A 288,358-nucleotide genomic window follows, 5' to 3' on the forward strand; every position below is an offset into this window, starting at 1 on the left:
CCTTGCCCCACACCTAATAGATTTCCATTAACCCACCCATTTGACGCCTAGCATTGGCATCCAGGCCACTCACCTTGACGAGCCCGCTTAGCCAAGTTAAAGAATATTTTATCACCATCGAATCGAATAATGTTGAACACCATGTTTCAGGATGCTTGTCACTTGGCTAAACATGCAAAACCACTTCCTTTTCCTCCTGGTTCTATTGCTGTTATTGGACCATTTCAACTACTGCATTGTGACATTTGGGGAAACTATTGAATACCCCTTATCTGGTGCTCATTTCTCTTTGTCATTGTTGATGATTCAGAAGCCGCCAGTTTTCTCCATCAGATGGCTGGGTTACAGCCCAGAATAATGCTCAATGAAATAAAGAATAAAAGAAAGCATTTGGCAATCGGATGAGGATGGTCAATGGTGATTGTGCTCATACAAAGGTATTTCATCTGATATGGTTAAGCACTTAAGCTTCATATAGTTAACACAACTTCAAACAATATATATGGGAAGAATGTCTCTATTCAGTACAAACAAGTCAGTTGGGTTTTAGTCTTATCAACAGCACATACAACAAATGGACTGGAAATAAAAATAAAGAACGGACCTGTTAAGAAACTTAAAAGAGAATTAAGCCTTGTGACCACATTTACAAGCCTAACCAGAATCTGCAAGCTCCACCCCCCAAGAATGCATGCATACTTGTATAAGAGTTGAAAACCAATACACTAAAATTATGGGGGCTTCAACAATCCTCTGAAACTGAAAGATAACTAATATCAGCACACTTATAGGCAAAACCCGCTTCTGTGAGCTTGGGCACCATAACAAGGAGAATATCCAGAACCTTCTCTGATTTGCTGGAACTAAACTGGCTATCCTCACCTATTGCCACTGACATCTGCTGCAGGAACCTTAGCGGGGTAATTTGACAAATCCATGTCAATAAGTGATAGATCATATGGCTGAACAAAAGAACTTGAAGTATCCACAAGTAAGGACGACCTCATTGCCTCAGAATCTGTGGAATCCTGCAAGCTATTAGGATTATTGGGAGTACTGGTACCAGATGAGGAGAGGCTACATAGCTGTATATCATCAATTTTGTTCCCAAACAAGTGTTTATTTCTTCTGACAGTGTCCATCTCCTGGCCTATAGGCACAAAGGTGCGTGACCGGTACTTTGTTGTTCCATCATCACCCTCACTGTGGTTGTAAAGCACATAATCATGGTAAGTAGGTGCAAACTGCAGAAAAGAAAGAGTCTTCAGTCCAAGCAGTAGAGTAAGCAAAAGAAAAGACCAGAGACAAGCATGCATATGCAACACTAACCTGATGCACTGTATCATGGTAGAAATCATTGAACTTCAAAGCATGAGCAAGGCTTGCTGTCAAACCACCCGAGGCACCAATATTTGCACCCGCATATTCTTTGTATGGAAATGCATAAAAATGACCTATAGCTGCAATTAGCATCTCAACGCATACTATGAAGTTCTGAAACTCAGCAGCCTCCTCAGCATTCTTGATGTATCTGGACTTTGCAGCAAGAAACACCAGAACACCCTGAAAAAAATATTGCATCAAATTAGTTAAAGCCCAATTTCAAAAAAAAAAAAGAAAAAAAAAACAAAGATATTGAGACACCGTGTATGTAATCTTTGCCTGCCCCACTGAAATCCCCATTGAACAACTTCATGTTTTGAGTACTCACTAACTGGGTATGGTTGTGGAGAAAAAGATAAAACAAAGAAACAAACTTTCCTTAGTGGCGTAACGAAAAAAAAAAAGAAAAAGAAAATGAAAGAAAACCCAGTCTTGGATTTTTCTCTTTATTTTCTGTTAGTGCAGACAGAAAACAGTAGGAATCAATTTGAAACTTCAAAAGAAAATTGTTGACCCACTCTCTCTCATATTGGCCTCCACTCCTTGTAGCTCTATACTTCTCCATCAAGACTCTCAACTCATCCGATAGTCATGGAACTCCAGAAAGCATAACCTGTAAGTCACCTCTCTCCATCTCACTCATGCAAAGGTTTAAAACATACATTAAATCTTATTCCTTTAAAATAGTTGGGAAGGGTCAGCAACTGAATCAAGGATTCTCGACAACGCATCGAGGAGAGAAGTTAACAAGTTAATTGCACATTAAGGTAACTACTAAAAATATAATTATTTAAGGCAATAAAAACTACAAATTAAATTGTGATGGCTCGAAATTTTTTGTCTCTAGTAAATATTAGTATATGCAGGTTTTATATTAAAAACCAGATTTTATGTGCCATAAGGAAAACTCGGTCTAACAACCTGAAAATGTCCCAAGAATGTTTAGAACTAGATGGGGATGAGCTACAGCTCAAATGAAAGAGAAGGAACAAAAGGCCTACAGAAAACAGCCCCCATCTCTTTTATTAGACTCAATGGCTTGCTGGAGAAGCCAATTAAAATATTTACTCTCAAGTCCCTAGAATGTCCCTCCTTCACAAACAGCAAGAAAAAGCAAAACATGTAGAAGAGTTTCAAGATGCACTCTCCCAACCATCACATAAATATGACCAATATGATAGGGTTGATGATGAAGATGACATAGCATATCCAGATGATTGTGTGACAGAAAGAGACAAAATAGCATACAAAAAAGTTGTTAGTGTCTCTTGAAGATAGACGGAACAATGATCAATTATGAAGAGTTAATTCAAGTAGACTAAGTAGTGGCCATCAAGGATCTAGTGTTGGTGGTAGTAGTAGACAAGGACAAAAGTAGAGTAGTATGCATATCGTTCATACAGTGTACGAGAACATTAAGTGCCTATAGACTCACAACTATATCAATATAAAGATGTAGGTCAAAAGAAATTGAAATCAATGTTTAGTGGTCATGATTTGAGAAAAAAGCTGGGAAGAGCAATGGCAAAGTTTTTTCATTTCAATCATATTCCTGCCAATGTTGCCAACTCTCTTGTGATGAAGTGGCAAGAAGTGGCCCAGGTGTAAAGCCACCCACCCCTTATGAGATAATGGGCCCTTATTTGGATGAAGAAGAGAGTGAAATAGAAGTATATATAAAATCTCTTAAGCTGAATTGGCCTAATATGGGATAACAATTATGTGATGGTTGGACAGGTCCTACAAGGTTGTCTATTATTAATTTTATGGTGTATTGCAATGGAAAGACAATATACACATCCATTGATATGTCAAGAGATAAAAAAATGCACCATATATTTACAAGTTCATAGCATGTATTGCTAATGAGGTAGGACTTGAAAATGTGGTGCAGATTGTGACAGACAATGGATGTAATTATTTGAATGTAGGAAAAGAATAATAGATAAATACAACATATTTTGGACTCCATGTGCTGCACATTGCCTTGACTTGATAATAGAAGAAATCGGAAAGAGGAAATTAATGAAGACCACCATTGATAGTGCAAGAAAAATAACAAATTTTATCTACAACCATGGTCTGCTTCTTGCTATGATGAGAGAACAGTGTAGAGGGAACATTGTTCGACCAGGGGTGACACGATTTGCCACAAACTTCATTGCTCTTAAAAGCATTAAAAAGCATAGGCAAGGTCAGAAAATTTTATTTAACTCTAGAGAATGGGAAGAATGTGACCTCAATAAGAAGCCTGAAGGTAAAAAAGTTGAAGAAATAGTTTGTAGCAATTCATTTTGGGATTCGGTGCATAATGTGGTTAATATCTTGGAGCCTACGTATTAGGTTTTATGAATGGTTGATGATGATACATGGCTAACCATGGGCTTAGTGTATGAGGCTATAAGACTTATGAAGGAGTTTACTAGAGACGTTACTCCAAGATCTTATCAGGGGTACTGAAAGATCATAGATGAAAGATGAATAAAACAACTTAAGCACCCCCTTCATGAAGTTGGTGAATATTTTACTTCTATCATTTTATTTATTTATTTTTATAATGTTATCAAAGTTTATAATTTTAATTTTTAAATGCATGTCAACTTATTTTTTGAACCCAAAATATCAATACAAATATGAACTTGGGGATCATGCGGATTTATTGAAAGCATTACAAGATGTCATTGAAAGATTAGAACCAAGTCCTAATGGGCAAGCTGATTGCATGATAGGAGGTAATACATGCAAATTGTGATGATTAAGCATATAAGCATATATATTACTTATTATATTTTTAATATTAATATTATTATCAACTATTTGTCAATTGTCACCTACCCTGTCTTTGTAGGTGTTAAAATTTAGGAATGCAATTGGCTCATTTAGAAGGCAATCCGTCATTAGTTTAAGAACAAAAATGCACCCAGGTAGGTAATATCATAATGCCAAAGCTCAAAGCTCAATTACAACAGAGTGTCTATTTAGTTTTTTAAATTAGATTTCATGATTCTATTTATAAATATAGTTGAACAATTAAATTGATAAAAAAAAAATATTTATAGTTGAATGGTGGATGACGTATGGACTTAATGCTCCTACTTTGAGACATATAGTTGTACGTGTGTTATCTCAAACAGCTACATCATTAGAATGTAATAGAAATTGAAGCACGTCCTCTCTTATCCACACAAAACAGCGAAACTACTTGAATCATGAAAAGCTTAAAAAATTAGTTTTTATCCACTACAACTTAAGGCTCAAGGCCAAACATCTTAAAGGTGACGAAGAAAAAGAAATTTATACTTATCCTTTGAACCTTCTAGATGTATATGCTGAAGACGAAAAGAACCCACTTTATGAATGGATAAAGTCTCTTGAGCCTTTGTTAGATGAACCAAGTGGAAGACCAAATTCTTGTATAGCCAATGAGATGGAAATTAATGTCGATGATTTTATGGCATCTCAAAATCAAGGGCAACAACAAATTGAGGAAGAGGAAGATGAAGATGAAAATTGGTTTGATGAATTTGTAACTCCAAGCAACACAAGAAGTGGAAGTGGTGGGGGTAGTGGTGATGATGATGACGATGGTGGTGGTGATAATGGTGATGATGGGGGTAATATCCAATATGAGCCAAAATCAAAGACATTTGAGCCCAAATATTGGAGGATCAAGGTTAGATCATAGTCAAGCTTCTCATGTTACCACTTCTACAAATGAACCGATAAGGCAATATCAATGAAGCTATATAAAAAGGAATTTTAGAAGCTCAATAACTAAAAAAGAAAAGAAAATTTTTCTACTATTTTACACAAAAAAGTAGAAATACATCTTGTGCATCACAGGTCATTGCTAGTGTATAGAACGGGCTAGCATTGATGTGTGGTATCAGCATTCTAAGGGCATCCAACCTTTAGAGTTGTGAGGCAAGTTTTATTAAAGTTTGATTTGCTATATTTTAGGGGTCTTCTACTTTTTGTGACTCGTATCAATTAGGGAAAAGCCATAAATTGTTATTGTATTCTTCTAGTTCAAGGTCATTGGGTCCTCTTGATTTATTTTTTTCTTAATTCTGGTTCTTTTTCTTATGCATCTTTCTTTAGAGCCATGACCCAACCTTATATCAATCTTAGGCTGCCTTTTCCCATTAAAAGAGTGGGGAAAGCCAATTCCTCCGAGAATCGAGGCCTTCTGTTGGGAAGCTTTTCTAGGAAAGACCAATACTTGTGATTTACTTCAAAGAAAAAGACCTTGGTGTTTGTCTCATAATTGGTGCATTTTGTGCAAGGCCAATGGGGAGAACTGTTACACTTGTTTGTCTCTTCAGCTGTAAGTGGGATGAAGAGGAAGGGTAAAGTTCTTTGGAGATGCAATAGAGCTGCTATATGCTGGACAGTGTAGAAATAAAGGAATCAAAGGATTTTCCTTGATAAGGAAAGGAGTACAAGTGCAATTCTAGAGGTTGTTACAATTAGAACGATTCAGTGGGTGAAATCTTTGAAAATGTTTGAGGATATTCCAACAGGGTTGCTGCTTAATAACTGGGTGGAAGTGGCCAAATCTACACCAAGGAAAGCTGTCACTAATCCCTTTGTGGTCTCCACCAGCTGAAGGGTTCATAAAGTTAAACTTTGATAGAAGAAGCGAAGGCAACCCTGGGCCTTCAGGTATTGGAGGTGTATTTAGGAATGAGAAAGGACAAGCCTTGGCTCTATTCTCTGAGTCAATTGGTGTAGGTGATTCTCTCAGGGCTAAGATTTTGGCTGCTTTGGAAGGGTTAAAAAGAGCAAAAGAATTAAATATCCACAATCTAATCATTGAAGTGACTCCAAGTTAGTTATTGGCTAGTTAGAAAAAGAAGAGAATGGACTATGGGAACATGCAAATGAAAGAAGAAATTCAAATGGCTTTCTAGAGGCATGGTAGTAAGACTTCAATGGGTCAGAAGCAGTGCTAATTTTTGTGCTTTTGTTGTCCTTCGGGAGGGCTAAAAGGGTTTACCTCTCCTCATGGATGTTGTAATTGTTGTTCTTTATTAATAATTTTTCTGTTATTGATAAAAAAAGGAATTGGTTTGTGATCTAAGGTTGCTCTTGGTAAAGCTTCCACTGTCACATCTTGAAAGAGCTCCTCCCATCCACTGTTGATCAGAAATATATCAAGCTTGGATAAATCTGGCTAACTTTTGAGGTTGCTCCAATGTGAACTTACCCCCTTGCATCGACAAAACAAATTAATTAGGCCCAAGTGATCCACAAAACCCCCAAACTCTTGCATGGCTCAAGTCAATCTTGATCCTCCCTTCTTTTCAAATGTGAATGACACCTCATTAAAGTCACCACCTAAACATCATGGATTCCACCTACGATAGCATTCCTCCAATTCTCTCCACGTCACTTCTCTTTGGCTACCTTCATTTTGCATGTACACCATTGATAGCATCTATATCAGTCCACCTTTGATCTTGAAGAGTATCGATATTGAGAATATTCCCACCGCAAAATCAACACCTTCAAGATATTCTCTATCCCACATTATAAGTCTCCCACCAAATGGCAAAAACATGACAAAGGTTATTTTTCTTTTTCTTTTCTTTATCCCACTTCCATTGCAACCAAACAGCATTAATACGTTGGTTTTAGCATTCTCCTATTCATGCGCGAAAAAGAGAAGCAACCAAGATAGGTTTTACCTTTTAAGTTTAGCAAACAACTACTCACAAGAAGAAGCAAGATCCCCCTATCATTACCAGCTCTACAAAAGATAAAATACTCATAATTACAAAATAGATTTAGAAAATAAGAGATTATACCTGCCAATATGTCAGGAAAACAACAGATTTGATCATGATGAACTTTGGAACTGGATTGAATGGCCGAAGCAGATCTCTACATGCCACATAGAACAAGACCAGGGCATAGAGCGCCGTCGAATAGGAGAATGTATAAATGATGGTGATATATAGATAAGCTTGTTTCGCACTGAAATTTCCATCTTCATACTTCCCTTTGGCATAAAGTATGAATGTAACTGCAACTAAAATGGGTTTCAGAATCACAAACTGCAAAGTACCTTGCTTGCATCTCCGTATGAAACGTCTGCATGGCTTAAAAAGTTTTAGCTATGTGTATTTATCAGAAGTACAACACCATCCAAATGTACACAACACACAGGCAGAGGTGTCAAAAAAAGCATATAATTATCAACCAAAATTCTTGGATGGATACATCATATGAATTGAAACAAGAGATTTCACTAATATAAAGTGCATACCCATCCAAAGGTATAGCAGGGAAGCAACATGTCATCAGATACCATGATGGCTTTAGAACTCTACCACTTAAACTTAGAACAACAGCACCAGGGCCACCCACCCATGCCAAGCACAGTGACAAGAAATTATAAATGACCCAAGCTTCATACCTGAAAAAGGTTACATCAGTAATTAGTGGTTAATGGCTTTCAATGAAATAAGCATAGAAAAGATATCAAAAAACAATGAAATAAACATAGAACCATGAACTTAAGAACCCATTATGTGTACAAGGGCACAAGGCTACTTTTGGTACAACATAGAACCAGTAATTCAAAGGAGGTAGTTCAACAGGCAGTACACAAGTAACCAGCCCATTAAAATATTTTTTTTTATTGAAAACGGTAACTTTCATTAAAATAGCAGTTAAACACACATACAATGTCAACCACTCAGAGCATGAGTGTTGACCCCAAACATATCTCAAAGCTTACAATACAGCCCCAAAAAGGTTTTCCCTGAGGGTCCCCTGCTTTGCCAAAGTAACAGCCACAGAATTGGTTGACCTCCTTACCCATTTGAATATTACTCCAGCTTCCCTTGCTAGGCAAAGTATTTCCCCCATTTGTTGTCTGAAAGTCCATATACCAAGCTTTTTGTCTGCATCCAACCTATTAATAGTTTAGAATCTCCCTCTACCTCAAGGTTTTAATATTCCCAATGCTTGACCATCCCATTAAAATATGAATCTCCTATTAAAAGAAAATTAAATTAAGTGTTTTAATTTCTATGAAATACCAAAAAATATTCAGAAAATAAGAATCCCGGATTGTTGGTAAAGAATCTAAGAATCTGTGTTTGAAGATCTCTGACTCATGCAATCAAAAATCTTGGGTTGCCAATAATTTGCCCTTTCAACCAACCCTAGGAGATGAAGAGTTAGTGTTAATTCTCTTTCCTTCTTTTACAGCCAGTTTCTCCACCCTCTGATCCTTTGCCCATATCATCTGATAACTCCAGGCCAAGCGTTCCAGTCTATCTTGACTTGCAAATGATATCAAAGAAAGGACAGGAGAAAAAGGAGAAGAGGGAAGAGTAAAGGCAAAAGAGAAACTAAGAAAGATACTCTCATATTATTGTTCACCACCATCGGCAATTCCTTGTAAAGGTGTGAACAAGACCACTTAACTAATGTGTCTACAACAACAAAACTTCCCTTTCACATGATAAAAAGAATTTTAAAACAAAAATACCCTCAACACTGCAAGTTCTACTACTCCCCATGAAGCTGGAGTATATATATCATATAAGCCCAGCTTGTTGCACATAAAATAGACTCTCTGAATTAAACTCTTAGTAAATAAATCAACCAGTTGATTTTCAAATGCCAGAAAAGGGATTGATATTTCTCCATGTTTTCAGTGTTAGAATGCTTGAGAAGTGAAAAAGAGAAGAGAAGAAAGGATTGAACTGTTGAGAGCCAAAAAGAATAGTGGGCGACTGCCCATCTTATTATCTATATTAGAGTGACCATGAAAAGAAGTAAAAAAGACAACATTGCCCCTGATACACTAAACTGTACATAAACACAGCATAAACAACACTTCCCCCTCAAGTTGGGTCATAGATATCTATCATTCCTAGTTTGTTATAAAGCTCAATGTCACAGGAGGCAGACACTCCCTTAGAAGAACATCAGCTAACTGATTCATAGTAGCAACACAAGGAGTACAAATGTAACCCAATTCTAATTTCTCCCTGGTGAAATGTTTGTCTAGCTCATTATGCTTCATCCCAGCATTAAGGACTGTGTTGTGAGCAATGCTGATGGCAACCTTGTTATCACAGTAGTGTCATAGGACCTTTTCTTACAAGTAAAAGAGAATTTTATTAATGAAAATAAAAAATTAATACTTCCATCAATGGTGGTAAGATGGCACCACTCACCAATCACAACTCACCCAAAACAACAAACAAACAGGCACAACTCTAAGCACAACAAGGACACCTCATGAAATCATCCAAATCACCAGAAAAAGCTACCCTTAAGATCTCCAACAGGTACTATTATTCCTCATCAACATAAAATTCTTCTGCCCCTCCTTCCTCATTCCAAATATCTCCCCCATCCCCTGTTAAAGATTTCTTAAAACTCTCTTCCTTCTCTTTTCAAACTCCTCAATAGCCCTCTAGCAAAAGTCTCACCTCCTAAGAAGAACAGACCCCAAGACTTGCCAACCTCCACCTCAAAACATCAACATGTTTCTTTAAATCCAAGCTTCTCAATTCACCTCCTCCCCCTTTGATTCCACCTCTTCCTCATCCTTCTTATCTTCCTAATTTCCTCCAAACCTTCACTTTTAACTGACTCCTCCCCTAAAGGGATCACCAAATATTTCCTTTCCAGAACCTGCGAAACCTGACTGTCCCCACCAGGAATATCAGATATATTCCCTTTAGATTTGGCACCCCTTCTTTTGTATATCTTTTTAAATTTATTGATTGGACCTACCCCAATAAGATCATCTTTAAGACTTAAGAATACCTAGTAACGTGCACGATATGAGGCTTGTTCAAAATCTTGTCCTCTTTGAAACCAACGCTGAAGCAACTGACTTGCAAATCTCTAATTCCTTCCTCCTAAATCCCAGGTCAACACCTAGTTTCCCAATTAACACTTTAGGAGCAAAAAACCCATCCCTACTCTCAGGAAATGGAACCATGTCCAGAGCCAGGTTGGCACATTTTGAACCTAAAATGCCACCAGAAACTGTTGTCTTCCTCCACCACTCCCTTCTGCCTCACCCATCTTATCTCTCTCCACCCCATCCCCAAAGCCAACCACCTCCAACCCTTGAGAAAATCCCCCACTCACATTGACACCTCCATCCCTAGACTTCTTTATTGGCTTAACAGAATCACAACAGAAGCAAGGCTCCCCCCAAATTCACAACAACCTCCTGAGATGAAGCCCCAAATTTGACCACCTCTGGCTCACCATCGGAAGGTCCACCGAAGATCTCCACTAGCTGACGAGAGATGGAAGATCAAACAAAGAAAAACTCATCAAAATCCGCAGCCTTCAATCCAACTTTCAGTTGACTAGAGCTCGTGAATTTGGAAATCACACAGATCCACTCTGAACCCTTTCTCTTTCAAACAACATATGTGCCTCTTCACTTTCTCGAGATCCCTGAAATCTTAAGCCCCAAACTTTTTCTAAAAGGACTCTTTACCCACCTGCTCGAGTGTTAATACTGGAAACACAACTCCTTAAGAAAGTGGTCACCACTTGGCCTTCTAGTCCCTTTGAGAGCAGAAGATAAAAGATTGCCTCCCCTCTCTCAAAAAGCCCCCAACCTCTTTGACTTCTCCCCTCTCCTCAGTATTGGGAACCACGTGACCATGATTAAATAAAACAATCTCCCCTCCTGAAATTACTTTATTACCCCCCAACCTTTCAATTCTATTGTCTTCAACCTTTGAATGACCCTTCACCTTCCCATCAGAGACTGCACCAAGAGAGAAGGCTTCATCCCTGCAATCCTTTGTCTTCTCCTTCCTAATCTCCAAGGTAATGAAATTTTGTCCAGATCTTCTAACTCAACTAAGATTCTTGAAAATCAATCTTCTCCTAACTTCCATTTCTTCCATCAAAGCTTAGAAGTCTTCCACACCCATCTCCAATCATTTTGAAGGTCATCAGAACCCAAGCATGCAAGGGAATTCCCACCACACCACCCTTTTTCTCCTTCCATCAAGAATCATCCCTGCCGCTGGGAACACCAGCCTAATCTTAAATCAAACTCCCTCATTTTCTCCCTTTCTGAAACCAACACCCACTCTGCATCATTCCTGCTCTGAGACATAAACAATAGCAGACCTCCAACCAAATTCCTTATACCCACAACTCTTTCTTCACCCCATTCAAGCTTCACCATGCTTCAATCGATTCCCCCCTTCAATTTGAAACCAATGGACCTACCAACAAGACAAGCATTTTCAGCCTCTCGTTCAGAAACTCTACCTGTTTTGCCTCAATCTGAACCCTTAAGCTCTCAATCATCCTTCATGCAGTCCAGAAAATTCCAGAGGTTAGATGTTTCGCTGAGAATAGTCCCTTGCTTGCATGATTGGATGTCAACTAAATGCTTAGAATCTTCATCTGAACTATTGCACCTTTTTCCTCTAGCTTCTTTTCAAGAGATTCTGTCTGTCATGGGAATGCAATCTTTTTTTAAAGAAAAATAAAAAATAAAATTTATTAAAAAAAACAAAAAAAGATACAACAGGGTGATAAGAAATCACCCAACCAAAGAACCAACCAAAACTCTCAGCTTAACCCCTTATGTTTTGCTGATCAACCCTACAAACATCAAAGACATCCTGAAAATCCCAACCCAAATACAGCTACCAAGAACCCAGCACAAAAATCAGAGAAATCCTTCCACAAAACACGACGAAAAACATACAATAATATGACATCCCAACCATCCCCCTCAATCCCTATCTTAAAACAATGAAATGCACCCTGAATCCAAAAGACCATTTCCAACGAAAGGCTGAACTCAGACTTTACCCAACTTCTCAGCACATCCAGAGTTTAAACAGAGATTTTGCCTCTTATCTGAGGAGCTTTCTTTGTCTTCTTCCCCTTCTTTAGCCCCATCCCAAATCCTCCCAACTTTAATCTGGCAATAACTTTTGAAACTTGCACTGTTTGGTTAGTTTTCTGTCTTCTGAATCATCTTACTGCATTAGGAATTTTCTCCACCACCGAAGATGTCTCCCTTCTATCATTGATTATCTCCAATTCAAAATTCACATTCATTTCAAAAATTGATCTGCACCTGAGAATTCTCTCTTAGAATTCCCCTCCCCTATGACTCTGCCCATCTTCACACTCACCTTCCTCTCAGCCATCCAAGAAACCGAACCAGCGACCTTGTCTCCGTATCATCTCCTTCAACAGATCTCTATTCTCTTCTTCAACCTCCCTGAAGGCTTACTTAGTAAAATCCTCCCCCCACCCCACCCCACCCCCAAGGAAGAATAATCCCAAAGTTTTACTAATTTCCACCTCTTTGTTCAGCATCATTCCCATATCTGCTGTCTTCTCAATTACGCGAGTCTCATCTATAATTACTTCTTCCTCCTTTGTAGCCGAGACTACACCACCCTCGCTGCCTGTGTCCTCATCATCTTGTAAAGGTCTAGTTCTATATTTTTGTTTTCTTCTGTATACTCTTGACACAGGCTTTCTTCCCTTTTCACCCTTCTCAACATTCCTCTGTACTGTTTCACTGACATTCATGATTGCATCACCTTCCAACTCAGGTTCTGTTTGAATGCAGTCCCCCTCTACCTTTCCTCCTTTCAATCCCTTCTTTCTCCGATTTTTCCAACTTTTCGAGGCCATCTTCTCTTACCCTGTTGATTTCTTTTGTAGAACTGTTTTCTGATTTAGATCATTCATCAGCCTTGGGTTCTACCCTCTCCTCTCTATTATCTCCCATTGAAACTCCCCTTTCTTCTGACTTGACCACTTCTGAAGATGACATAGGTCGATTGGCTAATGTATTGGATAATGCCACTGGTTTTGGATTGGACCCCATCCAAACCAAAATCAATTTGGACAGACCAACAAGACATATTGAATTGGACCAGTCCAGACTTAATGGTCCAAAGTATTTATTGGATTGGATTGGACCTGGTCCATCCATATTCTTCACCCATAACAGTTCAGTAACTCCACATGCTATAGCCCAGAGGTTGATCTTTTGCTGTCTATGGAGTTGGCCTAAAATGCATTTGTATAGGCTTTCAACTTTCAAGTGCTCATAATTAGCAAACAAAATACACCTTCCTGGTTGCTTCTTCAAAGTACTTCAAAACCCTTTCGGTAGCTAAAACATGTCTAGATTTGGGAGCACGCATATACTAAGCACACCAACATATGCACTGTCTGGCTGAGTCATAGATAGATACAATAATTGCCCAACAAGTCTTTGGAACCATCTTACATCAACAAAAATTTCCCCTCTCACCATCTCCTAGCCTATGATTGGGTTCAATGGGAGTGCCAACTGACTTGCACTCAAGTTTGCCAGGTTTGAAATGTTGATGTCAATGGAAATGTCGCTTACCCAAATATAGGACATATGTCGGAAATGTAAGAGAGGAATGTTGTAAAAATTATAAACATTGTGGAATATTCTGAAATATGTAGAAATATGCAATGTAATTTTATGAAATGATAAAAGAATTATTAATACACCTTTCTAGACTATTATCTTCCATGATGTGTCTCTTTTTGTTCTAATAAATAATTAGGATTAGATCATATAAACAATATAAACCATTTAATATTTTAATTTATAAAAAGTATTTTATTTATTCATTTTATTTTATTCTAATAAGTCATTAGTTTAAGTAATATTTTTATTATTTTATAAGTATCTCTTTATTTTTCTTTTTATGAATATTTTATCTCAAATATTAACTTATTATTTATTCATTTTTTATTACTTTTATAATGGGGATGTACACTATTACAATATAAACCATTAAAAAATCATATTTTTATTAAACCATATAAACCATTTAATGTTTTATTACTATAAAAACAAATTTTATTTTAATTTAACAATTAATTATTTTAATTATTTGTTTTTCACTTTTGTAGAGCTTCATATATTGTAATAAGATAAAATATATTAAAGATTCTTTTTATAAGTTTTCTATTAGGAGGTCTATAATATTCCAATAGACCCTATTGCACTATAACATAGGGATGCTTTAAAGATTCCAATTAAAGGCTGCTATTGTGATGATTTATAGATTTCTATAGACCATCATGTAGTGTAACAAATCATTAACAACATAAGTTTACTTGAGCGTTCATTGGTCATTCGAACCCTAAACCTGAAACTTTGAAGATTGGACAAAACACAAAGACGCAATGCAACAACTACACAAGCATTTCAGGACCTCAACAAAGCCCTTCAACCCCAAAAGAAGAAATAGAAGAGAAAGATGAAGATGAATATTCACCTCAACCTCGAGTCCTCAACTCTTCATCTTCTATTTCTTTTCTTTTTTCCCCTTATTTTTCATGGTTATTCACTGTGAGAGGGAAGTAGGGATGGTATTGCATAACTAAATCAAGATGAGAGTAATTCCTTTAGAGTTTTAGAGGTCTAGTGTCTTGTTTCTTGTTCCAAGAAGGTATTTCAATGCAAGACCGAGGGAAGAAGCCATCTTGTGCCCATTCGAGCATGAAGTTGTAGTGCTTCCCGCTCCAAGTATGCAAACTACAAATCTCTTCTTGATTTTCCCCCTTTAATCTCTCTCATTTTCTCTTTTTGTATGAGAAGAGTTCTGTCTTTAATTTGAATATATGCTGAGTCGACATTTGGTCAAAAATATTTCGACATATTATACATCTTTGTTTTTTTGTGATAGACATAGGCGATATTTACTGAAATGTTGAAATATCAATTGACATATTCTACTTTTTTTAATTCAAGTGAGTTTATGTCAGTGGGTCTCAACACCAACATATGTTGAGTGACATTTCCAAAATATTGCGACACTATAAACCATACAAGCATCCTATAGAAAATCTAGGATGTATTTTCTTTGGGAAATGAAGATGCCTTTCTTGGATCTAGCAACTTTAATTTCAAGAAAGTACTTAAGTGGACCTAGATCCTTCAATGCAAAATGAGAGGCAAGAAGCTACTTCAACTCCTTAATCTCTATTTCCTAGTCACCTATAATGATAATGTTATCCACATAAACAATAAGAACTGCTAGTTTGTTGTAGACTTCACCTGATACTAATTCTGGTGGGACTTCTTCTGATACTAATTGTGATTTTGATCTAACTTGTTAGATTTACCTACCAAATCCACCAATTTTCCTCAGTGTTTCATCCTCTACCACAGTGAGTGCATCGCAATTTGTCTTTATTAACCTCCTTTATCTTCTTAGATGGTTCACCTTTCTTCACAACCCCCTTAGCTACTAAGGCCACCAATTCCCCCTTAGAAATATTCGTAGCCTATCTTCTACTCTCCTCAGATTGGATGAGAGCATAAACCTCCTGTAAACTTGGCAAATTCTTGCTTCCTAAAATTTGAACTCTAATAGGCTCATATGTTGGGTTCAAACCAGCAAGGAAAATACACTCTACTGAGACACTAGCCTTCTATAGTCCTTAGCATCTTCCCATTAATAATCTGATGGTAGTATAGCTCTTACCTTATGGATGTAAAAGTAGAATAATAGGCAGATAAAGTTTTCTCACCTCGCTTACATACAACCAACTCAACATGTAACTAATTAATTCTTTCATAGTGTCTTTGCTCAGAATAAGTAGCCTTAACTTGATCCAACACTACCTTAGCTATTTCAATTCACTTTTTTTGAGTAAATGAAAAATAAAAAGTATTAATAGAAAAAGAAGGTACAAATGAAGGTGATGAGAGATCACCAGAAATACAAAACAATACAAAGATAGGGACTCAAAGAAAAAAAAGACAAAACCAAGAAAAGGACAAAGCTTTTAAGCCAACTCAAGAATGTTCCAAAATCCAACACCAAGATCTTCTTTTGTAACCCCTTTAAACTCTGGGAGAATGAGAACCCAATCCATGATCCTTTTACCGTAAAGATGAGGGATCTGGTCCCTTGATTGAACTTCATCATCGAAGATTCTCATATTTCTTTATTTCCAAACTTCCCAACAAACAACAAATGGAATGCAGCTCCAAGCAATCTTTACCATGACATTTCCCCTCACACCCGGTTACTTAGAGGATAGCTCTTCTGCTGAACAAGGGTGATGGGGATTGGTCCATGCATTATAAGACCTATTCTCGTAAGAAGGCCAACAAACAGGTTCTGATTTGGCATGGAGAAGACTCTTGGGACTTGGACTGATCTGGTTAGGGGTATTTTCGTCATTTTGACCAGCCCAATGTGGACTTGGGCTATAGCATCTTGTTCCTATAGCTTAGAAGTGCTTGTCTTTCCATTTTCAGTTTATTTGCATTAGTAGATAGAAAGTTATTGTGTTTCTTGATGCACAAGACAAAGAGTGACACTTTCTGTAATTATGGTGAACAGTGTTCCGGGCCACACAAGTCACTCTATAAATAGATGTATTCTCTTCCTTTTGAGGCTAATGAATGAATGAAGTTTTCTTAAGAGCTCTCTTACTGTATAGAGTGATTCCTACAAACCCTAGAGTGATTCTAGGACCCCTTGGAGTGATTCCTTGGGATTTCTCTCTCTTTCCTCTTTCTCTACCCTTTCTACTCTCTCTTCCTCTCTCTTTCTGTCTTGTGTCAGTTTGTTCCAGCCCTACTGCATCAGTTTTGGTATCAGAGCATCAGGTTTCAAATGGCTCATTACCAATGGTAGAAACATGAGAAGAAGATTAAGTGAACAAGCTAAAGAAGAGTTGTTGCTTGCACTTATTAATCGATTGGACATCCTAGAAGCTCAAGTCAAAGTGTTGATGGAAGAACAAGAAGAGAAAAACAGCACCGGTGTTCCACATGGAGGAGCTGAAGCAGAGGGTTCCAACACCAATAACCCTACTGGTCCACATGTGAACCACCCACTAAGGACTGCCATCAAGCCCCTAAGGTCTCGAACTCTACAAACTCAAGGTACTTTAAATGATTTATATGATGAGTTGGTGGAGCATTCTAAGACTAATATAGATGACTATCAAGATAACCTTACTAATAAAGTGAAGATAGAAGTTCCTAGTTTTAGAGGTGATATCAATCCACGAGTTTTCTCCAATTGGATGGCAGAACTAGAGGAATACTTTGATTGGTTCGATATGTCAGATGAAAGACGGGTAAGATTTGCTAAACTTAAACTTGTAGACCATGCAAAAGTATGGTGGAGTGTGGAGAACAGATTACAGAATATGGGTAAGCGTCCTATCACCCGTTGGGAAGATATGAATCATTACTTGGAGGAGAAATATTTGCCTAACGACTTCCAAGATGCTCTTCACGATGAGATGATGACATTGAGACAAAGTAGCTTATCTGTGTCTGAGTACATGCAGAAGTTTGATGAGCTTACTATTAGATGTCAATCTACAGAAACAAGTAGTTGAACAAAAGAAGCAACCTCTCTTGCTGCCCGAGAAGCAATTTGAGAAGGAAAGCAAAGAATCAGGCTTTGTTTATGCCCTAATAGTGAAAGAAGTGAATAAACCAGCACATGCCCCTATTTTAAAGGTGCCAAAAGAGGCTGAAGACTTGTTGGCTGATTTTTCAGATTTGATCCTAGAAGAGTTGCCTGATGAATTACCACCTCTACGTAATGTCCAACATGCAATCGACTTGACTCCCGGGTCTCAACTACCTAATTTGCCTACACACTGGATGAATCCCATAGGACATGCTGAGTTGAAGAGGCAAGTGGATGATCTATTGAAGAAGGGCTTCATTAGAGAGAGTCTCAGCCCATGTGTTGTACCGACTCTACTCACTCCCAAGAAGGATGTCTCATGGAGGATGTGCGTTGATAGCAAAGCAATCAACAAGATAACAATCAAATACCGGTTCCCTATTACATGCTTAGATGACATGCTGGATATGATGAGCGGAGCTACAATTTTCTTAAAATTGATCTTAGAAGCGGATATAACCAAATTAGGGTTCAACTTGGAGATGAATGGAAAACCACTTTTAAGACAAATGATGGCCTCTATGAGTGGCTGGTTATGCCTTTTGGCTTAACTAATGCTCCTAACACTTTCATGAGAGTTATGACTCAAGTACTTCGTCCTTTTATTGGTCGTTTCTTGGTTGTTTACTTTGATGGCATTCATATATACAGTCATACTCCTGATGATCATCTTGACCATTTACGTCAAGTGATGAGAGTTTTATGCCAGGAAAAGCTCTACATCAACTTAAAGAAGTGCTCTTTTATGACACCTACTGTTATCTTTTTAGGATTTGTTATATCCTCTGAAGGTGTCAAGGCTGATCTTGACAAGGTGAAAGCTATACTTGATTGGCCCACTCCCACTAACATCCATGAAGTGAGAATCTTTCATGGATTGACTACTTTTTATAGGCATTTCATAAGGAATTTCAGCACTATTATGGCACCAATTATAGAAGCTATGAAAAAGGGGAAATTTGTTTGGTCTAAGGCTGCAACTAAAGCCTTTGAGACTATCAAGCAAAGGATGACTGAGACCCCAGTGTTACATTTGCCCAACTTTTCAAAAATCTTTGAGGTGTTTTGTGATGCTTCCCAAGTTGGAAGAGGTGGTGTGCTTATGCAAGAAGGTCATCCTATAGCTTTTCACGGTGAAAAACTTAATGAAGCTAGACAAAAGTACTCCACATATGACAAAGAATTCTATGTTGTGGTGCAATGTCTTCGACATTGGCGTCATTATTTAATTCCCCAAGAGTTTGTTTTGTATTCAGATCATGAGGCACTCAAATATCTCAAATCTCAGAAGCATCTTAAGTAGTCGACATCAGAAATGGGCTGAATTTTTAGCAGAATATAACTTTGTGATTAAGCATACAGCTGGTGCCGAGAACCGAGTAGCCAATGCATTGAGCTGAGTGGTGTATATACTTCATTCTATGTCTGTACAGGTTGTGGGGTTCAATCATTTGAAGCAAGATTATGATGGTTGCAAGGATTTCAGCATCATTTATGGTTCCTTACAAGCTAGATAGCAATCTGAATATCCTGGCTTTTCTATCCATGATGATTATTTGTTCAAGGGAACTTGCTTGTGTGTTCCTAACACCTCACTACGTGATTATGTTATATGCATGCAGGTGGAATTGCTGGGCATTTTGGTCGGGACAAGACCATTGCTATGGTAGAAGATCACTTTTATTGGCCTAGCCTTAAGGTTGATGTTGATCATGTGATCAAACAGGGTTGTACACCCCTTTACCAATTCCACATGAGCCTTGGCAAGATCTCTCTATGGATTTTGTCCTAGGTCTGCCCAAGACAATAAGGGGTCATGATTCAATTTATGTTGTGGTAGATAGGTTCTCAAAAATGGTCCACTTTATTCCTTGCAGTAAGACACCAGATGCCTCACATGTGGCAAGCCTATTCTTTAGGGAAATTGTTCATTGACATAGTGTTCCTATTACTATTGTTTCTAATCGTGATGCTATGTTTATGAGTTACTTTTGGAACACTTTGGAAACTCCTCAATACAAAGCTGAAGTTCTCATCTTCTTTCCATCCTCAGACTGATGGCCAAACTAAGGTAGTTAATAGGAGCCTCGGTGATTTGCCACGTTGCTTAGTTGGTGACCATACTTCCAGGTGGGATCCCATCCTACCTATGGCTGAATTTGCTTACAACAGTTCAGTTAATAGGTCAACTGGAAGAAGTCCCTTTGAGATAGTTACTGGAATTCAGCCTAAGAGGCCTATTGATTTAGTGTCTTTGCCACAAGAAGCCAGGACTAGCATAGAGGCTGAAGGCTTTACTCGCCACATGAGAGAAATCCATGATGAAGTTAGGCACAAGATTGCTCTTAGCAATGATGCATACAAAGCCAAAGCTGATTTACATAGGCACCTAGCTGATTTTCAGGAGGGTGATATGGTTATGGTGCTTATACGTCCTGAATGGGGCTTTTATAAATTATAAGAAGCTTCACTCCAAGAGTGTAGGTCCATATAAGATCACTAAGAAATCAGTTCTAATGCTTATGTCCTAGAGCTGCTAAGTGAAATGGGAATTAGCCCAATCTTCAATGTTGAAGACCTAAGTGCATATCATGGCCATAGTGGTTGTTCCATAGTCCCATTGCCGAAGATACCTTTGGTTCCACCTACTAATGTGCCTTAAGACATCCTTGATGAGAAGTTGATTTCTACAGGAAGTGGGGGTTATCAAAATTTTCTTGTGAAGTGGAAGAATCTACCTCTTTCAGAATGTTCATGGATTACAGCTGAAGGTTCGTATCATCTTAATCCAGAACTTTATGAGCAATATCATGCCTTTAACTCACCTGGGTCAAGTTCTTTCAAGCTGGGGAGAGATGATGGGGATCGGTCCATGCATTATAAGACCTATTCTCGTAAGAAGAAGGCCAACAAACAGGTTCTGATTTGGCATGGAGAAGACTCTTGGAACTTGGACTGATCTGGTCAGGGGTATTTTCGTCATTTTGACCAGCCCAATGTAGACTTGGGCTATAGCATCTTGTTCCTATAGCTTAGTAGTGCTTGTCTTTCCATTTTCAGTTTATTTGCATTAGTAGATAGAAAGTTATTGTGTTTCTTGATGCACAAGACAAAGAGTGACACTTTCTGTAATTATGGTGAACAGTGTTCCGGGCCACACAAGTCACTCTATAAATAGATGTATTCTCTTCTTTTGAGGCTAATGAATGAATGAAGTTTTCTTAAGAGCTCTCTTGCTGTATGGAGTGATTCCTACAAACCCTAGAGTGATTCTAGGACCCCTTGGAGTGATTCCTTGGGATTTCTCTCTCTTTTCTCTTTCTCTACCCTTTCTACTCTCTCTTTCTGTCTTGTTTCAGTTTGTTCCAGCCCTACTGCATCAAAGGGTTCGTCCATCTAGCCTTATTTATAATAAATAAAAAAGAAAATTTTATTGATAAAAAAGAAGAGAAAATTAAACAGGTGATGAGGAATCACCATAACTTAGACTCTCAAACAAATTAAAAAAGAATACAAACAAGAGGAGAGAGAAGTACAAAATTAAACTGCTTGGGATCCTTTCGATGAAGACCAAATGACCAAAAATGACTCCAGGAACCTTTGAATCGCCACAATAGATCTGAAGCAGCCCAAAGACATCCCCAAAAAAGCTTTGGACTAGAACAACCAAAGTGAAGATGAATGAAACACAAACTCCTGCACAGATATGCACCAGAAACACCTTCCTAAGGAGCAAAAACCGAGAAAATGCCCACCTCAGACATATCAAGGCCTTTCAGCATTCATCGAGTATTATACCTCTAGCTTCTGGAATGCTCTTCTGGTGTATTCCTCCCCTCCTAAAACCAATAAGCCCAATTTTCTACCCACTTGGTACCAGTTTCCACCACCTTTTCCACATCCACCTTTTGCTTGATTTCTTGAACTCTATCCAATTCCATTCCTTCCTCTTCCTCTTCACATCAACTTCTTCTTCTGACTCATCCGCTTCTCCCGACAACACCCCTTCTTCAATGACCTCTAATGGTTTACCACCTTTGTTACCACCTATTGGAAAACAGTTTGAAATATTCTCAGAAATACTGTCACTGATCAAACAAGCTTTTTCCTTCAATTTTTTCCTAGGAGTCCAAAGAAAAAGCCCCAAATGAACTTAGAGTAGGGGCACTCAACAAACAAATGATAAACATTCTCCATTGCATTCTCACAATAAGTAGCATCTTCTAACCAAGTGAAAACCTCTGTGTTTTTTGGATAAATGAATGGTGTTTTTTTTCGATAAGTGAAAACATCTGTTTTGAATATGATTTAAGGTCAGAATGCTATCCAACGCCACTAGCCATGCAAATGTTTCCACCCTTGGCGGAGCAGGGTTTCCCCAAATCCCTTTTAATTCTGAGCTTTCTCCATCATTCCTTGATAGGCTCTATCAAGGATTTGGGGAAACCTTGTATTTTATATTATTTTATATGTATTTGCACTGTACATATTTGTATTTGTACTCTTTCCAAACTGAGCCTTTGCAAGTAAATCCATACGTTCTTGAATTTCCCAATCAAAAAGAGATCTCCTGAATTTTGGGCCTGCTCTACATTGATTGATTTCAAAATTCTCTGCAACAAAGCTATTCTTCTTCTCCAACCTATACAATCGTGAGCAAAGGTCACATAGTTTTCCAAAGCCTAGTCAATTGTCTTCCCAGAATTTCATTGTTGAGCCATCTCCAACTTTGAACAACACAGTTGAGGAAAGCCGACTGGAAGCACATAATTCCTTTCCAAACATTCACTCCATAAGAGGTCTTCACTTCTTTGGAATCCCACCCGAACCCAATTACCCCATATTTGCACACCACCACCTTCCTCCAAAAAGCCTCCTCAGAACCAAATCTCCACAACCATTTCCCTAGAAGAGCTTTATTGAAGTGCTTCAATTTTCTGATTCCCAAATCTCCATCTTTCTTCTCCTTGCAGACCTGTCCCATCTTACTAAGTAAAATTTCTTTTCAAACCCTTTGGCTTCCCATAAGAACTCCCATTGCATTTTTTTTTCAATTGAGCTTATCACAGAAGCTAGAGCTTTTAATAATGAGAGGTAATACACTAGTAGATTAGACAAAAAAAACTCTTAATAAGAGTTATCCTCCCTCCAAGTGAAAGATACATCCCCTTCCAACCTGCCAATATTTGATCAATTCTGTCAAGAACCAGTTGCCAAGTTAATGAAACCTAAGCTTTTGCCCCAATGGAGAGACCCGAATAAGTAAAAGGGAACTCCCCCACCAAGCAACCCAAGGTAGTTGCACACTCTTCCAAAAGAGACTCAGAATTATTTCCCACTCCAATCACCACACTTCACTTCAAGTTGATCTTTTGCCCTGCCAAAATTTCAAATAACTTTCAGTTCAGATCACTCTTAAGTTCAGCACTTACACAGTTGAAAAATCTAGAAATATCAAAGTGTCATCAGCAAACTGGAGTGAGTAATGGGAACCCCATTTTTATCTGCTTTAAATCCTTCAAACATCGCAACTTCTGCTCCTTTTCATAATAACCAACTTAAAACTACTGCCACCAAAACAAACAACAATGAAGACAGAGGGCCTCCTTGTCTTAGGCCCCTTGAAGCTTGAAAGAAAGGTGTGGATATTCCATTAACAATGACTGAGAAAGAAACCGAGGAAATGCAAGCAAACATCCAGCTTCTCCACCTTTCCCCAAAACCCATTCTAGCCAAGACTTCTTCCAAGAAACCACATTCTACATGGTCATAAGCTTTCTTAATGCCAAGGTACTTCAGATCACATGAAGTTTTTCAAGTATCCAGTCTTGCCTGTACTTCCCACAACATGCTTCACACTCTAGCCCACTAGATAATTCAGGCCAAAAAGAGGGGTTATAAAAACAGGTACAAACATGTTATCTGAGGAATTACTGCTGCTAAAGGATGTTCCAGTAAGAGCAAAGGTAGCTGAAGTAGTTGAATCTTCAACAACCATCCTTAAACTCAAAACCACCAGCTACCACACTATTTTCAGTGTTTCAAAAGCGCAAGGCGCAAAAAAAGCGCAATGGCCAATTTGTGCCTGAGGCACAAGGCGAGGTGCGTGTCTTTTTAAGCAAGGCGCAAAACTACAAAAACAAAATTAAAAAAAAAACTAAAAAATAAAAAAAAAGTCAGAAATTTCAAAAAAAATGCCAAAAAAAAATTTTAAAATGCAAAAAATTCAAAAAATATTAAACATAATGTTAATAAAAAGTATAAACTTAAATTTTAAAATAAATGTTTTAAAAAACCTATTATCTAAAATTAAAATACATAAACATAACATGTAAAGCGTATTGAAAATGAAAATTTAAAAATAAAAGCAAACATATAAAGCATTTTCAAGCATGTAAAACCCACAATCTCTTTTTTTCCTTAATTGCATTGCTCCAAGTAGCTAATGTGATGTAAAACATATTGCATTCTTGATTCTCTGAGTCGCCTTTGTACCATGCCCCTCAAGGCAAGCCCAAACAAGTCTATGTTAAGGTTTGAAATTCTTATATCTCACATAAAAATAATGATTTTATAACTTTCATTGCCTTTTAAGAAGATATTTTATTGCAATGAATGAATGAACAACATTAGCAAATAGGGGGTTCTCGGAAAATTTTAAAAAGGAGCATGCCTGGGCTGAGGCGCAAGGCGCACCAGGCATGCACCTTTTAAAAGGGGTGCACCTAGGACTTGGGCGAGGTGCATACCTCAACATGCGCTTCGCCTGTGCGCCTAGACGCACCTTTTAAATCACTGACTATACTGTTAACAACAGCAACTGACAATCACTCCAGTCTCCAACAACCAGGACAAAAAAAAAAAAAAAAAAAAAAAAGAAGAAGAAGAAAAAGGGCTAGCTGAGCCTCCTTAACCACTGTTTCTAACCAACCTTCCTACTCAACACGGGAATGCAGTACACACTGCTAGAAGCGAACAGAAATCAAATAAAAATAGAGGGGACAACACCAAGGCTTGTTTAGGGCACTTATCTCCACTGATGACCATGCTAGGAGGGAAATCAAACAAAAATAGGGCACTTATCTCCAGATTAGAGTAGGAACATATAATCTGAGCACATATAGATTATCCACACCTCCTTGGGATACTCCATGACCTCTAAGATTACTCCAACAGAGGGTATGTTTCTTGTAACATATAAACAGTCAAGAAACTTTCCAAAAAATATGGACCTTGGTTTTACAACCAAGGAGAAAGAATAAAAAGAAGAGGAAAAGGTGCTCCTGCGATCAGATCAAGGTAGCTTTATTGTCTCCACGTGTGACAGAGAACTGAAAAAGGAAAGAAGAATGAACAGAAGAGAGATCCCTTAATAGATCCATTGCTCTGATACCATGTTTTCAGTGATATAATTCTTGAAAAGTGAAGAGAAGAAGAGAAGAGAGGATCAAACTGTTGAGAATTAAAAAGAATAGTGGATGGCTGCCCATCTTATTATTATATTAGGGCAACCATAAAAAGACAATACTGCCCTTCACACACTAAACTGTACATAAACAACACTCCATTCATAACTTTATCATCATCATCCAAGCTTTGTCCCAATTATATGGGGTTGGCTACATGAATCCTGTTTTGCCATTCCATATCCATGTAATGACAGTTGAACTTGATATGCTTTTTTCTTCCATGTTAATGGAATGCAAGACTTGATGCATATAAATAGCTACCTGATTATCACAAAATAACTTCACTGGTAGCTTAACTGAATACTCAATTTTTTGTAGGATACCCTTTGACCATGTCAATTCAGACACTATATGAGCCTTCACCCAATATTTGGCTAATGCACTTGATCTACCCAGCACAGCTTTCCAGGTAACCAAGTTACCTCCTAGAAATGTGCAGTTCCTTATTACCCTACAGTAAACCTAACAGTCCTTATCATACAAAGATCCAGCTTAATCTATATATGTATATCCTTCAACTTACAAATGGCCATTATTTTTATCTAGTAAACCATGCTCTGATGCTCCTAAGTAATATAACATCCAAACAATCAATTCCCATTATTAATCACATGTAGACTACATAAGCTAACTCACTGCAATCACTGCAAATGAAATATCAAGTCTGAGATAATTAAATAATTCAGCTTCCCAACTAACATGTATACAAGTCAGATAACTCCCCCTGATCCATGCACAATTTAGTAGTGTTAATAAGCTTTGTTCTAAACAGGCCTGTTTCACCAAGTTGATCCAACACATACTTCATCTATGACAAATTAATTCTGCTTCTTGACCTAGCAAAATCAATACCTAGGAAATATTACTTTTTTAGATCTTTGGTCTAATTTGAACTCCTCCATCCATTTAAGATCATTACGTGTTGTTGAGAGTGGTCAGTATTATTGTCTCTTTAATTGACTTTATATTAGGAGTTTGTTTATAGATCTGTCCCAAGTTTAAGTTGCTATCCCAATGTTTAATTATGGGCAGAAATGCCTCTGTACTAGTTAAAGAGATATAAATTTGACTACCTGGAGTGAGTATTCTCTTTATATCTCCTCTCTATTATTCTTATTTCATTCTCTATTTCTCTCCTCTTTCTTTCTTATTATCTTGCAAATTGAATACCATTAACACAGTACCAGAGCAGTAGCAAGGTCACGTTCTGCACTTTACAAGGCTGTGATCTCCCTGGCTGACTTTCTTCTTTCTTGGACTTCTCTCTTAAGGAAAACAGGTTAGCAAAAGGGCCATGATCTCTTTTTTTCGTCTCCATTTGATTCCAGCCACCATGGGTGACAAGTTCATAGTGTCTGTGTTGGCGTAGGCTCCCTACTAGGTATTTACCAAGAGGGTTTCTGTGCTGTAGTGTATGGTGATGATTGGGTTTGGAAGTCTGTTTTTGGTTGTGGCCTTATGAATGTGGTGTCCAATTGTGGCCAGCATGGTTTGTTGAATAAGGTTTGAACCTAATCATCTTTCTGCTATTCTGATGGTTACTTGGAAGACATCCAGTGGTGGTGAAACTAAACCAAGTAGCTTGGTTCAATCTGAACTCTCCAAACCAAGTAGCTTGGGATTTTGGCAAACAATTGATACTCTAAATACATAGGGTTTGGGATTTTGGGCATTTTCAGGGGGTAGGCGGGCCTAAAACCGACCCCCTGACCAATTTTGGGTAAAAAAAAAAATTTGTGGTATCAGAACACCCAATACTCATGCTCGTGCATATCGGGTGTATCAATACTTTAAACCATGCTTCAGAGTGCAGATGACATTTATTAAATTAAATGGGGAGAATTACATACCTGGAGCCAAATCAATAAATGTTTTCCTCAAGGCAAAAGGGAAGCTAAAGTACTTAAACATGCAAAATCAGAAACTAATAACAATGGTATGATAATTGAGAACAGGAAAAATGCTCAAATCATGAATACAGGGATGAAGCAATGTGTTGTGCCCCTGAATATCTCTTTTTTTGAACAAGTACTTGGAATGTGTGCTATATTCTGGATATTACAGATGGTCCCATGACATATGTTGTTTGCTGAAAATACAATCTTGATTGATGAGACGAGAATGGGGTGGTTGAAGGAAATCACAATATTAGCAAAGAGATTCAGGTTGAAAGAATCGAGATGTGAAGGACTGGGTTGTTTGGAACTTCATGAGGAAAACTGGACCCCTGTGTTCATGTCGGAAGATGCAGTAACCTGGTTTAAAGGATTCTTGGATGTGGCTGTGAATGCTACTAGGCTACCAGAATGGAGGAACAGGCTCGAGAAAGAAGGAAGGTTTTATGAGGCAGTGATGAAGAGAAATGAGAAGGGTTGGTTTATCGTCTTCACAGAGAAGGTGACAGAAAAATAAAGAGGATTTGTGTCCCAAATGGCTGTCAGAGTAGGGGTTGGGCCATGTTAGCAGAGGCGCTTCAGGATATTCAAGCTTGGAAGGTTAAATCGAAGACAAAAAGGGATGGATCAAAAGAAATGGATTCAGAAGGGTGTGAGCTTGAAGAAGAGAGAGTCAATGTAACGACGGTGGCTCGTCTGAAGCTGGCTCCATGGATGGTTCTAGTTGATGAGAAAGATAGCTGGAAGAAAAATCTGGTTTTAATAGCTGAAAAGGAAGTTGATGACTGGAAGCCGGTTCTGAGGGTGCTGCGGACCAGATTTGACATTCAGGGTCCTATGGTTATTGTAAGTAAACCCTATTCGATTCTAGGTTGAAGTAGAGAAGAAGAAAGGAAAGAGAAAGAAGAAGAAGAAGAAGAAGAAGAGAAGAGTTCGGCCAGACTAGAAGAGAGGAAAAATCACCTCCCTCACCGACCCACTTGTATTTATTCCAAATAATAGAATTACAAGAAAGACCATATTGTCCCTCATAAGAGATGGGACACATAACTTAAACTTAGATAAAATAGACCTTTCACTCTCAAACAGATAAACCAAAATACCCCTGATTCGAGTATTCTAACACTCCCCCTCAAGCTGGAGAGTATATGTCATATAGTCCCAGCTTGCTACAAATATAATCTACTCTGCCTCGAGACAATCCCTTTGTAAAGAGATCTGCCCACTGATTTCTTGAGCTCACATGAGATGTGGTTATCACTCCACTTATCACTTTCTCTCTTACGAAGTGACAATCAACCTCAATATGCTTAGTTCTCTCATGGAAGACTGGGTTGGAAGCAGCTTGGTTATCACAGAATAGTTTCATGGGCTTATCAACTGAGAATCCCATCTCTTGTAGTAAGTTCTTCAACCATACTAGTTCACATGTGGTATGAGCCATAGCCCTATATTCAGCTTCTGCACTACTCCTTGCCACCACTGTTTGTTTCTTGCTCTTCCAAGTTACAAGATTGCCACCAAGGAAGGTACAATACCCTGTAGTTGATCTCCTGTCTGATATAGAACCAGTCCAATCAGCATCTGTGTACCCTACTATCTCAAGGGTCCCTCCACTTCGGTATAGCAAACCACGACCTGGAGCACCCTTCAGGTACCTAACAATCCTCAGAACAGCTTCCCAATGAGGAACCCGAGGATGTTGCATAAACTGACTCACCATACTCACAGCAAATGATATATCTGGTCGAGTAATGGTCAAGTAGTTCAACTTTCCCACCAACCTCCTGTATCTTCCAGGATCATCAAACTCTTCACCTGCATCAACACTCAACTTGGCATTGAGTTCCATAGAAGTCTCTGCTGGTTTAGCACCTAACATCCATGTTTCTTCAAGTAGGTCAAGAACATATTTTCTCTGACATAAGTTAATTCCATGTTTTGACCTTGCAACTTCTATTCCCAGGAAATACTTCAGCTTACCCAAATCTTTCGTATTGAAGTGGTCCTGTAAGAATTTCTTCAACCTGTTGATTCCGTTACCGTCACTCCCAGTTATGACAATATCATCCACATACACCACTAGCAAGATTTTCCCATCTTTTGAGTCATGGCTGAACACAGAATGGTCTACCTGACACTGTTTCATCCCAAAGGCTTTCACCACTTCACTGAACCTGCCAAACCAAGCACGTGGAGATTGTTTCAGTCCATAAATTACCTTTTTGAGTCTACAAACCTTACCATCCTCCCCCTGAGCAACAAACCCTAGTGGTTGCTCCATATACACCTCCTCAATGAGATCACCATGTAGGAAGGCATTTTTTATGTCAAGTTGTACAAGAGGCCAATCATACATAGTAGCTAATGAAATCAACACCCGAATTGAACCAATCTTAGCCACATGAGAAATGTCTCCATATAGTCCACACCATACAGCTGAAAATAGCCCTTGGCCACTAACCTGGCCTTCAATCGCTCCACACTGCCATCAGGAAGATACTTCACTGTGTAGACCCACTTACACCCAACAGCATGCTTACCAGGAGGAAGAGCAGTGAGTTCCCACGTGTGATTGTGCTGTAGAGCAGAGAGTTCCTCTTCCATGGCTTGCAGCCACCCTAGGGAGGAGGTAAGGGCTTCCTGGACAGTCTTGGGAATAGAAACAGAGTAATGATATAAAGTTGCAATGAGAAGCAGAAAGGTGAGTAGTTGAAACATAGTTGGAAATAGGATGAGAGGTACAAGTACGTTTACCTTTCTGCAGAGCAATAGGAAGATCAAGATCTAAGGGAGAAGCAGTAGCAGGATCTGTCGACGAGGGCTGAATTGGAGGAGGGTCCGATGCACTTCTGCGGGTATACACTTGTGTGATTGGCGGCCTCTCAGTAGTAACTGGCATGGGATGTGAATCTGCAGCAGGAATAGGAGCCACGGGAAGGGGATCCGCAACAGGGACGGGAAGAGGAACTACGGAGGAAGGAGAAGAACCCACAACATTTGAGAAAAACGGGACTGATTCAAAGAATGTGACATCAGAGCACACAAATGACTTATGGAATTTAGGGTTATAGCACTTATACCCTTTCTAAGTCCTTGAGTAGCCAAGGAAGATACACTTAGTGGCTCGTGCATCTAACTTGTCTGAACCAGGCCCCAAGTGTTGAACAAAACAAACACAGCCAAAGACTCTTGGGGTGAGAGGAAATGGAGACAAGGTGGGAAACAACACCGAGAAGGGGGATTGACTTCCAAGGATGGACATGGGCATCCGATTGATCAGAAAACAGGAAGTGAGGACAGCATCACTCCAAAAATGCTTTGGGACATTCATATTGATCATCAAGAACCGAGCAGTTTCAAGGAGATGTCGATTTTTTTGTTCAGCTACATCGTTCTGTTGTGGGGTGTAGGCACAAGAATTTTGTTGAATTATCCCATGGTGCTCTAGGTATTGCTGAAATGGTGATGAGTTGTACTCTTTGGCATTATCGGAGTGAAGAATTTTACTATGAACACCAAATTGAGTGCGTATTTTAGCATTAAATTTTTGAAAAATAGAGAACAATTCACTACGGTCTTTCATAAGATAAATCCATGTCATCCTTGAAAAGTCATCAACAAAAATTACAAAATACTTATAGCCATTGTATGACATCACTTTGATTGGACCCCATACATCAGAATGAACTAAAGAAAAAGGACTTGAGACATGACTATCAACTCTTGGACTAAATGAGACTCTATGATGTTTTCCCAATTGACATGACTCACAATCTAAAGATGAAAGATGACTCAAGGAAGGGACCAGCAACTTCAGAGCCTTGAGAGAAGGATGACCAGGTCCACAGTGCCATTGAAGAGGAGCAAGAGACGACTAAAAAGCTACTGGAGGGCCACCACCATCAAGGTAATACAATCCACCTGCTTCATGCCCTCCACCAATCTTCCTCCCCGTCTTGAGATCCTGAAACACACAAGAAGAAGGATAAAAGGTTACAGAACAATTAAGAGACTTGGTTAATCTACTAACAGACATAAGGTTAAAGGGGAACTTAGGAACATATAAAACAGATGATAAAGACAAGGAGGAGAGATCAACATCACCAACACCATAGATGGGAGATGTAGAACCATTAGCAAGAGTAACTGTTTGAGATGTGGAGCGAGAAAGGGAAGAAAATACATCAAGAGTCCTAGACATATGATCCGAGGCTCCGGAGTCAATGATTCAGTGTGAGGCTTTGGAAGCTAAGCAAGCCATACCTAAATGGGCAAGGGTAGCAGTGTTCTGCTGAGATGTCTGAAGGAACTGCTCATATACTACACGTGGTACACTCACCATTTCCTTCCCAGAAGCACCAGTAGATGTGGAGGGGGGTCAGTTTGCTGGCTTTCAGTAATTGTACCACTACCCTTAGTCATAGCATGGTTAGCCCAAGTGTTGGGTGGACCACGTAAATCATAGCAGAAATTAACTGTGTGTCCCTCTAAACCACAGTGTGTACACTTTCTCTGGGCATTACTTTTTCCTTTACCACGACCTCCCCCTGAGTCTCGGCCTCCACTCCGACCACCAGCGCGGTTAAACATGTGACCACCACGGTTGCCTGGAAGTCCACTACTACCACCACCACTTCTATTTCCACGGCCACCCCCTTTAGTCACCACCAGACCAGATCTGTCCGAGAGAGAAAAATGCTCTACAGACTCAATAGATGTCCTCTTAAGACGGGCAAAAACTTCTTCAAGTGAGGGAAGAGCAGACCCCCCCCAATATTTGTGCTCTAACAGGCTCATACTCAGCCTTCAAACCCACAAGAAACCTTGTCACATCAAGTTGTTCACGTTGTTGTTGTTGGATCTGAACATCTGATGTTAGAGGATGATACACATTGAGCTCATTTCGGATATTCCTCAGACTTGCATAGTATTCCTCCAAGCTTTGACTTCCTTGTTTCAGATTCAAGTATTCTTGATACAACTGATACACCCTAGTTGTATTGTCTTGTCCGGAGTATAGCTTCTTAGCATGATCCTAGATTTCTTTAGTTGTATCTAGGAACATGAAGTTCACACTAATCTTTGATTCCATGTTGTTCCATAGCCATGTCATTATTTGAGCATCTTCCTATTCCCAGTCACTGAACCCCGGAGAATCAGAGGAAGGTTTCTCCTCTCTCACATGTTTTACCTTCCTCTTGGCCTTTAAGAACACCTCCACAGATTTTGCCCATGGTACATAATTCTCACCATTCAGCTTGATGGATGTCATTTGAACACTTAGGTAGTCTAGAGAAAGCATGACACCTGTTTTATTGTCATTCCCATCTCCAATCGAAGCCATCTTAATTATTTCACCTTCAAATATGGAACACAACCTCACACACTTTCACAAGACTTATCTTACTTACAACACCACCAACTCTAACTTCTTCAAATGCACATTGCACATCAAATACTAAGACTGAAATCACTCAGACATCACATCAAACACCTGTACTGCACACCGCAGAATCATTCACCCACCAAAATACAAGGGCCGAAGTCACTCAGTCATTACATCAAACACTTGTTCTACACACTGCAGAACTGTTTACACACAAGGTCTAAGAATTCACTTTTAAATATTTAGAATCATAGATACACCAATCAACACGACACAACCACCACCACACCACTGCTGTCGTGAACTTCAGCAGTCGACAACTCTTCTTTCAGCACACATATGAGGTAAAATGAAGAAGAACACGACTGATATGCATATCAGTCACTCCAAACCTCCACAACAAACAAATTTTGAAGCAAAACACAGCATTCACAGTCCCTTAATTGGGCAAAAGACAGCAGTATTCATACCTGTCCACATACCAGCCCTCTTCGTACACTGAATAGAGGGTGTTTAGTACACCACTTCAACGACCACCACCACAACGACCGGAGGCATTCTCACCTCCAGGACCACAAAATGACAGCTCCTTTTCAGCCCCTTGTCGAACTTCCACTCAGGTCAGCCAAAGAATGAAGATGGCTGTAATAGTTGGCGGCGAACCCAGAAAGAAGACAGCAGCAAGAAAGAATGAGAAAAAAAAAAGAGGAGAACAAGACTTTACTGCTCTGATACCATGTAAGTAAACCCTATTCGATTCTAGGTTGAAGTAGAGAAGAAGAAAGGAAAGAGAAAGAAGAAGAAGAAGAGAAGAGTTCGGCCAGACTAGAAGAGAGGAAAAATCACCTCTCCCTAGCCGACCCACTTGTATTTATTCCAAATAATAGAGTTACAAGAAAGACCATATTGTCCCTCATAAGAGATGGGACACATAACTTAAACTTCGATAAAATAGACCTTTCACTCTCAAACAGATAAACCAAAATGACTAAAATAGCCCTGATTCGAGTATTCTAACAGTTATCAGACTGTTTGATAGCAAAAAGGCCCTTTTTGAAGTAGAAGAAGAGATAGCAGATTTACAGGCAATAGAAACTTGTGTTGGTCTGGTCTTAGTGGAGCAATGGTCTCCAAACTGCAATGGTAAGTATTTCTCAGACGATATGGTTTCGTTGAAGCTTTTGGGTCTCCCCTTCAATCTTTGGGTGGATAGAGTGTCCGAAGATATTGTGATTGCCATTGGAGGTTCACTAGTTGGTAGGGATACTTATGACCTGCAGGTTGCAAAAATGAAGATTTCGGGGGGGGAGGGAAGCCATCCCTAGATCTGTGGAGGTAAGGCCGTGCAGGTGGATGATCGCTAGCACAGGGTCTGGATTGCGACAGAAGTTGAAGTGCCGTTATGGAATACCAGCAGATTGCATGAGGAAGATGATGACGTGTCATGTAGATGTCCAGATGGAAGGAGTGAAGAGGAAGTGGGAGGAGCTCGAGAGAAGGGAAGAGGAAACGACCCCAAGCTCTGGAAACCTTCAAACGACAGACTCAAATTAAAAACAACTTTAAGGAGCTCGAAGAGAAGTACTGAAAAGTTGGTTGGGGCAGGCTTTGCCTTTCAGATTGTCGGGTCGGGCAGATAGGGTTGGATGGCCCAAGAGATGTGATACAAGTTTTTACTGGTGCAAGTACTCCAAATATTAAGTATGTGACCTCCAAAGCTTCGAGTGTTATAGACTTTGATTCTAGTCTATCTTCTCCTCCATTGAGGAGTGCTCGAAATTTTTGCATGTACCGTGGAAGTTCAGAAAGATTTCCTCGGGGCTGGTTGTCTATGGGAGGTAGAGTGGCGAGGAAGGTTAATGCGTCAAGTTTTAGGGCAAAGGTTACAAATTTTAAACAAAAAACATCAAGGTTTTTCGACAATGATGGCAAGAGGGAGAAGGAGATCTGGGAGTGGGTGATCACGAAGTTCATGAGAAAGGAAGTTCGAAGTAGCTTCAAATGTTCAGAGGATGAAACAAGTCCAAAGAAGATAGCTCCTCAAGCATATCCACAGGATGAGAAAGAAGGTTGTTCACAAGAAAAGGTTTTAGCTAAGGATACAACTGTTAAATTGAAGATAGAAGTTGTCAATTTTAGAAGGGGCAAAGGATGGTGACGGCTTGGCGGAAAAAGCCAAAATGGAAGAAAATTTTGATAGAGAAGGAAACACAAGAGAAAAGGTGTCTCGTCGTGTCAAGAAACAAGGCTCCTTCTTGTGATCTTAGTAGCAATGTAGTGGACCGGGAAGAAAGGGGAGGCATGAGTGACGAATGTTCCAAGAGGGCGAATGAAGAAAGATTGAGGTCTTCGGTTGTTATAGGAAAGTTGGGATTGGATTCAGGCAGAAGAAGAACTGAAGCTACTTCGAAGGTGACCAACTTAGAAAATCCACAAGGAAGTTGAGAAAAACTAAAGGATCCAGCAACGGGGAGATTGTTCATGTAACAAAGGTCTTCCATTGGCGCAAGCAAGGGTTGGTTGGGGATGGTCCTTGCTGCAGATTCAAAAGAATTTACAAGAGGAAAGGAACTAAGGTCAAATCTAGAAATGAAAACTACATAATTGACAATGGTGAAACTGTTTGTTCAGAAGAGACTCAGGCAAGAAGGATCAGGACATCGATTCAAGCAATCAGAATGAAAAAGCACATACAGGGAAGAGGGAGGAAAGGAAATTTGATGACAGAGGAGGAAAGAATGAGGGACAAGTAGAAATATCTATTAGTAAGCTAACTAAACCCCCCCCCCCAATTGTTTTGCTACATTTTTTTTCTTATTGTGTTTTTCAGAATAAGACAGGGAAGATGATTAGTGGAGGGCATGGAATTGGGGGACTATATTATCTAAATAGTGGTGGTGGATTGCTAGGTAGCATTTTAGTCGTCCCTTACTCCACTTCAGTAGCATTTCAGTCATTCCTCTCTTCAAAAGCTAAAGCCCTTAGTTCCTACTCCGAGTCATTTGTCTTCAATCTCCCTTTCCTTTACTCTATGTGCCTTTAGTTGTGTATGTTCTATTTTTAGTATCTTGGTCCAAATCGATAAATTGGATGCTAGGGCTGTAGTGTGTCTTTCTTGGTTATTCTCACACTCAAAAGGGCTATAGATGTGCAGCCCTACTCCAAAAAAAAAAAATATATCTTTATTTGTTCTGATGTTGCATTCGTTCTATTAAGATAATTGATAGAAAGTTTAGAGAAAAGAAGAGAGATCTTCACATGGTGTTAGGTGGTTAGGTATGGTTAGTGGGCGATGGTCTTAGGTGGTTCAAAAGTTTTCTGGATGAAGCGATTCATTTCAAAAGTATCAACATATTGGAAAGAGAAGTTAAAGAAAGATGGAAGGGAATAAATTGTGGAGCGAAGAAAAAATTGTATGGGAGCCTTTGTATTGCTAACAGAATGGTATGGACAAAGATTAAAGAAGATGGTTTGCTTTCCTGAAGGGAGGTCTGAGAGATGGATAAGAAATAGCAGAGCTCTAGCAAAACTTAATTGGAAACAAGCTGACAGAGGGTTCTTTTTTTGGAGAGAGATGCAATTAAGGAGAGACAAGGAGACGGAATGAATGAGGGGGATGGAGAAAAATTAGAGAAGTTCAATCTGACAATGCTTTGTAATGTTGACACTCCCAAGGCTGTATTGAATGGAAATAGAGGTGAAAGGAAAAAGTTGTTGATTGTGAAGTCATCAGAGGAAGTCTCAAATGGGGGTTCATAAAGGAAACAATTAAGGTTTAAGATTGAGGATTTGATTTTTAACATCCCTTTTGGTGCTGATTTGGCTTTGCTAGACATTGGAACTGCTGGAGAAAATGTTTTCACAACATTGATCCCTTCAACAGAGGTGATGCTTCAAGTGGAAAGGTGGGTTCTTTCATGCAAGTAGAGAACTCTGAAGGAAGGCAGCATTAACACAAGTATATTGGTGTTACCTTCTAACTTGTGGACTAAAGCAATATAAGCGAAGATAGCTGATTTGTGTGGAGGTTCGATGGAAGCTTCAAATTGTAGTAGTGACATTGAGGTTGACTGGTGTGAAGCAAAGAGAATCCTTCACACGAGTGAAATCCAAACGAATGCCTGGTAGTACAAGGTATGGATCATTTTGGAAGTTGAATTGCCTCTGTAGGGGCAGACCGGCATATGTTGATGATGATGACATCATAGGGGTGGATTCCACGTGACAAAAGATCAAGGGTAGTGAGGTAGGCTGGCGGAATGTTGCTGGGGAAGGGGACAAGGTTTTTCCATTATGTGGCAAATGGTAGGAGAAGAAAGAATTTCATCTAAAAATTGGAAGTTGAAGGAGCAGTCATATCCCACACGGAAGAAATAGCAGCGGCCTTGGTAAATCATTTTAAATATATTTTTAGAAGGCCTTTAAATGAGAGGGTTTGGTTGGAGGTTTTGGAATGGTCAACTCTAAGTGTAGAGAACAAAGAGTGGTTAGAGAAGAATTTTGATCTAGAGGAGATAAAGGAAGCAGAGTTCTCAATGGTTAGGATAAAAGCTCTAGGCTCAGATGGTTTCACATTGGCCTTTTATCAGGATTGTTGGGATATTGTGAAGCAGGATCTTGTGTCAGTTTTTGAGGAGTTTCACAGAAGGGGAATAATTAATCCGAATCTGAACTCCACATTCATTGCTTTGGTCCCAAAGAAGAAAGAGGCATCACAACCAAAGGATTTTAGACCTATTAGCTTGGTGAATAGTCTGTACAAGATAATTGCAAAAGTGTTGTCTCTAAGGATAAAGAAAGTTCTTCCTACCATTATTGCACCCAACCAAGGAGCTTTTGTAAAGGGAAGGCAAATCACTGATCAAATCTTGATTGCAAATGAGAGTCTGGAGAGCATAAGGAAATCCAAGAAGAAGAGAGTGGTCTGCAAATTAAACTTAGAGAAGGCTTATGACCTAGTTGATTGGTCCTTCTTGTTGGAGGTGTTGAGAAGTTTTGGCTTTGGAGACAAATGGTGTAAATGGATCTAGGGTTGTGTTAGGAGTTGCCACCATTCTATCTTGGTGAATGGAACTGTGATGGACTTCTTTCCTACCAAGGAGACCAATTTTCCCCCTTTCTATTCACTTTGATTGCAGATGTCCTTGGGAGACTGATCCATAGAGCTTACTAGAGGAACTTAATAAAAGGATGGAGAGTAGGAAGGGAGGAAGTACTGCTTACACACTTGCAGTTTGTAGATGACACAATCCTATTTTGTGAAGGTCGGGACATAAATTGGATCGGTAATTTAAAATTGGCAATACAACTCTTTGAGCATATGTCTAATCTCAAGGTGAACTATGATAAAACTTGTATGGTGGGAGTGAATTTGGAGGAGAGGGAATTAAGTGAATATACAGGTGTGTTAGGTTGTGCAATCTTGGATTGGCCTTTGATTTACTTAAACCTCCCCTTAGGAGATAATCCTAAGAACGAAAGCTTTTGGAACCCGGTAATGGAGAGATTTCAGAAAATGCTTGCTTCTTGAAGGAAAAATTCTCTCTCCTTATGGGGGAGAGTCACTTTGATTAGGTCTACCTTAGCCAACCTACCTGTTTACTTCTTGTCAATGTTTAAGATTCCCACAAAGGTCCGTAACATGTGGAAAAGTTAATGAAGGATTTTTTTTGTGGAAGCCAGGAGAGGAGAAGAGAGATCATAGAGTGAGTTCGGAGGTGATAACTAGATGTAAAAAGCTACGAGGTCTTGGGATTGGGAATATTAGGAAAAGAAACATGGCATTGGTGGGGAAATGGTTGTAGAGGTTTCCGTTGGAAAGGGACAAATTGTGGACAAAGATAGTGGCTAGCATACATGGGTTGGAAGACAACGACTGGGATCCTGGAATTATGGCAAGGGCTACGAATGCTTCTCCTTGGAAAGCCATTCATGATCTGCTTCCAATTTTCTCCCCTTGGATCAGGTACGGTTTGAACTCAAGTAATCGAATAAAGTTTTGGGAGCAACCTTGGGTTGGGGACTTACCTCTAATGGACCAATTTCCCTTTTTGTATGCTTTGTCATATTTGAAAAATGGACATATCTCCTCTTTCTTAGTTTCTTTAGAATCTACTTTTGGTTTTGGGTGGAACCTAGGCCTAAGAAGGGCAATTAGGGATACAGACTTAGGTTGTATTTTGTCTCTATTAGCTATCCTTGAAAATGTTTTCTTGGACCCTACTAAGGAAGACACCAGATTTTGGACCCCTTCCTCCTTAGGTACTTTCTCTTTTGCCTTGTTTTTTGAGACCTTAATTCAGCCTCCTGCTCCTCCTAAGTTGTCCTTCCCTATTAAAGAGATTTGGAGCAAGCCCATTCCTCGGGTTGGTAGTTTTTGTTGGGAAACTTTCTTAGAAAGAATACACAAATGACTTGCTTCAAAAAAGAAACCCAATTCTTGTTTACATCCCAATAAGTGTACTCACTGCAAAGTTGATGGGGAAACTGGTTACCACCTTATGGTTACTTGTCCAGTTGCTAAAACTGTTTAGGAGTGGTCTTTCTCCCTTTTTGGGTGTGTTTGGAATCCCCCCATGAGTGTGCAAAGTTTTTTCCATCCTTGGTTCTTTAGATGGCCTAAGAAAAGAGGTAAGATTATGTAGAGAAGCATTAGGGCAGTAGTGTGTTGCTCCTTATGGGAAGAGAGAAACTCACGAATCTTTTCACACAAGGAAAGAACCATGGAAAACTTACTAGAATTGATACACTTAAGGGTAGCCCACTAGCTGAAATCTATGGAGTTGTTCTCAGATTATTCCGTGGCTGACTTTTTGAGAAATTGGAAAGAGATAGCTACCTCTGTCCAATGAAAAAGGACTCCTAGACCCTCTTGGTCCCCTCTTCCCTCTGGATTCATAAAACTGAATTTTGATGGTAGTAGAATCCTAGGCCTTCTGGGATTGGGGGAGTGTTCAAGAAAGAGGAAGGGGTTATTACTGCCACGTTCTCAGGCCCAATTAGAGAGGGTGACTCTCTTAGGGCTGAGATTCTTGCAGTTCTGGAAGGAATCCAAAGAGCAAGAAAATTGAACATCAAACGTTTGGTCATTGAAGGTGACTCGGAGGTAGTTATTAGTTGGCTGAAGGGAGACAACAGTGATTTGTGGAGCTACAGCAATGAAAGGAAAAAATTAAATGGCTGAGTAGGGATATTGAGGTGAAGTACAGCTGGGTGAAGAGATGTGCTAACTCAATTGCCGATGGGTTAGCCAAGCAAGGGGTGATTAGGGAATCTTTGTTTTGGGCTAATTTTTAGCTTCTTTCCTTGTTTTCTGTTGATGGGGAGTTAAGACAGTTTATCTCCCCTTTTGTAATTATAGTTCCACAAAACTTCTTCATGAATAAAGCTCATTGTTATTGATCATAAAAAAAAGGCTGGTGGTTTAATGATTCTTGGGAAGGCAAAGGGACAAATGGGCAAGAAGATGTTAATTGTCAGAATCTACGAGGCTTTGTTGTGTTAGAATCATCTATTAAAGGGTAGTTTGGTCCTTTTGGTCTCACTTTAATTGAGTAGTGTTACGTCTTTTGTGTTTCACTGAGTGTTATGTCCCATACTTAATAAGGGGCATAACTGTCTTTGTACTTTATATTAGAAACAAATAAATATAATCTGGCCGACTAGAGAAAATTGATTGAATCCTCTCTAGATTGAAGCAAGGGTTTTTCTCTCCCAACTCTTCTTTCTCTTCTCTCTCTTTCTTGCTTCTTCTATTCTTTTTCTCTCATTCTAGGACTGAAACCAGTGCAGATCAAATCAATAACATGGTATCAGAGCATTGGTAATTAGTCCAGAGATCAATCCTGAATTTTTCTTCGCCTCCTATTTTATTGCTCTGAAGCTATCTTGTCGATCCATTGGAGAACCAAAGAGGTACCAAAAAGGAATGATCGTTTTAGGAGGTTTTCATTACTCCAGTTGGTGCTGAAGTGGGTGTTTCAGGTGGTTGGTAGAAACCCTCTAATCGATGATTCAAAGAGGGCTGTGTAATGGACAGATCAGTGCACAGTTGGTTTTTACAACATAATTGGCTTGGTTGTGTGGGTGTTGCAGGAAGAGAATAGATATAAACTGATTGTCAATCTACAGGTATGTGTTTGAAGTGTTTCTTTGTGGTTGTGTGGTGCTGAAAGTGTGTGACAGCCTTGACTATTATTGCTGAAACTTGTGACAGTAGATGTTTTCATCAATAATTAGCCATTAGTGTAGTGTGGTGGGTGCCAAGTAGTGTGGTGTGATATATTAGTGAGTGGAAGTTTTTTTTTTAATTGATGGCAGCTATAGGAGATAGTAGTGAACACAAATCTACTGTTATGATTCCCCCTGATTACCTGAATGTGCGATGACCTCTAGTATTTTGAATGGTGAAAATTATCCACCTTGGGCTAAGTCAGTGGAAGTCTTCCTTAGGGCTTAGAAGAAGGGGAAACATGTGAGAGAGGACAAATCCTCAGTTGATTCTCAAGAGTACAGTGAGTGTGCACAGATTATGACATGGTTGTGGAATAGCATGGAACCCAAAATAAGTGTGACTTTTATGTTTTTGGATACAGCCAAGGAGATTTGGGATCATGCTAAGAAACTTTACTCCGGAGTCTGGGCAAGACAATACAACAAAGATATACCAGCTTTACCAAGAGTATTTTAATCTACAACAAGGAAATCAAAGCCTTGAGGATGAAGAGGAAGAGGACAGGAAACTGGAAACAAGGTCTACATCGTCTACCTTGAGCTCCTCCAGTCAATCGAACGATCCTGCTCAAGCTGGTTGTTAGTTATAGTGTCTTCCCCCAAAGAAACTGGCTCGGCTATCACCTGATCGTCGTAATACGAGATGCGTTACGCATAGTGAGATAGATAACCTGGATTTGGAAATTCTAATAGATGACAAAGAGTGCTTTGATTCGGACTCTAAAGAAACCCTTAGTCTGGGAAGTATTGATCTACAAAACTCAAAAGATATCTTCAAGGAGGAAAGTTTGAACACTGAGTTGTTTCCAAAGGAGGTATTGGATCCACTTGGCTTCAACAATGAGGAACAGACGAATAATTTGAGTCCCAACAGTGATGAACAAAAATCTTCCCCTCCAGAAATCATGTCGAACAAAGATCAGATGGTGTTAGAAGCTCTTATTGAGGTTCGGCAAAATACATTTCATCTAATAAATAAGCCTACTCTATCAAACCATCCTTCGCAGGATATCAGACCAGAGGAACGTGAATCAACTCTAACGCCTCACACAAGAAAACTTACAAAGGGGAAAGGCTAGAGGAGCTGATAGGCCCCTGGTGTCTGGGGGAGACTTAAAAATGCAATAAGATTCACAATTGAGTCAAATAATATCAGATAGGCCATCTTAACTAGTATGAGGAAGTTCAATGATTTCATCAATTCCTGTGAGTTACAAGAGCTTCCTTTACTACAAGCTATCTTCGCTTGGTCCAATTTCCAGAAAACCCAACTTGTTCAAAGTTACATAGATTTCTTTCCAATGAAGGTTGGAGAATCATTGGGGAGGTTTGATGGCTAAGGCTTTACCTCTTCCGACCACTGCCCTATAGAAGTAGGACAAGAACCACTTGGAACCGGACTCAGACCCTTCAGATTTGAGAATATGTTGTCAACACATTCGGATTTTGTGAATAAGGTAAAGGAATGGTCGAGTGAAGAGATGAGGGTGAAATGGAAAAGGGTCAGATTCCATAAAAAGTTAAAAAGATTGAGATCCAAAATAAAAGAGTGGAATAGGGATCAATTTGGAAGAGTAGAGGAAACAAAAGCTACCTTACTAACTCAAATTGAGAATCTAGATGCAAGAGTCCCAAAGATTGATGGGTGGGCAAGATCGTGAAGTGAGATGGAAACTGAAAAAGGAACTAGAAGAGGTCCTATGAGGGAGGAGATTTTGTGGAGACAAAAATCTAGGCATAAGTGGATTAAAGGAGGGGATGGGAACACCAAATTTTTTTCATGCTATGGCCAATGGGAGAAGAAAGAAAATTTTGATAGTAAATCTTGAGGTCGATGGAGTTGACATAACTTCCCAAGAGGAGATTGCTAGTTGCATTATGGCTCACTTCAAATCAATCTTTCAAAGATCTTTGGAGGATCGGACAAGAGTGGAGGATGAGGATTGGCCAATTTTGAATGAGATGGGCAGGGGATGGTTAGTAAGAACTATTGAGGAAGAGGAGATTAGACAAGTCATATTCTCTATGGATAGAGCTAAGGATCCAAGACCAAATGGTTTAACAATTGCGTTTTATCAAGACTGCTCAAAGAATATTTAATAGGGGTCATTAGAGAATTTGAGGACAAACATGTGGTGACTCCTTGAGTTAATGCTACATTCCTAGCTCTTGTTCCTAAAAAGACCGATGCTAAACATCCCAAAGATTTTAGGCCAATCAACCTAGTGACTAGCATTTATAAGATCTTGGCAAAAGTGCTCTCCAGGAGGATCACAACAGTTCTACCTTCTCTCATTAGTCAAGCACAAGGAACTTTTGTACAAGATAGACAAATTATAGATCAGATCCTCATTGCAAATGAAAGTATGGAGGAAATGAGGAGATCAAACAGTCAAGGTTTCGTGTGCAAACTAGACTTAGAAAAGGTTTATGATCTAGTGGGTTGGAGTTTTTTATTGGAGGTGTTAAGAAGGTGAGGCTTTAGGGACAAATGGTGTAATTGGATAAGTGGTTGCCTAACTTCCTGTCATTACTCGGTCTTAGTGAATGGAGTGGAGTGGTTAAGGATTTCTTCCTAGCCAGTAAAGGCCTAAGATAAGGTGGCCCACTCTCTCTCCCTTCCTCTTCACGCTTGTTGCTGATGTGTTTAGTAAATTGATCTCAAAAATAGATGAGCAAGAGCTAATAAAGGGTTGGAGACTAGGAAAGAGAAGCATTCCAATGACCTACCTTCAATTTGTTGATGATATTATTATTTTTTGTTAGGGGAGTAACTTTAGCAAGGTGGACAATCTTAAGAATCTAATAAGGGTCTTTGAGAATGCATCCAATTTGAAGATAAACTTTGATAAAAGTTGGGTGGATGTAATAAACTTGGAGAATGGGGAGGTAAGGTTCATTGCAGTTTACTTAGGTTGTGCCACCTCTTCTTGGCCTTTGACCTACTTAGGGCTTCCCTTAGTGCTAACCCTAACGAGAAAAGTTTCTAGTCCCCTATTGTGGAGAAATTTGGGAAATATTAGGTGGCCTGGAAAAAGAATTATGTCCCTATAGGGGTAGGGTGACCTTGATTACGGAAACACTTGCCAACCTTCCAACCTACTTCCTTTCAGTCTTTAGGATTCCCCAAGGGAGGCTAAGAAATTGGAAAAGGCAATGAGGGATTTCTTGTGGGAACCAGAAGAAGTGAAGAATAATCATCTAATCAGATGGGAGATAGTCAATAAAAGTGAGAAAGAAGGTGGTTTGGGGTTAGGGAACATAGTTCAGAAGAATGAAGCCCTATTAGGGAAGTGGCTATGGAGATGGCCTTTGGAAAAGGCAATGAGGGATTTCTTGTGGGAACCAGGAGAAGTGAAGAATAATCATCTAATCAGATGGGAGATAGTCAATAAAAGTGAGAAAGAAGGCGATTTGGGGTTGGGGAACATAGTTCAGAAGAATGAAAACCTATTAGGGAAGTGGCTATGGAGATGGCCTCTGGAGAGGGAGAGATTATGGCATGAGGTGGTGTCAAGCATTCATGGTTGTTCAAAGAATGGTTGGGATGCCAGGATATCTCGTCGGGCTACTCTGGAAACACCTTGGAAGGCTATACATGGTATTCTCCCTCACTTCCTTAGGTTTATCAGGTATGAAGCTTGCTCCGATATTTCTATTCAGTTCTGGGAGGATATTTGGGTGTGCAACGAACCCAGTGTTTTAAAAGCGCAAGGTGCAGGGACCAAGTTGCGCCCGAGGTGCAAGGCACAAGGTGAGGCGCACGACTTTTTGAAGCAATGTGCAAAAATGAAAAAAAAAATGTCAAAAAAATTCAAAATAAAATCAAAATAAAATCAAAAAATTCAAAATAAAATCAAAAAATCAAAAAAAAATATTAAACATAATATTAATAAAAAATATAAACTTAAGTTTTAAAATAAATGTTTTAAAAAACCTATTATCTAAAATTAAAATACATAAACATAACATGTAAAGCGTTTCAAATGAAAATTTAAAACTAAAATCAAGCATATAAAACATTTTCAAGCATGTAAATCACTGAGCCAATTTGAGCCAATTTGAAAAATGAGCCAATTTGAAAGTGTAAATCTTTTCCCCTCTCTCTACTCTCTCCCTTTACAAAAATGAGCCAATTTGAAAGTGTCTCCCTAGTCCAATACTTCCCTTTGTCTTTAAATTGGGACTTTGGCTTTCGTAGGGGATCAAGAGATGATGAGTTTATTTGTGTTTCTGAGTTGCTTCATTTACTTGAATCGGTTTGTTTGGACCCCACTAAATCTGATCAAAGAGTTTGGACTCCTTTTCCAAAAGGCACCTTTACTTGTGCTTCTTTTCTAAAATCCCTTGATGCTAACCCTAACCCCCGGGTATTCCTTGTTAAAGAAGTTTGGATAAGACTTGTTCCCCACAAAATTGTTGTTTTCTGCTAGGAAGTTTTCTATGGGAAAATCAACACTTCGGAAAACTTGCAAAAGAGACCTTATTTTGCCTCTCCCCTAACTGGTGCCTCCTGTGTAAGGCCCAGAATGGGAACTGTTACCATCTACTGATTTCTTGCTCCTTTGTTGCAGCTTTATGGAGTTGGAGCTTTAGTTTATTTGGATGTAGGTGGAACCCGCTGTCTGATGTATGTTGTTTAATCCATCTACTCTTGGGTGACACACGAGAAGAGGTAACATTATGTGAAAATGTATCAGGGCAGCTATCTTATGAACTGTTTGGGAGGAAAGGAATGCTAGAACCTTCATGGAGAAGGAAAGAAATTTTGCTGAAGTGAAGGACTGTATCTTAACTAGAGTAACCCATTGGCTGAAGACCTTGGCCCTGTTTTCTGAATTCTCCTTCGATGATCTTTGGAGAAATTGGGTAGCAGTGGCTAATACCTCCACTAGGCAGAATAGAAGTGTGGTAGAGTGGGAACCTCCTCCAGAAGGTTTCATTAAATTGAACTTTGTTGGGAACAGCCAAGGTAACCCTGGGCCTTTGGGTGTAGGGGGTGTGCTAAGGAATAGGGACAGCAACATTATTTCCTTATTCTCAGGACCAGTGAGAGTGGGAGACTCTACAAGAGCTGAGTTACTAGCTGCTGTTTAAGGGATGTAGATTGCCAACAGCTTGGGGTGGAACATCTTCTAATTGCATGAGATTCTCAGGTGGTAGTAGGGTGGCTGTCAAACCCAAACATTGCCATTTGGGGCTAATAGAGACCTCCTCAAAAAAGTGAAGTGGCTAACTAGTAATATGAGAGTTGATGTTAGATGGGTAAGCAGGTTGGCTAATATTGTGGTTGATTCCTTGGCCAAGCAAGGGGTATCCAGGGAAGGTCTTTTTGGGCTACTTTGTAACTTATTCTAGTAAGACTGAAAAGTTGTATCTAACTATTCTAGAGAGGTCTCATCTTGTACCTCTCCTTGGGATGCTTGTACTCATCTTTGGTGATTAATAAAATTCATTCAATTATCAAAAAAAAAAAGGGTGAGTTAAGAACCCTTTATAAAAGTGATTTTCCCCCCAAAGGAGAGGTATTTGCCTTTCCAACCTGCCAACCTTCATTCAATGCGGTCAATAACAGGTTTCCAAACACGTAGAGCTGCTGCCCTAGCCCCAATGGGGATCCGGAGATAAGAGAAAGGGAACTCCCCAATGAGGCACCCTAAAGCCGCAGCACATTCCTCCAAGCAGGTCTGCTGAATTTCTCCCACCCCAATCATCACACTCTTACTTAGGTTGATTTTTAACCCCGAAAGCAGTTGGAAGTTTTTGGGGATTCTTCTCAAGTTGTAAGCTTGTTCTACAGATGCATCCATGAAGATTAAGGTGTCATCAGCATATTGAAGATGAGAAATATAACCTGGCCAACTAGAGAGAATTGATTCAATCTTCTCCAGATCAAACCAAGGGTTTTTCTCTCCCAACTCTTCTTTTTCTTCTCTCTCAATCTTCCTTCTATTCTTTTTCTTTCTCATTCTAGGACTGAAACCAGTGCAGATCAAATCAATAACAGTTTCCCAAGCAGCAGAGCAATCCTTGAGGCCTTCAAGCTCGAGAAGTGGAAAACACTCAGCTTTTAGGGTAGGCTTTCAAGAAAGGAACCTTGACTCAAATTTTAATAACTCAATGTTGGGTCAACCAGAGGCAGGCAGACCATTAAAGAAAATTAGTGGCCACTTTAAAGGCTCACATGACATGATCACACCACTTGTATTTCCAACTTAATTGTGATGATAGATTGAGATCATGGTCTGTCTTTGTCCTCCTTTTGAAAAGGCCCGATATGTAAGAAATTGGTTGAGAATGGAATGTCACAAAAGTATAAAGATTCTCCATCAAAGGTAAAGATGGATTTGTCTGGTGTACATCTGTTAGTTACAAGGATAAAGAATAGAACAAAGAAAGATTTGGGAAAAGCAGCAGTGCATTAGATGAGAGAAAGGTGTTTTGATTGTAGAGAGATTTTGGGCGGGTGGGTGGAAGTACGATAGATGAGCATTTATGCAGAACAAAAGAAGAAAGAAGCGGAGGAAAGAGTGGCAGTGGGTTGCAGTGGCGGAAAGGTGGAAGAAGAAAGAAGAGGGGGAGAGAGACGAGTTCGAGAAGAAAGAAAGGGAAGAGGTTTGGGGCAGGAAAAGAAAACTTAAATTTTTTTGGAGTCCAGACTACCGTTAAGTCTAGATTCTGGACTCTTTTTTTTTTATCAGCAAGAAAATTTTTTAATTAATAGCAGAGAAAAGTTACAATCAGTTACAATAGTTATAGGTTGCAGAAAAGCATTAATCTAATCTACAACCACATAGAATCAGCTACAATTCTGCCCAGTACAAGGTAGATCTATTTGCCCCCTTGTTTTGCTAGGGTATCCGCCATCCCATTTGCGTTCCGTTTGACCCTACCAAACTAAGGGTTGATCATCCTTGCAAGTATATCAATTTCTCTGAAGATAAATTTGAGCTTCCAAGGTACTGATGTGATGTTTTTAGCCCAAGAAATGACCAGTAGTGAGCCTCCTTCTATTTCTAAGTCAGTTGTTCTTATCTGCTCAGCCATCTTTAGACTTGAAGTAGGGCTAGAGATTCAGCCTGTATTGAGTCACCAATACCTATTGGTCCTAAGAAGAGTGCCACCACCACACCCAGATGATTTCTAATCACACCCCTATGCCTACCCTTCCTGGGTTACCAAAACAACTCCCATCAAAGTTTAGTTCTAGTTTGTTCAGTGCCGGTGGCTTCCATTCCACTCTCACAGTTACTTTGGGTGCATTTGTTTGTGCTACTTCAGCCCAACTTCTTAGAATCTCATTCGTGGAGAAATTTTTGAATAGCTCCATGGTCTTCACCCAATGTGCAGTTCTGATTTTTATGGCTTCAATAACTTCCTCCTTTGATTTACTTTTTTCAAAGAAAATTCTTAGGTTTCTTTCCTCCCATAGTCCATACTGTATCTGCTCTTACTGCCTTCCATAAGCACTTTCCTCTTTTCTTCAATTGTCTCGGGAAGGAGGGGCTGAAAAGACTTACCACCACATCCTATGGGGGAGCCCATCTGCATCCAAAAAGAGAACAAACAACATTCCAAATATGAAATACCAGAAACAAAAGAGCAGAATAAAAGTAAGTGGGGTAGGGTTTCACCAAAATCCATACAAAGGACACACACATGAGAAGAGAGGCATTTGTTTGGCCTCCTTTTCTATAGCACATCACAAGTGTTAAACTTCCCTAGGCACACTTCCCAACAGAAAGCTTGTACTTTTGGAGGGATCGGTTTACACCAGATTTCTCTCACGAGGAAGTTCACCCCCATGGGATCAGATGAGTGAGCAAACCAAAGAAAGATGCACAAGAAAATAAACCATCAGGAGTTGGGGATCAAACTCTACTATCAACTATAGATTGGTCTAAGTAGACCCTTAAAGTGTTGAGATCAAAAGCACTAGAGACTCGCATTCATTTTCCCTCAACCCTCTTCTAAATCCAAAATCCCAAGAGATACCCAAATCTGAAAACATACCAAACCTAGCAACAGGTTTGCTTTTAAGGTTTGATAAGGAGTAGAGGTCCGGGAATTTAACCATAAGAGGCATATCCCCAACCCAAAGGTCTTCCCAAAATAAAACTTTATTGCCACAACCAACATCAAATCTGATAAATTGAAGAAAGGTTGGTAGTACCTCAAAGATTGCCTTCTAGGGAGAATTTGGAGCTGCATTGGAAACTAGTTTTGCATCACAACCGTTATCTGCTTCACCATGAATGCTTTTAATGACCCTGTGCCACAACCTATTGGACAGGGTACAGAAAATCCTCTGTACCTCGGGTCCAGAGGATGCAAGTTCCTTCATATGTAGTTCCATCAAGCAACTTAACACACCAAGGTAGAAGACCATTGAAGGAAAGTAAGCACACTAGTCCTAGTCATATGATCTGAAGCTTCAAAAACTACTAGTTAATGACCAACCTGTATCGAGTATGGGGCAACTATTCCCATGTATTTTGTTTGGGAGTCATTATTTACATGGTAAATTTAAGTTAGGCTTTTATTTGATTTAAGAGATTAAACTAGGTTTTATTTGTCAAGAACAACTCACTTTATCTAGAAGAATGGGATTCACATCAATGTAAGGTATTGAAAACCTTTGTATTGGGTATTTTATTTGAGTTTAGAAACTGTCTATTTATAAAATTTAATTAGATGGCCACATGTGTTTCAGTCATTGCTAATATGAATCCTCACCATTTGAAGTGAATATTTTTCTGATAGAGAAAATAACAACCCTCACAGTGAATACTTTTTTAAGAGTGGAGGCAACCACCCTTCCATGTGTATATGAGGATGCTCTTAGAGTTTTTGGGAAATAAAGTACTGTATTAAAATGTAAATCAACTCATGTACAACAAGAAACTGTACACAGAGACCATATAAAAGCTGCCCCTGCAGCACTATACCCGCAAACCCTGTTTTACAAAATGATTACCATGTACAAAAAAGTAATTCAAGCCTATATTTCTAAAAAGTTTGATTATAGCTAGCCATGAATACATTTTTTGATCAGCAAAAAATTTAAGGATTATATTAATTGATGAAACTAGTTAATACAAAGAAATGGTCTAGCCCATAAGGACCAAATCCAAACCCCAGAAAAGCTACAAGAGTTACAATAGTGCCCAAAACAACTGTTGCCTATATACCCCTTGTTTTGCTAGAGTATCGGCTATCCCATTTGCAATCCTTCTTACCCAATTGAAAGTAACGTTCAGCTCCTATGTGATGCCCTCTATTTCCCTAAACTCATGCCTAAAGAACCATTGCACAAGCTGTTTACTCCTGACCCAAGAAATGATCAGTTTTGAGTCTCCCACTACTTCCAAGTGCTGAAAGCTTGATTAGCAAGAAGCTTTGCAGCAGCACTACCAGTTCAGCCTTTAGTGAATCTCACAATTCAGAGGGACCTGGGTTGCCTTGACTGCTCCTGTCGAAATTCAGCTTCAAAAAACCTTCAGAAGGGTGTGCCCAGCCTGCAGCGACCTTATATGGTATGTACGTAGCACGGTAGCAACCTCTGACTTGGGCCAGCATTTGCTGCCAACCTATAGCTACCCCCAATTACATTTGTATTAGCCCTTCTCCCGGATCTCTAACCCCCTAACAAAACTGATTTCTAATCACTCCCTACCTGACCAGAGCATCTGAAAAGCTATTTGCCAATCTCTCTGTACATTTGAATGAAACTCTTAGGTCCCTAACCAGGCTTCTTACCTCTCTCAATATGTGTCTGTATTGCCATGTACCTAGCTTGTTATTTGTAATACAGTCAATCATGACTCTTAACTCTTAAGTCAGAGGGGAGGTCGGGTTTTAGGGTCTCTTTTTCCAGTTATCTTGGGTGGTTTCTTATCACCTCCCTTGCAATCTCACTCTTTTTTTCTTTCTTAATAAGTTTTCTTTTTTATTTCTGACAAAAAAAAAATCGATTCTCAAGTCTCCTTCCACTAAAGTATTCATGTAGTTTAGAGTTTCCCCAACCCTTGATGAACTGCCAAGAGTTTTGCTAGAGTTGAATCTCCTTGTCCAAGGTCCTGAGTAAATCACCAAGATGTCCCCAAGATGATACCTGAACACACCACTAATACCTATTTTTTCTGTATTACCGCTACTGCAGATATCTTTTGAAGTACATGATTATACATAGTTTTTCTTATTAAATGTGCATCATCTTAATTATCAAAAAAAAAAAGTGCATCTTCTTGCATCTTTGGGGTTCTACCATGATATCAGAAGTCTAATACAATTCTCTACACCACTTATCAAAAAATAAATAAAATAACAACAGTAAGAAAAAGGTTAGAACTTTATTTATCCACCACAGCATGCATGTGTTGTAAGGAGATCTTAATATTATCCCTTTGATGATGATGATGATGATGATGATGATGATGATGATGATAATAATAATAATAATAATAATAATAGTCACTCTGATCACTATGATAAGTTAATTCTAAAATTGTATGTCCATAAATAACAAAATACAAGCACCACTAAATGAAAACAAAATTGCTTACACTTCTCGGATGGAATTGAAATAAATTGAGTTGTCATTTAAGATGAGGGATAAGAAGGACATAAGAGCATAAACCTGTCAACAACAAAAAAACAAAAGAATACAAAAAAAAAATTAAACTTAACGGAACCAAAAAAAATATTGTATAAAGCACACTATACTAACTCATGTAGCTTCTTTATCATTATAATGTGAAGGAATTTTTAAATTATATATATATATATATACCCAATGTTGGTCCCGGTTATCATGGTCTTTCAGATGGTAGACTGGATAAAGACCTAATCTTTGGCATTGTCCTAAAAGGTCGTTAGTTGTTTAAAAAGTCATATTCGAGAGGTTTTAGAATTTTAAAAACATGAAGATGAAATGACATCATTTTTCTTTCAGTTATTTTTTTAAGTTACCCATCCAACAAGACCAAAGTTTTGTAATTCGACATCTTTGGAGTGAGTTATGGCCATTTTACTGATAACATGTTAGTTTGTGATAGGATTTGAGTCTTTCTATTTTCTTAGTTAGCCTAGGAGTTGTTTTGGGTTTATTTAGTAGTAATACAATTGGAAGAGTATTATAATAGCTATTTTATGAGTTAGGGTCCTTATTTGAGTTCCTCTATCGCTTAAATATGGACTTACCTTAGTTTTTGTTAGAATAAATATGATAAAGTGTAGAAACTGATTGGTAATTATTTTGGCAGTGAAGGACCTCTTTAATTTCTAGTTTTTACAAGTTATAAATAAATGTGCTCTATGATAGGAGAATATCAACATTTTCTCTCTTTTTCCTTCTCTCTCTTTTAAGCTTTATCAAAGCAAGTATTATAATCAGATATGGACCTCTTCTTTCTTACTCCTACAATTTAAACCTAGAAGATTTGCTGTGCATTATACACCACATCTATGCTTATCAACTTATATGAAAGATACTATTCTATTTTTCTTCCTTTCACATGATAGTGCGATGAAGATCTAAATTGGAGTAACCTCTATTTGTGCAGATAAAGAGGGTATGACTGCTGTATGGTAAACTAATGGTGATTGGGACTGTTTGAATAGTTTTTTATGATCAGATATGGTATATGATCCTAACAGAACAGAATGGTGAAACAGGACACATATAGCCAACCCCATAAAGATGGGACAAGGCTTAGAGGAGGAGGATAATATGGTGTATGATCCACCCTAGGTATCTCTCCCTATCATATTGAACCCTGTGTTTGGTTTCTTTTGAAGAACCTAGCACTTTAATTCACCCTGGAGTTGTTTTCCTTCCCCCTAAAGAGATGCAATTCCTTCCCCCAAGAAGAAACAGACCTACAGTTGCTTCCTAGAGGTAGGCCAAAGTAGTTCATTGGCCAATATGACACCATAGTCCCAAGGATACCAGAATACTTCCCAATAACTTCAAACCTGCCAGACTACTTTCATCAAGATCTATTCTCAAATTAGATAGTCTCTCAAAGCATCTAATCAATGATAACAGGTTTAACACTCCTTCCTCGCTCCTGTCTTGGCCAAAATGATGATATCATCTGTAAATTGCAGATGAGACACCAATCCACTCTCCAAGACCACTCTAAAACCTCTAATTAAGGTGAAGAACAAAGGAATAATGGATCTCCCTGACAAAGACGTCACTTAGAAGGAAAAAGCATTGATCCACTCACTAATGCAATAATCAGTAGTTATCAAGCATTCCCTAATCCAGGTCTTCCATTTGTACCCAAAACCAACTTCTTAAGAATCCATTTCAAGAATGACAAATCATCATTATCACCACCACCACCAATCAATATTATTATATGTTCCCTCCAAAATCTGGTTTGCACACAAAGCCTTTATTCCTAGATCTTAGTATCTCTTCAACACATTCATTGGATATTAAAATCTGATTTGTTATTTGTCTCTCCTGAATGAGAGCTTCTTGGTAATGGGAAATAAGAGCGGTTATAAATCCCTCTCAATCTTACTGATAAGAACTTTAATATTACTTTATAGAAGCTCCTTATCAAAATGATTGGTCTGAAATCCTTTGTGTGTATTGCTTCCATAGTGTTTACATTAAAGCTAAAAATTTTGCATTCAGCCCCACATTGAGAATGCCTTTAAATGAAATTCCACAAAGGCTACAAGTAGATCCCTTTTGATAATCACCCAAACAGTCCTTATAGAAACCCATTGTAAATCCATTTGATCCTAGAGTTTTATCTTTATCCACCTCAAAAGTGACTTTCTGAATCCCCCCCCCCCTCAAAAAGCCTTTTTAGATTGAATGCTACATAACACTGTCAAGGTCTTCAATTTGTATCAGAACCGATGTTTTCCTATAAGACATGGCCAGAACCTTAAGCTTCTCTCCTTTTCTGTTAAGAAAAGGATTCATTAAACAAGAATCATAAGCTTTTCTTTAAACAACTTTGGTTTCTTCCAAAATCTAAAACCCATCCAATCAACATTAACTTATTCAAAATTGGTTTTTTGGTATGAAAAGAGGGACATACGATGTAACCAAGCCTAGATTAATACAGTAAGACCACAAATATAAAATTAATGAAAAGATAATTCTGTACAATCCCTCTCTTTACAGGAAAGAGTGATTTATACAGCAAACCATGCTCCCCATTGTCTCTATTTGAACATACCAGTTATATTTCCTGTTAAGGGATTGGTTGCAAGCTTCAAGGTTTTCAGGTACCAGAAAAAACACTTGGAAGGAATTCCAGTCGTACTGCAACAAGTCAACAACATGCATAATCCCATCCACTACAACATCAATTGTGCCTTTCCATTGTACCTCCAGAAGCATCAGTTCACAGTTCACTCAGAATTTCAGATAAAACCCAAACATAAATCACAAATAGTTGGTATTGTCATCAACCCCAAAAGATGCATAAGTAGCACTGTAGCACAAAAATTCTGACCCAACATTTCTATCTCTCATTTGTTCTCCATGACGTAACACACTCCTTATACCATATGCCTACAAAGGGTTCAGGGGATACGTCTTTCAATAGGGTTCAGGGGATACGTCTTTCAATAGGCTGAAGGGTGTGTTAGAGATAAGAAAGACAGTTGAGGACTTGAGGGGATGTCTGAATCAAGGGATATAAAGACGGGAGACTTCGAGCCGGGGACCACTACAATGGAAGATCGTTTCTGCTACAGACTTCAGCTTTACACCAGAAAACCAGACTTGGCCAAGTTAGACTCCTCAGCTCCAGGAAACTCCAGATGCTCTTTTTATTGGATATGTGATATTCTGATTCAATATGTACTGAACAAAGCATACATCATGACAGTTAGTTAAGTTTCACCCAAGACAATCATTTCGTTGTCAGTCTCTGAAGCTGGAGAAACAATCATGGCTGGAGGAAAATAATATAGTAGGGTTCACCTGCTTGGGAAAGAAATGTTGTAACAGCTACATGATAAAAAGGATCAACAAAAACACCACCATAACCAACAAGAAACACTTAACAATATAAAAAAATGACACGTAATCAAAATTTCAAGCAAGTATAACATATAACGAAATATGCTAATAATTAGGGCTCAAGAAGAGTAAGACCACTTACAGGAACCATGAAGATGATACGAACAATGAACCGCTGATAAGTGGGTTCGGTATAATTCCTTAGGTGCCTGTAAATATGAAACACTGCTAAAGCGATAGCTCCAATCACACAAGGGAAAGCGATAATGACGAAGTAAATCGGTGCCATTTGCTCGCCGGAAACCAGTCAATTCACTTTAGCCCCTCTTTCTCTGAAAAAAATCTAAGAGGGAAGCGTGGGAGGCGAGTCACTCACCACGGCGCCCGCACGGACCCCCTCGCCTCTAACCGTTCGCGCATGTGGACTCTATATTTTTAAAAGACTAAAATAACCCTACTTTATTGCGAACTTGCTGTGGGCGTTCTTGTTTCTTATAGCACGTTATATTTAAGGGAAAATTCCCAAAGTATCCTGTAATTTGTGCTTAGTTGGCCCTCAAACTTTAAAATGTGATAATTTAATACTCAAATTTTTCAAATGTGACAATCTAATACCTGTCATTAAGTATCATTTGAAAAAGACACAAATGTCCTTCAAGTGTCATTTAATTTTCTTTATCAATCATCTAAACATTAGCAAAAAATTAACAGTCTCAAATTCTTGCATCTTCCATTCAAGAAAGTTGGGATCACATTTGAGTGGGTATTCTAGTGACCCTGACTTTCTTAAATAGAAGAGGCAAAGATTTGGGACTGTTAATTTTTTGTCAATGTTTGGATGGCTGATAAAGAAAATTAGATGACAGTTGAAGGGTATTTGCATTTTTTTCAAATGTCACTTAATGGCTAGTTAACAATTAGTTAACGACAGGTACTAGATTGTCACGTTTTGAAAGTTTGAGTATTGAATTGTTGCACTTTAAATTCTGGGGACCAAAGTGGCACTAGGCCCAAAGTACAAGGTACTAATCGGGAATTTTCCCTATATTTAATGACTAGTGGAACCTGTTGATGCACGGGATTTGTTAAGTAAAAGTGAAACATTTTATGATAAATATTATACGGAATGAATGCAGTGTTTTTTCAAATGCCACTTAACGACTAGTTAACAGTTAGTTAACGACAGGTACTAGATTGTCACGTTTTGAAAGTTTGAGTATTGAATTGTTGCATTTTAAATTTCGGGGACCAAAGTGGCACTAGGCCCAAAGTACAAGGTACTAATCGGGAATTGTCCCTATATTTAATGACTAGTGGAACCCGTTGATGCATGGGATTTGTTAAGTAAAAGTGAAACATTTTATGATAAATATTATAAGGAATGAATGCAGTGTTTTTTAAAATAATTAATTTTTATTTTAGTAATTTGTTACAAAAATTAGTAATTTAGTAATTTAGATTAATTATGTTAATAATTTTTAACAAAAAAATAAATTATTACTAATTACTTAATAAAATAATTATTTTTTTCATAGTATCCATTAGTGTTTTGTTTTATTTATTTTACTTTATTGATGATTAAATGTTATAACTTTTTGTAAGTGTTACTTAAATATTTAAAATAATTAAATATAGTAAATATATAAAGTTAGGTTGTAGTCATAATTAAATTAATTAATCTAAGCCCGAGCTCAAGGTTTAAGACTTCAAGTGGGGCTTTAATTGATCCTTGACTTGACCCAACCCCCTAAGTTGCACCCCTAATAGCAATGTGACATTTTTATTTAGACTAAACCAATGCATGCATTACTTTTGTGGTTTTAACTATTTTTAGGGAAAAATTATTAATATTGAACCCAAAGGAGCCATGGGGAATGGGCTATCCCCATTGTGTAGCCTAATGAAACAAAAACATAAAAGATCCCCAACCAAATTTTGATAGTGTATGTCAATTTTATAGGCTGTCTAGCCTAGGGCCAGCCCACACCCCAAGCGTAACAATATTTGTTTAGGCTTGGGACAGGGATGGGTTTGCCCGTGTTAATTATAAAAATATGATTTTTTATAAATTAAATTTTTATTTAATTTTAGTTTATAATATATATAATTCTATCTATATATTAATATAAAATTTGTTATCTAAATATATATGTATATAGCTTCTAGGTTAAGCTTAGGGGTTAGCTTGGGCCATGCATGCTAAGGCTATCAATGAACTCTGAAAATATAATAGCCAATTTGACTCCAAATTCGGTTGTCTTGGATTTGAATGTAAGAACTAGCACCCAATTAATATTCAGATTATATGCAAATTTAACCCCAACCAATCCAACTAAAATCGGATCCAATAAAAAATTATATATATAAATTTATTATACATGGATATCCAATGTATAATTTATATATATATATATATGTGTGTGTGTGTGTGTGTGTGTGTGCGCGCGCGTGCGTGTATGTGTGTGTGGTATAATTATATATACATATATATAAATTTATTATGCATGGATACTTTAAAAAATAATTGGTTTTTTTAAACCTTTTTTTATTTGTTTGGTCATTTTAAACACAATAAGATGGTTGCAGATTAATGTTAGACAGTTTTGTATGCCCTTAACTTCAATCAGAATGATGTACTTTATGAGTTTATTGTAAATGAATAAAGATACATATTTGATTCATGTTCCCTTGGTATGTTTCTGTGTAATACCCTTAAACTGGACACTTAATGAGACTCGTGTTAGTTTAGAATGTTCACAGCCAGTGGGTCGGTCTAGGGAGACCTATCCTGACAAGGCTGACACTGTAGTGCCACCAAGTCGGTTGGGGTGGCTTGTCTCAGCTGCCAGGGTGAGACCCTAGGCACATACAGTGTAGGATTAATTGAATCTTTGAACTGGACCAGATTTCCAGTATTGCCCTAGAACTTGGAGATTGATGGGCAAAACTGGAAAATTACACCTGACCCTAGACTCGATTATGATACTGCACTAGGTGTCGGATTGGGCTATCTTTGATGTACCAATCAGTGAGATCCTTAGCGGGGGTCAAAACCTGGGTATGTTGGAACAGTCCGAGAATTCATCTGAGTGGGTGATCATAGTGACAGGATCAGCCCCTTTGTCGGACAAAGGTAATCATCGGGGATGCACTCTCACTGATGGAAACCAAGACTGCCGGCAGCCGATTTCAACCGTTGAGATTTGTTTTGCAAAATATATTTTATATAAGATATAAAAGTATATATGTATGGTTTCTAAATTGTTTGCAAGAAGGTTTTAATTCCCGGGATCCATTTAAGTGGAGAGTGCAACACTGTTCCTTGCAGCCGAGGGAGAGATCATCTCTTGTCGGGCAGTGTATGATCATTATGGGCTGAGGGGTTAAGTGTAAGACCATTGAGGATAATACCTGATGGGCTAATCTTGCATCTACCCACAGTCCCTGGGTGTTACAAGGTGGCTTGGCCCAGGGACCACTTAGTGTAAGTGTTGGGCCCATAGAGCCCATTTGATGGGTTTCAGGGGGTGCACTGTCATTAACAGTGTATTCGGCCAGGCCTTGTAACAAAGGCTGGGCCGAACCCATGTGGCTGATGTGTAGATCAATGCTTGGGTCCCACGCCATACAAGGAAGCCCAACTGGGCAGCAATTTGGAAGCCTTTTTGAGTACATAACCTTAAATGGGCCTTAAGCCCATTTCGAACTGGGTTGATTTGATCAGTCATTTAAAGGGGGTGAATTCTGAAGTGGGTCAGCTAAAAGGATTGGGCTTAGACCCTATCCACTCAGAGAGTCCAAGATCTAAATAAGATTTAGATCTGGAAACCTCCTAATTAGATTAGGAGACAGCTGATCTGATTTGCAGATAAGATAAGGATTATCCCTTATCACTAAGGGACTTCTAACCCAAATATGATTTGGATTAGCAGCTCCTAATCTGATTAGGAGCTGATCCCTTTGAGATTATAAAAGGGGAAGGGGGCGGCTGCCTTTTACATCATCAACAGCATTCTTCTCTTAAAGAAAGAGAGATTGAGAGATTTCCTGCATACTGCGAATTCTCTCCTGCCGCCACCTTCCTGCTTTTGCCATTCCTTCAGTTCGATCTCCAGTTCTTGGAGCAATCAAGATTGGATCTTGATTTCAATCTTTTGTGAAAAGATTGGTTGGAGCTGTACTCAAGTCGTCCAGTTGATCCTTACGAAGGATCAAGTTCTTTTGAAGAACGTTGCTGATTCTGCTCCACCCTGCACTGCGCCATCTTCAGTGGGAGCACATTTTGGATCCTTCCTTGGGCGTGAACACCTCCATTGGGAGATAGTATTTCTCCGTATCAGGTATAATCCTCTCCCACTCCTTTTGGTTCAGATCTGGTTCAGTTTATGGTTCAAGATTGATCCTTGAAAATATGATTTTCTAAATGGGGAATACGATTCCCAGTTGAAGGGATAGATAAAATTTTTGAAATTCGCCCCTTATTCCGCAATCTTTGGGCGTCCATAGGATGGATCTCTCATCCCTTCAGTGGTATCAGAGCCATGGTTCAAATCTTGAACCAATTTGTTTCAGATCTGAACCTGCGCAAATGGGCAGAAGGTGTTCTACCCGATTTGCGCAGATATGGGTTTTGGGAATTTTTCCCAAAAATTAATGGGCGAATAATCTGATTATTATTTAGAATTGTTCTTTATGATTTTCTTGATTTATGGGTTGTTCGTACAAGAGGAGATCGAAATCTTGGTTTGCGCAGGGAACCTGCAAGATTTGCAGTTTCCTGATTTATTTATTACATTTGGTCTGTAATTTTTTTTATTTTTAGACTCAATGTATAGGCATTCGATCTGATGTAATAATTAATAGAAATAGGATTTCTGTTTTATTTTATTTTGGATCGAAGATGGCGGCGTAGAAAGGGAGAAATCGCAGAGAAGAAGATTTCGCAGATGGAAGAATCGCTATCGGCGATTTGCAGTTTGTGAAACTGCATTCTGTGATCTAACCTTTGTTTTGCAGGATGGATTGTGCGAACAGCCCTGATTTACTGATTGTTGCTTTTCTTTTATCAGTAAGTAATTTCGGATTATTTTCTTGAATTAAAGATTTAATTAAAAATCAAACCCTAGACCCATTCGAACCAAGATTGGTTCAAACTGTTTGGACCGAATCTAGGATTTAATCAAGGTTGAAAGTCAGCCCTAATTTTCCCACTAATGGGCCTATGGATTGATATTTAATTGAATGGTTAATTCGGCCCAACCTGTAAAGGCCCAGTTTTAAACAGTTAAAACTGCTAAAAGCCCACTTAACCCTTAAAGCTATATGGGTTGAACCGTTCGGCCCATATACCTAGATAATGTTAATGGATAATGTTATGGTTTTAAAATGGGCTTCAAATGGGCTTTACAGATAATTAATTGATTGGATCAATTTATCCCTACATGTGATGTATGGATGTGTGATGTGCTACGTACATGGGCCATAAGTACTTGGCCCATGCTCAATCGACAGTGGCTCTTTCGTACACCATGGCTGAATGCACATCATTGCCATGGTGTCCCTTTTGGTCATTGGATGACCTCCCTCAGTGGTGGGCCCCACACCTCATCATGAGGTCTCGTGCGGAACCCTAGCCGATTTAGGCCCACCAAAATCTGGCTTTATGAAAGTCAGTGGGAGCCACTTTGGTTTGACCTAAAGATAAAACTAGGGCGTAATTATCTGTTCCTTCCAGATAATATGAGTGCATGTGATAGGGAGATTCATATGATGAACTCTCTAAAGGCCTTCCATCATTAGCACGAGGATGGGTCCTTCAGTAATGAGGAAACGCACCAGAAAATGGGCTATCCATTTGCTGTTGGGCTTATCTAAGTGTTTCATAAGATGATAGGGGCGTCATAGACCGATGTGGGAGGGGCTTCACCAGAAAATGGGAACTCTCTCACGGTACCTTGGCGTTCACGAATATGATGGGTAAGCACTCTCTGGACAGAAAGGTTTACCTGAAAACGGCTCTGAACCTTGTCTGACAGAGGCCAAAGGGAAAACTCATATGATGAGTGGATATGATCCTTCACAGAAAGGTGGTGGGGTTATGCAGCTGAAACAGTTGGCCTCATGCACCCTATGTGATTTCCCACATTTCTAGAGACAACCCGTAGTCTCCATCACTGAGAAATGAGGGAAATCTCAGAGATGAATAAATGGAAATGGATCGTTGATTAAAATCCATATCTATGAAATGAACCTTAATCAAATTAGGTCGTGGACTGATGTTTGCTCTTTTATCAGAAAATGGCAAACGGATCATTTGCAAAGCTACTTGATGATAACAAGTTGAAAGGCCCAAACTATGCTGACTGGTACAGGAACCTTATGTTGGTTTTGACCTCTGAGAGATTGGACAAGGTAGCCAAGAATCCTGCCCCGGACCGTCCGGGAGATAGGGCTTCTGAGGCCCGAAGAAGAGAATACCAAGAATGGGAGGAGAAAAACTCCCTTGCCCGTTGCTATATCATTGCCTCCTTGGACAATCCAATTCAGAGGCAGTTCGATCAGATCGAACTTGCTAAAGACGTATTGGATAGTCTTAGGACAATGTACGAAGAGCAGAATCGTTCTACTCGGCAGAAGGTCTTGAAACAGTTCATGACCGCGCAGATGACCAAGGGCCAACAAGTTCACGACCATTGTCTCCGGATGATGGGGTATATCAACGAACTAGAGGCTCTTGGATCCGGGCTGGATCTGGTGACTCAGATCGATGCTATTCTCAACTCTCTGCCTCCATCCTTTAATCCATTCATCATGAACTACAACATGAACAAGCTGAACGTCAGGTTGCAGGAACTCAGTAATATGTTGCAGAGGGCCGAAGAATTGATTAAAAAGGATGTGCCCATTGCCATGCTTGTTGAAACTGGCAAATCGGGCAAGAAAAGGAAGGCGAAGAGAAAGCCCCAGAAAAAGGCTGCCAAACCCAAGAAACAGAGGAAGGACAAGGCATCAGATGCCTATCATTTTTGCAAAAAGACCGGCCACTGGAAAAGGAATTGTCCTGCCTACTTAGAATCCAAGAAAGGTAACTTCGAAACTTGTGTTATAGAAACCAATTTGTTGGTAGCTTCTGCGTCCTGGTGTATTGACTCCGGGGCTTCAACTCATGCGTGTAACTCACTGCAAGGGTTCAAGGTAAGCAGAAGGCTGAGTGAAGGAGAAGTCACACTCTACTTGGGGACTACTACAACTGTTGCAGCCGCGGCCATAGGAACCGTGGAACTATTTTTTAGAGAAGGAATAATTGTACTGAAAGATTGTCTTTACGTACAAAATTTAAGAAGAAATTTGATTTCTGTCTCAAAACTGTGTGCAGATGGTTATTCTGTCTTCTTTAGTAATACGGTTACTATTAAAAGAAATAACAGATTCATCGCATACGGGGAACTGGAGAACGGTCTCTATGTTCTACGTCCTTCTCTAGAAACTAACATAACCGAAACTACGTCGGTTGAAAACCCCAAGAAGAGAGCCCGTGATACAGTTAATCCCACGTGTCTGTGGCATTACCGACTTGGCCACATCGGTGTTGACCGAATCACAAGGTTGGTAAAGGATGGTCCTTTGGATTTTCTAGCTGTAGAAGATCTTCCCACCTGTGAGCCTTGCCTACAAGGCAAGATGACGAGACGGCCATTTAGTGGTAAGCCTGAAAGATGTACAGGCACATTTGACCTAATACATACTGATGTATGTGGTCCCCTGAGTGTTAGGACACGAAATCAACACGTGTATTTCATCACCTTCACAAATGATTTTTCACGATATGGTTACGTGTACCTAATGAGACACAAGTCTGAATCCTTTGAAAAGTTCAAAGAGATTAGACAAGAGGTCGAGAAACAGTTAGGGAGAGAAATTAAAGCCCTTCGATCCGATCGAGGTGGCGAATATCTCTCTGACGAATTCAGGGACTACTTAAAGGACAATGGGATAGTATCACAATTAGCTCCTCCTGCTACACCACAACTTAACGGTGTTTCAGAGAGGAGGAATAGGACCTTATTAGATATGGTCCGGTCGCTTCTCATACACTCAGAGTTACCCACATCCTTTTGGGGTTACGCATTAGAGACTGCAATTTACGTGCTGAATCGGGTTCCAACCAAATCGGTTCCGAATACTCCATATGAACTTTGGACCGGAAAGAAACCAAGTGTCAGACACTTGAAGATTTGGGGTTGTCCAGCACACGTTAAAAGAACGAGTGCAGACAAGTTGGAATCTAAGACCAGCCGTTGACTATTTGTAGGCTACCCAAAAGGCTCTGTAGGTTACCTTTTCTATGACCCAAGTGAGCAGAAAGTGTTCTGCAGTCGAAATGCGCAATTCTTGGAAACCGACTATATCCTGGACACCCATCGTCAGGAAGTTGTTCTTTATAGGTCTAGCTTGGTTTAGGCTAAGTTATAAATGGTCATCCCCAAGTAGGAGTCCTAAGACATTTATAATTAGAAAGATTCATCCATTTGACCGTTAAACTAGAAAGATACAATTTCGACACACTAGATTTAACCGCCACATCAGTTGTCTAACCTAGAATCTTAAGAGGGTAGGGACTGACGTCAACTCCTTACTTAACCCCATTGAAACACTTGTACCAATCAAACAGAGCCTAATAGACCCAAAAAGCTCAAAATACCAAATAGACCCCTACTTAAGACAAAAAAAAAGACAAAATAGCTTTTAAAAGTTCATCAAATTTATGTTTTTTGCCACTGTCAGCCCCAAATACGGGGCTGCAACATCTAGCACTAGGGGTGGATTCGAGCCGAGTTGAGTCGAATAGTACGAGGCTCGAGCTCGACTCGAGATTGTTCTACAAGGCTCAAGCTCAGTTCGAGCCAGAACCTTGAGCTCGAGCTCGATTTGAGTAAAAAATTCATAAGCTCGAGCTCGAGCTCGACTCGACTCGAACTCGATTTTGGGAAAAAAATATTTTATAAAAATAAAAAATTATATATAAAAATATTTTTTATTTGATATTTAAAAAATTAAGAATTATAATAATTAATAATTATAACATTTTTATTATATATATATTATTTTCTATAATTTTATTGTATATATTATTATTATATATATATATATTAAATATCAAATATATATATATATATATATATATATATATATATATATATATATATATATATTCGAGCTGGCTCGCGAGCCTTATGGGCCAAGCTTTAGTTGGCTTGAGCTCAGCTCGTTTCATAATCGAGCCAATAAATTAGGCTCGAGCTTGGTTGAAACCGAGTCGAGCCGAGCTTTTTATGAGCCAAGCTTTTTACGAGCCAAGCTTGAGCAGCTCGTGAAAAGCTCGGTTGGTTGCCACCCCTATCTGGCACGCCCTAAGCTCCCATTGGACGCACAAAACCCATTAAAACCATCCCTAAATCTAAGAAAGAGTTTCACCAAACAGGAAAGCTTGACTGAACACCTATTTCTTTAAAGAATCTTTGCCTATTTGTGGGAAAAATCTTTGTGGAATCCCAAACACTGTAGCTGAGTGAATTCAAATTTGACCCCCTCCCTTTTTTTCTATAAATACTGATCTCAAAGGGGAGAAACCAGAGGGAAAGGAGAGACCAAGGGGAAAGAGGGAGAGACAAGGGGGGACTAAAGGGAGGAAACTTGAGAGAGGTCCCTGGAGAAAGAAAGAGAGAGGAGAAGGGCAGTTTCCCAACTTCTATGATACACCAATTCTACTTGTAATCCTGAAATCCCTAGAGCCAAGTTCAAGCCTCACCCCCTGTCTTCCAAACTTAACACGAAAAATGCTCAGCCCAGCTCCAGCCTAGCTTAAGAACCCATTGGAACTTCATTCTATCTAATCCTAGCTGCTGGAAAACTTTTGACAAGGTACCTACAAAAAGGTGAGTCTTTTTTTTTTTAGTTTTTATGGGTTGCTTGAGGTTCTGAAATGTTGGAGAACCATTGCTTGCAATTCCTTCTTGATTAAGAATAGAGGCAGAGAGGCGAGAGTCTTAGGGAAATCAGTACCTAAGACCCGATAACATCACCTCAAAATCAGTCTTAGGAGAAGTTGAAAGCATGTTCCTCCGGATTTAAGAAATTCTTACAACCATTTATGTTTTTCCTCGAAAGAAGTTGAGCTTGAATAATTCCCGTATTGGGCTGCTAAAGCAACTTGGAGAGAGGGGTGCCTAATACCTTCCCTCTCCCATTCCTTGGGACCCGAAATCTCTTGGTTGTGTGCCTTACCCATGGAGGACAGAGTCACTATCAGAGGTTCATTTTGAATCTTTCCAAACCCAAAAATGAGGGCCCATTTCCTCATAAAAAATGGGTGGCGACTCCATCTCTTTAAGCCGGCCATAAGTTTCCTGAAGCTCACAACTGGCAAATTCACTGGGGATTTTTAAGGACCTTTTTTGGGATATGTTTTGGCTAAAGTTTAAGCTCAGTTATTGTGTGCTATAAGGCTTAGACTGTTTTTTTGTTGGTTTGCGATTCAAAATCGCACCTCAAGAAGGTTGGGCGTGATAGACCTTCCTAGCACAATCACCCCAAAGCCATTCCCATGCCAAAATCAAACCCAAAAGCTTTCCCCCAAACCATACCTTTGTTGAAATCGCAATCTGGTTCAGTCCCATTGCAGCCCAGAAATCTAAATCACACCTTCATTTCAACTTCATCGCAACTCAAAAATCCAAATCACACCTTCATTTCAACATCATCGCAACCCAGAAATCCAAATCGCACCTTCTTAGAGCCTCATTGTAGCCTAGAAATCCAATTCGCACCTTCTTAGAAATGCAAATCACACCTTCATTTCAACTTCATTGCAACTCAGAAATCTAAATTGCACCTTCATTTCAACTTTATCACAACCCAGAAATCCAAATTGCACATTCTTAGAGCCTCATCGCAACCTAGAAATCCAAATCGCACCTTCCTTTCAACCTCATCACAACTCAGTTCAATATCATTGCAACTTAGATCAACCTCATTGAAACTCAGATCAACCTCATCACAACTCAGTTCAACCTCATCGCAACTCAGATCAACCTCATCGCAACTTAATTCTACCTCATCGCAACTCAGCAGCTCAAAGTCGCAACTTAGGAGCTACTCATTGCACCTTCTTCTTGCTTGTCCCACCTTGAAACCTACCCATTGCACTGTACTTTAGTCTTATCGTACCTAATCGCACCCATCTATCCTCCCCGCTTTCGGTTATCGCATTGCACCCTCTACCGTAGCACACTAAGTGTCTACCACTAGCCTTCAATATGGCAGAAAAATCGTACAGTTCTCGTTTTTCCTTTTTTGTTTTCTTTTTCCTTTTTTTTTGTTTTTTTTGGGGATTTTTTTCCTTCCCTCCCCTTCTTTTCCTTTGGTAATCTCTCAAAACTTTTAGTTTTTGCTTTCTTTATAACTGAGTATGATTAGCTTAGTTTTGGGTAGCTGTAAATTGCATTTGTTCCTTATTCTTTCCTTATCTTTGGTTCAGTTAAAAAGCATCAAGAGAACCTAGCTTCTACTAAATCCCCAAATGTAGCTACCTATAGACTTGTAGGATTGTTTGTAAACTCGAACATGTGGCTACATTCTCCCCTTGTTCTTTGTTGTTTTCCTGTTCATTGTTCTTCTTGTTCGAACACTCACAATGCACATACTCTCATTTAAATAGAATTAGAATCCCATTTTACCTACTAGGGGAAGGATAGTAGGTGTGTGCCTCTAGACTTTGGGTAGAGGTTTGAAGAATAGTAACCTTGTTGGAACCTTAGAGTCTAGAACCCACCTAACAACTCCATGCACCACACCTAGAACACCCATATACTTTATGATTTTATTGTAAATGAATAAAGATACATATTAGATTCATGTCCCCTTGGTATGTTTCTGTTTAATACCCTTAAACTGGACACTTAATGAGACTCGTGTTAGTTTAGAATAAGGAACACTGTAGTGCCCTTAAACCAGTGGGTCGGTCTAGGGAGACTTATCCTGACAAGGCTGACACTGTAGTGCCACCAAGTCGGTTGGGGTGGCCTGTCTCAGCTGCCAGGGTGAGACCCTAGGCACATACAGTGTAGGATTAATTGAATCTTTGAACTGGACCAGATTTCCAGTATTGCCCTAGACCTTGGAGATTGATGGGCAAAACTGGAAAGTTACACTGACCCTAGACTCGATTATGATACTGCACTAGGTGTCGGATTGGGCTATCTTTGATGTACCAATCAGTGAGATCCTTAGCGGGGGTCAAAACCTGGGTATGTTGGGATAGTCCGAGAATTCATCTGAGTGGGTGATCATAGTGACAGGATCAGCCCCTTTGTCGGACAAAGGTAATGATCGGGGATGCACTCTCACTGATGGAAACCAAGACTGCCGGCAGCCGATTTCAACCGTTGAGATTTGTTTTGCAAAATATATTTTATATAAGATATAAAAGTATATATATGGTTTCTAAAATGTTTGCAAGAAGGTTTTAATTCCCGGGATCCATATGAGTGGAGAGTGTAACACTGTTCCTTGCAGCCGAGGGAGAGGTCCTCTCTTGTCGGGCAATGTATGATCATTATGGGCTGAAAGGTTAAGTGTAAGACCATTGAGGATAATACCTGATGGGCTAATCTTGCATCTGCCCACAGTCCCTGGGTGTTACAAGGTGGCTTGGCCCAATGACCTCTTAGGGTAAGTGTTGGGCCCGTAGAGCCCATTTGATGGAAGGCTGATGTGTAGATCAATGCTTGGGTCCCACGCCATACAAGGAAGCCCAACTGGGCAGCAGTTAAGAGGGTTAAGTGAGCACATAAGCTTAATGGGCCTAAAGCCCATTTCGAACTAGACTGTTTATTTAGTTAATAAAGGGGCGAAATCTGAAGTGGATCAGCTAATAGGATTGGGCTTAGACCCTATCCACTTAGAGAGTCCAAGATCTAAATAAGATTTAGATCTGGAAACCTCCTAATCAGATTAGGAGATAGCTGATCTGATCTCCAGATAAGATAAGGATTATCCCTTATCACTTAAAGGGACTTCTAACCCAAATGTGATTTGGATTAGCAACTCCTAATCTGATTAGGAGCTGATCCCTTTAAGATTATAAAAGAAGAAGGGGGCAGCAGCCTAAAACACACACAGATCATCAGGTTTTCTTTAGTGCTGAAATCAAGAAGAGAGAATTCTGCTCCCTGCAAATACTCTCTTGCCGCCTCCCTGTTCTTGCCGCCTTGTTTGCCAGTTCGATCTCCACTTGTGGGAGAAGTCAAGATTGGATCTTGACATCAGTCCTTTGAGAAAGGATTGAAAGGAAGCTGTGCTCACGTACCATCTTGCTGATTCTTGCGAAGGACAGAGTTCTTGGAGAAGAACACTGCTGATTCTGCTCCACCTGCACTGCGCCATCTTCAGTGGGAGCAGTCTTTGGATCCTTCCTTGGGCGTGAACACCTTCGTTGGGAGATATTACTTCTCCGTATCAGGTATAATCCTTCCCACTCCTTTTTGGTTCAGATCTGGTTCAGTTTATGGTTCAGAATTGATCCTTGAAAATATGATTTTCTAAATGGGAATACGATTCCCAGTTGAAGGGAGAGAAAAATTTTTGAAATTCGCCCCTTATTCCGCAATCTTTTGGGCGTCTATATTTTCTAGAATTTTATGTATTTTATTATTTAATAATAACATCCATTTGACATGAATAGTTTAACCACTAATGCATAACTTGGATGGAAAAACCATTTTACTTTTTCGGTTGATTTTAAATCATGTATTCCATTTTTGTCATCGATAAAAGTAATTCTTATTTTCACATTTATTTTTATTTAATATGGTGAATATATAACAATATAATATGTATGTATGTATTTAATATTCGTTACTTAGTTATGACATCATAGGTTGACCCATTTGACCCGGAATGTTAGATCATTGACCTACCTATAATCTAGATATGGAAATGGTTTCATTTTCAAACTGGTTTTAAATTTTGCATTTCATTCATATCATTGATAAAATAATTCTTATTTATCATACTTATTTTTGTTTTTATTATTAGTATAATATTATAGATGTTCCTAGAACTATTTCCTATTTTTTTGTACTATTCTATTTTAAAAAAAATTATTTTTAATTGTACATCATGCGTTAATCTATTTGACTTGAAAGGTTGAACCACTGACCCACCCCTAAGATAGAAAGATGGTTTAATTTCCAATCGGTTTTAAGTTGTATATTTGATGTCCATCATTAATAAAATATGTCTATTTTATCATAGTTATTTTTTAATATGACAAATATATAATAATAGAAACTTGTCCAATTTTTTTTTCAAAGTTTCTTTTTTTTTTTCTATATTTTTTCTATTTTTTATATTTCTAAATTTGTATTATTTATTTATGACATCATGAAATTATCCATTTGATCCAAATGGTTGAAGTACTTACCCACAACCTAGATGAAAAATATGATTTCATTTCTCAGTTTATTTTAAAAATATAAATTTTCATTCTATTAATAATTATTGTTTATGGATTTATTAGTGGAATTTAATGATGATAAACAAAAGTATTTTTTATATTTATAAATTTGTATTATTTATTTATGACATCATGAAATTATCTATTTGACCCAAATGGTTGAACAACTTAGCCACCACCTAGATAAAAAATATGATTTCATTTCTATGTTTATTTTAAAAATATAAAAATTCATTCTATTAATAATTATTGCGTATGGATTTATTGGTGGAATTTAATGATGATAAACAAAAGTATAAATATTGGAATCAATGAGAGAGAATGTGATTTATTTAATGACTTAAATGTAAGACTTAATGAGAGGTAATTGAATGTTCTTAATGGTATCCTTTAATTACATTTTCTGCCCTTTCATTTAGTCCCAAATCCAAACTCAACCTGGGCTAGAGAGTGATCATTCCATACTATATGGGGCATGTATTTTTGTGTTTGGCACCCATCACTTATGTTGTGATAATTTTTTATTCAAATTCTCTTGACATGTACATTTGTTATTTATTTTTGCATCATTTGAACCTGTTTTTTCATTTTAGTGGAGATAATTGCCACTCATCTTTTTGAGTGTGGGATTAACTACCATTTGAAGTTTTATTTTTTAGAGTAGGTAGACATGTGTATGAAAATATGCTTTATTTGAGAGTGAAAATAACCACCCTTTCAATATTATTTCTTGAAAAAATATGATGCCACAGGACGAGTAGGCTATAGGATTTCATTAGGTTTACAAACAAGGGGGCTTTGTTGCTTTTTATTTTATTTTATTTTTTATTTTTATAGAGGTACAAATGACTTATAGCAAAAGGGGATTGGCTTTCTCGTAGTTAGTTACGTTACATTTGTTAGCTCATCATGTTGCAATGTGTTATGTGCAAGAGTACAAAATTTTCTCATTCATCTTGAAAGTCAAGAATTTTGGGCATTGGAAAACTATACTCTCTCATTCTTTTTCACTACATTGGGTCTATGGGAGTCAGTGGAGACTAGCTTGGAAGTACTTGATTGTCTCTCCATTTTTTCATATGAGACGAGCCTAATCACTAGTCGAGGGGGAGATTTTTAACTGGATGAAAGCTTTTTAAGTCGAGTCCTATCGCCCTAGTCTCCTTGTCGACAAAAGGTAGGCAAAGAAGGGAAGCAATCAATTGCAGATAGAGTGCCCCGTCTTATTCGACTTAGAAAGTAATTTCACCACTCATTGGGCAAATTATTAGACCTGTTCATGGGTCGGGCCGGGCTTTCACTCTATATTAACAGAATTTTCTAAGGCCCGAGCCCGAGCCCGGCCCAACCATCGGACCTACAACTTGGGCCCGAGTTCGGCCCTCATAAAAAGCCCGAAGCCCGGGCCTGGGCTCGAGTCCGAAATTTAGCCAATATTGTTAGCGGCTGAATAGAGAGAGAGAGAGAGAGATTATAAAGAAAAGAATAAAAAATGTATATATTAAATTATAAATATATATTTTAATAAATATTATATTATTTATATATTTTACATAATATATAAAATACATATTATATATTTTATAAAATATATAATGTTGAGTCGGGCCGGGTTGGGCTTTTTTGACAAATCCCGAGCCCGGCCCGAAACAAAGTCGGGCTTACTGTGTTAGGCCCAAGGTCAGGCCCGCGGGCCTAATTACATGACCAAGCCCGACCGGGGTGCGGGCTGGGCCGGGCCGGGCCATCGGGCTACCCGGCCCATGAACAGGTCTAATATCTATATATTAAAATTGAATGTGCCAAGCTAGCACTTTCCTGCTTTGTTGTTTATTCTAGAAGCCACTTATTCTTGTTATGGTTTCTTCTCAAAGGCATTTATCTTTTTTTTGGTTCTTTTGAATTTTCTAATTTTAAAATTAAACAAAATAACTCAAGTGATCAATCACCTTTAAGACTGTTAACACTCATCATTAATACACCATTAACTCTCTCTCTCTCTCTCTCATCTTTCCTATTAACTATTTTAATAATATCTCCTCATTAATTATGTCATTAACTCTCTCCTTCAATAACTCATGCCACTAATTCTCTCTCATCTCCATTACTCCATTAAAATTTCACAAATATATTAACTTTATCTATATACATTTCAATTTAATTATAATTAAACAATAATATTAGTAAAGATTAATTATATTAAAATTGAGATATTCAATGATATATTATTGTGCTAAATAATCTACTTCTATTTAAAATTATAATCCATTTATATTCCATTTGATAATAATAATAATAATAATAATAATAATAATAATAATAATAATAATAATAATAATAATAATAATAATTAACCATAATAAAAACAATTTAGTAAGTTACTTAAATAAAATGAAAATAATTATTAATTATTGTTATTTATAAAATCATTTTATTAATATAATAAAAAATTAGATAATAAAAGGAATATGATAAATTAAAAATTAATAAAAAAAATCTTTTTCAAAAGAATTTAATTTATATTTTATTAATATAATAAAACTATTTTATTAATTAATAAAATGAACATGATAATTTGATATAATAAAATATATTTTAATTAATTAATAAAATGAATATGGTAAATTAATAAAAAAGTCTTTTTCAAAAAAATTAATAAAAATTAAATTAGAAATCAGGGCCCTAACATCAACTCACCCTTTGTGGGATGCCATAGCTTTTAGGAGGCAAGGAGTATTAAAAAGAAGTAGCTAGCTTTCTTGTCCAATCCAATTATTAATTAGATGCAACATCCAAATTTCTGATAATTGGATTTAAGTATTGGCCTTTCATAGTACATTGACAGGCATAATGGTCGTAGGAGGGCGATTTGCCAAACAAAATTTCATGGGGGCTATGACCACGTAAGAAGATGTGGGAATGCGTTTTTTTAGATATGCAAATGCAATGGTGGGTATACATTCCCGTAGATTAGTGGAAGATTTTATTGGAATGGAAGTGCACAAGCCATGAGTAGGAGTATTAATTGGACTGGATTTGGTCCAATCCGATCCAGTCCAATGTGAGTCCATTATAAAAGGACCAGGTCCAATTCAATCTAATGAATAAATATTTTTGATCAATTTGGATCGGTCCAATTCAATGTTTGGACCATCCAATCTATTCAAATTCATTTTGGTTTAGATTAATTTCAACCCAAACTCGATCCATTAACACATATATTCTTATCTTATATCAATGGACCAGATATTAGCTTAATCCAATCCAATCCAATCTAAATTTGTTATGAATGGACCAGGTCCAATCCAATCTAATAAATATTTTGGACCGAATTGGTTCAATCCATCCAAATTGATTTTGGACTGGACGGGGTCCAACCTAAAACCGGTCCATTGACACTCTTACTCATGAGGTGGTTGTATTTGTGTTCCACCACACCATTTTGTTGGGGGTGGACATTCAACTACTGTAGTGAAAGGACACCGTTATCTTTGAGGAAAGATTGCATCTCAATGGAGTTAAGTTTGTTAAGAATGTAAGTAAAATATTTATGGTTTAAGGAGGAGAAATTTCAAATTAAAATTTCATTAGGAAAACCCAAGTGCAAGATGGCTTTAAATCGGATTACCTATTTCCGCCATCTTTAATGTTTTAACAACTTGTGGTGGTGAAATAAGGGTTTAGGCTTAGGGATCAAGACTTGTTTACAGAAAATTGGCGTCAGAGCTTTGCTCCACTTTCCTTGGCAGTGTAATTTAAGAAACTGCTCAATTGTTAATTTTCACATTAGTATTTTCCATGCTTGCTTAAAAGAGTGAAAAAGAATTTGGAATTGTTTTAGGTTGTGAAATTTTCACAGCATCAGAAATCTGATGCCACTAGTTGGAAAGGAAAAAAACGAAAACAAAGGCATGCTTATTGAAATTCACTCGTCACTGCATTTACAAGAAAAATAGAAATTAGGTTATTGAAATACTAAAATAACTATTGTTCCATCTCCTACCCATAATACATTACATCTGCACATTAAGAACATCTTCCTTATTTGCATGTATGTTATTATTCATGGGGAGATGTTCCCAATATACAGCTGTAGTATCTTGTGGGTATATATGGGTAAAGATTCTTGTGAGGAGATCCGGATTGAAATAACTAAACCCCTATTTCAAGTAATGTTCTTGGTGGTTTAGATCAATGTTTTTGAACCATTTTGACCTGGACGGTCAGATTGTTCAGACTGGAAATTGTCTAGGCAACCGGTTCCATTTTATCTCGAACCCGGTCCCTGATTAAAAACCGTTGAATTGGTCAATGACCTATTAATCTGGGAAGTTGAACCGTTGACTTGTTCAACGGTTTTTGGCCATTTTTATTTTAATTTTTTTTTGTTAAAATGGGCCATCCATTCAAATCGGAAATCGAACCATTGGCCAAAAAACCAATAGCCAAAATGATTTCGGTTCTGGGTCAAATTTTAAAATATTGGTTTTGATGGTCAACAATATTTAAATGCTATGATAACATGAAAAATAAGAAACCGTTTCCTTTTAGACAATGCCCAGGCTACATATCGCAATACTAGCATAGCACAAAAGGTTTATTTAAAAGTTAAAACTAGTGGAACAATAGACATAAAGGGAGTTTGGCCACTTAAAATATTTATTTACATGGAAAATAATCAAATATGCATAATCACAAAAGAATGCGGGTAATTTGATTGATAAGCATGGATTCTTGTAGGATTTTAATAAGACATTTATTATTTTATCATTGTGCATGAAGTGGCTCACTACACCTATTATTTTTATAAGGCACCCAGTTCCATACAAGGTTTAAAATATTGATACCCTGTACTTTGGTTCGATGACAATTTGGTCCCCAAATTTTAAAATGTGACAATTCAGTGTCCAAAATTTCAAAATGTGACAATCTAGTACCTACCGTTAAACAATCCGTTAATCAGCCGTTAAGTGACATTTGAAAAGTCAAAAATTCCCTAACAATGTCATCTAATTCTCTTTATCAATCATCCAAACATTGACAATAAAATGAACAGTCCCAAATTCTAGATTCTTCTAAAGCCACAAACATTTTGGAATAGAAGAGGCTAAGATTTGGGACTGTTCAATTTTTTGTCAACATTTGGATAGTTGATAAAGAGAATTAGATAGCATTCAAAGGGCATTTTTGACTTTTCAAATGTCACTTAATGGCTGATTAACGGACTGGTTAACGGTAGGTACTGGATTGTCACATTTTGAAAGTTCAGGTACTGGATTGTCACATTTTGAAAGTTTGGGTATTGAATTGTCACATTTTAAAGTTCGGGGACCAAATTGTCACTTGAACCACAGTACAAGGTATTGATTGGGAATTTTCCCAAAAAAAATGATATGCCTATACTTATCGGTAGTATTTATAGTTTTTTTTTTCTATTTTATAGTTTTTTTTTTCAAATCTAGTTCAGAGGGGTTGGCTTAAAGGTCTGTCCACCCCCTAAACTGGTCAAGACCCCGAAACACCCCTTGTAAGGACATATCGGGAAGCCCCCAATATGATATGTATTGGCCAATACATTGAAATTTTGAACCTTGGTTCCATATTGTACACTTTTTATTCAAATATCATCATCATCATCATCATCCAAGCGTTATGCCAATTATATAGGGTTGCTACATGGATCCCGTTTTATCATTTCGTTATGTTTAATGCCAATTGTTAAATTATTAATACTTAAATCAATTCTTACTTTTTATTCAAATATACAACCTATAAATTTATTCGTTAGACAGTGTTTGGTTGCAATGCAAATAAATTTGTACTGATGCAAAACTATGGCAGTGCAAATGGTTTGAGTATAATTTCTGATCTACTTTTGTTTCAAATTTTAGCTTATTTTGTTTGATTGCAGTACAAATGAAGTAAATTAAGACACGAAGCAGAATAAAGTAAGATAAAATACAAAAACTTCCCCTAAAATTTCTGACAATTATAAAAGCCTCCCCTATAGTTTTATTGTAACAGATACCTCCCCTGAATTTTTGAAAAACTAGACAAAAACCTCCCTTCCATCACTGACCCACACAGAAAAACGTTCTCTGATATATATTTTTTTTAAATACCATTTTTACCTTTCATTTTGAATGCTCTTAACTTCAACTATTGATCTTCATTTTGGATGTTCTAAGTACACCAGTCCTCTCGGCGGGTTCACCACCTTATCTGCCCTTGGACAACTATTGATCTTCATTTTGGATATTCTGAATTCACCAGTCCTCTCGGCGGGTTCACCACCTTATCTACCCTTGGACAGAGAAAGAAAGTTAGAGATTTCCTTGGTTTTACGTTGTTAACAACGACTCTATGCAAGCAACTCTTGTACTTTCCTTGGACAGAGCCTGAAACAAAAGAAATTAATCCAACAAAATATAACTCATTCCATTCCTACACATAAATATAACTATTGATCTTATTTATCGCACAATGAGCATATTACCGACGTTGACAACAAAAGCTTCAGGGTTGGGACTTACGGATGCTATTTGTTGTCTACGAAGACTTGAAGGTCACTGACGTGGTCTTGATGAAGGATGGTTAAAGAGGTTGGATCATAGTGAGGTCCCTGTTCCAAGGGTGGGTTCTGGCTTCTGGCATTGTGGATAGTAGTTAAGCCTCATTATCGAATCATTTCCTTCAAAAAAATCCCCGAAATGGGTAAGACCTACTCCAAGGCTCATTCCTAAGAGATCCATGATACCGAGAGAGAGAACTCATAGCCTCACATTACTCCTGATACACCCTCCTGTGTACCGAACCAACGAAATAGAGGACAGACACAACAAGAAAACACTTAAAACAATTAATTAAGTAACGAAGTTTGACAAAATATTCAAGGAAAAACAAAGGAAATATTCACCAAGGACGTTGAGGAACTATTCTTCCACAATTTTGTGTGGCTTTTGGTGGGCTGAATAGCTGAAGGAAAGGATCTCTTTCCAAGGTAGTTTGAAGAAGTAGCCAGTAAAGATACCAGCATATCCATAGCTCTCGCCGGCCTTCCACTGAGCCCAATGCTTTTCGTGGAGTGGCATGTCAAAGAACAAATCCATGTAGCAATGAGAATCAACTAAGTTGAACTTTCACTCCGAAGCCATGTTTCTTACATGCCTCACCCACAAGTCTCGACGCTTCCAAGGCTGCAGTTGAGTCCCCGGAAAGGAACCCACCTAAATTGATGAACGAAACCTAGAGTTCTAGTGCACCGACACTAGGTTTCTCATGGTTGGTCACACAAATTATTTTGGTATGTTGGATTGGTATCAAAGAATTGAGGCGTTTTATGATTTTTAAGCAACGAAGTTTGAGAAAATTAACAAGGGCACTTATGGTATTTTATGGTTTTTTAAATGATGCACAGGGGTAATTTCACAAATGCATACGTTTTCTGCCTGAGTTAGTGATGGTAGGGAGGTTTTTGTTGAGTTTCTCAATAGTTCAGGAGAGGTATTTGTTACAATCAAACTATAGGGGAGGTTTTTATGATTGTTAAAAACTTTAGGCTGTGTTTGGTCGGAAGGAAAAAGTAGGAAAAGGAAAAGAAAGTTAGGGAAATCTCAGCCAAACCTCGTATGGGTTTTCCTACCTTTCCTTTCTTTTCCCCACTTTTCCCTTCAAACCAAACTTAACTTTAAGGAAGGTTTTTGTACTTTGACCCAATAAAGTAAAACCTAAAACAAAATTAAACGGGAATTTGCATATTTTTATTTGCACTTCCATGCATTTGTGCTAGTGCAAATAAAATTGCATTGCAACCAAACAGAGCCTTAATAACAACTGAATACGAGGCAAATTAGGAAAATGATAATAAATTGATCACTGTACATGTTTGGTATACATAGATGGGTATAACTAACTAGTTTTGGAAGATTCTATGTTACAAGTTACAACAAATAAAAAAAGGAAAGAAGATACAAAAAAATATAATTATTCTATACCGCACCCCCTGTATATGAAGCTCTGCTGAATGCCTTAGGTCATTTGTCAATCCTCAGATTATGACAGAGATGACCTAGTTCAGGCCTTGCCTCCATCCATGCTGTGAATCCTATCCTGCTTGCAGAAGTGCAGTAAAGGTAGGACCTGAATGTGATGAGGAAAAAGTACCTCCTGCAGATGCACAAGAAAAACGATTTAGATCAAGGTAATGAATATATATGAACCACTTCATGCGATACCGAAACGATATTTGTTATAAAAAAAGTACATCAGTACTTCCTGCAAATGTGCAGTTGCATTTTTTTTTATTTTTTTAATTTTTAACCCCAAATTTCACTCCTGATGTAGGGGTTACCACCGTTACTTCTACTAAAATTTAAGCATAAACCAATGGGGATAAAACCTTACCGCTTGATAAGATCTATACAAATTGAGGTTCATACCAATAATATACAAGGATCTTAGTAAAAAAAATTAAGTAAACAAAAACAAGATTGGCCATGTTTCCATCTAAGACAGGTGCACAAAAACAGATCCGAAAGTCCTTGATCTTCGAAACTAGGGTTTTAACTTCAACCAAAGACAGGTTTGTGAGATTTTTAAAGAGCAAAGTAATACAAAGGAAAGAAAAGAGATGAGAACGAATAAAACAATGATATAAGAGAACTCATCATCCTGTATTAAAAAAAAAGCCATGACCACCACCACAGCTACAGGGCCATTGAGGTTTTCTTTGGAGTTGGACAACTGCCTCTATTCCTTTGTTTGTAGTGTTCCAATGCAGAAGACGATGAATAGTGCCATTTTTAAATTAAATTGAAGGGTATTTTAATAAATTTACCTTTTCAATCTTGTTAACGCAGTGGGGACAAAGTGTTGGAATCTGAAAGTTCAAGGGGGTCTTTGTTGCTAATGAAAGTTCAGGGGGATAAGTGTCTACCCGAAAGTACAGGGTGGTAATTCATAATTTACCCACAAATTTATTCATAAAAGAAAGAGAAAAGAGTGCAAATGGTAGTCAAAGAGTGATGGGACATCACCTAAGAGAAAAACAGAACCAAGATTACATCATCAACCCCGGCCCTCCCACCACACACACACACAATATTAGTTACATTCCAAACCCCAAAACCAAAAGGTTCCTTGCTGCCCCTAGCAAATTTTGGAAGAATCAGTACCCATACATAATTCTATTGCCAATAGTTGAGGTTATACAGTCATGCGTTCTATACTTGTCTTCAAATATTTCTTCTATTTCCTTGCTTCCACATTTCCCAGCAGGCTTCATAAAGTACATAACACCAAATAATCTTTGCTTTTCTGTTTCAATTTAAAGCTGACTAGCAAGCAAAGATATCTCTAGATGAGCTTGGGTTTCACATTTCCATTTTAAAAACCGAGAAAAAGTAATCCCAAATAATCTTTGCATAATAGCAGCCAAAACAAAGATGAAGCACACTCTTATCTTCAAGAAAACAAAGATAAGACCTTCTCACCAACTAAATGCCTCTATTTTTCATATGATCTTGTGTAAGAATGCTTTCCAAAGCCACGAGCCAAGCAAAACCTTCCACCCTAGCGGGAATAGGATTGCCCCAAACACCTATAACATCTCCCCTTTCAACTTGATTCCTTGCAAATGCCTTGTAGAAAGATTTCACAATGAATACTCCTTTATTGCTGTCTTTCATCTTGAATCAGTTCTCTCCAAATTTAATTCTGCCACTTGGACTTCAGCCAATAAATTAACACATTCTTCAATTTCCCAATCTAGAAGAGTTCTTTAAACTTTGGGCACCACACTACTACACCTCGAACAACTTCATAACATTTTTTTTGATCAGCAAAGGAGAATTTTATTTGAAATTAGAATTACATATTTCTGTCCCTCTTTACATTGCAGCCCAAAACAATTGGTGCCTCAAAGCTCCTTGTTTGGCAAGATAATCAGTTAGCCCATTTGCACTCCTTCTAACCCATTTAAATTCAGCCTCTACCTCCCTTGCGATCTTTTCCACTTCCCTTATCACTTGTTTGAAAGTCCATGGAGTAGTTCTATAGATTTTAGCCCAAGAGATTGTTAGACAGTGTATGCCCATAGCTCTAATCAGAATGATGTATATATGACATTTAATGTAAATGAATAAAGTACATATTTGATTCATGTTATTATGGTGTGTTTCTGTATAATACCCTTAAACTGGACACTTATAAGACTCGTGTTAGTTTAGAATCTTCACAGCCATTGGATAGATCTGGGGAAATTTATCCTGCCAAGGCTGACACTGATGTGCCGCCAAGTTGGTTGGGGTGGCTTGTCTCAGCTACTAGGGTGAGACCTGAGGCACATGCAGTGTGGGTTTTTCTGAAACCCTGAACTGGACCAGAATTCCAGTATTGCCCTGAACCTTGGAGATAGATGGGCAAAACTAGAATGTTACACCTGACCCCTAGACTCGATTATGATACTACACTAGGTGTCAGATTGGGCTGTCTTTGATATGCTAATCAGTGAGATCCTTAGAGGGTGTCAAAACCTGGGTATGTTGGGACAGTCTGAGAATTCATATGAGTGGGTGATCATAGTGACAGGATCAGCCCCTTTGTCAGACAAAGTGAATGATCGGGGATGCACTCTCTCTGATGGAAACCAAAGCTGCCGGCAGCCGATTTCAACCGTTGAAATTTGTTTTGCAAAATTTATATAGAGATATACATATATATATATATTATGGTTTCAAAATATTTGCAAAAGGTTTTAATTCTCGGGATCCATGTGAGTAGAGAGTGTAGTACTGTACCTTGTAGCCGAGGGAGAGGTCCTCTCTTGTCGGGTAGTGTTTGATCATTATGGAATGAGAGGTTAAGTGTAAGACCGTTGAGGGTAATACCTGATGGGCTAATCTTGCATCTGCCCACAGTCCTTGGGTTTTTATAAGGTGGCTTGACCCAAGGACCATTTAGTGTAAATGTTGGGCCCATTAAGAGCCCATGGTGATGGGCTCAGGCGTTCACTGTCACCTACAGTGAATTTGGCAAGGCCTTGCAACAGAGGCTGGGCTGAACCCATGTGGCTGATGTGTAGATCAATGTTTGGGTCCCACGCCATACGATATCCAACTGGGTAGCAGTTTGGAGGATAAGTGAGCACATGGACTTAATGGGCCTAAAGCCCAATTCGAACTGACTTAATGAGATTAATTAAAGAGGGGCGGTTTTGCGATTTATATCAGCAGATAGGATAAGGGATTATCCCTATCCACTCAGAGAGTCCGGATCCAAATAGAGATTTGGATCAGGAAACTCCTAATTGGATTAGGAAGGCTGATCTTTATCTGCAGATAAGATAAGGGATTATCCTTATCTCTTAAAGAGAGTCCAGATCCAAATACAAGATTTGGATTAGCAAACTCCTAATGGGATTAGGAGAACCTCTTTTTAAGGCTATAAATAGAGGAGCAGGGCGAACCTCCAGTTCATCCTTCAGTTTTGCTGATACAAGAGAGAAGATAGCATACAGTTGGACTGACGACATCTTCTGCTCTTGCCTTCTCCTGCTATTGCCGCCATTACAAGTTCGATCTCCACTTGTAGAAGTGATCGAGAAAGGGTTCTTGATATCACCTTTTGGCAGAAAAGTTGATATGAAGTCGTGCTCACTCGCTCTCCATCAGATTCTTGGTAAAGAATCAGGTTCTTGCTGAAGAGCCATCCTGCTGATTCTGCTCCACCCTACGCTGTGTCATCTTCAGTGGGAGTAGTCTTTGGTAATCTCTACTACTCCATATTCGTTGGGGGTTAATACTACTCCGTATCAAGTATATCCCTCTCCTACCTTTTGGTTTTCAGATCTGGTTTGGTTTAGGTTCAAGATTGATCCTTGAAAATGCAGTTTTCTAAAATAGGGAATGTGATTCCCATATGGGAGAGAGAAATTTTTGAAATTTCGCCCAACCTACCTGCAAGGTTCGACCATCCATATGATGGATCTCTCATCCCTTCAGTGGTATCAGAGCCAGTTCAAATCTTGAACCGAAATTGGCCAAATCTGAAACTACAACATGAATAAGCTAAATGTTAGCATCCAGGAACTCAAGAATATGTTGCAGAGGGCCGAGGAACCGATCAAGAAGGATGAGCCCATTGCCATTCTTGTTGAAGCGGCAAATCGGGCAAGAAGAAGAGGAAGGCAAAGAGAAAGCCTCAGAAGAAAGCTGCTAAGTCCAAAAGACAGAGGAAAGACAAAGCATCGAATGCTTGTCACTTCTACAAACAAGCCGACCACTAGAAGAAGAACTGTCCTCAGTACCTGGAATCCAACAAATAAGGTAATTTCGAATCCTTTGTCATAGAAACCAATTTGTTTGTAAGTTCTGCTTTTTGGTGTATTGACTCCGGGGCTTCAACTCATGCGTGTAACTCATTGCAGGGGTTCAGGACAAGTAGAAGACTGAGTGACGGAGAGGTGACTCTTTACTTGGGGACTTCTACAAGTGTTGCAGCTACAACTATAGGAACTGTAGAGTTAATTTTCAGAGAAGGAATTATTGTACTGAAAGATTGTCTTTATGTACAGAATTTGAGAAGAAATTTGATTTTTGTTTCAAAACTGTGCGGATGGATATTCTGTTATCTTTAGTAATACGATTACTATCAAAAGAAATAACAAAATCCTCGCATACGGAGAACTTGAGAATGGTCTCTATGTTCTCCATCCTTCTCTGGAAACTAACATTATCGAAACTACGTCGGGTGACATCCCCAAGAAAAGAATTCGTGATACAGTTAATCCGACGTGTCTGTGACATTACCGACTTGGCCATATCAACAAAGATCGTATCACAAGGTTGGTAAAGGATGGTCCTTTGGATTTTCTAACTGTAGAAGATCTTACAACCTGTGAACCTTGCCTTCAGGGTAAGATGACGAAACGACCATTTAATGGTAAGCCTGAAAGATGTACAGGCACGCTTGACCTTATACATACTGATGTATGTGGTCCCATGAGTGTTAGGACACGTAAGCAGCACGTTTCTTTTATAACATTCACCGATGATTACTCTCGATATGGTTACGTGTACCTAATGAGACAAGTTTGAATCCTTTGAAAAGTTCAGAGAGTTCAGACAACAGGTCGAGAAACAGTTAGGGAGAGAAATTAAGACCCTTTGATCGGATCAAGGTGGCGAGTATCTCTTTGACGAATTCAGGGACTACTTGAAGGTCAATGGGATAGTATCACAGTTAGCTCCTCCTACTACACCACAGCTAAACGGTGTGTCAGAGAGGAGGAACCAGACTTTAGTGGATATGGTCTGATCACTTCTCGTACACTCAGAGTTACCCACATCCTTTTGGGGTTACACATTAGAGACTACGATATACGTGCTGAACCGGGTTCCAACCAAATCAGTTCCGAAGACTCCCTATGAGATTTGGACCGGTAAGAAACCAAGTGTGAGACACTTGAAGATTTGGGGTTGTCCGACACATGTTAAAAGAACGAGTGCGGATAAATTGGAATCCAAGACCAGCTGTTGCCTATTCATAGGCTACCCCAAAGGCTCTGTGGGTTACCTATTCTATGACCTAGGAGAATAGAAGGTGTTCTGTAGTCGAAATGCCCATTTATCGGAAGATGATTATATCCTGAACAATCATCGTCAAGAAGTTGTTCTTGATGAGGAGAGCTCAGGGGTAGTGGGAAATGTCCCACAAGCTCCAGGTAATGACCAACCTAGAAGATCTACCCGGGTTTCCAGGCCTCCAGTTCATTTCGGCTATGACCAGGATAGTTACTTGGTGGAAGCCACGACCAGTGAGGAGAATGCCGTGACTTATACGAAAGCTATGTTGGAGATAGATTCGTTGAAGTGGGTAGATGCCATGAGAACCGAGATGGACTCAATGGAAACCAATGGAGTCTGGACTCTGGTAGATCCGCCCCCTGGGGTAAAAGCAATTTGTTGCAAATGGATCTATAAGAGGAAGAAGGGCCCCGATGGTAAGGTCTCAACCTACAAGGCTCATCTTGTGGCGAAAGGGTATACTCAGAAAGAAGGAATCGATTATGAGGAAACCTTTTCGCCGGTGGCCATGCTTAAATCCATTAGGATCCTGCTAGCTGTAGTAGCGTACCATGATTACGAGATTTGGCAAATGGATGTCAAAACTGCGTTCCTGAATGGAGATCTTAGTGAAGATATCTATATGCAACAACCGCAAGGTTTTATAGCTGCAGGTCAGGAACGCATGGTATGTAGATGAAACCGATCCATATATGGACTTAAGCAAGTTTCTAGGAGTTGGAACATTCGGTTTGACTCTACCGTCAAAAAGTTTGACTTTGAGCAAAATATGGATGAGCCTTGTGTTACAGGAAATCTAGTGGGGATAAGGTTACGTTCCTGGTTCTGTATGTAGATGACATTCTACTCATTGGAAATGATGTAAGAATGTTGACTATGGTGAAAGTATGGCTTTCACAACAATTCTCCATGAAAGATCTTGGAGAAGCCTCTTATATACTGGGTCTTCAGCTCTATAGAGATAGATTGAAGAGGATAATAGGATTATCCCAATCTGCTTACATTGACAAGAAAGTCAAGAGATACAGCATGGAGAACTCCAAGAAAAGAAATGTTCCTTTCAGGCATGGAGTCACTATCTCCAATGGTATGTCTCCCAAGACTCCCGAGGAGATTGAGGGCATGAAGGACATTCTCTATGCTTCAGCCGTAGGGAGCATCATGTATGCCATGCTGTGCACTTGTCTTGACATTGCTCAGGCGGTGAGTGTCGTAAGCAGGTTCTAGGCCATCCTAGGGCAGGAGCATTGGACTACTGTAAGAACATACTCAAGTACCTTCGACGGACAAAAGAGTTTTGTCTGGTGTTCAGTGGTAGTTCACTACAAATTCTGGGGTATACTGATGTCGATTTCTAGTCGGATCTAGATGATAGAAAATCTACATCTGGGTATGTTTTCACGATAGGATCGTGTGCTGTTTGCTGGAAAAGTAGCAAACAGGGGTCCACGGCAGATTCCATGACCGAGGCCGAGTACATTGCCGCAAGTGAAGCTGCCAAGGAAGCCGTGTGGATGAAAAAGTTCATTCACGAATTAGGAGTGGTTCCGTCCAGCACATCACCCATCCCGTTGTTGTGTGACAACAATGGAGCGATCGCTTAAGCTAAGGAGCCTCGAGCCCACTCGAAGTCAAAGCACATCGAGAGGAAGTACCACGTACTGCGGGAGATAGTTGGAAGAGGGGACGTCCTAATTCAGAAGGTAGCATCAACGGAAAATGTAGCAGACCCATTGACTAAGCCACTGACACAGAAAGTGTTTGAGAAACACATGGAAAGCATGAGACTCCGGTTTATACCAGATTGGACCTAAGTGCAAGTGGGAGCTGTTAGACAGTGTATGCCCTTAGCTCCAATCAGAATGATGTACATTATGACATTTAATGTAAATGAATAAAGTACATATTTGATTCATGTTATTATGGTGTGTTTCTATGTAATACCCTTAAACTGGACACTTATGAGACTCGTGTTAGTTTAGAATATTCACAGCCGTTGGATAGATCTGGGGAGATTTATCCTGCCAAGGTTGACATTGATGTGCCGCCAAGTTGGTTGGGGTGGCTTGTCTCAGCTGCCAAGGTGAGATCTGAGGTACATGCAGTGTGGGTTTTTTCTTGAAACCCTGAACCGGACTAGAATTCCAGTATTGCCCTGGACCTTGGAGATAGATGGGCAAAACTAGAATGTTACATCTAACCCCTAGACTCAATTATGATACTGCACTGTGTCGGATTGGGCTGTCTTTGATATGCCAATCAGTGAGATCCTTAGACGGGGTCAAAACCTGGGTTTGTTGGGAAGTTTGAGAATTCATCTGAGTGGGTGATCCTAGTGACAGGATCAGCCCCTTTGTCGGACAAAGTGAATGATCAGGGATGCACTCTCTCTGAAGGAAACCAAAGTTGCCGGCAGCCGATTTCAACCGTTGAAATTTGTTTTGCAAAATATATTTATATAGAGATATACATATATATATTATGGTTTCAAAAAGTTTGCAAAAGGTTTTAATTCTCGGGATCCATGTGAGTAGAGAGTGCAACACTGTACCTTGCCGCCGAGGGAGAGGTCCTCTCTTGTCGGGCAGTGTTTGATCATTATGGAATGAGAGGTTAAGTGTAAGACCATTGAGATTAATACCTGATGGGCTAATCTTGCATCTGCCCACAGTCCTTGGGTTTTTATAAGGTGGCTTGACCCAAGGACCATTTAGTATAAATGTTGGGCTCATTAAGAGCCCATGGTGATGGGCTCAGGGGTTCACTGTCACCTACAGTGAATTCGGCAAGGCCTTGTAACAGAGGCTGGGCTGAACCCATGTGGCTGATGTGTAGATCAATGTTTGGGTCCCACGCCATACAAGGATATCCAATTGGGCAGCAGTTTGGAGGATAAGTGAGCACATGGACTTAATGGGCCTAAAGCCCAATTCGAACTGACTTAATGAGATTAATTAAAGAGGGGCGGTTCTGGGATTTAGATCAGCAGATAGGATAAGGGATTATCCCTATCCACTCAGAGAGTCCCGATCCAAATAGAGATTTGGATCAGGAAACTCCTAATTGGATTAGGAAGGCTGATCTTTATCTGCAGATAAGATAAGGGATTATCCTTATCTTTTAAAGAGAGTGCAGATCCAAATACAAGATTTGGATTAGGAAACTCCTAATGGGATTAGGAGAACCTCTCTTTAAGGTTATAAATAGAGGAGCAAGGCGAACCTCCAGTTCATCCTTCAGTTTTACTGATACAAGAGAGAAGATAGCATACAGTTGGATTGACGGCATCTTCTGCTCTTGCCTTCTCCTGCTATTGTCCCCATTACAAGTTCGATCTCCACCTGTAGGAGTGATCAAGAAAGGGTTCTTGATATCACCTTTTGGCAGAAAAGGTGATTTGAAGTCTGGCTCACTCACCTTCCATCAGATTCTTTGTGAAGAATCCGATTCTTGTTGAAGAGCCGTCCTACTGATTCTGCTCCACCCTACGCTGTGTCATCTTTAATGGGAGCAATCTTTGGTAACCTCCTTGGGCGTGAACACTTTCGTTGGGGGTTAATACTACTCCGTATCAGGTATATCCCTCTCCTACCTTTTGGTTTCAGATCTGGTCTGATTTAGGTTCAAGATTGATCCTTGAAAATGCAGTTTTTTAAAATAGGGAATGTGATTCCCACATGGGAGAGAGAAATTTTTGAAATTTCGCCCAACCTACCTGCAGGGTTCGGCCATCCATATGATGGATCTCTCATCCCTTCAGAGATGATCACTTTGGAGTCCCCTTCAGCCTCAACGTGCCTCATTCCTAGTTGCTTAGCTATCTTCAATCCTTGTAGCAATGCCAATAACTCAGCTTTTAGAGAATTTCCCATGCTTATAGGTCCAGAGAACAATGCTAATATTCTCCTTTCAGAATTTCTAATTACTCCCCGATACCTGACAGTCTCGGATTTCCAAAGGAGCTTCCACTATTGAGCCCTTTCACTACTATTGAGCCCCACAATTCTTCCTAGTTGGGAGTGATGAGAAATCTATCCAGTTTGGAGCAGGTTGGGGCAGGGGGATTGAAAAATTGACCATGTATAGTCCACCCTTAAGATTGGAGGTTCACTCAATTCAAGGGAATCAATTAAGTTATTAAACTTCCTCATGCTGGTAGTGATTCCTTGGTTCGGCTTGTTTGTTTCTCCTAAAAATCTGATGACACTGAAATCACCTCCCACACACCATGGTCCCTCCCAAATTCCTCTAATAGCACACAACTCCTCCCAAAAAGTCTCCCTGTCTCTATAGGAGTTGGGACCATATACATTTGTTACCACCCATTCTCTCCCATCCGAGGGTCTTCTAATTTTTAGGGAGACTGAGTATCTACCAATCAATTCCTCTACACATTCCATTTCCTCATTTCTCCAAATGGTCAAGATCCCTCCTGAGGCTCCCCATGATGGGGAAAACGACTAGCTTAAACCCTTGGCTCCCCAAATGCTTCTTATCCACCTTCTATTCAGCTCTGACAGTTTGGTTTCTTGAATCAAAATCAGATCTGGTATTTCTTTTTGTAGAGAAGATGAGCCGAATGGCCCATAGGCTGTTTATCCTTTTTTTATCTTTTATGTCCTTTGCTGTAATGGGCCTTAATCTGGGCTTATTCTTTCTTATGTTATGTCTTTTCTATTTTCTGCCCAACTAGGGGCTTCTCTGTAAATTACCAAAGTTTAACTTAATAAAATAGAATCAAGGGTGTAAGAGAAGAGATTATGTTCGAAAATCTCTCTCTCTGAACCCAAGTTGCCGCCACCTTCTTCTTCTTCTTCACTCCTCTTGAACTCTGATTTCTGCTACTTTCTTTTGAACTTTTGCATCTTTCTGAACAATCCTTTCTTCTCGAAAGGCTGTTTTTCTTTTTGGTATCAGAGCAGGCTCGTTTTTCCCTTTTGTTTCACCTTTTTTTTTCCCATACACAGTGTGTATGGAGAACTGAATCGTATGAATAGTTAAAGACACCTATTTCAGCCCAGTTGTTAGTAGCTTCTGGAGAGAACGGGACTGGTTTTGTCGTCCCCTTGACAGATTCAAGTGTGTTGCCCGAAACCCTAATTTTCTGGAGAAATCTGATTGCAAGCTTCACAGGGAGTTTGTCCTAGGCGCTCAGTGACTGAAGGCTTTCTCATTCTCCTTCTTGAAGGTCGAATCAAGTGGATTGGTGTTATGTGAAGTCTACAAGGAGCGGCTGAATTTTCTCCGTTTCTCCCAGCTTTCGGGTGTGGCGCAAATTACTGGTACGACTGCATAGAGGTTGGCTCACAACACAGTTTTTGTTCTGTCTTCATTTGGTGTTTTTCGAAGTTGTTTGGAGTCATTTTTGAAGTGTTTAAGAAGATGAACTCCTCAGACTTTGAAAACAAGCATGTTGCTGAATCTGGATAGGTTCCGGGAGCCTCTGTAGACTCTCTACTGGCTGTGACCACAGTCAAGCTGGATGGAACTAATTATCTGGCTTGGTCACAATCAGTAAAGATTCATATTTGTAGTAGAGGCAAGTGGGGTTTTATCTCCGGGAGCAAAAAGGCTCCTCCAGAAGATGATCCATCATATGAAAAGTGGACGCAAGAGAATTATACTGTTATTGGGTGGCTTGTGAACTCAATGCAACCACAGATTAGTCAACACTATTTGTAGATGAATTCAGCAAAGGAAATTTGGGATAGTGTTGCTAAAACCTATTCCCAAAAATTAAATGTGGCCAGGGCTTACAATTTGAGAAGTGATGTGAAGTATTTGAGACAGGGGGAGAAACCATTAGCTATATACTTCTCAACACTGAAGTTTTTATGGCAAGAAATAGATTTGATAGAAGCTGTAACCTGGGACATCACTAATGATGCTGAGACCTACAGAAAATTGGTTGAGAGAAACAGGGTGTTTGAGTTCTTGATAGGGCTAAATCCAGAGTATGACATTACAAAGCAAAATATTTTATCCAAGGATAGTGTCTTACTGTCTCAAGCATATGCCTTGGTAAGTAGTGAAGAAAGCAGAAGACTTGTCCAGGTCCAAGGGGCTGGTCTAAATGATCACTTTGCTAATATGGGAGTGAAACCCAAGGGGATTGCAGGGACTCCAAGTAGCTCAGGGAAGAAAGAGATTATATGTGAGTATTGTAAATGCCAAAACACACTAAAGACAAGTGCTAGAAATTGCATCCTGAGCTCCTACCATTTCGGTTTCAGAAGAAGTCTGATAATAAAAAGGCAAGGAGTGCTAATGTTGCTGCTTGTCCAGATTGTGACAGATACCAAACTGAAGAGATGATGGCTAGTGTGCAGTTAGCAGCTATGAAGGCAGAATATGAGAAGTTTGGGAGGATGATCAATCACCTAGAGGGTGTGACCTCTTCTTCCAACCCTTTAGAAAATTCAACCTCTTTTGCATTTGCTCATTCAGGTATAAGGGCTTCTGCCAATCATGCAACCGTTTCAGGTAATCGTAGGATCCCTTGGATTATTGATTTTGGTGCTTTTGATCATATGACTAGCCTTTCTACTTTGTTTGTTTCATATGATTTACTTCCTGGACGTGACAAAATCACCCTGGCCGATGGCTGTCTTGCCCCTATCTCCGGCAAGGGAACCATCAAGGCTATAGACTCCTTGGTTCTTCCTTCTGCTCTTTATGTACCCAGATTAAATACAAACTTGTTATCTGTAAGTAGCCTAACTAAGTCATTAAACTGTTGTGTAACCTTCTTCCCTTCCTACTGTGTTTTTTAGGATCTAGAGTCTCAGAAGGTGATTGGGAGTGGCTGTGAGGCGAATGGAATATATCTGCCGAATACTCCTGGACAATGTCATGAACAACCTGGAAAAGCTGCGTTTGGGTCTACATCTACAGAGTCCATCAGTCGAGTCATGTTATGTCACTTTTGTTTGGGTCATCTTTATTTTTTTGCATTAAGTCATTTATTCCCAGAACTGTTTAAGGGAATTAGTTTGTCCAGTCTTCATTGTGAGTCTTGTGAACTGTCAAAACATTGTAGAAACATATATCCTGTGAGTAATAAAATATCTCCTTTTAATATTGTGCACTCTGATGTGTGGGGGCCTTACCACTTACCCTCTATGGGTGGCTACAAATATTTTATCTTGTTCATTGATGACTTTTCTCGGTTCACTTGGATATTTTTGATGAAGTCCCATGATGAAGTTCCCAGACTTTGTGAGGCAATTCCATGAATTTGTCCTAACCCAGTTTGATACCAGGATTAAATTTTTCAGATCCGACAATGCAAAAGAATATTTTGAGAAAAACCTAACCTGCTATCTCACTGATTTAGGGGTTATTCACCAAAGCTCCTGTGTTAGGACCCCAGAACAGAATGGAGTTGCTGAAAGAAAAAATAGACAAATTGTTGAAGTTGCAAGAAGTATTCTATTTGCCTCACATGTCCCTACAATGTTTTGGGGTGATGCTGTTCTCACTGCTACCTACCTTATAAACCGTATTCCATCAAGGGTTTTAGGGTTTAAGTCTCCCTTCAGTCTCCTTCATTCGGACAAGGATCTTTTTCCTATTCCTCTTCGTATCTTTGGCTGCACCTGTTATGTACATATCCCAAGTGTCCAAAGACATAAATTTGAACCAAATGCCCACAAGTGTATCTTCCTTGGTTATTTCCCCACACAAAAGGGTTACTGTTGTTTTGATCCGAAGACTAGTACTCGGTATGTCTCAATGGATGTCACCTTTGATGAGCTTTCTTCCCTTTATGGTTCTTCTCTGGAGAGACATTGTCCAAAGGGGGAGGATTTGTCACAGGTGTTTGCTCTTCCTCTTCCTATCCCAGTTGAGTCTTTTGCTGAGTCTCTTCCTCCTTCAAATGAATCAAGGGAGGATCAGTCACCTCACTCTCATTCCAGTGTTCTTATTCCTCCTCCTTTACCTCCTCGCCCTCTTTTTAATCCCAAGTTGTATCAACGGCAAAGAACCAGAAATGAGCAGGTTGTTTCCCCTACAACACATGAGCTTCATGCACTTCCAGTTACATATGAGACAACAGGTACTGTTACAGCCCCTTTGGAGCCATCCTTCCCAGACCTTGATATCCTCACTGCTATTAGGAAAGGAAAAAGGAAGTGTACTGCACATTGCATTTCCAAACAGATTTCTTATAGTTTGCTCTCTCCTTCATATTTTGCCTACCTTTCTTCTGTTGCCTCTAACCCAATTCCCAGGTCTGTGTCAGAAGCTCTTAATATTCCAGAATGGAGGGATGCTATGAGAACAGAAATTGATGCCCTACACAAGAATGACACTTGAGAAGTTGTTGATTTGCCTGAAGGGAAGGATCCAGTAGGCTGTAAGTGGGTTTTTACTATCAAATATCATGCTGATGGCACCATTGAAATGTACAAGGCTAGGCTGGTTGCAAAAGGCTATACACAGACATATGGGATTGATTATCTGGAAACCTTTGCCCCTATTGCCAAGATGACTTCTATGAGAGTTCTACTATCTTTGGCTGCACACTCAAACTGACCACTTTATCAACTGGATGTAAAGAATGCATTTCTGAATGGAGAATTACATGAGGAGGTCTATATGTCCCTTCCTCTAGGGATGTATGAAAAGGATATGAAAGGAAAGGTCTGCAGGCTGAAGAAATCTCTTTATGGACTCAAACAGTCCCCTAGAGCATGGTTTGAAAGGTTTAGGGCTGCCCTTGTTAGCTTTGGCTATGTATAGACACAGTCTGATCATACCCTCTTTGTGAAGAGGAGAGGATCCTTGGCCGTTTACCTAATTGTGTATGTTGATGATATTGTTGTGACTGGTAATGATGTCTCAAGAATCAATGATCTCAAATCTTTCCTTCATATAGAGTTTGAGATCAAAGATCTAGGAGAATTGAGATACTTTCTTGGCATAGAAGTTGCTAGATCCAAGGATGAGGATGGGATCCTTATCTCTCAGAGGAAGTATGTTCTTGATTTGCTCTCTAAAACAAGGAAGATGGGTGCTAGACCAGTTGCTACTCCTATTGATATGAGCCATAAACTCTATGCTTCAAATGGAATATTGTTAGAAGATAAGGGAGTCTTCCGGAGACTACTTGGAAAACTTCTTTATCTATGCATGACTCGACCAGACATTGCATACGCTGTCAGTTGCATCAGTCAGTTCATGCATGCTCCCAGGGATACTCATATGGCAGCAGCAGAGCGGATTCTGTGTTATTTGAAGGGCTCCCCTGGAAAGGGAATTCTATTTGCCAAGCATGACCATATGAAACTTGAAGCCTACACAGATGCTGAATGGGCTGGAAATATTGATGACAAAAGATCTACCTCTGGGTATTGTAGCTTGGTGGCAAGTAATATTGCCTCTTGGAGAAGCAAGAAACAATCAGTTGTTGCTCGATCTTCAGCCGGATCAGAATACAGAGCCATGGCTCATGGAGTTTCTGAACTATTGTGGCTTAAATCCTTGATGGAGGAACTGGGTATTGAGCATGATAAGCTAATGATGTTATACTGTGATAATCAGGCTGCCATCAACATTGCTCACAACCCAATGCAACATGACAGAACTAAGCATATTGAAGTTGATAGACACTTCATTTGAGAAAGAGTGGCTTCTGGAGAAGTGTGTCTACCTTTCATCACCTCTGAAGGACAGTTAGCAGATTTCCTCACCAAGGGCATTCCCAAGGCTAAACTTCAGAATGATACTGGCAAGCTTGGCATGATTGACATCTATGCTCAGCTTGAGGGGGAGTGTAGAGAAGATGAGCCGAATGGCCCATAGGCTGTTTATCCTTTTTATATCTTTTATGTCCTTTGCTGTAATGTGCCTTAATCTGGGCTTATTCTTTCTTATGTTATGTCTTTTTTATTTTCTACCCAACTAGGGGCTTCTTTGTAAATTACCAAAGTTTAACTTAATAAAATAGAATTAAGGGCGTAAGAGAAGAGATTATGTTCGAAAATCTCTCTCTGAACCCAAGTTGCCGCCACCTTCTTCTTCTTCTTCTTCTTCTTCTTCTCTCCTCTTGAATTCTGATTCCTGCTACTTTCTTTTGAACTTTTGCATCTTTCTGAACAGTTCTTTCTTCTCAAAAGGCTGTTTTTCTTCTCTTTTCTGAGAGTATTCCTGATTATTCTCCTCTTTTTGGTACTTCCAAAGCCTTTTACATTCCAGCTGACTATTTTCATTTCAACCTGCTTGAAACCCCTTATCAATGGTTGCCTATTGTTCTCCTCTTTTTCTTTTCAGGCTCCCCTCTTCCTTCCTCTCATAATTAATTCCGCACTTAAGCTTCTCTAACTCGCTTTGCTTTCTTCTTCTTTGCTTTCCTTTCTTCCTTAAATATACCTTGCTTCCTTCACTCTTCCTTCCCAGTCTTCTGTTTCCTTTTGACTCTTCTTTCTCCTCCTGATTCAACCTCCTAACATCCTCCTGGATTAAGGTTCAGGATACTGACTTTGGTTGGGTGAAAGGGTGATTTACTCTATTTTCAATATTCTCCACTCCTAGGGTCGGGTCCAAAAGGTTTTCCAGAATTAGGAACCAGATTCTAGCTCTCTCTTGTTCTAAGCTATTGTCCGAAAGGTTCTCAAAAACTTGCGCTGTAGCACAGTCCATTAGAGTATTCAAGGGAGGAGTGGCATTGGTTGTACCTGCACAAGTCTTAGAGGGGTGTATACAATGACCCACAGACTAAAAGGTAAACACAAAGAAACGGGGTTAGGGACTCCCTATGCCGGCAATCTTGCAACCTTCCCTTTACCAACTTAGGTTCTGATAGCATGGTGATCAGACAAGAAATTAATAAATAAGGTCTAAATAATCCTGGTTACAGTCCAGATTTAGTTCAGAGTGAAGTAGTATAAAAGAAGAGAAGTTGAAAAACAAGGGCTAAAAGCAAGTAGAGATCGAACAGAACTGTTCACCTTTAACTGCCGCACCAATGACTTTTTTATATTAATGTTGCAATTACATTATTACCCCCAAGACAAAAGGCCCAATATCTAACACAAGAAATGACAAAGAAATACAAGCAAAAGTACCAAACTAACCCTGCAACCAGCTTTGTAACTCAACAGATAGTCTTAGGAATAGAAACAAAAAACAAAAGGGAAACAAACTGACAATAGGAAGAAGAAAGGCAAGAAACAAAAATATAATTAGATATGAGATGAAGAGTATAACTATGATTACCTTTATGTACAGTTATGGAAAGGCCAAAGTCAGAAATGGGAGGTGAAACTGGAGTAGAAGCGACAATTGGATTTGTTAGTGGAGATTCAACTGGTGGAGGAGCTGGTGCTTGTCTATGTGTATACACTTGTGTGGTTGGTGGCCTTCCAATACTGGTATTCACTTGTGTAGTTAGAGACTTTCTGATAATAGGAATAGGATCACCGACAGGATTAGGAAAAGGAAACATATGAAGAGAAGAAGAAATATCAGAACTAGTGAAGAAGGTGGTAGATTCAAAGAACATAATAACATCAGGATACACAAAAGATCAATGAGAATTAGGATTATAACATTTATACATTTTTGAGTTCTAAATTAGCCAAGAAAGATGCATTTAGTTGATCGTGCATCTAACTTATCCAAACCGGGACCCATATTATGAACAAAACAGATGCAACCAAATACCCTTGGAGTCAAAGGAAAAGGAGACAGAGTGAGAAACATTAAAGAAAATGGGAAGAAAACATGCCGTAAGAAAATTGCTCCAAAACTCTTTGGGAACATTCATTTGATGAAGAACATAGCAAGTAAATGATGATTCTTCTGTTCAACCACCTCATTTTGTTGTGGAAATAAGTTTGATGAATAATACCTTGTTTTTCTAAATGTTGTTGAAACAAAAAGAAAATATTCTTTGCCATTGTTGGATCATAGAATTTTGATTGGAAAAGCAAATTGAGTATGAATTTCAACATGAAGTTTTTGAAAAAGGGAAAACAATTCACTTCTTTCTTTCATAAGATGAAGCCATGCCATTCTTGAAAAATCATCAACAAAAATTACAAAAGTATTTGTAATAATTGTAGGACACAATCTAGGACTAAAGGGAACATGATGATGTTTCCCATATTGACAGGATTCACACTCCAAAGATGAGATGGCTCAATGAAGGAACAAGAGGCTTAACTGCTCGAAGAGATGGATGACCAAGCCTGCAATGCCATTGGATAGGTGTAAGAAAGGATTGAAGTGCTACTTCTGAGCATCAATATTAAGATAATACAATTAGCCTACTTCATGCCCTCCACTAATCTTCATCCCTGTCTTGAGATCCTGAAAGATACAAGAGGATGGATAAAAGGTAATTGAGCAGTTATGAGATTTAGTTAGTTTACTAACACATAAGGTTGAAGGGAAAATTAGAGACATATGGAACAAATGATAAGGAAAGAGATGCTAGACCAACATTGCTAACACTACAATTAGAAGAGGATGAACCATTGGCTGAAGGAATAATTTGTGAAGAGTGAAATTGAAAAAGAGAAGAAAAACACATGGAGTCCTAGTCATATGATCAGAAGCTCCAGAGTCAATAATCCAATGGAATATGGAAGAGGTTTTAGATGCCAAACAAGCTATACTTGAGTCAGAAAGGGTAGAAGTATTGTGTTCTAATATAGCCTGAACGAACCTCTCATATTCATCATGTGGTATCCTCACCATCTCCTTCATAGTGGCACCCATAGAAGCCAAGAGCATTTGATCAGTCTATTGATTACCACTTGTTTCATCACTACTCACTATAGCATGATTGGTCCACATAGAAGGTGGGCCATGTAGATCATAACAAAAATTAACTATGTGATCCTCCATTCCACAATAAGTGCACTTCTGAGGACCATTATTACATCCTCTATCATGGCCTCCCCCTAAAAATCAACCTCCAACACCACCACCATGATCAAAGAAAGAGCCACTATTTTCACCACGACCTCCCTCTTGCCACAACTAACTATTGAGATTCTTAGTTATGAGAAAAAGTAATACAAGCATGATATTGTAAAATAGTTCAACATCATTGTACATCAAACTACTGAGATTCTTAGTAGCAAAAAAAAAAAAAAAAAAAAAAGCTACTAAGGTTCTCTCTTTTCTCTACAATCAGTAATTCTGATAAAGTGAATAATCTGGATATTATTGCCATGATCATTTAATATGGTTACCCATGTGACCAAATTTAGCCCCATTAGTTAAAAAATAGGAATACATGAATAAAATATCAGCTGAATAGAGTCATATCCCCTTGTTCAGTAAGTTGTACTGAGTACTAACCTTAGAGCTTTAATACCCATATCCAGGAGGTTCCCCTTTTTATCATCATCACAATCATGGCAGTTTTCTAGTTCCCTTCTATAGTAAAGAATATCATCTCGTAAATTCCCAGCCCCTGCACATCTTCAAAACAAAGGGAGACGAATCAGCAGAATAAAAATTAATGGGATGAAGAAAAAACATAGAAGTTAGTAATTGCAATGTAGTATAATCAATTTGTCTACACATTTAGCCTTTCAAAATAGTATCTTTGAGCACAAACTTCAGTTGGAAGTAAATCAAAGTTCTGGTTCCCCTAATAAATGCCTGCATATTTTGGTACTTTGCCATGTCCCCATGGAACAATTGGACATCACTGCTGCAAGAAGATACTCTTAAGTCATGCATGGACTGAGTGTCATTAATCATGTTGCCAGAACACTTCACCTAGGTGATGATTTTGTTTTTTTTTTTTAATGTAAAAATTATGGTAATTTAGATTGTTTTCTAGTTGGTGTAAAAACTTGAAAACATTAAAAGTGATCTAATATGAAAGAATAGCATATTAAGAGTAGAACTAAAACAGTATTACATAGCCTATGTAAAACTAGTAGATGAATCTCTGTTCTATTAATGCAAAGAAAAAGAAAAAAGTGGAGTGCCAGAGCCATTATTTTGGTCACAAGGCAGAGAAGCGGTTGTATATGATTTAAATGAAAGGAAAAGGGACAAAACCCATTTTACGGTTCTCTAAGTTGAATATTAGTCTTTTATGTTGCCTTTTTAAACCTGTTTACCTTATATGATATGATATGATATGCCTTATTGCCTAGGTGCCATCTTGACAACTATGACATTGATGTTCTCTTTTAGACAAAGAAAGTATCGACAAGATAATGGTGTACCATTTAACAACACAAAAAAGTAACAAAAGAAGAAGAAAATAGATATCTCCCACTTTTATACTATCCATAACTATACGAGTTTGGCAAGAGTTTTAATTTTTTTTGATAATATTAAAATCCATCAAAAAATAAAAAGAGATTTCAAGGGGAAGATGATAAGGAATCAGCTAAGAGAGAGAGAAAATCCCAACATCAAAATTTCTCCTCTCGAACGAAATCCTCTTCCACACCTTCTCCCTTAACCCATGCCTCCTCTCCTTCCTTTAAAAAGGTCTTTTTTTGATCAATAACAGAAACAAATTCATTAATCAGGAAGAACTTTAGTGCAATAAGAAAGGGGGGGGGGATAAACACTCTTAGCCCTCCCCAACAGAAAAAAAAAAGTAGTAAAGTATTCCTTCCCACCCCTTGTTTAGCAAGTGTATCAGCGAAGGCATTTGCATCTCTTCTGACTCAATTACCAGTAACCTCTAACTCTTGTAGTAAGTTAATGGCTTTCCTATTGTGATATATATAGCACCACCATGAATCCTCCTCTTTTGGGAGCCAGCTAATTACAAGTTTTGAATCACCTTCAATGAGCAACTTCCTGATATTCAGCTCTTTGGCCTTTTGAATTCCTTCCATAACATCCAGAACTTCAGCCCTTAGCGAATCCCCAATTCCAATTGGACCTGAATAGAATGCAATTATATTTCCTTCATTCCTTAAGACTCCTATGCCAGACAAACCCATATTGCCTTCACTACCTCTCTCCACTTTCTCATTGCTTCATTGCCAGGAATATCCTTAAAGAGATCCAATGACTTAACCCATGAACCACCTTGATGGTAATGGCCTGGAATGACAACTTCTCTGTTTCTTTCTTTTTCAAGAAATATTCTTTGGTTCCTCTCTTCCAAAATTGTCCAACACACTGCTGCCCTTGTGCATCTCCTTAGCATTCTTCCCCTCTTCTTTGACCAGCTTACAAAAGTAGGAGCAAATAGGCTTTCTTTCTTTGTTTAAAAAGCTCTTCTTGCGCCTTGTTTTCAGCAAGGAGAAGAAGTAGAAGAAGGAGAAGAAGAAGAGACAAAAGATATGAGAGTCTAAAAAGATCAGTCCTGGCGACGCTAGTTCTTTTATTTTAAATTGTAGGGCGACTAAACATAATAAAAAGAAAGGGAAGGACAAGAATGCCCCTCTACAACCTATTATACAGATTACATCACTCCCCCTCAAGTTGGGGCATAAATGTCAATCATCCCCAACTTGTCACAAAGATCATAATGCCGTAGTGAACATAATCCTTTAGTAAGAACATCTGCAAGTTGTTCATCAGAACTAATGTAGGGAGTGCACACTTGCCCCTTCCCAATTTTCTCTCTGATGAAATGCTTGTCAACCTCAATATGCTTGGTTCTATTATGGAGAACTGGGTTGGCTACAATGTCGATGGCAGCTTTGTTGTTACAGTAGAGTGACATAGGATCATCAAAAGGAAATCCTAATTCACTCAATAGATTTTTGATCCACAGTAACTCTGCACTTGACCTAGCCACCACACTCTGTTTTTTGCTTCTCCAAGCCACAAGGTTTCCACCAACAAAGGCACAATATCCACTAGTGGATTTTCTGTCATCCACTGAGCCGGCCCAATATGCATCTTTGTACACCTCTACTCTCATGTGCCCATGCTTCTTAAAGAGTAAACTTGTCCCTGGGAACTTTTTCAAGTACCTAAGAACTCTGTCTGTTGTCTCAAGGTGTGCCTCCTTAGGTGCATGCATGAACTGACTGAGGACACCCACAACATATGCAATGTCAGGCTTGGTCATGGATAGGTTGAGAAGCTTGCCCACAAGTCCATGCACCTGCGTGAAGCCTTTTGCAACTAGCCGAGCCTTATACCTTTCCATAGACCCATTTGCCTTATGTTTTATAGAGAACATCCATTTGCACCCTACAAGCTCCTTTCCCTTAGGAAGATCTACTAGCTCCCACGTGCCATTCTTTTGAAGAGCATTGATCTCTTCTGTCATTGCATTTGTCACTTAGGAACAAGTAAGGCCTCCACAACACTCTTGGAAGGGGAATACTATCAATGGCAGATAGAAAAGCACGAAAAGAAGATGAAACATTCTCATAGGACAAGAAGTGAGATGTGGGGTGGCGTGTGGTGCATGATTTGACACCCTTCCTTTTTGCAATAGGAAGGTTCAGATCACAACCTGAAGTGTCAATATCAATAGGTTTAGGAACATCAACTAGAACAGTACCTGGGTGAGGTGAAGGATCCAGCCCATGGTATGGCTTCTTGCTATTTTTACCCAATTCTTGTGCCCATTTTGGTTTCCCATTCAATTCCCAATAGGTTTCATGGGTGTGCCTAGATTTTTGGCAATGAGTACACCACAATTTGTCTTTATCATCTGTCTTTTTTTGATTTTCCCCTCTTCTTGGTGCCCCAATGTTACCCCTTACAGCAAGAGCAATAGTCTCCCCCTCAGGAGGGTTCATGGCAGATTTCCTACTTTCTTCAGAATGAACAAGTGCATAAACCTCTTGGACAGATGGAAGGTCCTTGCTGCCCAAAATCTGAACACGAATAGGTTCATACACGGGATTCAAACCCAGAAGGAAAACAAACACCCTTTGCTGTGAAACTAACATTTTGTATGCTTTAGCATCCTTTTCACTTTCCCAATCAATGTTCTGATAATAGTCTAGTTCTTTCCAAACTGAAGTGAGAGTAGAATAATAGGTCGATAAGTTCCTTTCTCCCTACTTACATGTCGAAGATTCTGCTTGTAGTTGGTAAATTCTAGCATAATGCCTCTTCTCTGAATAAGTTGCTTGTGCTTGATCCCATATTTCTTTTGCTGTCTTGGCCCACATGAAATTCTGTCTGACGGATGGTAACATGGATGCCAAAAGCCATGACATAATCATGCAATTTTCTTGGTCCCACTTATCGTATTCGGCAGTACTAGCCCTAGGTTCTTTTATTTTCCCATTAATATATCCTGCCTTACCCTTGGCTGTGATATACATCCGCAACTCCTTAGACCATGCCAGGTAATTTCTACCATCCAACGGGGTAATAGTCATTAGGAAATTCATGGAGTCATGACCACTACTCATTCCACCTTGATTCATGGTGGTTCCCGAAGTTGCAGAATCTTCAGCATTCATGATTTCAGTCAATACACACCCACAAAGAGAAATTCACAGCTCTCACTCTAAGTGATTAACAATCAGAACCCAATTTCAGCTTATGTAGAAATACACTTTAACAGGGCAAATAGGTCTCCAAGGTTAATGAAGAAATAGTTGGTTAGCCACTAGTGTGGGGTTCCATAGCCATACTCAGGCTCTAGTGTGTGTGGTTTCATACCCACACCTAGTAGTTTCTAATTTCTTTTAAGTTGAGCCGGCTGGCCTTATTGTTTCTAATTTTTGTTCATTTCCTATTCTTGTAAGGAACCTAAAGCTATAAATAAAGTGTATGGAGCGGCAGATCATTAACCACCGAACCCCTTCTTTCTTTTCTCCTCTCTTCACTCTTCTTCTCTCTCTCTCTCTCTCTCTCTCTCTCTGTTTCTTCTCTTCGAACCTGTATTACTTCTCTAATACAGTAAACAGTTCTCCTTCTTCTTCTTTCAAGTTGGTATCAGAGCCTTCGATCTAGGGTTTCTCATGTGATTTAATTCAGCCGACCACATGAGAATTGTTTAGGGCTGAAAGTTCAGAAAGATCCTTACTTCGGCTGATTCTTGGAGGTTGCAAGAAGGCTTTAGCAGCTGTCCTAAGATTGGAGAGAGCTTCTTGTAATCAAGAAGAATTAGGCAGGAATTGAGTGATCAAGATCGATTGTTGATCAAGATTGGAGGTGCCGATCAGCTTTTTCTTGGTCCTTTGATCAAGATTAAGGTGCTGACAGTAATCAATTGATCAAGTTTGAATACTGAAGGTAGCAATCAGTTTTCTGGGCATTTTTCTTCATAAAGTACATTTTCTTGAGATTGATACTCAAAAGGACTTTGTTATTCATTCAGAGAGGTACAAATAGAAAATCTCAGGACTGATATCAATCAGTTCAGGACTGATATCAATCTTAGGACAATAGTTGACTGTTATCTAACTACAAAATCATTGTCCTAGGTTGGCTGTTATCAGCCTTGAAATACAGTTTTTCTTGTCACAGTAGTTTAAAGCTTCTTGTTAACTTAGAATGGAGTACAAGAACCAAGGGGAAGGTTCTTTTGGGATTGGTGGTTCATGTAACATGACTGAAAACACCTTTCAGATTACAACTGTTATGTTTGATGGATCAAACTACTTGGAATGGGCCCAACCAGCCATGATGGCTATTGGGGGTAGAGGAAAATTGAACTTCTCGCTAAGGGATGTGAAGGAACCCTCCAAGGAGGACCCTACTTATGCTAGGTGGGTCCAAGAGAATTTTTTGATGATAACATGGCTGTGCAACTCTATGCAGCCACACATAAGCCGAAACTACTTGTGGGCCAAAACAGCTATGGAAATATGGGATGTTATGAAGAAAACCTACTCTCAGCCCCTTAATGTTGCTAGGGCTTATGAGCTAAAATGTGAGGTTAAAAATCTGAGGCAAGGAGAGAAGCACATTTCTCTTTACTTTTCAACCAAAATCCCTGTGGCATGAAATTGACAGGTTGAAACTAACAGAGTTTTTGAGTTCCTAGCTGGTCTCAAGAGATAGTGTGACTTTATCCCAAGCCTATTCCCTAGTGCATAGTGAAGAAACTAGGAGAAAGGTTATGTTGCAGCAACAGCCCTCCGAATCAGCCTTGGCAGCAGTTAGACCTATATTTGGGGGGGATAAGGAGAAGAAGGAAGCTAAGAAGGACTTAGTATGTGAACACTGCAAGAAACCTAAACATACTAAGGACACCTGTTGGAAGTTGCAGCCTCATCTAGTTCCAGCAAAGCTTAGAAATAAGAAAGGGAATGCTAATATGGCTGTCAACACTGATAGTACAACTTCATCAGGAACAAGAGGCACTCCTCTAGATACCCTAGCTGTAGTCCGAGCTACTCTGACTCAGCTAGAAAATGAATTTAGTAATTTAGCTCAGCCTACATCAGCTCAATAGCCTACTTCAGCCCTTGCTCATACAGGTACAAGAGCTACTGCTTACCATGCTTTTGTCTCTAGGAGAGACAAAGTTTCTATTGCTGATGGCTCTCTTGTAGCAATTTCTGGCAAGGGAGACATCAGATTATCATATACCATCTCCCTATCCTCAGTTTTGCATGTTTCCAAGCTTAGTGCTAACTTACTTTCAGTTAGTAGTATTACTAAAAATCAAAACTGTTCGGTAACTTTTTTTCCCTGATTGGTGTATTTTTCAGGATCTGGAAACGAAGAAGGTGATTGGGATTGGCCGTGAGATGAATGGAGTCTACTTGCTGGAACATTCACAGGGGAGCAGAGTGAAGCAGGGAAATTGTTTGTTTCTTAGTCTTGTAGTAAGATTATGCTTTGGCACAACCGCTTAGGTCATTTATCTTTTGGGTCTTTAAAGAGTCTCTTTCCAAACTTGTTTGAGTCAGTAGAAGTGTCTGGGTTAAAATGTGAAAGTTGTGAACTTGCAAAACATAGTAGATCATCTTATCCTTTAAGTAAGAAAAGAAGCAACCTTCCTTTTGAGAATTGTGCATACTGATGTTTGGGGCCCCTACCATACACCCACCATGGGGGGGTATAGATATTTCTTATTATTTGTTGATGACTATACCCGTCTTTCATGGGTCTATCTTATGCATTCTCGAGATGAGGTCCCCTCTCTGACCCAAGCTTTCCATCAGATGATCCTAACTCAATTTGAAACCAAGATCAAGATTCTTAGATCTGATAATGCCAAGGAATATTTTGCGAAACCCTTGGAATCCTATCTCCTTGATCATGAGATCATTCACCAGAGCACATTTCCTCACACACCTCAGCAAAACAGGGTTGCAGAGAGAAAAAACAGGCATATTTTAGAGGTAGCCAGAAGCATCATGCTCAACTCCAATGTTCCCATACGCTTTTGGGGAGATGCAATCCGTACAACCATATACCTCATTAACAGGGTTCCTTTACGAGTCCTAAACATGCAAACCCCGTTTAGTCTTCTATATCTAGATAAGGACCTATTCACTATTCCCCTCAAAACTTTTGGGTGTACTTGTTTTGTTCAAATCCTTGAACCTCATCGCTCCAAGTATATGCCCTACTATCATAAGGCTTCTCCTAAGAGGGAGAATAGTGAGGAAGGGATCAAGAGTTCCTTTACCTGTCCCAGTTACTAAGGGGGGGAGTTGCGAAGAAGGTTGTCAAAAATGCAGGGAGTTGAGAGTGTATCACAGAAAGTGGTGGAGCAAGTTGATTCTTGTACTCAACAGCAATCTAGGCTAGTTCCAACATCTTCTATAGTTCCAGATCTAGACACTACTACTGCTCCCACTGTTGATCCCGTTGTTACAAATGTTCAGCCTTCACTGATAGATGACCTTGATCTTCCAATTGCTATTCGTAAAGGGAAGCGCCATTGCACCTCATCCACTGCCCATTGCATCTCCAAGTTCCTTTCCTAAAATTGTCTCTCAGAATCCTACAGATCTTACTTGGCATCTATTTCTACTATTCCTATACCCAGAAAAGTGCAAGAAGCTCTTTTGATACCTGAATGGAAGGAAGCAATGCAAGTAAAGATGGATGCTCTTGTCAAGAACACATGGGAACTAGTTAACCAGCCTGAAGGGAAGAAACCTGTTGGATGCAGAAGGATGTTTACTGTGAAATATAATGCTGATGGTACTGTATAGAGGTATAAGGCCAAATTGGTTGCAAAGGGATTCATACAAACTTATGGCATAGACTATACAAAAACCTTTGCACTTGTTGCCAAAATGAACACTATCAGAGTTCTCCTATCCATTGCTGCAAAATTCTCATGGCTACTATTTCAGCTGGGCCTTTCTCAACGGAGACTTGCAAGAGGAAGTATACATGGAGTTACCCCTTGGTTTTTTATAGTACAGAAGCAGGAAAGAAAGTTTGCCTTCTGAAGAAGGCCTTGTACGGGCTGAAACAATCACTGAGAGCTTGGTTTGATAGGTTTAGACAAGCTTTGGACAAATTCGAATACATATAGGTTTAGTCAGATCACACTCTCTTCTTTAAGAAGACAGGTCATTCCCTGGCTCTACTTGCAGTCTATGTAGATGACATTGTGATAACAGGAAGTGACACTAGTGAAATTGAAACCCTTAAACAGCACCTTCACAAGGAATTCGAAGTGAAAAACCTAGGAAAGTTACACTATTTCCTAGGAATTGAGGTAGCTCGATCTAAGCATGGCATTTTCATCTCCCAAAGGAAGTATGTTCTGGACTTATTGGAAGAAACTAGCAAGTTAGGAGTGAAACCTGCTGATACTCTTGTTAAGCCTAACCATAAAATAAGTGCAGAAAGTGGAGAACTCCTTGAGGACAGGGCTATGTACCATGTTTTCAGCAAGGAGAAGTATAAGAAGGAGAAGAAGAGACGAAAGATATGAGAGTCTAAAATGACCAGTCCTGGTGGCACCAGTTCTTTTATTTTAAATAGTGGGGCGACTAAACATAATAAAGAAAGGAAAGGACAAGAATGCCCCTCTGTGGCATATTATACAGTACATCACGCCTCTCCTCCTTACTCCTTTTTTCAAATTCTTAGAAAGATCTTCTAGCAAATGCCCCTCCACCCAAGAGACATAATACCAAAGCTTTACCAACCTTAACATCTCTCTCTGCAAGCCTTTTCATGATTGGGCCACCTTCAAAATCTTCCTCTGGAACTGCACTTGGCTTTTCATCTTTCCTTGAGACTTTGCACTCCTCCTTTACTTTTCCTTTTTATCTAAAATTCTCCAAGACTCTCGAACTCCCCTTCAAGCATGAACGCTGCAAAAGCATTCTGACTATCAACACCATCCTCACCAAGAGTCTTTTGGTTAATGGATTTCACAGTATGGGTGTGTTAAACTAATGAAATATAAATCTACTCATTTGAAAAGTTCAAAGAATTCAGACATGAAGTTGAGAAACAGTTAATGAGAGAAATCAAAGCACTATGATCAGATCAAGGTGGTGAGCACAGTTATCAAGGCATCGCCTAGGCGACAAAGCACCCTTGCTTGGGCGCCTCGGATAAATGCCTTAACTTATAGCAACTAGGCACCTGGCTAGGTGACAGAAATGACAAGGCAGATACCTTATTATAATATGATTTATATTGTTGCAACTTATTAATATGTGTGTGAATACATTCTATCATATACTATATATCATTTAAGTTTTGTTTTAATGTTTTACTAATGAAATTTAAAAGATCAAAAGGTTTTGAGGAGAGAAAAAGAAAGAAATAAAGAATACAAGTATGGAGAGTTTTCTTTTTCTTTTTTCCTATTCTCTTCAATTAAATAAAAAACAACTCCATCCTTTTTCTTCCATTTTACTTTCGATCATGAATTTTTATAATATAAAGTTAATACCCTTCTTTAATTTCTAATTGATATGAAATTTCTCTATTAAATACTTATTATAGTAGTATTTTTTTTGAAAATAATGAAATTTATATATTTAGAAGATTTTTATCTTTTAGATATGATGATTTGCCACAGTTTTAGAGTAAATTTATTGTTCTTTAATTCTCAAGGAAAGAACCTTAACCAAGGTTTTGTATATACTAGCCACCAAGCTAATATGCCTAAAGTCCTTAGGGTGAATAACATTAGTCTTCTTAGGGATTAAGGCCAAGAAAGTGGCATTGATTCCGGGACTCACTATATTATAATCTGAAAATTCTCTAAACACCCTCACATAAGTCATCTTTTAGTATATCCCAACAATCTTGATAAAAGGCTATTGTAAATCCATATGAATCTGATGCCTTAGATCTATCCATCAAAAATACAAGTCTGGATCACCTGCCAACAATATACGTTCCAAATCCTTAACAAAACCATTTGACACCATGCATCTCATGCATGGTGTAAGATCAAGTTGGTTGGGTGTTGGAATGTGTTTTGTTCGCAGGATATCACAACTCCAAAAACACCGGCCTTTTCATCTCCCCTTCTTCAAAGCTTTTTCTAGTCAGTTTGCCTTTACCTCTTCTAAACTTGGCCACTCCAACCCTTCCAAAGGTAACCTCTTATTCACAAGTATACCATATAAAGATTTGAAGTGATTGGCAAAAGTTCTATATATTTCCTCTTGATTAGTAATTACTTCCCCTTCTAATTCTAATTTGGCTACAAAATTTTTTCTTTGTTCTCCATTTTCCAAATCATGAAAAAATTTTGGTATTCCCATCCCTTCCAGTTACTTCTTCAGCTGTCTTCTCAGCTCTCTATCTTGTTCGTTCAACAATCCTCAAGACTCCTCATCCATCTCTTCAATTTGAGTGATTAGATTCAACTTTTGTTCTACCACTTTGCCAAACCTATCTCTATTCCACTCATTCAATTTGAACCTTAGCCTTTGTAGCTTCTTATGGAACCTAACTCCCTTCCACTTTATCCCCCCTTAACTCTTCATTCCACAGCTCCTTCACTTTAGACTCAAACTCCGGATGTGTTAACAAAGGTTTGCACACCTATCTTAATCGGGCAATGGTCATAAGTGACATAGGGAAGGCTCTAGAAACTAGGCTACCTTAATAATTCTCCCAATCTAAGTTGGAAAGGAACCTATCCAATTTTGAGCACAAAGTAATTTCCTAGAGGTTAGATCAAGTGAACTTGGTTTGCAAAAGTGGGATTTCCTTCAACTAACAATCATCTATGAAACCATCAAATCTCCTTATGCTCGTTGTAATTGATAGTTGGGAGTTACTAGTTTTACTTGAGAATCTTATTAACAAAGGTTTCCACACCTATCTTAATTGGGCAATGGTCACAAGTGGACCATAGGAAAGGCTCTAGAAACTAGGTTACCTCAATAATTCTCCAAATCTAAGTTGAAAAGGAACCTATCCAATTTCGAGCACAAAGTAATTTCCTAGAGGTTAGACCAGTTTTATTTGAGAATCTTATTACATTGAAGTCCCCTCCCAAACACCAAGGATTGTCCCATAAACCTTTAATTGCAAACAACTCCTCCCACATTTCATTTTTCTCTCTATAAGAATTGGACTCTCTATAAGAATTGGGGCCATACACATTAGTTAAAATCTAGATAAATTCATCCTCAACATTCTTGAATTTGATAAAAACAGACAATCCTTCCTATCAGTTCCTCTATGGGTTCCACTACTTCATCCTTCTAGACCATCACAATTCCTCCTGAAGCTCCTTCCAAGACGGAGCTGAAGCCCAACTTACCCCTTGATCTCCAAAAGCTTTTGACCCACCATCTATCTAGCTCAAACCATTTTGTCTCTTGCACCATCACAATGCCATGTTTTCCCTCCTAAGTAGGTCCTTTATCACTCTTCTCTTTCTTGCATTCCCTAAATCTCTCACATTCCAGTCAATAATTTTCATCATTACTTCTCTTCTAAAGACCCTATTATCACCACTCTCCTCTCCTTACCTAAAAGTCTTCCTCCTCTCTCCCCTTCCAGTAAACTCTAGGTCCCCCTCAATGTCAGACATTAATCTTTCTACCTCAGTTCATTTTTTCTTTTCATTTCCCTTTTTCTTCTCATTGTTCCTATGGTATTTCTTCATTTCCCCCTTTCCCTTATCAAAATCAGACTTCTTAATATTGTCTATTGCTTGAGTTGACTTTGTCTTTTTGCCCTCTTTTTCTACATCAGCCTCAACCTCCTCACTAGCTGATCCCTCCCTCCAATTATTCTCTTCCAGGTATCCTTCCTTCATCTTGAGCACCTCAAAGTCCATCAATATCAACCTCCATATTCTTTCTACCTCCTCTCCCAATCCCTTACTAGTTTCAGCCCCAACCTTTTCTTTTAACTCCTTATTTTCACCTTTAGGCTTTAGCTTCACCCTTAGAACACCATCCCCTTTAGGATGAGACACCGGAGTATCTACAATAGGCTTAGCATGCAAGTCAGTACCAAAAAACAAAAGGATACCCATACTTGGGCACCTAGAAGACGAAGGAAGACTATTTCGAATTTGGAGTTGAGATATTACAACTGAGGCAATGTTCTTCCCCCCTACCTGCACATTGTGGTGGAGTGTTTTGGGTTAGATAGACATCCCCATCTAATCTCGTCGTGAGAGGACCCTGTCCTTGTAACTCCCTTTCCGGTCTACCTTCATAAACCACATGAGAAGCCTGCCCCTCCCTACTATCCCCCAAAGAATACTGCATCATTAGGTTAGCATCCTCGATGATGGGGGGTGTAGCTTGCACAGTGTCTTAAACAATTGTTTCAATCCTCCACCCCTCCTTGATTCCAGTAGTTTGCATAGTGTCACTCTATTCTTCTAAGAACAATATTTGTGTCAAAGCTGGCTTCACCCATCATGTCCACCTTTGTTTGGAAATCGATGCTGCCTAGATTCACTGTATCGGCCCCGTCTAAATCTCCACTGGTCTCTTCAATGGACCAATCCCCACCTTTTGGCATCTCAAGATCTCTTTGCTTTACATACTTGTGATTTTGTCTATCAAGTTGTTGTTAGAGAGGGACCTCCCACTTGAGTTGCGGCAACGAGCTGAGGAGCTCGAAGAAGACAATGATAAGATGGTTCCTTTCCATCTATTGAAGCTTTCCCCCCTTCAGGTATGTGAGTATTAAGAGACTCACGTGTTTCACCTTCAACAACCAACTTTACCCTAGGCCTCTTTAGTGCATTTGACCCTTGGGCCATCTAAATTATTTTGACTCCTAGGCTTTGAGTAAATTGTTGGCCCATTCAATTGGGCTTGAGTAGGGGTACAAATGGATCGGATCATGGCCCGATCCAATCCTATTTAATTGGATTCGGATATACTCTTGTCAGATTTTCAGATCAGATCATATTGGATAATAGGACTCGATTGAAAATCGGATCGAGTTCGAATCATCCCCCTATCCGATCCCAAAAGATCTGATATATATATATATATATATATATATATATATATATATATATATATATATGTGTGTGTGTGTGTGTGTGTGTTGTTTATTTATTTATTTATAAATATGCTTATATTGCATTTTTGTAATTTTTATATTATTTATTTTTTATAAAAATACATGTATATATATGATGAAAATAGTTGAAGAAAATACTTGTATTTTTTTGTTTTTTCTTTATATACACTATTATATTTTTTATTATTTTTTTCAGAAATTAAATTGGATTGGATCATATTTAGATATTCGACATTATTAATGGATTCGAATTCACGTTTGTGTTTATGAGATCCGATCGGACCGAATCAGTTGTTTGTACGGTTGGATCAGATTCAGTTATACCTTGATTCGAATCTGATCTGATCCATTTGCATTCCTAGGCCTGAGTGGACACGTTGTTACTTAAAGTATCACGTCCCGGTTCAGTCCCCTTCTTTGGTTCAGGCCGGTCCAAACCTTTCATCTTCCCTCCTTTTTGACAGCCAATTTTGCCACCTTTGACCACTTGTATGTAGGATCTACCACCCTCCATATAGATGCCTTGTTCTCCACGTTTTTGACCCTCCACCTGCCCCACACCTTTTAAGTTCTCCAGATTTTGTTTACCCATTTTGGTGCAAGTGTTTGCAAGATTTGAACTCACCAATCCTTTTGTGTCACGAAGTGCTTCTTTTTCAACCCTTTCGTCTTCTACCTTGTGAGCCTCCTTCCACATTCTTGCTTCTACAGAAGAAACCAGCCATATTGAGTAGGAAGTACCCTCCACTTTGAGCACTATTTTCCTTGGTATTTCTTCTGGACTGACTCCAATTAATAGGAGATCTGCCAAGCGAAGGTCCCTCCAGTAAGATCCATCAAGAGTTCCTCCACACAGATGGGCAAGTGATTCATCTATCCCCTTCTTCCAAAGGTGGAAAGGGAAACCTAATACACAAACCAGTACTCCAACAAAGAACACTTTTGTATTGGATGATGGGCTCCGTTTTGCTATTGTAACTGCCCCCAGATCATATTGAAAATTAACTGCTGATAACTCCAATATATCTTCAACCAAGTCTAACACAGCTTTAGATTTTCAAAGGGGGTTAATTCAACCAAGTCTAACACATCCTATATCCTTGGCTAATCCAACCCTTCCAAATTAAGTCTTTTGCTAAGGGGGTTCCTAAATATCGATTTAAAATGGCTCACAAAGGCTCTAACAATTTCATCTTGTTGATCGTTTAAATCACCATCAATCTCTAGCTTAGAGATGAAGTTCTTCCTTCTTCTATCATTTGCTAAATCATGGAAGAACTTTGTGTTTTTATCCCCTTCCTTTATCCAAGTCTGTCTGGACTTCTGTCTCCAACTTATTTTTTCTTTGAATAAGATGTCTTCTAGTTCCTTCCTTAAGGCCCCTCTCTCTCTCTTTCTCTTCGAAGGTTCCTTCACTTTTTTTGTCCAAGATCTCAATTTCATCAATTACCTCCTGTTTTTTCTCTTCTATTCTCCCAAACTGTTGTCTATTGCAATCCTTTAATTTTGCTTTTATCCTTTCATCTTATAATGGAACTAAATGCCCTCCCATTGACATCTAGGGTAACTCTCTGTCCACCAATCCTCAACTTTCTCATTGAATCCTGGGTGATAGAGCCACATATTGTCAAACCTAAAAGGAGCCGGGCCCCTTCCCCTCAATTCATCATTGGATAAGGAAATTGGCGAGTAATCGGATTTTATCCTATGTAAGGCCCTCAAAACCAGCAGTCACCACTGTTCCTCCAAGTCCAATTTAAACAAAAACCTATCAAGTTTAGAGCAAATTGGGTTCATCTACAGATTGGACCACATGAAATTGTTGTTCAAAAGAGGCAACTCCTTCAACTCATAGGAATTTATGAATTCATTAAATTTCCTTATGCTAGTCGTAATCCTCCTCCAAGTCCAATACACCATGGTCCTTCCCACAAACCCATATATCTTCTAACTCTTACCGCATTTCATTTCTCTCTCTGTATCCATTAGGCCCATAAATGTTTGTTAAAACCCAGTCAAACCCATCATTCTCCTGTCCAAATTTGATTGACACCATGAATTTCCCCACTAATTCCTCAACTCCTTGCATTACATCCTTCTTCCATAGAACCCACTAGTCCTCTGGATGATCCCCAAGAATGGAGACACTGCCCAACTTATACCCCTAGCCCTCTAAATATTCTCTCTCATTTCTCATCGAATGTGGACAGTTCGGATTCTTGAAGCATAACATCCGATTTCTCTTTCTTAAGCAAGTCCTTTACCATTGTTCTCTTTCTTGCACTCCCTAACCCTCTGACATCCCAGCTAATCAACTTCATTTTTAACCAATCAGTTTTGAATGACCCTCAAACTCACCCAGGTGGGAAGAAACTCCTTGCAGTCAAAATTATTAGCTCTTTTGCAGGGCATACAGCTGATTTTCTCAAATTATTAGCTCTTTTGCTAGTGAGTTCGGCCCATGCATATTAATATGTGGGCTGATCTCTATTGATTTGGATTGACATAATTGTGGATCTGTCGCCATACAAAGATAAGGTTCAAAGTGGATAGTCAAAGTTCTGAGAGAATAGGGAAAACTGAAAAGGCAAGTTAGTTTCCAACTTCCTAGTTTGACTAGGTAGTTAGTTGGAAAGTTTTGGTTGAATTAGGAAACCAATTAGTTCTCCCTTACCCTAAGTTAGTTAGGGTTGTTTCCAGCAATCCACTTCAGATAGGAGAGTAATAGAAAGTCCTACTTGCATTCTAAGATTCAATAACGATAAAAGTTATAGAAGAGGGAGACTAGGGTAAGCAATCTAGACAAGCTATCTTGCTCTTGCAGCCCTAATTCGACATAGAAGAGAAAGAGAGCCTTTTCTCCTTCTGCCACCTTGGTTTTTACAGAAAAACAACTTTTTGAGTTTGATAACAGAAGTGCACCAGAGATGAATTTGATCCAGTTCTTGGGAGTGCAAACAACTGCATCGATTCTCTCTTCAACTCTAGCAGTTCAATCACCTGCTGTGCCATCTTCAGCTTGGTGAGGACTATTGGATCTCGTTCTTTGGTGTGTCAATCACATTGGGAGCTTTGTTGTGGATTCTGTATCAGGTAGCATTCTTTCTAATTCATTGACACCTATTTTGGCATAATTGTTCTAAATCAATCCTAGAGAAAAGCAGTTTTCTCACTAGAAATTTTATTTCTACTTGGGCTGATTCTTCGTAACTTTGAAATCCCCTATGCTCCCCACAAGATTCAATCTTGATGGGAGATTCTCATCCCATTCTACAATTTTTCCAATATGTCAGCGATAGGAGATTCCTAGAAGAACCAGCACAGAATTGGTGATTGGATAATTGGCTTACTATGATATGATTCACTTACTAAGTCACTATAATTCAAAAGCAAAAAGAAAATTCATATAACTGCAAAACAGTATTATTCTCAATCTAATCAAACATATAATAACAATAAAAACAGAAGAAAACTGAAGAGAGGAGAGCTTGAGAGTTCAGCAATGAGGGTCTGAGAATGAGAGTTTCGAACCTACTCTCTCTTAGCACCCTAACATTCTTTTATTAAGATATATTTGAATAATTACAAGGAGGCCCTTAGGTGGGCAAGAATTTACAAAGAACTTAATATAGATAGGATGGGCCCAGAATAAGGCCCATTACAGAAAAGAAACATAAATAACAAGAAAGAATAAACAACCTATGAGCCATTCGGCCCATCTTCTCTACACTCCCCCTCAAGCTGAGCATAGATGTCAATCATGCCAAGCTTGCTGGTATCATGCTGAAGTTTTGCCTTGGGAATGCCTTTGGTGAGAAAATTTGCCAACTGTCCTTTAGATGTGATGAAAGGAAGACACACTTCACCCGAAGAGATCCTTTCCCTAATGAAGTGTCGATCAACTTCAATATGCTTGGTTCTATCATGTTGCACTGGGTTGTGAGCAATGTTGATGGCAGCCTGATTATCACAGTACAATATCATTGGCTTGTCATATTCAACTCCAAGTTCTTCCATCAATGATTTTAGCCATAATAATTCAGAAACTCCATGTGCCATGGCCCTGTATTCTGCTTCAGCCGAGGACCGAGCAACAACCGATTGTTTCTTGCTTCTCCAAGAAACAACATTACCAGCCACCAAGCTGCAATACCCAGAAGTAGATCTTCTGTCATCAATGTTTCCGGCCCAGTTAGCATCGGTGTAGGCTTCAAGTTTCATATGACCATGCTTGGCAAACAGAATACCTTTTCCTGGGGAGCCCTTCAAATAACATAGGATTCTCTCTGCAACTGCCATATGAGTGTCTCGGGGAGCATGCATGAATTGGCTAATGCAACTGACTGCATATGCAATATCTGGCCGAGTCATGCATAGATACAAAAGTTTCCCAAGAAGTCTCTGAAAGATTCCTTTGTCTTCTAACAATGTCCCTTCTGAGGCTGAGAGTTTATGACTCGTATCAATAGGAGTAGCAACTGGTCTAGCACCCATCTTTCCAGTCTCGGAGAGCAAGTCAAGAACATACTTCCTTTGGGAGATAAGAATCCCATCCTTGGATCGAGCCACTTCTATACCAAGAAAGTATCTCAAGTCCCCCAAATCTTTAATCTCAAACTCTGTATGGAGAAAAGATTTTAGATCATGAATTCCTGAAACATCATTACCAGTCACTACAATATCATCTACATACACAATGAGGTATACTGCCAGAGGTCCACTCCTCTTCACAAAAAGAGTATGATCGGACTGTGTCTGCACATAACCAAAGTTAACAAGTGCTGTTCTAAATCTCTCAAACCATGCTCTAGGGGACTGTTTTAGTCCATAAAGAGATTTCTTCAGCCTGCATACCTTCCCTTTCATATCAGTTCCATACATCCCTGGAGGAAGAGACATATAAACCTCCTCATGTAATTCACCATTCAGAAATGCATTCTTCACATCCAATTGATAAAGGGGCCAGTCAAAGTGAGCAGCTGAAGATAGAAGAACCCTCACAAATGTCATCTTGGCAACAGGTGCAAAGGTCTCTAAATAATCAATCCCATATGTCTGTGTATAGCTTTTTGCAACCAGCCTGGCCTTGTACCTTTCAATAGTGCCATCAGCTTGGTATTTGATAGTAAAGACCCACTTGCAACCGCCTGGATCCTTCCCTTCAGGCAAATCCACCACTTCCCATGTGTCATTCTTGTATAGGGCATCGATTTCAGATCTCATAGCATCCCTCCACTTTGGAATCTTAAGAGCTTCTGACACAGACCTGGGAATAGGATGAGAAGCAACAGAAGAGAGATAGGCAAAGTATGGAGGTGAAAGCAAACTGTAAGAAAGGTGCTTGGAAATGCAGTGTGCAGTGCACTTCCGTTTTCCTTTCCTAACAGCAATGGGAATATCAAGGTCAGGGAAGGATGAATCCAAAGATGCTGAAACAGTACCTGTTGTCTCTTCTGTGACTGGAAGTGTATGAGGCTCATGTGTTGTAGGAGAAACAACCTGCACATTTCTGGATCTTTGCCATTGATACACCTTGGGATTGAGGATAGGACGAGGAGGTAGAGTTCTGGGGTCCTAGCACATGAGCTTTGATGAATAACCCCCATGTCAGAGAGATAGCAGGATAGGTTTTTCTCAAAGTATTCTTTTGCATTGTCAGATCTGAAGATTTTAATCCTGCTATCAAATTGGGTTAAAACAAATTCATGGAATTGTCTTACAAGTCTTGGAACTTCATCACGGGATTTCATCAGGAATATCCAAGTGAACCGAGAAAAATCATCAATAAACAGGATAAAATATTTATAGCCACCCATGGAAGGTAAGTGGTAAGGCCCCCACACATCAGAGTGCACAATATTAAAAAGAAAAGAAGATCTTTTATTACTCAAAGGATAATTGTTTCTACAATGCTTTGACAATTCACAAGACTCACAATGAAGACTACACAAACTAATTCCCTTAAACAGTTCAGAGAAAAGATGACTCAAGGCAGAAAAAGACAGATGACCAAAACGACGATGACACAACATGATCCGACTAACAGACTCTGAAGAAACAGATCCAAGAGCAGCATTCCCAAGATGATCAGTGCATTGTTCCGGGGTATCAAGCAGGTATATTCCGTTCTCCTCATGGCCACTCCCAATCACCTTCTGAGACTCCAGATCCTGAAAAACACAGTAGGAAGGAAAGAAGGTTACACAACAGTTTAGTGACTTGGTTAAACTGCTTACAGACAACAAATTTGTATTTAGTTAGGTACATGAAGGGCAGAAGGTGGGAACAAGGAATCCGTAGCCTTGATGGTTCCCTTACCAAAGATAGGGGCAAGTGAACCATCAACTAAAGTGATTTTATCACGTCCAGGAAGCAAGTCATATGAAACAAATAGGGTAGAAAGATTGGTCATATGGTCAGAAGCACCTGAGTCAATAATCCAAGGGATCTTGAGATTACCTGAAGTGGTAGCATGATTGGCAGAAGCCCTTATACTTGAACGAGCAAATGCTGAAGCAGCAGAAGAATAGCCTGAAGGGTTGGAAGAAGAGGTCACATCACTCAGCTGACTGATCATCTTCCCAAACTTTTCATATTCTGCTCTCATGGCTGCCAACTGTGCAGAAGCAGACATTTCTTCACTATCTGGCCCGGCAGCTACATTTGCACTTCCTGATCTTTTACTATCATACTTTTTCTGAAACCGACTTGGAACAAGATTAGGATGTAGTTTCCAACACTTATCTTTGGTGTGCTTTGACTTTTTGCAGTACTCACATATAACTTCTTTCTTTCCTATGCCACCAGAAGTTCCAACATTTCCTTTGGGTTTAATCCCCATATTGGCAAAGTGATCATTCATATCAGCCCCTTGAACCTGAACAACCCTTCTGCTCTCTTCACTACTCACCAATGCATAAGCTTGTGACAAAGAGACACACTCCTTGGAAAGAATATTCTGTTTCGTGATATCATATTTTGGGTTTAGTCCAGTTAAGAACTCAAATACCTTGTTCCTTTCAACCAATTTTCTGTAGGTCTCTGCATCATTGGTGGTGTCCCAAGGTACAACTTCTATTAGGTCAATCTCTTGCCATAGGGACTTCAGGGTTGAGAAATATACAACAAGAGGTTTCTCCCCTTGTCTTAAATTCTTTACATCACTTCTCAATTTATATGCCCGGGTCACATTGAGTTTTTGTGAATAGGTTTCCGCAACAATGTCCCAAATTTCTTTTGCTGAATTCATCCATAGGTAGTGTTGGCTGATTTGTGGCTGCATTGAGTTCACAAGCCACCCAATGACAGTGTAATTTTCTTGCATCCACTTCTCGTAGGATGGATCATCTTCTGGGGAAGCCTTCTTACTCCCAGAAATGAATCCTCACTTTCCTCTACTACAAACATGAATCTTTACTGATTGTGACCATGCCAGATAATTAGTTCCATCTAGTTTAACTGTGGTCACAGTCAATAAGGAATCATTTGGAGTCCCCTGAACCAGTCCATATTCAGCACCACTTTTGTTTTCAAACTCTGAGGAGTACATCATGTAAACACTCTAAACAAAGTTCAGCCGACCACAAGAAGACAATATACTGAGTTCAGCCTTCAAGAAGTAATCAGAAACTCCTAGGCACTGTGCACTCAGCCGAAGTGCCTTTTCAAAGCTATGCACTCAGCCAAGAAGAGTAAATACCAATCGGTATTGCTGAACAGGCCTTTTCACAAACACAATGTGGGCAATAGAGACAGCCCCACTGTCAAGGAAGAGAAAAGACCCCAAAAAACAGTTCGTACAGCCCCTTAAAACAGCCAAAAATGAGTAACAATACACAACCTTGTTACAAGGATGTTTCGGCAGGTTTTAACAGTCCAAGAAGAAGAGAAAAAACAGCCCAGAAATTTCTAGGTTAAACCAGATTTAATGCAGTCGAAGGTAGTACAGAACAGCTAGGGTTTTCGGACACTTCAACAGTCCAAACACAGTCGAGCTTCAAAAACAGAACAACCAGTCCAAACACAGTCGAGCTTCAATAGTCCAAACACAGTCAAACTTCAGAGCAGAAAACTGAGCACAACTTACAGTTCGAGCTTCAACAGTCCAAACACAGTCGAGCTTCAAAAACAGAACTGAGCTGTTCCCCTTCTCCTCCCCCCCTTTTTTTTTTCTCTGATTCTTTCTGGCCACCGAACCCCTTCCCCAAGAGATTCTAGTCTTGGGCTCGTCCACTGACCTCCAAGAATCAGGCAGTATGTGACTAAGCTTCCAGCCCTATGATATTCAGGTTCAGATATGCTCTGATACCATGAAGAAAACTGAAGAGAGAAGAGCTTGAGAGTTCAGCAATGAGGGTCTGAGAATGAGAGTTTCGAACCTACTCTCTCTCAGCACCCTAACATTTTTTTATTAAGATATATTTGAATAATTACAAGGAGGCCCTTAGGTGGGCAAGAATTTACAAAGAACTTAATATAGACAGGATGGGCCCAGAATAAGGCCCATTACAGAAAATAAACATAAATAACAAGAAAGAATAAACAACCTATGGGCCATTCGGCCCATCTTCTCTACAAAAACAAAAGTTAAAATAACAAGTAACTGACATATATAAAGAAGAGAAGATGGCTAAACACCAAAAGGGAGACAAAGAGAAATGTAACCATTGCAGTCTCTTAATTTTTTCCTATTTGATTTATGAAGTTCTTTACTATGGTTTTTTGAGCCTTAAATGTACAATTATATTACTTCTAAGTTCTAATGTCATTGGATCCATGAAAGACATTACTAAAATTTGCATGGTCAGTTGACACTGGGAACTTAAAAGTATATTTCCTATGCTGGATAAAGGGCAGCCTAGTGCACAAGGCTCCTGCTAATGCAGGGCCTGGAGAGGGATAGATGCATGCAGCCTTACCTCTGTACATATAGGGAGGCTGTTTCCAAGATTTGAACCCTGCCCAGGTCAAAATGGAGCAAACCAACTGTTGCACCAAGGCCCACCCTCATATTTCCTATGCTAGATATGTCATATGTAGAAAATGTTAACTCATCAATAAAGATTGAATAGTTTAAACTTGGACGCATGCAATAAAGATTCAATAGAAAGGAACAGGACTTAGCCCATAAAACACAGTGCCAAGAATTCAGATCAGGTGAAGACAATGTAAAGCATTCTCTTCATTTTACTTCAGTGAAACCTGCTGATGCAGTTATTGTTAATTTCTTATACATCAGTTTATGCTCATACAAGAAAATAGGAACTGTTTCATACTTGTTTTCTCTATATATAACATACCTTTCTATAACAATATCCACTTCTGCTTTGCTCTTGGGACCATACATGAGAACTCTAGTAAGGTTTAGTATGTCCCGATAATCACCCAGTTCACATGCTTCATCAAAAGCCTGAGAGGGTAAGTTGTCCTTAGGTATTGAAGATAGACATTGTGTTGCAATTAATGATTCCGACCTCTCAGAAGCAAGCTGTCCCTCCATATCAAGCTTGAGACAGGTGATAGCCATTGCATAAGCAACCCCTCCAAACCCAGTATGTGATACAAAAAGATAGCAACCAGCAGAACTGCAGTTTCAAGGAATCACTTCTGAATAAGAGAAGCACAAATGCAACCAATAGATATAGATAGCTATAAATTTTATCTGGTCATTAAAACGTGTTTCGTCTCTTGGATGGATCACAGTGTGTCAGACAACTTTAATATTTTCAAAAAAAAAAAAAAATTACATGCATGAATGTTGGACCACTGTGTATGTCATAATTGTCAAATTAGTGTATTTTTTTTTGAATAAAGGTCTATATAAGATCTCTCCAACAAAACATTCCATTATGATCTTTCATGCATGTATTTGTGTAAACATGGGCTTCTAACCACATTTTTTTCAAAGTTAAATACTCAAACCAATAATTAATGAGGTGCATTTGCAGTAACACATGGGCTAGGAATTTGAGACATACTCATCTTTAAGGCATTGAATTGCATCAACATCAGAAGCCAAGGCCTCTCTTTCTCTAGTCAATGGTATCCTCCTGTAGTCAAGAATGTAACCCTCATCTTTCAGAGAGGCAAAAACTTCGGCAGGTGTTTTCACATCCTCTAGCAAAACATTCTCCCAGTACCCTATGACACTGGACTGATTTAATTCCGGACAATATTCTTCACGATGTAAAAGCATTTGACCACCAGAATGTGAGATCTCAGCTAAAATATCCTCCTTTAACCGGGCCTCCATATGTTCCACCTGCGGGGTTGTTGAAGTCAAAACAGAGAAACTGAAGCAATGAACTTGGCTTTTTAAATTATTCTTAAAGGAAACAAAGTTGCAACAGTGCACCCACCAATGGTCCAGTTATCCCAACATGTTTTAGTGTATCAACAGGCTGATTTAGTTCCCTAAGGACAAATGGTGTGCCATTGATGTAAACAACTGCTTCTTCTCTCAGATCAGTCACAATGACTTTTGGGGCAATGTTTCCTCCCATGGTAGACCTGGCACCCAAAAATGACAACATTTCTCTAGCTCCAGTAATTGTTGGAGTTGCCATGCTGTATACAGGGTACCCATCCACCTGTATGATGAGAATCAGAGGTTAATTGGCATAGCATTTATTGGAATGGTTCCTTTTCATCATAGAAGACATTCTATTCTGAGGTGAATCTCATTAATAAGGAAATTGAAAAAAGCATGCCAATTTTCACAAGGACAAGAAAACATGTAATAGAACAGAATCCATTCTGAAGCCCCATAGGTGTAAAAATCATCTTTCTGTAACTACAATAATCATCCTTGGACTTGGAGTCCCATGATTTGGTGTGTAAGCTTGATATAGAGAAAGCATACGACCAAGTGGAGTGGGGATTCTTGGAAGCAGTCCAAAGTATGATTGGAAAAATGGAGTGGTTGGATGTTTGGGTGCATTTCCTCAGTCTCCTCAGTTATTCTTAAGGGAGTGATTTCAGAATTCTTCCAAAGTAACTAGGGGGCTGAGACAGGGGAACCACATCTCTCCTTTGTTGTTTGTTCGGGTTATGGAGGTGCTGAATCTGCTGTTAAATAAAGGCGTTCAGCAGGGTTGGTATTAAGGTTTTAAGGTAGGGGCAGAGGACCCTTACATCTCCCATCTACAATATGCCAATGACACATTCATCTTCTTAGATGCAGATGTGGATCAGGTGCTGAACTTAAGAGCAATTATGGTCATTTTGAGCTGTTGACAGGGCTGAAAGTGAACTTAGAGAAAAGTCTGTTAATTGGAGTAGGGGAAATCAGTCCAGAAGAAATGAGGCAATTTGCAGTAGCCTTGAATTGTCAGATTGGGGACTTGCCTTTTATGTATTTGGGCCTCCTGGTTGGGACTAAATCAGCCTCAATTAGTACTTGGAAACCACTTATAGGAAGAGTAGAGGCAAGGCTGGCAAGATGGAAGGCTAAATATCTCTCATTGAGTGGTAGGATTACACTAGTTAATAGTGTACTATCGAGCCTACCCACCTATTACCTATCCTTGCTGAAAATACCAGCTGATATGGCCAACAAAATAGAGAAGTTGCAGAGGGATTTTCTTTGGGGAGGGGCAAGGGAGACGAAGAAGTTTCACCTAGTAAAGTGGGCAAAAGTTTGCAGACCGAAAGAGTTTGGGGGTTGGGGTTTAGGAGAGTAAAAGTGTTCAACAAAGCCCTCTTGGGCAAATGGTTGTGGAGGTTTGGGTTGAAGAAGGAAAAGGAGTCTTTATGGAGAAGGGTGGTATCAGGGAAGTATGGAGTGGTTAGGTTTGGTTTGGATCCGAGAGAGGTGGCAAGTTCCTATGGGGTTTGTGTTTGGAAAGGTATTATAAGTTTCGTCAGGAGCTCAGGGGTTTGGTGAGTTTTAGGGTGGGGCATGGGGCTAGAGTAAGGTTCTGGGAAGATGATTGGTGCGGATTTGGGAAGTTGTGTGAGCTTTGTCTGAGGCTTTACAGGCTGACTGAACAACAGGTGGAGATTGCGCATTGCTATGAGACTAGAGGAGATCAGCTGGTATGGTGTCCTAAATTCAGAAGACCTCTGCTGGATCAAGAGGTGGAGGAGTTCATCTTATTGTTAGATAAACTAGAACAGTCCAGATTATCTACATCATCCAGTGATGGTTTGAAGTGGAAGGAATGTAGGGATGGAAAGTTCTCGGTGAAGTCTTTCTATTTGGATCTGATCAAAGAGAATTTGACTATGGACCAAGTAAAAGGAGTGTAGGGGGAACCCTATTCCACCAAAAGTGGAGGCCTTTGCCTGGCTGGTTGCCTTAGACAGCATTCTAACAGACCATTTAAAGTGTAGAGGTTTCTCTATGGAGGGTTATTTCTACCTCTGTACTAAGGATGACGAATCTGTCTGGCAGTGGCACCTGTTCTGTTCGTGTGAAGTGGCTAATTTCATTTGGCAATACTACTCTTTCCTGTTTGGTGTGCCAGAGTTTCATCCTTACCAGCAGAAATATTTTCCTTCTGGCCAAAACTTAGAGGAAGTAACAAAGCAAGAATGGTCTGGAGCTGATCCCTTTTGCTCTGTGCTGGACAATATGGAAGGAAAGGAATAGGAGGCTGTTCGAAGACAAATCTGAAGGCATCGAAGTTTTGGTGGCCTCAGTAGGAAAGCTGGTTTCAAGCTGGGTTTTGATCATCCCAGATTTTGAGCAAGTTAACAGTGCAGATTTGGTGGACAACTTTTGGGAAATTCTTGAGATTCAACCTTGTAATGTAAACATGTTTCTTAGTGGTTAATGGTGTGGTGTGTCATCTTGACACCCAATCAGATTGTACGTCTCTTTTTTATTTTAATAAATTTCTTCTTTACTCCTCAAAAAAAAAAAAAATGAACTCACCCTCATACTCCCCCCACATAAGGTTCCCCCCCATCCAAGTGATTCTTAGTGATAGATTCATTAATAAGGTTGCCATTAACCAATAGGGAGAAGATGAAATACCAGATGCAGATTTCTCACTAGGAGATGCCTATTCAACAAGGTAAAAGATCCACCTGCGAACTTGAAATTCTTCATCTTTCTTCTTTTCCTCTAGCATTAGTGCATTACTAGATAGTACTTTAGCCTTTTCAGTTGTTCTTCATTAATGATAAATATTTTCCAAATAATCAAACAGAAAATGAAAGAATCGTGTCAACAAAAATGCAACTGATACACTTAGTATAGCAGACTGTCTAATGTAGCTCAACTGATCTCTGCTCGATGAATGCTCTGCAACACCCCAGGGGTAGCAAAGTTTCAATTTATTAAATAGTAGAATCATTGTCTATTCTGTTCTTTACATTTTTTATCAACATGTAATCATGCAACAACACAAATATACCTTGTAAACATGTGGTGCACCATGGATTTGAATGTGGTTGGAAGTTCTTTGACCAGGAAAGAAGTACATCTTTAGTATGGAACCTTTTCCAAGAATAGAGCCACTACGAGCCTTGACTAAAGCTTCCATCACTGCATCACCATGTTGGGATTCACGTGGAACTCTCAACTCTTCCTGGTAAAACATAACCAAATCAGTCATGCCATACCAAATGGCATCTTATTTCATGATTCATATGCTTTTAAAGTCATAAAGCAGAAAGAAAACTTACAGGTACTGTGAAAAATCTCCCTGGCCTTAATCTTATGCTCCATTTCATTGCTTGAACCTCTGGTCTCTGATTTAACCAAACCTTGAATGTCGTCTTAGAGTCTCCTTGTCCACAGAAACCATCAAATGCTTCACTTCCAAGATATGCTGCAAAGGCAATCAACCTGAAGTAGCGCTCCAAGTACTCAGCACCACGATTTAATGCAACCCTCCTTACCCTTGGTTCGACGTGTTGTTGATTGAATACCTTCCTGTACCGCAAAACAGCTTCACGTATGTTCTGCAGAGCGGAACATCTATCAATTATGGCATCCAAGACCTCACGGCATTCCACTCCATTATCGAATAATCTTGTTATCTTCCGTAATAATGGAATGTCGTTTATGCCAAATGCCCGATTTGGCTCCTTTTCCTTTCTTGCTTTTTCCGAGTATGATATAGATACAGTACCATTTCCAGCTTCTTCACCACCCGAGGAACCACTGTCAACATCTTCAGAAGACATACTTTCAAGATGCATTCTAATAGGTCTCCCGTAATCAATACGAAGTCTCAGAAGGCATGCAATCACGGTACCTGTGGTTGTCCGCCCTCTACCCATCTAAAAGTAACTAATAATTAGAGGAAAAATTCTTTCACTTGGATCTACCAGTCTAGAAAAGTTCTTTAACATATTCATACATTTATGCATCATAACCACATTCGACAAATTTAATGAGAAAACTTACCTGACAATTGAACACAAAAGCAGTATCCTTGGAAGCAGAAGCAATATTCATTGCTAATGTGTCAAAGCCAGAACTTTTGGGAGCTTTACCATCAGTAATTGGCACACGTGCATACTTAATTGGGAGACCAGAAGCTTCTAAGCATCTATAAACCTCCACTGGGGTCTGAACTGCTTGAGAATTCACATGTTCCCAAGCATCAAATATTTGTCCATCATTTGTTTCATGTATTACCATTATAGCACCTCCATAGCGCTCAGCCTCCCGAAGAATATCTTCTTTCAGTCGAGCTTCCATCCTCTCCACTCTCTCACGATCTATTCCCTGAAATGCCTTATCTCAGTGCATCAACTAAAAATTTTCTGTTAAAAGAGAAATATGTGGTTTCAAAACTTGGTCACATATATGAGTAAGGAAAGTTCCTTCTTCATTACCAAGCATTAAACTGCCATTGTAGCCATGTATCATGATCTTCACCCAGATGCAACATCTATGTAATAAAGAGAATCCAGTTTCCTCCAGGAACAGTGTTGTTGAACACATGTTGCCAGGACTTCTAGGTAAATGGTTTTCCTTGTATGGACACGAGTATCTCTGTAGTAGTTGTCTAGTTCCTTTTGTTTGCATACATTTTTTATATAACTAGTATTCATCTAATAACAATTTGGATATATTGGTGTAACCAGGGATGTGCAGCCACAAGTATAAGCTTGTCTATGCATTAATTGCATAGAATTAACATGAACTAAAATTTGGAGAGGTGGAATTTTACCGTGTACTCCAACATATTCTTGTATGGCCTTTCCACCTCACGTAGCACAAACGGTTTTCCATTGATGTAGACAACAGGCTCTTCTCTCATATTGTGCCAAAAAACTGGGCGACCACCCTTAGAGCTACCTATCCTCTGAATAACAGCTTGTATACCATCAATTGTTGGGTTGGCAACACCATAAACAGGAAACCCAGGAACTTCTCTGAAATTAGGTGCACCTTCCACCCTCTCTGGTAAACTTAAATTTTGACAACCAGGACAATGGTCACTTTTTAAAACAGTTTGACTCCCAAGAACCTCCCCATTCCTAAGGGCAGCAACCACACCCATCTCACAAGGACGACCATCAGCAGATTCAGCAATTTTCATCAAAGATGGTTTCAAGCTTGCATATCCAAGTGCACCCATTGGATTTCTTCTCAGTAACCTGGAAACAGAAACAGTATCAATATCATAAAAACCAAAGCACATTGGAGCCCAAAAATGAATGACAATGATGCAGAATATTCTATGAAACAGGTGACTCATCATATGACATAAAAAGATATTTGGATGAACTAGAAATTGCTCTCTAAGCATTGATAATGTCTTTGGTTCCTTTACAAACTGATCATTTCCAAATTAGTATTAAACATTGACAAATCCCTATGAGGTTTGGTCCCCAGTCAGAGAATGCATATTTATCATGATATGTCTTTTATCATAGAAATATGAACCCAGATTTCTTTGATTAACTTTTCAGATCGTCATCCTCTTCTGATTCCATCCTCGATCACTTTTCTTCCTTTATTTTTTTCTTTTTTAGCTTTTTACTCTGTAGAAACCACTGATGTGGTCCCCACCTCTTTCTATTGTACTCGTATACAACTATTAGTTATTAGTCTTTTATTAGGATTTTATTTTTGCCATGTAAGCAGTCTTATCCTTCTTCAGAATTAATATAAATAGAAAGAGGGAGGTGGCAGATTAAGCATCCTCTTCTTTTCTGAAACCCTTCCTTCGAATTCTTCTTCTCTTCTTCTCTTCTTCTCTCTTTCTCCTCTCATCTTCTTAATTTCTTGTTGATTATACACCACAGCTTGGGCTGTTAGTAGTCTCATACGACTACATGGTATCAGAGCGAAGGAAGACAAGGACCTAATATGTGAACATTGCAAGAAACCTAAGCATACCAAAGAAACCTGTTGGAAGCTACATCCTCATCTAGTTCCAGCAAAACTCAGGAACAAAAAAGGGAATGCTAATACAGCTGTTACTACTGATTGTGCAACCTCATCAGGCAAAAGAGCATCACCACTAGACACTCTAACTGCAGTCCGAGCTGCCTTGACTCAGTTGAAAAAGGAGGTTGTTAATTCAGCATCATCATCTCAGCCAGTCACAACATCAGCTCCTCCCACCTCAACATTTGCTCATTTAGATACACAGGTCTCATCTTATCATGCTTCAGCTCTAGGTAACACTGAACATTGTTGGGTAATAGACTTAGGTGCATTTGATCATATGACTGGTTTGCCTTCATTGTTTACTACCTATCACTTATCCTTTGGTAAAGACAAGGTGTTTATTGCTGATGGATCACTTGTTCCCATTTCTATCTTCTGTTCTGCATGTTCTTAAACTTAGCACCAATTTACTTTCAGTTAGCAGCATTACTAAAAACCAGAATTGCTCTGTAACCTTTTTCCTGATCGATGTGTTTTTCAAGACTTGGAGACAAGGAAGGTGATTGAGACTGGCCGTGAGACAAATGGAATCTATCTGCTTGGAGGAGGTTCACAGTGGTAAGGTAGTGAAGTTAGAGGGTCTTTTGTTTCTCAGTCTATTGGTCAAGTCATGCTTTGGCATAACCAATTGGGTCGTTTATCCTTTAGATCTTTGAAAAGCTTGTTTCCTAGTTTATTTGAATCTATCTAGATGTCCAGTTTAAAGTGTGAAAGTTGTGAGCTCGCAAAGCATTGTAGAACAACCTATTCATTAAGTAATAAGAGAAGTAGTGTTCCTTTTGACATTGTGCATACCGATGTTTGGGGACCATATCACATCACTGCTATGGGGGGGTACATATACTTCTTACTGTTTGTTGATGACTACACCCGATTTTCTTGGGTCTACTTGATGCATTCTCGTGATGAGGTTCCTACCCTGACCCAGACCTTTCATTAGATGATTTTAACCTAGTTTGGGGTAAAAGTAAAAATTTTCAGATCTGATAATGCGAGAGAATACTTTAAAACATCACTAGCCACTTATTTTCTTGACCATGGGATTATCCATCAGAGTACCTGCCCTCATACCCCTTAGCAGAATGGGGTCGCTGAGAGAAAGAATAGGCACATATTGGAAGTAGCTAGAAGTATCATATTTAACTCCAATGTGCCTATACATTTCCGGGGAGGTGCCATTCTCACAGCTGTGTATCTCATCAACCGAATCCCTTCACAGGTTCTTGACATGAAACCTCCACTCACTCTTTTATATCCTGATAAAGAGCTATTTTGTCCCTCTTAAAACCTTTGGTTGTACCTGCTTTGTGCAAACTCTTGGCCCTCACCGTTCCAAATTTGACCCTATAGCCTCAAAATGTATTTTCCTTGGTTATGCACAAACTCAAAAGGGATACTGCTGCTATGAACCTACTTTGGGAAAGAGATTTGTATCCATGGATGTTACTTTCTTTGAGGATGTGCCTTATTACTCTAGGATTTCTTCTTAGGGGGAGAGTAGTAAGGTTGGGGTTAACACATCAAAAGTTCCTTTACCTGTTCAATTGAGTAAAGAGGGGTGTAATGGGGAGGGTTGTCAAAACTGTTGGGATTTGAGAGTTTATCACAGACGGTGGAGGCAAGTTGATTTCGGTCATCAGCAGTCCAAGCCAGCCCCAATTCCTTCTGAGGATCTAGATCCAGTTACTACATCTCTTCCATCTCCCATTACAAATGAGCCTTCTCCATCTTCTGACCCCTCACTTCCATTGAATGACCTTGACCTTCCTATTGCAGTCCGTAAAGGCAAACGCCGTTGCACCTCATCCACAGCCCACTGTATCTCACAATTCTTGTCCTATGATCATCTGTCTCCCTCTTACAACTCCTTTCTTACATCCATTGCTGATATTCCCATTCCCATAACAGTACATGAAGCCCTGACCATTCCTGAGTGGAAGGATGCAGTGAAGGTAGAAATGGATACCCTTCTGAGAAACAATACCTGGGAGCTAGTTGATCAACCTAAAGGGAAGAAACCAAATGGATGTAGATGGGTGTTTATTGTGAAACATAATGCTGATGGTTCCATCGAAAGGTATAAGGCCCGGTTAGTTGCAAAGGGATTTACTCAGACTTATGGTATAGATTACTTGGAGACTTTCGCACCAGTAGAAAAAATGACCACCATCAGAGTGTTATTATCTCTTGCAGCCAGTTACTCTTGGCCCTTGTTCCAAATGGATGTTAAAAATGCCTTCCTCAATGGAGAATTGTAAGAAGAAGTGTACATGCAGTTACCTCCTGGCTTTTATAGTACAGAGACAGGTAAGAAGGTTTGCCGGCTGAATAAAGCTTTGTATGGACTAAAACAGTTCCCTAGAGCTTGGTTTGATAGATTCAGACAAGCCCTTGAAAAGTTTTGCTATGTGCAGGCTCAACAAGATCACACTTTGTTCATTAAGAAAGTGGATACTTCCTTGACTCTACTTGCTATATATGTGGATGACATTGTAGTAATAGGGAGTGATAACAATGAAATTGAGTCTCTTAAGAAACTTCTCCATCAAGAACTTGAGGTAAAAGACATGGGAGAGTAGAGTCAAGGAAGTATGTCCTTTGTTTCTCAAAGGAAGTATGTCCTTGATTTGTTAGAAGAAACAGGAAAGTTGGGTGTTAAGCCAGCCAATACACCTATTGAACATAATCACAAGATTAATGCAGAAGGTGGAGAGCCTCTTGAAGATAAAGCTATGTTCGAAAGATTAGTTGGGAAACTACTCTATCTTTGTCTTACATGACCAGACATCAGCTATGCAGTCAGTGTTTTTAGTCAGTATATGCACTCTCCTAGAACTACCCACCTACTTGCTGTTGAGAGGATATTGGCATATTTAAAGAGGTGTCCAGGCAGAGGTGTACTATTTAAGGATAATAATCACATGAAGATAGAATTTTACACAGATGCAGATTGGGCCGGTTGTGTTGATGATAAAAGGTCTACCTTTGGATATTGTGCCTTTGTAGGAGGTAACCTTGTTTCTTGGAGTAAGAAACAAAATGTTGTTTCTCGTTCCAGTGCTGAAGCTGAATATCGGTCCATGGCAAATGGTGTGGCTGAAATACTATGGTTGAAATCACTGTTTGATGAATTGGGTATTACCTATGAGAAACCTCTAATGTTGTACTGTGATAATCAGGCTGCTATTAATATAGCTCATAAGCCGGTACAACATGACAGAACCAAGCACATTGAACTGGATCGACATTTTATTGGGGAAAGGGTTGCATCTCAAGAAGTCTGTCTTCCATATATCAGCTCCAACATGCAGCTTGCCGATCTTCTCACCAAGGCAATTTCAAAGAAGAAGTTAGAAGCAGATCTATGCAAGTTGGGAATGACAAACATCTATTCCCAACTTGAGGGGGAGCGTAGAAACCACTGATGTGGTCCCCACCTCTTTCTATTGTACTCATATACAACTATTAGTTGTTTAAGTCAGTCCACAATTAGTTATTAGTCTTTTATTAGGATTTTATTTTTGCCATGTAAGCAGTCTTAACTTTACTTCAGAATTAATATAAATAGAAAGAGGGGGGCGGCAGATTAAGCATCCTCTTCTTTTCTGAAACCCTTCCTTCGAATTCTTCTTCTCTTCTTCTCTCTTTCTCCTCTCATCTTCTTAATTTCCTATTGATTATACACCACAACTTGGGCTGTTAGTAGTCTCATACGACTACATACTCCAAAAGGATCTGTTGGTGATTTAACCTATTATGGGCCTTTTTTCCACATTATGAGAGATATTGCATTTTTACAGAAATTTAAAAAGCCAACAAAAGGAGATCATAAGTACAAAATTAAAGGTTTTACTCTTTGGAATCAGGATGGACCATGGTATTTAGGACATGCAATTAGGGAGGCATGATTGTTGGTTTCCGAGTGAACATCTCATTCATATGGATTTAATAATCCACCATTCCACCAACTATTTGCTGATTGGTATTGCTAAGGAGGGAGTCACAAGACCCACAATGAACTGGGGAGCATCCATGCCAGAATAGTCTTGTTTTGGATATTGACTACTTTCTTCTATTGGGCTGTCATCTTTGTTATCCTTTCAAATTGTATCACCTGCTCTTGGTCATATCATTTTATTTCTATTTTTCTAATTTTCTTTCTTGAAGTGTTTATAAGTTTCCTCATATTATGCTTTTGTAATTTCCTCACTAATGACAACGATAATGATTATCTTCAGATACTGACATCTCATCTCTATTTTGGAATCTGATAGCAATCATTGCCTAACATCTCAACTCTATTTACTATTGGCTTACTCTCCCCTTTATTAAAACAAGATTATGTGGAGGTGCATGTAATCATTGCAATGCTATTTTTTTAGAGAGATAGTCTTCTCAAACAAGTAGTAATCAAATGATGTTCTAATTGGTTTCATACTTAAACGGAGTTTGAAGACTTCTACTGGAGAGGTTTCAAGTTTTGGACATTGCATGCATTCTGTACCCAGTACTTAGGGAATCAAAATATTTGTATCTCTTTTGGGTAGTGGAATAGGGAGTCAAACTTCAGATGACTAGGACTAGAATCATGAATGAAACAACACATAACCAAACACTCTCAGAAGAAGATAGAAAACCTGATCATCAGGGCACAAAACCTGATGCAGGGACTAAACATGAAGTATTCTTGATGAAAATCTATTATGTACTAGTGTGAACTGGATCACCCTAAAAGCAAGTAGGAAAATATACCTGAAATAGTACTCATTGCAATGCTTTTTTTGGAGAGTCGCTTGCTCTTCTATTTATGAAGTAGAAGAGGTGGTAGGGGCAGAAACCAGACAACATAAGGACAGTGTTGGTGGTGGCTGTTTCTTGCACTGCATGCTGAGCTAGTTGGGGAAGGAGATAGTGAACTTGTCAAAGGAAGAAATAGTACAATTTGGTTGTTGTATAGGGTGTATAAGTGAGGTTCAAAGTATCGATAAACCCCAATATGGTGGAAGGGGTATACCAGTGCTTTAAACCCCACACTTATATTTATTTTAGTTTTTTCTTTCAAAACCTTTTTAGTGTCTGAGTCAGAGAGAGAGAGAGAGAGAGAGAGAGAGAGAGAGAACAACAGTTTGGTGGGTGTGTCAAAAGTGACAGTCGACACCTAAGAGAATGATATTTATATTAAAAAGGTAAAAGGACAAATCTGCCCTTAATATACATAAGATCGTGTACAAAACAAACTATTGTACAAGAAAGAAAGTAAAAGTAAAAAAATAGCCCTATGCTCTCTTTATCTTTACATTCCCCTTCAAATTGATGCCTAGAAATAAGCATCAATTTGTCCATTAGAAATATATGTTGAGCCCGAGTCATTGCCCTTGTCAATAGATCTGCAAATTGGAGGCTTGAGGACACATGTGGAAGAGAAATAGTACTGGCAAGAAGTAGATCATAAATGAAGTGGCAAATAACTTCGATATGTTTTGTGCGCTCATGGAATACAAGGTTTGATGCAATTTTGATTGCACTTACATTGTCTACAAAGAGAGGAATAAAGGGTGATGACATGTTGAGGATGCCACATAGGAGAGCTCAAAGCCATATAATTTCATTGCACATTGAGGACATGGCTCTGTATTCAGCTTCAGTGGAAGATTTGGATACTGTGGATTGTTTCTTGCACTTCCATGAAATGAGAGAGTTGCTTAAGAAAACACACCAACTTGTAGTAGATCATTGGGTGTCTAGGCATCCATCCCAATTAGCCTCCACATAGGTAGTGAGGTTAATGGAGGATAAAGAGGAGAAGAATATGCCGTAAGATAAAGTCCCCCTTACATATCTAATATTCTGATGGACGACAAACAAGTGTGGTTGTCTTGGGGATGACACAAACTGGCTCACAAATTGGAATGCATAAGATATATCCGGTCGAGTCATGGTAAGATAGATTAGACTGCCTACTAGCTGATGATAGAGAGTAGAATCTTCAAGAGGAGAACCGTCATTCTAATTAAGTTTTAGATTAATTTCCAATAGAGTATCAACCATCTTGGAATCACTAAGATTGGCCATTCTGACAAGATCAGCCATATATTTATGTTGGTTGACAAATTAACCCTGAGAATTACGACTTACTTCAAGCCCTAACAAATAAGTCAAAGGACTCAAGTCCTTCATCTTGAAAGATTCATTGAGCATTCGTTTCAAATCAGCAACTGCTTCTGCATCATTCCTTGTAATGAGTATATTGACAACATAGAGAAGTAGAATTGTCACCCCTTGCTCCCGATGTAAGGCAAAGAGGGAATGATCTGAAGAGCTCTGAATAAAGCCAATGTCAATGATAACAGATCCAAATCTCTCAAACCAACCCCTAGGAGATTGTTTGAGGCCATATAGAGACTTCTTTAGGTGGCAAACAAGTTGTGGATCTGTGCAATATCCAGGAGGAGGCTTCATGTACACGGTCTCCTTCAATTCCCCGTGTAGGAATGCATTCTTTATGTCCATCTGATGAATTTTCCAATGTTTTGTTGGAGATATAGCTAGTAGGAGTTGTGCGGTGGTCATTTCTACTACAGAAGCAAAAGTCTCCTCATAGTCTATCCCGTACTCATGTTTATAACCTTGTACCTATCTAGGCACCCATCAGACTTCAAATTCACAGAGTAAACCAAGCGACTCCTAATGAGAGAGGCTTCAGGTGGAGCTTTAACCAGGTCCAAGGTGTCATTCTCAAGAAGGGCTTAGATCCCAGAGTCCATGACATATTTCCAATGTGAAATTGCTACAGCCTGCTGGTAAGATTTGGGAATGTCTGGTGGATAAAACAACAAAAAAGGAGCTATGGTCTGGTGAGAAACCATAGTAGTTAGGTAGACGAGAAATTCTAGAGGAACAACGCAAAGTGGGTGTAGTGGGTTCAAGTGGAGGATCAGATGAACTTATAGGAACAGATGGAGTGATGTAGACCATTGCCTCCTGAAGTAAGTTTGAAGTTGTTGCAGAGGTGATGTCTGTGCACTTGGAGTATCTATAAAATCAAATCTGTGCAATAAAGAGGTAGATGGAGCAGGGAATTTAACAACAATATGTTGAAGGAAAGACAAATTCTCAAGAAAAATTACATTATGAGAAATCCGAATGCAGCGGCACACAAAGCTGCTTGTGCAATTAGCTTTGAGTGTTCATGGGGTAGAAGAAGAACAAAATAGACAACCAAAAACTCTGAGAATAGATAGTTCTGGAGATTTGTGAAAGAGGGACTGAAAAGGAGAAGTGCTGTTTAGGACAGATGGAAGAAGGCTTATGAGATACATGGAAATCTTGCAAGAGGGTTCTAATTGCACTCAAAATATGTCTATTCTTTCTTTCTATTACCCCATTTTGTTGAGGGGTACCAGGATGGAATTTTTGGATTGGATTCCAATTTGTTTCATGTAGGTTTGAAAATCACTGTCAAGGTACTCTCCCCTTGAATCGGACCATAGTACACATATCTTGGCTTCAAACTAGTTAGCGACATAAGCCTGAAATTGTTTGCATACATGATAAACTTCTGATTTCTTGTGGAGAAAATGAATTCAAGTAAACTGAGTGCAGTCATCAATGAAAGTTAATCCCCTTTATTCAATCTTGCATTCAATTCCAAAAAATATTTATGATACCAAGGTCCTTGATCTCAAGTTCAGAGGTAAGGAAGGATTTCAACTGAGAGATTCCAAAGATATCATCCCTGGTTACAATAATATCATCAACATATATTATCAACACAGATACCTGGCCATCATGCCTTTTTAAAAACAAAGTATGATCAGCCTAAGATTAAGAGAACCTAATCTTCAGGATTGCCTTTCTGAACAAGTCAAACCAAGCTCTAAGAGATTGAGTTCATTTAGGGACTTCTTTAGACAGTAGACCTTTCCTTGACTATTAGGGAGGCTAACTCCACTCTTAAAGATTTCATGGAAAGGTCGTGGGCAAGCTTAAGTTCACCTAGACCAAAGACAAGTGTTTGGGATCCATTAGCAATAGTAACTTTACCCTTCCTAGGGGTTAATTTGTATTAATTAAAAAAATGAAAGCATACCAGTCATGTGGGCATTGGTCCCAGAATCAACAATCCAAGGGCTGTTAGTTGAGAAGCAAGCTAGTGCAGCACCCATCTTAGCATATGCACTAGAAGGAATACTATAACTAGATGAAGCTAGAGGAGCAGATGATTGAACATCATTGCCAACCACAACCAAATGAGCACTACCCTTATTGTCTTAAACCTTTCAGGTTTCACAAATTACATCATTAGCCTTCCCAGTGATTGTAGGTTTAATATTACCCTACTTGGGCCTTGAGGACATGAAAGCAAAGTGTCAACCACGGGAGATGGCAACATGGCAGCTTTCCTACTCTCCTCACCCTGTACTAGGGAGTAGGTGGTTGCAAGAGAAACAATCTCTGTACTTGGGATATGATATTGAGTAAAGACAAACTCAGGATTCAAACCACCAAGCAGTGTTTTAAAAGGCGTGGGAGGCATACGCCTGGAGGCGTGCCTCCAGGCGAGGCACTCCCAAAACACCCTGAGGTGTATGTCAGAGGCGTTGACACCTCTGAGGCATATGCCTCAGGTGCAAGAGGCGTACTCCTCTTGCACTTTTTTCATGAGGTGTATGCCTCATGCACCTCATGCACATCTTATTTAAAAAGACAGAAAAAAGAAAAAAAAGGAAAGGAAAGGAAAGGAAATGAAAAGGGAAGGGAAAGAAAAAGAAAGCAGAAAAAAAGAGAAAAGGAAAGAAAGGAAAAGGAAAGGGAAGGGAGGAAAAGATCAGGGGAAAGACCCCCCTTTCAACTAATGTTATGCATCTTTATTCTTCTTAATATAAAAGATTTTTATTAAAAATAAAGAAAAAATGAGATCCCCCCTTCCTCTTCATCCTCATCCCCTTTCTCCTCATAACCCCCCCCCTCTTAAGGAGGCTTACGCCTCTTGTGTTCTGCACTATGCCTCACGTCTCTAGGTAGTGGAACGCCTCACGTTTCACTTCCGCGTTTTAAAACATTGCCGCCAAGAAATCCAAAACCTTGTTCTTTTCATTCAACATATTTCCTGTATTTTTTTTTTGAGGAAATTTAACCAGATTTCATTAAGAAAAAGAGAGGGAACATGGGGAGATATACAAAGCAGGGGAAGAACCCCTACAAGTTACAAAGGAGGAAGCTTGTCGCTATACAAATGCTCCAAGTACACACCAAATTTAGCTAGGCCATCTGCAGTATGATTGTGTTCCCTAAGAATCCATACTAAGTTAATATTCAAACAATTCAAAGAATTCCAAGCCTCTGTCAGATAATGATTCAATCTCCAAGGACCCCCCTCTTTGTCTCTTAACCATTTTATCATATTTGCTGAAAGGTAATTTCCCCTTGTCTTAGACCCCTACTAGCCTTGAAATAACCTACATTCAAACAATTCATAGAAGCTTTGAATGGCTATGAAACTCATATAAAAAATCCCTAAAATCAAGGTGATTTGAACTGTACCAGATTCAAGGATGTTTACACCACTTGTACAAACTGCTGACATCATCTGACGGTGGTTTGACATTAGAAGGTTGCCTCTAGGATGAAGAACACCAGCAGAAGTCTTCCCATGAATCTAGAAGGTGTTTTGATATCAAGTTGTTGATTGGAAGAGGAAAGGGGGGAAGAACAAGAAAGACAAGAGAGAGGAGGTAAATAAAAAAGAAGAAAAGAGAGAGAGCCATGTTACGAATGGTGTATCTTTTTACTATTCACATAAAAAATATAGTATTTATACTTAAGAGGAGAAAAATACAAGCTTGCCCATGGGCGCCCAAATACAAAATAGAGGAAAAGACTGAAAAACACTTGGCATGCTACAAAATATTTTTCATTACAGATTCTCAACAATATGAACTCAGATTATTGCAGTGGAGAGTGGAGACCATCTTCTCACATAGATCTGGACTGGTGTACATCCAAATCATTATGTAAATGATCTGAACAGTAAGTCCTCCAACAGGCATTCTATAGCTCCAATTATTCAATACTCAGTTCTTTATCCAAACCAGAATGAGAGCACTCCACAGAATTCCCCAAAAAATATCCAAATCAGATCAGAACAGCCAGGACCCCTATACCTCCATGGAAGGCAAAGAAAAAAGGAAGAGGGGCATCTTTGGTCCTAAGGCTAAGAAAAAAATAATCCAAATCACAAGGAATGAATCCTTGGTCCTAAGGCTAAGAAAAAAGAATAAAAAGGGCAACTGTTGTGCTCGAATGGAAGAGGGACATCTTTGATCTATTGGAATCAAATCAAAGAAAAAGGAAGAAAAGAGTGTATGGAGAGAAGGATAGACTTGATTTATTGCAGTTATAGAACTCTGACATCATGTTTCTGTCAGAAATCAGAAAGAGAAGAAACAGAGAGATAGCCGAAGAAAAAAGAGAGCGAACAAGGGAAGAAAATTTAGCCTCATCCCAATTATATGGAGCCAGCTACATGAATCCTGTTTCACCATTCCATTCTGTTTAGTGCCAAAATGTATTGTTAAATTATGAGCACTTGAATCATTTATAACTACTTCGATCCATGTCCTTTTTGGTCTGTCTCTAGCCCTTCTAGCCCCTTCAACTTGCAAGAGATCACTTCTTTTTATAGTTGTTGTAGGTGGTCTTTTATGCACATGTCCAAAGACTCCAAACCATCTTACCAATTGGAGCTACTCCTAGGTTCTTTTAAATGACTTCATTTCTAACCTTATCCTTTCTAGTTTTTCCCCTCATCCATATCAGCTTAAGCATTTCTGCCACACTCATTTTTTGAACATGTTTCTTAACTGCCCAACACTAGCTCCATACAACATTGCTGGTCTTACATCTGTTTTATAGAATTTTCTTCTAACCTGAGTGGTATTTGCCTTACACATAAGAATCTAGATACACCCTCCATTGAGCCCATCCTACTCTAATTTTATGGGTGACATTCTCCTCAACCTCTCCCTTGTTATGGATAATTGAACCAAAGTTGGGACAGACTGCCCTTATACATATAGATCATACTGCCTCTACATCTTATACATCGATATTTGCAAAAAATTATTATACATAATTACATATAAAATCTGATAAATATTTTTACTTTGAACATTTTAAATGAGAACGTACTAAACATGAATGTGTATTTGGCCAACCATTTACATTATTATATTTATTTGCCGAACTTTTTGACTGTATTCTTTGTTCTTGGTTCCAAATTGTATAAGAATGTTTCCCATATTGTATTTATGAAGCACTCGTTTTTTACTATGGTACCACCCAGACTAGGAAGAGTCAGCTGTCATACCCAACTTGCTTGAAAGATAAAATTGCCTCTAGGGATTTACCAGCATGACTATTTGATCATTCACCTGCGGAGTATGCTATAGAGTTCTGGCCTTGCTCTCATCCAATCAGAGAAACTGCTTTGACAAGATGAACTAGGATGGAGAGCTGCTCTCTCTGTGTGAATATATACAGCAAAACAGATAAGAAAGTAATATCGTTCCAAATACTCCACAAAAAAAGAAAGTGATGCCTCCCTCTTCATCTCATCTGGTTGGCGCAAAATACTACTGCGGTAAGTAGCAATTGCTTCTCGAAGATTCTGTCACACAAACCACAAGAGAACACTTTAAAACAACTGATTTTCAGAGTCAGCTTATTCCCTTGAGTGAAAACACAATATAAGTGCTCAGTTGGAGAACCATGCAACAGATGGAGAATAGAATTTTCACAATTTCATATAAACCCTGATGAAAACACAAACACTTAACAGAGCTGTACCTGCATAGAGGCACATTTGTCAATTACTTTATCCACTTGCCTTTTGCCTTCAACACCACCCTGAAATATCTCTGATGAGTAGATCCTACAACGGGAAAAAGGAAAAATGTGGCAATAAGAGATAGTGGATTTCGAATACCTCTAAGACCCGAATCAGGCTTCTTATCACTGCATATTCTCCTCTGCGGATAGCCTCCTCTGAGTTTGGAAAATTATCAGTGATGTCAGATCCAGCATCAGAGACTTTTCCTATAGAATTTGTCCTTGGAATACCTGTATTCCACAAATCATGAACAAAATAGGAAAATTTAGACCCAATGGAACCATGGCAAGCAAAATTCACCAGCTGGATCTAAAAAAATGTGAAGTACAGGTCCAGTAAGAGATCAATGGTGTTGACAGACTTTTCTAGGAGATCTTTCAGGTAGAGGATCCTTATTAAGGTGGTCATGGAATCATATTCGGCTGTATATGTCATTAAAAAAACAAACTACACATGAGTTGATTATTATATTATGTTATATTATTATACTCTAATAAAACAATAATGAATGGTTGATATTGTAATTTGTATATCATTAGTGAAATGAATATGTGGTTGGAAGTCCCTCGGTTCAAGGAAAAAGTTAAATCTTTGTGGTTGGAGCAGCAGCCGAGAAGTGGTTTAAAAAACGTAAGTTTTATGAGGAGGTTGAAATCCTTAAAGAGGAAACTGAAAGAATGGAATAAAGACCAGTTTGGTAGAGTTGAGGAATCTCAAGTAAGAATCTCCTCTAGGATAGAGGAACTGGACAGAAAAGAAGCTGGGAGAGTTTTGAGTGAGGAGGAAAGAGAAGAGCGCTGGAATCTGAAATTGAAATTGGAAGATGTGTTAAGAAAGGAAGAAATAGCTTGGAGACACAAGTCAAGGTGTAAGTAGCTTCAGGAGGGGGATGGAAATACAAGGTTTTTCCACTCTTTAGCAAATGGGAGGCAAAAGAAAAATTTTATAACAAGGGTGGAAGTGGATGGTATTGAGGTTAGAAGAGAAGAAGAGATTGTTAAGGTGTTAGTGGACCACTTTAAGAGCATCTTTTGTAGAGTAGAGGGATACAAACAAGATCTCCATGAATTGAATTGGGATAGGGTGACAAAGAGTCAGTCAAGGGCTTTGGAGAGTGCTTTCACCACGGAGGAAATTAGAGAGGCCGTGTTTTCCATGGAAAGATCAAAAGCACCAGGGCCAGATGGGTTCGCTATGGCTTTTTCCAAGACTGCTGGGATTTTTTGGAAAAGGATTAAAAAGAGGTGTTTGATGAGTTTCACCAAAAAGGGGAAATTTCTCCAGGGGCTAACTCTACCTTTGTTGCTCTAATGCCCAAGAAAAAGGAAGCAAAAACACCAAAGGATAAGGCCAATTAGCTTGGTGGGCAGCCTTTACAAAATAATAGCAAAGGTTATTTCAGGAAGGTTAAAGAAGGTTTTACTATTAGTTATCTCACAAAACCAAGGTGCCTTTGTGGAAGGGAGACAAATTGTGGACCAGATTCTAGTGGTTAACAAATGCGTAGCAGAGAAAGACAAAAAGGGAAAAGGGTTTATTTGCAAGTTGGACTTAGAAAAGGCTTATAACTTGGTGGATTGGTCTTTCCTTCTAGAGATTATGGAGAGAATTGGTTTCAGGGAGAAATGGAGATCTTGGATCAGGAGTTGTTTAAGCATAGTGCATTATTCTATTTTGATTAATGGGTCTTCAGAGACTTCTTCACAGCCAAAAGAGGGTTGAGCCAGGGTGACTCCTTATCACCTTTTCTCTTTACCTCGATTGCTGAAGTCCTAAGTAGAATGATCATAAAAGTGGACTTGGATAACCTAATTAGAGGCTGGAGAGTGGGAAGGGCTGAGATGGTAGCTACCCACTTGCAATTTGCAGAAGATATTATCTTGTTTTGTGATGGATGATTTCAGCCTTGAATCCCTCAGAAACCTAAAAACCCTTGTCATCTCTTTTGTGAATCTCTCTAAGTTAAGGATCAACTTAGGGAAAAGTTGTCTAGTGGGACTGCATTTACAAGAGGAGGAAGCCCTTATAATAGCAGAGTTCTTACGGTGTTAAGTCAAAAATTGGCCTTTGGTGTACCTTGGTCTACCCTTGGGAGGAAATCCTAGATCTCAAAGCTTTGGGAAGCCTGTGCCAGAGAGGTTTACTAAAAAATTGGCTCTTTGGAAAAGAAGCTACATTTCTTTTGGTGGAAAGATAACCTTGATTGAAGCCACCTTAGTTAATCTTTCCATTTACTTTTTGTCCACTTTCCATATCCCTACAAAAATTACTAGGCAACTAGAAAAGGTAATGAGGGATTTCTTATAGGATGCAAAGGAGGGAAAGAAAGACCACTTGGTGAAATGGGAACAGGTTAGTAAACACAAAGAAAGGGGCGGGTTGGGAATAGAAAACTTAACCCAAAAGAATATAGCTCTCTTAGTGAAATGGCTGTGGAGGTCCCCTTTGGAAAATGATAGGCTTTGGCACAAGGTGATTGCAAGCATACAATGTCGGATGGACAATGACTGGGATGCAAAGGTAGCTTCCAATGCCACTTCTTGTTCTCCCTAGAAAGAAATTTTTGAGATTTATCCTTCCTCTGTGAATCTCATCCAATATGATGTGGGAAACGGGTTGAGAGTCTTGTTTAGGAAGGACCTTTGGATAGGTGTGAAACCACTAAAGGTCCAACTCCCTATGCTTTATGCACTATCGAGATACAAATTTGAACCCATCTCTGCTTCAGGCTTTAATTGGGATTTTGGTTTTAGAAGGGACATGAGGGAAACAGAATGCAATTCTCTTGTTCCCATGTTTTCCATTCTTGACTCTACTTTCTTGGATCAAAATGTAGAGGACAACAGGGTTTGGTCTATCACTTCAGATGGTACTCTCACTTGTGCTTCTTTTTTCAACTTAGTTCAGACTACAACCTCAGGGGTAAATTTCCCGGTGAAAGAAATTTGGAGCAAGTCAATCCCTCCTAAAATCCAGGCACTTTGTTGAGAAGTCTTCCCTGGAAAGATTAACACTTGTGATATGCTGCAGAAAAGAAGGCCAAACACTTGCCTTTCTCCTCACATGTGCTTTCTGTGTAAGTGCAATGGTGAAACCATTTCCCATATATTTTTTATCCTATCCTTTTGTACTTTGTATTTGGGAGCAGCTTTGCTCTCTCTTTGGGTGCAGGTGGAGGACGTGGTGGGTCTCTTTGATCCAAATTTCTTGAGACAACCGAAAGGAATGGGAGGATCCTTAATGAAAAAAAATAGATCAGAAATGGAAAGCAGTGAGAACCGCCATGGTATGGACAATTCGGGAAGAAAGGAATGGGAGGATCTTTAATGAAAAAAATAGATCAGAAATGGAAGTCGTGGAGATGGTAAAATTTAAAGTTGCACACTGGGTGAAAACCATGGAGGATTTCCATGGTTTCTCAACAAATGACATATTGAGAATCTGGAAGGAAGTGACTTCTTTGGCCCAAGCCAAGGAAAGAGTAAATATGGAGTGGAGGCCACCAACAATCAACTTTGTCAAACTCAATTTTGATGAGAGTTACATTGGCAGTCAGGTTGTGGCAGGGATGGGAGGGGTTTTCAGGGACTCTGAAGGAAAGATACTAGCTTTGTACTCAGGGTCATTAACAGATGGTAATGCATTGAAAGCAGAGTTGTTTGGATTACTCCATGGGCTAAAATTTGCAATGCAATTTGGTTTCCACAACTTGGAGGTGGAAGTGGACTCACTGGTGGTCATTTCCAGGACAAGAGGTAGCTCCCAAGTCTTATAGACATACTTACGGGAAATAGTAAGCATATCACGGGAGCTGAATGTTGTCTTCAATTGGGTGAGAAGATCAGCAAATGGGATGGAAGATGTACTGGCCAAACAAGGGACAACGAGACACCAAATATTTTGGGAAAAATTATAATTTCTATAGAGTGTCTCTAGGGTGGAACTTCCACCTTTGTAATACTTGATATTGATATTAATAAAATCTCTCTTACTGATAAAAAAACGACTTCAAATCTTCAATGAGACCAGAGCCTCGGAACCATTAGGAAAAATATAATACTTGAACCAAATATGCTAAAAAATATGTTAATTTCAAATATAATATCTGCTAATGACCCCAATAGAGGTAACAATTTCCGAACCAACCCACTCCACTCATCCAACCCACCCCTTTTTGGAACCATGAACCGAACTCTACCTTAGTAGGTCATAAATGGGCTGAATAATCAATTGGATGGACTTAAGAGGATTAGGTTAGATAGGGAGGTTGGGTTATGTGTACACATTTGAGTCAATAACATCTCTCTCTCTCTCTCCCCCTCACGGTTCACATACTTCTCTTTCTTTCCTTTCTCTTCATCTTCACTCTCACATTTCTCTCCTCCCATTCTCTCTTCTCTACCTTCCTATGATTTACCTCTCTCCCCCCCCCCTCTCTCTCTCTCTCTCTCCTCCAAAATTGTTTAAACCAGGTTTCATTTTGTATATCTGGTTGAACCAACCCAATAATGAGGCACTATGAAAAAACCAAGGAACTATTTCTCAAATATTTACATAGGTTTAAGTATTTAAGTGGGTCAAAATGAGGCTGTTAGGTTGGGTTGCAATCCATGTACATGTTAGAAATATGAATTATTGATGTATGTGGGTGGTTGGGGGATGGGTTAGAGATCAACATGCATCCAACCCAACCCAGGTAGAGGCCTAGACATGTGGTTGAAGAAGCCCTCCTATCTGAGGGCTTTGCTTTTGTAGTCTGCATAAAATGACAACATACTTGATGCAGTTCAATTAAACCATTGGGTTGTTATCACAATTTTTAGAACAATGAATAAATCTGACTAGTGTTTCATATGGTTTAATAATATATATTACCATTTCTGCCAAGGGCTAAAATATGTAATAGACCTTGTGTTTAAAATTGTTCCTTTTATAGGAGTCCTATGAGAAAAACAACAAATTAAACTATAAGTTTATATTGAGTGGAGAAGAGAGAGATTACCAGATGCTCCAATTCTGTTAAGGTATACCAAAGTGGCGATTACCATCCCAGTAGTAGTACGTCCCCGTCCCATTTGACAATTAAAAACTATCTCTGTGTCTATATCAGCTTGTGAAATTTTATGAACCTAGAAACCAAGAGACAAAATATCAGTTCTATACTTTACATCATTGTTTAAATAAAGCCTAGGAACTTCATGACACTTGGAGGCTCCAAGTCTTTAGTAAATTATCTTTGAAAAATTCCTGTTAATACTGCAAGGATACTGTTTTGCTCATTGGGCATTCAAACACTTCAAGTTATTGGATAAATGGAGATACTTCTGAGTAGACCTGTTCACCGGCTGGGCCAGGCTGGGCTTTGCCTCTTCATTAACAGAACGCATTCAGGCCCAAGCCCGAGCCCAGCCCGACCACATCAGGCCTATATCTTGAGCATGAGCCCAGCCCTCATATAAAGCCTAAAGCCCGAGCCTGAGCTCGAAGCCCAGCCTGGAAATTGGGAAAAATGATTTTTTTTAGTCAACAACAAAACTGATTTATTTTATATTAAACAACCTCAAAAACCAAAAATACCAAAAGATTTCACTACAGCTTGAGAAAAGAGAAGACAAAATAAAGGAAAAAAGATATTACATATCCTTTATTATATAAAATATTATTGGTCCAGGCAAGAAAGCCCAAGCCCGGCCCGAAAAAAGTTGTGCCTAATGTTTTGGGCCTGAGCCTGAGCCCGTAGGCCTAAAATTAATTATCTACAAGCCTTACAAAGAACAGGCCCACAGAGCTACCAAGCCCATGAACAGGTCTACTTCTGGGTGATTTGTTTGTGTTAATCATAATTGTAGGTCTTGGGACCAGTTATAGATTTCAAGGAATCCAATTGAATAAGTTAATATTTCTTAGTGCCAATTTTATCTTTTGTTAGTCATATGAAATCAAGGTGAAGATTGAGGGAGAGGGTCTCATGAATGTGGAAAACGATGGATAAATGCAGGGAAAGAATATTTTTGCAATAAGGTACCCCAACTGGTGGAGGTTAAAGGGTATTTGGTTAGGAAGATGTTATGAAAGGAATAACATGGTGGGATACAAAAGATGATGATGTGCTTTATGGAAAGGACAGAAGGGTATAAGTGATCTTTCATAGTTGGTAGGCGTCGATATGAGAGGCAAAGAAGTAGATAAGAGGAAGGATTGTAATCAATTTAAAAATGGAAGTAGAGAAGAAGAAGGGTTGTAATCTATCAAATAGTTTAGCTTTGGAAAGCAAAAAAGATAGTAAGAGGGATAGTTCACATAATTTTCAATGAGATTGGTGGTTAGCAGTGTTTTGGGAAGAGAGATGATAAAAAATAAATGCTTGAGGCACATTGTAGAAATCAGAGAATGAAGGGTTGTGATTCAAGAGGGAGATATGGTAGGCAAATACATATAAAATTAGGGGTATATTTTGAAATCAATTTAAGAGCCTTAATGGGATACATCACATGGGCTCAAATTTGATGGTGGTGGTCCAAAATTTTTAGGTCATAATAAACCCATGGTTGCAATCAATAGTGAGTGGATTTGGGTGATTATCAAATATCCGTATGTGATATAAAAATGGTGGGGATAGCTTAGTGGAGAAAATCAGCAAATGAGGTTGGGAGCTGGAAAATAGATGATGGTTCATTCTCTATAAGAATGATCAAATTTCTCAAGAGATAGTGTGCCCCTATCCCTCCTAAAAATTGCTGCCTTCTCCTGGGAAGTCTTCATTAGAAGCATTAATCCTTCGAAATGGTGAGACTGGTGTCTCTCTCCAAGCTGGTGTATCTTCTGTGAATTGAATGGTGAGATTGCATACCACTTACTAATCTCCTGTCCTTTTGCTTATTGTATTTGGGATTAGTTCCTTGCTTGTTTTGGGTGCAAGTGGATCCCCCTTGTTAGTTTGGATAGGTTGTTCTACAGGTCTAATTTTAGATGTCAGAAGAGGAGACGTATAATTATGTGGAGGTGTACAAAAGTGGTGGTGTTGTGGACACTTTGGGAGGAGAGGAATTTAAGAATATTTGAAGGCAAAGAACAAAGCAAGGAGGTTATTATTGAAAGTATTATCATAGTAAGGGTAGCACATCGAGTAAAGACATTGGACCTATTCTCAGACTTCAATGGATTACTTCTACAGGAATTGGGGTGCAAGCTCTTCATCTAAGAAACCTAAGGTAATTAAGGAATGGACACCACCTAGAGGATGGTTTAAATTGAATTTTGATGGTAGTAGTAGTATGGAAAACCCAGGTCTTTCTGGAATTGGAGTAATAAGAGATGAAAACAGAAATCTAATTACATTATCTTCAGGACCAATAGGGCAAGGATACTCTATCTGGGAATAGCTTTATGGCTGCAGTGCTTGTGGTGCAAAAGGCAAAGGAAGCGGGAGCTGATAAATTGGTTGTTGAAGGTGACTGCAAAGTAATTATAAGTTGGTTGATGGATAGCAGTAAAGATAAATCGAGTTACAGAAATGAAATCAGAAGGTTTAAATAAATATCAAAAGATATAAAAATAAAAAATACAATGGGTACAAAGATGTGCCAACATCTTGGCTGATGGGTTAGCAAAGCAAGGGGTTACTAGATATCAGTTGTACTGAGCTCAATTGTAAAAGCTTGTATTGGGGTGGAATAGCAAGGACTATGCTCACATTCTCTACAAGTATTGTAAAATCACAACCTCTTGTTGTACTGTTTTTTGTGTAATTTAATGAGGTCCTGTTTTCTGTTAGGGATCAAAAGAAAAAAAAAAAAGATCAATGCTTCATTTGATGTCAGGGGGAGGGACTTGATGGCGGGGAAAGTGCATGGAATAATTTGGGAATAACAATATCTTATCAAAGGACAGTTGATTTGGCATTAGGCCTGAGATGTGAATCATTGATAAGGCTACTAATGACAGAAATAATTTTGTTAGAATGCCTTCTCAAGTTGTACATCACAGGCACATGCTGAAACTTAGTTGAATAAAATCGCAGATTTGTCTGATCCAAGGTGTCAGCTTGTGTTTTGGGATGCATTGCATTGATAACCAATATTTTGCTGAAGCGATAAGGTAGGCAGGATTATCTACTCTTCAGTGATTGATATCCCAGCTATAAGAGATAGTTAGGGAAGATAATTCTATAGTATAGTCATCAAAATTTACGTTCAAAATTATAGCTGATTTGGAAAAAAAATGAAGCTGCAGAAATTCAAAGAAGACTTTCAAGGGTTGGAGTATATCAGTGTTCGGGAATGTGGAGGTGAGAAAGAAGTTTCAGGGAAGATTACAAAGTTAGATAAGCTGGAAGCGGAGGAGCTGGAAAAGTTAATTCGTTTTGAGGTGTCTTGGAGGCAAAAGGCTAGGGATCATGGATGAAAGATGAGAACAAAAATACTGCTTTTTTCCAGGCTATGGTGAGGGGGAGAAGAAGAAGAAACACTATTCTGAGATTGGAGGGGGAGAGAATTATTGATGACCAGAAGAGTATAGCAGAGGAAATTCATAATTTTATGTGAATTTATACAAAGTACTTCCTAAAAGAAACTGTTAGATGGAGAAAGTAGAATTTATTCAGTTTGAGGAGGGTTTAAAAGGGAGGTTGAAGAGGGAGTTCGAGGAGGATGAGGTGTGGAACAGAATAAAAACCATGAAGGGGGAGAAGGCTCTGGGCCGGATGGGTTCAACATTGCATTCTTTAAGATGTGTTGGAATATAGTTAAGAAAGATATGCTGGAAATGTTTAGGGAGTTGTGGATTGAAAAGAAAATAGAGAAGCTACCAAATGCAACCTTCATTCCTCTAAATATGAAGGTTGACAGTGCTGTTAGGGTGAAAGACTTCAGGCCTATAAGTTTGATGTCCAGTCCATATAAAATTGTGGCTAAGGTTCTTTCAGTAAGACTGAGCGATGCTGCATTTGGTAATGGATCCTACACAAATGGAGTTTGTTTAAGGGAGGCAAAATTCTAGATGGAATCTTGATAGCAAGTGTGTGGATGCGAGAATTAGAAGTAGGGAGGATAGGGTGATTTGAAAATTTGATTTAGAGAAGGCATATGACCATGTGGAGTGGGGTATTTTAGAAGAAGTTATGAAAAGGATGGGTTTGGGGGGAAAATGAAGGACAGGAGAAGCTGGATGTTTGCTTGCATTTTGTCAGCCTCTTTCTCAGTTTTAGTAAATGGGGTTTGAACATTTTTTTAATGCTTCAAGGGGTTTGAGACAAGGGGAACCCTTTTCTTCCATGCTTTTTGTCTTAGTGGTCGAGATCTTGAGCAAGTTGGTGAATAGGAAGTGGTGCTGATTAATGGGTTCAAAGTTGGAAGAGATAGAATGGTCATCTCTCATCTCCAATATGCTGATGATACACTGATATTTTTAGATTCTTTTGTGGAACAGGTGCTCAATTTGAGGGGTATTCTTAAATGATTTCAGCTGTTGTCAGGTCTAAAGATTAATCTCAACAAGAGTGTGATGATCAGAGTAGGTGATGTTCAGCAATCAGTGTTGGAAGAGTGTTCTGGCTCGTTAGGTTGTCTAATTGGAGAGTAAGAGAGTTTCCCTTCTCTTATCTTGGATTACCTATTGGGGCTAGGGCGGTTTCCTCCTCCACTTGGCAACCTGTCTTGGATTGAATTGAAAAAAGGTTGGCAGGATGGAAAGGTAAGTACTTGTCTTTTTAAAGGAAATCCCTCTGATGGGATTTTCTATGGCAGGATGGAAAGGTAAGTTCACTCCTAAAGGCATCAGCTTCGGTGAAAGAAGAAATAGAAAAACTTCAACAATGGGATTTTCTATGGAATGTTAAAGTGGAAAGAAAAAAGAAATTTCATTTGGTCAAATGGGAGTGGATATGTAGGGCCAAAAAAAGATGGGGGTTGGGTGTAAGGAGAGTGGGGATTTTTAACAAAGCATTGTTGGGGAAATGGGTTTGGAGGTTTGGGAAGGAGAGAACTTTGGAGAAGAGTTGTGGCTTGCAAGTATGGGATGGTGATTTTTAGGTGGGATGCGAAGGAGGTGAGATCTTATGGGGTGAGTGTGTGGAAGGCCATCATGAGATTTAGTTCTTTGTTTCATCCATGTCTTGGAAGGTGGGGAGTGGTTCTAGTATGAGGTTTTGGGAGGATTGGTGGTTAGGGGAGGGTAAACTCTGCAAGTTGTGTCCAAGGCTCTATAGTTAGAGCAATAAGGGGTTGTCAGTTTCTCAATGCTATGAGATAAGAAATGCTGTGGTTGTGTGTTGTCTTACCTTCAGAAGACCTTTGTTGGATTGGGAAATGGAGGAGTGTGTGGGGTTGCTGTTGAAGTTGCAAAAGGATGTAATTGATCCAGAGATGTCAGATGCAAATTGGTGGAAGGAGTGTAAGAATGGGAGCTTTATGGTCTGTAGAGATACAGATATTTAGTGTGTGGTCCCATTGTTACTTGTTATCTTTTCTGTTACTGTTTCTTATTATTAGTTCTTAGAACTGCACCCCGTTTTCATTCTCTCTTCCTCTTCTTCTCTTCTCCTCTTCTCTATTCCCTTCCATTCTTTTCTCTTTTTCTTGCTGATTTCTAATCAGAACAAAGGCAGACTGTCAACAACTTCATCCATGTTGGTATCAGAGCAGGACTAGGATTGTTTAAGGTTCTCATGCAGAGATCCAGCCAACTGCATGAGAACTTCCTAGGGCTGGAAGTTGAACATATATCGCCCGACTCTTGGAAGTTATTGGAAAGCTTTTTGCTGCTGCCAAGGGTATTTTGTGATCTTGGAGATTTCCCAGTAACCAGAAAGGTTCAAACAAACCAAGTGTTAGGTTTAGGGTTTAAACCTAATTTTGGAAGTGGGAGTTCAAGGTTTTCTGGGTTATTTTCTCATTCCTATAGAGATCGACAGCTCTTAGGAGGTGGTTAAATCATCCTAGGAGCAATTGGTGTTTTTCTTTTTTCCTATTGTTAGTTGACCAGTATGATTAATAGTTGACCAGTATTGTAAACAATAGAAAAATAAAAGAACAAAACTACTTTAACATCTATCATGAGAGACAATTAGGAGTGAATCAAAGGCTCAAGGGGAAGGATTTGTAGGGACTGGAAGTATGACAGACAAAACTTTTTAGATCACTATTGTCAAGTTTGATGGAACTAATTATTTAGAATGGGTACTGTTGAGAATGTTTAGGCAAGGGTGTCTTAGTCTTCTCATCTTTTTGTATTTGGGTACCCAAGTACGGGCTTTCTTTAATTTTTTCTTTCAAAATATAAAGAGCATTTTGGGGGTGTGAACTGTAGAACACACACACCCCTCTTCGACACATTCTTCTTCTTCTTCTACAAACCCTAGATTTACAACTTGGTATCAGAGCAGGTAAAGGCTCTTGGAATACCTTTCCTGCTGATCTTCTCCCACTAGATGAACTACTGACTTCAGACCACCGTCGAATGATGCCAGTAGTCTATACAAGTGTTGGCAACAGTCAATGAATCCTACATGGTTTGGTTCGCCCTGATTTTAGAAGATTTTTGGCATGACTATTGTCGCTGTTTGAAGCTTCTATGATTTTTAGTGGATTTCTCAAAAAGAAAATCACAGAAATTCTAGATCTGATGTTGAGCCTTATACAACATGTTCAATGAGTAGTTCTGCTGCAAAACCTAGACCATATAGGTTGTTTTAAATTTTGGGAGTGATGGGAAGTGGTGCCGAAATTCTCTCTCTCTCTCTCTCTCTCTCTCTCTGTGTGTGTTTGATCAGTTGCCTCCATTTGTTTCTTAACCATGTGGTGACCAATTTTCTTGGGTCTTTAGCTTTGGTTAAGTATTTGGGGTCTTTTTGGTTGACAAGAAAGTGTTTTGATAGAATATGGAATCATCCAAGGATGTATAGATGGTTTCTAGTGTGCTCCCGAGAAATGTAGATATTTCCAATAGTATTATAACCACTATTAAACTTGATAGAACCAACTTTTTAGAGTGGTCCTAATTTGCTAAGCTTACCATCACAGGCAAAGGTAAATTGAGATTCATTACAGGAAAGGAAATTTGCAAAGTCACAGCTGGATAACCACCTTGTAATGTCATGGTTGATTTACTCAATGCAACCTCATATTGCCTATAACTACATGTTTCTTCCAATTGCTAAAGATATTTGGGATAGAGTTGTTGTCACTTATTCCCAAGTTAACAATATTGCTAGAGTTTACCAGCTTCGAAGGGAGGCTTGTAGTATGTGTCAAGGGGAGAGATCTATTGCTATGTATTTTTCTTCGCTACAATCTATTTGGGAAGAACTTGAAAGCTCTAGTATGGAAGGACCCTAAAGATGGTGAGCAATATTAGAAGTACATAGAGGAAAATAGTCATCTTTGATTTCTTGGAAGGACCCTAAAGATGGTGAGCAATATCTAGAGTTTGATTTTACTAGGCAACATATTCTTAGTGCTGGCATTGTCACTCTTGGTTCCGCTTACTCCCTTGTACAAGGGGAAGAGAGTAGAATGACTGCCATGATGCAGCCTCCTGTGATTGATCATTTTTCCTTTATGTCATATCAACCCAAGCAAAATATTAGTAAGCACCTTGTTATTGAGAAGGCTGAAAATGTTGTTTGTGATTATTGCAAGAAGCCAAGACATATTAAGGAAAGGTGTTGAAAGCTCAATCCTCATTTAAAACCGGAAAAATACAAAACTAGGAAGAAGGGCATTGCTCACTTGGCTATAGTTGGTAATGATGCCCAACCTTTTGACAATTTTGACTCTTCTGATGTAATGGATAAACTTAGGAATATCCTGTTGCAATTGGAAAAGGGTGGTACATCCTCGTCATTTGATTTTGGACCTAGTAATCCATCTAGTTCATATGCTAAGACAAGTATTGCACTTGCTTGTTCCTCATCTTTTAGCCCATGGATTGTAGACTTTGAGGCCAGGGCCCATATAACTAATATGCCTTCACTTTTTACCTCATACAAGTTAACCCCAGGGAAGGGCAAGATAACTGTTGTTGATGGATCTTACACTCCTATTTCGGATCAAGGTGAAGTCAAACTCATTCATAGCCTTTCTCTTGGATCTTTCTTCATGTGCCTCAGTTACATAAAAATTTGTTGTTAGTTAGTTCTCTTACAAAATCCCAAAATTGCTCAATGACCTTTTTTTCTACCCATTGTGTTTTCTAGGACCTGAGTACAAGGAAGATGATTGGGAGTGGGCATGAAGTCGATGGAGTCTATCTCTTTGGTGGACCTCCAAAGCATGGATTGTCGAGCCAAACTAGGTTTTCTTCAAATGAGAAAATGAGTCTTGAAATTATGGCACTGTTGTCTTGGTCATGTCTTTTAATTCTGTAAAAACTTTTGTTTCCAAATTTATTTGACTTTGTATCAAGGTTGAACCTTGAATGTGAAGTTTGTCACCTATCCAAACAATGTACAACCACATATTTTGCGAGTAGTAAAAGAAGTAAAGATTCTTTCCATTTGGTTCATACTGATGTTTGGGGCCCATATGCTATCCCTTTCATGGGTGGGTATATTTCATTCTCTTCATTGATGACTACAGCTGGTATACATGGCTCTACTTGATGAAAAGTCAGGATGAGGTTCCTATGATTGTTCAAAACTTTCTGAACATGGTAGAGACACAATTTGAGAAAAGAGTTAAGATAATAGGATCTAACAATGCCAAGGAATACTTTGAACACCATTTGTGTGGGTTTCGTGAAGATTGGGGCATTATTCACCAAAGTTCATGTAGTCATACTCAACAACAAAATGGGGTGGTTGAAAGGAAGAATAGGCATGTGGTTGAAGTTGCTTGAGGTTTGTTGTTTCAAACTCATGTTCCCATCTATTTCTGGGGTGATTCTATTGAGATAACTGTGTATCTCATTAATAAACTTCCATCATGGGTCCTTAACCTTCGGTCTCCTCACCAACTTCTCTTTCCTAATGAACCCTCCTTTAATCTACCCCTACAGGATCTTTGGTTGTGTTTGATTTGATCATGATATGAGTCCTTCCTAGCATAAGTTTAATCCTAAATCAATTAAATGTGTATTCCTCAGTTATTCTCCAGTCTAGAAAGGCTATAGATGCTTTGATGCTCTCTCTAGCAAGAGATATGTTTCCAAGGATGTTACCTTTCTAGAGACCTCTTTTCTCCAGTCATCCCGTTCTTCTCTTCAAGGGGAGAATGCAAGTGAAGATCAAACTCCCTTGCTTTCTTGTCCTTGTTCCTTTTCCTCCATCTCCTTCCTCGCTTCCTTGTAACAATGGTATTCCTTCCCCCCTCCCCCCCTCCTCTGTATTGGCCTCGATCATGGCAACAGTTTTTCATTTGGCACAATAAGAGGGTGGTTCTTGAAGCAAAATGCCCATCATAATATGATCTTCCAGGTTTGGGTAATCTTGAACCTCTTGATAATTTTGCTATTGATCCTAACCTTGATCTCCCTATTGCTATCCGGAAAGGGAAGAGAACATACAACAAGTATTCTATTACTATGTGTCTTATGATGCTCTCTCACCTTCCTATTGTGCCTATATTGATGTCATCTCTTCTATTTCCATCCCTCAAAATGTTACAAAGGTAATGCAGTCCCCTCACTGAAAGGAAGCTATGAACCAAGAGATGGAGGCCCTATAGAAGAACCGGACTTTAGAGATTGTTCCTTGCCTTAAGGATAAGATTCCTATTGGGTGTAATTGGGTTCATGCTATTAAGTACAAAGCAAATGGCTCAATTGAGAGGTACAAAACTTCGCTTATAGCCAAAGGATATACTCAAACTTACGTCATTGATTATTTGAAAACCTTGCTCAAATTGCTAAAATGACTTTATTCGTGTAATCATGTCTCTTGTTGCCCATTACTCCTGGTCTTCATATCAAATGGATATAAAGAATGCCTTCCTTAATGGGGACTTACAAGAAGTGTATATGGACTTACCACTTGGGGTAAGCTTTCCTAACAATGAAGGAAAAGTTTGCTGCTTGAAGAAGTCCTTGTATGTGCTCAAGTAGTCCCTTAGAGCCTGGTTTGACAAGTTCAGAAACTATCTTAAAGATTGGGTTTTCTTAATCTCAAGCAGACCACACCTTTTTCATAAGAGTTGATGGTAGAGTAACAATGTTGATGGTATATGTTAATGACATTGCTGTGACATGTGACAATATCACGGGTATCTCTCAATTAAAGTCCTTCCTTGCTTCCAAATTTGTGATTAAGGATCTTGGCATTGAAGTTGCAAGATCCAAGAAGGGAATTTTTCTATCACAAAGAAAGTATGTCCTTGACTTGCTTCATGAAGTTGGGAAATTAGAGTGTAATCCTGTAAAAACTCCAATTGATTCCAACCACAAATTGAGTGCTACTGGAGGAAAAGTTCTTCTAGACAGAGGGATATATCAGAGATTGGTGGACCATCTCCTATATCTCTTTTTGACTAGACTTGACATATCCTATGTTGTTGGAGTAGTTAGCCAATATATGCATGAACCCAGGACATCTCATATGCAAGCAGTTAATAGCATTTTAGCCTATTTGAAAGGATGCCCTGGTAAAGGGATGTTGTGTTCCAATCATGGCCATCTAAAGATTAAGGCTTACACAGATGTTGACTGGGCAGGGTCCATTGATAATAAAAGGATCCACATCTGGTTATTGTTCCTTAGTCGGAGGCAATGTGGTTTCATGGAGAAGTAAGAAACAATTTGTAGTTGCCCGTTCTAGTGCTAAGGCAGAGTATAGGGCAATGGCTCATGGAGTGTTTGAACTACTCTGATTAAAGACCTTATTAACTGAGATGGGCATCCATGCAAATACCCTAATGAGACTATATTGTGACAATCAAGCATGCATAAATATTGCTCACAATCATGTTTAACATGATCGTACAAAGCATATTAGAGAAAAAAATAGCTAGTGGAGAGATTAAGGATGGCAATTTTCCCCATTTCCCCAATCCCCAATCCCCACGGTGACCTGCTCCGAATGAGGAAATTTTCATCCCCATTAGCGGGGGGGGGGATGGAAACGAGAGCACTACCCACCCCATGGGGGCCCCGATCCTTGTCTTGTGGGGATTCCCGCTAATATATGTATATATGCATGCCTATGTCTATATATGTATGTATGTAAGTTAATAGTTTAAAAATATGGTTGAATATGTTTGAATATATTTTAATCTTTTTTAATAAGACTGTAAATTTTAAATATTTTATTTTTAATCTTTTAAATAAAATAAAAAACAAAAACAAAATGGTTGACATTATAAAAAATCACGAGTAGGGGTGAGCACTATTCGATGAAAACCTAAAAATTGAACCAAAAATTTCAGTTTCGGTTTGTTTGGTTCGGTTTTTGGTTAAATCAGTTCAGTTCATTCGATTTTTGACTAATTCGATTTTCGGTTTCGGTTTTTAGAATTAGAAATTCGGTTAACCGAATTAACCAAACTTTCTATTATTATATGTAATATATAATACATAATATGTAAAATAAAGTATATAATGTGTAACATATAATATATAATATATTTATATATCAATGTATAATATAATAAAATTTGATTTCATAATATATGTTTTATAATGTATAATATATATATTATTTGTTATAATATATATAATAAAGTATATATTATTAAAATTCGGTTTTAACTGAAATAACCGAAAACCAAACCGAAAATTTCGGTTTCAGTTATTTTGGTTTTTCTATAATTCGGTTTCGGTTTTGTTTTAAATTTTTTAGTTCGGTTTTGAAAATTTCAATTTATTCATTTTGATTTTTAACCGAATAAACTGAATGCTCACCCCTAATCACGGGGAGTAGAGTTCCCCGTGGGGATGAGGATGGGGATAACCTTGTCCTCGCTGGCAGGGATGGGGATGGGGATAACCTTGTCCTCGATTTTAACCAACTAGCTGAACTGGGCATGATTGACATATGTGCTCAACGGGGAGTGTTGAGAATGTTTTGGCAAGGGTGTTTTAGTCTTTTCCTCATCTTTTTGTATTTGGGCACCCAAGTATGGCTTTCTTGTAATTTTTTCTTTCGAAATATAAAGAGAATCTTTGAGGGTGTGAACTGTAGAACACACAAACCTCTTCAACACATTCTTCCTTTCTTCTCTTCTCTTCTTCTAAAAACCCTAGATTTACAACTAGAACAATCAACCATGATGCCATTCTAGGTAGAGTAAAGCTAGGGTATGTGACTGGAGATACAAAAAAACCAGCCAAGAAGGACCCAATTCATGCCAAATGGGTTCATGAAAACTATTTCGTCAAGACTTGGTTATGTAATTCCATGCAACCTCATATTAGCAAAAATTATTTGTGGGTAAAAATAGCTAAGGAAATATGAGCGAATATGGACACATACTCTCAACCTCTTAACATTGCTAGGGCTTATGAGTTGCAGAGTGAAGTAAACAATCTTAAACAGGGGAAGAAACCTATACTTCTCTACATTGAGGTCTTTATGGCATGAAATCGATCACTTGGAGACGATTGAGTGGGAAAGCCAAAAGAATGCAACAACAAATAGGAACTAGGAAGTTGGTGGAGACAAATAGGGTATTTGAATTTCTTGCTAGTCTGAATTCAAATTATGATATTGTGAGACAACAGTTACTTACAAGAGACTGTTACTCCATCTCAGGCCTATTCTCTAGTTCATAGTGAAGAGAGCAGGAGGAAGGACAAATTCCACCTATGGAATCAGCCTTAGCACCTGGTCTAGGTTAGGCACATACCTTAAAATGCACCTTACCTGTGCACCTAGGCACGCCTCTTAAATCACTGCCTTGCTTAACTTAGTTTGAAGGTTTATATACTAGTTTCTTTTCATTATTTTCATGTTGTTAGGGTCCAATCAACAACATGTTGGTTTATACTACCTTGAACCCTCAAAGACTTCAAAACCTGAATCGATAAGCAAGGAAGAGCCTAAAATTCTACCCAATCAACACATTCTTCATCTTTATCGTCATCATTAACACATTCCTAGACAAAATTGGGGCTCAGCACCTATATTTTCTGAATTTTCTTTTCTTTCTTCTTGATGTTCTCATAAATATGTTGATTTTCCATGTGGGGCACATGAAATTTTGCATTGCTCTACTTTGAAAAAAGATAAGCCATTCCTCCATTTTCCTATCCAAAAGTAACCTTCCAAATGTGGGACACCAAAGACCAGTCCATTTCTTACTTCAAAGAACACAATGCATGTTACATCCTTAGAGCCTAACATATAAAGTCTTGGATATACAACATATAATTTTTCATAGCCATATTTGTCTACCTCTGAAGATCTAAGCTGGAGTATTTGTGACATACATAAAGATATACCAAGAGCAAAGAAAACTGGTTGAAAGTTCAAACTTCAAACATAATTTGGAAAAGTAAACTAAGCGCACATGGGGATTCCTCATGATTTCCATGTTGATATATTTGGCAAACAAAGTGAGTTATTAGCTGATGCATTCTTGTGGCATATTTGTGATGAATGCTAAGATCTAAACCAAGTGCTGATAATAATGACTCACTAGAATATCAAAATCCTGCTCCTTGGGCGATTTTTCGTCAGTTATAGGAACACGTTCATAGTCAACAAGGTATCCCTCCATTTGTAGTTCCTCATACACCTAATCAAAAGCAACATCTAAGATAAATAAATACAAAGAAATGTGGAATGGGAGCTCAGATACTTTGATTTGTATATAAGAAAGCTACAATAGATGCCAAAGTAAAAGGAAAAGAAAAAAGAAAAAGCTACAATCACCTCTAGAGGAGTCTTCACAGAATCATGTGTCACCAATTCCCATTGGTCCACCATCTGACCATCTGGTAGTTCATCAGTTACAAGGATCTTATTTCCATATCTGCTAAGTCAAATGCAACAAAAATACAATATTATACACAGAAAGAGCAACCTATGTTACAAACAGGTCCTAACAACCATTATGGTCATTAAGATTAAGGGGATGTTAAAAAAAAGTACCTTGCAGCTTCTACCAGTATATCATCCTTCAAGCGAGCTTCCATTTGTTCAACTCTAGCCCTGTTGATTCCCTAATTGTCCATACAAAATCACTTATAAATTAGACCAAATTAAGATGCAGAGTAAAAGACAGTTATGAATAAATCCAAATTTGCACCTCACATAGCGCTCCTCACAATCTCACAGCAATTGCAGTTGTACATCGGGAATATCTCCCGCACTTGTATGTTGTCATTCAAGGCAATGATTTAAAAGGTGCACCTAAGCACTCAGACAAGGCGCATTTTATGTGCCTCACCTAGGTCCCAGGCACAACACTTTCAAAAGGTGTTTGCATGGTGTGCCTGGGCATGTGCCTAGTGAGCCTTGCATTTAAGCCCAGGCATGCACCTCTTCTATTTTTTGCACTTATTGTTCTTTTTTGAACCTAATGGCTGGGTTGTTCATTTTTTTAAACCTAACGGATGGGCTTGGGGCTCCCCCCTAGACCCCCGGCCAAGCTCCTCAAAGCAAGCCCAAACAAGTCCAAGTTGGGGTCTTAGATTCTTAATCCTTACGCAAAAAGAAAATGATTTTATAATTTTAATTGCCTTTTAAGAAGATATTGAGTCATCTCTCATCGTTAGATTGTGAGTCATGTCAATTGGGTAAACATCATAGAGTCTCATTTAGTCCAAGAGTTGATAGTCGTGTCTCAAGTCCTTTTGCTTTAGTTCATTCTGATGTATGGGGTCCAGTTAAAGTGGTGTCATACAATGGGTTTAAGTATTTTGTAATCTTTGTTGATGACTTTTCAAGGATGACATGGATCTATTTTATGAAAGACCGTAGTGAATTGTTCTCTATTTTTCAGAAATTTCATGCTGAAATACGCACTCAATTTGGTGTTCATATGAAAATACTTCGCTCCGATAATGCCAAAGAATACATCTCCTCACCATTTCAGCAATACCTAGAACATCATGGAATAATTCATCAAACTTCTTGTGCCTACACCCCCCGCAACAGAACGGTGTAGCTGAACGGAAAAATAGACATCTTCTTGAAACTGCTCGGTCCTTGATGATCAATATGCATGTCCCAAAGCATTTTTGGAGTGATGTTGTTCTTACATCCTGTTTTCTGATAAATCAGATGCCCATGTCAATCCTTGGGAGTCAATCCCCTTTCTCCGTGTTGTTTCCCACTTTGTCTCCATTTCCTCTCACCCCAAGAGTCTTTGGTTGTGTTTGTTTTGTTCAACACTTGGGGCCTGGAGTAGACAAGCTAGATGCTCAAGCTACGAAGTGTATTTTTCTTGGCTACTCGAGGACTCAGAAAGGGTATAAGTGTTATAACCCAAATGTTCATAAATTGTTTGTGTGCTCTGATGTCACCTTCTTTGAATCAGTTCCATTTTTCTCAGATGTCGGGGTCTCTTCTTCTCCCTATGTGGTTCCTCTTCCTGTACCGGTTGTGGACACTCTTCCCGTAGCTTCCATTCCTACTGCAAATGCACATCATATGCCTGTTACTACAGAGAGGCCGCCAATTACTCAAGTGTATACCCGCAGAAGTGCTTCGGCCCCTCCTCCACTTTAGCACCTGTCGACAGATCCTGCTACTGCTCCTTCTCCCTCAAATCTTGATCTCCCTATTGCTTTGCGGAAAGGTAAACGTACTTGTACTTCTCATCCCATTTCAGACTATGTTTCCACTGCTCACCTTTCTGCTTCTCATTGCAAGTTTATATCATTACTCTCATCTGTTCCCATTCCCAAGACTCTATAGGAAGCCCTTACCTCCCCAGGGTGGCGGCAAGCCATGGAAGAACTTTCTGCTCTACAACATAGTCACACATGGGAACTCACCACTCTTCCTCCTGGTAAGCACACTGTTGGGTGTAAATGGGTCTATACAGTGAAGTATCTTCCTAATGGCAGTGTGGAACGATTGAAGGCAAGGTTAGTGGCCAAGGGCTATTCTCAGTTATATGGTGTGGACTATATGGAGACATTCTCTCCTGTGGATAAAACTGGTTCAATTCGGGTGTTGATTTCATTAGCTACTATGTATGATTGGCCTCTCGTACAACTTGACATAAAAAATGCCTTCCTACATGGCGATCTTGTTGAGGAGGTGTATATGGAGCAACCACTAGGGTTTGTTGCTCAGGGGGAGGCTGGTAAAGTGTGTAGGCTCAAAAAGGCAATCTATGGACTGAAACAATCTCCACGTGCATGGTTTGGCAGGTTCAGTGAAGTGGTGAAGGCCTTTGGGATGAAACAGTGTCAGGTTGACCATTCTGTGTTCAACTATAACTCAAAGGATGGGAAAATCTTGCTAGTCGTGTATGTGGATGATATTGTCATAACTGGAAGTGACAGCAATGGAATTGACAGGCTGAAAAAATTCTTACAGGACCATTTCAATACGAAAGATCTGGGGAAGCTGAAGTACTTCCTAGGAATAGAGGTTGCGAGGTCAAAGCAGGGGATCAACCTATGTCAGAGAAAATATGTTCTTGATTTACTTGAAGAAACAAAGTTGTTAGGTGCTAAACCATCAGAGACTCCTTGGAACTCAATGCCAAGTTAAGTATGGATGCAGGTGAAGAGTTTGATGATCCTGGAAGATACAGAAGGTTGGTGGGAAAGTTGAACTACCTGATCATTACCCAACCAGATATATCATTTGTTGTGAGTGTGGTGAGTCAGTTTATGCAACATCCCTGGGTTCCTCACTGGGAAGCTGTTCTGAGAATTGTTAGGTACCTAAAGGGTGCTCCAGGTCGTGGTTTGTTATACCAAAATGGAGGAACTCTTGACATAGTAGGGTATACAGATGCTGATTGGGCTGGCTCTATATCAGACAGGAGATCAACCACAGGGTATTGTACCTTCTTGGGTGGAAATCTTGTAACTTGGAAGAGCAAGAAGCAAACAGTGGTAGCAAGAAGTAGTGCAGAAGCAGAGTACAGGGCTATGGCCCATACCACATGTGACCTAGTATGGCTGAAGAACTTATTATAGGAGATGGGATTCTCAATTGACAGACCCATGAAACTATACTGTGATAACCAAGCTGCTGTTCACATCTCATCCAATCCCGTCTTCCATGAAAGAACTAAACATATTGAGGTGGATTGTCACTTTGTGAGAGAGAAAGTGATAAGTGGGGTAATAACTACATCTCATGTAAGCTCAGGAAATCAGTGGGCATATCTCTTCACAAAGGGATTGTCTCGGGGAAGAATATATTACATTTGTAACAAGCTAGGACTATATGATATATACTCTCCAGCTTGAGGGGGAGTGTTAGAATGCTCAAGTCAGGGGTATTTTGGTCATTCTGGTTTATCTTCCTGAAAGTGAAAGGTCTATTGTATCTGAGTTTAAGTTATGTGCCCCATCTTCTATGAGGGACAAAATAGTCTTTCTTGTAACTCTAAGTTTTAAGAATAAATGTCAAGTGGGTCGGCTAGGAGAGTAATTCTTCACATTCTCTCTTCTAGTCTGGTCGAACTCTTCTTCTTCTTCTTCTTCTTTCTCTTTTCTTCGTTCTTCTCTACTTCGACCTAGAATCTACTAGGGTTTATTTACAAAAATAAATAAAGTTAGCACAATAAGAGAACATCGGCCCAATTACTCAACACTCCCCCTCAAGTTGGGAATAAATGTCACACATTCCCAACTTGCGTAGGTCATGCTCTAATAGGTATAATGCTAGGTTTTTTTCAAAATATTCCTTGGCATTGTCTGATTTAAACACTTTCACTCGTACCCCAAACTGCATTAGCACCATCTAATGAAACTGTCGAACCAAAGATGGCACCTCATCACGGGAACTCATCAAATATAGCCAAGAATATCAAGAATAATCATTCACCAATAGAAGGAAATACCGGTAGCCACCCATAGAGGGAATATGATATGGCCCCCACACATCAGTATGAACAATATCAAAAGCAGAAGAACATATTTTATTACTAGCTTTAAAGGAATGTCTACAATGCTTTCCAAGTTGACAACCTTCACACTCTAAATTGGACAAATTAACAGACTCAAACAACCTCAGAAACAAGAAATGCAAAGAAGTAAAGACAAATGCCCTAACCGATTATGCCAAAGCATAATCTGACCCACTAACTCTGACTCAATACCCCTACTGACATGATGACTCTGATAACTAGGAAGCGCATCAAGAAGGTAGATTCCATTCACCTCACGACCACTCCCAATCGTCCTCTTTGATTCTAGATCCTGCAAAACACAATGACAAGGAGAGAAAATTGTTGAACAATTCAAATTCTTTGTCAAACTACTAACAAATAAAAGGTTAGTACCCAGTCTAGGAACATGGAGGAGAAAGGGTAGGAAAATAGTATCGATTATCTTGACAGACCCTTTCCCAGCAACGGGAACATGTGATCCATCAGCTGTAGAAAATCTATCTCTGCCAGAGCAGAGGTGGTATGAGGAGAAAATGGTGGAAATGTTGGTCATATGCTCTGAGGCTCCTGAATCTATAATCCAAGGGGGTCCCTCCTTACTTGTAATGGAAACATAGTTTGCAGTGGCATGTGAACTACCTGTACAAAAGAAATAGAATGGTCACCTCCTGATCCACCTATACCTTGCTGCCCACCCAATAATGGGTTAGGGCTGACTGTATCTCTCTGATTTAGTAACTGACCATATCTCTCTAGTTCGGCCCTCACTGCAGCTGCTACAACAAACTCTAGGGAAGTTGAAGTAGGTGGTCCTGATAAGTCACCAGTTATAGCCATATTCACATTTCCCTTCTTGTTTCTAAGTCGGCTCAGCACAAGGTGAGGGTGAAGCTTCCAGCAGGTATCCCTAGTATGTTTAGGCTTCTTACAATAGTCACAGATCAGATCCTTCTTATCTTTGTTCCTGAGTTCATTTCCACCTCTGTCTCCACTCTGCTTCGGTTTCACTATGCTAGCCATAGCAGATTGCTCAAGGCCTGGGTTCCTCATCATCACATTCCTCTTACTCTCCTCTCCTGACACAAAGGCATATGCCTGAGAAAGAGTTACACTATCTCTGGAAAGAATATGCTGTCGTGCAATGTCATACTCAGGGTTAAGTCCAACTAGAAACTCAAAAACCCTATTCTTCTCTAACAGTTTCTAATAAGTTGTTGCATCCTTGCTACTTTCCCAAACTATAGTCTCCAAATGATCTATCTCCTGCCATAAGGTTTTGAGAGCTCAAAAATAAACAGCAACAGACTAATCTCCCTGTCTGGTAGCAATTACCTAGTTCCTCAACTGGTAGGCTCTAGCAACATTCTCATTCTGTGAATAGGTTTTTGCAACTCCATCCCAAATTTCCTTAGTTGTGTTAGCCCATAAAAAGTTTTTACTTATATGGGGCAACATAGAATTGCACAACCAAGTCATTACCATATAGTTCTCCTGTACCCATTGGGAGTAGTTAGTTTCTGGTTTCTCTTCCTCACCTGTGACATAGCCCAATTTCCCACGGGCACCAATGGCCATCTTTGCAGATTATGACCACTCTAAGTAGTTTGTACCATCTAACTAAACTATAGTGATTGTCCCGGTCCCGAAAAAGTCTCCAGCATCTCCTCCCCTTGTCCCATCTCACCTCCAAGTTTGTTTTCAACTCCGTAGCCCTCCATAATTCTCAAAAAAGGGTTAGGAAATCACTTTGAGATGAAAAAATAGGTATTTATCTCCTTCAGACACCTCAAACACCCTTCTGGTACCCTAGAAGCTTCTCCCTCCAAAGATTACTTTTTGCCATGAGAGCAGGAAAAGAGAGAGAAGAGGTTGTCGCTCCCTCTAGAGGCCTCCAAACAAGGTGAGACTTGGACTGCCCCCTTCAAAAAAATTCAAGAAAACCTAGAAAAATAGGGTGCCACTTCCTAGGTCAAAAATGAAGAGTCCTATTAAAACAGGACTCTTTCCCCTTTCTCCAGTTTTTCCTGATTTTGTAGAAAACCCTAGACCAGTTACAAGGAATTGCAAAAACACAAAAAAAATCCAAAAGTTGGGCTTACCTGAGGTCTTCAATCAGTCCTTCACCTCACCATGCAGTCGACCAATCTAGGGCTGCATGATGGAACATCTCAAGAAGTCTCTAACACTGATGTGATACCATGTAGAAAAGCTTTGATAGCTGTTTTGATATAAACTTTATGAAAAGAAGAAAGAAGAGAAAAGTTTCTACTAGAAAAGAAAAGAAGAAGAAATAGAAGAGAATGAGAGGAAGCCAAAAGAATTAGATCTGGTCGCCCCCTCCTTTTAAATTATACACTCATAAAAGAATGTACAAGTACAAGTATGCCCTTAGTAGGTCGGCTACTTGTAAGAAGCTAAAAAGAACCACTTAACTTAACATAAACTAATGGGCCTAAGGCCCAATAACTTCCTAACCGAATTATGTAAATAAAAATAAATAAAGTCGGCTCAATAAGAGAACATTGGCCCAATAATTCAACACATGTAACTGTTGATCCAAAGCCGAAGACAAATGGATCTTTTTTATAAAGAATCAAGAAAAAATTTCATTAAAAGAAAAAGATTACATCCTGAAACCGTTGGTTGTCTAGATGACAAACCAAATACATTCTCAAAGCTTTAAAATGAAAAGGATTCTGCATTACAAGGCTATAAATCAGGAAATTCCAGAAATTTTCAATGAAATACACTTTGGAAACTTGATCAGATTTCCCACTCCTCCCTCCTTCCTTCTCTCATACCCCTCGCAATCCAGCAAAGGAACCACATCTTCCTTCCCATCTCCCTGTCTTCCCACCAACCCCAAAGATCACTCAATCTCGTCTAGTCCCTCCTCTTCTCCCCCCTTCCTCGTCCCACCCCTTGATTTTTTCTAAATATTCTTCCTTTTTCTTTTTCTTTTTCTTTTTCTTTTTCTCTTCTATTTTCTTTTTTTCAAACTTCTCAAATGCTATTCTCATGAAGCCTTCCCCTCCCCAAAAAACCTAATCGAGATACTTTCCTATCTCAACCTCCCTCTCCACCAATTTATTGATATTCACCTTCCCATTTTGTGTTAATTCCTTGACTTTTTGGTCCTTTTGAATCTGCTCTGATCTTTCTCTCTCTCTATTCCTGTCCCCAATCTTTGAAGCTTCTCCTCCTTGTTTTTCTTCTTCTGTTCTCCCGATCGCCACTTCTCTCTCACAAAAAAGTATGCGTAGTTGTAGGAAGTATTTCCTTTTCCACCTACGATCCTCTTCCTACCATTTTCGTCATACTTAGATATCACCCAAGTCCACTCTTCTCCTTTTTTTTTGTGTTGAGTTGGGCCAATTTCTAGTTATTGGGCCCAGTTATTTATCTTTTATTTTTAAGTTATTGGGCTTTAGGCCCATTAGTTTATGTTTATTTAAGTTGTGACTGTTCAGCTACTTAAGTAGCCGCCCTACTAAGGGCATTCTTGTAATCTCTTATTCTTTTAATTTGAGTATATAATACAAAGAGGGGTTGGTGGCCAGAACTAATTCAATTCTGGTTGACATCCCACTCCTTTTCTTCTCCTCTCTTCTCTCTACTGCTAAAACTCTTCATCTTCTTCTTTCTCTTCACAAGGAATTCATCTAAAACTGCAATAAGTGGTTTCTACTTGATATCAGAGCAGGCCTAGATCGACCGATTGCATGGTGATTTGTGGGGCTAATCAAAGATCTCACGTAAGCCCAGTTTTTGGATTTTTTGGTGGATCTGATTTTCCCTGTAGCTGGTTTAGGGTTTCCCATCAAATTCAGGAAAAACTGGAAAAAGGGGGAGAGTCATGTTTCTGTTGGACTCTTCAATTTTGACCTAGGAAGTGGCGCCCTAAGTTTTTAGGGTTCCTTGAAGTTTTCTGAAGGGGGCAGTTCAAGTCCTGCTGGTTTTGGAGACCTCTGGAGAGAGAGCAGCTGCCTCTTTTCTCTTTTCTCCCGTTCCGCAGAAAAGGAATCTTTTGTGGAAAGATCATCTATGGCACCAGAAGGGTGTTGGTGGAACCAGAAGTGATTTATTTGATATTTTTTCATCTTACAGTAACCTTCTAACCCCTTTTTGAGAATTATGGAGGGTAACGGAGTTGAAAACAAACCCGGGAGTGAAATGGGACCAGTGGGTGGAGGTATCGGAGACCTTTTCAGGGCTGGGACCATTACTACAGTTAAGTTGGATGATTCAAATTACATAGAATGGTCACAATCTGCAAAGATGGCCATTGGTGTTTGCGGGAAGTTAGGGTATATCACTAGTGAGGAAGTGAAACCCGAAACTAACAGCGCCCGGTGGGTACAGGAAAACTATATGGTGATGACTTGGCTGTGTAATTCAATGCTGCCCCATATAAGTAAGATTTTTTTGTGGGCAAATACAACTAAGGAAATATGGGATGGGGTTGCAGAAATCTACTCAGAGTGAGAATGTTGCTAGGACCTATTAGTTGAGGAATCAGATTATTGCTACAAGGCAGGGAGATAGACCTATTGTTGTTTACTTTTCAACCTTTAAAATCCTGTGGCAGGAGATTGACCATCTGGAGACGGTGGTTTGGGAAACCACTAAGGATTTAGTTGTCTACCAGAAGATCCTAGAGAAGTATAGAGTTTTTGAATTTCTTGTTGGCCTTAATCCCAAGTATGATATTGCAAGACAACATATTATTTCCAGGGACAGTGTTACTCTCTCCCAGGCATATGCCTTTGTATCAGGGGAAGAGAGCAGAAGAAATGTGATGATGAAAAATTCTGGTTTTGATCAATCAGCTATGGTTAGCACTGTGAAACCTAAACAAGGTGGAGACCGGGGTGGCAATGAAATCAAGAAGGAAGACAAAAAGGATTTGATTTGTGACTATTGTAAGAAGCCTAAACACACAAGAGATACTTGCTAGAACCTTCATCCTCATCTTGTGCCGAATAGACTCAAAAACAAGAAGGGAAATGCTCACATGGCAGTCACTGGTGACATACTGGCCCCTCCTACTACAGCTACTCTGGAGTCTATTGCAGCTATTGCAGTGAGGGCCGAACTTGAGAGATATGGGCAATTCCTGAATCGGCGGGATACAATCAGTCCTAATTCAGTAACAGGTGGACAACTAGGTACAGGTGGTTCTAATGGAGCACACTCTACTTCCTTTGCTCACATAGGTAGTTCACATGCCACTGCAAATTATGTTTCTACTACAGGTAAGGAGGGACCTCCTTGGATTATAGGTTCTGGAGCCTCATAGCACATGACCCAAAGTTCCACTATTTTTTCTTCTTACCAGCTCTGTTCTGGCAAAGACAGAGTCTCCATAGCTGATGGATCTCATATTCCCATTACTGGGAAGGGGTCTGTCAAGATTAATGATTCCATTTCCCTTCCCTCTGTCATTCATGTTCCTAGATTAAGTACTAACCTGCTATCTGTTAGTAGTTTGACTAAGAACCTGAATTGCTCAATAATTTTTTCTCCTGGTCATTGTGTCTTGCAGGATCTGGATTCAAAGAGGACGATTGGGAGTGGTCATGAAGTGAATGGAATCTACCTCTTGGATGTGTTTCCTCATCATCAGGGTCATCATGTCAGCAGGGATAGTGAGTCGGGGTCTATGAGTGTGAAGGTTGTCAACTTGGAAAACATTGTAGACATTGTAGACATTCCTTTAAAGCTAGTAATAAAAGATGTTCATCTCCTTTTGATATTATTCATTCTAATGTGTGGGGACCATATCATGTTCTTTCTATGGGTGGCTATCGATATTTTCTCTTAATTGTTGATGATTTTTCTCGATATTCTTGGATTTACTTAATGAGATCTAGAGATGAGGTACCATCCTTGGTTTGGCAATTTCATCAAACGGTGCTAACACAATTTGGGATACAAATTAAGGTGTTCAGATCAGACAATGCCAGGGAATATTTTGAAAATCACCTTGCTTCGTTTCGGTTAGAATATGGTGATGTCTATCAGAGAAGTTGTTCCTATAATCCACAGCAGAATGGTGTTGCATAGAGGAAGAACAGACACATTGTTGAGATTGCAAGAAGCATGATGATCACAGCTACTATTCCAGTTTAGTTTTGGGGTGATGTAGTTCTCACAAAAGTCTTTTTGATTAATAGGGTGCCCTCCCGTATACTTGGATTCAGCACACCATTCAGTCTCCTTTTTCTTGAGGGGGAGATGTTCCATATTCCTCTCAGGGTGTTTGGGTGTGTTTGCTTTGCACATATTTTTGGTCCTCACCGCTTGAAACTTGATCCGAAGGCAAAGAAGTGTGTCTTCCTTGGATATGTAGAAAATCAGAAAGGGTACTACTGCTATGATCCAGTTTCTAGAAGTCGGTATGTTACTATGGATGTCACCTTTTTTGAGTCCACATCCTTCTTCTCAAAGAATCCTTCTCAAGGGAGTGTTTTGGGGTAGTGAGTGAATAGTCTATTCCTATTCCAATTCCAATTCCTGTGTCCACTCCTATGTCTGATCCTCCTATGTCACCTACCTTACAACCTCCTTTGCGTCCTGTCTCATTTACTCACGACAGAGACTTCACAGGGAGGTTGATTCCACTGCAAAAGAACAACTCACATCACTTCTTGTCGGTTCCTTGGAGACTCCAGATTCTACTAACACGGATTCAGGTATTCCTCTTGATCCCTCTACTGTTTCGGTTCCCGTTGATTCTACTAATCCCATTACAGATAACCTGGACCTTCCTATTGCTCTTAGAAAAGGGAAGAGAAAGTGTACTACTCATTGTATTTCACAGTATCTATCCTATAGTGGACTTTCTCCTTCCTACCATGCTTTCCTTTCCTCTCTTGACTCTGTGTCTAGAACCAAGGGTGTTAGTGAGGCTCTTTCCAAACCTGAGTGGAAGACAACTATGCAGGAAGAGATGGAAGCCTTAATTAAGAATCAGACATGGGAGATTGTGGATCTACCAGAGTGCAAGGAGACTGTTGGATGCAGATGGGTTTACACAGTCAAATATAAGGCAGATGGAAGTATAGAAAGGTATAAGGTCAGACTTGTTGCAAAAGGGTACACACAGACCTATGGCATTGATTACTTAGAGACCTCTACACCAGTTACAAAGATGACTCCTGTTCGGATACTTCTTTCTCTTGCTACCACATACTCTTGGCCTCTGTTTCAACTTGATGTGAAAAATGCTTTTCTAAATGGAGATCTGCAAGAGGAAGTGTATATGGATCTTCCTGCTGGTTTCTACAGTGATGCTGAAAAGGGGAAGGTATGCAGACTTAAGAGGTCACTTTATGGTTTAAAGCAGTCTCCCAGAGCATGGTTTGACAAGTTCAGGAAGGCCTTGGTTGTTTTGGCTACACTCAGACTCAACCTAACCATACCTTGTTTGTGAAGCGAAAGGGATCCTTGGTGTTAGTCCTAATTGTTTATGTGGATGATATTGTTGTCACAGGAAATGATCTAAGTGAAATTGACAGTTTGAAGAAGAATCTACACAGGGAATTTGAAATTAAGGATCTTGGAGAGCTTAGGTACTTCTTGGGCATTGAAGTTGCAAGATCAAAACATGGAATCTTTATTTTTCAAAGGAAGTATGTTCTAGATCTTCTACAAGAAACAGGGAAGCTTGGAACAAAGGCAGTTAGTACTCCTATTGATCAGAAACATAGAATTAATGCATCAGAAGGTGAGCTGGTAAAGGACATTGGGAAATATCAGAGACTTGTGGGGCGGCTGTTGTATTTGTGTATGACAAGACCAGACATCTCCTATGCAGTGAGTGTGGTGAGTCAATACATGCATGCCCCACGAGTCTAGCATTGGGAGGCTGTTGACAAGATTCTTGCTTATCTAAAGGGACACCCAAGCAGAGGCATACTATTTGCTGATCATGGACAGTTGAAGCTAGAGGCTTATACAGATGCTGATTGGGCAGGATGCCTTGATGACAGGAGATCTACTTCAGGAGTATGCACCCTTGTTGGGGGTAACCTAGTCTCATGGAAAATTAAGAAACAAACAGTGGTGGCAAGATCAAGTGCAGAAGCTAAATACAGGGCCATGGCACATAGAGTTTCAGAACTTCTCTGGATCCATTCCTTGTTAGGAGAGATTGGTGTAAAGACAGAAGAACCTATGATGTTGTATTGTATTGTGATAACCAGGTAGCAATTAACATTGCCCATAACCCAGTTCACCATGACCGGACAAAGCACATTGAAGTGGATAGACATTTCATTAGAGAAAGGGTGACTTCTGGGGAAGTTAGTCTCCCATACATTGCTTCTGATTTGCAGATTGCTGATGTTCTCACAAAAGGTGTTCAAGGAACAAGCTGGAGCATGACCTACGAAAGTTGGGAATGTGTGACATTTACTCCCAACTTGAGGGGGAGTGTTGAGTTGGGCTGATTTCTAGTTATTGGGCCTAGTTATTTATCTTTTATTTTTTAAGTTGTTAAATTAGGAAGTTATTGGGCTTTAGGCCCATTAGTTTATGTTTTTTTAAGTTGTGACTGTTCAGCTACTTAAGTAGCCACCTTACTATGGGCATTCTTGTAATCTCTTATTCTTTTAATTTGAGTATATAAAACAAAGAGAGGTTGGCGACCAAAACTAATTCAATTCTGGTTGACATCCCACTCCTTTTCTTCTCCTCTCTTCTCTCTACTGCTGAAACTCTTCATCTTCTTCTTCTTTCTCTTCACAAGGAATTCATCTAAAACTGCAATCAGTGATTTCTACTTTTTGCTCTGGCCGCATTTGAATATCTTCTTCCTATTAGTCCACTCTTTTTAAAATTTGGTCTACTAGGCCCTGAAAAACTCTCTTGTTGCCCTTCCTTCTCCTGAACCAATTTTCACCCTGCTTTTGTGTTCTTTGGTGCTGCAAGCTTGAACTTTCTTCAATATTTCTTCTGGGCAGTATAAAATCATCAAAGAACAGCCTTGATCATAGGTAGCCAATAGAGGTCGAGCGCCACTAGCCTTTAGTGCAACTTCTATACCTGAGAGGGTGCCCCCTGAGTTCGCTTGCTTTGAGCCCCTGTAGATCTCATCTTGTAATGACAAAGGGATCCACGAGCCTTTGGTTCGATCTCTTAATCTTTCAGCATCTCCCGTCTTCCCCTTTGTAATTATTTTTATGATTAATTAATGAAATGTGCTATTGATCAAAAAAAAGAGAGTTTGGGAATCCTAAAGAGTCAGCTGGTGTGAGTCCTCTGGGTTCCATTGCTAGACAAAACGGTGAGGTAAGATTGACATTTCTGTCTCTTCCTATCTGTCTTCTCCATCTTCCCTTTATTCTTCTTTGGGAGTGGGATATACGGACAATGAAGGAGATAATGAGGGGAAAGACATTAGAGAACTGAAGGCGAGGGGAGTTTGTTTGAAGAGGAAAATATCAGGGGAGGAACTAACAAAGTATAGAATAGGAGGAAAAGATCTGAGGAGAAAGAAGAGTTGAAGCACGGCAGCAAGGGATCTAGGGGAGGAGAAAAAAGCCAGAAGGGGCTGAAGATGGAAAAGAAATAAGGAAATCCTTCACAGAGAGGTGGGTGGGGATTGGCAGGCTGGTGAGGAAGCAGGTAGAGGTCAATAAATCACATGGGTTATTTTTTCTGGGAGGGGAAAGGGTAGTGAGGAAGGCTATAGAACAATTTGAGGGGAGCAAAAGGGAAGAATACAATATAAAGAAAGCCTACGAAGAAGGGGGAGAGGTATGGGAGGAAGGAGAAGGGTAGGAAGAAGGCTTATCTAACAAACATTAAAGGACGGTCATCACCAAGGATGGGATTGGAAGGCACCGTCAGAAATATGAAACTGATATCCTGGAATCTGAGAGGTCTGAGAGAAGAAAGGTCATTAGTAAGAAGTGTTCTGAGATAACATGTCCCAGATGTACTGCAAGAAATGAAGCTGAAGGCATTTGATTTTAGAATGAAGAATGAAATCTAGGGAACCAACTGCGGGGAGTGGGTCTCTTGGGTGGTTTAGTGGTAATTTGAGATCCAAGGACCCTCAGGAAGATTGGAGAAAAGAAGGGAGTGTTCACAATTTCAATTTGTTTTCAGATTGTGGAAGGGGAGTGGAAGCAGGTTGGGTTTTGTTGTACCAGAATTTAGATAAGTTGCCAAGGAGGATCTTGGGGATAAGTTGGGGGATGTCATGGAATTTAAACTATGCAACTTGGGAAACTTTTTTTTTTTTATCAGCAACACAAAAATTGATTCATTAGATTAAAAAACAGAGATACAACAAGGAGTTGTGGGCAAAAACAATGCCCAAACAGAAACTATTCACTATTTACAGAACTGTCCATACTTTTGAGTCACCTTCAATAATCAGCTTATTAATCCCCATTTCTTTAGCTTTCTCTACTCCATAGACTGCTGCCAATAATTTTGATCTCACCACATCTCCATGCTGAATAGGCCCTGAGTACAAAGCTAGAATGCTTCCATTTTCTTCCCTAATTAACCCACCAATACCTGATGGTCCAGGATTGCCCATACAGCTACCATCAAAGTTTAATTTCTTCCACCCAGCACATGGAGGAGACCGGGCCTCATATACTTTTTGTTTTCTAGATGAAGAACCTGGAATTATTCCCAACAATCTGAAGAAGTCTTCTACCTTAAAGTCAGCAAAAAGCTTTAAGGTGCTCACCCAATGCACTACTCTTAGGGTTATCACCACAAGCACAGCTTCCTTACTTCTTTCCTTGCCTTCAAAGACTCTTAGGTCCCTTTCCTCCCAAATTGTCTAGATCACTGCTGCTCTAGTGCATCTCTACAAAATCCTGCCTCTTCTTTTAGGGCAGCTGAAAAAGTGAAAACTAAATACACCTTCCAGACAATCAAGGGGAAGCCAACTGCAACCAAAAAGAGATGAAAACCACTTCCATATAGAAATAGCAAAAGGACAGGAGATCAAAAGATGAAAGGCAGTCTCACCATACAACTTACATAAAGAGAAGCAACTTGGGGACAAGCGCCAATTTGGAGGGATGGGCTGAGACCATATCTCCTTATAGGAAAAGAAGGAGAGGGGGAGGTGGAGATAAGAGAATTCAAAAAGGACTTACTGGAAAAAGAAGCCAACTGATTAAGGGCCCACACTCTAGATCTGAACCACCCTCCCCCAAAAACACTAAACTCAACAGAAGAAGCAAAGCACAGACATTGGAAATTTCAGATTCTCAAATTTCTAGTGAAGCCAAGGTTCCAACTCAGGTCTGGAAGGAATGAGGAAGAAAAACCACCGAAAGGGGGGCTTCCCCTACCCAAATATCCTCCCAAAACCTAATTCTCTGACCCAAAGCCAAATCATACCTTATGTCATTGAGGAACACAGGAAGATTGTCATGGATAGCCTTCCAAGGAGCAGCCAGAGTAACTCTATGTAAGCAGCCCGCATCCCAACCATTGTTTGACAGCCCATTGGGTCGGACTGAAATCTAGAGTGCTCATCGTGTAGCAAATGTTCCTGTGGTTTTGTTTAACTCTGAACAGGTTAAGCGTGGATTTTTGGAGGCAACGATGGAAAGAGGAAGTGACAAAGATTTTCAGGCGGTGAACAGATGGAAAGCTGAACTGGACATTGAAGCGAAGAAACTACTACTTGAGAGTGGAAGAGCCAGAGGTAAGAATCTGCTAAAGGTAAGAGAAGACAGGAAGGTGACAATACTTCTGTTTGAGGAAGCAGTCCTATGGTTGAAGGGGTTTATCGATGGTGTACTTCAGTCGTTCAGAATAGTAGGGTGGAAAAATAATTTAGAAATGGAAAGGAAGACATACGAAGTGGAGCTGAGGCGTAACAGGAAAGGATGGTTCATTACCATCACAGAATATTTTGGTGACAGGAAACAAATGGTTTGCTTACCGGAAGGGAAGCAGACACAAGGATGAATAACCTTTGGAGATGAGTTACAGAAGTTTCTTGTCGCAGTTGACAATCACCTGCATAAGGAGCATGAGCAAGAACAGAGTAAAGGAGATAGCCCTCCTAAGTCCTTGAACCAGGCCTTTAAGCAGAGTTCATTTAGCTGCAGAAAGGCAATAGAAAACTCAAATAGGGGGTTGAAAGTCTGGTTTGAGGCTGAGCAAGATGAATGGGAGCGGAGAATGGTGATAACAACCAGCAAGGATATACAAGATTGGTGGAAGCTTTTGAAATCTGTGGTGGATAACCTGATACTGGAAACTGAGGTTGCATTGAAGCCAATCTCAAACAGGAAGGCAGTGCTAAAAAATGATGATGGGGTAAGCAGGGGATTCACAGCATTTGAATGTGAAGAAGGGTTGGTCTACATCCAGAACTGGAAGCCATTGTGTAATGAGATGGTACATACCAGAGGAAGTTTCACACTAAAACTGGTTGGACTTCCCTTCCATCTTTGGAACAAATCAAACTTGGGAAGCATAGTAAAGATGCTGGGTGGGGCGATGGAGGAAATTAAGCTGCAAGATTATCGAGCTGCAGAGGTTAGGATTAAGGGGGTGGAACCAGAACCGCTCCCAAGAACAATTGAAGTGTTTGTTGATGAAGTATGGTATAAAGTTTGGCCGTTTCAGAGGTAGAGATGGAGCTCTGGGGGGAAAGAACCAAGGCAGAAGATGAAGATGACGTGGCAGGCTGGGTTACATGTGGCACACAGGTGTTGGCAAGACAGGACGAAGAGCAGCAGAGGTTTAAAGTGGAAGCTGAAAAGTTGCTAATGGAAAACCAACAGACACGCAAGCCATTAAAAGAAAAAATTTTGAATTAATTGGAATTTTAGGGGCTTGGGCTTCCTTTGCGGACGTGGTTAAAAAGAAGGGAGGACCAGTCAAGGGTTTGGTGCGGGCCAGTCTGTCTGAACCAATAGGAGGACAGAACGGTCCAACCAAGAAGCCGAACCTGTGTCCACGTGACTGTTTAAGTGAGCACGTGGACCTGGATAAGTTGGTGGGGTTGGTAGACGACAGTATTCGTCTATCTTCTTCTTCAAAGAGGACTTTCGGTGATGTTTCAGTCTCAAATAGGCGGAATGAGAAAGCCATAGGCTCTCTACGGTGGATTCCACGCCTAGCTCCTGAAATAACTGGGGAGGGTCAATCAACACAGGACCAGCCAAATCCTAGGTACGCAAGAGAATGCATTGAGGAGAAGGAGGGCATTGACGAGGGCTGTATAGACTATCAGTTGGAAGAACCAGAAATGGAAGAAGACTCTGACGAGCAGTCCAGCATAGGAAGTGTCGAGCTTGACAAGATGTCAGAGGAGTAAGTGGCAGCAACTTTATATCTCGCCGCCCTATTATAGAAGAAGCAGTAAAAGGAACTTGCACAGAATGGCCTTTACACCCGTGAGACTCTCAACAAAACTGAACACATCCATAAGGTTGGTGGCGAAAACCCTGACTCACTCTTAGAAGCTCCATCACCAAAACTTTTCGATAGACAGGAGATGTGTAAGGAAGTATCCATGACTTCCTAGAAGCAAAGCAGAGATATAATAGTGAGGGACAAACAGGAGGGTGAGGGAAGAGTTCACTGTATAACAAAAGAGACAGGAAGGCAAATAGTTCAGGCTCAAGCCAAGGGGTTAGTTGACTCTCACACACCATTTCAGGACCTGATAGTTTTTGCCTCCAGTTCCAGTATTCCTTTCCTTTCCCAGCAAAACCCAAGTAACTGTGTCCATTCAATTTATGCTACTAATGCTTCCTTTGTGTCCTGTGTGCCAGATACCAATCCCAGTCCAGAGGTTGCGGCCTGTATAGGAGAGAAGGGGGAAGTGGTAGAAGCATAGGTAGGGAGGGTCAGGAGAGAGAGTTAGGAAGAGAAGAGGAAGGTAATAGTAATAACAGCAATCTGGAATACCTTGAGAACATATTATATGAAGTTGAGGAGAATAACCCACAGAAGGAAGGGGCAGAAGAGTCCAATGTAGAAGGAACTCAGGAGGAAGAAGGTAGAGGTGGGGACATAGGTCAGGAGGAGAGAAATAAAAAGACAGACAAAAGAGAGCTGACCAGTGAGGACTCTGTGGTAGTATTTTTACAGAAGTTGGGGTGTAAACTAAAAGATCCAAATGATCTAAAAGGGTTCTTACAAAAAAAAAAAAAAAAAAAAAAGAGAGAGAGAAGAAGTTAAGACCAAAAGGAGAAAAATGAGTGAAGCTGAAAGACTGGTGAAGGATGTGGAAGGAGATAAAAGTTTTGGTGTTAGAGGAGAAAGGAGGAAAGGAAACAAGTGAGGGTAACAAGTGTAAGGGGTGGAGATAAAGATTAATGACGATCATAAGCTGGAATGTTAGGGGACTGGGTAGTGCAAGGAAGAGAGCAATAACAAAAGAGGCCATCAAGAAAATAGATCCAGATGTGGTACTGTTACAGGAAACTAAAAGAGCAGAATTTGACATCAAATGGGCAAGGAGTGTGTGGAAAGGTAGGGGGATTAGTTGGGTGGTTTTACTTTCCTGGGGATCTGCAGGGGGTGTTGTGACAATGTGGAAGAATGAGGTAGTTGTAGGATTGGAGGAATTGATAGGACAATTTTCAGTTTCATTGAAATTTAGGCAAGTAGAGGATGGACTTGAATGGGTGATAACCAATGTGTATGGGCCGAATGATTACAAAGAGAGGAGAAAATTATGGGAAGAACTGGCTGACATAAGGGGTTTGTGGGAAGCGCCATGGTGCTTAGGAGGTGACTTCAATGTAATCAAATTCTTGAAAGAAACAAACAGTCCTAGGCAGAGGTCTACCACAAAAGTATGAGGAGATTTAATCAATTTGTTGATGCTTTTGAACTTAAAGAGATCCCATTGTCACATAGGTGTTATACTTGGTCCAACCTCCATGTCAATCCAATTTGCTCTAAGTTGGACAGATTTTTATTTTCAAATGATTTGGAAGAACATTGGGGGAATTTGAACTCTAGAGCACTTCCGAGGGTGACCTCTGACCATTGGCCTATTGTACTTTATAAGGAGGAGGTGAGAAATGCAGGTCTTGCTCCATTTAGATTTAAAAACATGTGGTTGGAACACCCGGGATTCATTAAGAAAATTAAAGAGTGGTGGTCAGAGAGCAACCCAACAGTGGAGTGGAGTGGGATACGGTTTCACAGAAAGCTCCAATATTTGAAAGAATCAAGGATTGGAATCTTTTAGAGTTTGGGAGACTGGAGGAAAGGAAGCAGAGTGTGATTGCACAAATTGATGATCTGGATAGCAAAGAAGGGAGGGGCAGCCTAACAATAGAGGATAAGGAACAAAGATGGAAATTGCGTAAACAATTAGAGGACTATCTTATTCAGAAGGAAATAAGTTGAAGGCAGAAGTCAAGATGTAAGTGGATGAAAGAGGGGGATAAGAATACTAAGTTTTTTCATGCCATGGCAAGTGGCAAAAGGAGAAGAAATTTTATTTCAAGTTTGGAGATTGAAGGGGTAACAGTTACTAATTAAAGAGAGTCTACAAGAGCATTTGCAGATCATTTTAGGTCTATATTTAGAAGGTTCCTAAATAAGAGGGTGTGGCTTGAGGGTTTGGAATGGCCAACACTGTAGATAGAAGATAGGGAGTGAATGGAAAATAAATTTGATTTGGAAGAGATAAAGGAGGCGGTATTTTCAATGGATGGATCAAAGGCGCTGGGCCCAGATGGTTTTACGATGGCTTTTTATCAAGATTGTTGAGAGATACTAAAAGAGGACCTAAGGTTGGTATTGATGAATCCCATACCAGAGGAGTGATTAACCCTGGGCTAAATTCCACATTCATTGCATTGGTACCCAAGAAAAGTGGTGCAAGCCATCCGAAGGATTACATGCCTATCAGTTTAGTTAATAGCCTTTATAAGATCATCACTAGGTGCTGTCCATTAGAATTAGGAAGGTGCTCCCAGCAATAATAGCAAATAATCAAGGAGCTTTTGCAAAGGGGAAGCAAATAACAGATCAAATACTTGTAGTAAATGAGAGTCTAGAGGACTTTAAGAGATCCAGGAGAAGAGGTGTTCTTTGCAAATTAGATTTAGAAAAGGCTTATGATTTGGTTGATTGGTCTTTCCTATTGGAGGTGATGATCAACTTTGGGTTTGGAGACATTTGGTGCAAATGGGTGATGGGCTGCATTAAGATTTGTTATTACTCCATTTTGGTGAATGGGATAGTGGTGGATTATTTTCCAGCTTTGAGAGGGATTAGACAAGGAGACCCCCTATCCCCTTTTTCTATTTACATTGGTTGCAGAAGTATTGGGGAGATTAATCTCCAAAGTAGATTCTAGGGATTTAATAAGAGGATGGAGAGTTGGAAGAGAAAGCATACCACTCACACACTTGCAATTTGCATATGACACAATTCTATTTTGTGAAGGAGGGGATATCAATAGGATTAGAAACCTGAAGCTCACTACACAACTTTTTGAGCAAATGTCAAACCTTAAAGTGAATTTTGAGAAAAGTTGTATAGTTGGAGTCAATATGGGGGAAGGGGAGGTATGTGAGTGTGCAAACATTTTGGGAAGTGTAGTATCTAATTGGCCTTTAAACTACCTTGGGTTGCCATTGGGAGATAATCCTCAAAAAGGTGATTTTTGGGCTCCTATTGTGGAGAGGTTTGAAAAGAGACTTGCCAACTGGAAGATAAACTATTTGTCTCTTGGAGGGAGAATCACTCTAATTAGGTCCACACTTTTTAACCTTCCTGTTTACTTTTTGTCACTCCTTAAGGTTCCGGTTAGGGTGGCTAGCAGGCTGGAAAAACTAATGAGAGATTTTCTATGGACGCTGGGGGAGGAGAAGGACCATAGGGTTAGGTGGGAGGTGGTGTGTACGAGTAAGAAGGAGGGAGGTTTGGGAATTGGGAACACAAGGAATAGGAACCTAGCACTACTAGGGAAATGGTTATGGATATTTTCATTGGAAAAAGAAAGACTTTGGGTTAAGATAGTGGGTAGTATTCATGGGGTGGCAGAAAATGGGTGGGACTTTAGGATTCTATCAAGGACTACAAGAGCATCTCCCAAGAAAGCCATTCAAGCTATTTTGCCCTTGCTCTCTCCCTATATCAAGTATGATTTGCACTCAAGCAACTTCATTAAATTTTGGGGTCATGTTTGGGTTGGGGATTCCTTTTCGAAAGATCAAATTCCAACCCTTTTTGCTTTCTCTACCCTTAAAAGTGAACCAGTTTCCTCCTTCCTTGTACCTTCTAATTCACCTTATGGATTCAGTTGAAACCTGAGTTTGAGAAGAGATATCAGGGACATGGAGTTAGACTGTATTTCAGCCTTATTATCCATTCTTGATGGGGTATTCCTTGAACCAACAAAGACAAATAATAGAATCTGGACTCTCACTCCTTCGGGTTCCTACACTTGTGCCTCATTCTTTAAGGTCCTTTTACCCCCCCTCCCCTCTTATGTTGGAATGTCCTTTCCTGTTAAAGAGGTGTGATGTCAACCTATTCCTCCAAAGGTTGAGAGTTTCTGTTGGTAAGCCTTTCTGGAAAGAGTTAATACAGGGGATTTACTTCAAAGAAAAAAACCCAATAGTTGTTTGTCTCCTCACTGGTGTGTTCTCTGTAAATCTGGTGGTGAGTCTGGATACCACTTACTAATTTCTTGTCAGTTTGCTAAAGTTATTTGGGAATGGTTTACTTCTTTGTTTGGGTGCAGGTGGACCCCCCCCCCCCTTTGAATGTGCAAAGTTTATTCACTTCCATGTCTCACTGGACAACAAAAAGGGCCAAGATCATGTGGAGATGTTTTACAGCTATAGTATGTTGGACTGTTTGGGAGGAGAGAAACCCACGGATTTTCTCATATAAGGAGAGAAGCTTGGAAGTAATCTTGGAGACTATCCATATTAGGGTGATACATTGGTTGAAAACTTTGGAATTTTTTACAAATTTCTCAATTGATGAGATGATAAGAAATTGGAAAGAGATTGCAGATTCAGTTCCAGTTAAGAAGACTTCAAGTTCTTGATGGACACCTCCACCTCAAGGGTTTACCAAACTGAATTTTGATGGCAGTAGCATGGGCAATCTAGGGCCCTCCGGAACAGAGGGAGTGATAAGAGATGAAAGAGGGAATTTGTTAGTTATGTATTCCAGTCCAATCGGGGTGGGAGATTCCTTGAGGGCTGAGATTCTAGGATCTCTTGAAGGGATTCAAAGGGTCAAGGACATGCATATTAAAAAAATGATCATAGAAGGTGATTCTAAAATTGTGGTGAATTGGCTAAAAGAGGATAGCTCTTTTGGAATTACAACAATGAAAAGAGGATATTTAAGTGGCTGACTAAGGACATTGAAGTTCGTTGTACATGGATAAAGAGAAGTGCAAATTCATTGGCATATGGTTTAGTTGGGCAAGGGGTGAAAAGAAACTCTCTCTTTTGGGCTGTTTTGTAATTGTTTCATGGTTTGGGTGTACATTGGTGTAGTAGGGAGTTAAGATTCTTTAGCTCATCTTCTATGTAATTTCTTAATTTCTCAATTATTAATAAAATTCATTGTTATTGATAAAAAATGGATACTTTAAATAACTCTAGTCCACAAACTCTCATTTTCTTTAGGAGATCTCCAAAGCCATTTACTCAACAAGGCCGAATTCTTCAACTTAACATTTCCAATGCCCAGACCCCCTTCAACCTTCAGTTACATCACCTTATCCCATCTAACCAAATGATCTTTCTTCCCTTCACCTGTTCACCAGGCTCCCAAAGGAAATCTCTCATTATCTTTTCAACTCTTTTTACCACAGACTGAGGCATCCTAAAAACCAACATATAGTACACTGAGATGTTTGCTAGAGTGGATTTGATCAATGTAATTCTCCCATAGTTCCACCCAAAGAGATATAATTCCTTTTCCAACTTGCTAGTCTTTTCTCAAATCTTTCCACTACTGGGTTCCAAAATCTAGTCGACCTAGGGTTGCCACCAAGGGGTAAACCTAAATAACACGAAGGCCAATTTCCTTTCTCACAACCCAATAAATCCGCCATTGACTTTAGCTCATCATCTTCCACATTGATACCAGCCACTAAATTTTTAGACCAATTGATTCTCAAATTTGAGATCCTTTCAAAGAGTTTCACTACTAGCTTCAGATTTTCTACCCCTTCTCTGCCTTCCCCATCACAAAAAATGAGGATATCTTCTGCAAACTGCAAGTGAGAGACCAAAACTCTATCTCTTCCTACTATCTGGCCTTTAAACAATTGCAAAGTGTAAGCCTTTAAAATCAACTTACTTAAGACCTCGGCCACCTAAGTAAAGAGAAAGGGAGAGAGTGAATAATCACCTTGTCTAAGACCTCATAAGCCTTCAATGAAATCAACTGCTGAGCCATTGACTAAAATTGTACTTTGTAGTTATTCTCTAATATTTGTATGCGGGTGATGCCTTGTCACCTGCTAGACTATATGTTATTTTCATTTTATTTTTTCTTCTATTACATGCATCAAAGTTTATTAAAGAACTTTCAGATATCTTTAACATCAACAAGAAAATATTTTGATCGTACCATATCTCAATGAATTGCAATAAAGTAGAATTATCTTTTCTAACAAATTATAAGTGCATATTGAGTCAAAAGTACATTTGCCTAGTAAATCAACTACAACCTAACAATAGATTGATAGATCCAAGTCCACATGTTGGGATCAAGTGCTTACCACTATGCCAAAACCAACTGGTGATGGTGAGTGTGCAACTTTACTTGTTGTGACAATGCAGAGCCCCACGTCTGTGTTCTATAGTGGGCACATGCTACGGGTGGGTTTGAGTAGCTTTATAGTGCACATGCAGCAAACCCAACAGGTTGGGCAGTTAAGCATCATGAGTCCCAAGGGTGATGCTGCCTTGCTAGGCCAACAATACCCCCTCCCCCCCAACATCACTTAAGAGACTCAAACCTACAACCTCGCTCTGATACCACTTGTTAGCAGATTACCACTACCTCAAAACCAATTGGTCATGGTGAGGGTGCAACTTTATTTCTTTATTGTGACAGTGTAGAGCACTGAGTCTATGTGTGCTATGGTAGACACATGTTGCGGGTGGGCCTAAAGGACTTCCAAGTGCACATATGATGCACCAGTGGGTTGGGCAGTTAAGCACTGTGAGTCCTAAGGGTGATGCTGACCCCAATAGGGCAACAATCTCCCTTCTCCCCCATCCAAACTGTGAGCTTGAGAGCTGTACTCAAAGCAAAGCAGAGGAGAGGAGAACACCACTGATATGCTATGAATGTCGAATTGCCAGTCGACCATGCTATTATTTAAATTTGAATGTAGTACAATGATACAAGTAATTACTGGAATGCCCCTGATTAGTGATGGGACACCCAGTTAACTTAACACATTAAACAGGCTTAGGCCCATTAACACAGGCCCAGTTACAAGATAACTTAAACTTAAGTATGGGCTAATAAGAACTCTTATCAGCCGAACACTCGTACAAAGAGACTTCATTCTAACATTCTAACACTCCCCCTCAAGCTAAGCATGGATATCAATCATGTTTAGCTTGCCAAGTATGTCCCTGAACTTTGATGCTGCTAGCCCTTTAGTCAATACATCTGCAATTTGCATCTCTGATGGAGTATAAGGCACACAGAGCTCTCCCGAGACAATTCTCTCTCTGACAAAGTGTCGATCAATTTCAATATGTTTTGTCCTGTCATGCTGTACGGGATTGTTGGCAATGTTGATAGCAGGTTTATTATCACAATACAACCTGAGAGGACCCTCAGCCTTAATACCAAGCTCATTAAGAAGAGTTCTGAGCCATAAGAGTTTAGCAACCCCGTGTGCCATAGCTTGGTAATCTGCTTCTGCACTTGATCTAGCCACAACATTCTGCTTCTTATTGCGCCATGTGACTAGCTTTCCTCCCAAGAATGTACAGTAACCTGACGTTGATTTTCTATCTCCAACAGACCCAGCCCAATCTGCATCAGTGTAGGCTTCAATTTCAAGTCTGCTGTTTTTCCTGAATAGAATTCCTTTCCCTGGGCAAGTCTTCAAGTACCTGAGAATTCTTTCCACTGCTCTCATATGAGGGATCTTTGGTGAGTGCACGAATTGACTGACAACATGCACTGCATAGGCAATGTTTGGCCAAGTAAGGGATAAGTATATCAGCTTTCCTACCAATTTTTGGTACCTCTCTTTATCACAATATTCCTCACCCATTGATTCTTGTAGTCCATGGTTCAGTTCTATTGAAGTGTCTGTTGGCCTGCACCCCATCATGTTTGTTTCCTCTAGGAGATCTAGCACATATTTCCGCTGACATATGTAGATTCCTTCTCTTGATCTAGGAACTTCAATCCCAAGAAAATATCTCAGATTTCCTAGATCTTTGATCTCAAATTCTGAAGCTAAGAACTCCTTCAGCCTCTTCATCTCTTCCACGTCATTTCCGGTAATCACCATATCATCCACATAAACAATGAGTGTCGTAAATTTGTCATCCTGTCTCATTGTAAACAATGTATGATCTGCATTGCTCTGAGTGTACCCCACTTTCTTCATGGCCATACAAAGTCTCTCGAACCATGCCCGGGGAGACTACTTCATACCATATAATGCTTTCCTTAGTTTACACACCTTCTTTCCAACATCATAACCTGGTGGGGGTTCCATGAATACCTCTTCATGAAGATCACCATTTAGGAAGGCATTCTTCACATCCAGCTGATGGAGTTCCCAAGAGAATTTTGCTGCTAGTGACAATAGAACCCGGATTGTGTTGAGCTTTGCTACTGGGGCAAAGGTTTCTTTGTAGTCAATTCCTTCCTTTTGTGTAAATCCCTTTGCCACAAGTCTGGCCTTGTACCTCTCGATTGACCCATCTTCCCTGTGATTTACTGTGAACACCCACTTGCACCCAACAGTGCCTTTCCCCTCTGGCAGGTCCACCAATTCCCACGTTCTTGCTTTCATTAGGGCTTTCATCTCTTCATTCATGGCTTCTTTCCACCTTGGATCAAATGCCGCCTCTGAGTACCTGGAAGGGACACATACAGAAGAAAGAGCAGACACAAAGGAGTGATAGGCAAGAGATAAGTGTGAGTAAGAAACAAAATCAGCTATGTGATGCCGGGTGGTACAAGAACGAACTGGCTTACGGAGAGCAATAGGAAGATCCAAATCCGAAGTGAGCGAGTCAAAATTACCTTGGATTGCTGAGACAGATTGATCTGAGTTCAACTGGTTGCAATCATCAGGTTGGGGGCCCTTCTTCCTTCTGTTGTATGTAAGTATCTCTTTCTCTTGCCTACTAGAACCCTCAGGAGCATCTGCTGTATCAGGAGAAGTAACTGGCACAGTGGGAGCCTCACTAGGTTGACCCGGAATGTCACAGCTAGGAATAGTGGAAGGTGATGAAAGAGGAACAAAAAAGAAGGGAGAATGAGAATCCTCTTCCAACCCACTAGTCTTCCCCCGAAGAGGATTCTGAGAAGACTGAAAATAGGGTTGAGACTCAAAAAAGACTACATCTCTGGTGACATACTTTTTCTTGGAGACAGGATCATAATACTTGTACCCCTTTTGTGTAGGAAAGTACCCCAAAAATATTCCCTTCGTAGCCTTGGGATCCAGCTTGGTTTTCTTTGGATCCTTCACATGTATGAAGCATGTACAGCTAAAAACCCGTGGGGGAAGAGGAAATTCTGGAAGAGTGGGACACAAAATAGAGAAAGGAGTCTTCATACCCAATACCTTAGATGGCATCCGATTTATCAGGTATGATGTAGTGAGTATAGCTTGAGACCAATATTGCTTGGGCACTTTGTGCTGGAATAGTAGGGCTCGAGCTGTCTCCAATAGGTGCCTGTTCTTGCACTCAGCAACCCCATTTTGCTGAGGGGTGTTAGCATAGGATGATTGATGTAACATGACTGCATCTTCCATGAATGAGTTCAAGGATCTTTCAAAGTATTCAGCCGCATTGTCTGACCGGAATTGCTTAATCTTCTTATCAAATTGTGTTTCAATCATCTTGCAAAAAACCATAGTTACCTGTGGTACTTCATCACGTCCTTTTAATAGATAAATCCAAGTGCACCGAGAATAATGGTCAATAAAACTAAAAAAGTAACGGAAGCCATCAATGGAAATAATGGGTGAAGGTCCCCAAACATCAGAATGAACCAAATCAAAAGGAGCTCGAATTTCGTTACTAGAAATTGGATACACTGTTCTACATTGTTTTGACATTTGACACACATCACAAATTAAGCTTTGACTTGGAATTCCCTTAAACAATTCGGGAAACAACATTGCTAAAGAAGAGAAAGACACATGACCTAGCCTAGCATGCCACAGGTGCAGCCTAGCTATTGACTCCACACTTTCCGGACTAGTAGTAGCAGAAGCTTGTAGGGCTGAGCCGATGTCTGCATCAATGAGAAGGAAAAAAAGTTATACTGTAGTTCAAATTTTTTGTAAGCTTTGAAACAGACAAAAGATTTGAGGTAAGACTAGGAACATGTAGGACTGATTTAAGAGAGAGATCCTTGCTTAGGTAAACCACCCCCTTTCTAGAGATGGAGAGAGACCCATTAGCCACTCTCATCTTATCCTGGCTAGACAACAAATGATATGAAGAGAATAAGGACATATGTGTCAAATGGTCAGTGGAATTAATGGAACTAGTTGCACTAAATGCAGAGGTTGTACCTGATTTGGCAAGAGAGGTGGAAGCTAAAGAATTGTTCTTCAGACGGGCTAATGCCCGGCTGAGAACCTCTACCTCACTAGCTGTGAAGCCCAAAGTGCTTGGTCCAGAGGAGTCGGCAGCCTGCCTTGTGGAGGAAGAGGACATTGTCGGAGTACTCTGTGAGTTGTCACTACTGTTGTTGGTGGCAAGATTCCCACTTGCTGTGTGACCCTTATGTTGCCTTTTGTCCTTTCTCAAAGCAGTTGGCTTCAAATGAGGATACAAGACCCAACATTTCTCCTTTGTGTGTTTCTCACCACCATAATGGGTACACTGGAGGGACTTCTTGTCTGGATATCTATTTCCCTTAGTGGAGACTAAGGCTGAATGTTCTCCAAATAGTCCAGTTGACTGTGTCTGAGAGTCAACTTGCATCTCCCTTCTCCTGACTTCTTCATTCCTCACCAAGTAATAGACATGGTGAAGCTCTGGTAATTCATCTCTCCCTAGAATTTGTGACCTTATACCCTCATATACTGGGTCTAGGCCAGCCAGAAACTTGAAGGCTCTGCTCTCTTCAATTTGCTTATCATGTCTCTCCTTGTCCCTAGCATTTTCCCAATCCAATATCAAGTGATGATCAAGCTCTTCCCAAAGGCCTTCCAGGGTTGCAAAATATGTTGCCACGGACATGTCTCCTTGCCTTAGAGCTGCAATATCTTGGTTCAATCTATAGATTCTAGCATTGTTATTTTTCTGGTCGTAGGTCTTGGATACTTTCTCCCAAATCTTCGCGGCTGTGGGGAAATGATGAACAGTTCTAGCCACCTGAGGAGTCATGGAGGCCAGCAACCAAGACATGACTGTGGCATTCTCCTTGCACCACACGACATGCTCAGGACTGCCAACTTCAGGTTCTTTCTTGTCTCCATCCAGATAGCCAGTGAGTTCACGAGAAGTAATGAACAACCTTGCTGAGACGGACCACTCTCTAAAGTTATATTCATCCAGCAACACGTTTGTAATCTGTAAACTGTGCAGATTAGGGTTTTCCAGGTTAGAGAACCTTGCGGCAGGTCTGTTATCTCTGGAGGAAACTTCTCCGGATAGTGAGGACATGCTGATTTCAGTCTTAGAGTAGTTCGGGTACAGTGCTGGACAATCTGGAGTAGGCAGCTCCCTAGGTAATCTTCACTTGAGCTGAAGCAGTTCGGGTACAGCAGTGGGGAGAGGTTTCAGACTGATAACCAACCTGAACTTGGAGCTGTTTGCCACTGTGCTATGCTGGTTTTGCTGGGGCTTCGAAGCTGTAGTTGTGGAGAAGCTCTCCCCCTTTCGACTAGGGCTAGGACTGCTGAAATCAGTCCTCAACTAGGTCTGTCCTATACAGACCTCTCTTAGTAGCCAAATAGCTACTATTTGCTGAAAAAAAAGAACCTAGTAGGACATCCACTTCTGGGCCTTACCTCCCTTGAGCCCTACAACCAAGGGAAACCCTAGGTTCGAATCTGCTTTGTTCTCTTACAGCCCTAGTTTTTTTAGGAACCCAGAAAAGAAGAAGGAAGAAGATGGAAAGAACAGCAAGAGAAGAGAGAGTAGAAGCTAGTGCCTGCTGAAACCAAAGAGACGCTAGTGCTCTGATACCATGTGAGCTTGAAAGCTGTACTTGAAGTAGAGGAGAGGAGAAGAACACCACTGATATGCTATGAATGTCGAACTGTACAAGCCAGTCAACCATTACTGGAATGCCCTTGATTAGTGATGGGACACCCTGTTAACTTAACACATTAAACAGGCTTAGGCCCATTAACACAGGCCCAGTTACAGGATAACTTAAACTTAAGTATGGGCTAATAAGAACTCTTATCAGCCGAACACTCATACAAAGAGACTTCATTCTAACATTCTAACACAAACGTCACCTGAGGACTCAAACCCACACCCTCGCTCTGATATCAATTGTTAGAATAAAGTGCTTACCACTAACCAAAACCAATAGGTGATGGTGAGGGTGCAAATTTATGTCCCTGTATGACAACGCAGAGCCCCGCATCTATGTGTGTTATGGTGGCCACATGCTGCAGGTGGACCTGAGGGGCTTTGCAGTGCACAGGAGGCACACCAACGAGTTGGGTGGTTAAGCACCATGAATCCTAAGGGTAATGCCAACCCTGCTAGGCCAACACAACATAGGACATGATACAGTCAAATCAACAAGCAGCAATGCATACTGGAAATATATCAATTGAAGTGCATTCCATTTGATACTTTAAATCAACAATCAACATACCGTATACTCAAGATTGGAGAAGGGCCTCTCCACGTCACGCAGAACAAAAGGACGGCCATTAATGTACACCACCTGTATCAGGGATGGCAAAGACCCAAAATTTAAATTTTTTTGTAAAACCACCATGTATGGCCCTGGAGTTGCCCAAAGCAGCATAGATAGCCCATATTCAACCAAGGATAAGTCTCTTATAATGCCATTTAAAATGTCCCAGTTGTCAAGAAATTAAACAGCCTTACAGGTTCTTCTCGAAGGTTATGCCAAAGCACTTGTGTTTTCTTTCCATTCTTTTGGGCCCCAATATGGTCAAGCACATTCCTGATGCCATCAATCGTTGGCATCGCAACACCATGAACACGTGAGGAGTCAGCCTATAAATATTCACAAAAAAAAAAAGAAATTGGCATTAAACAACAAATTTCACAAGTATGGAAGTGAACAAGGAGGTAGTGGAACAAATTGATATATCTAAAGATAATCAAGCTGATAGAATTGCAAGCACAAACAAGTCTGGCAGTGTAATGTACATGCATATGTGTGCATACATAGAACTGAAATCTATAATCAGGTTGCACTAGTCAACATATCATCTTACATTGACATGGTCAAAAGCCCGATTGTACATTCTGTAGAAACTATCATAAGGAGACAAAAGAAAGAAAAGAATAGAAAAGATAAAGATCACATAATCCAGAACCCTATACAGATCAAGGGTCCTCATACATCAGTGTGCACAATTCTTTTCCTGAGAAAAGGCAAAGCATTTCAATATATTGATAAATAAAACATATACAAAGCCCTGTGCAATAAAGCACTGGACAGGGAAAAGAATTCTCTTTCTACATATCAAATTCCCATGTCAATCATCAAGAAACAAAAAGAGTACTGCTATCAAAAAAAAATAGTTGTATGGTATATTCTTAAAAAGCCTGTGTGCTGCCACCAAAGAGCATATTCTTTGCCAAAAACCTTAGATTACTGTGTCTTCCGTGTTGTATTTATTTTCAAAAAATCTCCTATTTCTCTCTGTCCAAATTGACCACATCACTGCTTCTGGTATTACTCCCCATATAATCTTCCATAACCTAGACAAACCAAATAGATGCCAGCTCTGTAGTAAAGTCAACAGATTTTGGAAAACAAAACTGCACCACAAACAACCTCAAAGACTTCAGCCACAGCTCCCTTGCAAACTTGCAATGAATGAATAGATGGTCCACCCCCTCAGAATCTTCACCACACATTACTAGACCTGTTCATGGGCCAGGTTTGGGCCAGGCTTTGTCTCCATATTAACAGAATATATTCAGGCCCAAGCCTGAGCCTTGCCTGACCATCAGGCCTAGGTCTTGAGCCTTGCCCAAAGCCCAGCTAGAAAATTGAAAAAAAAGAAATCTTTTTACTCAATAAAAAACAAATTTATTTATATTAAAATACCTCAAAACCCAAAAATAATAAAAGGTCTCACTATGGCTTGAAAAATGAGAAGAGGAACAAAGAAAAGAACATATTATATGTATATTTTTATATAAAATACATTTGCTATATATATTATATTAGCAAGTCAGGCTCAGGCTCAGGCTCAGGCTCAGGCTCAGGCTCAGGCTGGGCTTTTTCTAGAAAGACCAAGCCTGGCCCAAAAAATAGTTGGGCCTACTGTTTTAGGCCTGAGCCCGAGCCCATGGGCCTACACTCATGTCCAAGCCTGACTTGGAACGGACCGGGCTGAGCCAGCCCATCGAACTACCTGACCCATGAACAGGTCTATACATTACATATCTGCTAGGTTCCACCACCATCCCTCTTTTCACCAGATTTTCGATTGTTAAACACTTCCCAAGCATCATTACCCACACAAAAAAGGCTACTCTGAGAAGAGCTTCCATTCTCCAGACCCTGTTCTCAGAGAAACTCTCACCCTTAGAAAGACTTGTGAAAGAGCATGATTTCTCCCCCACCCAAACTCTTTTGTCACTTCTTGTTCTGTCCAGCCTGACTTTACTTAAATTTTGCATTAATTCCTCCCATTTTTCTAATTCCCAGTCATGTAAATTCCTCATAAAAGTGGGATACCAGTCTCCTACCCTCTTTCCTATGAGAACACCTCCAACACCAAGCAGTCCTTATTAAGTGCAATTCCAAACAGAGTTGGAAACCTCTCCTTGAGAGGACTATTTCCACACCACACATCCTTCCAGAATTTACTCCTTGACCCAGATCCTACTTCCATCTTAATTCCTTTATTAAACTCCCTTGCTGATTTCTGTATGTCCCTCCACATTGCACATCCACAAATCATACAGGTTTCTCCTAGATCCCAATTAAAATTTCTTGAGCCATTATGATTCTTCTCCACTGATTGGTGGGCTGTCCATCTGCAATACCACTTACAAAACAAGCCACATTAAATTTTCCAATTCTTCTTACCCTTAAACCCCCCCTCCCCCGCCTTTCTTGGCTTCTAGACTTTGTTCCACTTGACGAAATGAAACTTAAACTCCTCTTTCCACCCCCTGCCACAGAAAATCTCTCATTTTTTCCAATAACTTGGCTATACTAGCAGGAATTGGGAAGAGAGAAAGCAAATAGGTAGGAAGTGAAGAAAATCCCTACCTTTGACAGATATCTTGGCTTCCAAGAGGAAAATTTCTTTTCAATTCTTTCTACCACGGGCTTCCAAATCTTCTTAGAGATGTGATAGAATTCAGACATGGTATCTGTACGATTTCAGATAAGAAGAAGAAGGAAAAGAAGAAGAATAGTTCTAGTCGAACTAGAGAGAAAACTCATCTTCTCTAGTCGGCCAGTCTTTATTTATACTTTTCTAAATAAACAAGAATTACTCTTATGCCCTCACTTAAGTGAGAGCCACATCAGCTAAACAATTAACATACGACTTAATATAAAAGGTCTATACTACCCTTCTACAGCCGACTCTAACACTCCCCCTCAAGCTGGTGAGTATATGTCATATAGTCCCAGCTTGTTACATATGTAGTCCACTCTTCCCCGATTCAACCCTTTGGTAAACAGATCTGCCCATTGATTTCTTATGTTCACATATGTTGTACTTATCACTCCATTAAGCACCTTCTCATGTACAAAGTGGCAATCAACTTCTATATGCTTTGTCCTTTCATGAAACACTGGATTAGAGGAGATATGAACTGCAGCTTGATTATCACAATATAGCTTCATAGGAGTGTCAATCGAGTATCCCATCTCCTCTAGGAGATGCTTCACATTGCTTCTTGCTACCACTGTCTGCTTCCTACTTTTCCATGTCACTAAGTTCCCACCAAGAAAAGTGCAATACCCTGTAGTGGACCTTCTGTGAAATATGGAACTGGCCCAATCAACATCTGTGTATCCCTCTATCTCAAGACTTCCTTCACTCTTATATAACAAACCACGACTTGGAGCTTCCTTCAAATACCACACAATCCTTAGGACCGCCTCCCAATGTGGAATTCGATGATTCTACATAAATTGACTCACTACATTGACTGCAAATGAGATATCAGGTCGAGTGATGGTTAGTTAATTTAGCTTACCCACCAACCTTCTGTAACTTCCCGGATCCTCAAACTCCTCACTTGCATCACTACTCAACTTAACATTCGGTTCCATGGATGTTTCAGCTGGTCTAGCACCTAACAACCCTATTTCTTCTAGCAGATCAAGGACATATTTCCTCTTGTACAGATTAATACCATTCTTGGACCTCGCTACCTCTATTCTTAGGAAGTATCTTAATTTACCAAGATCCTTTGTTTGGAAGTGATCATCCAAGTAAGTCTTCAACCTGTCAATCCCTAGTATGTCATTGCCTGTGATAACAATATCATCTACATATACCACCAATAAGATCTTCCCAGCATTGGATTCATAGCTGAATACGGAATGGTCAACCTGACACTGTTTCATTCCAAACTTCTTCACCGCTTCACTAAATCTCCCAAACCATGCACAAGGAGATTGTTTTAAGTCCATAAATAGCCTTCTTAAGTCTACATACCTTGTCACCCTCCCCCTGAGCAACAAACCTTGGTGGTTGCTCCATGTACACCTCTCCTCAAGGAGATCACCATGTAAAAAAGCATTCTTGATGGCAAGCTGAAACAAGGGCCAATCAAATATAGCAACAAGAGAAATCAGAACACGAATCGACCCAATTTTGGCAACTGGAAAGAAAGTGTTTGTTTAATCAATACCATATAATTGTAAATAACCTTTGGCAACTAACCGAGCTTTCAACCATAATACTCCCATCAGGTAAGTATTTAATTGTGTACACCCACTTACAACCCACAACATGCTTACCAGGCGGAAGAGTGGTGAAGTCCCATGTACGAGTACGAGTCAGGGCCAAGAGTTCTTCCATTGCATGGCACCACCCTAGAGAAGTGAGAGCTTCCTAGACATCCTTGGGAACAGAGATAGAGGATAACATAAAAACAAACAGGCGGCGATGGGAAGCCGAAAGGTGAGATACAAAAGCATAATTAGAAATGGGGTGCAAAGTGTAACTGCGTTTACCTTTCCACAAAGCAATAGGGAGATCAAGGTAAAAAATGAGGGTGGGGCTGAGGTAGTAACAACTGCCAGATCTGTCGATGGTGACGAAGCTGGAGGAGGAGCCGGTGCCTGACAATGCGTATACACTTGCCGGATAGGTGGTCGTTCCGCAAGTAGTTGCACTGGAGGCAAAGACTTGGTCACAACTGGAACAAGGGGAACAGGGTCCTCAACTAGAACTGGAAGAGGAGGTGATAGCAACAGAAGAAAAGAAACATCCGACTCGGAGAAGAAAGGAACAAACTCAAAGAATATAACATCAGGACATACAAAAGAACCCCGAGAACTAGGATTATAACACTTATACCCTTTTTGAGTCCTAGAATAGCCAAGGAAAATACATTTAGTGGATCTAGCATCTAACTTGTCCATTCCAAGCCCAAGATTATAAACAAAACACACACATCCAAAAACTTTGGGAGTAAGGGGAAAAAGAGACAAGTTGATAAACAAAACAGAGAATGGGGATTAACCTTCAAGGATGGACATGGGCATGCGGTTAATAAGGAAGCAGGATGTAAGTACAGCATCACTCCAAAAAGGTTTGGGAACATTCATATGATGTAAGAGGGACCAAGCAATTTCCAAAAGGTGACGGTTCTTTCTCTCAGCCACCCCATTTTGTTAAGGGGAGTAGGTACACGAGGTTTGATGGATAATGCCATGTTCCAAATATTCTTGAAATGGTGTGTAAAAATACTCGCGACCATTATCAGAACAGAGAATTTTAATTACACAAAATTGATTGTGAATCTCAGCATAAAATTTTTGGAAAATAGAAAACAATTCACTCCTTTCTTTCATAAGGTAAAGCCATGTCATCCTTGAATAATCATCAACAAAAATTACAAAGTACTTGTAACGATTATAAGACACTATTCTGTTTGGACCCCAGATGTTCGAATGGACTAAAGAAAAAGGACTTGATGTACGACTATCAACTCTAGGACGAAAAGAAACAAGATGATGTTTCCCAAACTGACACAACTCACAATTCAAAGTAGAAAGACGACTCAACGATAGAACAAGTAACTGAAGAGCTCTAAGAGACAGATGACCAAGTCTGCAGTGCCACTGATGAGGAGAAAGAGATGTCTGAACGGCTGTTGTCGAACCACCTCCATCAAGATAATACAGTTGACTAGCTTCATGCCCTCCACCAACCTTCATCCCCGTCTTGAGATCCTAAAACACACAAGAGGAAGGGTAAACAGTTATAGAGCAATTAAGAAAGTTAGTCAATTTACGAACAAACATCAGGTTAAAGGGAAACTTAGGAACATATAAAATTGAGGATAGGGATAATGAGTCTGTGTCAACATTATCAACACCACATATGGAAGATGTAGAGCCATATTGGCAAGAGTAACAGATTGTGATGTGGAGGACGGAGAAATGGATGAAAACACACTTGGAGTCCCAATCATATGATCGGAAGCTCTAGAATCTATAATCCAATAGGAAGGTTTGGGTGCCAGACAAGCCATACCTGAGTGTGCAAGGGTAGTTGTGTTCTGTTGAGATGTACCCTAAATGAACCGTTCATGCTCGTCCCGTGGAACACTCAACATCTCCTTTCTAGAGGCATCTGTAGATGTAGAAGGTATCTGATCAGTAATATGAGATTCTTGTCTCGAACCACCACCATTTACGGTTGCATGATTTGCCTAGGTTGAAGGTGGGCCATGTAGATTTTTTTTTTATGAATTAAAATTCTATTTGGATAACAACCACCTGGAGTCCCAGTGTACACCTCCTTTGAGTATTACCACGTCCTCTACCACGGGCTCCCCCTGAGTCTCGACCTCCAACACGACCACCACCATGACTATACATTCCACCACCACCACGACCATACATGGGTCCACCACCACGACCACGGCCAGGTTGACCTCCTCTACCACCACGACCTCCCCCTCTCATAATTGCAAATGCAGACCTATCTGATATAGTGGAATTCTCTATGGGTCCAACTGAGATCCTCTAAAGACGAGCAAACACTTCCTCAAGAGAGAGAAGAGCAGACCCACCTAGTATTTATGCCCTTACCGGTTCACATTCAAACTTCAGCCCTACTAAAAATCTGGTCACATCCAACTGCTCTCTTTGTTGTTGCTGAATTTTGACATCAGGTGTGAGAGGGTGATACACATTCAACTTATTTCGTAGATTTCTCATACTTGCACAATAGTCCTCAAGACTTTGATTCCCCTGTTGCAAATTGAAATACTCTTGGTACAGTTGGTAAACCCTAGTAGTGTTATCTTGTCTAGAATAAAGCTTCCTTGCATGATTACAAACCTCCTTGGCTATATCTAAAAACATGAAGCCCACACTGATTTTGGATTCCATACTGTTCCATAGCCATGTCATAATTTGAGCATCCTCTTGCTCCCGCTCATCATATCCCTGAGAATCAATTGGGAGTCTATCTTCCCTCACATGCTTCACTTTCTTCTTGGCTTTCAGAAAAACTTCAACAGATTTAGCCTAAGGCACATAATTCTCACCATTCAGTTTTATAGAAGTCATCTGCACATTCAAATAATCAGAAAGGACCATCACACTTGATTTGCATTCGTTGCTGTCTCCCATGACACAAGGAAAAAGGGAGAAATTCTACCACTAGGTTGTCACTCTACTGCACTAATTAGTCACCACACTACACACTAACAACTGAATACTACTAGGGTTCCTACCATCATAGGATTCAGCAACAACACTGACAACTCTTCACCACTGTTAGCAACAACACCACTGCTGCCGTCCACTGTCAGCACCATAAACCCTCACAATACATATCACAAATAGGACATTCAGTTCTGCAACATATCAAAAAAAAATTCTGTTACACAACACAATTTGATTCAGAGATCATGTACCTTTTCACCAAATCTGCACTGTCACCATCACAAAACCAGCCTTCTTCGAACTGCCGAGTAGAGGGTTTTCTACCAACCACACAAAACCACAACAGCACTCATTGGAGGCATGAAAACCCCCAGAAGGAGAAAACGACCAATCCTTTTTTTTTCTTTCTGAGAAACTCCTAGCTATCAGTGAGAATTTTGCAAAACCCTAGGAGAGAATGCACAGAATAGAGAGAAAAGAAGGAGACTGATCTGAGCTGATTATTGTGGCTCTGATACCATGATAGAATTCAGATATAGTGTCCGTACAATTTCAGATAAGAAGGAGAAGAAGAATAGTTCTAGTCGAACTAGAGAGAAAACTCCTAGCTATCATTTGTGCATGTTAACTTTTAGCCCAAAGACTGCTTCAAACCAAGTAAGAGTCATTCTAATTTCTCCATATTCTCTTGGGAAGCATTAGCAAAAAAAATTGTATCATCTGCATACTGCAGCAATGCTACTCCCACTTTCTCTCCCACCTTGCAACCCTCTAAGAAACCTCCTTCAACCGCTCTACTCACCATTGTGCCAAGAGCCTCTGTTATGCAAATAAACAACAATGGTGACAATGGATCTCCCTGTCTAATTCCTCTAGTGTTGTGAAACCTTCCTGCTGGACTGCCATTCATCAAGACTGAGAAGATTGCTGTAGTTGCGCACACCTTTATCATGTTCCTCCACTCCCTGCCAGTTGAACCTCTTGAGCATGTAGTCTAAAGAAATCCCAGTTTACATGGTCATCAGCTTTCTCCATATCAACTTTTAATAATTCTCCCTCTTCCCATTGTTTCGCATATAAGTTGGATGCATCCTGACCCAACGGGAGAGAGTTAAGGAGAAGTTCATTCCAGCAACAAGGTAGAGGAAAGAAATCAAGGTGGAGAAGAAAAGACTGCTACTGGATGATTCAAAATCTAGAGGAACAAGCATGGAAATCAGAGAAGGCAAACGAGCAACGGTTATCCTGACTTGGTGGTCCTGAACTGGTTTAAAGGATTCGTAGATGGCCTGATTTTCTTAGTGAAGACAGAAGGACGGAAAAATAAGATAGAGGAGAAAAGCAATTCTTGGTCGAAAGCAGAAGAAACAACAGAGGATGGTACATTACCTTAACAGAATTTTTTGGTAAAGGAAAGAAATAAATGACATGCCTACCTAAAGGTAGGCTAAAACAAGGCTGGGTAATGGTGGCTAATGTCCTAGAAGAATTCCAATCGAAGCACGAAGAGAATAGTGAAACTGGAAATGCCAAGTGCCCTGGAGAAGAAACCCAAGCAAACACAGAGAAGGAGAAACCAGGTGAAGGAGGAGGGGAGAATTAGAAGCTGAAGAAGAAGATTTAGCAGTATCATCCTCCACAACGCCGAAAGTGATGTGGGAAAGGAAGAAGATTGATTGGGAAAGGGAGGAAGGTTATCATGACAAAGAAAAAAGTGGAAGATTGGAATGAAATCCTGAGAATGATAATGGAAAAAACTAAATCCAAAGAAAAGGCAATCCTTATCCCTTTCAGATAAAAGAAGGCAATATTAGATATGGGGAAATTTCAGTTTGAAATGTTCACTTTTGAAACAAGCAATGGGAAACTAACAATAGAAAACTGGTCACCCAACTGTAATGAAGAAATTTGTGTGGATGGTAGTCTGGTTATCAAGCTTCTTGGGCTACCTTTCAACCTTTGGCCGGAGCAATTTTTTCAGAGACACAGCTATTTGTGGTGGAGTCTTAGAAGCATACTGTATGAAGGATCTGCGCCTTGGAGGTATTTTCTGATGATGCCTGGAGAACAATCTGGCTCACAACAGAAGCTGAAGCATTACTCTGGAACTCTGAGTCAAAGGTAGAAGAAGATGATGCCATGTAGACTAAGCTGGGTGGACTGAAGCTAGAATTTTGGAAACTGAAAAGTCAGAGGAAGCCTCAGGAACTGTAATAAACCTAGCAGGAACTGAAAAGTCAAGTGGGTAACAAGAATTTCATTTCTTCTAAGCAAACTGATTATCAAGGCTGATCTAGAAAATCTGATTAAAGATTAGAGGATTAGAAGGGATGAAATTGTTGTTACCCACTTGCAATTTGCAAATGGCATAGTCGTTTTCTATGAGGACTGTGATGAATCTCGTGAGAGGAACTTGAAAGCCTTAGTAGATGGGTTCCAAAGGATCTCAATATTGTAAGTGAATTGGGGTAAGAGTTGTATGGAAAGAATTAACATGAAAGAACAAGATATTCAACTAGTAACATGAGTACTAGGCTATGGGGTTAAAAGTTGGCCTCTAGAATATCTTGGTATCCCTTGGGGGAGATTTGCAAAAAAGAAAAGCTTTGTGGAAAAGAAACTATATATCCTTGGGAGGAAGAGTCACTTTGATCAAATTCACTTTAGCCAACCTGCCTACCTATTACATGTCCACCTTTAGAATACAGGATAAAATAGCAATGCATTCACTTTGTAAACACCGCTGATCAAACTTATCAGTCTAAAGTCCTTTAAGGCTGCTTCTTTCTTCTTGAGAATCAAAGATAAGAAAGTTGATTTCAGGCTCCTTTCCAAAGCCCCATTCTGGTGAAGCTCATTGAACACCTTCATTAGATCCCCTTTGATGATTTTTTTTTATCAATACCAGAAATAGAATTCATTAATTATCAAAGAAATAAGTACAATTAAGAGAAAGGGAGAGATAAACTCTATTAGCTCTCCCTAAAAAGGATATAGTATTACAACCATGCCCAAAATAATCAGTTCCTTCCCACCCCTTGTTTAGCCAAAGAATCAGCAAAAGAATTAGCATATCTTTTAACCCATTTTAGAGTAAAATCCAAGCCTTGCATCAGCCATTTGATTCTTCTCTTCTCATAGATGAATCCCTACCCCCTCTTCCTTTTGCAGCCATCTAATGACTAGCTTTTAGGAAAAGGAACATAGCATTGTTAGGGAAATGGTTATGGAGGTTTCCATTGGAAAAAGATAAATTGTGGACAAAGATTGTGGCTAGCATACATGGGATGGAAGACAACAGTTGGGAACCAGGAATTTTGGCAAGGGCTACAGTTGCCTCTCCTTGGAAAGCCATTCATGATTTGCTTCCAGTCTTCTCCCCTTGGATCAGGTATGGTCTTAACTCCAGTAATAGAATAAAATTTTGGGAACAACATTGGATTGCGGACTCACCTTTGATGCACCAATTTCCCTCTTTGTATTCTCTATCAGATTTGAAAAATGAACCCATATCATCCTTCTTAAGCCCTTCAGACTCTCCTTCTGGTTTTGGGTGGAACCTAGGTCTGAGAAAGGCAATTAGGGATACAGAGTTGGTATGCATAATGTCTCTGTTAGCCATCCTCGAAAATGTTTTCTTGGACCGTAATAAGGAGGACACCAGATTCTGGACCTCTTCCTCCTTAGGTATTTTCTCTTGTGCTTCGTTTTTTGAGACATTAATTCAGCCTTCTGGTCCTATTGGGTTGTCATTCCTGGTTAAAGAAATTCGGAGCAAGCCCATTCCTCCTTGGGTTGGTAGTTTTTGTTGGGAAACTTTCTTGGAAAGAATTAACACAAATGACCTACTTCGAAAAAAAGAGACCCAATTCTTGTTTACTTCCTAATAGGTGTACTCTCTATAAAGCTGATGGAGAAACTGGTTACCACCTTATGGTTATTTGTTCGATCGCTAAAACAGTATAGGAGTGGGTTTTTTCCCTCTTTGGGTGTATTTGGACTCCCCCTGGGAGTGTCCAAAGCTTGTTTTGTTCTTCATTTTTCAGATGGCCGAAGAAGAGAGGGAAGGTTATGTGGAGAAGCATTAGGGCAGCCATGTGTTGGTCCCTATGGGAACAAAGAAACTCAGAAATATTTTCAGACAAGGAAAGAACCCTGGAAAACTTGTTAGATCTAATACTTGTAAGGGTAGCCCACTGGCTGAAAACTATGGAGCTGTTCTCCGGTTATTCTGTGGCTGATTTGGTAAGAAATTGGAAAAAGATAGCTATCTCTGCCCTATGTAAGAGGACTCGTAATCCTTCTTGGTCCCCTCCTCCCTCTGGGTTCATAAAACTGAATTTTGATGGTAGTTGTTTAAGGAATCCAAGGCCTTCTGGGATTGGGGGAGTGTTCAAGAATGAGGATGGGGTTATCACTGCCATGTTCTCAGGCCCAATTGGAGAAGGAGACTCTCTTAGGGCTGAGATTCTTGTAGCCCTGGAAGGTATCCAAAGAGCAAGAGATTTGAACATCAGATGTTTGGTCCTTAAAGGTGACTCGGAAGTGGTGATTAGGTGGCTAAAGGAAGCAGACAGCGGTTTGTGGAGTTATAACAATGAGAAGAAAAAATTCAAATGGCTGAATAGGGATATTGTGCTGCATTACAACTAGGTGAAGAGGACTGCTAACTCATTTGCTGATGGGTTAGCCAAGCAAGGGGTGAATAGGGAATCCATATTTTGGGCTAACTTTTGACTTTCTTCCAATGTATTCTGTTGGTGGGGAGTTAAGACATTTTACTTCCTCCCTTTGTACTTAAAGTTTCACATAGTTTCATATTATTAATAAAGTTTCTTGTTACAGATAAAAAAAAAAGGTTACCAAATAACCAACCCAATCATACAATTTATTAATCCTTAAGATTTCCATCTATTAATCAAGCTTCCTTTTTTTCTGCACGAGAGGAGAACAATAACAGCATCTATTTAAATTCAGATGGAGCATAAATCAGGATTAGATGGTCATACACGAAGATCAATCATAATACCAAATACAGAACCAAGGATCAAACCTGACGTCCAGCAAGATAAGTTTGTATGCTTCTTGTAGTACTACTACTATTGGTGAGTAATGAAGGATAATGCAGGATCACTCTATATTTACATGTTTAACTTCCTAATCCAAAAGTAAGGTAGTAAATGCACATCTATCTTGGTGCTTTCGCTAAATGGGGAATTCTTAGACTCATGCATGGTGAACTTTGTAAGAAATCAGAAATGCCTTGTTGGAAGACATGCCAAACAGCGAACAGAGAATATTGAATTATCCAGCTACCTAATAGGAATTAAGAATAAACTCGATGCCTAATCATGTTTCATGATAGATGGTGTGCAAGTAGTTGATAGTCTCAGCAACAAGAAGACCAATAGCAGATGCCTTGCTCTTTGTCACTCGAAATTGATCTTTTTTTTCTATCAGTACATGCGAAATTGATCTTTCGTAGTAAAAAAAATGATGGGAGAAAGAAAGAGAATATCTTTTATAACATAAACATGAAAAAAAAATGAAGTACGTATTCAATTGCCTCTTTATGTATACTGAAGATTAATCTGAACGAAGCAGAAGAAGAAAGGTACCTGGCGGTAATTTGGAGAGCCATCGATTTGAGGAGACAAACGTTTGTTCTGGCAGCCCGGAAAATGGTCGCTTTTGAGAATGGTTTTCTTGCCCAGTACAGATCCACCTCTTTGCTTCATCACCTGCTCTGGCTCCTTTGGAATCGACATCGTCATCTATTAACCGCAGAACTAACTTTTTCTTTCTCTATTATGTTCTTCCCTTCAATTGTACGTGTGTATTTTTTCCCTTATTGTGTTAAGACTTAAATTTGCATTTTGTCTGGCGAAAAAAAAGAGGAAATGTCAAGTAGTCACAAGTGATGCTGATACAGAGAACAAGTGTTACAAATTCTGTTGTATGGAACCAATCAGTCGCCACGAGGATATATTGAAAGGGAACACAAGAAGAGAAATTCCTCTGAGAGAGAAATTGATCTTGCTCGGGATAGAGAATAAAAGGATTACGAAGGACGAACAGAAAGTAACGGAGACATAGAAGAGAAAAGGAAAAAGAAATACGGACGGGAAGATAAGACGAACAGAGAAAAAGGGGTTACTGGTGAATATTGAATACAGAAGATTGCTTCCTAACTGGTTTATTGTGACTGTGGGACAGTCCGTCTCTCTCCCAAATGACAACGTGATAAGCGTGTCTATTGGATTCTCTTCCTGTACTGTACTGCAACTTTCGCTTTGACATAAGAGGATGAGTCAGTGGAAACAACCGACCAATGATGAAAGCGTATTCTGTGGATAATAAAATAACAATATACCAAATTCCTCATAGAATTTTCATTAGGGCAGTGATTTGAGCACGTCCCCTCGACACAGGGGCAGACCCCTGATACTTAGCAAACCAATAAACACCATATTTCGAGTAATTTGATTTCTTAACAGTGGATTTCTCTCTTTTCACCGGGGAGGGGAAATGCCAATGGGATGCCGGATGCGCCCTTACCACCCCCAACCGGAGGTGATCATTTTTCCAGCATCCAGCCATCCACCAGTCTGACCGGGCCCAGTCCTGACTGCTATATAAGAAAGATTGGGCTGGGTGCGAAACCTTTAGCCTGATCCATCCCGGAATATAATATGGTACTACAAGAGGCCTATGACATTCTCCATCAGTCCATTGGGGGGTGATCATGGGCCGAGCCGGGCTTTACATCTTTTACAAGGGCTGTACGCCAGGCTTGAAATATAAGCCCGGGCCCAGACCGGATTAGGCCGGGCTTTGAACCTACTTCTTTAAATACAAATTTTTATTATATTACATATAATATGTGTTATAATTTATATAGCATAAAATATTCTATATCAAACATGTATATATAAAATATATTACACATTATATATCAATATATTGTGGGCCAAACTGAACCTAGGCCCAAGTTTGGATGTTTTCAGTCTGGGCTGTCGTGAGCTTGAAATGATCACCTTTATTCTCAATTGAACCAAGCCAATATAAATCCAACTCAACTCAAGCATTATTCCTTGGATTATGTCTGATTAGTCTAATTGTAATCCTAGATGCACTCCAATGAGTGTGGACATTAAATTAGTAAAATTAACTTTAAAGTAATACATTTTCATTGCTTTATTAATTATTGTTCTATTAATAATTTAGTTTTTATTAATTTTTATTAGTAAAAAAATAAAATTAATTCTAATATTTTATTGATGTAATTATTTTAAATATAATTTAAACTTAATAAGCTTTTAATAGTAAAATTAATTTTATTTACTGGTAACTTTTGTTAACTTTAATGATATTAAGTGGAATTTAAATTAATAAAAATAATTATTTATGAAACTAACATTTATTAATTTTATTGTTTTGTGTTAATTTTTAAAAATTTAATAATTATTAGAATGGAATTTATTGTTTTGTTTATTAATTAATATTATTTTACTAGTATTATTTACTTATTTTAGTATATATTATTTTTCAATTATTAGTATTTTAAATATTTTCTCATATCTTATTTTAATATTTAAAATTTAACTTGATATTAATATTTTAATATGATTGATGGAAAATTAATATTTGGACAATGAAGAGAGATAGAGATAAATACATATATGCATACATACATACATACATACATATAAAGATATGAAGATATATAAAAAGAGAAAGATATGAAGATATATAAAAAGAGATAGAGAGAGAGAGAGAGATTTAAAAGAAAATGTTAGATGATGTTATTGACAATGTGAGAAAGTTTAGGAAAAATTTTAAGAGGGGAAAATATTTCAGGTGATTGAGAACGTGAGATGATAGAGAGCATGTTAAAAAATGCAAAAAATTAGAATATTACAATAAAACAATAGGGAAGGTAGAAGAAGAATATTGACATAGACAACTGTGTTTTAAGAATGTAGAATAGATACATATTACATATAGGCAACTTATATGATGCTAAAAGGGTATGATATACAAAATGCTCATTTGGGAGGGCTTTCAGCAACGGTGGATGTGGACGTTGTACTAATAATCATGGTACAAGAAGTAGAGAAGAGCAGAAGAAAAACTTGCATCCATAGCCACCGCAACGACCCCTATAGCAACTTCAACTAAGCTCCCCCTCGACATCCTCTTCTTCCTTGATATCTTCTCCTTCCACTACTTCCAGTCCCTCAAGTCTCCAGTCGCGCTTCGTGTACCAAGTGAGCCCTTGCCACTAAAGCAGTTCCTCTCCTCTCCTCATTCACAAACCCCTCCAGCATCTGGTGGCCCACTACCGCTACCACCGCATCCCCTAAGACGATAAGACGACACAATGGAGTCACCACTTCCTAACGGTCAAAGATACTAGAGGGAAGTTCGAATAGAAGAAGCCTTACCCATTAAACTAGTGCTGCTCAGATGGATGTCTTTAATAGTAGTAGTAGAGTAGTAATAGTTGAGGGTTGTAATTGTTTTATTCGATTTTGTATTGTATTTTGTTAAATAAAATAAATTAGGGAAATTTCCGGATAGTACCTGTACTTTGGTTCGAGTGACAATTTATTTGGTCCTCAAACTTTAAAATGCGACAATCCATTACCCAAACTTTCAAAATGTGACAATCCAATACCCGAACTCAAGGTTCAAAATATCGATACATCCGATACACCAGTAGGGGCGTATCGGGCAAATCGATACCTTTCTTTTTTTACTTTTTTTTATTTTTTTCAATACCAGTTCAGGGGGGCAGTTTAGAGCTCATCCACCCCCTGAACCGGTCAGACCCCTAATACACCCACTGTAGGGGTGTATCGGAGAGGTCTTGAAGTGATGCGTATCGGCTGATACGTGTCGATACTTTGAACCTTACCCGAACTTTCAAAATGTGGCAATCCAGTACCTACTGTTCATCTGCCGTTAAGTGACATTTGAAAAGTTAAAAATGCCCTTCGAATGCCATCTAAATCTCTTTACCAACCATCCAAACATTGACAAAACAATTTAACAGTCCCAAATCCTAGCCTCTTCTATTCAAAAAAGTTTATGACTGTTTAGAAAAATCTAGAATTTGGAACTGCTCATTTTGTTGTCAATGTTGGGATATTCGATAAAGAGAATTAGATGGCATTCTTAGGGCATTTTAACTTTTCAAATGTCACTTAACGGTTGATTAACGGACTGATTAATGGCAAGTACTGAATTGTCACATTTTGAAAGTTCGGGTACTGGATTGTCACAGTTTGAAAGTTTGAGTATTGAATTGTCACATTTTAAAGTTTGGGGACCAAATTGTCACTCGAGCTAAAGTACAAGGTACTAATTAGGAATTTTCCCAATAAATTATTAATAATGCCACATGTGTATTGTGAGGGTTAGAATTGACATTTCATCAAAATGTTTTAATATAATATTCATAAGACAATATATACATGTATTTATTAAATTAAAGTCATAATTGTTATTTGTGCAAATACAAGTACTTATTGGTTAAGCGGCTCACCAAACATTGTAATCAAGTAGTATTTAAAATAAGTGCAAGTTGTTTGGGAAAGGCGCCCCAAACCCTGATAAATACTTATTCAAAGAATTGCTTATGAAATAAATACTTAATTTCCAAACCATTTATTTGACAAAAATACCCTAAGTACATTAAATAAATTAGGCTACATAAGGTAAATAAGTGAAATTGCCATAATTTTAACATCTCTATCTCAAGAAATTAAACAAAAGGGGTGTATTTACATATTTATTTGAGAACTGGAGGAGGGTTCTTGCACAGATCAAAACTTAGGGGAGGTTTAAGTAATAATAAGCTAATTTTAAGAAATTAAGTTAAAGCAAAATTATGTTGACTGATTTAGTTTAAAAAAGTAAAATTGTGTTCAAACTTTTAGTTATGGTAATCAAACTAATTTAATTGAATTAACTTAACCGAAGTAATTTAAGTATTATTAGTTACAAGTTATTAGTACATAAATTTGTATTATCTTAATTGGCAAATAAATATAACATAAATATAGAAGGAATCATGGCATTTGTAAATATAAAATAAAATATATAACATGAAGTAGGTTTGGGACTATAAAATAAAATATATGGCATTCAATAACAATAAAACTAAACACTAACAGTGAAAAAGCATCAATTATATGATAAAAAAATGTAGAAGTTAAGGTTTGAGTGATTTGTCCACAATTAGACAAAACTTACTCTGAACACTTACAAATCTGTATAAAAAAGAAGTATGACACATGTAATCATGTAAAATAAGTCAATTAAGTTAAATAAGGAAATTAACTAAATTAAGCAAATTGGGTTAATTAAGTTAAGTTGAAGTATAGGAGAGGTTTAAGTATTTAGTTCATTAATCTAAGTTAAATAAAAAATAATAAATCTAAGTTAATTATTTGATTAATTATTAATTTTTTAATAATGTAATATAACCATTTTACTAATTAGGTTGAACCGCTGAACCAGAAACCAATGGCCAAAGCGGTTATGGTCTGGTTCCGGGTCCGTTTTTAAAACATTGGTTTGAGTTTACCCCTAACATGTTAAAATATACTACCTATTGACTTTGTTCAAAAAACCGTCGATTGAGTGATTGCTTTCAAACCAATAATCCTATAATTTATTTTTATTCTTCAGTGTTTATAAATTATAATACACATTTTTAAATTTTGGATAATAATAACAAAAGAGAGGCTGGGACGTTGAACAACTAACAAGTGATTTCATTGAGGTTTTGTTTCAACCTTTAAAAGCTGTGCAAAATGAAAAATTAACAATCGGCTGAATTGTTGTGTCAAGATTTATGGTCACAAGAGATTAATTCTCACCCAATTCAAATCAATTACAGAACCCATATTTATTGCTAACATTTATACATCCAGAAACATCTTCAAAGATAAGTCCTGTTTTCTTGAGAATTGGAATTAATGTTACAATCTTTGGCAAGCAGCTCATTAATCATTATGACTAAGAATTTGAACATTCACAAGTCTTGAAACTAAGACTTATTTATGCAAAATCCAATTACTAATTTTTACGTGATATCTCTTGATCCTTATCATCCCTGTTATGCAAGGTGGTTGATGAGTTGGAAGGAGAGTCCTCGGATGTTACAGAACCGGCACTATCATCTTGACCGTAAAAGAATGAACCCAAAGACAAAGGATTGTAGGTAGAGCTTGCCTTTCGGAGGCCTTGTATGGTTCTCATTGCAGCCAGTGTACTACGATAAATGTCCACAGTATCCTCACTGAGAGAGGATGTCTCTTGCAGGGTAGATGTATCATTGCATAGAGAGTCCATCTGATCTTGTGGAGGTGGTGCACTGGATTCAATGACCTCTGCTTGGAGTGGGAAGAGAAGTTCCAGATTGGCTTCACACTCATGGACTAGCCTTGTGAGAGGTTCTGTGGTGAAGAAAGGTTGATGGAGGGCACGCTGTGTGAAAGGTAACTGCAACAAACCCCCGGTTCTCTTATCATACTTCTTCAGAATTTTCACCAGTCCTGTAAGGTAGGAATGAACAGGAAGTCTCAGCAGGTATTGATGTTTTCCAATCCTTTTACATGTCCTCCCCAATTGGGCACTTAAACTTTTCTAAGAGATGTAGATAAAATATTTAATCTACCTGTAAAATTAAGGGAACTGTAGTTTTTAAGAAGAATCATCTCCCCATGAATAGTGACAAAGTCTTTACGGATATCCAACATTTCCTCACTGAACTCATTCTCTGATGTAAAAACTCCATCTTTACTGCTTTTTTCCTTCACACTCTCAATTCTTTCCTTCAGCTCCTATTGCAAATTCAATCAAGCCACAATAAAAAAAATACATAATTACATAAACAACAAAAAAAATCACAGTTGCATTTGTGCTCACTCCAATGGATACAAGGCCTTCATAATAGCAAGGCATGAACTTTTTTATAAGAAATAGTAAAGCATGAACTTTGTCATCCACATCATGGACATGCAAAATACTTGTAGTACTACTTGGAGATAATGCCAAGACATTTTTTGATGATTAATGAAGAATGATTGAAAGAAAGGATTGCATTTCTACACAGTATGAAGCATTCATAACTTCATAGCTACAATTTAATGATTCAACTTTGTAGAATCAATGCAAACCTCTTGTATCGTAATCCTATGCTTTTTGACTTCAGCTTTCTTCAACAGCTTTTCTTATTCCCAACCTCAGTCTGACGGTCCAAATTCCTATCATTCCCTTCCCTTCAACAGTGCCACATTTTTTTATCACCACTTAATTCATAATAAGAAAGTACAACAGAACAAAGAGAGGAAGAAATAAGCTCTCCAACTCTCCCCCAAAAGAAAGCCAAGTTTATAATAAAGCCCAAAAAATTGATCTCTTCCCACCCCTTGTTTCACGAGTTCATCAGCAAAAGAATTAGCACATCTTTTCACCAACTGCAACCTTACTTCCATATCTTGTGATGCAAACTTAAATCTCCTTTCATTAGCATAGCTCCAAAAACCATCTTCCTTCTTTTGCAGTCAACCCATCACCGGTTATGAATCTCTTTCAATAATCAGCTTTCAAACGTTCAGCTCCTTGAATCTTTGTCCACCTTCCATTACAGCTAAGATTTCGGCCCTTAAGGGATCACTTACATCAATTGGACCCAAGAACAAAGCAACGATCTTTCCTTCCTCATTTCTGAATACTCCTCCAATGCCTGAAGGACCAAGGTTCCCCTCACTGCTTCCATCAAAATTTAGCTTAATGAAACCACAAGAACGTGGACACCAAATGGGGCTAACAACAGCGTTAAGAGGGCCTGAATCAGCCACTTTCTTCTACTTTCTAAGCAGATCATCTGTAAAGATATCTCCAAAAATGTCCGAAGATTTCACCCAATGGACCACTCTAACGGTAATGGCTTCAACAATTGCTTCTCTATTTCTCTCCTTTTCTAAGAAAATTCTTAAGTTTCTTTTCTTCCCAAATTATCCAGCAAGCAGCAGCCCTTGTGCATCTCCATAATAATCTTCCCCTTTTCTTTGGCCAACTGGAAGAGGTAGAAGCAAAAGTCTCTCCTAAGTCCTACCTTCTCATCCAATCTCTAGATAAATATTGCCCGACTCTCATGAAAAAGGACCTAGGTGAACTTTGATACTTTTGGGCATTAAAGTTGTTAGGTCCAAGCTTTTGATACGCCAGATAGGGTGTATCAACTATCAAGACTTCAAATCTTGTGCTTCCTTCTATTTTTTCAAAATTTGATGATTGGGCATATTATTATATGATGCAATACGCCCCAGCCCATATCAGGCATATCGTATCTAAATTCTGAACCTTGTTTAGGAATAAACATGGGATTTTTATATTATAAAAGAAATATGTACTTTACCTGCATAAAGGGATAGGGAAACTGGGAGTGAAGCCAGCTGAAACCCCCACCAACCAAAATCATAAGTGCTACAAATGGAGAGCTTGTGAAGGACAAAAGGATGTATCAAATGTGAAGAGTCCCAATGATGTATTATATTACTGTAGTCCTTGTATTGTATCTCTTATTTTCTTATTTTCTTCTTTAGTCCTGCAAGGGCTTTTTCTGTAAATATTCACTCTCTCTCTCTCTCTGAACTGTTTGTGTGGCATGGTATCCGAGCAGGTTGCTCTATAATCTGGGCTTGCTCCATGCTCACTCACTAATCTCTCAAGGGCTGCTGATTTCTGGGTGCATTGACTGAAGATAGGGCTGTATTGATCAACCCTAACCCTAGGTTACTCTGTTCTGCAATTTCAGCAAGAGAAAGCTTCTTAGAACCCTCTTGGAAGGCATTTGCTTGAAGTGAAACTTGATCCGATGTGTTGCCCAGGCCTGTTTTACTCACAAGAAAGTTTCTTTAAGATTAGACAAGTTTTGGAGGAGTTCTGATCTTCTCTCCAGGGCAGAAGTAGGTTTCTTCTTCCTTCTCTGGACTGTGTCATTCCCAAGTATTCATGCAAGCTTCAAGCACTCAATTCCAGGCTGCTATTACTTCAGACTGAGGAGTTCAAACGACATACTCCATTCCTCTTCAAGCTGCTCATCTGAAATCACTTGGTGGCCGATTTGAAATGCACAGAGTAATTCCCTTTCGGGAAAACCTCCCATGTCAGGTTGCTGAATCCCTTTGTTTCTCAATCAACTGTTGTTTATCCTTGGTACCATAGATTTTGTGCTGCCCTAGGGTATCCTCACTTTTCAGTTACTTGATAGGAGTTTATAATCAGTTCGGGAGGTTTTTTAATCCTCTCCTCAGTTCAACAGTCCTGATACACTTGGGTTGGACTGTCAACACAGCATACAATCTGGTTGGTCTTGCTCTGAGTAATCTCTTGGAGGATTTTGATTCCTCTATAGGATGGCTTATCTCTGCTAGTTGTCCGACTGAAGTTATTTGATCATATATATCTTCTGGACCAGATTTCATTACTGTTTATCTGCATTGCTTACTTCAACCTTGATGTTAAAATTCTTTTTTTTTTTCTGAGAAAGTCCTGTGTTTGGGTTGCAGTGATACTACTTTCAGTATTTAAATTGTTGCTGAATTAAGTAAAGTGGTTAACAACCTTGAAATATAAATGTCAGTGCTGCTACTTTACTCCCAGTGTTGTTTTATTCATTTAAAATAGCTGAAAAGAAAGGTATTATTCCTGTGAAATTTGATGGAACCAACTATAGTATGTGGAAGTTCCATAACCAGAGTGCTTCTGGTTACTCTCTTTGTTAGGAAAAGACTCCAGGGTCTTACGATTCTCCTCTTGTATGTGGATGACACGTTTTGAATGGAAATGGTATGGAGAAACTGAAGCCTACATATATGTCAATGGTTCTTTCAATCCAACATCAGAAACAGCTGGCATTGGTTTTATCATTCTAACACGATCAATCTGTTTTATGTGCAACAAGCAGAAGAATTAAGGCTTCATCAAGCGCTCAAGCTTAATGGTGGGCAGCTATCTACGGCCTCAGGAAAGCTGTATCACTGAAATTCAGAACAGTGACTCTTTTGGCAGACTCTCAATAAGTCGTGAAAGGTATAAATGAGTATATATAGATATAGATATATATGCAAAATATGGAACCTGGCTCATCATCATTCTTTTTTTTATCAGTAACAGGAAACTTTCATTAAATTATAAAAAGATTAAAATACAAAGATTGGGAGAGGTAAACCCTCTTACCACCCCCCCAACAATAAGATTACATAGTAGCCCAAAACAAATGGCTTCTTCCCACCCCCTGTTTGGCCAAAGCATCTACAAATGAATTAGCACATCTTTTAACCCACCGGACACGCACATCCATTCCTTGAGTTAGCCACTTGAAATGACTTTTTTCATTAATGTAAGCCCATAACCTGTCGTTTGCCTTCTCGGCTTCTCTATCCAACCAATTACCACTTGTGACTTTCCTTCAATAATCAACTTATTTATATTCAACTCCTTAGCCCTTTTTACCCCCTCCAGGAGGGCCTGAAGCTCTGCTCTCAAAGAGTCTCCAACTCCAATTGGTCTAGAAAAAAGAGATATAACTGAACCTGCCTCTGTTCTGAACACACCACCAACCCCTAATGGCCCTGGGTTTCCATCACTGCCCCCATCAAAGTTGAATTTGATAAAGCCTTCCATCGGAGGGGTCCACATCGGAAGGACATTCAGTCTACTGGGAGACAAGACTGCTATCTCCTGCCAATTATTCATGATGGTCTCTATTGAAACATCTCCAAAGAGATTCATTGTTTTTACCCATTGTGCTACCCTCAATGAAATTACTTCTATAATTGTGTCCCTACTTCATTCTTTTTCAGCAAATATCCTTTGGTTCCTTTCCTCCCAAATTGTCCAACAAACTGCTGCTTTAATACATCTCCACAAGATTTTTCCCCTCTTTTTGATCCGGCAACCAACTGCGTAGGCGAAGAGACTACAAATGCTTGATGGAGGAGTCCACTTGCAACCAAATAAAGAGAGAAACCACTACCAAATAGAAGAAATAAAAGGGCAGGATATAAGTAAATGAGAACAAGACTCACCATCAGCGTTACAAAGGGTACATCAGTGCGGGGACAAGCACCAAAAAGGCTTCTTTTTTGAAGAAGACCGCAAGTATTAATTGTTTCCGAAGTGATTTCCCAACAGAGTGCTCCAACCCTAGGTGGGACCGGTCTTCCCTACACTTCTTTAGAAGGGAAGGGTGAGGCAAGAGCAACGGAAGAGTGGGCCAGGGCATTGAAAAAGGAGGCACAACTGAAAGAGCCAGAAAAAGAGAGGGTCCAAATTCGGGAATCCCCCTAAATCAGATCTAAAAAAACCTTTTTGAGAACCTGAATCAAGGACAACATCAAATCCATCTCAAAATCTCTAAGGCCTCGTCTGAAACTCAAATCCCAATTAATCTTAAGCCCTGGGCCAACGGAAGAAACTAAAGAAGAGGCAATTAAGTTTTTGTACCTAGAAAGGGAGAAAAGGGAAGGAAATTGATCTTTAAGAGGTGTCTCCCCTACCCACACATGCTCCCAAAATCTCACCATATTTCCAGAACACAAATTGTACCTTATGAAGGGTAGAAAACAAGGAAGAATGGTATGGATGGCTTTCCAAGGTGTTATCACTTTTGTTCACAGTTTGTCTTGGTCCATCGGAAATCTCCATAGCCACTTACCCAGTAAGGCTGTATTCCTCTTCTGAATATTCCCAATTCCTAGACCCCCTAACTTCTTATTTCTAACCACCATTTCCCATCTCACCCTATGATCCCTCCTCTCCTCACCTGGTTCCCATAAAAAGTCCCTCATTACCTTCTCTAGCCTTCTACAAATCCTCATAGGCTTCCTAAAGACCAAAAGGAAGTAAATTGGCAAATTTGCTAATGTTGATTTGATCAAAGTAATTCTCTCACCCATCAATAGGTAATTCCTTTTCCAGGAGGCAAGCCTTGTTGAAAATCTATCCACCACTGGGTTCCAAAAATTCACACTTCTAGGGTTGCCTCCCAAAGGTAGACCCAAATAGGTCATAGGCCACTGGCATACCTCACACCCCAAAATTCTTGCACATTCATGAACTTCTTCATCTTCCATGTTGATACCTGCTACACAAGTCTTATTGAAGTTGACTTTCAAATTTATTATTTTCTCAAATACTTGTATCACCTCCTTCATATTTCTCACCCAACTCAGATCACCTCCCTCACAGAATAGAACAGTATCATCAGTGAATTGCAAATGAGTGACAAGTACTCTTTCTCTTCCCACTCTCCAACCTCACACCAAACCACTCAAATCTGCTCTCTGAAAAAGAATACCCAGCACTTCTGCCACTAGAGTAAACAAGAAAGGAGAAAGAGGATCCCCCTGTCGAATACCTCTGATGGCCGGAAAGTGGTCAACCACTATGCCATTAACCAAGAGTGAATAATGACAGGTACTAATGCAACCCTTGATCCACTTACACCACTTATCTCCAAAGCCAAAATTCCTCATTACTTCCATTAAGAAATCCCAGTCCACCAAATCATAGGCTTTCTCTAAATCAAGCTTGCAAACCAATCCTTTCTTTCTAGATCTCTTTAGCTCCTCCACACTCTCATTGGCAATAAGAATTTGATCCAAGATCTGCCTATCCTGTACAAAGGCCCCTTGATTTAAAGAAATAATAGAAGGAAGCATTGATCTAATTCTTCTAGATAGCACCTTGGCAATGATTTTATACAGACTATGAGCAAGACTAATGTGCCTAAAGTCCTTGGGATGTAATGCTCCTACCTTCTTTGGAATCAAAGTGATGAAGGTAGAATTTAGACCTAGATTAATTACTCCTCTGTTAAAAAATTCATCAAACACCTTATGGATATCCTCCTGGCTCATCATAATGTATGCAGTGTCTACCAGATCAATGAAGGTTTATCTTTTTGAAAAAAAAAAGAATCAGATTGCCCTAGTGGTTTGTTCTCTTCTTATTCTTTCTACAAGAGCTGAACAATTTGTCTCCTCCCCCTCTTCCCTCTCGTTTCCCCTAATGTTAATGTTAAGGAGGTGCCCAACAAAGATAAACAAAAGCTTCTTGAGGGAGAAGCTCCTTCCTTGTTCAGCAGTTCAAGCTCACCTCCTGAATATGTTTAGTAAATTCTGTCAGAGCAGTTTGAACAAAGAGAAAACAAATTTGAAATGTGCATGTCTAAAGATGACCACACCTAGAGGTGGAATTTGCCAATGGAGGTTAATATGCTTTTTGATCCATCAATGTTTGCTTGGCCTGAAAAAAGGGGAAGGATCATCAATTATGTGGAGATGCAGGAGGACAGCACTGATTTGGACTATTTGGGAAGAAAGAAATGCTGGGATGATGATTAGAGTTACATATTGGACAAGAACTATAGACATCTTTGGCCAATTTTGATAATATTTGGAGGAATTGGACTGTGGTGGTAAGAAGCTCTTCTACAAAGCCAAAGGTAGATTCAGTGTGGATGATGAAGGACACTAGAAGTTGAACTTTGATAGGAGCACCCAAGCAACCTGGGTCCATCTGGAATGGGAGGCCCTAAGAGATAAAGAAGGGAATATCAGTGCTTTGTTCTCAGGACTAGTGAGAGTAGAGGGTTCTGTTAGAACTGCACTACTTACTGATTTGGTGGGAGTCCAGATTGCACAATTTGAATATGGAAGTGATTTCAAGTTGCTAGTGGGGTGGTTGAAAGAACTGAGGACTGTAATGTGGTGCTATCAAAATGAAATCAAGAAATTCAAAGGGTTAACAAGGAATTGGAATGTGAGGAGGTCGGCTAATGCTTTGGCTGATTGTTTAGCTAAACACGGGGTGAATAGGGATGTTATATTTTCTGTGTTGGGCTTAATTGTAAGATGTAAAGTGAAACTTTGTAGGGAGAGGCTGCACCTCGTGTCTCTCCAGGGGATGCTTGTAATGCTTTAAAGTTTAATATTTAAAAAATTATTAATTTATCAAAAAAAATGTATGATACAACAGTACTCCCAGCCAAAATTAATGACAAAAAGATCCAAAAGGCATAACCCTTGGATTCTCTAGAAATTCATCTATGACCAATGCAAATAAACAAGGGCTAAGTGCTGAACCTAGGTGAAGACCCATGTCTCACTCATAGGTGTTCTAACATTGGTTGTTGACCCTCATGCATATCCTTAATTAGGTCTACATACCTATTTGGAACCCCTTTCTTTTCTAAGATCCACCATATTATCTCTCTAGTAATTGAAGAGTTGGATGGAAAGGAAGTAGCTGGTCTGATGGAGGAAAGTGATAGGAATGAAAGATGGAGTTTGAAGAAGGAACTAGAGAAGTTATTACTAAAGGAGGAAATCAATTGGAGTCAGAAATATAGGAGCAAGTGGATTAAGGAGGGTGATAGGAACACTAAAATTGTTCATGCATTGGCAAATGGAAGAAGAAAGAGCAACTTTGTGTCAAAGTTGAAGGTTAATGGGATGAGTAGTGGCCAACAGAGTGAGATTTCCCAAGTTTTTGTGGACCATTTCAGATTTCCCAAGCTTTCAAAGGAGTCTCAGAGATGGTTGGAAAGAAGATTTGATAGTGAAGAAATAATGGATGCATTTTGTTCTATGGATAGTGCTAAAGCTCCTGGCCCTAATGGTTTCACTATGGCTTTCTACAAAGATTGTTGGGAGATATTAAAAGATGGCATTTTAAAGTTTTCGAGGAATTTTTTAGGGGTGTGATTAATTCGGGTCTGAATTGAACTTTCATTGCTTTGATACTGAATCACCGGGTTAATTAACCTGAACCCAACCAAAAAAGTCAGATCTGACTTGGGTTTAGTTTATGATCCATTGTTTTTTATCATAAAATCTGTCTCACTAAACAAGGTGATCTCTGAAATGGAAGCAAGGAAGTAGAAGATACTTATGGACCTCACTTCTTGCTGATATGAATGAATAGGGGGCCTAGGTTCTATTTTTGGGCTAGAAGAAAAGAAGAGAGGATATCATGAATATCAAATAATCAATATTTTAAAATTTAAATTTGGCCCACAAACAGTACATAAACAATAAACCAGATATCAAATCAGAAAGATGGTTGTTTCCAAGGTAACCCAGGGACATCAGGAACTGGTATTTAGAGACACTGCCAGTAGGGTAATGCTACCATATGCAGGACCCTCCAGCAGAGAGGATTCAGCAACAGCTGAAGTGCCAAACTCTTATTACTGATACAGAATCTAAGAGTAGCAGTGTTTATGGCCTATAAGAGGATACAAACACTGCTGGTTATCATATGATGGATCAAGGATATGGACAGTCAGTAAGCACTGTAGACTGTTCTACAATATCAGCAAAGCAAGGTTTTCTTTCTTTATTTTGTCTGTTCTTTTAAATCTTGACAGAGAGGCAAGGTATTTTGATATCCAAAATGAACTACTCATTCTTATTAGGTTCCTAGGTCAATCAACTCTCTACCAAATGGTCCTGCAAAATAGTGTCTTTCAACAAATAAGCAGCTTTATATTTTTGCTTGTATATTGAGATGAATCATTTATCTTTAAATCTCCTTGTAAGCAAGTAGTATGGATGCATTTTTGTGTAATAGATGTCACATAGAAATGCAAATTTCTTTTATTTGTTTTGTTATAGATATTTCACATAGTACATCTAAAGATACAAAAGACAATGCCAAATGGTCATGAAAGGAGGAAAGGATATTTGTTGAATTAATGGTTGAACAGTGCAAAAAGGGTAATAGGAAAACTACTGCCTTTACCTCTACACTTAATCCAACCTTCAATCTAACCCAATCTGCTCTAAGTTAGATAGATTCTTGTTCTCAACAGATTGGAAAGAGCATTGGGGGAACCTAAATTCTAGAGCACTCCCTAGACTCACTTCAGACCATTGGCCTATAGTGTTGTGTAAGGAGGACTTAAGAGGAGGTGGACCTGCTCCCTTTAGGTTTGAGAATATGTGGTTGATTCATCCGGGATTCATAGAGAAGATCAAAGAATGGTGGGAACAACACAATCTGTCAGTTGAATGGAAGGGAATGAGATTCCACAAAAAGATTCAATTCCTAAAATCTCAAATAAAGGAGTGGAACCGTCTGGAATTTGGAAGAGTGGAGGAAAGAAAGAAGATTTTAATGGAGCAAACTGAGGAACTGGACTTGAAGGAGGAAAGGGGTTCTTTTGGAGAAGAAGACAGAGAAAAGGAGGGAGACAGAAACACTAGATTTTTTCACTCTGTGGCAAACACTAGAAGAAGGAAGAATATCATTTCTAAGCTAGAAGTTGATGGACCTGTTCTTTCCCAACCAGCAGAAATAGCAGAGGCTTTTGCAACCCATTTTAAATCAATTTTTGGAAGGCCTCATTTGGGTGGAGGGGCTGGAATGGCCAACTCTTAGTTTAGAAACCAGGGTGGGGTTAGAGAAAAACTTTGACTTAGAGGAGATAAAGGAAGCGGTATTTTCAATGGATAGAACGAAAGCTCCAGGCCAAGATGGATTTACAATGGCATTTTATCATGATTGTTGGGATATTGTGAAGAAGGACCTAGTGTTGGTTTTTGAGGAGTTTCACAGGAAGGGAATCATTAATCCGGGTTTAAACTCCACATTCATTGCATTGGTCCCTAAGAAGAAAGAGGCATCACATCCAAGGGATTTCAGACCGATTAGTTTGGTGAATAGTCTGTACAAGATAATTGCAAAAGTCTTGTTTCTAAGAATTAAGAAAGTTCTTCCAACCATTATCAAACCCAACCAAGGAGCTTTTGTGAAGGGAAGGCATATCACTGATCAAATTTTGATTGCAAATGAGAGCTTAGAGAATTTTAGGAAATCCAAGAAAATGGGAGTGAATTGCAAACTAGACTTAGAGAAGGCTTATGACCTAGTTGACTGGTCCTTCTTGGTGGAGGTAATGAAAAGTTTTGGCTTTGGAGACAGATGGTGTAGATGGATCTGGGGTTGTATCAGGAGTTGCCATTACTCGATATTGGTGAATGGAACTGCGGTGGATTTCTTTCTGGCCATGAGAGGAATAAGACAAGGTGATCCGCTCTCCCCCCTTTCTCTGTACTCTGATTGCAGATGTCCTGGGGAGACTGATACATAGAGCCGATTCTAGAGACTTAATAAGAGGATGGAGAGTCGGAAGGGGGAAAGTACCACTTACACACTTGCAGTTTGTAGATAACACAATCTTATTTTGTGAGGGTGGGGATATAAGATGAATCAGAAACCTAATACTAACAATACAACTCTTTGAGCAGATGTCTAATCTTAAAGTGAACTTCGATAAGAGTTGTGTGGTGGGAGTGAATTTGGAGTGAAGGGAAGTAAGTGATTGTGCAAGTGTGTTAGGGTGTGCTATCTCGGAGTGGCCTATCACTTATTTGGGCTTCCCCCTAGGAGATAACTTCAAGAATGAAAGCTTTTGAAACCCAGTAGTAGAGAGATTTGAGAAAAGGCTTGCTTCTTGGAGGAAAAATTATCTTTCTTGGGGGGAGAATCACCTTGATTAGGTCTACCCTTTCCAACCTTCCTGTTTACTTCATGTCAGTGTTCAAGATTCCTACAAAGGTCTCCAACAGGGTGGAAAAATTAATAGGGATTTTTTATGGGAACCAGGAGTGGAGAAGAAAGACCATAGGGTGAGGTGGGAAGTGATAAATAGGAGCAAGAAGCTAGGGGGGATTGGGATTGGGAATATCAGGAAAAGGAATATGGCATTATTGGGGAAATGGTTGTGGAGATTCCCGTTGGAAAGGGACAAATTGTGGACGAAGATTGTAGCTAGTATACATGGGCTGGATGAGAATGACTGGGATCTTGGAATTTTGGCAAGGACTACTGCCGCATCCCCCTGGGAAGCCATTCATGATCTGCTTCCAGTTTTCTCCCCTTGGATTAGGTACGATTTGAATTCCGGTAATCGAATAAAATTCTGGGAGCAAATTTGGGTTAGGGACCTACCCCTGAAAGACCAATTTCCATCATTGTTTGCTTTGTCAAATTTGAAAAATGAACCCATTTCCCCCTTCTTAGTTCCTTCTGATTCTTCTTCTGGGTTTGGGTGGAATCTAGGGTTGAGAAGGGCAATAAGGGATACAGATTTGGGGTGTATGTCATCTTTGCTAACCATCCTTGAAAATGTTTTCTTGAACCCCAGTAAGGGAGACACCAGAATCTGGACCCCTTCTTCATCCAACTCTTTCTCTTGTGCTTCGTTTTTTGAGACATTAGTCCAACCTACTACTCCACTTGGGTTGTCATTCGCGGTTAAAGAGATTTGGAGCAAACCCATTCCTCCTTGGGTTGGTAGTTTTTGTTGGGAAATTTTCCTAGAAAGAGTTAACACAAACGACTTGCTTCAAAGAAAGAGGCCCAACTGCTGTTTACTTCCCAATAGGTGTATTCTTTGCAAAGCTGATGGGGAAACGGGTTATCATATTATGGTTACTTCTCCAGTTACTAAGACTGTTTGGGAGTGAGTGTTTTCCCTTTTTGGGTATAATTGGAATCCCCCCGTGAGTGTGCAATGCTTGTTTTCTCCTTCTTTCTTTAGTTGACCTAAGAAAAGGGGGAAGATTATGTGGAGAAGCATTAGGGCTGCAGTGTGTTGGTCAATTGAGAAGAAAGAAATTCACGATTTTTTTCAAATAAGGAAAGAACCACAGAAAACCTAACAGATTTGATACTTTCAAGGGTTTCTCATTGGCTGAAACCAATGGAGATATTCTCTGAATTCTCTATGGCAGACTTGCTGAGAAAGTGGAAAGAGGTTACTACTACTGCTATGTATAAAAGGAACTATAGTCCCACTTGGACCCCCCCTCCCACCGGATTCATAAAACTGAATTTTGATGGATGTAGCTTAAGGAATCCAGGGCCTTCTGGGATAGGGGGTGTTTTTAGGAATGAGGAGGGGTATATTACTGCCATGTTCTCTGAGCCAATTGGAGAGGGTGACTCTCTTAGGGCCAAAATTCTAGCAGTTCTTGAAGGAATCCAAAGAGCAAGAGAATTAAGCATCAGATGCTTAGTGATTGAGGGGGACTCGAAGGTGGTGATTAGGTGGCTGAAAGGAGATATCAGTGGCTTGTGGAGTTACAGAAATGAGAAGAAAAAATTTAATTGGCTATGTAAGGACTTAGAGGTGCAATACAGCTGGGTGAAGAGAAGTGCTAACTCAATGGCTGAGGGGTTAGCTAAGCAAGGGGTGGCTAAGGATTCTTTGTTTTGGGCACATTTTTAGTATTTTGTTGTCATTTTGATGTTGGGGAGATGTTAGTGGAAAAGTTTTTTTAGTATAATTTCTCACATAACATAATTCACCCAATTAGACTAATAACTGGGTTTTTTGTTATTTGAGTAATCCCCATTCGGGAAATCATGTAGATATTCCCTTAATTACATCTCTGCTAGGGGCAGAGAAAACCTTTTGATTCTGATTCAGAAGTACCAATGAATAGAGACTAAACTAAGTATGAATTTTCTACAGAATTTTCCTTTGAAAATTCTGGTATATATTCCCTCTTTATTTGAGAGAAAACCAGCATATAAAGAAACAAACATTGTATGCATAACAAGTAAATAGGTATTATAAAAAGCATGTTTCATCAATAAGGCTACAAATGGCCTTTAAATTATGGTTGTGTGCATTATCATGCTGTGAGGAACCATAATCAGCCAAGTTTCATGACCAAGGCTGTAGATGGTTTTTCCCCTCACACATAGGCTAGTAGATTGTAAGGAACCATAATCAGCCAAGTTTCATGAACAAGGCTGTAGATGGTTGTCTCCTTACATGTATTTCAATATGAAACAAGGAAGAAAAGAAAAAAATAAAAGGAAAAAAGAAAGGAGTGAGAGGAATTGATAGAATATGGGCTTCCATCTCATGTGAGAAGCACAAGGAGTATCATATTGAAGAGGTGTAGGAAGAACACAAGATTCCCTACCTTCTTCTTCCTTTTTCTTTTATGCTCTCCACACCAATCTTCTTCTCTTTTCTCTTCCCACTTGTTTCTTAATGCTAGAAATCCTGCAAATCAATTAGTAATAACCAACAAAAAAGGCCTTAGCCCCTTCTCCTTGTAGGAGAGGGGTTTATATAGAGGAGGGAGGTGGTTAAGTAACTCCCCACTCCTCTTTTCTTAGGGTGCCAAGTGTCACCCCACTTAAAATGGGTTAAGGAGGGAAAAGAAAACTTTTCCTTCCTAAGGTGACAAGTGTCCCCCCACTTCAAGTGGTTAGAGGAGGGAAAATAACTCCTTCTTCCTAAGGTGACAAGTGCCCCCCCCCCACACTTCAAGTGGTTAGAGGAGGGAAAATAACTCTCTCCCCTAGGGACATGTGTCCCCCCACTTCAAGTGGTTAGAGGAGGGAAAATAACTCTCTCCCCTAGGGTGACATGTGTCCCCCCACTTCAAGTGGTTAGAGAAGGGAAAATAACTCTCTCCCCTAGGGTGACATGTGTCCCCCCACTTCAAGTGGTTAAAGGGGGGGAAAATAGTCCTCTTGTTAGAATAGGACAAGTGGCATCCCCTCGTAAATAAGTGGGACACCTCACAAGAAATTAATTAAAATGGATTTATTCTTCTAGGGCCTGCTGTTCCACTAAATGGGCTCTACTGCAGGCCCATTAAATGCTTATTGCATTATAAATAAGCCCAAATAACTTGGGGCCTGTTCACTAAACTAGACTACAGGCCCCTTTCTTTGTTAAAATGTTTCAGCCCACCAATAGGATTGATTGGGCTTATAAAAAAGCCCTTTTCTCTTCTTTATTATTATTTTTTTTTAAGCTGTGACTGGGAGTATCTTAATAATCTGCTCCCAGTCCAGCAAGTTTAAGGACTTAACAGGAGTTAAGATAGTTTACCTCCCCATTTTCTGTAATTAATTTTCACAAGTATTATTCATTAATAAAGATTTCTGTTATCGACCAAGAATAAATAAATCCAGAGGGATTTCAATAGGAAAACAGGGTGCAGTGCAGCTACACAGATATGCTAACCCGTTGGTCAATAAACATGGATATGAACAATTTCCAACACTGATAAATAAATTTAGTGAAACTGATAGACATTTTATACTTCTTTATATTACTCACTTTGATGTTATATATTGCTTCATTTCATTTTGTATACTTTTTTAATGCAACAAAATGCAAAAGCTTCTCAAGTTTTTTGTCCTTTTTCATATTGTGCTATTTATGTGGGGTCCGCATGATTCCATGATATATATTTGCCATTGAGTGTTGCATGTATACCAATATATGTTATTATTTTGATTAATGAAAAAAATGAGTGAGAATAAAATTTGTAACCAGTTTGGTTACAAATTTTGCTCTCATTCTTGCTGGAAAAAAATCATTTTTAGGAAAAAAGTGTTAGGTTCGTAGTAATATTTTCTCATTCTTCCCATTTCTACTCATTTTTTTCAATCTTAGAATTTCATCTTGGGTAAGAATGAGAAAGAATGAGAGTTGAACCTAACATTAGAATTTCACCATGGTATGAAACTAACAATGACTCAATGGGAACAAGATTTAATGGAGTTTGATCATTAGAAAATGGTATGAAACTAACTATGACTCAATGAGACATAAACCTTTTATTCTCATCTTTTACTATAAGTATATGAATATAATCTTGATTGTTCTTTTTTGTAGGATTGGGTAAAAAAAATGATTAGATTGGGACTTGGGAAATTACGATTGGACTTGGACATGTTGGATTTGTGATAGTTGCTGGATTTATGGAGAATTGGAGATTTTGATTTGGACTTGTGGTTATCGGATTCATGAATTTATGGTTGAATGAATTGTAACTTTCTATATCGGAATTTGTTGAAAGTTTAAGTTGTTGAGAAATTGTTAAACGATTGGTCTTGGTTAAATGATTTGGACTTGTTGTGGTGTATGAATGATTGTCAGTATTTTAAAGGGAGATTGCTGGTTTTTTAACTTGTAAGTTGTTGACTATAAATCGGTTTCAGGTTTGTTATAAACAGGTTTTATTGGTTACAGTCTGTTATTTAAGCTTATAAACAGGTTTGTTATTTTAGCTTACGAAACATCTTTTCAAACCAAGGTCTGTTAAAATTTCAGGTTTAGTGGTTATCTTATTATAACATAACTAATGTTTTACTAGCTAAATAAGAGGTTTGTCGTTGCCTTTTATCAGGTTTGGCACTGTTTTTTACAAGTCTTCTTGCAGATGATTAGATATAAGCAGGCCTTATCGTGTCAGACCCAACTGTCCTGATTACTAATTGATTCCGTTATGGGACCAAAATTACATACCCTATAAGGTCTGGTTCAGGACAGAGACAGGGAATTTTCTTATTGGTTCAGGGCAGTTCTACCCTGTCCTGAACCAGACCTGACCCATTGACAGTCCACTCAGCACTTGAGATTAGGGTTCGAAGGGAGAACACAAGAGAAACAAATCATGGGGTGTCAAGAGAATGAGTCGACCCCCACACTCAAAGAGCCAAAAATATATTATGTACAACTACAAGCATACCCTTACAGGGAAAAAATATAAAGAAAAGAAATAAACATGATAGAATACAACAAGACTATAGTAATACAATACAATACACACACTTAACTCCCATAGTCTCTACACAAAATACAGTTTGTCCATATCAGTTGAATGGATAAGTGAGCAATATGAGATAGGAGTAATTTTGCTTTCCCTCAAGCCCTCTAGGATGAGATTGATCACTTGGAGACTTCGAGGTGATTTAGTACATTGTTCTAAAGGTCTCTCTCAAGCCCCAAGCAATACAAGAGTTTTGTTTAAGAATAAAGTGTTCATCTCTACAGGTCTCTCTCTTCATGTGTCTGCCTTTTCCTTGAGTTTTCTGCACATAACCTGCAGTGATCTGTCAAACTTAATCCACCTACAATCATGTAGAAACCAGGAGGAGATTGATCAATTAGAGTCTTGGAGGTAATTTACTATAACCTGCTTTGATCTGTCAAAGTCAACCCACCTAGAAATCATCTAGAAACTAGGAGACTGATCACTTGAAGTCTTGGAGGTGGTTTAATGACATTGTTCTTTTTTGATAAATAACAGAATTTTTCATTAAATATTAATAAGAATATTGCAAGGAGTACAGAAAAAAGAGGAGATAAAACAGCTTATCTCCACAACACCCATAAGAATAATTACAACCTAGCCCAAAACAAATTAGTCCTCCCAACCTCTTGCTTTGTTCGGAAGAATAGGGTGTTGTGGAGATAAAACAGCTTTTCTCCACAACACCCATAGGAATTATTTAGCGACATTGTTCTAAAGACTCCAAGCATTACAAGAATTTTGTTCAGAAGAAAGGCTGTTCATCTCTATAAGTTCTCTCTTCATGTTTCATGGGACTGATCAATTAACTAATTCCTCAAACTCAGCACCTCATCTCTACAGGTTTTCTCTTCATGTCTACCTTTGCCTTGAATTTTCTGCACATGACATGTTTTGATCTGTCAAAGTCAACCCATCCAGCAATCATGGATAAACTAGATGTCAGTTCTACTCCAATGGCACAATTTCAGGAAGCTCAAAGTTTCATCCATCCTTCTTTGACCAACCTGGAACTCTAGCTGTCTATCCAAATAATACTCCTTCACAAATCTCTTCCATTTTTTTCTGATGCTTGATATTACTTGGCACATCAAAGCCACAGCTTTTGTAGTCAATTAAGGGGTGTGGCCTTCAGAAGACATCGTGAAATTTATCCCTACAAAATGAACTTTTCCCAATGGAGATCTCCATGTTCATTAGCTTAGTTGTGCCTAGTTCCTTTGAGAAATGATGCTCAAAACCTCCTGTATGTGCTCATCAACAATCTCACAATTCACCAAGTGATTTCTCTTGCCCATTCCAAAAGGAAAATCCTTTGCAGCTAGGAAATGCAGTTCCTTGTGCCTGTTGACAGATGAAAACACTGAGAGGAAGTAAATGAGAAAGGTGGAAAAGATGGCTTTTAAAAAGGTTCCCCTAGCAAGATGACTTTCACATCTTGCAACCTTTCTTTACATTAGTACAAATTCTCTGAGCTGTTTTTGCAAGAAAGTAAGGAAAATGTTTACTAACCCCTGAACCCCAAATTGTGGGGAAGATAAAAATTCTATCAAGCACCAGAATCTGAATGTACATTTCAGTTCATTCTGGCACTGAGGCATGGAGATGATCATTGGCAATAGAAAAGCATAATCAGAAACAATAATGTATCAGATAATTACAAGATCAAGGAAGGCACAACAAAGATACAAAGAGGCTCCTCATGCTCACTAGTCCCTTCCTATATAACAACCATATCAGGATAAAAGGCTCAAACAGAAAGAAGGCATGGGTATTTAATATCTATAACAAAGTAGGTATACACAGTCATCATGGATTACTCCTATCAAAAGAAAAAAAAAAAAATCATCATGGATTACCCACTAACAGTTCAGACAATAGTAAACTTGGATTGGGTGCCAACACCACTCAATTTATTGGAAAATGCTTAAAATTGAGGAAAAGGGCATCTGGATGTCAACCACTCAAGAATTATGTTGTCAAACAAAACCCTACTTGTCAATCTAGTTGGTTGAGTTGAACTCCTTTGGGAGAAGGAAATTCCATTCTAGCTGAGCTCTTCTCACTCCTCTAAGGCTGAGATTACTTCTTCCCAAGCGACTCTAATGTAGAAATGTAAGGAGAGTCATAAGTGGTAACTGGATGGATGTGAAATGAGAAGGCCAGTGGATGCACCGGCATTGATTCATTGCGTTGGTCTTCGTTCAGCTCGAAATCAGCTAAGGAGATAGCGGACTCTCTGGCAAGAAGTGGAGCTAATAGTGATTTATTGCATTGGAGTATTGCCCATCCGGCATAGGCGGTTGTAAGTTTAAGGCTGGACTAATTCAAGGGACTTGGTAGCTGACTCCAATGGGAATGTACCTTAAATTGTAATCTAAGTTTTGATAACTAACAAAATCCTCATCTGTTCGTTAGCAAACCAAAAAACATGAGAGTAGCACACAACACGATGAGATTGAGTTGTCCGATAATCAATGCAATCACAATTCCCCACAACAATAAACAAAAACAGAATGCACTTTTCAGGATTAGTTTCGGAGAAAAAGAAAGGGAAGAACATGAAAAAAAAAAAGAGAGATGAAAGACCTGTAAACGAATGACGAATTCTTCCTCTTTGTCGACGTAGAAATCGTTGATCTTTTCCAACTCTTCATCGAGAATCCTGACGAACCATTCTTCTAGACCAATCCAGGGTTTGTTTCTCTCAGTGTCATCAGTGGAGACATCGCCATCAGTAGGAGCACCGTCGATGATCTGGCGATGATGGCGAAGAAGATCGTCGAGGACCAGTGAATCAGGGGAGCTAGGGAAGTGCTTGAGAAGTTTCTTTAAGGGTTTGTAACACAAGAATTTGTCCCTCCACTCTGGAATGGTTTCTTCTAAGTGGGTTCGAAATTCCTTACCGAATTTCATGTATGTAACGTACCCCTTTTCTGCGTATATAGAGAGGAGATGGGAGGGAACAAGACGATGGGGTAAACTTCGGGAGAGGAATTATTTTGTGAATTAAAACAGTGGAGAGGAGGGCGATGTACTATGTGCAAGGGAATCTATTATTTTTTATTTTTTAATATTTTTTTTATGAAAAGCATGGATGTGCTAGATAGAGAAGCCGGAGGCAGCACGTCCCCGCTAAGTCGGACTGGGATATGCTCCTCACACAGAACGGCTCACTCCGACATGAACATCTCACTATGCATTGTAACATTTCCGGTGAATAATAATTTATAAGTATAAGAGATGTTTTCAATGTATGGTAGGATGTGTTGTGTTCATTCCTATGGATAGAAACTAAACTCACAAGGAAGGTTATAGAAATTAAGATGAAAAGACCTAGAGCATATGAGCCTTCTTAACAATCCAATCCACCACTTGATTTGCCTTCCTATTGACATGCTTGTAGTTGATGTCACTTTCAAGATGATCCTTGAGTCTTAAAGCATTGGGAAATTCCATATTAGTATCTTGTACTTTGGGTCTAGTGCCACATTAGTCCCCAAATTTTAAAATGCGATAATTTAGTACTCGAACTTTCAAAACATGTCAATCTAATATCTGCCATTAACTAGTTCGTTAACCAGTTGTTAAGTTCCATTTGAAAAGACATAAATACCCTTCAAGTGTCATCTAATTCTCCTTATCAACCATCCAAACATTGACAAAAAATTAGCAGTCTCAAATCCTTGTCTCTTCTATTCAAGAAAATTGGGGTCAGCAGAATGCTCACTGAGACGTAACCCCAACTTTTTTGCATAGAAGGGGCAAGGATTTGAGACTATTCATTTTCATCAACATGTGGATGGTTGATAAAGAAAATTAAATGACACTCAAAAGGGCATTTGTGTATGTTCAAATGTCACTTAATGGCTAGTTAACGGATTGGTTAGCGATAGGTACTAGATTGACACATTTTGAAAGTTCGGGTATTGAATTGTCACATTTTAAAATTCGGAGACCAAAGTGGCACTAGACCCAAAGTATAGGGTACTAATCACGAATTTTCCCTAAAACATTCCTGGATGATGGTCTTGAGGTTCCAAGGAGGGGAAGCAATTCCCTTTAGACATGAAATAACCAGCTTGGAGTCCCCGTCAATGATCAGCTTTGAATTCTTGAAATTGGCAGCAAGGTTATGTGCCTCCCACATCGCCCATGCCTCAGCAACATTTATGGATGAGTATTCCATCAAGTAACCCTTGAAGTCCACAATCTTATCGAGAGGATCTTGAGCCACAGCAGCAACCGCACACATTCCATTTAGAAGTCTAGATGCATCAAAATTAATTTTTATTCTTCCATCCTTAGGGGGTCCAAACTATGTTCTTCCACTTTTTGATCTCAAATTGTTGTTTAGTTTTTTCAAAAAGGTCATAGTATTCCACAAATTCTTTTGTCGCTCTCTCAATAATAGTAATTGGGGATTCTGGTTTATCTGAAAAAATTTTGGAATTCCTGTTCTTCCATACTTGCCATAATATAACACATCTTTCCTTCATCTTACAGTTAAGTTTGACATCAGCCTCGTGCACTCTATACCACCACTCACTCAAACTATCAGTTTCAAGGGGAGTTTCTAAACCATTGTTTACTGTCTTCAAAACTTGTTTAACCATATTGCACTTTTTAAAAATGTGGTCAATGTCCTCTTACTCCCCACAAAAATAGCATTCTCCATCAATGTTCATCCCTCTTTTCTTTAAGGTTATGTTTGGTTTGAAGGAAATGGTAGGAAAAGGAAGGGAAACATAAGGAAGCCTATACAAGATTTGTAAAGGTTTCCCTACTTTTTCTTTCAAATCGAACACAACATAAAGAAATTTTGGAGGGAAGTTTATTATTAAGTAAAAGATAGAGGAAAAATCTTAATTTTGGTTGGCATTTAACCTTCCAAACCAAATTGATCCAATTAAACTCACAATCTCTATTAGAGATTGAGTTACATTTAATTCCGTAGGCTGATTTGACTAAAAAAACACCATATGGGTTCAATCTCCAGACAAACATATCTTCTTTATCCTCAGTAGGAATAAATATAGATCTAATCTTATCCCAAGAACTTTGAGAGGCCACCGAACGGATCTTGTTTTCATTCCACATCTTCTTCTCATGGTCAATAAAGTCCCCAACCTTTAGGTTTTCCATCTTATATGGTACAAGATCAGGGCCTTCAACCAAAACCTCATTACCAATCCAATTATCTTTCCAGAAATTAACAGAGTTTCCATTTCCAGTAACCCAACCCATACCCTTCCCTCAAAAGGTCTTTTGACTCAACAATTCCCCTACAGGCCCAAGAAATATTCTTCTTAATTTTAACATTTAAAAATTCTTCTCCTTTTAAATACTTTCCTTTTACAACCTTAGCCCATAAATTATCTTCATCTCTAAGAATCTTCCATCCCAGTTTAGCTAAATTAGCTTCATTAGCCCATTTTAAATTAATTAGGTCGAGGCCACCCAAAATCTTAGGGTAACAGACCTTGCTCCATCTTAAAAGATGCAAAGGTTTCCTATCATCGACTTTAGACCAAAGAATTCTTTTTCTGAGCCTTATTTATATCCTTAATTATTCCACTAGGCAACCTGAATGATCTCATGATAAATTGAGGTACCATATTAGCAGAAGCTTTTATTAGAGTTATTCTGCTTGCCAGAGAAAGAGAATTTCTCTTCCAAATGGCGAGTTTTTTTGGTAACTCTATCCTTGACAAATTGGAATGAATCTTTGGTAACTCTAGAAGTAATTTGGGAGGGGAGGGGGGGGGGGGGGACGTAGAAACATTTATTTGATTGGATAGGAATCTTCAAAATATTGGCAAGGATTTTCTACAATTTATTTGGGGTATTTCTAGAAAAAATAATAGAAGACTTATTGAAATTTGGGTTTTGGCCCATTGCAAATTTTTCCAAATTATCTTTGATTCTGAGACAAGCATTAATGGTAGGTTTTGCAAAAATCAAACAATCATCTGTAAATCGAAGAATAGGGATTTGGGGGAATCTTTTGCCGCTTTACATCCTATACCATTTTCCAATATTAAGAGAATCCTTCTCAAGCTTCCTAGATAAAGCTTCCGCACATAGGACAAATATGTAAGGGGAGAGAGGGTCTTCTTGTCTAATACCTCTAGAAGTTGCCCATCTATTCTCTCCTTGGGGGAATCTATTAATATGTTATGCAGTTGCCATCTATTCTCTCCTACATCCGTATTTTATTTAAAAATAATAGGCTTAACTACTTAACATTTGAGAAATTCCTTATATATTAGTTGGAACCCGATGCACTGGTTTTATTAAGAAAATTGAGGAAGGAGCTTGATGACATTTTCAATTAAGGATGGTTATTTAAGTCCAATTCAGTGACATTTTCAATTAAGGATGGCCATTTAAGTCCAATTCAAGTATTATTTTTTGGGTTCTGTCTATTTTATCCAATCATTAATTCAAGTTGCATTATAGTGGGAGCGGTCAATTTCATATATAGATAAATTTATATTACTTTTTGTATCTTAATGTTATTTTTTATTAATTTTTAAATTTTATTGATTTGTTATTATTTTCATATTATTTTTAGGTAAAATTATAGAAAAAACTCCTATTTTAAAAATTCTATAAACCACCCTTGTGCTTTAAATCTAACAAAAACCTCACCTATAGTTTTGCAAAAAAGTGTAAATACCACTTTTTTGTTAGCTTTTAAATAACAAAGATGAACAAAGTTACCAAAATACCCTTATCATTGTTAAGGCATCATACACAATTTAAAGTTTCCACTTCACCACCCACTATGTATTTTAGGTGGCAACTTTCAAAGAGTAATTCTCTCTACTCTTCTTGGATTAAGTAAGGTTAAAAGGTTGAGGTAAAAGAAAGCAACATTTTTTTAAGGTATTTTAGTAAATTTACATCTACATGAAGTTGGATAAGAGTAAATTTTATATTTTTAAAAATAAAAAGTTAATGCATTACATTAGAATTTTCCATTTGGAGCGCTGACAAAAGAAAGGTATTTGTGCATTTTTTTTTTCAAAACAATAAGGGAGGTTTCTGTTAAGGTCAAAACATAGGGGAGGTTCATAAGATTGTTATTAGAAAATCCAAGGAGGTTTTTATATCTTTTCCTACTTTTAAATGGAATTTAAATTGATTTTAGATCAATTAAACTATAAACTTAAAGTTAATAAATTTTATTAATCCTTGCTAATGTTAATTAATTATATTAATCTTTTCTTTTTTTAGTGAAATTTCAGTTGGTTTTAAATTAGTAGAAATTAGTTATAAACTTATAATTGTTAAATAATTTTGTCTTAGTTTTATATTAACTTTAAAAGAATTTTAAATGGATATTAATTTTTATTAATATATTTATTTTTATTATATTATAAAAATATGTTTATTAATAATAACAATTAATTCTTATTTTATTTTATTTAGGTCATTTACTAAATTTGTTTTACTATGCTTAATTAACTATTATAATTTTCATATGAAATATAAATTGACCATAATTTTTATGATATTTTATTTAATGTTTTCAACTCGACATTAACTTTGAAGATTGAACTGTTCAAATCATGACTCGACCCTAATTATAATTCCAAGTTTCCTAAAACCCACTATTTTGTCAAAAACCATTAATTTGGTCAAAACCTATTCAACTTGGACAGTTGAACCATTGACCCTTTTGACCCAATCATTGGGTCACGAGTTTCAATATACAATGTATTGAAAACTTATGGAGGACTTAACTATTGTGTTCTAGGGGGTGATCTTTTTTTTTTTTTTTTGGGTAACTTTTCACAATCTTTAAAATCCCAGTATACAAAAAAAAAACTCAGGTTTTGACCTCAAACTTCATTTTTTTTGGTCTTTTATTTATAAAAAATTAAGAACTAAAATAAAAAGTATAGATTTGAAATGTTATACACACACAAATAAAAGAGTTATTGAAGGAGAGAGTTAATGGCATGATTATGAGAGATGATTAAATGAGTTAATGGGGGGAGAGAGAGAGAGAGAGAGAGTTAATGATGAAAGATAAAAGTCTTAATGGTGATTGACCACTTGAATTATTTTGTTCAGTTGCAAAATTAGAAAAATTAAAAAAAAACAAAAAAAAATATAAATACTCCGAACTTTAAAAAACAACTTAAACATTAACTCAAATTGATAAAACTTAAAAGACCACATTGTCCTTAACTGTTGATTAAATTTTCAAAACATGTCATTCTCTCCTCTCTTTTTCTTCTTTTCTTCTTTTCCTTCTTCCTCTCTATCATTTTCTTCATCTGCACCCTACAAAAGTTGTGACGTCTTCTTTTTTCTTTCTTCTTCTATTTCTTCTTTCTCCCTTCCTCTCTTCTTTGCCTTAAAACACTACCACACAAAGAGAGACCAATCTAGTGGCTTAATGAGTCAATGGCCTCGTTAGTATCCTCACAAAACCATGCCTTTGGCACAAACTAGAGTATTGTAATTGAGAGTAAAAGAAGCTTGCTTGTCCTGGCCTTGGGGTAAGTAGTAAACCTTAGAATCAATGGTGGGGATCTCAACGGAGCTTCCAACACACGCCCTCAAGATGTGTGGATCAATGTTTTGTAACTCAAATATCCACTAATTTGAGCTCAATGAGATCACTTCTTAGGAGTTTCACACGCCCTCAGGACGAGTGCACAACATGGCATACATGATGCTCTCTACAGCAGAGGCATAGGGAACGTCTTTCATGCCATCATCCTCAGAAGTCTTGGGAGACATCTTCTTGGAGAGAGTGACTCCGTGCCTGAAAGGAACATTTCCTTTCTTGGAGTTTTCCATGTTGTATCTTTTGACTATTTTGTCAATGTAAGCAGATTGGGGTAATCCTATTATCCACTTCAATCTATCTCTATAAAGTCGAAGACCCAGTATATAGGAGGCTTCTCCAAGGTCTTTCATGGAGAATTGCTGTGAAAGCCATACTTTCACCGTAGTTAACATTCCTACATCATTCCCAATGAGTAGAATGTCATCTACATACAGAACAAAAAAGGTAACCTTATCTCCACTGTACTTCCTATAGACACAGGGTTCATCCGGATTCTGCTTGAAGTCAAACGATTTGACAGCAGAGTCAAAGTGGATGTTCCAACTTCTAGAAGCTTGCTTAAGTCCATAAATGGATCTATTAAGTTTACATACCATGTTTTTCTGACCTGCAGCAATGAAGCCTTGCGGCTGCTGCATATAGATATCTTCAGTAAGATCTCCATTCAGGAATGCAGTTTTGACATCCATCTGTCAAATCTCATAATCATGGTATGCTGCTACAGCTAGCAGGATCCTAATGGATTTAAGCATGGCCACAGGCGAAAAGGTTTCCTCATAGTCGAAGCCCTCTTTCTGAGTGTACCCTTTTGCCACCAGACGAGCTTTGAAGGTCTCAACTCGACCATCAGGGTCCTTCTTCCTCTTGTAAATCCATTTAAAACCGATTGCTTTTACCCTGGAGGGCGGATCAACTAGAGTCCAGACTCCATTGGTCTCCATTGAGTCCGTCTCTGCTCTCATGGCCTCCACCCACTTCTGGGAATCTATGTCCAACATAGCTTTTGCGTAAGTCACGGGATCCTCCTCACTAGTCAAGGTTTCTACCAGGTAACTATCCTGGTCATAACCATAACGGATTGGTGGCCTGGATACCCGAGTGGATCTTCTAGGTTGGTCACTACCTGAAACTTGTGGGACATCTCCCACTGCTCCTGAGCTCTCCTCATCAAGAACAAATTCCTAACGATGGGTGTCCAGGATGTAATCGATTTCCAAGAATTGCGCATTTCGACTGTAGAACACTTTCTGCTCACTTGGGTCATAGAATAGGTAACCTACAGAGCATTTTGGGTAGCCTACAAATAGGCAACAACTGGTCTTGGATTCCAACTTGTCTGCACTCATTCTTTTAACGTGTGTTGGACAACCCCAAATCTTCAAGTGTCTGACACTTGGTTTCTTTTCGGTCCAAAGTTTATATGAAGTATTCGGAACCGATTTAGTTGGAACCCGATTCAACACGTAAATCACTGTCTCTAATGCGTAACCCCAAAAGGATATGGGTAACTCTGAGTGTATGAGAAGTGACCGAACCATATCCAATAAGGTCCTATTCCTCCTCTCTGAAACACCGTTAAGTTGTGGTGTAGCAGGAGGAGCTAATTGTGATACTATCCCATTGTCCTTTAAGTAGTCCCTGAATTCATCAGAGAGATACTCGCCCCCTCGATCTGATCGAAGGGCTTTAATTTCTCTCCTTAACTATTTCTCTCCCTGAATTCAACACGTCACTAATGCAGTTTTAGAGAATTTGGGCCCGATTTTGATCTCGATTCTGTCTGAATCTATCAAAACTCAAAATAGGAAAGTTGTATAACTTTTCCTTATCTTTCCAACGTATCTTGAATCATATCAATCGGATTTTGGATGAGAGAGTTATGCTCAATCAACCACACGGTGCCGAAACTATGTAAAATGACCTGATTAGCCTTGTTTCTCGCCTAACGCCTCCTTTCGTGCCTTAAACCAAAATATGAGAATTTTGAGTGCATTTGGGCATAAAATAAATATAAAAGACTAAATATTAAAGGAGAAAACTATGATATTTTTCGTTCTCATCACTGATGTGTAGATCAGTGCTTGGGTCCCACGCCATACAAGGAAGCCCAACTAGGTAGCAATTTGGAAGGCTAAGTGAGCACATATTATTAATGGGCCTAAAGCCCATTTCGAACTGAGATGATTTCATCACTTAAAGAAGGGGTGAATCTGAGATTGGATTAGCAGATAGAATAGGGTTTTACCCTATCCACTCAGAGAGTCCAAATCTGAGTACAGATTTAGATCTGAAAACCTCCTAATCAGATTAGGAGAGGGCTGATCTAATCTACAGATAAGATAAGGATCTATCCTTATCTCTTAAAGGGAATTCAGATCCAAATATGATTTGGATCAGCAACTCCTAATGGGATTAGGAGCTGATCCCTTTAAGGTTATAAACAGAGAAGGGGGTGGTGAAACAATGGTAAGATCCATCATATGGACCTCAAAAAGGTTACGGAATGGGTGGGCGAATTTCAAAAATTTCATGCCATTATTTCAATTGGGAATCATATTCCCAAAATTTAAAATACAGTATTCAAGGATCTAACTTGAATCAAAACCGAACTAGATCTTAACCACAAGAGAAGTGAATGGATATACTTGATCCGGAGAAGCAGTATCTCCCAACGTTGGTGTTCACGCCCAAAGAAGACGCCAAGAACTGCTCCCACTGAAGATGACACAACGATGATGGAGCAGAACCAGCAGTGTTCGTCCCACGAACCAGGTTCTTCTGAAGAACTCGATGGAAACAGAGAGCACCACACAAAATCAAGAACTTTTCTTGATCTTCCTTCATAGAGAATTCGAACTGCAGTAGATGGTGGTGGCTACTGGAGGAGAAGGTTAGAGAAGAAGATGGCGAGCTGCTTTTTTTTCTTCTCTAGGGTTTTTGAGATCCTATCTCAAAGTTGCAGAATGATTTGCGAAATCCCTAGGGTTCGAACTTTTGTAATTCAAAATTAGGGTTTCCCCTCTTTCCTTTGTGATTAAGAAATCTCCTAATCCCATTAGGAGTTATCCTAATCCAAATCTGTATTTGGATAGGGAGTCTTCTTAATCCTATCTGTAGATTAGATCAGCCCACTCCTGATCTTATCATGGAATGCGATTCCAAGTTGGAAGGTAGGTAGAAAATTTTTGAAATTCGCCCACCCATTCCGCTGCGCTTTGGTGTCCATACGATGAATTCTACCATCCCTATCACATGAGTGGATAGGTTAAGACCCAATCCTTTTGGCTTGACCTAATCTTAGATCCGCCCCTTTAAGTGACTGATCAAATCAGCCCAGTTTGAAATGGGCTTTAGGCCCAATGTGCATTAAGTGCTCAATAGGTTTCCAAACTACTGCCTAGTTGGGCTTCTTTGTATGGCGTGGGACCCAAGCATTGATCTACACATCAGCCACATGGGTTTGGCCCAACCTTCATTACAAGACCTAGCCGAATTCACTAGAGAGCCCAGTGAACCCCCTGAGCCCATCACATGGACTCTATGGACCCAACACTTACACTAAGTGGTCCCTAGGCCAAGCCATCTTATAAAAACCCAGGGACTATGGGCAGATGCAATATTAGCCCATCAGGTATAACCCAAAAAGGCCTTACACTCAACCTCTCAGCCCGTAATGATCAAACACTGCTCGACAAGAGAGGACCTCTCCCTTGGCTGCAAGGAACAGTGTTGCACTCTCCGCTCACATGGATCCCGGGAATTAAAACCATTTGCAAACATTTTGAAACCGTACATATCTATATATCTTATATATAAATTTTGCAAAACAAAATTCCAACGATTGAAATCAACTGCCGACAGTTTGGTTTCTATCAGAGAGAGTGCATCCTCGATCATTTCCTTTGTCCGACAAAGGGGCTGATCTTGTCACTATGATCACCCTCTCAGATGAATTCTCAGACTGTCCCAACATACCCAGGTTTTGACCCTCTCTGAGGATCTCACTGATTGGCATATCAAAGACAGCCTAATCAGCCACCTAGTGCAGTATCATAATCGAGTCTAGGGGTCAGGTGTAACTTTCTAGTTTTTCCCATCAATCTCCAAGGTCCAGGGCTATACAGGAAATCTAGTCCGGTTCAAAGATTCATGTAATCCTACACTGCATGTGCCTTGGGTCTCACCCTGGTGGCGGAGACAGGCCACCCCAACATTTGGCAGCACACCAGTGTCAGCCTTGGTAGGATAAATCTCCCCAGACTTATCCAACGACTGTGAACATTCTAAAATAACACGAGTCTCATTAAGTGTCCAGTTTAAGGGTCTTACAGGGAAACATACCACACAACATGAATCAAATATGCACTTTATTCATTTACACTAATTGTCAATAGTACATCAAAACTGATTGGAGCTAAGGGCATACAAAACTGTCTAACAGCTCCCACTTGCACTTAGGTTCAATCTGGTACAAGCCAGAGTCCCATGCTTTTCACGTGTTTCTCAAACACTTTATGTGCCAGTGGCTTAGTCCATGGGTCTGCCACATTCTCCGCTGATGCTACATCTTAATCAATCTCCCATAGATCCAGTGTTGTCACACAACAGTGGAATGGGTGATGTGCGAAATTCCAAATTTCAGAATGAACACCTTCATTCATAAGGCAACCTCACTTACGGCAATGTGTTCGGCTTGGGTTGTGGAGGCTGCCGTGGACCCCTGTTTGCTACTTTCCAGCAAACAGCACACGATCCTATCGTGAAAACATACCCAGATGTAGACTTTCTATCATCTGAATCCGACTGGAAATCGACATTAGTATACCCCAGAATTTGTAGTGAATTACCATCGAATACCAGACAAAACTCTTTTATCCTTCGAAGTTATTTGAGTATGTTCTTCATAGCAGTCCAATGCTCCTGCCCTGGGTTGGCCTGGAACCGGCTTATGACACTCACCGCCTGAGTGTAAGTTACGGGATCCTTCTCACTAGTCAAGGCTTGCACTAGGTAAATATCCTGGTCATAACCATAACGGACTGGTGGCCTGGATACCTGGGTGGATCTTCTGGGTTGGTCACTACCTGGAACTTGTGGGACACCTCCCACTGCTCCCGAGCTCTCCTCATCAAGAACTATTTCTGGATGATGGGTGTCCAGGATGTAATCGGTCTATAAGAACTGGGTATTTCGACTACATAATACTTTCTGTTCACTTGGGTCATAGAATAGATAACCCACCGAATCCTTTGGGTAGCCTACAAATAGGCAACGACTGGTCTTGGATTCCAATTTGTCCGCACTCGTTCTTTTAACGTGGGCAGGACAACCCCAAATCTTCAAGTGTCTAACACTTGGTTTTTTCCGGTCCAAAGTTCGTATGGAGTTTTCAGAACTGATTTGGTTGGAACCCGATTCAAGACATAGATAGCAGTCTCTAATGCATATCCCCAAAAGGATGAGGGTAATTCCGAGCATGTGAGAAGTGACCAGACCATGTCTAACAATGTCCTATTCCTCCTCTCTGAAACACCGTTAAGTTGTGGTGTTGTAGGAGAGCTAACTGTGATATTATCCCGTTGGCCTTCAAATAGTCCTTGAATTCATCAGAGAGATACTTGCCACCTCGATCCGATCGAAGGGCCTTAATTTGTCTCCCTAACTATTTCTCGACTCCTTGAACTTTTCAAAGGATTCAGATTTCTTTTTTATTATGTACACGTAACCATATCGTGAGTAATCATCGGTGAAGGTGATGAAGTACACATGTTGGTTACGAGTCCTAACACTCAGGGGACCACATACATTAGAATGTATAAGGTCAAGCGTGCCTGTACATCTTTCAGGCTTATCGTTAAATGGCCGTTTTGTCATCTTACCTCGGAGGCAAGGTTCACAAGTGGGAAGATCTTCTACGGTTAGAAAATCTAGAGGTCCATCCTTTACCAGCCTTGTGATTCGGTCAACACCGATATGGCCAAGTCGGTAATGCCACAAGCACATTGGACTAACTATATCACGAGTCCTTTTCTTGGGGATTTTGACCGACGTACTTTTGGTTAAGTTAGTTTTCTAGAGAAGGATGTAGAACATAGAGACCGTTCTCCAGTTCCCCGCATGCGATGAATATATTGTTCCTTTTAATAGTAATCATATTACTAAAATAGACAGTATATCCATCAGCACACAATTTAGAAACAGAAATCAAAAATCTTCTTAAGTGTTGTACATAAAAACAACCCTTAAGTATAAGTATTCCTTTTCTAAAGACTAATTCTACGGTTCCTATCGCCACAATTGCATAACTTGCAGAAGTCCCCAAGTAAAGTGTCACTTCCCTGCAATGAATTACATGCATGAATTGAAGCCCCCAAGTAAAGTGTCACTTCTCTTTCACTCAGCCTTCTGCTTACTTTGAACCCCTACAGTGAATTGCATGCATGAGTAGAAGCCCCGGAGTTAACACACCAGGACACAGAAGCAACTAACAAATTAGTTTCCATGACACAAGTTTCGAAAATATCTTTCTTAGATTCCAGGTAGGCAGGACAGTTCCTCTTCTAGTGGCCGGCCTGCTTGCAGAAGTGACAGGCATCAGATGCCTTGTCTTTCTTTTGTTTCTTAGATTTAGTGGCCTTTTTCTGGGATTTCCACTTTGCTCTCCTCTTCTTGCCAAATTTGCCAGCTTCAACAAGCATGGCTATCGGCTCATCCTTCCTAATTAGTTTTTCGGCTCGTTGCAACATATTGCTAAGCTCTTAAACACTGACATTCAACTTGTTCATATTATAGTTCATAATGAACGGATTGAAGGACGAAGGCAAGGAGTTAAGAATGGCGTCTATCTGTGTAACCATATCTAGCCCGAACCCAAGGGCCTCCAGCTCGTTTATGTAACCCATCATCCGGGGACAATGGTCATGAACTTGCTGCCCTTTGGTCATCTGCGCAGTCATGAACTGCTTCAGGACCTTTTGGCGAGTAGAACGATTATGCTCTTCATACATAGTTTTTAGACTATCCAATATGTCTTTGCCTAGTTCGATCTGATCGAACTGCCTCTGTATCAGATTATCTAAAAAGGCTATGATATAATAGCGGGCTAGGGAGTTTTTCTCCTCCCATTCTTGGAAGTCCCTCTTGTGGGCTTCTGAATCCTGTCTCCTAGACGTTCCGATGCAGGATTCTTTGCCACTTTATCTAATTTTTCTGAAGTCAGGACCAACATAGGGTTTCTGTACCAGTCGGCATAGTTCGGGCCCTTAAGCTTAATATCGTCGAGAAGCTTTGCAAATTGATCGTTTGCCATTTTCTGATAAAACAGCAAAACGTTAGTCCACAACCTTAATTTGAATCATGTTACCTACATAGATATGACTTTTAATCTATGTTTCATTTCCATTTATTCATCTCTGAGATTTCCCTCCTATTTCAGTGACGGAGATGGCGAAATGTCTCTGGAAATGTGGGAAATCACATAGGGTGCATGGAGCCAACTGTTTCAGCTGCATAACCCCACCACCTTTCTTTGAAGGATCACATCCACTCATCGTATGAGTTTTCCCTTTGCCCTCTGTCAGACAAGGTTCATAACCATTTTAGGGTAAATCTTTCTGTCCAGTGAGTGCTCACCCATCATATTCAAGTTACGCCAAGGTACCGTGAGAGAGTTCCCATTTTCTGGTGAAGCCCCTCCCACATCGGTCTATGATGCCCCTATCATCTTATGAAACACTGTGACAAATCCAATAGCAAATGGATAGCCCAATTTTATGGTGCGTTTCCTCATTACGGAAGGACCCATTATCGTGCTAATGACGGAAGGCCTTTTGAGAGTTCATCACATGAATCTCCCTATCACATGCACTCATATTAGATGGATGGAACAAAAAATTACACCCTATTTAATTTAGGTCAAACCAAAGTTGCTCCCATTGACTTTCATAAAGTCAGATTTCTAGTGGCCCAAAATCAGCTAGGGTTTCCGCACGCATCCCTTTTCAGGGTTGTGGGGCCCACCATGAAGGTAGGGAACATCCAATGACCGCAAAGGACACCATTGCAATGATGTGCATTCAGCCATGGTGTGCGCAAGAGCCACTATCGTATCATCACAGGCCAAGTGCTTATGGCCCATGGTCGCAGCACATCAAACATCCATACATCACAGGCAATGGAAGAATTGATCCAATCAATCAATCGCTGTAAAGCCCATTAAGAAGCCCATTAAAAGTCCATAATGTTAACAATTAACACTATCTAGGTATATGGGCTGAATGATAGTTAGTAGTTCGGCCCATATAGTTTGCACACAAAATTGGGCTTTTGCAATTTTAACTCTTTAAAACTGGGCTTTACAGGTTGGGCCGAATTAATTCTTGCAATTAAACATTAGATATAGACCTGAAAGTGGGAGAAATCAGGATTGAAAACAGTCTCCTTCGAAAACTAGAATCAGTCCAAACAGTTTTGGTCCAATCTGGTCCGAAACGGTTCGAAACCAATTTTCAATTCAAGAATCAATTCAAGAAAGATATGAAATTAATAATTCTGATTATAGACAATCACAAATCTAAAAGGAGGGAGAGATCCATCGTATGGACGCTAAGAATGCAGCAGAATGGGGTGAGCGAATCTAAAAAATTTCTCTCCTCCCTTCAAACTGGGAATCGTATTCCCTGATTTTAGAATACAATATTCAAGGATCTAATCGAACCAAAACCGAACCAGATCTGAACCAAACAGAAAGGGAAGGGTTATACCTGATACGGAGAATCAGTATCTCCAAACGTCGGCGTTCACGCTCAAAGAATACTCCCAAGATCTTCTCCCACTGAAGATGACGCAGAGATACTGGAACAGATCCAACAGTGTTCGTCCTACGAACCAAAGTCTTCACAAGATTTTGATGGAAGCAAAGAGCACCATACACAATCAGCCTTTCAGCAAAGACTGATATCAAGAACACCTTCTTGATCTTTCCCTCTCAGAGACATCGAACTAGGTAGTGAATGGCGGCGGTGGCTGAAGAAGAACTCTAGAGCTGAAGTTGGCGTATTTGCTTTTCTTCTCTCTAGGGTTTCTGAGATCCAATATCAAATTGCAGGAGGAGGTTCTTCTTTTCTGAAACCCTTGGTTCGAATTCTGGTAATTTAAGATCAAGGTTTCTCCTCTTTCTTAGTGGTTAAGAAACCTCCGAATCCTATTAGGAGTTATCCCAATCCAAATATGTATTTCGATAGGGAATTATCTTAATCCTATCTGCAGATAAGGTCATCCCACTCCAGATCTCATCAGGAGATTACCAGATTCAAATCTTCATTTGAATGCGAAATTCGCCCCTTTAAGATTAAATCAACCAGTTCAAAATGGGCTTTAGGCCCAATAAGTATTAAGTGCTCAATAGGCTTCCAAACTGTTGCCCAGTTGGGCTTCTTTGCATGGCGTGGGACCCAAGCATTAATCTACACATCAGCCACATGGGTTCGGCACAACCTTTGTTACAAGGCCTAGCCGAATTCATTGGAGAACCCAGTGAATCCCCTGAGCCCATCACATGGACTCTATGGGCCCAACACTTACACTAAGTGGTCCCTCAATCTCCTCAGAAGTCATAGGAGACATCTTCTTGGAGAGAGTGACTTCGTGCTTGAAAACAACATTTACTTTCTTGGAGTCCTCCATGCTGTACCTTTTGACAATTTTGTCAATGTAAACAGCCTGGGATAATCCTACAGTGGATTACACGCATGAGTTGAAGCCCCGGAGTCAACACACCAAGACACAGAAGCAACTAACAAATTAGTTTCCATGACACAAGTTTCGAAAGTACCTTTCTTAGATTCTAGGTAGGCAGGACCATTCCTCTTCCAGTGGTCGGCCTGTTTGCAGAAGTGACAGGCATCGGATGCCTTGTCTTTCTTTAGTTTCTTAGATTTAGTGGCTTTTTTCTGGGGTTTCCTCTTTGCTTTCATCTTCTTGCCAGATTTTCCAGTTTCAACAAGCATGGCTATCGGCTCATCCTTCCTAATCAGTTTTTTGGCTCGTTGCAACATATTGCTGAGCTCTTGAACGCTGACATTCAGCTTGTTCATATTATAGTTCATAATGAACGGATTGAAGGACGAAGGCAAGGAGTTAAGAAAGGCATCTATCTGTGTAACCAGATCTAGCCCGAACCCAAGGGCCTCTAGCTCGGTTATGTAACCCATCATCCAGAGACAATGGTCATGAACTTGCTGCCCTTTGGTCATCTGCGCGGTCATGAACTGCTTCAGGACCTTTTGGTGAGTACAACGGTTATGCTCATCGTACATAGTTTTTAGACTATCCAATATGTCTTTGCCTAATTCGATCTGATCGAACTGCCTCTATATCGGATTATCTAAAAAGGCTATGATATAGCAGTGAGCTAGGGAGTTTTTCTCCTCCCATTCTTGGTATTCCCTCCTACGGGTTTCTGAAGCCCTGTCTCCCGGAGGATCCGACGTAGGATTCTTTGCCACTTTATCCAACTTTTCTGAAGTCAGGACCAACATAAGGTTTCTATACCAGTCGGCATAGTTTGGGCCCTTAATTTTGTTGTCGTCAAGCAACTTAGCAAATTGTCCGTTTGCCATTTTCTGGTAAAACAACAAAGCGCTAGTCCACAACCTTAGTTTGATTTATGTTACCTACATAGATATGAATTTTAATCTATGTTCCATTTCCATTTGTTCACCTCTGAGATTTCCCTCCTATCTCAGTGACGGAGACGGCGAAATGTCTTTGGAAATTTGGGAAATCACATAGGGTGCGTGGAGCCAACTGTTTCAGCTGCATAACCCCACCACCTTTCTGTGACGGATCATATCCACTCACCGTATGAGTTTCCCTTTAGCCTCTGTCAGACAAGGTTTATAGCCATTTTAGGGTAAACCTTTCTGTCCAGTGAGTGCTCACCCATCATATTCAGGTTACACCAAGGTAACGTGAGAGAGTTCCCATTTTCTGGTGAAGCCCCTCCCACATCGGTCTATGATGCCCCTATCATCTTATGAAACACTTTGACAGACCCAACAACAAATGGATAACCCAATTTTATGGTGCGTTTCCTCATTACTGATGGACCCATCATCGTGCTAATGACGGAAGGCCTTTAGAGAGTCCATCATATGGATCTCCTATCACATGCACTCATATTACCAGAGGGAACAAGTAATTACGCCCTAGTTAATTGAGGTCAAATCAAAGTGGCTCCCATTGACTTTCATAAAGTCAGATTTCTGGTGGCCCAATTTGGCTAGGGTTTCCGCACGCAACCCCTTTTAGGGTTGTGGGGCCCACCATGAAAGGAGGGGTCATCCAATGACCGTAAGGGACACCATGGCAATTATGTGTATTCAGCCATGGTGTGCGCAAGAGCCACTATCGTATCATCACTGGCCAAATGCTTATGGCCCATGGTCGCTGCACATCAAACATCCACACATCGCATGTAATGGAAGAAATGATCCAATCAACTACTTGCTGTAAAGTCCATTAACAAGCCCATTTATAATCCATAATATTAACAATTAACATTATCTAGGTATATGGGCTGAATAGCAGTTAGTAGTTCGGCCCATATAGCTTTTACACAAAAGTGGGCTTTTGCAGTTTTAACCCTTTAAAACTGGGCTTTACAGGTTGGGCCGAATTGGTTCTTCCAATTAAAGATTAGTTTCAGACCTGAAAGTGGGAGAAACCAGGGCTGAGAACAGCCCCATTCGAACCCTAGATTCGGTCCAAACAGCTTTGGTCCAATCTGGTCCGAAATGGTCCAAAACCAATTTTTAATTCAAGAAAGATCTGAAATTAATATTTCTGATTTTAGACAATCACAAATCAGATATGGACTATTCGTACCACCTGCAAAACAGAGGTTAGTAATGAAGGGCTGCAGTTTCATAAACTGCAAAATGTAGAATGCGATATTCCAATCTGCAAATCTCCAGCGCCGCCACCATCTTCAATCATGAAAATAAAAAATTACAGAACCCTAATTTCTATTAATTAATTACAATCTTGATTGAATCCTATACATTCAGTCTAGAAAAATAAAAAAAAATTATTTTACAGACCGAATAGAATAGAAACTGCAAAAAGATTGCGCAGACTATCTGCGCCAAATCTGCATTTCGATCTCCAAGTACGAATAGCCCATTAAATCAAGAAATAAATCAAGAACAATTCCAAATAAATTTCAGATTTAACAAAATTAATTTCAGATCTATCGCCCACATCCAGAAACAATTTCTAGGAATAAGAACAACAATCTGCACAAAACCAGGTAGAACAACTTCTGTCCATTTGCGCATGTTCAGATCTGATTTTCTTGGTTCAAGATTCGAACCTTTGGATCTGATACCATTGAAAAAGGGAGAGATCCATCGTATGGACGCCAAGAATGCAGCGGAATGGGGTGGGTGAATCTCAGAAATTTCCATCCTCCCTTCAAACTGGGAATCATATTCCCTGATTTTAGAATACAATATTCAAGGATCTAATCGAACCAAAACCGAACCAGATCTGAACCAAACAGAAAGGGAAGGGTTATCCCTGATACGGAGACTCAGTATCTTCCAACATCGGTGTTCACGCCCAAAGAATACTCCCAAGATTTGCTCCCACTGAAGATGATGTAGTGATACTGGAATAGAACCAGCAGTGTTCGTCCTACGAACCAAATTCTTCACAAGAATTCGATGGAAGCGAAGAGCACCGTACACAATCAGCCTTTCAGCAAAGACTGATATCAAGAACACCTTCTTGATCTTTTCCTCTCAGAGAGATCGAACTAGGCAGTGAATGGCAATGGTGGCTGAAAAAAAACTCTAGAGCTGAAGTTGGCGTATTTGCTTTTCTTCTCTCTTGGGTTTCTGAGATCCAATCTCAAATTGCAGGAGGTTCTTCTTTTCTGAAACCCTTGGTTCGAATTCTGGTAATTCAAGATTAGGGTTTCTCCTCTTTCTTAGTGATTAAGAAAGGTCCTAATCCTATTAGGAGTTACCCAATCCAAATCTGTATTTGGATAGGGAATTATCTTAATCCTATCTGTAGATAAGGTCAGCCCACTCCTGATCTCATCAGGAGATTACCAAATTCAAATCTTCATTTGAATTTGAAATTCGCCCCTTTAAGAGGATTACTAAATCAGTTAGTTCGAAATGGGCTTTAGGCCCAATAAGTATTAAGTGCTCAACAGGCTTCCAAACTGCTGCCCAGTTGGGCTTCTTTGTTTGGCGTGGGACCATGCATTGATCTATACATCTGCCACATGGGTTCGACCCAGCCTTTGTTACGAGACCTAGCCGAATTCACTGGATAGCCCAGTGAACCCCCTGAGCCCATTGACAGGTTGTTGAAGCCCTCAAAATTTTTTCTAGTCCCAACTTACAATAAATTTGTAGTAACGGTGGTACCAGGTCGAATCCCACAGGGAGCTTGTAATTTCTCAGCCGAATGCGCAATTTTAAACAGTGGGAAATTCAAATGATTAAATTTCTAAAATAACAATTAAAACAAAATAGCAAATAACAATTAATAAGGAAAATTCAGTCTTACCGAATTCTGTTCCAAGGGTTCGGATTGAGTCAATTGGTCATCGATCATAGGTAAACTTCAGCAGTCTTGCAATTCAAGTATTTAACCTTAGGATTTTTTAGGATAGCCATAATAACCTTGTGTTTTCCTGAATTAGTTAACCAAACCCAGCATTCGATCAACACTTATCATTAACCGATTGGGTACGATAGCATTCCATATCAATTAATGATAGCAATAACCTCTGTGAAAACAATTAAACCAAAATAACAATAATTGAGATAGCTGCAATTATCGAATCTTGTTCCGTTGATTCCCCTTAGGTTAAAACATGTCAATACATTGGTCAAAGGCTGTCATGAACAATTGACCAAAAAAGATAATAACCTAATTGCTACTTGTACCACTATTTGTAACAATTACGGATCATCAAACCATGGATAGCAGTAGGAAGATCAACATTAATTAATTTGTCAGACTAATTAACATTAACATCCATAAGAACATGCACAAGAATCAACAAATACTTGAATTAAAAGAAAGAATTTAAATTAAACACAGAACCTCATGATGACACAATTGAATCGAAAATCCCCCTTGAATCAGAAAACAAAAGCTTAGCCACTCATGGTTGTCGACTCCTTGCTCTGCTTCCCAGATGGATGGACTGATCTTCTGAATTGATTGAGTGATGCCTAAAGCTGGTCCCCCTCCCCCTTATATAGCTTTAGGAGGAGGCGCTCTCTCCAACTCCCTTTAGGAGATTAACTCTAAAATTAGAAAGTCCTAATCTGATCTACTTCTATCCTATCTTATCTAGTAATCTCAATCTCTTATCTTTTTAGGATTACAATTTAAATTTAAATCTGATAGGACTCTTCATTCTTGAATTCGAGTTGGGCTTCTTTAATAACTTGGGCCGCTACAGGACTCTTCTGCGAGTTTGGGCTTCAGTTGTGGGCTGGTCTTTACTACGAAACTGTTCCAACTTCGGGATCGATGTTGACCTCGATTCAGTCCGTATCTGTCAAAACCCGAAACATGAGGGTTGTGGGCCTTTCCCTTATCTTTCCCGTGCATCTCTAATCATCCAAATCGGAGTCTGGGATCGAGAGTTATGCCTATATTACTGAATGTTACTGAAATTGTGCAAAATCATCCGATTAGCCTTGTTTTCTTCCAATCACCTTCTTGCTTGCCTTGAATCAAAATACAAGAGTAATGAATCCAATTGAATGCTAAATTAATATAAAAGAATGAATATTTGGGGATAAAAATAGGGTACTTTTTATTCTCATCAAATCCCCCCACACTTAAACTTTGCCCGTCCTCGGGCAAGACAAAATTCAAGCAAATATAGAACAAGAACAAACTAACTATCCTACCGATTTTTAAACTCAACTCTCCTTCATCTTTTTCCACAAATATTCTAGGTTAAATATTGTGAACCATTAAATCAAGACAACCAAGTCATACACAACTTATTTATCAATCAATCCAATTTTTGCTACTACAAACCAGGTAGTAAATCAGGGAAAACCTTTTTATCTTCTCTCTCTTTTTTATTTTCTTTTTCTCTCCTCTGAAGAACTGAGTGCATTTTATGCTCCATCTCACTTTTGGATTACTTGGTCAGTAGGTGCATTTTATGCTCCATCCTACTGTTTGAATTTCTAGCTAGTAGGTGCATTTTATGATTCATCCTACTATCAGATGACTTGGCTGGTAGGTGCATTTTATGCTCCATCTTACCATCGGATTACTTGACCAATAGGTGCATTTTATGCTCCATCCTACCAATTGTGGCAATGGTGAAGTATTTACCCTATTTACTTAAACCTGAATTTAGGACTATCTTAACTGGAAATGCATTCAGATAAGTCATGTACTTCTTGATTGTACCTCATTACTAGGTTCACAAGAATTTCCCTAGAACATTGATTCAATTGATTTCAAAAGAGTTGAGGTTTTTTTTTTTTTTTTTTTTTTTTTTTTTTTTTTTTTTTTTGAAAAGCAGATGCAGAAAAACATGACCTAAATCAAATTTTAAAACACAACCTAAATTCTAACCTAAATCCCCTCCCCCACACTTAAAACTTACATTGTCCCCAATGTGAGGTGAAATGCAGAGAAAGGGCAGAAAAACTAAACTAGAAATGCAAAACAAAAAGAAAAAGGGAAAAACAACTTCCCTATCATGGATCCTCTAACTCTCGCGGTCGCAGCTTTCGGTGTGCTCCTCTTTCATCCATCATGGGTGGGTTCAAATTTGGAATAGGGGCCTGCAAAATAGATGGAAGGAGTTTTGTGTGAGCTGGAGGTAAACTAAGAGTTATAGTTTTAAATGGTTCCAACTCAAAAGTCGAATTTTGCAATTCAGGATTCAACACAAACTCCTTTTCTGCTTGTTGTAATTGATCATGCCCATTGTTAAGTGCAACTTTCAGTGTGTCTTCATCATCTAGTTCAAAAGTTTGCTGCACTAAAGAGTCAGTAATATCTATAGAAAAAATGGAATGCGCAAAAGATGAATCTAAGTCTTCCTTCATATCCAATTGTGCACTCAATTCGAGCTCCTCATTCATATCTTCTTCTTCAAAAATTTCCTTATTGAAACTCTCAGGTGGATCTTGTTCTTCCTCTTCTTTCTGCCCTTCATCCACTTTCCTTGGCGAAGCAAGCTGTGACTGCAATTCCTTCCTACTTCTTAGCACCATTGCACTAGCACTCTCCTTGGGATTGACCACCGTCTGTGATGGTAGTTTTCCAGAAGTTTGTGCCTCCAACTTGCTAATAGAAGTAGCAAGTTGACTAATTTGGTTCCCTAAGTTCTGGATACTAGCCCTTGTTTCCTATTGGAATTGTTGAGTGTTAGTCGCTAGAGCCTTAACTATCTCATCTAAAGACATACCTGAACTTGTGGGTTGATTTTGGACTTGGGTACGTGCTGGAATTGGAGGTTTTCTGTTGAAAGCTTGAGGCTGGAACCTCTGTGGCCCTCATTGATTTCCATAGCTCAGATTGAGATGATCCCTCCACCCAGGATTGTAATAGTTAGAATAGGGATCATATTTGCGTTGAGGTTGGCCAGGAAATCCTCCTACGACATTGACTTGTTGCATTGAATCATCTCGCAATGATGGGCACATGTCCGTAGGATGCCTAGGAATTGAGCATATGCCACAAACCGCAGTCATTTTTAATTGCCCTACAGCCAATTGACGAACCAAAGCAGTTAGATCAGAAATTTGACTTTCTAGATTAGAATAGCTTACCTCATTAACACGTCTGATAGCTCCATCTGTTCTTGCTCCAAACTGTTGAGAGCTCTTAGCCATGTTGGAGAACAATTGCCAAGCCTCCTCAGGTGTTTTGTCTTCTCAATTTCAGGAATATATTCTATTTCACCTTTTTGAGAAGAACGAGTCATAAGACAAAAGAGGTTAGCACAAATGGAAGGCACGAAGCTAAGAAATTAAAATAGCTCCTCGGCAACAACGCCAAAATTTTGACGGGTTGTCGAACCAAATTTTTTCTAGTCCCACCTTACAATAAATTTGTAGTAACAGTGGTACCAGGTCGAATCCCACAGGGAGCTAGTAATTTTTCAGTCGAATAAGCAATTTTAAAGAGTGGGAAATTCGAATGATTAAATTTCTAAAATAACAATTAACGCAAAATAGCAAATGACAATTAACAAGGAAAATTCAGTCTTACCGAATTCTGATCCAAGGGTTCGGATTGAGTCAATTGTCCATCGATCATAGGTAAACTTCAGCAGTCTTGCAATTCAAGTATTTAACCTTAGGATTTATTAGGATAGCCATAATAAACCTCGTGTTTTCCTGAATTAGTTGACCAAACCCAGCATTCGATCAACACTTATCATTAACTGACTGGGTACGATAGCGTTCCATATCAATTAATGATAGCAATAACCTTTGTGAAAACATTTAAACCAAAATAATAATAATTGAGATAGCTACAATTATCGAATCTTATTCTGTTGATTCCCCTTTGGTTAAAACATGTCAATACATTGGTCAAAGGCTATCATGAACAATTGACCCAAAAAAATAATAACCTAATTGCTACTTGTACCAGTATTCGTAACAATTACGGATCATCGAACCATGGATAGCAGTAGGAAGATCAACATTAATTAATTTGTCAGACTAATTAACATTAACATCCATAAGAACATGCACAAGAATCAACGGATACTTGAATTAAAAGCAAGAATTTAAATTAAACACAAAACCTCATGATGACACAATTGAATCAAAAATCCCCCTTGAATCAGAAAAGAAAAGCTTTGCCTCTCATGGTTGTCGATTCCTTCTTGCTCTGCTTCCCAGATGGATGGATTGATCTTCTGAATTGATTGAGTGATGCCTAAAGCTGGTCGCCCCCCCCCCCCCCCCCCCTTTATATAGCTTTAGGAGGAGGGGCTCTCTCTAACTCCCTTTAGGAGATTAATTTTAAAATTAGAAAGTCCTAATCTGATCTACTTCTATCCTATCCTATCTAGTAATCTCAATTTCTTAATTTTTTAGGATTACAATTTAAGTTTAAATCTGATAGGACTCTTCCTTCTTGAATTCGAGTCGGGCTTCTTTAATAACTTGGGCCGCTACAGGACTCTTCTGCGAGTTTGGGCTTCAGTTGTGGGCTGGGCTTTACTACGAAACTATTCCGAATTCTAGATCGATTTTGACCTCAATTCAGACTGAATCTATCAAAGCCCGAAACATGAGGGTTGTGGGCCTTTCCCTTATCCTTCCAGTGCATCTTGAATCATCCATATCAGAGTCTGGGATCAAGAGTTATGCCCAGATTACTAAATGGTGCCGAAACTCTGCAAATTCATCCAATTAGCCTTGTTTTTTTCCAATCGCCTTCTTGCTTGCCCTGAATCAGAATACAAGACTAATGAGTCCAATTGAGTGCTAAATTTATGTAAAAGAATGAATATTTGGGGATAAAATTAGGGTACGTTTTATTCTCATCACCCATCACATGGACTCTATGGGCCCAACACTTACACTAAGTGGTCCCTGTGCCATGCCATCTTATAAAAACCCAAGGACTGTGGGCAGATGCAAGATTAGCCCATCAGGTATAACCCTAAATGGCCTTACACTCAACCTCTCAGCCCATAATTATCAAAGACTGCCCGACAAGAGAAGGCCTCTCCCTCGGCTGCAAGGAACAGTGTTGCACTCTCCGCTCACATGGATCCCGGGAATTAAAACCATTTGCAAACATTTTGAAACCGTACATATCTATATATCTTATATATAAATTTTGCAAAACAAAATTCCAACGATTGAAATCAACTGCCGGCAGTGTTAGACAGTTTTGTATGCCCTTTAGCTTCAATCAGAATGATGCACTTTATGAGTTTATTGTAAATGAATAAAGATACATATTTGATTCCTGTTCCCTTGGTATGTTTTTGTGTAATACCCTTAAACTGGACACTTAATGAGACTCGTGTTAGTTTAGAATGTCCACAGCCAGTGAGTCGGTCTGGGGAGACCTATCTTGACAAGGCTGACACTGTGGTGCCACCAAGTCGGTTGGGGTGGCCTGTCTCAGCTGCCAGGGTGAGACCCTAGGTACATACAGTGTAGGATTAATTGAATCTTTGAACTGGGCCAGATTTCCAGTATTGCCCTGGACCTTGGAGATTGATGGGCAAAACTGGAAAGTTACACCCGACCCCTAGACTCGATTATGATACTGCACTAGGTGTCGGATTGGGCTATCTTTGATGTACCAATCAGTGAGATCCTTAGCGGGGGTCAAAACCTGGGTATGTTGGGACAGTCCGAGAATTCATCTGAGTGGGTGATCATAGTGACAGGATCAGCCCCTTTGTCGGACAAAGGTAATGATCAGGGATGCACTCTCACTGATGGAAACCAAGACTGCTGGCAGCCGATTTCAATCGTTGAGATTTGCTTTTTGCAAAGTATATTTTATATGAGATATAAAAGTATATATATTATGGTTTCTAAAAGGTTTGCAAAAGGTTTTAATTCCCGGGATCCATATAAGTGGAGAGTGCAACACTATTCCTTGTAGCCGAGGGAGAGGTCCTCTCTTGTCGGGCAGTGTATGATCATTATGGGCTGAGAGGTTAAGTGTAAGACCATTGAGGATAACACCTGATGGGCTAATCTTGCATCTGCCCACAGTCCCTGAGTGTTACAAGGTGGCTTGGCCCAGGGACCACTTAGTGTAAGTGTAGGGCCCATAGAGCCCATTTGATGGGTTTTAGGGGGTACACTGTCTTCAGCAGTGCATTCGGCCAGGCCTTGTAACAAAGGCTGGGCTGAACCCATGTGGCTGATGTGTAGATCAATGCTTGGGTCCCACGCCATACAAGGAAGCCTAACCGGGCAGCAGTTTGGAAGGCTTTTTGAGTACATAACCTTAAATGGGCCTTAAGCCCATTTCGAACTGGGCTGATTTGATCGGTCATTTAAAGGGGGCGAATTCTGAAGTGGGTCAGCTAAAAGGATTGAGCTTAGACCCTATCCACTCAGAGAGTCCAAGATCTAAATGAGATTTAGATCTGGAAACCTCCTAATTATATTAGGAGATAGCTGATTTGATCTGCCGATAAGATAAGGATTATCCCTTATCACTGAGGGACTTCTAACCCAAATATGATTTGGATTAGCAACTCCTAATCTGATTAGGAGCTGATCCCTTTGAGATTATAAAAGGGGAAGGGGGCGGCAGTCTTTTACATGATCAACAACATTCTTCTCTTTGAAGAAAGAGAGATTGAGAGATTTCCTGCATACTGCGAATTCTCTCCTGCCACCACCTTCCTGCCATTGCCATTCCTTCAGTTCGATCTCCAGTTCTTGGGAGCAATCAAGATTTGATCTTGATCTTAATCTTTTGGGAAAAGATTGGTTGGAGCTGTACTCACAAGCCATCCAGTTGATTCTTGCGAAGGGTCAAGTTCTTTTGAAGAACATTGTTGATTCTGCTCCATCCTTCTCTGCGCTATCTTCAGTGGGAGCAGATTTTGGATCCTTCCTTGGGCGTGAACACCTCCATTGGGAGATAGTATTTCTCCGTATCAGGTATAATCCTCTCCCACTCCTTTTGGTTCAGATCTGGTTCAGTTTATGGTTCAAGATTGATCATTGAAAATATGATTTTCTAAATAGGGAATGCGATTCCCAGTTGAAGGGAGAGATAAATTTTTTGAAATTCGCCCCTTATTCTGCAATTTTTGGTTTATAGTTCAAGATTGATCCTTGAAAATGCAGATTTTCTAAAACAGGGAATGTGTTTCCCAGATGAGGGGAGAGGAAATTTTTTGAAATTTTGCCCAACCTACCTGTAGGGTTTGGCCATCCATATGATGGATCTCTAATCCCTTCAGTGGTATCAGAGCCATGGTTCAAGTCTTGAACTGAATTAATGCAGATCTGAACCTACGCAAATGGGCAGAAGGCATTCTACCCTGTTTGCGTAGATTAGGGTTTTATTTGGAAAATTGTTTCCCAGATAGAGGGCGATTGATCTGAAATTAAATTTTATAAATCTGAATTTTATTTACATTTGGTCTTTAAAATTACATTTGGCGCAAAAAACTACGATTTGCAGTTTCTTGATTTATTACATTTGGTCTTTAAAATAATTTTTTTTTTTAATTTTTAGACTGAATGTATAGCATTCGATCTGATGTAATATTAGTAGAAATTTAAGGGTTTCTGTTTTTATTATTTTTGGATTGAAGAAGGCGGCGTAGGAAGGAGATTTCGTAGATGGGGATATCACAATCTGCGATTTGCAGTTTATGAAATTGCATTCGGTGATCTAACCTCTGTTTTGCAGAATGTGATGTGCGAACAACCCTCTTTGATTGATTCTTGCTTTTGTTTGATCTGTATTTAATTTCAGATCATTTTCTTGAATTAAATCCTTAATTAAAGATTAAACCCTAGACCCATTCGAACCAGATTGGTCCAAACTAGTTGGACCGAATCTAGGGTTCGATGGAGGCTGATTGTCAGTTCTAATTTCCCACTGATGGGCCTAAGGATTGATAATTAATTAATAGTTTAGTTCGGCCCAACCTGTAAAGCCCAATTTTAAATTGTTAAAATTGCTAAAAGCCCACTTTTGCAGGAAAGCTATATGGGCCGAACTGCTAAACCCTAATTTGGACCATATACCTATATAATGTTAATTGTTAATGTTATGGATTAAAATGGGCTTTAGTTATGGGCTTTACAAATATTTAATTGATTGAATCAAATTTTCCCTGCATGTGATGTATGAATGTGTGATGTGCAACGTTCATGGGCCATACGCACTTGGCCCATGCAGATTTGACAGTGGCTCTTGTGCACACCATGGCTGAATGCACATCATTGCGATGGTGTCCCTAAAGATCATTGGATGATCTCCCCCAATGGTGGGCCCCACACCTCCTGAAGAGGATACGTGCGGAACCCTAGCCGATTAGGGCACACTAAAATTTAGCTTTTTGAAAGTCAGTGGGAACCACTCTGGTTTGACCTAAATTAAGCTAGGGCGTAATTCTTGTTCCCTCCAACAATATGAGTGCATGTGATTGGGAGATTCATGTGATGAACTCTCTAAAGGCCTTCCATCATTAGCATGGAGATGGGTCCATTAGTAATGAGAAAATGCACCAGAAAGTGGGCTATCCATTTGCTGTTGGATTTGTCTGAGTGTTTCATAAGATGAGAGGGGTGTCATAGACCGATGTGGGAGGGGCTTCACCAAAAAATGGGAACTCTCTCACGGTACCTTGGCGTTCACGAATATGATGGGTGAGCACTCACTGGACAGAAAGGTTTAACCTAAAATGGCTATGAACCTTGTATGGCAGAGGCCAAAGGGAAAGCTCATATGATGAGTGGATATATGATCCTTCACAGAAAGGTGGTCGGGTTTTGTAGCTGAAACAGTTGGCTCCATGCACCCTATGTGGTTTCCCACATTTCTAGAGATAAGTTGCTGTCTCTGTCACTAAGATAGAAGGGAAATCTCAGAGATGAAGAAATGGAAATGGAACATAGATTAAAAGCCATATCTATGTATTGAACATGAATCAAATTAGGTTGTGGATTGATGTTTACTCTTTTATCAGAAAATGGCAAACGGACAATTTGCAAAGCTTCTTGACGACAACAAGCTTAAGGGCCCAAACTATGCCGACTGGTACCATAACCTTATGCTGGTCTTGACCTCTGAGAAACTGGATAAGGTGGCCAAGAATCCTGCCCCGGATCTGAAAGAATGGTAAGATCCATTATATGGACGCCAAAAAGGTTGCGGAATGGGTGGGCAAATTTCAAAAATTTCTTGCCATTCTTCCAACTGGGAATCATATTCCCTGAATTTAGAATACAGTATTCAAGGATCTAACTTGAACCAAAACCGAACCAGATCTGAACCACAAGAGAAGGGAAGGGATATACCTGATCCGGAGAAGCAGTATCTCCCAACGTTGGTGTTCATGCCCAAAGAAGATATCAAGAATTGCTCCCACTGAAGATGACATAGTGATGATGGAGCAGAACCAGCAGTGTTTGTCCCATGAACCTGGTTCTTCTAAGGAACTCGATGGAAGTAGAGGGCACCACACAAAATCAAGAACTTTTCTTGATCTTCCTTCACAAAGAACTCGAACTGCAGTAGATGGTGGCGACTACTGGAGGAGAAGGCTAGAGAAGAAAATGGCGAACTGCTTTTTCTTCTCTAGGGTTTCTGAGATCCTATCTCAAAGCTGTAGAGTGTTCTACGAAATACCTAGGGTTTGAATTCTTGTAATTCAAAAATTAGGGTTTCTCCTCTTTCCTTTGTGATTATGAAACCTCTTAATCTCATTAGGAGTTATCCTAATCCAAATCTGTATTTGGATAAGGAGTCTTCTTAATCCTATCTGCAGATTAGATCAGCCCACTCCTGATCTTATCAGAATATTACCAGATTCAAATCCTAATTTGAATTTGGTCTCCATGAGTGGATAGGGTTAAGACCAATCCTTTTGGCTTGACCTAATCTCAGATCCGCCTCTTTAAGTGACTGAACAAATCAGCCCAGTTCGAAATGGGCTTTAGGCCCAATATGTTTTAAGTGCTCAATAGGCTTCCAAACTGCTGCCTAGTTGGGCTTCGTTGTATGGTGTGGGACCCCTTGGGTTTGGCCTAGCCTCTGTTACAAGGCCTGGCCAAATTCACTAGAAAGCCTAGCGAGCCCCTTGAGCCCATCACATGGACTCTATGGGCCAAAAACTTACAGTAAGTGGTTCCTGGGCTAAGCCATCTTATAAAATCCCAGGGACTGTGGGCAGATGCAAGATTAGCCATCAGGTATAAACCTAAATGGCCTTACACTCAACCTCTCAGCCCATAATGGTCAATCACTACCCGACAAAAGAGGACCTCTCCCTCGGCTGCAAGGAATAGTGCTGCACTCTCTGTTCACATGGATCCCGGTAATTAAAACCATTTGCAAACATTTTTGAAACCGTACATATCTATATATCTTATATATAAATTTTGCAAAACAAAATTCAAACGATTGGAATCAACTGCCGGTAGTTTGGTTTCCATTAGAGAGAGTGCATCCCCGATCATTACCTTTGTCCGACAAAGGGGCTGATCCTGTCACTATGATCACTCACTCAGATGGGTTCATGAACCATCCCAACATACCTAGGTTTTGACCCCCTCTGAGGATCTCACTGATTGGCATATCAAAGACAACCCAATCCGCCACCTAGTCCAGTATCATAATCGAGTCTAGGGGTCAGGTGTAACTTTCCAGTTTTTTGCCCATCAATCTCTAAGGTCCAGGGCGATATAGGAAATCTGGTCCGGTTCAAAGATTCAAGTAATCCTACACTGCATGTGCCTTGGGTCTCACCCTGGTGGCTGAGATAGGCCACCCCAACACTTGGCAACACACCAGTGTCAGCCTTTGCAGGATAAATCTCCCTAGACTTATCCAACGGCTGTGAACATTTTAAACTAACACGAGTCTCATTAAGTGTCTAGTTTAAGGGTCTTATACAGAAACATACCACACAACATGAATCAAACATGCACTTTATTCATTTACACCAATTGTCAAAAGTACATGAAAACTGATTGGAGCTAAGGGCATACAAAACTGTCTAACAGGATCGTCCGAGAGATAGGGCTTCTGAGGCCCAGAGAAGAGAATACCAAGAATGGGAGGAAAAAAACTCCCTTTCCCGTTGCTATATCATTGCCTCGTTGGATAATCCAATACAGAGTCAGTTCGATTAGGTCGAACTAGCCAAGGACATATTGGACAGTCTCAAGACAATGTATGAAGAGCATAATCATTCTACTCGGCAGAAGGTCTTGAAGCAGTTCATGACCGCGCAGATGTCCAAGGGCCAACAAGTTCACAACCATTGTCTTTGGATGATGGGTTATATCAACAAACTGGAGGCTCTTGGATCCGGGCTGGATCTGGTAACCCAGATCGATGCTATTCTCAACTCTTTGCCTCCGTCCTTCAATCCATTCATCATGAAGTACAACATGAACAAGCTGAATGTCAGCTTGCAGGAACTCAATAATATGTTGCAGAGGGCGAAGAATTGATAAAGAAGGATGAGCCCATTGCCATGCTTGTTGAAGCAGGCAAATCGGGCAAGAAGAGGAGGGCAAAGAGAAAGCCCCAGAAGAAGGCCACCAAACCCAAGAAGCAGAGGAAAGACAAGGCATCAGATGCCTACCACTATTGCAAGCAGACCGACCACTGGAAGAGGAATTGTCCTCAATACCTAGAATCCATGACAGATAATTTCGAATCTTGTGTCATAGAAACCAATTTGTTGGTTGCTTCTACATCCTAGTGTATTGACTCTAGGGCTTCAACTCATGCGTGTAACTCATTGCAGGGGTTCAAGGTAAGTAGAAGGCTAAGTGAAGGAGAAGTAACACTTTACTTGGGGACTTCTGCAAGTGTTGCTGCTGCGGCCATTGGAACCGTAGAGTTAATTTTTAGAGAAGAAAGTATTGTACTTAATAAATTTCTTTATGTACAGAATTTAAGAAGAAATTTGATTTCTGTCTCAAAACTGTGTGCTGATGGTTGTTCTGTCTTCTTTAGTAATACGATTACTATTAAAAGAAACAACAGATTCATCGCATACGGGGAACTGGAGAATGGTCTCTATGTTCTACATCCTTCTCAAGAAACTAATATAGCCGAAACTACGTCGGCTAATATCCCCAAGAAAAGGATCCGTGATACATTTAATCCCACGTGCCTGTGGCATTACTGACTTGGCCATATCGGTGTTGACCGTATCATAAGGCTGGAAAAGGATGGTACTTTGGATTTTCTAACTGTAGAAGATCTTCCCACTTGTGAGCCTTGCCTTCAGGGTAAGATGACAAAGCAGACATTTAACGGTAAGCCTGAAAGATGTAAAGGCACGCTTGACCTTATACATAGTGATGTATGTGGTCCCCTGAGTGTTAGGACTCGTAACCTGCATGTGTATTTCATTACATTTACCGATGATTATTCTCAGTATGGTTATGTGTACCTAATGAGACATAAGTCCGAATCCTTTGAAAAGTTCGAAGAGTTTAGACAAGAGGTCGGGAAATAGTTAGGGAGAGAAATTAAGGCCCTTCGATCAGATCGAGGAGGCGAGTATCTCTCTGACGAATTCAGGGACTACTTGAAGGTCAACGGGATAGTATCATAGTTGGATCGTCCTGCTACACCACAACTTAACGGTGTTTCACAGAGGAGGAATAGGACTTTATTGAACATGGTCCGGTCACTTCTCGTACAATCAGAGTTACCCACATCCTTCTGGGGTTACGAATTAGAGACTGCGATATACGTGCGGAATCGGGTTTCAACCAATTTGGTTTCGAATACTCCATACGAACTTTGTACCGGAAAGAAACCAAGTGTTAGACACTTGAAGGTTCGGGGTTGTCCTGCGCACGTTAAAAGAATGTGTGCGGACAAGTTGGAATCCAAGACCAGCCGTTGCCTATTCCTAGGCTACTCAAAAGGCTCAGTGGGTTACCTATTCTATGACCCACCTGAGCAGAAGGTGTTCTGCGGCCAAAATGCACAGTTCTTGGAGACTGATTATATCCTGGACTCACACTGTTAGGAAATAGTTCTTGATGAGGAGAGCTCAGGGTCAGTGGGAGGTGTCCCACAGGTTCCAGGTTTTGACCAACCTAGAAGATCTACCCGGGTGTCCAGGCCACCAGTCCGTTTTGGCTATGACCAGGATAGTTACCTGGTGGAAGCCTTGACTAGTGAGGAGGATCCCGTGACTTATGTGGAAGCTATGTTGGTGATGAGACTGAAAAGAACCCTATTTTTGTCCCCTAATTTTCATCTTTTTACATTACTTTAGCACTTAAATGAACTCATTACTCTTGTATTTCGATTCAGGGCAATAAAGAAGGCAATTGGAAGAAAACAGGGCAAATCGGGTGATTATGCATAGTTTCGGCGACAGTCAGTAATCTGGGCCTAACTCTCAACTCCGAACTCCGAATTGGACAATTCAAGAATAATTAGAAAGGGGAAAGGAAGTTCCACAACTTTTATGTTTTGGGTTTTGACAGATTCGGCCCACATCGAGTATGAAAATGAGCCCGAAGTCGGAGTAAGTTCGCAGCCAGGCCCATTTCACAACTTAAGCCCAACTCGTAGAAGTACCTTGAAGCAGCCCAAGTTTTAAAGCAGCCCAACTCGAATTCATGAGTCAAGAGTCTAAATCTCGAATGTAATCTCCAAGGAAAGAGTCTTATCAGACTAAAGTCTTGAATGTAATCCTAGAGAGATAAGAAGATTGAGATTAGATCATTAGATAAGAGATACGATAGGATTAGTTCAAAGAAGATCAAGACTCCCTAAAGATAAGATGATCTCCTAGAAGGAGTTGGAAAGTAGTCATCTCCTTTGGCTATATAAGAGGGGGGCGAACCACCTCTAGCATCACTCACTCTCAGATCCAAGAGATCACAAAGCAACTCAAGAAACTCAAGAGAGCAGTTCGGCCATGGAGAAGCAGAGAATGGAGGTTTCGCAGATCATGAGCAGCTAAGCTTCTTTTTTTGGTTCAAGGGGGAGGTTCGATTGTGCCATTGTGAGGTTCTATAGTTTATTTATTTTCTTGCTTTTTAATTTAAGTATTCATTGGTTCTTGTGCACATTTTTATTGGATGTTAATGTTAATTAGTCTGACAAACTGAATTAATGTTGATTTTCCTACTGCTATCCATGATTTCGGTGATCCGTAATTGTCACGAATAGTGGTACAAGTAGCAATTAGGTTAATATCTTTTTGGGTCAATTGTTCATGACAGCCTTTGACCAATGTATTAACATGGTTTAACCTAAAAGGAATCGATGGAACAAGATTCAATAATTGCCGCTATCTCAATTATTGTTTTTTTGGTTTAACTATTTTCACAAATCTTAATGCTATCACCGGTTAATATGGAACGCTATCGTACCCAGTTGAGTGGTGATAAGTGTTGATCGAATGCTAGGTTTGGTCAACTGAATTAGGAAAACACAAGGTTTATTATGGCTATCATAATAAATCTAAGGTCAAATGCTTGAATTGCAAGAATGTTGAAATTTACCTAGGATCGATGGCCAATCGATTCAACCCGAACCCTTGAACCAGAATTCGGTAAGACTGATTTTCTCTTGTTCGTTTAGTTTGTTATTGCTTTCTTATTCTTTTAATTTTAGTTATTAAATTTTCCCACTTAATTACTTTATCCATTCGGCTAAGAGATTACTGATTTGCTCCCTGTGGGATTCGACCTAATACCACTTTTTACTACAATCATTTGATTGTGGGACTAGCACTAATTTTGAGGGCTTCGACAAACCCGTCAGTTGGACATAGATTTCCTGAAATGGGTAGATGCCATGAGAGTTGAGATGGACTCAATGGAGACCAATGGAGTTTGGACTCTAGTAGATCCGCCCCCTGGGGTAAAAGCAATTGGTTACAAATGGATCTATAAGAGGAAGAAGGGCCCTGATGATAAGGTTAAGACCTACAAAGCTCATCCAGTGACGAAAGGGTATACTCAGAAAGAGGGCATCGATTATGAGGAAGCCTTTTCTCTTGCGTCCATGCTTAAATCCATTCAGGTCCTGCTACTTGTAGCAGCATACCATGAGTATGAGATTTGGCAAATGGATGTTAAACTGCGTTCCTGAATGGAGATTTTACTAAAGATATCTACATGCAGCAACCGCAAGGTTTCGTAGCTGCAGGTCAGGAAAACATGGTATGTAAGTTAAATAGATCCATATATGGACTTAAGCAAGCTTCTAGGAGTTGGAACATCCGGTTTGACTCTACCGTCAAAAAGTTTGACTTTGAGCAGAATCCGGATGAGCCCTGTGTTTACAAGAAGTCTAGTGGGGATAAGGTTAGGTTTCTGGTTCTGTATGTAGACGACATTCTACTCATTGAGAATGATGTAGGAATGTTGACTATGGTGAAAGTATGGCTTTCACAGCAATTCTCCATGAAAGATCCTGGAGAAGCCTCCTATATACTGGGTCTTCGACTCTATAGAGATAAATCAAAGCGGATAATAGGATTATCCCAATCTGCTTACATTGACAAAATTGTCAAGAGATACAATATGGAGAACTCCAAGAAGGGAAATGTTCCTTTCAGGCATGGAGTCACTCTCTGAAGGCATGAAAGATCCATCGTATAGACACCCAAATCTTGCGGAATAAGGTGGGCGAATTTCAAAAAAATTTCTCTACCTTCAACTAGGAATCGCATTCCCTATTTTAAAAAATCATATTTTTCAAGGATTAATCTTGAACCATGAATCAAACCAGATCTGAACAAAGGCAGTAGGAGAGGATTATACCTGATACGGAGAAATAATATCTCCCAACGAAGGTGTTCACGCCCAAGGAAGGATCCAAAGACTGCTCCCACTGAAGATGGCACAGTGTAGGATGGAACAGAATCAGCAATGTTCTCTCTAAGAACCTAATCCTTCGCAAGAAGTAGCAGGATGGCACATGAGCATAGCTTTCCACCAATCCCTTCACAAGGAACTAATGTCAAGATCGAATCATGATTTCTCCCATTGAATTAGAGATCGAACTAGCAGGTGAGACGGCAACAGGAAGGAGGCGGCAAGAAAGAATTTGGCAGGGTTTCTTAATTCTTCCTTCTGTGATTTCAGCTCTGAAGAGGATGTGAATATGTGTCTTCTAAAGGCTGTCGCCCCCTCCTTTTGTAACCTTAAAGGGATCAGCTCCTAATCCCATTAGGAGTTGCGGATCCAAATCATATTTGGATCAGACATCCCTTTAAGTGATAAGTGTAAACCCTATCTTATCTGCATATTGGATCAGCCTTCTCCTAATCTCATTAGGAGGTTTCCAAATCTGAATCACATTCAGATTTGGACTCTCTGAGTGGATAGTGTTAAGACCCTATCCTATCTGCCTATCCAATCCCAGAATTCGCCCCTTATTTAACTGATCAAATCAGCCCAGTTCGAAATGGGCTTTAGGCTCATTAAGGTTATGTGCTTACTTTGCCTTCCAAACTGCTGCACAGTTGGGCTTCCTTGTATGGCATGGGATCCAAACATTGATCTACACATCAACCACATGGGTTCAGCCCAACCTTTGTTACAAGGCCTGGCCGAATACACTATTATGGATAGTGCACCCCTTGAAACCCATCACATGGGCTCTATGGGCCCAACACTTACCCTAAGTGGTCCCTGGGCCAAGCCACTTTGTAACACCCAGGGACTGTGGGTAGATGCAAGATTAGCCCATCAGGTATTACCCTCAATGGTCTTACACTTAAACTCTCAGCCCATAATGATCAAACACTGCCCGACAAGAGAGGACCTCTCCCTCGGCTGCAAGGAACAGTGTTGCACTCTCTTCTTATATGGATCCCGGGAATTAAAACCTTTTGCAAACATTTTGGAAACCATAATACATATATACTTTTATATCTCATATAAAATATATTTTGCAAAATAAATCTCAACGATTGAAATCGGCTGCCGACAGTCTTGGTTTCCATCAGAGAGTGTGCATTCCCGATCATTACCTTTGTCTGACAAAGGGGCTGATCCTGTCGCTATGATCACCCACTGAGATGAATTCTCAGACTGTCCCAACATACTCAGGTTTTGACCCCCGCTAAGGATCTCATTGATTGGTACATCAAAGACAGTCCAATCCGACACCTAGTGCAGTATCATAATCGAGTCTAGGGGTCAGGTGTAACTTTCCAGTTTTGCCCATTAATCTCCAAGGTCCAGGTGAAGGGATGAGAGATCCATCCTATGGATGCCCAAAAATTGCGGAATAAGGGGCGAATTTCAAAAATTTATCTCTCCCTTCAATTGGGAATCGTATTCCCTATTTAGAAAATCATATTTTCAAGGATCAATCTTGAACCATAAACTGAACCAGATCTGAACCAAAAGGAGTGGAAGAGGATTATACCTAATACGGAGAAGTACTATCTCCCAATGGAGGTGTTCACGCCCAAGGAAGGATCCAAAGACTGCTCCTACTGAAGATGGCGCAGTGCAGGATGGAGCAGAATCAGCAATGTTCTTCAAAAGAACTTGACCCTTCGCAAGAATCAACTGGACGGCTTGTGAGTACAGCTTCAATCAATCTTTTCCCAAAAGATTGAAATCAAGATCCAATCTTGATTGCTCAAAAGAACTGGAGATCGAATTGAAGGAATGGCAATGGCAGGAAGGTGGCGGCAGAAGAGAATTCGCAGTATGTAGGAAATCTCTCAATCTCTATTTCTTTTAAAGAGAAGAATGCTATTGATGTTGTTGTGTGTATATATCAAGGCTGCCGCCCCCTTCCCCTTTTATAATCTTAAAGGGATCAGCTCCTAATCAGATTAGGAGTTGCTAATCCAAATCATATTTGGGTTAGAAGTCCCTTAGTGATAAGGGATAATCCTTATCTTATCTGCAGATCAGATCAGCTGTCTCCTAATCTAATTAGGAGGTTTCCAGATCTAAATCTTATTTAAATCTTGGACTCTCTGAGTGGATAGGGTCTAAGCCCAATCCTTTTAGCTGACCCACTTCAGAATTCGCCCCCTTTAAATGACTGATCAAATCAGCCCAGTTTGAAATGGGCTTAAGGCCCATTTAAGGTTATGTACTCAAAAAGCCTTCCAAACTGCTGCCCAGTTGGGCTTCCTTGTATGGCGTGGGACCCAAGTATTGATCTACACATCAGCCACATGCGTTCAGCCCAGCCTTTGTTACAAGGCCTAGCCGAATGCACCGCTGAAGACCATACCCCCTGAAACCCATCAAATGGGCTCTATGGGCCCGACACTTACACTCAGTGGTCCCTGGGCCAAACCACCTTGTAACACCCAGGGACTTTGGGCAGATGCAAGATTAGCCCATCAGGTGTTATCCTCAATGGTCTTACACTTAACTTCTCAGCCCATAATGATCATACACTGCCTGACAAGAGAGGACCTCTCCCTCGGCTGCAAGGAACAGTGTTGCACTCTCCACTCATATGGCTCCCGGGAATTAAAACCTTTTGCAAACATTTTAGAAACCATATATATACTTTTATATCTTATATAAAATATATTTTGCAAAACAAATATCAACGGTTGAAATCGGCTGCCAGCAGTCTTGGTTTCCATTAGTGAGAGTGCATCCCCGATCATTACCTTTGTCCGACAAAGGGGCTGATCCTGTCACTATGATCACTCACTCAGATGAATTCTCGGACTGTCCCAACATACCCAGGTTTTGACCCCCGCTAAGGATCTCACTGATTGGTACATCAAAGATAGCCCAAACCGACACCTAGTGCAATATCATAATCGAGTCTAGGGGTCGGGTGTAACTTTCCAGTTTTGCCCATCAATCTCCAAGGTCCAGGGCAATTCTGGAAATCTGGTCTAGTTCAAAGATTCAAGTAATCCTACACTGTATGTGCCTTGGGTCTCACCCTGGCAGCTGAGACAGGCCACCCCAACCGACTTGGTGGCACCACAGTGTCAGCCTTGTCAGGATAGGTCTCCCCAGACCGACCCACTGCCTGTGAACATTCTAAACTAACACGAGTTTCATTAAGTGTCTAGTTTAAGGGTATTACACAAAAACATACCATGGGAACATGAATCAAATATGTATCTTTATTCATTTACAATAAACTCATAAAGTACATCATTCTGATTGAAGCTAAGGGCATACAAAACTGTCTAACAGCTCCCACTTGCACTTAGGTCCAATCAGGTACTAGCCGGAGTCCCATGCTTTACACGTGTTTCTCAAACACTTTCTGTGATAGTGGCTTTGTCAATGGGTCTGCTACATTTTCCGCTGACGCTACCTTCTGAATCAGGACGTCCCCTCTACCTACAATCTCCCACAGTACGTGGTACTTCCTCTCGATGTGCTTCGACTTCGAGTGGGCTCGTGGCTCCTTAGCCTGAGCAATGGCTCCATTGTTGTCACACAACAATGGGATGGGTGATGTGCTGGACGGAACAACTCCCAACTCGTGAACGAACTTCTTCATCCACACAGCTTCTTTGGCAGCCTCACTTGCGGCAATGTATTCGGCCTCGGTCGTGGAGTCTGCAGTGGACCCCTGTTTGCTGCTTTTCTGCTCGAAGTCAAACGATTTGACAGCAGAGTCAAAACGGATGTTCCAACTTCTAGAAGCTTGCTTAAGTCCATAAATGGATCTATTAAGTTTACATACCATGTTTTCCTGACCTGCAGCAATGAAGCCTTGCGGCTGCTGCATATAGATATCTTCAGTAAGATATCCATTCAGGAATGCAGTTTTGACATCCATCTGCCAAATCTCATAATCATGGTATGCTGCTACAGCTAGCAGGATCCTAATGGATTTAAGCATGGCCACAGGTGAAAAGGTTTCCTCATAATCGATGCCTTCTTTCTGAGTGTACCCCTTCGCCACTAGACAAGCCTTGAAGGTCTCAATCCTGCCATCGGGGCCCTTCTTCCTCTTGTAAATCCATTTGCAACCGATTGCTTTTACCCCGGAGGGTGGATCTACTAGAGTCCAGACTCCATTGGCCTCCATTGAGTCCATCTCTGCTCTCATGGCCTCCACCCACTTCTGGGAATCTATGTCCAACATAGCTTCCGCGTAAGTCACGGGATCCTCCTCACTAGTCAAAGTTTCCACTAGGTAACTATCCTGATCATAACCATAACGGACTGGTGGCCTGGATGCCCGAGTAAATCTTCTAAGTTGGTCACTGCTTGGAACTTGTGGGACATCTCCCACTGCTCCTGAGTTCTCCTCATCAAGAACAACTTCCTGACGATGGGTGTCCAGGATATAGTCGGTTTCCAAGAATTGCGCATTTCGACTGCAGAACACTTTTTGCTCACTTGGGTCATAGAAAAGGTAACCTACAGAGCCTTTTGGGTAGACTACAAATAGGCAACGACTGGTCTTAGATTCCAACTTGTCTGCACTCGTTCTTTTAACGTGTGCTGGACAACCCCAAATCTTCAAGTGTCTGACACTTGGTTTCTTTCCGGTCCAAAGTTCATATGGAGTATTCGGAACCGATTTGGTTGGAACCCGATTCAGCACGTAAATCGCAGTCTCTAATGCGTAACCCCAAAAGGATGTGGGTAACTCTGAGTGTATGAGAAGCGACCGGACCATATCTAATAAGGTCCTATTCCTCCTCTCTGAAACACCGTTAAGTTGTGGTGTAGCAGGGGGAGCTAATTGTGACACTATCCCATTGTCCTTTAAGTAGTCCCTGAATTCGTCAGAGAGATATTCGCCACCTCGATCTGATCAAAGGGCTTTAATTTCTCTCCCTAACTGTTTCTCGACCTCTTGTCTAAACTCTTTGAACTTTTCAAAGGATTCAGACTTGTGTCTCATTAGTTACACGTAGCCATATCGTGAAAAATCATCTGTGAAGGTGATGAAATACACGTGTTGATTTCGTGTCCTAACACTCAGGGGACCACTTACATCAGTATGTATTAGGTTAAGTGTGCCGATACATCTTTCAGGCTTACCGTTAAATGGACGTTTCGTCATCTTGCCTTGTAGGCAAGGCTCACAGGTGGGAAGATCTTCTACAGCTAGAAAATCTAAAGGACCATCCTTTACCAACCTTGTGATTCGGTCAACACCGATGTGGCCAAGTCGGTAATGCCACAGACACGTGGGATTAACTGTATCACGGGCTCTCTTCTTGGGGTTTTCAGCCGACGTAGTTTTGGTTATGTTGGTTTCTAGAGAAGGATGTAGAACATAGAGACCGTTCTCCAGTTCCCCGTATGCGATGAATCTGTTGTTTCTTTTAATAGTAATCGTATTACTAAAGAAGACAGAATAACCATCTGCACACAGTTTTGAGACAAAAATCAAATTTCTTCTTAAATTTTGTACATAAAGACAATCTTTCAGTACAATTATTCCTTCTCTAAAATATAATTCCACGGTTCCTATGGCCGCGGCTGCAACAGTTGCAGTATTCCCCAAGTAGAGTGTTACTTCTCCTTCACTCAGCCTTCTGCTTACCTTGAACCCCTGCAGTGAGTTACACGCATGAGTTGAAGCCCCAGAGTCAATACACCAGGACGCAGAAGCTACCAACAAATTGGTTTCTATAACATAAGTTTCGAAGTTACCTTTCTTGGATTCCAGGTGGGCAGGACAATTCCTTTTCCAGTGGCCGGTCTTCTTGCAAAAATGACAGGCATCTGATGCCTTGTCCTTCCTCTGTTTCTTGGGTTTGGCAGCATTTTTCTGGGGCTTTCTCTTCACCTTCCTTTTCTTGCCCGATTTGCCAGTTTCAACAAGCATGGCAATGGGCTCATCCTTTTTAATCAATTCTTCGGCCCTCTGCAACATATTGCTGAGTTCCTGCAAGCTGACGTTCAGCTTGTTCTTGTTGTAGTTCATGATGAATGGATTAAAGGATGGAGGCAGAGAGTTGAAAATAGCATCGATCTGAGTTACCAGATCCAGCCCAGATCCAAGAGCCTCTAGTTCGTTGATATAGCCCATCATCCGAAGACAATGGTTGTGAACTTGTTGGCCCTTGGACATCTGCGTGGTCATGAGCTGTTTCAAGACCTTCTGCCGAGTAGAACGATTCTGCTCTTCGTACATTGTCCTAAGACTGTCCAATACGTCTTTAGCAAGTTCGATCTGATCGAACTGCCTCTGAATTGGATTGTCCAAGGAGGCAATGATATAGCAGCGGGCAAGGGAGTTTTTCTCCTCCCATTCTTGGTATTCTCTTCTTCGGGCCTCAGAAGCCCTATCTCCCGGACGATCCGGGGCAGGATTCTTTGCTACCTTGTCCAATTTCTCAGAGGTTAAGACCAACATAAGGGTCCTATACCAGTCAGCATAGTTTGGGCCCTTCAACTTGTTGTCATCAAGTAGCTTTGCAAATGATCCGTTTGCCATTTTCTGATAAAAGAGCAAACATCCGTCCACGACCTAATTTGATTCATGTTCATTTCATAGATATGGATTTTAATCTATGATCCATTTCCATTTATTTGTCTCTGAGATTTCCCTCCTTTCTCAGTGACGGAGACTACGGGTTGTCTCTGGAAATGTGGAAAATCACATAGGGTGCATGAAGCCAACTGTTTCAGCTGCATAACCCCACCACCTTTCTGTGAAGGATCATATCCACTCATCATATGAGTTTTCCCTTTGGCCTCTGTCAGACAAGGTTCAGAGCCGTTTTCAGGTAAACCTTTCTGTCCAGTGAGTGCTTACCCATCATATTCGTGAATGCCAAGGTACCGTGAGAGAGTTCCCATTTTCTGGTGAAGCCCCTCCCACATCGGTCTATGACGCCCCTATCATCTTGTGAAACACTTAGACAAACCCAACAGCAAATGGATAGCCCATTTTCTGGTGCGTTTCCTCTTTACTGAAGGACCCATCCTTGTGCTAATGATGGAAGGCCTTTAGAGAGTTCATCATATGAATCTCCCTATCATATGCACTCATATTGTCTGGAGGGAACAGATAATTACGCCCTACTTCTAACTTTAGGTCAAACCAAGGTGGCTCCCACTGACTTTCATAAAGCCAGATTTTGGTGGGCCTAAATCGGCTAGGGTTCCGCATGAGACCTCATGATGAGGTGTGGGGCCCACCACTGAGGGAGGTCATCCAATGACCAAAAGGGACACCATGGCAATGATGTGCATTCAGCCATGGTGTGCGAAAGAGCCACTGTCGATTGAGCATGGGCCAAGTACTTATGGTCCTTGTACGAAGCACATCACACATCCATACATCACATGTAGGGATAAATTGATCCAATCAATTAATTATCTGTAAAGCCCATTTGAAGCCCATTTTAAATCCATAATATTAACCATTAACATTATCTAGGTATATGGGCCGAAAGGTTCAACCCATATAGCTTTTAAGGGTTAGGTGGGCTTTTAGCAGTTTTAACTGTTTAAAACTGGGGCTTTATAGGTTGGGCCGAATTAACCATTTAATTAAATATCAATCCTTAGGCCCATTAGTGGGAAAATTAGGGCTGACTTTCAGCCTTGATTAAACTCTAGATTCGGTCCAAACAGTTTGAACCAATCTTGGTTCGAATGGGTCTAGGGTTTGATGTTTAATTAAATCTTTAATTCAAGAAAATAATCTGAAATTAATTACTGATAAAAGAAAAACAACAATTAGTAAATCAGGGCTGTTCCCACATTCCATCCTGCAAAACAGAGGTTAGATCACAGAATGCAGTTTCACAAACTGCAAATCGCAGATGGCGATTCTCCCATCTGTGAAATCTTCTTCTCTGCGAAATCTCCCTTTCTGCGCCGCCAACTTCGATCCATAATTAAAATAAATAGAAATCCTATTTCTATTAATAATTACAACAGATCGAATACCTATACATTGAGTCTAGAAAAAAAAATTATTTACAAACCAAATGTAATAAATAAATCAAGAAACTGCAAATCTTGTAGGTTCCCTGCGCAAACCAAGATTTCGATCTCCTCTTGTACGAACAGCCCATAAATCAAGAAAATCATAAAGAACAATTCTTAATAATAATCAGATTTATATAAAATTAATTTCAGATTATTCGCCCATTAATTTTGGGAACAAATTTCCCAAAACCCATATCTGCGCAAATTGGGTAGAACACCTTCTGCCCAATTGCGCAGGTTCAGATCTGAAACAAACTGGTTCAAGATTTGAACCTGGCTCTGATACCACTGAAGGGATGAGAGATCCATCCTATGGACGCCCAAAGATTGCGGAATAAGGGGCGAATTTCAAAAATTTATCTCTCCCTTCAACTGGGAATCGTATTCCCTATTTAGAAAATCATATTTTCAAGGATCAATCTTGAACCATAAACTGAACCAGATCTGAAACAAAAGGAGTGGGAGAGGATTATACCTAATACGGAGAAGTACTATCTCCCAATGGAGGTGTTCACGCCCAAGGAAGGATCCAAAGACTGCTCCCACTGAAGATGGCGCAGTGCAGGATGGAGCAGAATCAGCAATGTTCTTCACAAGAACTTGACCCTTCGCAAGAATCAACTGGATGGCTTGTGAGTACAGCTCCAATCAATCTTTTCCCAAAAGATTGAAATCAAGATCCAATCTTGATTGCTCCCAAGTACTGGAGATTGAACTGAAGGAATGGCAATGGCAAGAAGGTGGCGGCAGAAGAGAATTCGTAGTATGCAGGAAATCTCTCAATCTCTCTTTCTTTAAAAGAGAAGAATGCTATTGATGTTGTTGTGTGTATATATCAAGGCTGCCGCCCCCTTCCCCTTTTATAATCTTAAAGGGATCAGCTCCTAATCAGATTAGGAGTTGCTAATCCAAATCATATTTGGGTTAGAAGTCCCTTAGTGATAAGGGATAATCCTTATCTTATCTGCAGATCAGATCAGCTGTCTCCTAATCTAATTAGGAGTTTCCAGATCTAAATCTTATTTAAATCTTGGACTCTCTGAGTGGATAGGGTCTAAGCCCAATCCTTTTAGCTGACCCACTTCAGAATTCGCCCTTTTTAAATGACTGATCAAATCAGCCCAGTTCGAAATGGGCTTAAGGCCTATTTAAGGTTATGTACTCGAAAACCCTTCCAAATTGCTGCCCAGTTGGGCTTCCTTGTATGGCGTGGGACCCAAGCATTGATCTACACATCAGCCACATGGGTTTAGCCCAGCCTTTGTTACAAGGCCTGGCCGAATGCACTGCTGAAGATAGTGTACCCCCTGAAACCCATCAAATGGGCTCTATGGGCCCAACACTTACACTAAGTGGTCCCTGGGCCAAACCACCTTGTAACACCCAGGGACTGTGGGCAGATGCAAGATTAGCCCTTCAAGTGTTATCCTCAATGGTTTTACACTTAACCTCTCAGCCCATAATGATCATACACTGCCCGACAAGAGAGGACCTCTCCCTTGGCTGCAAGGAACAGTGTTGCACTCTCCACTCATATGGATCCCGGGAATTAAAACCTTTTGCAAACATTTTAGAAACCATATATATACTTTTATATCTTATATAAAATATATTTTGCAAAACAAATCTCAACGGTTGAAATCGGCTGCCAGCAGTCTTGGTTTCCATCAGTGAGAGTGCATCCTCGATCATTACCTTTGTCCGACAAAGGGGCTGATCCTGTCACTATGATCACCCACTCAGATGAATTCTCGGACTGTCCCAACATACCCGGGTTTTGACCCCCGCTAAGGATCTCACTGATTGGTACATCAAAGATAGCCCAATCCGACACCTAGTGCAGTATCATAATCGAGTCTAGGGGTCGGGTGTAACTTTCCAGTTTTGCCCATCAATCTCCAAGGTCTAGGGCAATACTGGAAATCTGGTCCAGTTCAAAGATTCAATTAATCCTACACTGTATGTGCCTAGGGTCTCACCCTGGCAGCTGAGACAGGCCACCCCAACCGACTTGGTGGCACCACAGTGTCAGCATTGTCAGGATAGGTCTCCCCAGACCGACCCACTGGCTGTGAACATTCTAAACTAACGAGTCTCATTAAGTGTCCAGTTTAAGGGTATTACACTGAAACATATGAAGGGAACATGAATCAAATATGTATCTTTATTCATTTACAATAAACTCATAAAGTACATCATTCTGATTGAAGCTAAGGGCATACAAAACTGTCTAACACCAGGGCAATACTGAAAATCTAGTCTGGTTCAAAGATTCAATTAATTCTACACTGCATGTGCCTTGGGTCTCACCCTGGCGGCTGAGACAGGCCACCCCAACCGACTTGGTGGCACATCAGTGTTAGCCTTATCAGGATAGGTCTTCCCAGACTGACCCACTGGCTGTGAACATTCTAAACTAACACGAGTCTCATTATGTGTCCAGTTTAAGTGTATTATACAGAAAACACCAAAGGAACATGAATCAAATATGTACTTTATTCATTTATAATAAACTCATAATGTGCATCATTCTGATTGAAGCTAAGGGCATACAAAAACTGTCTAACACTCTCTCCAAGAAGATGTCTCCCAAGATTTCTGAGGAGATTGAGGGCATGAAGGACGTTCCCTATGCCTCAGCCGTAGGGAGCATCATGTATGCCATGTTGTGCACTCGTCCTAACATTGCTCAGGCAGTGAATGTGGTAAGTAGATTCCAGGCCAACCCAAGGTAGGAGCGCTGGACCGTTGTGAAAAATATACTTAAGTACCTTCGAAGGACAAAAGAGTTTTGTTTGGTATTTGATGGTAGCTCTCTACAGATCCAGGGGTATACTGATGCCAATTTCTAGTCAGATCCAGATGATAGAAAGTCTACATCTGGGTATGTTTTCACGATAGAATCGTGTGTTGTTTGCTAGAAAAGCAGCAAACAGGGGTCCACGGCAAACTCCACAACCGAAGCTGAATACATTGTCATAAGTGAATCTGCCATGGAAACCGTGTGGATGAAAAAGTTCATTCACGAATTGGGAGTAGTTCAGTCCAGCACATCACCCATCCCGTTGTTGTGTGACAACAATGGAGCTATCGCTCAACCTAAGGAGCCTCGAGCCCACTCGAAGTCCAAGCACATCGAGAGGAAGTACCACGTACTGCGGGAGATTGTTGGTAGAGGGGACGTCCTAATTCAGAGGGTAGCATCAACAGAGAATGTAGCAGACCCATTGTCTAAGCCACTAACACAGAAAGTGTTTGAGAAACATGTAGAAAGTATGGGACTCTGGCTAAAACCAGATTGGACCCAAGTGCAAGTGGGAGCTGTTAGATAGTTGTATGCCCTTAGCTCCAATCAGATTGATGTACTTATGACATTTATTGTAAATGAATAAAGTACATATTTTATTCATGTTCTTGTGGTGTGTTTTTGCGTAATACCCTTAATTAGGAAAGTCCTAATTAGATCTAATCCTATCCTATCCTATCTAGTAATCTCAATCTTTTATGTTTCTAGAATTACAATTGAAATTTAAATCTGATAGGACTCTTTATTCTCGAATTCGAGTTGGGATTCTTTAATAAATTGGGCTGCTACAAGGTTTTTATGCGAATTGGGCTTCAGTTGTGAACTGGGCTTTACTATGAATTTGCTTCAACTTCGAGCCCAATTTTGAACTCGATGCAGATAGAATATGTCAAAAGCCAAAACATGAAAGTTGTAGAGTTTTCCCTTATATTTCCAATGCATCTTGAATCTTATAAATCGGAGTCTGGATGGGAGAGTTATGCCCAAATCATCTCGCGATGCCGAAATTGGGTAAAATTACCCGATTAGCCTTATTTTTCTCCTGACGCTTTCTTTCATTCCCTGAATCGAAATACAAGAGTAATGAGTCCTATTAAGTGTTAATTAAGTGTAAAAGAATGAATATTTAGGGATAAAAATATGATAATTTTTATTCACATCAAATCCCCCCACACTTAAGTTTTGCCTGTCCTCGGGCAAGACAAAACTGAAGCAAAAACAAAATAACTTTCTACCGATTTTTAAACTCTCTCAACATGATGCTTGTCCTATAGCATACCTTGATCAGACTTAATAGTCTTTCCATTTTTCACTTCTTTCTCCTCTTTAACTTGTCAGAGAGTAATCTCAAATCACCCTTCCTCATGATCCCAAGTTAAATCATCAGTCAAGGAAAACAAGCATTCCACCGAATGAACATTTTTGGACTAAAATAAACACTCATTGTTTTAACAATCAAAATGCAGCAAGATTAAAATACCCTCTCTTTGTTTTTGCTCTATGCACTCAGTTTTTTGAGGTATCATTAGTCTCTTAGGTCAAAACAAGGAATGTTATTACCATAAGCTTGCTTATGTATCACATCTCCACCACTAAGCATGAGTTCAATGTATTAAAAATCAAAAGGTGAAATGGGGCTTGGGGTTCTAGGGGTGAGTGCATTTTATGCTCCATCTCACCCTTTTCTTTCGCTTCTAGTGTGAGTGCATTTTATGCTCCATCTCACACTAGTCACGATTTTTTTTTTTTGAAAATAACAATCTTGCACTATCCTTCAAATTTCATAGGAGCACCACCATTTTCATTCTAATCCATGAACTCATTAATGTGGTCTCAACATGTCTAACAAAGCAAGTTCTAGAATAATCAAACCGTGTTTGACAATCACTCAATCGAAAAGTAATTAGAGCAAGATGCTCATTGGCTCAAAAGCTCACATAAGGGTTAAATTTGTATTGAATCTTGCCTATTGATCATTCAAAATAATGAGGTACCTATCATAGCCAAAAAAAATTCAATTATTTATGCTTGCATTCTATCTTGTCTATTCAACCTAAGCACATAATTCATGATAGTTTGAAATCATTCAAAAATAAGTTTATAGGAAGCAAAAATTTCAAAAAGAAAGGTTAAAAAGTGATGATCGAAGCATGTTAGAGTTAACCCAAAAATTATCAAGTTCCCTCCCCCACACTTAAGGTATACATTGTCCCCAATGTAAGAAAAAGGTGGAAATAACGTAACTATAAATGCAAAAAACAAGAAGAAAAAAAAAGGAAACACAAACTTCCCTGTTTTTAATCATAAACCAGATCCTCCAGGTCTTGTAGTTGCAACTTCCGATGTTTTCCCCTCTCATCCATCATGGGTGGGTTTAAATCTGAAATAGGGGCCTGCACAATGGATGTGAGGAGTTTTGTGTGAGCTGAAGATGTTTCAATGGAAGGTTGCAATTGCTTGGTAGAGGTTGGTCCATCCAATGGTAAAAATTTTCCTTGTCTTGGCTTGAACTCTTCCTGACCGGCCTCCAAATACTTCAAAACCTCCTTAACTTCTTCATCCAAGACCTGCACATTTTTACAAGAATTAAGACTGCAATGTTCTAAAGGATCATCTGTATCGACTTCAGCTACCCAAACATCAATGCAATCAATTGCATATATTTCATGTTCAATTGTGTTGGGATACTTCATGGTTTTAAATACATTAAATACTACTTCTTCACCATTGATTCTAAGAGTAAGTAGACCTTTTTACACATCAATTAAAGCATTACCAGTAGCAAGAAAATGTCTTCCTAAAATCAAGGGCATTGTCCTATCTTCCTCCATATCCAACACAATGAATTCAGCAGGTATAATAAAATTGCCCATTTTGACTAAAACATCTTCTACTATTCCCCTAGAATATTTGATACTTCTATAAACTAATTGCAGAATAATAGTAGTAGGTGTTAGTTCATGCAATCTAAGTTTTTCAAAAATAGAATATGGCATTAGATTTATATTGGCACCTAAATCGCATAAAGCTTTCTTAAACTTAGTATCTCCTATGGTGCAAGGAATATAAAAACTTCCTGGATCCTTAAGCTTTTGGGGGAAATTTATTTTGGAGAATGGCTGAGCATTCTTTGTTTAATTTCACCATCTCACATTCTTCCCATTTCCTTTTATTTGACATCACCTCCTTCAAGAATTTGGCATATTTTGGCATCTGTGACAATACATCAAGAAGAGGGATGTGAATATGTATCTTTTTAAACACTTCTAAAAATTTTTCAAATTGTTTATCCAAATTAGCTTTCAAAACTCTTCTGGGGTAGGGGAGAGGGAGTTTAATAGCATCTAGATTCAGTTTAGGTGTACTCCCTTCAGTCTCCTTTTGTGGATTGACCACTTCAGCTCTCTGACCATCATTCTGGGTCTTGCCAATCGTCTTTCCACTTCTTAAAGCAATGGCATTCACTTGCTCCCTTGGGTTCTTCTTTGTATTGCTAGGTAGTCGTCCCTCTCTTCTTTCTGACAATATATTCTCAATCTGCCCCACTTGGACTTCTAAGTTCTTAATTGATGCTTCTTGATTTAAGAATATCTTTTCATGTTCTTGGAATTTTGCTTCAACAACATTAATGAACTTAAAAATCATTTCTTCTAAATTACCCTTCTTTTCTTGTGGGGGCGGCTGTTGTTGAAATCCCATGGGTGCTTTTTGTTGGTTGTTGTTCCATGAAAAATTCGGATGACTCCTCCACCCTGGGTTGTATGTGTTCGAATAGGGGTTGAAATTCGGCCTACCACCATGAGAAATAAAGTTAGCACTTTCATGTGGAGCAAAAGGATTACCAACGGATAGTCGGAATTAATATGTCCTAATTGACCACAGAGATCACATGGATTGCTAGATGATGCATTTATTGCTACAACATTAAGATTATCTAATTTTTTATTCAGGCTAGCAAGTTGAGCAGATAAAGCTGCAAAATAATCGATATGGTGTACTCCCCTTCGATCAGTTCTATCATTATTCCATTGGTAGCTATTTGATACCATTTCTTCCACTAGATCATAAGCTTCCTCTGGCATTTTCCTCATGATAGTGTCTCCTGCAGATGCATGAATAATGGAATGAATAGAGGGGGTAATACCATTTTAAAAAGTTTGGATTTGACGCCAAATTGGTATCCCATGGTGAGGACACTTCCTAAGCATCTCTTTAAATCGTTCCCATGCCTCATACAAGGATTCCCTCTCTAATTAAGTAAAAGTAGTGATATCATTGATCAATTCTGCTATTTTAGAGGGTGGAAAATACTTAGCCAAAAATTTTTGGGTCAAGTCATTCCAAGTGGTGATGCTTCTTGTAGGGAGTGAGTTAAGCCAATCCTTAGCTCTATCACGTAATGAGAATGGAAAAAGTCTAAGCCTAATAGCATCATCGCTAACTCCATTATGTTTAAATGTATCACATATTTCTAGGAAATTAACAATATGTGCATTAGGATCATCACTTGGCAACCCACTAAATTGAATACTTGTTTGGATCATTTGGATAATCGTTGGCTTGATCTCGAAATTATTGGCCGGAATTGTTGGCTTGCAAATGCTAGAAGTAACCCCATCCATTGTTGGACAAACATAGTCCAAAAGAGTTCAATTTTCTTCTGCCATCTCTTCTTCAATTTCTTCTGCTGGTTCACCTTCTTCAACCTCCTCTCTTTCTTTACTTTTGTTGACTCTTTGCAGTATGCGAAGGGTTCTCTCTATCTCAGGATCGAATTCTGCTAGTTCTTCTCCTCTAGTGCATGTCATACACTAAGCAAGAATTCGAATAAATTAAATAAAGAGTAAAATCCAAATTAACCAAGGTTAACAAGTTCTAATATTATTTTAGGATTAAATCCCCGGCAACGGTGCCAAAAACTTGATAGCTATAATTATATAACCCTAGAAAGTGCACTAGTTATCAAGTAGTATAAAGATATCATTCCCGCGAGGATTTAACAAAATAAGTATTAGAACTATAGCTTTCCTCAATTATTTGGACAACCTAATTTCAGATCTAAGAATAAGAACTACTGAAAATTAAGAATAGAAGAAAAAGAAATAAAAATAAGGGCAATCAATGACAAAACTTGCTACGATCTAATTGAAAGCGCTAGGACTGTTGGTCCACCTAACCATTCCAATGGATATCAATTTATTAGATTAACCAAGATAATTTATTATTTTTATAAGCTGAAGTCTTTCATAATTTATCTGATATTCCCTCTTAGGATATATTAAACCTACTTCTATCAAGTAACCCTTCGATCTCTCGATTAGAGTTCTCGAGATAGAAAGTGCATTAAGTTCTATGAAAAACTTGTGTCATCAGGTGAATCATATATATATATATATATCTATATACCATTCAATTCACACTATGAATTATTCAGTTGATTATGTGAATTCCTCTCTCAATTCATTCACATAAACCAAATCAATTAAGAGGTGGCCAAGCTCTTAATCGCATTATGCATAATAACTCATAGACAATATGAAAATAACAGTCTTGGATAAATCAGATAAAAGTCAATTCATTGTCGTGGTTAGGCTTCCCACAGCCCTAGCTACAAATAAATTAATTCATGATAAAGGAAATAAAACAAACAAGGGGAAAGAAAGAACTCATGATGTCGCCCTTGAAGCTGAGATCTTGTCTTCTCCTTGCCACCACCTCCTTATTGAAGCCTTCTTGCCTTGCTGATCTCATTCTTAAAGCATTCTTGATTGTCTTCTTGATTGCTTCAGATAGAGAGCTTGAATGCTTGATGCCTAAAGCTAGTCCCCCCCCCCCCCCCCCTTTATATAGCTTTAGGAGGAGGGGCTGTGTCCAACTCCTCTTAGGAGTTCTTTCTTAAAAATAGAAAGTCCTAATTAGATCTAATCCTATCTTATCCTATCTAGTAATCTCAATCTTTTATCTTTCTAGAATTACAATTGGAATTTAAATCTGATAGGACTCTTTATTCTCGAATTCGAGTTGGGATTATTTAATAAATTGGGCTGCTACAAGGCTTTTATGCGAATTGGGCTTCAGCTGTGAACTGGGCCTTACTACGAATTTACTTTGACTTCGGGCCCAATTTTTAACTCGATGCAGACCGAATATATCAAAACCCAAAACATGAAAGTTGTGGAGTTCTCCCTTATCTTTCCAATTCATCTTGAATCTTCTTAATCGGAGTCCGGATGGGAGATTTATGCTCAAATCATCTCGCAGTGCCGAAACTGGGTAAAATTACCCGATTAGCCTTGTTTTTCTCCTGACGCCTTGTTTCATGCCCTGAATCGAAATACAAGAGTAATGATTCCAATTAAGGTTTTAATTCCCAGGATCCATGTGAGTAGAGAGTGCAACACTGTTCCTTGCAGCCGAGGGAGAGGTCCTCTCTTGTCGGGAAGTGTATAATCATTATGGGCTGAGAGGTTAAGTGAAAGACCATTAAGGGTAATACTTGATGGGCTTATCTTGCATCTGCCCACAGTCCCTGGGTGTTACAAGGTGGCTTGGCCCAGGGACCACTTAGTGTAAGTGTTGGGCCCATAGAGTCCATGGGATGGGCTCAGGTGGTTCACTGGGCTTTCTAGTGAATTCGGCTAGGCCTTTTAACAAAGGCTAGGCTGAACCCTTGTGGCTGATGTGTAGATCAATGCTTGGGTCCCACGCCATACAAGGAAGCCCAACTGGGCAGCAATTTGGAAGGCTAAGTGAGTACATACTATTAATGGGCCTAAAGCCCATTTCAAACTGGGCTGATTTGATCAGTTAAAGAAGGGGCGAATCTGAGATTGAATTAGCAGATAGGATAGGGTCTTACCCTATCCACTCAGAGAGTCCAAATTTGAATACAGATTCAGATCTGGAAACCTCCTAATTAGATTAGGAGAGGGCTGATCTAATCTATAGATAAGATAAGGATCTATCCTTATCTCTTAAAGGGAATTCAGATCCAAATATGATTTGGATCAACAAATCCTAATGGGATTAGGAGCTGATCTCTTTAAGGTTATAAAAGGAGAAGGGGGCGGCAGCTATAGATGACAATCACATTCGAAATTCAGAGAGAGAACACAACACCCAGTGAGACTGAGCTGCTTTCTCCTTGCCGCCTCCTTCTTGCTGCCGCCATTACTGCCAATTCGATTTCCTCTTTCTAGCAGGAGTGATCAAGATTGGATCTTGATATCAGTCTTTGGAGAAAGGCTGATCTGAAGGTGTGCTCACTGCCTCTAGCGAATTCTTGTAAAGGGTTCGGTTCTTTTAGAAGAACATTGTTGATTCTGCTCCTTCCTACACTGCGCCATCTTCAGTGGGAGCAGTCTTTGATTCCTACCTTGGGCGTGAACACCTGCATTGGGAGATACTGCTTCTCTGTATCAGGTATATCCCTCTCTTGCTTCTACTTTCAGATCTGGTTTGGTTTATAGTTCAAGATTGATCCTTGAAAATGCAGATTTTCTAAAACAGGAAATGTGATTCCTAGATGAGGGGAGATGAAATTTTTTGAAATTTCACCCAACCTACATGCAAGGTTCGGCCATCCATATGATGGATCTCTAATCCCTTCAGGTTGGGCAAAATTTCAAAAATTTCTCTCTCTCCCACGTGGGAATCACATTCACTATTTTAGGAAAACTGCATTTTCAAGGATGAAACTTGAATCTAAACCAGATCAGATCTGAAACCAAAAGGGAGTGGAGGGTTATACCTGATATGAAGTAACAATAACCTCCAATGAAGGGGTTCACGCCCAAGAAAAGATCCAAAGACTGCTTCCACCGAAGATGACATGGTACAGGATAAAGCAGAATCAGCAGGATGGCTCTTCAGCAAGAACCTGATTCTTCAGCAAGAATCTAAAGGAGGGTGAGTGAGCACGACTTCTGATTACCTTTTCTGCCAAAAGGTAATATCAAGAACACTTCTTTATCGCTCGCACAGGTGGAGATCGAACTGGTATGGCGGCAAGAGCAGGAAAGAGTAGAAGATAGGAGCAGTCGAACTATAGGTTCTTCTCTCTTTGTAATCTCTGAACTGAGAATTGTGTATTAGAGGTTCTCCTTGCTCCTCTATTTATAGCCTTTTAAGAGAGCATCTCTTAATCCCATTAGGAGTTTCCTAATCCAAATCTTTTATTTGGATTTGGATTCTCTTTAAGAGATAAGGATAATCCCTTATCTTATCTACAGATAAAGATCAACCTTCCTAATCAAATTAAGAGTTTCCTGATCCAAATCTTTATTTGGATCTGGACTCTTTGAGTGGATAGGGATAATCCCTTATCCTATTTGCTGATCTAAATCACAGAACTGCCCCCCTTTAATTAATCTCATTAAGCTAGTTCGAATTGGGCTTTAGTCCCATTAAGTCCATCTGCTCACTTACCCTCCAAACTGCTGCCCAGTTGGATATCCTTGTATGGCGTGGGACCCAAACATTGATCTACACATCAACCACATGGGTTCAGCCCAGCCTTTGTGACAAGGCCTGGCCAAATTCACTATAAGAGACAGTGAACCCCTGAGTCCATCACAATGGGCTCTTAATGGGCCCAACATTTACACTAAATGGTCCTTGGGTCAAGCCACCTTATAAAAACCCAAGAACTGTGGGCAGATGCAAGATTGGCCCATCTGGTATTTCCCTTAATGGTCATACACTTAACCTCTCAGCCCATAATGATCAAACACTGCCCGACTAGAGAGGACCTCTCCCTCGGCTGCAAGGTACAGTGCTGCACTCTCTACTCACATGGATCCCGGGAATTAAAACATTTTGCAAACATTTTGAAACCATAATATATATATATATATATATATATATATATATATATATATATATATAAATTGCAAAACAAATTTCAACGGTTGAAATCAACTGCTGGCAGTTTAGGTTTCCATCAAAGAGAGTGCATCCCTGATCATTCACTTTGTCCGACAAAGGGGTTGATCTTGTCACTATGATCACCCACTCAGATGAATTCTCGGACTGTCCCAACATACCCAGGTTTTGACCCCCTCTAAGGATCTCACTGATTGGTATATCAAAGACAGCCCAATCCAACACCTAGAGTAGTATCATAATCGAGTCTAGGGGTCAGGTGTAACATTCCAATTTTGCCCATCTATCTGCAAGGTCTAGGGCAGTACTGGAATTCTAGTCCAGTTTAGGGTTTCAAGAAAACCTACAGTGTGTGTACCTTAGGTCTCACCCTGGCAGCTGAGACAAGCCACCCCAACCAACTTGACGGCACATCAATGTCTACCTTGGCAGGATAAATCTCCCCAGATCTATCCAACGACTATGAAGATTCTAAACTAACACGAGTCTCATATCTATCTAGTTTGAGGGTATTATAGAGATACACACCATACTAACATGAATCAAATATGTTCTTTAATCATTTACATTAAATGTCATAATGTACATCATTTTGCTTTGGACTTAAGTATCACTGCCCGAAGAGGTGGCGGTCGTTGGAATGGGCTTTGAAGACGTGGTCTCCTCGGGCATGCGGGGTGGAGTGGCCTTGCCCAGGTCCTCCTCAACCATGTCAATTACGGGAGGCTGTTCGGCGATGGGTGGGTGTTCGGGCGACCTTAGTGATTTCGGTATGGAGGTGAGCCTTCTTGGAGGCCCTCTTTTCTTTTCTTCCCCTTTTTCATGCTCTCAAAGAGCTCATCGACTGGGATGTCATCCATGGAAACTGCGACAAGTGACGAACTAAGTCAGATACAACACTGAAGTAAAATAAACGGAAAAAGGTACAACAAGTAGGGACCTACCAGGATGGCTTAGACCGGCTTGCATGAGCTTCTCCTTGGTCACGAAGTTTTCAAACTTCAAGCTGAGCTTCGCCCAAGATCGGACCTCCTCCCTTGTCTTCGGGTCCAGTTTGACGTCGGGGTCCTGGATGGCTGCCCTCCAGTGAGTCAAGAAAGGCCACCCCTCGGTGTTACGGAGCATGAAGTAGCATCTCTTCTAACTGGGACCCTTTTAGGGAGCTCGTACAATAGCTTGTACCCGGGGCGAGGAGACATATAGTAACTTCGCCTGTTCTCAGGTAGAACGTAGGCCAAGTTCTTCTCGATGGAAATGATCGAAGAGAAGATGTCATGGCCTAGAGGATGGTTGTAATTGTGGAAAGGGGAAATGATACCTACAATGTTACGGATGGAGTTTGGGTGTAGTTGGTCTATGGTGATGTTAAAGAACTTAACGACTTCGACTATGAAAGGGTGGAGTGGAAGACACAAACCGACTATGAGCTGCTCCTCGAAGACAACGATCTCGTCGTGACCATGATCCCAAGGAAAGTTGCCTATGGGAATACTATATACAAAGTCATTGGGAAGTCTATACCGAGCTACTAAGGAGAGGATCCCATCCGTTATCATTGTAGACGAACTGAAGCTGTCTGGCAGGCGACCTCGGTGTGAGGTGGAGGCTGATTTGCCAGAAGCTTCTCATTCTCGCCGAGGTGAGCCCGCCTCAGACGGATTGAAGTCCACATCCTATGCTGAAGTGACTGGACATCCGAACTCTGAAAACTACTGACTAGGCTCCCCTTGATGAGTCGTCATTCTACAGGCAGATTGCATCCACGTGACCTTTGCTTACTAGGTCGTGCCAAATTACCCCTTATCAACAGTCATCGAGGGGAATAACCAACCTGCATTTAACCTAGAGATCCCCTCTGCTACCATCTGTCAGTTTACCATCCCCCTCACCATCCCAGGGGTATTGAGAGTTCAGAGCCAGACATTCATCACCCAGTCAGTCAGCGCACCCTTGCCTCATGTGAGTGCCGCTCTCCCAACCGCGGAGCCCTTTGTGATTTTTGCTGGGATAAAAGCTCGGTAGTTCCATGAGCTTGTGTAGAGTGTCCGACTCATGCAATTGTAGATGCAACAGGTATAACAGTTCCAACACTACCAGTACCAGTACCAACAATTCCAGTATCAATAGTAGTTCCCCCCTCTCTAACAGAACCAACAAAATGTGAACCTGCAGCATGGATGCCGATCACCTCCTTGGGGATTGGTGCCGTTACAGGTCCTAACTCATCCTTTGAACTAGACCCCATGTCGGGACCCTTCGATAGGTTGGCGTCCATCACCACCCTGGCAAGTAATGGACCAAAGAAACCAGTCGTGATGCAGCCGTCAAAGCGATCAACAACAATGATCGCGTAACGATTAACACCACCACCGCCATGATGGACAACCGATTAGCAACTAGCAACCTAGGGTAAGAGGCAAGGACCCAGCTCGGGACCCCTCTATTCTCCGTAATAGCCAGAACCCAGACCACCTTCATGAGAACACTAGCAACAGAGACCAACTCCCTTCTCGTGGTTGTGTCCGAGATCGGGAGAACACCAGGGTCAAGATACCAGCCAACACTGAGGTAAATCGAATCAACCAGGAAGCAGCGAATAAACAATAGCGTCGCTAAGCACGCCACACCTCGGGTAAGAACAACAGTAGAGAGAAGATGAGAAGAAGTGAGCTCAGTAGCTACACAGCTGGCTCCTATCTCACTAAGTCGGTCTTCCCCACTAGCTTCGGAGATCCTTTCTGCTCCAACGCCAAAAGATTTTAAGACAGCAAGCCTTGGAGACCTATAACGGGAAGATCGACCCCAACGACCACATTGACTACTTCCAGTCCCTGATGCTGCTCATAGGAGTTGAAGAAGCCAATTTGTGTATGGCCTTCTCAACAAATCTTAAGGAAGAAGCCAGGTTATGGTATTAACAAGGCTGGGAAGAGGAAGAGAGTAGAAGAGGAGAGTAGTAGCAACAAGCATCAACGACGAAAGAGCAAGTCGCCAAGGAAGAGTTGGTCACCACCTCGGGGTTCTAGGTCAAGTTGGCGATCTAGGACCCCTCCTATTTAGAGATCCAACTACACCGCCCTAAATGCCAAGAGGGGCAAAATTTTAATGTCTATCAAAGACACCGGCTATGTCAAGTGGCTGCCCAGGATGAGAGGAGACCGTGCCACAAGGAACCCGAACCAGTATTGCCACTTCAACAAGGACATCAGGCATGACACGGAGAGATGCTGCAACTTGAAGGATGAAATTGAAGAGCTGATCTACCAAGGATATCAAAAGAAATTCATTAAGTATGAAGATAGAGAAGCGGATGACCAACATGTTGACCAGCGGAGAGACGTGCCGGAATCAAGCAGGTGGAACAGCCCCAGAAAAAATGATGCTCTCGGCAAATGTTAGTGTAACTTTCATAAATCAACTCCCCTGGAACATGAAAGACCTTAGTGCTCCTCTCATAAGTTATGTCATTACTAGAATCACCTTTGATTGGGCACTAGTGGATCTTAGGGCCAGTATAAATCTGCTTCTATCCAATTATGATAGGTTCAGGATCGACGAGTTAAAATCAACCCCAATAATTCTACAACTCGCTAATTGGTCAGTCAACACTCCTCAAAGTAATGGTCAGGGTAGAGGGTTATCATTTCTCATTGGACTTTATTCTAGACATGACCCTAACTGAGGAACTGAACCACATCCTGCTAATCTTAAGATGTCTGTTTCTAGAAACGACTGATGCAAACACTAACTGTAAATCGGGAGAAATCGATATTTCATTTGGGGAGCAGGTCTAATTAAATGTTTTTAGTGCTTTCAAGTATCCAGACCTAGAGAGATGGATGCAAGGGGGATATAGTTGATGATCTTTTAGATGCCCTGTCTACCACGTGGTTAGCCCAATTTGAACCCTGTTTGTCGGAAGATGAAAATGAGTCGGGGAGTATAGATGGGAACAATGCATGAATGTGTCCGACTGAAGACGTTAAACTTAGCGCTGGTTGGGAGGCAACCCAACGTAGTTTTTAGTTGATTTTTGTCTGTAGTGTAAGAATTGTTGTTTCTTTTCTTGATTCAAGACCAGGAGGCAGACCTTGAACTAAAGGGATGAGAGATCCATCATATGGATGGCCGAACCTTGCAGGAAGGTTGGGTGAAATTTCAAAAATTTCTCTCTCTCCTACGTAGGAATCACATACCCTATTTTAGAAAACTGCATTTGCAAGGATCAATCTTGAACCTAAACCAGACCAGATCTGAAACCAAAAGGGAGTGGGGGGTTTATACCTGATACAAAGTAACAATAACCTCCAATGAAGGTGTTCACGCCCAAGGAAAGATCCAAAGACCACTTCTACCAAAGATGACACGGTACAGGAAGAAGCAGGATCAGTAGGATGGCTCTTCAGCAAGAACCTGATTCTTCAGCAAGAATATGTTGGAGGGCTAGTGAGCACAAGTTCTGATTACCTTTTCTGCCAAAAGGTAATATCAAGAACACTTCTTGATCGCTTCTACAGGTGGAGATCGAACTAGTATGGTGGAAAGAGTAGGAAAGAGCAGAAGATAGGAGTAGTCGAACTACAGGTTCTTCTCTCTTTGTAATCTCTGAAATGAGAATTGTGTTTTTGGAGGTTCTTCCTGCTCCTCTCTTTCTAGCCTTTAAAGAAAGCATCTCCTAATCCCATTAGGAGTTTCCTAATCCAAAACTTGTATTTGGATCTGGACTCTCTTTAAGAGATAAGGATAATCCCTTATCTTATCTGCAGATAAAGATCAGCCCTCCTAATCTAATTAGGAGTTTCCTGATCAAAATCTTTATTTGGATCTGGACTGTCTGAGTGGACAGAGACAATCCCTTATCCCATCTGCTGATCTAAATCCTAGAACCACCCCTTTTTAATTAATCTCATTAAGCCAGTTCGAATTGGGCTTCAGGCCCATTAAGTCCATCTGCTCACTTACCCTCCAAACTGCTGCCTAGTTGGATATCCTTGTATAGCATGGGACCCAAACATTGATATACACATCAGCCACATGGGTTCAGCCCAACCTCTGTTACAAGGCCTGGCTGAATTCACTCTAGGAGACAGTGAACCCCTGAGTCCATCACAATGGGCTCTTAATGGGCCCAACAGTTACACTAAATGGTCCCTGGGTCAAGCCACCTTATAAAATCCCAAGGACTATGGGCAGATACAAAATTAGCCCATCAGGTATTACCCTCAATGGTCTTACACTTAACCTTTTAGCCCATAATGATCAAACACTGCCCAAGAAGAGAGGACCTCTCCCTCGGCTGCAAGGTACATCATTCTGGTTGGAGCTAAGGGAATACATTGTCTAACAGCTCCCACTTGCACTTAGGTCCAACTGGGTACAAGCCGGAGTCCCAGACTTTCCACGTGTTTCTCAAACACTTTCTGTGTCAGTGGCTTAGTCAATGGGTCTGCTACATTTTCCGCTGATGCTACCTTCTAAATTAGGACGTCCCCTCTTCCAACTGTCTTTTGCAGTACATGGTACTTCCTCTCAATGTGCTTCGACTTCGAGTGGGCTCATGGCTCCTTAGCCTGAGCAATGGCTCCAGTGTTGTCACACAACAATGGAATGGGTGATGTGCTAGATGGAACTACTCCCAATTCATGAATGAACTTCTTCATCCATACGACTTCTTTGGCAGCTTCAGTTGCGGCAATGTATTCGACTTCGGTTGTGGAATCCATCGTGGACCCCTGTTTACTGCTTTTCCAGCAAGCAACACAAGATCCTATCGTGAAAACATATCCAGATGTAGACTTTCTATCATCTGGATCTGACTGGAAGTCGGCATCAGTATACCCCTGGATCTGTAGTGAACTACCATCGAATACCAGACAAAACTATTTTGTCCTTCGAAGGTACTTTAGTATATTTTTCATAGCGGTCCAATGCTCCTACTCGGGGTTTGACTAGAACCTGCTTACCACACACATTGCCTGAGAGATGTCAGGACAAGTGCACAACATGACATACATGATGCTCCCTATGGCTAAGGCATAGGGAACATCCTTCATGCCTTCAATCTCTTCGGGAGTCTGGGGGACATACCCTTGGAGAGAGTGACTCCATGCCTAAAAGGAATATTTCCTTTCTTTGATTTCTCCATGCTGTATCTCTTGATTATCTTGTCAATGTAAGCAGGTTGGGATAATCCTATTATCCTCTTCGATCTATCTCTATAGAGCTGAAGACGCAGTATGTAGGAGGCTTTTCCAAGATTTTTCATGGAGAATTGCTGTAAAAGCCACACTTTCACCGCAGTCAACATTCCTACATCATTCCCAATGAGTAGAATGCCATCTACATACAGAACCAGGAATGTAACCTTATCCCCATTGGATTTTCTGTAAACACAGGGCTCATCCGGATTTTGTTCAAAGTCAAACTGTTTGACGTTAGAGTTAAACCGGATGTTCCAACTCCTAGAAGCTTGCTTAAGTCCATATATGGATCGGCTTAGTTTACATACCATGTGTTCCTGACCCGCAGCTATAAAACCTTGTGGTTGCTGCATATAGATATGTTAACTTAGATCTCCATTCAGGAATGCAATTTTGACATCCATTTGCCAAATCTCGTAATCATGGTACGCTACTACAGCTAGTAGGATCCTAATGGATTTAAGCATGGCCACCGGCGAAAAGGTTTCCTCATAATCGATTCCTTATTTCTAAGTGCACCCTTTCGCCGCAAGATGAGCCTTGTAGATCTCAACCTTACCATCGGGGCCCTTCTTCCTCTTATAGATCCATTTGTAACCAATTACTTTTACCCCAGGGGGCGGATCTACTAGAGTCCAGACTCCATTGGTCTCCATTGAGTCCATCTAAGCTCTCATGGCATCTATCCACTTCAAGGAATCTATGTCCAACATAGCTTCTGTATAACTCACGGGATCCTCCTCACTAGTCGTGGCTTCCACCAAGTAGCTTTCTTGGTCATAGCCAAAACGATCTGGAGGCCAGGAAACCTGGGTAGATCTTCTAGGTTGGTCATTAATTTGAGCTTGTGGGACATCTCCCACTACCCCTGAGCTCTCCTCATCAAGAACAACTTCGTGACGATGATTGATCAGGATGTAATCATCTTCCAAGAAATGGGCATTTCGGCTATAGAACACCTTCTGTTCTCCTGGGTCATAGAATAAGTAACCCATAGAGCCTTTGGGGTAGCTTATGAATAGGCAACAGCTGGTCATGGATTCCAATTTGTCCGCACTCGTTCTTTTAACTGCTTCTCGACCTCTTGTTTGAACTCTCTGAAATTTTCAAATGATTCAGACTTGTGTCTCATTAGGTACACGTAGCCATACTATGAGTAATTATCGGTAAATGTTATGAAATAAACGTGCTGGTTACGTGTCATAACACTCATGGGACCACATACATCAGTATGTATAAGGTCGAGCGTGTCTGTATATCTTTCAGGCTTACCGTTAAATGGTCGTTTCATCAACGTACCATGAAGGCAAGGTTCATAGGTTGGAAGATCTTCTACAGTTAGAAAATCCAAAGGACCATCCTTTATCAACCTTGTGATATGATCTATGTTAATATGGCCAAGTCGGTAATGCCACAGGCACATGGGATTAACTGTATCACGGGTTCTTTTCTTGGGGATATCATCCAATGTAGTTTCGACTATGTTAGTTTCCAGAGAAAGATGGAGAACATAGAGACCATTCTCAAGTTCTCCGTATGCGATGAATTTGTTATTTCTTTTAACAATAATCGTCTTACCAAAAAGAATAGAATATCCATCCGCAAACAATTTTGAAACAGAAATCAAATTTCTTCATGGGATTAGGAGCTCATTCCTTTAAGCTTATAAAAGGAGGAGGGGGCAGCAGCCTTTTAGAGATTCATATTCACATTCTCTTTAGAGCTGAAGTCACCGAAGAAAGAATTCAGCACCTCTGCGAAAATTCTTTCTTGCCGCCTCCTTCCTGCTGCCACCATATCTGCCAATTCGACTTCCTATTCTCAGTAGGAGTGGTCAAGATTGGATCTTGATATCAGTTCTTTGTGAAAGGACTGATTGGAAGTAGGGCTCACGTGTCGTCTGAAGGGATGAGATATATATCTTATGGACGCCTAAATCTTGTGGAATAGAATGGGCGAATTTCAAAAAATTTCTCTTCATCCTACTAGGAATCGTATTCCCTATTTTAGAAAAATCATATTTTTCAAGGATCAATCTCGAACCATAAACCGAACCAGCTCTGAACAAAAGCAGTAGAAGAGGGATATACATGATACAGAGAAATAATATCTCCCAACGAAGGTGTTCACGCCCAAGGAAGGATCCAAAGACTACTCCCACTGAAAATGGCGTAGTGCAGGATGGAGCAGAGTCAGCAGTGTTGATCCCAAGAACCTGATCTTTCGTAAGAATCAGCAGGATGGCACGTGAGCACAACTTCCTATCAGTCCATTCACAAGAAACTGATATCGAGATCCAATCTTGATTTCTCCCACCTAATTGGAGATCGAACTGGTAGGTGAGGCGGCGGTAGGAAGGAGGCGACAAGAAAGAATTTCGCAGGGTTGCTGAATTCTTCCTTCTGTGATTTCAGCTCTGAAGAGGATGTGAATGTACATCTTATAAAGGCTGCCGCCCCTCCTCCTTTTATAACTTTAAAGGTATCAGTTCCTAATCCCTTTAAGTGATAAGGGTAAACCCTTACCTTATCTGCAGATTAGATCAACCTTCTCCTAATCTCATTAGGAGGTTTCCAGATTTGAATCACATTTAGATCTGGTCTCTCTGAGTGGATAGGGTTAAGACCCAATCCTATCTGCTAATCCAATCCCAGAATTCGCCCCTTATTTAACTGATCAAATCAGCCCAGTTCGAAATGGGCTTTAGGCCGATTAAGGTTATGTGCTCACTTGGCCTTCCAAACTACTGCCCAGTTGGGCTTCCTTGTATGGCGTGGGACCCAAACATTGATCTACACATCAGCCACATGGGTTCAGCCCAACCTTTGTTACAAGGCCTGGCCGAATACACTGTTATGGACAGTGCACCCCCTGAAACCCATCACATGGGCTCTATGGGCCCAACACTAACCCTAAGTGGCCTCTGGGCCAAGCCACCTTGTAACACCCAGGGATTG

General features: G+C 39.6%; 3 protein-coding genes, 1 non-coding gene and 1 pseudogene across 12 annotated transcripts; 1 reads left to right on the plus strand and 4 right to left on the minus strand.

Annotated features, from left to right (window-relative positions):
- Positions 1–440: 440 nt before the first annotated feature.
- On the minus strand, positions 441–55,264 carry LOC104588951 (organic solute transporter ostalpha protein (DUF300)). 3 transcript variants are annotated; one of them, XM_088903042.1, is made up of 7 exons: positions 54,982–55,264; positions 51,406–51,479; positions 7,655–7,804; positions 7,194–7,479; positions 1,330–1,563; positions 883–1,244; positions 441–759 (listed from the first exon to the last, which is right to left on the minus strand). In XM_088903042.1, exons 1-7 carry the CDS (start codon positions 55,126–55,128, stop codon positions 732–734), a joined length of 1,281 nt encoding a protein of 426 aa, XP_088759168.1. In that variant the 5' UTR covers positions 55,129–55,264; the 3' UTR covers positions 441–731. The 3 variants fall into 3 exon arrangements, with proteins under 3 accessions (XP_088759168.1, XP_088759169.1, XP_010245400.1); XM_088903043.1 differs by lacking the exon at positions 54,982–55,264 and adding an exon at positions 54,049–54,652; XM_010247098.3 differs by having other exon boundaries at positions 441–1,244.
- Positions 55,265–75,302: 20,038 nt separating this feature from the next.
- LOC148800640 (gibberellin 20 oxidase 1-like) lies at positions 75,303–76,791 on the minus strand (annotated as a pseudogene).
- A 386-nt stretch (positions 76,792–77,177) lies between these two features.
- Positions 77,178–200,266, minus strand: LOC104588950 (metal ion-binding protein). 7 transcript variants are annotated; one of them, XM_010247094.3, is made up of 20 exons: positions 199,275–200,266; positions 186,687–186,818; positions 186,448–186,519; positions 156,513–156,583; positions 156,294–156,393; positions 156,058–156,156; positions 142,497–142,623; positions 137,591–137,724; positions 137,452–137,511; positions 137,037–137,272; positions 124,376–124,805; positions 123,604–123,927; positions 122,877–123,476; positions 122,606–122,779; positions 119,603–119,833; positions 119,222–119,505; positions 118,544–118,828; positions 96,252–96,374; positions 94,158–94,339; positions 77,204–77,520 (listed from the first exon to the last, which is right to left on the minus strand). In XM_010247094.3, the coding sequence occupies exons 1-20, from the start codon at positions 199,428–199,430 to the stop codon at positions 77,459–77,461; spliced, it is 3,882 nt and encodes a 1,293-aa protein (XP_010245396.1). In that variant the 5' UTR covers positions 199,431–200,266; the 3' UTR covers positions 77,204–77,458. The 7 variants fall into 7 exon arrangements, 4 of the variants coding, with proteins under 4 accessions (XP_010245398.1, XP_010245396.1, XP_088759710.1 ...); XM_010247096.3 differs by lacking the exon at positions 94,158–94,339 and having other exon boundaries at positions 77,178–77,520; XM_088903584.1 differs by lacking the exon at positions 137,452–137,511 and having other exon boundaries at positions 199,275–200,154.
- A 4,251-nt stretch (positions 200,267–204,517) lies between these two features.
- Positions 204,518–224,666, minus strand: SPX4 (SPX domain-containing protein 4). The gene is made up of 3 exons (XM_010247093.3): positions 223,908–224,666; positions 205,346–205,511; positions 204,518–205,223 (listed from the first exon to the last, which is right to left on the minus strand). The coding sequence occupies exons 1-3, from the start codon at positions 224,232–224,234 to the stop codon at positions 204,745–204,747; spliced, it is 972 nt and encodes a 323-aa protein (XP_010245395.1). The 5' UTR covers positions 224,235–224,666; the 3' UTR covers positions 204,518–204,744.
- A 49,831-nt stretch (positions 224,667–274,497) lies between these two features.
- LOC148800641 (small nucleolar RNA R71) lies at positions 274,498–274,604 on the plus strand. Its single transcript, XR_016071077.1, has one exon. It is a non-coding gene; the product is annotated as a small nucleolar RNA R71 (small nucleolar RNA).
- The last annotated feature ends 13,754 nt before the right edge of the window (positions 274,605–288,358 follow it).

Source organism: Nelumbo nucifera, chromosome 4, assembly GCF_055504915.1.
Source record: "Nelumbo nucifera cultivar China Antique chromosome 4, China Antique-T2T, whole genome shotgun sequence".
Lineage (NCBI taxonomy): Eukaryota > Viridiplantae > Streptophyta > Magnoliopsida > Proteales > Nelumbonaceae > Nelumbo > Nelumbo nucifera.

Bases quoted from the DNA above. Each gene is read 5' to 3' on its own strand.
- LOC104588950 (XM_010247094.3), bottom strand. From the start codon at position 199,430: ATGACGATGTCGATTCCAAAGGAGCCAGAGCAGGTGATGAAGCAAAGA. The intron at 137,725-142,496 runs GTAATCTCTCTC...TGTGGAATACAG, and splicing joins TAACAGAATTGGAGCATCTG to GTATTCCAAGGACAAATTCT. The intron at 122,780-122,876 runs GTAAGTTTTCTT...ATGTTTTACCAG, and splicing joins GGAGATTTTTCACAGTACCT to GAAGAGTTGAGAGTTCCACG.
- SPX4 (XM_010247093.3), bottom strand. From the start codon at position 224,234: ATGAAATTCGGTAAGGAATTTCGAACCCACTTAGAAGAAACCATTCCA. The intron at 205,512-223,907 runs GTCTTTCATCTC...AATTTGCAATAG, and splicing joins AATTCGTCATTCGTTTACAG to GAGCTGAAGGAAAGAATTGA. The intron at 205,224-205,345 runs GTAGATTAAATA...CCTACCTTACAG, and splicing joins CAGTTCCCTTAATTTTACAG to GACTGGTGAAAATTCTGAAG.
- LOC104588951 (XM_088903042.1), bottom strand. From the start codon at position 55,128: ATGGCACCGATTTACTTCGTCATTATCGCTTTCCCTTGTGTGATTGGA. The intron at 7,480-7,654 runs GTATGCACTTTA...TAAGCCATGCAG, and splicing joins CCTGCTATACCTTTGGATGG to ACGTTTCATACGGAGATGCA. The intron at 1,245-1,329 runs GTTAGTGTTGCA...TCTTTTCTGCAG, and splicing joins ACCATGATACAGTGCATCAG to TTTGCACCTACTTACCATGA.